Source organism: Aricia agestis, chromosome 4, assembly GCF_905147365.1.
Source record: "Aricia agestis chromosome 4, ilAriAges1.1, whole genome shotgun sequence".
Classification (NCBI taxonomy): domain Eukaryota; kingdom Metazoa; phylum Arthropoda; class Insecta; order Lepidoptera; family Lycaenidae; genus Aricia; species Aricia agestis.
In genome coordinates, this window is record NC_056409.1 from 20199069 (window position 1) to 20487426 (window position 288358).

A 288358-nucleotide genomic window follows, 5' to 3' on the forward strand; every position below is an offset into this window, starting at 1 on the left:
ATATACAACAGAACACAGTAACAGAAGCAGCGTATATTTTTGACGATGATGAAGAACTTAAGAAACACCACTGACAACTGGCGGGGATGATGATGCAGCTTGCATTTACGTATTGTATAAGACGACATACCATCAAAGTCAGAATCATATTACCCATGTCGTCTTACCTAATAGATATAATTTATTGTCATCTTACACTGGCCTGAAGTGCAATTCATGTTTTATTAATATAAGTTGATTTTTCTAATACTGTTTAATTTTGTTGTTTATGAATCATTTATTTATAATAGTGAGTAACTGATCTGATGTGACTTATTTTATTTCAAATATTTCCTTCAAACAAAAAGTACGTCATCTATAACAATTCCCCTTTTTTTTTTTTTTTTTTTTTTCGACGGGAAATGCATTGACGCATCCCGGGGGAATTGGGGACTCCCCCACGAGTATGTGGGGCTCGCTGCGGCCGTAAGGATGGTAAGTGACCGCAGCCCTACCCACTAAAACCCGTCGGTACTCTTCGTCTTCCCGTTGCCGAGTCGCGAGAACGCGTGAGCTCTACTCCGTGGCTCGACAATCGACCGCCCGCGTATCAATGGCGGGCCCGTCCTCTTTGAAGCACTGTCGCTATGCTTCTGTCACCAAACAGAGCCCTTTCGGGGCTTGGCGACTCTCTCTGTCGTCGCGATGCGCGAAGAGTACACTGCGCATCGCGACCCTCTCGGGGACTCGGTGCAATGAGTGACGGCATCCCCATACCGCCACCCTGAGCTCCCCATTTACGGCGGCAAGTTATCATTCCGGATGACACGTCGCCTTGGTCGTCTTCGTCGAAGAGGGTCCAGCGCCCGCCTTTCTCTATCGCGCTCTGCCTCTTCTTTGTTGGAGATCACCTCTTCGGCGAACTTCTCCACGTCCCTCCAGTTTTGCTCACTGCCCAGCATGGCACTTACCAACGCTGGCAGTGATAAGTCCGGTCCGATGGCGGCCGTTAATGCCGCACGTTGTCGTGTCCAAGAGGGACAAGCCGTTAAGGTGTGCGCGGCCGTGTCCCTTTCGTCGTCACAGTGGTGGCACCGCGTCGTCTCCTCCCTTCCGACGATCTCGCACAGGTACCGACCGAAGCAGCCGTGCCCGGTCAGCACCTGTGTGAGGCGGAACGAGAGGGCGCCTTTCTTTCGGTCCACCCACTCTCTGAATACTGGGCGAATAGCCCCTATGAGGTCTACGCTTACACGCGGCTCCAAGAGACGCTCCTCCCACAACTCCAGGGCCCTGTCTCTGGCTTCGTCCCTCCACCGACGTACGGCGTCCGGAAGGGGATTGCTGCCCCCCGCGCGGACTTCTGCGCTACGCCAGTACACATCGGCGAGGGCTCTTGCGTCCAGGTCCCATGGGACGCTTCCGGCGAGCAGGCACGCAGCATCCCGGGAGATGGTGCGATACCCGCGCACTGCTCGCGTTGCCATCGTTCTTTGTAGCCGACCAAGGATGAGCCTGTTTTTGGCTGACAAATTTTCGGCCCAGATCGGCGCACCGTACATGGCCATGGAACGTACAACGCCCATGTACAGGCGCCGACAGCTCAGGCTCGGGCCCCCTAGGTTGGGGAGCAGCGATGCTAGAGCTCCTGCTGCCTTCGCTACCTTCTCGGATAGCCGGCGGAAGTGCTCCTTAAAGGACCACCGACTATCGAGTACTAGTCCTAAGTATGTCAGAGTTGACGATACTGGGATGGATGTTCCACCGACTATCACCGCCAAACCGGGCGGCGGCGCGTTTCTGGGCCCATGAAAGATGATGGCCTCAGATTTGTTAAGCGCCACCGTCAAGCCTAGCGCCTGTATTCTGCGCACAACTTGTGCAACAGCTGCCGTCGCAAGTATTACGGCTTCGCGGTGTGTTTTGGCGCGGCAGACCGCCGCGGTGTCGTCCGCGTACGCGATCAACTCCACGCCGGGTAAGTTGGCACCGCGAAGCACGTGGTCATAACCCATGTCCCACAGTTTCGGGCCGAGAGCCGAACCCTGCGGGACGCCGCAGTCCACCTCCTGCTCTTCCCATCCCTCTTCAGTAGGGTACTGCACCGAGCGCTCCGACAGATAGTCGCCCACGAGTCTGCAAAGGTATCCCGGCACTCGGTGGTATCGAAGGGCCTCTTTTATGGTTTCCCAGGGCAGGGTGTTGAATGCGTTGGAGATGTCTAACGAGACAACCAACACCACCCCGCCCCGAGAGATCTCCTCCCTCGTAATAGACCGGAGCCGTGCCACCGCATCCATCGTCGATCGACGAGACCGGAACCCGAACTGAGCATCGCTCAAGTTCGGGCCGACGCTCTCTAGATGGCGGTCGAGACGCGCCACTACGATCCTCTCCATCGTCTTACAAATCTCGTCGATCAAGACGATAGGGCGGTAGGCTGACGGCTGGTCTTCGGGTCGCCCGACCTTCCTGAGTAGCACGAGTTTGCCAGTCTTCCAGCGACGTGGTATTCGCCCTTGCACGAAGCACATGTTCAGTAGGGCGAGAACACGCTCTTCCATCTGCTCCATCGCTAGCACCCAGACACGACCGGGGACCCCGTCTAATCCAGGGGCTTTGTTCTGGAGGGCCATTTTATGGACCGCCGCTGCCAGTTCTCCGGCTGTCACTGGGGGAATTTCCTCCTCCTCGGTCTCTGCAGTTGGTAGTGCCATAGTTGGTGGGGACCACTCGGCCCTGGGTGGAAATAGGGCCGACACAATAGTTCTACAGAATTCCGGTGGCAAGGACTGGGTGAGAGGTGGGGCAGCAGGGCGAAGCTTTTGCCTCACCCACTTGTAAGGTCTGCCCCACGGGTCCTGCTCCAGAGTACCCAGGAATTCCTCCCATGCCGTCTTCTTGGCCAGTCTGATGGCATCGCGAAGGTTATGGCGCGCAGTGCGGTATCCATCGTATATGGACTCCTCCTCTGCCTCGCTTCGGATCCGTCGTCTTCGATACCGCAAATAGCGGCGGCGAGCTGCCACACACTCATCACGGAGACGCTTCAAATCCGGACTCCACCAGTACGTCTGGCGTCTTGGCACGGCTGGTCCGGCGCGGGGCATTGAGGCGTCACATATGTTGTGTGCCGCCTCAATCAGCCACTCCGCGCACTCTTCTACGTCCTCTGATGGTAGAGGCGCCCACGATGCGACGGCTGCTGCCTCTTTGAGGAGGTCGCGGTCCAACTTCTTCAAAGACCACCTCAGGCCTGTACCAGGTGTGAATGAGCGGCCTGGCTCCGTCAAGTGAGCCGAGACGACGAAGCGTATGTAGAGGTGGTCCGAGAGAGTCTCAATGCGACTCAAGACCTTCCACTCGGTGATACGCGGGGCGATGGCTGGGCTGACCAGGGTGAGGTCCACTATGGACTCTCCCTGTGGCCGGACGCATGTACTGGACGCACCGCGGTTTGCCAGGACCAGGCCGGTAGTGACCAACCAATCCTCCAAGAGTCGACCTCTCGCATTTGCCGCCGGGGAGCCCCACAGCGGAGACTTCGCGTTGAAGTCTCCGGCAACAACTACGGGGCGACTCGACCCCTCTACGACGGCGGTCAGTTGAAGCAAGAGCGCCTCAAACTCGACGATCGGCTTGTTGGGGGAAAAGTAAACCCCCACCACGGTGAGGGTCCCCAAGATGGCGACAACAAATCCACGGCCCCTTATCGCGTTCCTCGACGAAGGAGGCACGATTTTGGGACCAAAGACTATGGCGACCAACGAGTCGACGTCTCCCACCCAGTCGCTTCTATCCAGGACGCGGTACGGCTCTGCAATAATGCCCACGTCGATCTCCCACTGCAAAAGAACCTGAACCCAAAGATCCTGCGCCGCAGCGCAGTGATTCAGGTTGCCCTGAAGAAACCGTAAGGTGGCCGTTATTGGGCCTCCATGGGGTCCGCTCTGGCACTGGGGGCCGCCGTAGATGTTGTAGCAGCCTCTCGAGGCGATTGGCTCTTTTTAGGGCCTTTCCGTTTTGTTTTGGAGGCAGATTTATTGCAGCGTGCGCTGCCTACTATGTGGTCTGCCGCCTTCCCTCTCGACTCACATAACGCGCAGTGCGGAGGGTTTCCGCACTGTTTGGTCGAGTGCCCGGGCTGACCGCAGCGGAAACAGAGTTCACTGCGGTCAGTTTCTGAGGAGCAGGTTGCTCGGGTATGTCCCTCTTCGTGGCACCGGAAGCATCTCATGGTGCGCTGGGACAGGAGGGTCACTTGCGCTACCGTCCAGCCGACGCACACCCTGGTAGGAGGTGCCATCACCAATTTGGCGGCCTCAACCGGGCACCTGACCCAGGCCATACCGCGTCCTCTTCTGTCTACACGGATCTCGCCGACTCTGATATCTTCCGGTCGACAACCACCCTTCCTTGCGACAGCAGCCGTGATTTCTGTCGCTGTTGCAGAGTCGTCGAGACCCGTGATTCGGAGCTCGGCGCATTTTTGCGGTCGGGACACGCGCACCATGTCCTCTCCGACAATCTCTCTTAATTTGCTCGCCAGAGCGTCGGCCCTCTCCTTACATTCCGCCCCCGAGACTTCGTACATACGAGCACCGGTTATAGCCCGCTTAAATTTGACCGCCGGGATGTCGAGTGCAGTCAAGTCCAGATGCAACTTGGCCTTATCAATGACGTCCTGGTAAGTGACGCCATTTTTCTCCGCATCCGGAAGCAGCGTAAGTACTACGGCTGCTGTCTTCGGAGCGCGGAGCTGTCTTTCCTTCTTCTTTTTCTCCTTCTTCTTCAGCGTCTTTTTCCTGTCTCCCGCCTTCATCGGTGTCTTCCCTCTCTTTACTACCTCTGTCCATGAAGGAGAGGCTGTTGGCTGTGTCGCAACTGCCGCAGTCGTTGCATCGCTTCTCGCGGTTGGAGCCTCGACGGCGGCGGCAGACTTTCGCCTCTTCTTTGTCCTTTTTGGTTTGGGACCCGGATTCGTCGGAGGCATCAATGTAGAGACTGATGGCCCCGGCGTAGGCGGAATCTCTTTTTCCATTTCAGGTAGCTGCGGCCTTGCGACTGATGTGGAGGCAGCGCTTTCCTTCTTTTTGTCCGCGGCGAGTGGAGGGCGCAGGCGAGGCTCCGGTAAAAGTCGGGCCTCCAGCCCCTCCAGGCGCGCGTCCATGCGGGCGTTCATCACGGAGACCGCCTCACGCAGCGCTCGCTGCAATAGCTCTTCCACATTCGGCTCTTTGATGGTGGGAGCAGACTGTGGTTGGGCGTCAGCGAGCTTACGCTTGACGGCCTCTAGCTCCTTCTTCATAACCTCAAGCTCTCTGGAGAGGCGTGTGTTTTCCGCCGCCAGGGATCTCGTCTCTTCCGATACTGTCCTGCTAAGAAGGCAAACGCACGCCTCCTTTATGGTGCAGGACGCTTTCTTAAGGGCCGCGATGGAGGTTCCCTTAAGATTCTTCGACTTCTGAGTCACAGCGGAGATGGCGGCAAGGCTCTGCGTTATTGCCTCGCCAAGTTTCGCCGTTGTGACCTCGTCTTCCGCCATTATGCGATCCGAGAGTGAGGACTCCGACAGCCGGTTGGACCGTAGGTTCGGGAGTCCCTTTGTCACGTCCAGTAGTTCCTTCTCTACCTCGACGTCAAGTTCCCTCTGCTTGATGTCGAGGAGATCCTTCTTGGTCTTGTACAAGCCAACATATTTCCCTGTGATGGGCGGTCTTCCTCTTCCGCGTTTGGAGGAGGGCTTTGCGGCCGCTCCCCTGTCTTTTTCCGGGCTATTTTCGAGCTCACTACCGCGCCTCTTGCGCCGGAAAGTGGCCCGGGTCCTTCCCCTCTCACTGTCTACGCCCGGGTTATGAGAGGCGGCGGACTCATCACCGCTCTCGCCGCTATCACCTCCGGGTCTTCGAAAGAACCCAGAGCCCGTGCCTATGGATGCGGGCGTTGCCGCCCGTGATCCACCCTCGCTCGCCGTCGTCATTACCAAATCGCATTGCCTTTCATCGTCCATTAAATCGTTGCCAAAGTCGTTATTCCTCCCCCTCTCCTTCAAAGCATGTTTGGGGCCCCCAGTATACATGGCCCGATCCCCCGCCGAAGCGGGAGTGTGGGATTCTCCGGCATTGCCGGTACCCACCCTGGGAGAATTATCCGCATGCTTGTTTTCCATATTGGTGTCAGTTAGGGGTGATTCTGCCCCAGCGCCCTTGGTACGTAGCCACCTGCTCGTAACGCATCCCACGGCCGGGCGCCAAAAACCCTGGATTAGGGGCCCACGGGCCCATCCATCGCACAAACACTCACAGAAATACACACGCAAACAAGCAATAGTGTAAAGAAGAGTGTAACAAAAATTGAAAGATAGTGAAGAAAAGGTGGTGAACGATAGCGAAACAAAAATAAAATAATACAAAAGAAGGGTATACTACAAAAAGAGAAGAAAAATAGCAAAGACCGGCGTTCAGCCATCCTGGGTGCCTCACCCCGTGTAAAGGGCGGGGCGGCGCACCCAGGCGCCCAGGGACACGAACATGGACGGACCGGTATCGCCCCTAGGATACTTCTTTCCCGGAAAATATAATTCCCGCGCAATAAAAGAATTTTGGCGCACCGGCGCGTCTTGTAATAATAATGTCAATGATTAGGACTAGTTAGTAGTTATACATAGCATAGTGATACCGCGGGCGGGTGTTTGCTGAGGACTCCATAATTGAGGGATGTAATTAAACTAAATATAATTAGGTTCAAAGGGAAATTGTAATGGGCTCCGCGGGAGAAACCGCTGGAGAATCGCTTGTTGGCGCTAAAATGTGTATTATTAGTTCACTTCATTTTGATATACAGTCATGTGTTAATATAGGTAATTAAAACTTGGTAAAAATAGTCGCCCGTCGCCCATGGACACTCGCAACATCAGGAAAGCTGCAGGTATGTTGTGAGACATAATAAAGGTCCTATCGAAGAAATTAATACATAGGCAGTTGACGGACCTGCGTCATTTTGACGGATAATGTAAGTCGTCGTCAGTCGGCTGGGTTTGACATAACGCGACTAAAATACTTAGGTCCGCCTTCTGCCTATGAATTAAATTCTGTGATAGTACATTATAGAATGAGATAATATAATACGCTTGCCTTAATTGTAGCAAACTTTTCGCTTCAGACTCAGTTAAAACAAGCTTAATTATAAAACCGAGTTCGACAAGCAATGGAATCGTTCGGTTTACGGTGTAGCGAGATTGGGCTGACCGCCAGCCGCCGCGCGCCGCCGCGCCGCCGCGCCGGCCGCCGTCACCGCACGAGCTCGCTAGCACAGTTATAAATGTGAAACTTTGTGAGGATGGATGTTGCTTTTTCGTGTAAGCTACTAAACGGATTTTGATAATAGTTAGGGTGGGTTGCACCAACTTACTTCAACCATAACTGTAATTCTACAATGCAAAATGTCAAATATTTGGTTAAAGTCAATAATAGCGCCATATTTAACTACAGTGTGTTACAAAAATAAGTTATAATACTTTAAGGTGTGTACGTGTTCCTTGTAGAGAGTTCACTGTGAAAGTAGCAGCTCTGAAAGACGAATTTTTTGTTCACTTTTTTATGGGCAATGGCCTGAGCGTCACGAGTTTCCCCATACAAAAGTGAAAAAAAATTTTGGCCTTTCAGCGCTGCTACTTTCACAGTGAACTATCTACAAGGAACACGTACACACCCTAAAAGTATTATCACTTATTTTTGTTACACCCTGTATAACCATAGAGCGCGACAAGGCTCTAAATGAAGGTGGCGAAAAAAGGAACTAACGCTGTCATCATACAAAAACGCCATTTTTGACAGTTCTCCTTTACCAGCAGCGCCCCCACCCACGTTCATTTAAAGCCTCGTCGGACCAGCAACAGACGTATCTGTCAAATTCTGTGGTCAAAGTTAAGGTTAAAGTTAAGTTAGCCTTAACTATAACCATAACTTTGACCATAACTGTAACTATAACCACGCCTCTGGTGCAACCCACCCTTAGAGTAGTGTCGCGGACAAGCGCCACAATCCTTCAATGCACATTACACAATCAATGTTTTCTAAATACGGCGGTATCCATAAAAATATTATAAGGTCAAAGGTTTTACGAGGCTTTTAAATTTGACACGAATTTTGTTTATTAGGTGGAGTTTGAGGTTGCAGTAGGCTACATTTTATCTCGGCATATCCACGGAAACGGGAACCACCGCGCGCTATAAACTGAAGTCCACGCGGACGGAATCACGGGAAACAGCTAGTATGTAATAATATAGTGGGCTTCGGCCTGGCCGAGCATAGCACCTTGCTTGGTCGGATCTAGGAAGATCTTTCTTTGTAGCTACACTCACATTTTCATGGTAGATTAAGATCTGGATTTCGTAGACTTCTTTTAATCCGAAAAATACTAGGCTGGAAACTAAGTAATTGCGGTTTTTTATTTTGAAAATCAAAGACAATTTTTTATGGAACTAAATAACTTCATTCTGTAATGTATTGATAGTGGCGGCCCTAGAGGGTGGTGAACAGAGGGCCTAGACAAGCGGCAAGCTATTATCGTAAACGCCAACGCCACAAAATGTATGGAATTTGACATTAGTATTCGCTAGCGAAGCGATGACTTATGTCAAATCGCTTAATTACGTTACGATAATCGCTTGCCACTTGTATACTAGGGCAGAGCAATCGCCCAGAGCCTCGCTCTTGCAGGGGCCTCGCAAGGTATTTTTTCGTAAGACGGGCGGCAGGTCTTTGTCCGTAGTTAACCAAGTTAAACAAGTTTTGTTGATTACAGAACCCTAAAACGGAACCCAACCAGCAGATTTTTAATATATTGATAGGTTAATGGTTATTTAATTTAAGAGTAACATTGTCCTACAAATAGAACAATCCATATATTTTTAGGACCATCAAATCAAAGTATGAAATCTTTTTCGTCTTATCAAAATGAAGCTACTCACAAAACATTTGCTTGATAGTAATAAAAAAATGTTCTAGGGAACTGGACCATATTGGGATAGGCCGAAAATGTTCTTTTTAATTTTCCATTTTTCACTCTGAAACCGATCAAAAGACTTTTTTTACTGATTGACAGCTTAATTAACAAAGTATCAAATTACAAAATTTGTACATTTGTACTACGTCTGCAAATCTTCAATTTTACTGAAGGCATCTATGAGTGAAATCCGCGACTACTTAGTTTGCAACCCAATAGTATCCTGAAAAATATTTTGTAAAAGAAAGTTTGCAAAACTTACAAAATTGTACAACGTTGGTTTAGGTTTCCGTACCCAAAGGGTAAAAACGGGACCCTATTACTAAGACTTCGATATATTCTGTCTGTCCGTCTGTCTGTCACCAGGCTATATCTCAAGAATGGCTATAGCTAGACTTCCGAAATTTTCACAGAATGTGTATATTTGTTGCCGTTATCTATAATTAAACAAATACTAATAACAAAATAAAATTAATATTTAAGGGAGGCTCCCATACAACAAACGTGATTTTTTTGCTATTTTTTACTCGACATCAATAATGAATGTAGGCTAGGCTAGGCTCTTGAAATTTTTACGACATCCTTAATTATATTTGTACTTTAATAACTGATAAATAAAATAAAATAAATATTTAAGGGGGGCTCCCATACAAAAATCACATTTTTGGGCTATTTTTGCTCTATAACGGTACGGAACCCTTCGTGCGCGAGTCCGCCTGGCTCTTGACCGATTTTTTCATCATCAAATAATAATGATTTGTTATTTATAATGCCACCAGAGAAACTAAGAAGTTACTCACGATCCTGACCGAATCAGGAATTCACTTTGAAGATTGTTCCGCGAAGTAATCTTGATACGAACAACAAAAGGCAAATTGATAGCCAGAACTGGGCAGGTCTTTGTTCCTCCTCATCCACCAGATAACTGATGTAATTGACAGATACGACCAGTAAGTGATATCGAGTTGAATAATGGCAAGCAAGCTATATTGTTTAGTAGAATTCGTTAAAACTCATCAGCCTTATAATTATTATAGTAGAAAAATTTCTTAACTGTGTGTATCGAGTATCTATCTAACGAATCACTTCATTATTTCAGTATAAAAATCTTAATTTTAGCTAGTTTGGCCAATATTTCAGCAAAGTCCTGTCAGTTTTTGCGGAAATAAGTTACAAACACATATTTTATGGTCTGTAATTATTCTAGATGCATTATTAAATTGATAGGTATTATCTTTTTTAAGTTATTAATCAGATGACGACAGAGTACAGACGGATGTATAAAGCGAAGCAATAATCTCGTACTAGGAAACCCACAAAAGGCAAAAACAGCAAAAATTCATCGGAAAATAACCATTCATTACCCTCCGAAATGTGATTTCCGGCGATGCGAGTTCCGGCGGCGAGAAGTGACCGATTTGATAAGATAGTGGAATTGCCCTGCTAACGACAGAGACGAACACTGGGGAACGATTCTGGTAATACGTATAATGTACAAACCGAGGTAATTGAGAAGAGAGTTTTTACACCTAATAATATTAAATATTAAAATACTGTTCCATAAATTAATATTTGAGTGCTTTTAAAAAATTATAATATTATTACAAAAAATTCTACAACAATGGTTTTTTCATTAAAAAGTAACTGAACAATATTAACTGATATTATATTCTATAGTATTTTTAGTCTACTAAAGTAAAAGTTTTGAAACTAACATCGAAAAAATGTAGTCGACAGCTCTCAACAACGAGTGTAGTCTTAATTAATTAAAAATTAAACAGTAACCTAATTAAATACGTCCTCTGTCACCTTCAAGAAATATTAACTTAGGGGTGATCCCCAATTTGATTCCGAGGCGCGGGGGCGATTGTTTGAGTAGCTACGCCCTGAAAATGGGTCAGTGGGCTTATGACATCGTATTAAATATAAGCATCTTTAGCAAACTTAATTAATCCTTTAAATTTCTACTTATTTTCGTGCAGATTAAAATACTGGAAAATTTTGCTCAGCCGAAATAAAATTTGTAAAGAAAATACCTCAACTAAAGTCTTTTTAACTCAAGCTTTTATTTGTGTGGTAGGTAATATTGTAGTATATTTACCATTTAGCTTTTAATTATTTATTCGAATAATTGTATTACTATTAAATTATTTTTCGTTTCCTATCTGAAAGTATCCAATTTCTGTAGAATTCGTGGAACTGGAATCGACGTTTCAGTGGAATGTTTCACGGAGCTTTGTGATCAAAATAAATAAATGCTGAAAAAAGTGTAAAAGCATGAACATAAATGCAGGCTGCGGGCTCAGCGTGCGCTGAATCCTAAAATCCATGACATTTTCCTAAAATTCATTCGGAATATCCAAAAGCATCAACAATTGAATTCCACAAACGGTTCAATGAGTTGCTTGTATGAGAATAAACCAAAGGGACCGGAGGTGGAGAGACACCTAGATAAGGGTAATGGCAGTACAGTAGGTTCATAATCACATTATGAATTATAATATTATGATTAATTTTTTTTTAATCGCAAAATGCAAGTCTGATTGCAATTCATGTCTACAACTCGACAAGGCTTTGAATGAAAGTGGCGAAAAAAGGAACTAACGCTGCCATCATACAAAAACGTCATTTTTGACAGTTCTTCTTTACAAGCAGCGCCATCGCCCACTCATTTATAGGCTTGTCGCGCTGTAGTAATTCGCACTAATTTGACATTTGTCAGTTTGACAGTTGTGACAATTCATTTGCTGAATTGATTGAGAGGAATTGCTAAATGTGACCATTTTAGCCCTGCAGATGCTGACAGTAATGTGGTCCTAATGATATTGTGACTTTCCGGTCTTTAGCGCAAGCGACCGCGGTCGACAATAAATGCCACATCATGACCTAGGCCTACCGAAATTGGTCTAGCAACTCATGATTTTTTTTTTAAATAAGGGGGCAAACGAGCAAACGGAACACTTGGAAAGCAACGTCCATCGCCCATGGACACTGGCAACATCAGAAGAGCTGCAGTTGCCGGCCTTTTAAGAGGGAATACGCTCTCTTCTTGAAGGTTTGCAGGTCGTATAGGTCCGGAAATACTGCTAGTAACAGTTCGTTCCAGAGTTTTACAGTTTGTAGTGACGTAGAGCAAAATGAGACCTACCTATTCTAAGCCCTAGGTCGTAAATTATTTGAATTTTTGTCGGTCGCGGACGCTTGCGGCAAATCGGAAAGTCACCTTAATTAGTAAGTATCGAACAAATATTGTGTTCGTATGATGTGAGGGCATCGTACACTGACCAAACAGATTATTTTATTAACTAAAATGAAAAACGTAAAATTAAATAAATACAAACAAAATATTTATTTTGTTTGTATTTATTTATTGTACATTTCATAATAATATTTATTTCCTAAAGATCATTTATGATTTACATCTACATTACTTTAAGTTATAACGAAAGATTATGAGTCAAATTCTTGGAAATAATACTTTCATTAGTTAATTAATTACATTACAATTATTGGGAATTAATAAGGCAGTAAGCACCACTCACCAGTGCGTACAAGTTAGGCAGGGCAAGATAATCACTTTATTCTACTTAATTAACTATGGAAATAATTCATACTATATAAATCCGAAAGTATGCCTATCTGTCTGTCGGTTGCTTCTTCACGCACAAACCGATAGCTGTAATTTAGTACAGAGATATTTCGAGTCCCGGGCAAGGACATAGGATACTTTTTATCCCGGGAAAATTTGCGGTTCCCGCGCGAAAAATAAACTTATTATAATATATGCGCGTTCTAATAAGGATTATTTATTAACGGAAGAAGACTGCAAACCTGGTCCATGTGAAATAGGCTATTGCCACGAATAAATTCACTTATTGTAATTCTTAAAATTAAAATTGTTTTTTGGAGTCACTTAACGTTGTGCAACTTAACGCTGCGATAAATTTTTAAATGAGCAATTCAAAATTGGAATAGGCGGACCAATTTTGTCGCTAGCTTGTGTTTAAGCAATCTCCATCTTGTTTCCTTAAATATTACCCTTTTTAACCAAGCATGTATTTCTTTTTAAACAACACAAACATAGAATGCCCAATTGCTTATAGTCATAAACAACAAAAAAGGAGCCCTAAACCTCTAAAAAGGTAAATGATGTAACAAAGGGACTCAATATAAAACTCAAAGGGTGGAGGGCCATCCGGAAAATTGTTGCGTTAGGGCGGCACAGCGATTACAGGGGGACTATTTTTGTTGCCCAATTATTCATACTAATATTATGAATGCGAAAGTATGTCTGTCTGTCTATCTATCTATCTGTCTGTCTGTCTGTCTGTCTGTTACCTCTTCACGCCCAAACCGCTGGAGCGATTTTGCTTAAATTTGGCATGGAGGTACCTTGAGTCTCGGGAAAGGACATGGGATACTTTTTATCCCATAAAAATGTACGGTTCCTGCGCGATAAAAGAATTTTGGCGCAACGGAGTTGCGGGCATTATCTAGTAAATTATAATAAATCTCTTCATAAAATATATCATGCATCTCTCAATAGGGGAAGCGATACACGACAAAAATGTATAGACTATAGACTAAGAGCCAGCGACAGCAAGATTTTCTTCATTTTATAAAAGCTGAAACTTTCCTGTATGTGACCCATAGAGGTAAGAACGATCAGCAAAAACTTTAGAAAGTACATCTAGCTCTGAAAGTCTACCTAACAATCTATCCATACTAATATTATAAATGCGAAAGTGTGTCTGTCTGTCTGTTACCTCTTCACGCCTAAACTTCACGCCTAAACCACTGAACCGATTTGGCTGAAATTTGGCATGGAGATACGGAGAGTCCCGGGAAAGGACATAGGATACTTTTCATCGCAGAAAAATGCATGGCTCCCGCGCGATAAACGAGTTTTGGCGCAACGGAGTCGCGGGCGTCATCTAGTAAAGTATAAGGCTTAATTTTTAAGCTATATTGTACAGCTTTTATCGCGGACTTTGACCGCGGCGACCGAATCAAGAAATTCCGTAACGAAAATAAACCTAACACCCCCCCCCCCACTTTCACCCCCCATAACAACTTTAGTTGTGGTAAGCACCATGTAGGACATTCTGAAAACAATTATTTTAAATTTATTCAATAATAAAACAATTTTGAATTTGATTTTTTATTATTTTAAACTGGAGTGCAACACACATAGGCGTGGTTTAAGATTATATAATTTAAGACGTTTTCTCTACTTTTATGTTACTTTATTGTGGGTAAAAAATACATTTAATGTTATGAAGGCTATCAATCATCGAACCCCTTGAAGCGACCTGAATGTTATCTCGAGCTTTGTTCAAATCAACACGTTGATACCATAATATTATGGTGTACATGATGTACATGATACCTATACATATAATACTGATATACATAATATTATTACTTATATTATAGACAGAAGTGTTTCTTGCCGATCTTTTGACATCTTGTTTGTGCAATATAGGGACAACTTAAACGCTATTATATTTTATTTTTATTGGACTGATTTCTAACTAAAGATATTATTTTAATTAAGAGCGTTCCTAACTCCAAAAATCAAACATCGTCCTTCTCTCTTCACACTCACGTCCGTCTTTCATATTATGCCAGGTGAAAAAGGACGGCGCGGAATCATCGCCAAGTTAGTTTTACTTGAATAAAAGACGAACTATAATGACTATGAAAAAAGTGTTTTGAGCAAATTTAGGTTTTATCAATGCCTTTTTAGATATTAAAAATATTAAAGAAAAGTCAGCAAACTTCGAAGATCCAAGCAAAAATGTGTCTAAAACAAGGGTTTTTGTAAAAAAGAAACTATCGAGCATTTTTTCAGTAATCGTGTTTTCGTCTTGAGCATTTAATCTTCATGAACTGAAGTTACTTGTGTCAAAAAATCAGTTTTCTAGACCTTACAGATTTTGAGATCTAAATTTAAGTCTGTAGTCAAGTTAGGGTCAGGTGTGCTCTTAACGCTATAATTAAGTCTTAGATTTTAGGTTTCAAAAATCAGCCATGGACCTAACTAAAACTTGAGAACACACAATATATTATTATAATATTTTGTAAATGTGAAACCTACGTCCTCCGTGTCAGAAACGATCTAAATTCGAAACTACATAACCACGGAGGCTATATTATTTAATAATAATATAAGTACCTAATTGTTTTTGCCACAACCTTTCCTTATTCAGAAGATAACATATTTTACAAAATATGTTATCTTTTAAATAAGACTACAACTTAATAATGCTCCTGTTATCTCTTAAATGAAACTAACCCCTCTTGGCCTCTATTTTTGTTTATCTCGCTGCATAGCGGCCAATAAAGGGAAAGATAACTGAAGTATACAATTTAAACTAGAGTTAGTAAATGTTTATTATAGTTAACTAATACCTTTACCAAAATGTAAACTAAGAAATTATAGAGCGGTAGAATGTTTTAACAAAAACCTTGTATTTTTCAAAGTTTTTACATTTGCTGTCTCCTTATATTAAGATACTCATTTTCTAAGATTTTGCCATTATTCAGTGAGCTTAGACAGGATTATAGATTTGTTATCCCCAACGGAAGCTGGGGATAAAGGAATGTTGTTCGGGGGGGGCTGTCTGGGCGGGGCGACTCAGGAAGAGATTTGTCAACGCCTAATTATTTTGTCTTTCACTTACGCGCGGAAAATATATTTAAGAGATGCTTTAGCATGGTTGTACTGGTTTTAATGTCGCTCGACGTTCGTTTGCTCGTATATAGATATTGTTGTGTTGTTTGTAAATTTAAATTTTTATGCATGCTTTGCTGCTTTTTGCTCTCAATTGTTCAACTGACGATTTAAAAATGCAACGCCTCGCGACGCATGGTGCAATGTGAATTGGCCCTAAGCTTTATGGCGAAATATATTTTTAATTTTTATACAAACACAAAATAACAGCTGTTTCAAACCAACGCTAACATTTTGTTTCTATCAACTGCTCATATTCAATTCTTCTGTTGTCCAGTTCACCTGACTGTTTCGATTAGTCGAGCAAAACGATAACGACCGATGGTATCATAAAGACTGTATCGGGGAAATGGACTTTTGAATCGAAATCAGAAATCAATTGAGCTTAGAAACATTTTATTGATAAAATAAAGTAAGGTTTGAGTATAATTCGTTGTATAATGTGACAGGGGTCCGGCCGGAGTAATTTATCGTACCTATGCTTTTAGAAATCAAATAAAACTCATTTTGAAGGCCGTTTTACTGATCCGCGGGTATCGAAAAAGATACTTGTATGATTTAGGAATTTCGACGTTAAGATAGGAATATAGCATTAGAAATCACTTACGTATTGGAAATTATTGTTACAGCTCATGTTTTAGGATTTATTCGACACCTAGATAAGGTATCGTTTAAGGCTTGTTTTCCGAATACGATTTCCTCATGTGGATTTTCGATTTCGAATTTTCTAAGACTAGCGCTTCGTTTCTTCACTATCGAGCGCGCTAGCTTGCACTCGAAACGTACGTGCGGAATTCGTACCGTTCGGAAAAAGCGAACGAGTGCGTCAGTGTATTTTTTACTGATTGATGAAAACAATTTCAGCAAGCGTGTGTATGCACTATGCAGCCAGCCAAGCGTTGCAGGTTCGAGCGGTGCAGTTCGTTCCTCATTCCTCACTTACTACTACTATCATCTCCATTGTGCCGAAAGTTTGCCGAAACCTTACATTTTTTCGCAACAAAAACTTCATATTATACTTATGCGTCTCTCAAGTATCTCCTTACTAATATCCGACTCTCAGAGTTTCTAAAGGTAATTTCATCTAAATTGGTTCAGCGGTTCAGGCTGACAGACACTTTATACTTAATATTAGTAAAGGATAACTGCAACTCGGTCACGGATGCTCCCGCTTCTTATACCGACATTATTACTGTTAGATATTTACGAGAAAAAAAAGATATCAAAAACCGTGACCGCGCATATTTTAAGTTTTTCAACTTCCACCCTCGCGCGGTGCAATAGAAAATTAATCGCTCGAATGTAAAATTGAAACGGGAGTATTATTCGAGTGGGGTTAATTGTTGAAGATCTCAAAGGCGTCTTCAACGGAAAATAATTTGAGGGTACCGAGATGCAATATTAAAAATGACGAGGAAAAATTGAGACCTTTGAGTGTTATCAGCTATGGTTTGTAATTAATTGTAGAATGGAGGTAGTGTAATACACATTTCTAGTTGTATGGAGTGCGTAAAGATGCGTGCGTGCGTGTAAAGATATAATGACTCACATGGATAGTATACACTTTGGTTAGTGCGAGTGCAGGTGATTAGTGATTAGAAGAAAATAAAGGACTTGCACTAATCAGTCGCTGTCCACACTTGCTTTCTCCTGATTACTAATCACCGGCACTTATCACTAATCAAAGTGAATACAGGCCATGAGACTCGATTGACATGCGTCAGCCCGTACGCGCGATAAGGCCTCTAGTCGCTACACGCTCAAGCAAAATCGTTCTCGATGACGATCTGGCGACGGCAGCAGTTCAGTGGACAACCCGCCTAAGGGCCACCGGCCACAACCACAAAACGCCGCTACCGGCATAATATTTCCTGTAGTTTTCATCCATTTTATATGGACTCGCCGCACAAGGTTGACGCCGGTGACCGCCACACGCTACAATCGTCGCGGCTCGCTGCTTCTGGCCCACACCGGCCTTAGTGGCCGCCTACCCGCAACACAAAACGCCGCACAAACACCTTGTTTTTTAATAAATTTAAAAACGTAGCAGCCACCGAGCGCAAGTGTCTACCATCGCCCATCGGCCACAAGTGGCTGTCGCGCGCTTCATCTACTTTTGTGGCCTTTTCTTGCTTCTTGTGGCGGCGTTTGTGGCTGTCGCGTGTGGTCCGTGTCCGGCGACATATAACGCAGCGTTTCCACTAGGCAACAATTTGAAGCCGACTTTTAACGATTTATTTAAATAGCGGCGCAGTCACGCAGTAATAATTTACATCGAATTTGCTTGTGTTCTCACGATGTAGCCGCCAAACCGCGCGTTCGGGCGGACGCTTGTAAATTGAGCCTAAGAACGGACAGAATAGAAAGAGCGCTGCTGTCATGTTTTCAGATATTACTTATATGAACGTAGAGTCGAATAAGTTACCTGTAGGCTGTATGATCCTTGCAGGAGAGGCAACTGCATTCCCCTATTGCGCCACAATAGTAAATGTTTTTATCTTTCCGTAGTAGGTATAAATTATAACTGACTTATTTTTATGGAAAGTAGGGTTTATTTTAATTATACAGGAATTAATTTGTAGATATGGTAGGTCGTAGGAAGAAAAACAAATAATAAACATTAATTATAAATTATTTATTTTGTATCCAGTTCTCGTCGGTTCCATTATCATGGAAAACATATTTTCCAAATTATTTTGTAAAATGAAAATAATGTCTTTTAAGTTTACGAGGGGTAAATAATGAGACAAATAACATTGTCTCATTTTAAAGCTGATCACGCACGCGTCGCGTCCAAATGGCGTGGTTGCAGTCCAAATCGTTTAAACGTCTGTTATGATTTGTAATATGGAAACCCTTTTTATTTAGAGTGCGTGGAGAGCAGCTATTCCAAATGGACGGCTCGTGTATGGATAACTTAAGGGCCGACACACCGCCAAAATCATCCCAAACTCATAATAAAAAAAACAAAAAACTCTGCCAAATTTTGCGTTGTGATGCCGCAAAGCGGTTATGTGTTTCGGCTCTAAGTTAATGCCGCTAAACAAAAATATAACAAAGACCTAAAAATTGTTAATATCGGTAGGTACAAAAACTAAAGTATTTTTATTAATATTTAGGTATAAATACTTTGGTCGGTATGATAAACACTTCAAAATATTAAAAGTAGAATAAATACGGTTAAAAATCTTAAAACATCTAAAAAGGTACAAAATGTGATGACAAATTATATCCTGGCAAGTAATCTAAAATAAAAAATATTCAAAATTTTAAGATTTAACCGCCGCACTCAGAGACGAATATTAATTACTTACTTAAAATTCAAAATCTTCATTTGATTACAGTTAAGTAAGGGGGCGTACACAAATTAGGTGAGGTGTTTAAGGGGGGGAGGGGGTCGAGTTAAATCTCATCTAATCTTATGTTGGGAAGTGGGGTCTCGGCAAATCTCACGTGATTTTTTTACTCATTCATTAATGAAATTATTTTCTTGATATGTATGTAGATTGTAGATGCATGTAGATGTATATATACATCTACTGACTATCAAAAAATCCAACGCGTTTACATAAGAAACCCACATTTAATTAAATCTCACGTGAGATTGGGGAGTGGGTGAGGGGGTTGAATAAAATCTCACGAAATCTCACCAGGGCGAGGGGGGGGTCAGAAAATAAAAAAACACCTCACGTAATTTGTGGACGCCCCCTAATTAACATTCATCTCTGAGTGCGGAGTTAGTATCGTGATACGGTCGCCAAAAAAATAATAGAATACCAATATATTATAATATAATACTGCGTTATAGTCCTCCCGCATTCAGGCTATGCACCGTTTCAATCTAGTTCAATCTCAACGTAAACAATGGTACAGGCAGTTATAGTGCTACCGATTTAAATATTACGCGCAATAATTTTAATGACAGTGACGCTTTAATTTGGTCGAACTAAAGTTTGTTTGTTTATATTTTGGTCAAAAAGCTGACCAACTTTTCTTTGACCAATGACCATTGACTTTGACCAACTCTTTCGTACAAGTAACACAACGTATCGAAAGTTCCATAGCTTCCAACCTCGTCAATTTGTCTTTACTCGGCTATTCTTAACTCAAGTCTCTAGATCAGGGATGGCGAATCTTTTCGTGTCAACGTGCCCTTTTCTGAAGAAGTCATAAACGTGCCATTTAATATTTTTGTGACTCGGTGCGTATTTCAAAATTTGCCTAATTTGGTGCTTGCTATGCAGGTATAAGTTATAACCATGGGCGTACCCAGAATTTCAGCTAGGGGGGGGGGCAGCATACCTGTTTTGAGAAGATGGTCGGTCGATATTGAAACAAAAAATCATGAAAATTGACTTTTATTAATCTGACTGAAAATATATATTTTGTTTCCAACACTTCATTTTGCGCAGAGTAGGTGACACGTTTTTAATTCCCACTTGCCAGGAATTTTGCGCATTGGGGGGGGGGGGGGGGTTAGGTTAGCCCTGCCCCTACCTGGGTACGCCCATGGGTAAAATAATTTCGATACCTACTAGTTTCGTGACCAGAAGCGTGTCCCATATTTTATGTCGCGTGCCAACAGTGGCACGTGACATAAATGTGCCATTGGTTCGCCATCCTTGCTCTAGATATTTTGACAGTGTAGTTGTACGTATATCACGTGATAGCTTCAATGAGGGAGCACTTTCATATATTTTACTACTAAAACTTGTCATGGCCGGCGACCATACTCACGTCAAAGTTAAGTCGTTAATCGTTGCTTAAGTTAACCGCTTAATCGTCGGTCTGCAGTTAGCCGCTCACAGAAGACACCGACTAATTACCGAAGTGCCGGAACCGACAGCTAACTTCCGGTTTTCATTTATTACTAGCTACCCCTGAGATATCTCGTCTTTGGACTTTTTTAAGCAGACCATAAACGCAAGGGTGTATCTGACAGGTTTGCCTGTGCAGTTACGCCTGTCAGACAAAAATGAGAAACATAGACGCTCTGGTTTACCTGAACAGTTGACCTGTTCAGGCAAACCTATTAGGTACACCCTTGCGTGTATGGGCTGCTTTACAGTAACAGTAGTACGTATAAAATTTAAATATGTACACTTTCCGTATAAAACTAGGGTATTTACATATGTACACACGTATTTACACTCACACTGTACACTAGTTCTCCGCGTTCTCTTTAGTTCTGTTGAGGAGGAAATCCAGGTCGTGTGATATCTTGTTGAGCACTTTGTCCGTGTCCTGTCCTGTCCTGTCGGAGTCGTACGCCCTGTTCCACTCCCTGTTTACGTCCTCGATATCGGATTTGGGCTTCTCGTCCTTGACCTCAGCCAACGGAAGGGAGACGCTGGACGCGAAGTCCTGCGTTTTGGTCTTCTTGAGACAGCTCTTGATGGGGAAGGACGTCATTTTGGAGATGTCGGGGTTGGACTGGACGCAGATGGCGCAGGACTCCGCCAGATCTTTGTACGGCGCGAAGTTCACGGTGGGCGTGAGGGGGGTTAAGTCTTTGGGCGCCGGGAACACCTCGAGCTGCGGGGGCGCGAGCACCTGTGGGAGCGGGAACACGTCGAGCTGCGGGGGCGCAAGCACCTGGAGGGCCGGGAACACCTCTAGCTGCGGGGCTTGGAGCACCTGGGGGTTGGGTAAGTCCCGGGGCGAGCCGCGCTCGAGGCAGACGCGGTACTGCCGCGCGTGCGGTATGAGATCGCACACGGCGACGTCGGTGCGGTGCGGCGACAGCACCTCCTTGTACTCCACGCAGCGGACTATATCCGCACGCGTGTCCGTTGACTGCCTCCTGTGGATAACGCATAAGTTAGGATTGACTGGAAGGCTTAGAGCGAGGCTAAGTTGCGCTATTGCAGGGATGGCGAACCAATGGCACGCGTGCCACTAGTGGCACTCGACATGAAATTTGAAGCACGCCACTGGTCGCAAAATTAGAATCGAAATTATTTTAACCAACAATGAAGGTTATAGATCCTCCCCTGCATAGTGGGCATCAAATTAGGCAAATTTTGAAGTACGCATACGTTCGCAAAAAATATTGAATGGCATGTTTATGACTTAGCAGCAGATTTCTTCAGAAAAAGGCAACATTAATACGAAAAGGTTCGCCATCCCTGCTCTATTGCGTTGCGATGTGGTGGATTATTATCGGCGAGAAAAGACGCATTTAACTGCGTAGCGGCGACGTGCAACACAACATGATACAAGACGAATTCACCCTGACCGTTGCGCTGTCAACTTTTCATTTCAGATCCCTCAGAAAATCGCGTCCGAGACATAAAGTTAATATACCTAGCGGAATAGAGAAACAAAGGCCTAAGCAAGAGAGATGTCACTATCAGTAACACTGCGTGGTAAAAAGAGACGTGTGATACATGACAGCAGCACTCTTTTTTTGACGTCCAGTCGGCACGTGCCGTACGTTGAGAATTTAATCTCATAGAATTCATGTTCAATCATGAATATATGTACACATATTTTTCACACAGATGAAAACCAATTTCGGTTTCGTTTGACAGCTCGAGATTGTTGCTCTATTCCGCTAGGTATATTAACTTTATGGTCCGAGATCGCAACGTATCAATGTCAAACATCAGAGAGTGCCGTCAAGGTGACGTAACCCAATGCAACGGAGCAAAATACTTTGTGATTGTGTAAATTACTTAGATCAAAAGCAGAGAGGCACTCTAACCAATGATTTCTATTTTTTTTTACGTTTTGTACCCGTAAACGCGGCAACCGCAAATCGCGATAAACAAAAGTATTTCTTGATGACTCTGTAACAGTTCCATCGGAAAAAACATGAATTCAGCGCCGCAGTAACGATTTCCGAGCGACTTGGACAAAAAATAATTCCCGAGATTCGCTGACGGAATGGAGAAAAGTATTTTATATCATACATTTTATACCTTGAATAAATATGAAATAATTTCCCATTATATTCTTGAAAGCCTCCAGGCACAGACGTGAAAATTAAGTCTACTGAAACCGTATCATACTTTTACAGCGTTTTATAATATTTGCTTTTGCATTCCGGATTCTAGGATGCGCTACAGGTAAACCCGCTGTGACGTCTTTGGGGACATGCGAATAAACAGAACTTTCATAATATTTTCAGGATATTTTTCAGTCAATTTAATCTTGATTATTATAATTGTATGCAATTTTTACCACGGAATCAATTAAGGCACACACCTTTCCGTGTATTGAATTTTGAGAAACTGCCGCTTAGCGGTAGACGCTTAGGGTGAAGCCAAACGAGCGTAATTTGGGAGTTGTGACTCGCAGAATTTCGGTCGCGTACCTAAATATCTTTTCATACAAAATATCATGACTCACAAAATTACGCTCGTGTGAATCAAACAGGACTATAGTATGAAACTGAATGTAGCTTTATTTTTTAATAAATAAGGGGGCAAACGAGCAAACGGGTCACCTGATGGAAAGCAACTTCCGTCGCCCATGGACACTCGCAGCATCAGAAGAGCTGCAGGTGCGTTGCCGGCCTTTTAAGAGGGTAGAGGGAATAGGGGATTGGGCCTCCGGTAAACTCACTCACTCGGCGAAACACAGCGCAAGCGCTGTTTCACGCCGGTTTTCTGTGAGAACGTGGTATTTCTCCGGTCGAGCCGGCCCATTCGTGCCGAAGCATGGCTCTCCTACATATGGCTTCACCCTTAGCCGTGCACGCATACACTAGACCCATCACCCAATCGCGGCGTTTTGTATGAACACAAACCAAATCAATCAATGAACCAAGTTTACATCCTCTTTGCAATGAACAGTAATTGACTCAACGTTGTAGATTGACAAAGAAAACCTGTCACTTAATCAACTTTGTTCCCAAAACTCGTTCGCCTTTTCTTTTCTGTGCCGTGTTAAAAACTGTGAATCTTTTGTATTTCTACTTTAGCCAATTCAGGGGGCTTAGCCAACAAGTTCTCTCTCTTCTTTATAGAATCGCGGTTCGAAAATGTATGGAATTGACATAAGCGTTCCATATTATGAAGTTGACATTCGACTCGTGTCATGTCAGTTCCATAGATTATACAGAGTGTTACAAAACATAGTGATAATGCTTTAGAGTTTAGACTCTAAAGTTTAGAGTTTAGGGTGTGTATGAGTTTCTTATAAACGTAGAATTCACTATGGAAGCAGCAGCGGTTTTTTTTGTGAATTGTACGGGCAAGCATCTCAGCGTCATGAATTTGCGCAATGTGCATGGGTGATTCTACAAAAATTGGGTAACTCGCTGTCACCAGTCAATATATATTAAATCACATTATATTTGAAAGATTTTATACTTATTTTTAAAAGTATGTAATCTCCTTTAATTGGTCACTCAATTTCAGATACGTAATTTAATTAGAAATTGTATAAAATTATAAGAGTGTGCTCAAAACGTCAGTTCTTTGGCCTGTCACAAACCCAAAAACGTTCAATCAAGAGACTGTACATCAGATTCTACGATTAATTTCAGAAAACTCGATATATAATTACAATCTTTCATGTGCGTAATAATGAATGTCAGGACTTTCATAATGTAAAAATATTTACAATGTATTTAAAAAAGAGAGGAAACTTTGTCATAGGTTTCATTCGTCAGTCCTTTATGTAACTTTCAATTGCGAAAATTTTCATCAAAAAAACACGTATACATGGTCAAATACCTAATAATTATGTTTAGTTGGTAATATTGTCAGCTAAGAACTGCAGCATTTCTTTGCCACTATTACAGTATGAGTGCTAGCTCGTCGGATATGACATAATCTTGCGCAGGGCCAGTCAAAAACTCAGTACTGTGGGTAAGTCGTTAATTCCTTATAAATCTTAATTTTATTTTGATTTCGATACTGTTTACTATGATTAGTAAACATTTAATATATTGATATTAGAATATACGAAAAAAAACATTAACTTTAATTATAACCTTAAATTTATGTCGAAATCATCAGTCCTTTGGCGTCAGTCCTTTGCCTGAAATCGTGCCAACGGACTGACATGTTACCAGAGTACTGATGTTTTTTCTTTAAGATCACTTTTGTCACAACAATTAAGGTGTGTTAACCATTTGTTTATTTATTTTAGTGTAAAACATAATGTCGCCTACCACTAAAGACAAATTTGACCGAAGGATAGTATATTAAATAAGAAAAGAGAAGCTGACAAGACTTTCTTGCCGAGAATCAATCTACCTCTTCAAATAAGCTGAATTAGCAAAGAAAAACATAGATTACAAAATGTACTTAAGAAAAGGAGAAAGGGCAAAGAAAAAAATGTTAAAGAAACCTCTAAAGCAAACGGTTAACTTGGAAAAATTGGTTAAGTGCGAGTCAGTCTCCAGCACGAAGCCCTCGTGCCATAAAATGGGTTTTTTCGTATGAGAGCTCCCTTTAAGTGTTTATTTTATTTTAATTTTATTATCTACTATTAAAGAAGAAAAACAAATATTATTTTGTGAACATTTCAATTGCCCACCTAGTGCCATTATTGACATTGAGTTAAAACGACAAAAAGTATATTCTTTGTATAGGAGACCCCTTAAATATTAATTTTGTTATAATTTTATTGTTTATTATTAAAGTAAGAACAAAATTGAGTATTTCTAGAGTATTTAAAATTACCTGGTTGCATTATTGACATCAAGCAAAAAAGGGCACAAAAATCACGTTTCTTGTATGGGAGCCCTCTTAAATATTTATTTTGTTTTTATTTTTGTATTTTCGTTATAGCTGCAACACAATTATACGTCATTTGTGAAAATAAAAACTAGCCATCGCTGTTCTTGAGATACAGCCTGGTGACAGACAAATAGACAGATGGACGTACTGACGGACAAATGGACAAAAAACGAAAACTTTAATTCTGTTGTTTGTTAATATTAATTATTTATGTATACTGTTAAGTCAAAGTACTTAAAAGTAAAAAAAAATGTTTATTACAATTGTCGAAATTCTTATAAAGGTGTGATAGTGTTTTCCCTACATTATTACAAAATATTTTTCGATATTTAACTTACTAAGAACTTGATACATTAAAATAATTAAAGTGATATAATTATAGTTAATAAGCGTTTAATAAATGCCACAAATGTCATATATTTCTAGTATTTTTGCATCATATATCAGTACTGTGTCACCCTCGTCAGTCCTCTGGCAGTCAAAATCAGAAAAATCGAAATATTTTAAAAACTACTCTAAAAAATGACTGTCCCGATTTGCAACAATATATTCATTATATTACCCATCTTTTAAACCCAAAGATGTCTAAATTTACCATAAAAAGTACAGTAAACAAAATATCCCTAAAAGTTACCCAATTTTTGTAGAACCACCCGCATACAAAAATTTAAAAGCTAATCTTTCAGCCCTCTACTTTCACTTTGAACTCTATACAGGGGACCCATACACACAAGAAATTATTATCACTCCATTTTCTTACACCCTGCAGCTGTTCTATTCTGTAGGCCTACTACGAAATCGTTTTGAGACTCAAACAATCGAATAAGAATGCGCGTCCTGCTCTAACAACGTCATTTCACGTACACACAATTCGCCTAACATTCCTGAATCGCGCTATCAAAGTTTTCTGAGCGCGTCAGTATATATGTCGCAGCCGACTGGTTTAAATAGTAGTTCAATCAAACAGCTACCCCTATAACTGAACAACGCCATTCAATCACGCGTCTAGCTTTTATATTGAATATTTTAGTTGATTCAAAAGCCACCGTCTAATTGAAGTAGTTCAGCGCGCACCGCTGCGGCGGTAGGTGCGTTTTATTTACAATATGGCGTCAACTAGCAGGTATTTGTTGGTGTTTGTGGTTGTTTTTCGGAAAGAAAGTAGTTAATAAAAGTTACAAGTGTTATTAAAGAGACAAAAATTGTGGAGGCACATACGAGTGAATTAAAATTTCAACAAATATTCGAGGAGAAATTACGGGATTATGAAATGGATGGACGCAGCCTCCTCCGAAAGGGGGGTTCGGGGGGCACAGCCCCCCGTCAAAACAAAAACAAACACAATCCAGAAAGTCCAAAAGTTGGTTAGGTTAGGTTAGGTTAGAACTTAGACCACAACTCAGAGGGAGCCGAGCGAGCGCAGCGAGCGTGCTGCGGCAGCAGCCGGCGACCGCCGTCAAATAAAAGGGGGGCTCGGGGGGCACAGCCCCCCGCCAAAACAAGAACAAACCAGTTGGCTAAGCGTCGTCTAGCTGTAGTGTTGAACGTTGTATTCAACAAGTCGGCTAAACGACGTATAGCCGTGTGATTGAATTGCGTTGTTCAGTCAAAGGGCTAGCTGTTTGATTGAACGGCTATTTAAACTAGTCGGCTGCGACATATATACGACAACTGTAATGTATCACGCGAGGGCTTCGGTCTGACCGAGCATAACACCTCGCTCGGTCGGAAGATCTTCCTTGGGCCACCACGCATTATTCCCACACACGTTTGTTAGCCAAAACAAAAACAAACCAGTTGGCTAAGCGTCGTCTAGCTGTAGTGTTGAACGTTGTATTCAACAAGTCGGCTAAACGACGTATAGCCGTGTGATTGAATTGCGTTGTTCAGTCAAAGGGCTAGCTGTTTGATTGAACGGCTATTTAAACTAGTCGGCTGCGACATATATACGACAACTGTAATGTATCACGCGAGGGCTTCGGCCTGACCGAGCATAACACCTCGCTCGGTCGGAAGATCTTCCTTGGGCCACCACGCATTATTCCCACACACGTTTGTTAGAGTAGGACGGCGCATTCTCGTACGATTGTTTGAGTCCCAAAACGGTTTCGTGGTACGGCCCCAGTACTCTGACCATATCATCCAAACCCATCTGCATGACCCTGGGCCCACCTGTGCATCTGCGCGGGGCTCTCGAGCGCCGGCGCCCGCCAGTACGAGGCCTCGGGGGAGTCGCACGCGGCCCGGCTCTCCACCTCGCGCCCCTGCTTGATGTACACTGGAACACAACACGACAACCCCTACACAACTACCACTCCCACCGCCGCCTATTCCTTATATCTGCAAAATAAAAAGATAAAAATAAAAAATCCGACTGCCTCATAAAGAGTTTAGCCTGAGAACATGCGTACGCCTCTGCTAATGTCCTAAGTACCGTTTACGTTTCGGATTCCAGGATTTGCATTTTTTTTTTTGCAGATTTGGCAAAGCGCATCGTTTTAAGGGCCTCCGAGACGATCAAACGGTTTGACTCAAACCTTACGTGTTGGATGCAACCGTTTGATGTCGGTTTGAACGGTTTGTCAAACGACACTGCGCAGTTTCATTCAATACGCGCTGTCGAGTACACGTCTTGTGATGCAGAAGATGCTCTAGATTCTAGAACGAGGATCGCGATTTTCTTATCTTATGTTTATAACGTTAATGTCCTCCGTCAGAAGAGAAAAAAAAGAAAAAGACTTGTCCAAAGAACGGTATGGTCTATGGACTAACATAATATCGTTTTACCCACGAACATCTACAGAAAGTACCTATGTGAAGTTAGCAACCGAGTTCAAGGTAAATGATTTTTATATATGTCATTCGATTGTACCCGGAGTGTACCCGATTGTACCGCAATTAAAATCGTTTGTACCTCAATAGGGTAGAAATGGGGGGGGGTGGTAAAATTTGCTTAGCAACCGACATAAAGATACCGGAATTTTAATGATGCCATCTGGAAGAGTATCGTTTGTACCGGATTGTACCCGTTTTTAAAGTTAATTTTTTTTTTTGATTTTACGAAAAAAAAAAACAAAAAAAATTTTTTTCCCTAAAAATAAGGCTTTGTACGGAGTAGAAGGAAAGAAAGTATATAAAGCAGTTCAAATGTGTAAAAGAAGTTATTTTTTGAGGTAGATTCGTTCGGTCTTGACGAATTTTCCAATATCTTACTATAAAAGTCGGAGTTATATTTTGCAGTTTTTTTTGTCGTTTGTACCTCGCCAAAACAGAAAAATTATAAAAGAAGATACTATTCACTTTAAATTCACACAAAATTTTTTGAGACAACAACGACAGAAATTCGATCGGTCTTGACGAATTTTCGAATATCTTACTATAAAACTCGGAGTCAAATTTTGCAACTTTTGTCGTTTGTACCTCGCCAAAACAGAAAAATTATTAAAGAAGATACTATTCACTTCATATTTACACAAAAAAATTTGAGGTACAAACGATTTTTCATATAGTAACAACGTCAGAGATTCGATCGGTCTTGACGAATTTTCGAATATCTTACTATAAAACTCGGAGTCAAATTTTGCAAATTTTATCGTTTGTACCTCGCCAAAACCGAAAGATTATAAAAGAAGATACTATTCACTTCATATTTACACTAAAAAATTTGAGGTACAAACGATTTTTCATATAGTAACAACGTCAGAGATTCGATCGGTCTTGACGAATTTTCGAATATCTTACTATAAAACTCGGAGTCATATTTTGCAACTTTTATCGTTTGTACCTCGCCAAAACCGAAAGATTAAAACCGAAAGATTATAAAAGAAGATACTATTCACTTCATATTTAAACAAAAAAATTTGAGGTACAAACGATTTTTCATATAGTAACAACGTCAGAGATTCGATCGGTCTTGAAGAATTTTCGAATATCTTACTATAAAACTCGGAGTCAAATTTTGCAACTTTTATCGTTTGTACCTCGCCAAAACCGAAAGATTACAAAAGGAGATATTATTCACTTCATATTTAAACAAAAAAATTTGAGGTACAAACGATTTTTCATATAGTAACAACGTCAGAGATTCGATCGGTCTTGACGAATTTTCGAATATCTTACTATAAAACTCGGAGTCATATTTTGCAACTTTTATCGTTTGTACCTCGCCAAAACCGAAAGATTAAAACCGAAAGATTATAAAAGAAGATACTATTCACTTCATATTTAAACAAAAAAATTTGAGGTACAAACGATTTTTCATATAGTAACAACGTCAGAGATTCGATCGGTCTTGAAGAATTTTCGAATATCTTACTATAAAACTCGGAGTCATATTTTGCAACTTTTATCGTTTGTACCTCGCCAAAACCGAAAGATTATAAAAGAAGATACTATTCACTTCACATCTAAACAAAAAAATTTGAGGTACAAACGATTTTTCATATAGTAACAACGTCAGAGATTCGATCGGTCTTGAAGAATTTTCGAATATCTTACTATAAAACTCGGAGTCAAATTTTGCAACTTTTATCGTTTGTACCTCGCCAAAACCGAAAGATTACAAAAGGAGATACTATTCAATTCATATTTAAACAAAAAAATTTGAGGTACAAACGATTTTTCAACGTCAGAGATTCGATCGGTCTTGAAGAATTTTCGAATATCTTACTATAAAACTCGGAGTCAAATTTTGCAACTTTTATCGTTTGTACCTCGCCAAAACCGAAAGATTACAAAAGGAGATATTATTCACTTCATATATACACAAAAAAATTTGAGGTACAAACGATTTTTCATATAGTAACAACGTCAGAGATTCGATCGGTCTTGACGAATTTTCGAATATCTTACTATAAAACTCGGAGTCAAATTTTGCAAATTTTATCGTTTGTACCTCGCCAAAACCGAAACATTACAAAAGGAGATATTATTCACTTCATATTTACACAAAAAAATTTGAGGTACAAACGATTTTTCATATAGTAACAACGTCAGAGATTCGATCGGTCGTGACGAATTTTCGAATATCTTACTATAAAACTCGGAGTCATATTTTGCAACTTTTATCGTTTGTACCTCGCCAAAACCGAAAGATTACAAAAGGAGATTTTATTCACTTCATATTTACACAAAAAAATTTGAGGTACAAACGATTTTTCATATAGTAACAACGTCAGAGATTCGATCGGTCGTGACGAATTTTCGAATATCTTACTATAAAACTCGGAGTCATATTTTGCAACTTCTATCGTTTGTACCTCGCCAAAAGCGAAAGATTAAAAAAGAAGATACTATTCACTTCATATTTACATAAAAAAAAATGAGGTACAAACTATTTTTCATATAGTAACAACGTCAGAGATTCGATCGGTCTTGACGAATTTTCGAATATCTTACTATAAAACTCGGAGTCATATTTTGCAACTTTTATCGTTTGTACCTCGCCAAAGCTGAAAGATTATAAAAGAAGATACTAGGTATTCAATTCATATTTACACAAAAAAATTTGAGGTACAAACGATTTTTCATATAGTAACAACGTCAGAGATTCGATCGGTCTTGAAGAATTTTCGAATATCTTACTATAAAACTCGGAGTCATATTTTGCAACTTTTATCGTTTGTACCTCGCCAAAGCTGAAAGATTATAAAAGAAGATACTAGGTATTCAATTCATATTTACACAAAAAAATTTGAGGTACAAACGATTTTTCATATAGTAACAACGTCAGAGATTCGATCGGTCTTGAAGAATTTTCGAATATCTTACTATAAAACTCGGAGTCAAATTTTGCAACTTTTATCGTTTGTACCTCGCCAAAACCGAAAGATTACAAAAGGAGATATTATTCACTTCATATATACACAAAAAAATTTGAGGTACAAACGATTTTTCATATAGTAACAACGTCAGAGATTCGATCGGTCTTGACGAATTTTCGAATATCTTACTATAAAACTCGGAGTCAAATTTTGCAAATTTTATCGTTTGTACCTCGCCAAAACCGAAAGATTACAAAAGGAGATATTATTCACTTCATATTTACACAAAAAAATTTGAGGTACAAACGATTTTTCATATAGTAACAACGTCAGAGATTCGATCGGTCGTGACGAATTTTCGAATATCTTACTATAAAACTCGGAGTCAATTTTTGCAACTTTTATCGTTTGTACCTCGCCAAAACCGAAAGATTATAAAAGAAGATACTATTCAATTCATATTTAAACAAAAAAATTTGAGGTACAAACGATTTTTCAACGTCAGAGATTCGATCGGTCTTGAAGAATTTTCGAATATCTTACTATAAAACTCGGAGTCAAATTTTGCAACTTTTATCGTTTGTACCTCGCCAAAACCGAAAGATTACAAAAGGAGATATTATTCACTTCATATATACACAAAAAAATTTGAGGTACAAACGATTTTTCATATAGTAACAACGTCAGAGATTCGATCGGTCTTGACGAATTTTCGAATATCTTACTATAAAACTCGGAGTCAAATTTTGCAAATTTTATCGTTTGTACCTCGCCAAAACCGAAACATTACAAAAGGAGATATTATTCACTTCATATTTACACAAAAAAATTTGAGGTACAAACGATTTTTCATATAGTAACAACGTCAGAGATTCGATCGGTCTTGACGAATTTTCGAATATCTTACTATAAAACTCGGAGTCAAATTTTGCAAATTTTATCGTTTGTACCTCGCCAAAACCGAAACATTACAAAAGGAGATATTATTCACTTCATATTTACACAAAAAAATTTGAGGTACAAACGATTTTTCATATAGTAACAACGTCAGAGATTCGATCGGTCGTGACGAATTTTCGAATATCTTACTATAAAACTCGGAGTCATATTTTGCAACTTCTATCGTTTGTACCTCGCCAAAAGCGAAAGATTAAAAAAGAAGATACTATTCACTTCATATTTACATAAAAAAAAATGAGGTACAAACGATTTTTCATATAGTAACAACGTCAGAGATTCGATCGGTCTTGACGAATTTTCGAATATCTTACTATAAAACTCGGAGTCATATTTTGCAACTTTTATCGTTTGTACCTCGCCAAAGCTGAAAGATTATAAAAGAAGATACTAGGTATTCAATTCATATTTACACAAAAAAATTTGAGGTACAAACGATTTTTCATATAGTAACAACGTCAGAGATTCGATCGGTCTTGAAGAATTTTCGAATATCTTACTATAAAACTCGGAGTCATATTTTGCAACTTTTATCGTTTGTACCTCGCCAAAGCTGAAAGATTATAAAAGAAGATACTAGGTATTCAATTCATATTTACACAAAAAAATTTGAGGTACAAACGATTTTTCATATAGTAACAACGTCAGAGATTCGATCGGTCTTGAAGAATTTTCGAATATCTTACTATAAAACTCGGAGTCAAATTTTGCAACTTTTATCGTTTGTACCTCGCCAAAACCGAAAGATTACAAAAGGAGATATTATTCACTTCATATATACACAAAAAAATTTGAGGTACAAACGATTTTTCATATAGTAACAACGTCAGAGATTCGATCGGTCTTGACGAATTTTCGAATATCTTACTATAAAACTCGGAGTCAAATTTTGCAAATTTTATCGTTTGTACCTCGCCAAAACCGAAAGATTACAAAAGGAGATATTATTCACTTCATATTTACACAAAAAAATTTGAGGTACAAACGATTTTTCATATAGTAACAACGTCAGAGATTCGATCGGTCTTGACGAATTTTCGAATATCTTACTATAAAACTCGGAGTCAAATTTTGCAAATTTTATCGTTTGTACCTCGCCAAAACCGAAAGATTACAAAAGGAGATATTATTCACTTCATATTTACACAAAAAAATTTGAGGTACAAACGATTTTTCATATAGTAACAACGTCAGAGATTCGATCGGTCGTGACGAATTTTCGAATATCTTACTATAAAACTCGGAGTCAAATTTTGCAAATTTTATCGTTTGTACCTCGCCAAAACCGAAAGATTACAAAAGGAGATATTATTCACTTCATATTTACATAAAAAAATTTGAGGTACAAACGATTTTTCATATAGTAACAACGTCAGAGATTCGATCGGTCTTGACGAATTTTCGAATATCTTACTATAAAACTCGGAGTCATATTTTGCAACTTCTATCGTTTGTACCTCGCCAAAAGCGAAAGATTAAAAAAGAAGATACTATTCACTTCATATTTACATAAAAAAAAATGAGGTACAAACGATTTTTCATATAGTAACAACGTCAGAGATTCGATCGGTCTTGACGAATTTTCGAATATCTTACTATAAAACTCGGAGTCATATTTTGCAACTTTTATCGTTTGTACCTCGCCAAAGCTGAAAGATTATAAAAGAAGATACTATTCAATTCATATTTACACAAAAAAATTTGAGGTACAAACGATTTTTCATATAGTAACAACGTCAGAGATTCGATCGGTCTTGAAGAATTTTCGAATATCTTACTATAAAACTCGGAGTCAAATTTTGCAAATTTTATCGTTTGTACCTCGCCAAAACCGAAAGATTACAAAAGGAGATATTATTCACTTCATATTTACACAAAAAAATTTGAGGTACAAACGATTTTTCATATAGTAACAACGTCAGAGATTCGATCGGTCGTGACGAATTTTCGAATATCTTACTATAAAACTCGGAGTCATATTTTGCAACTTTTATCGTTTGTACCTCGCCAAAACCGAAAGATTATAAAAGAAGATACTATTCACTTCACATTTAAACAAAAAAATTTGAGGTACAAACGATTTTTCATATAGTAAGAACGTCAGAGATTCGATCGGTCTTGAAGAACTTTCGAATATCTTACTATAAAACTCGGAGTCAAATTTTGCAACTTTTATCGTTTGTACCTCGCCAAAACCGAAAGATTACAAAAGGAGATATTATTCACTTTATATTTAAACAAAAAAATTTGAGGTACAAACGATTTTTCATATAGTAACAACGTCAGAGATTCGATCGGTCGTGACGAATTTTCGAATACCTTACTATAAAACTCGGAGTCAAATTTTGCAACTTTTATCGTTTGTACCTCGCCAAAACCGAAAGATTATAAAAGAAGATACTATTCACTTCATATTTAAACAAAAAAATTTGAGGTACAAACGATTTTTCAACGTCAGAGATTCGATCGGTCTTGAAGAATTTTCGGATATCTTACTATAAAACTCGGAGTCAAATTTTGCAAATTTTATCGTTTGTACCTCGCCAAAACCGAAAGATTACAAAAGGAGATATTATTCACTTCATATTTACACAAAAAAATTTGAGGTACAAACGATTTTTCATATAGTAACAACGTCAGAGATTCGATCGGTCTTGACGAATTTTCGAATATCTTACTATAAAACTCGGAGTCAAATTTTGCAAATTTTATCGTTTGTACCTCGCCAAAACCGAAAGATTACAAAAGGAGATATTATTCACTTCATATTTACACAAAAAAATTTGAGGTACAAACGATTTTTCATATAGTAACAACGTCAGAGATTCGATCGGTCTTGACGAATTTTCGAATATCTTACTATAAAACTCGGAGTCAAATTTTGCAAATTTTATCGTTTGTACCTCGCCAAAACCGAAAGATTACAAAAGGAGATATTATTCACTTCATATTTACACAAAAAAATTTGAGGTACAAACGATTTTTCATATAGTAACAACGTCAGAGATTCGATCGGTCTTGAAGAATTTTCGAATATCTTACTATAAAACTCGGAGTCAAATTTTGCAACTTTTATCGTTTGTACCTCGCCAAAACCGAAAGATTACAAAAGGAGATATTATTCACTTCATATATACACAAAAAAATTTGAGGTACAAACGATTTTTCATATAGTAACAACGTCAGAGATTCGATCGGTCTTGACGAATTTTCGAATATCTTACTATAAAACTCGGAGTCAAATTTTGCAACTTTTATCGTTTGTACCTCGCCAAAACCGAAAGGTTATAAAAGAAGATATTATTCACTTCATATTTACACAAAAAAATTTGAGGTACAAACGATTTTTCATATAGTAACAACGTCAGAGATTCGATCGGTCTTGACGAATTTTCGAATATCTTACTATAAAACTCGGAGTCATATTTTGCAACTTCTATCGTTTGTACCTCGCCAAAAGCGAAAGATTAAAAAAGAAGATACTATTCACTTCATATTTACATTAAAAAAAATGAGGTACAAACGATTTTTCATATAGTAACAACGTCAGAGATTCGATCGGTCTTGAAGAATTTTCGAATATCTTACTATAAAACTCGGAGTCAAATTTTGCAACTTTTATCGTTTGTACCTCGCCAAAACCGAAAGATTACAAAAGAAGATATTATTAACTTCATATTTACAAAAAAAAATTTGAGGCACAAACGATTTTTCATATAGTAACAACGTCAGAGATTCGATCGGTCTTGACGAATTTTCCAATATCTTACTATAAAACTAAGAGTTAAATTTTGCAACTTCTATCGTTTGTACCTCGCCAAAACCGAAAGATTATAAAAGAAGATACTATTCACTTTATATTTACACAAAAAAATTTGAGGTACAAACGATTTTTATAGTAAGATATTCGAAATGTCGTCAAGACCGATAGAATCTCTGACGTTGTTACTATATGAAATATCGTTTTTACCTATATTTTTTTTTGTTTATATGAAGTGAATAGAACAATCTTATATAATCTTTCGGTTTTCGCGAGGTACAAACGATAGAAGTTGCAAAATTTAACTCTTAGTTTTATAGTAAGATATTGGAAAATTCGTCAAGACCGATCGAATCTCTGACGTTGTTACTATATGAAAAATCGTTTGTACCTCAAATTTTTTTTGTGTAAATAATATGAAGTGAATGGTATTTTCTTTTATAATCTTTCGGTTTTGGCGAGGTACAAACGACAAAAATTGCAAAATTTGACTCCGAGTTTTATTGTAAGATATTCGAAAATTCGTCAAGACCAATCGAATCTCTGACGTTGTTACTATATGAAAAATCGTTTGTGCCTCAAATTTTTTTTTGGCAATATGAAGTGAATAGTATTTTCTTTTATAATCTTTCGGTTTTGGCGAGGTACAAACGATAAAAGATGCAAAATTTGACTCCGAGTTTTATAGTAAGTTATTCAAAAATTCGTCACGACCGATCGAATCTCTGACGTTGTTACTTTATGAAAAATCGTTTGTGCCTCAAATTTTTTGTGTAAATATGAAGTGAATAGAATATTCTTTTATAATCTTTCGGTTTTCGCGAGGTACAAACGATAAAAGTTGCAAAATTTAACTCTTAGTTTTATAGTAAGATATTGGAAAATTCGTCAAGACCGATCGAATCTCTGACGTTGTTACTATATGAAAAATCGTTTGTACCTCAAATTTTTTTGTGTAAATATGAAGTGAATAATATCTTCTTTTGTAATCTTTCGGTTTTGGCGAGGTACAAACGATAAAAGTTGCAAAATTTGACTCCGAGTTTTATAGTAAGATATTCGAAAATTCTTCAAGACCGATCGAATCTCTGACGTTGTTACTATATGAAAAATCGTTTGTACCTCAAATTTTTTTGTGTAAATATGAAGTGAATATAATATTCTTTTATAATCTTTCGGTTTTTGCGAGGTACAAACGATAGAAGTTGCAAAATTTAACTCTTAGTTTTATAGTAAGATATTGGAAAATTCGTCAAGACCGATCGAATCTCTGACGTTGTTACTATATGAAAAATCGTTTGTACCTCAAATTTTTTTGTGTAAATATGAAGTGAATGGTATTTTCTTTTATAATCTTTCGGTTTTGGCGAGGTACAAACGACAAAAGTTGCAAAATTTGACTCCGAGTTTTATTGTAAGATATTCGAAAATTCGTCAAGACCGATCGAATCTCTGACGTTGTTACTATATGAAAAATCGTTTGTACCTCAAATTTTTTAGTGTAAATATGAAGTGAATAGTATCTTCTTTTATAATCTTTCAGTTTTGGCGAGGTACAAACGATAAAATTTGCAAAATTTGACTCCGAGTTTTATAGTAAGATATTCGAAAATTCGTCAAGACCGATCGAATCTCTGACGTTGTTACTATATGAAAAATCGTTTGTACCTCAAATTTTTTTGTGTAAATATGAAGTGAATGGTATTTTCTTTTATAATCTTTTGGTTTTGGCGAGGTACAAACGACAAAAGTTGCAAAATTTGACTCCGAGTTTTATAGTAAGATATTCGAAAATTCGTCAAGACCGATCGAATCTCTGACGTTGTTACTATATGAAAAATCGTTTGTACCTCAAATTTTTTTGTTTAGATATGAAGTGAATAGTATCTTCTTTTATAATCTTTCGGTTTTGGCGAGGTACAAACGATAAAATTTGAAAAATTTGACTCCGAGTTTTATAGTAAGATATTCGAAAATTCGTCAAGACCGATCGAATCTCTGACGTTGTTACTATATGAAAAATCGTTTGTACCTCAAATTTTTTTGTGTAAATATAAAGTGAATAGTATCTTCTTTAATAATTTTTCTGTTTTGGCGAGGTACAAACGACAAAAGTTGCAAAATTTGACTCCGAGTTTTATAGTAAGATATTCGAAAATTCGTCAAGACCGATCGAATCTCTGACGTTGTTACTATATGAAAAATCGTTTGTACCTCAAATTTTTTAGTGTAAATATGAAGTGAATAGTATCTTCTTTTATAATCTTTCGGTTTTGGCGAGGTACAAACGATAGAATTTGCAAAATTTGACTCCGAGTTTTATAGTAAGATATTCGAAAATTCATCAAGACCGATCGAATCTCTGACGTTGTTACTATATGAAAAATCGTTTGTACCTCAAATTTTTTTGTGTAAATATGAAGTGAATAGTATCTTCTTTAATAATTTTTCTGTTTTGGCGAGGTACAAACGACAAAAGTTGCAAAATTTGACTCCGAGTTTTATAGTAAGATATTCGAAAATTCGTCAAGACCGATCGAATTTCTGTCGTTGTTGTCTCAAAAAATTTTGTGTGAATTTAAAGTGAATAGTAACTTCTTTTATAATCTTTCTGTTTTGGCGAGGTACAAACGACAAAAAAACTGCAAAATATAACTCCGACTTTTATAGTAAGATATTGGAAAATTCGTCAAGACCGAACGAATCTACCTCAAAAAATAACTTCTTTTACACATTTGAACTGCTTTATATACTTTCTTTCCTTCTACTCCGTACAAAGCCTTATTTTTAGGGAAAAAAAATTTTTTTGTTTTTTTTTCGTAAAATCAAAAAAAAAATTAACTTTAAAAACGGGTACAATCCGGTACAAACGATACTCTTCCAGATGGCATCATTAAAATTCCGGTATCTTTATGTCGGTTGCTAAGCAAATTTTACCACCCCCCCCATTTCTACCCTATTGAGGTACAAACGATTTTAATTGCGGTACAATCGGGTACACTCCGGGTACAATCGAATGACATATATAAAAATCATTTACCTTGAACTCGGTTGCTAACTTCACATAGGTACAGAAAGTGCTAGAAACTACAGATTCTTTCTTTTTTACTTCTTCATAATCCAGCACTAAACTAAGCCGGGTTTGTTCAAACCTTCAAACGCGTCGGAACACGATCAAACGGCGCGTCAAACACAACGAAAATATGAAATTTCATCAAACATGCTTCAAACACGTAAATGTTTGACAAACCGTTCAAACATGCTTTGTAAACGATCAAAATGGTTTGAGTCAAACCAAAATTTACGTGTTTGAGTCAAACCGTTTGACCGTTTCGGGGGCCCTAAGTGTCACGATATTTTGAGTCAATTTTGTTTTTTTTATTTCTAGCTTCGTATTCAATATACTTAAAGAAAACAGTAACAAAACTTTTAAATAAACTTCCCGACATTTACAGTAGAAGATTGTGAAACAGCTTTTTTGAAAGACCTTTTTAGTTTTTAGGCAGTCGGAAAAAATAATCTAAAAATCGAAACGAAAATAGAAAATGAAATCAAACATAAAAGCAATAAAGCAAAAGCCAAATAAAATAATCTGGGACAAAATAAATTGAATGGCATATTCAGTTGATTTGTTCAAAGGCGGCTAAACTAAAAACATTCGTCCGACATTCTAGATCAACACAAATATTTTTTGATTATATCAGCGCATGGACAGGGAAATAATTTGATTCAAGAGTCCATAAATGATACGACATAAGATAAAATAATTACATACATACATACTACTTGGTATGTTTAAATTGGTACTTTAGCGGCCACCAGGTTCACTGGATTTTGGCGTTGGTCACTATTTCAATGTCATGGCTCAGTTTAACATTTTGATTCTGGAGATATTTTGAGATGTCAGTGCACTTTTATACACCCTACATTTTAGTGTGCGATGCGATATCGCCATCCAGCTGCTTATGTTCTAGAAACAAGAGTATAATGCGACCGCAACCTGCAAACTGCCAGTGTGAAAAACACAGTCGCGGCCTTAGCCATTGCGAGGCCCCGGGCGGCAGGTCTTTGCGCGGCCCTTTAGCCGTCTGTCCACCGCCGCCGACACCGAGACCTCACCGCCAAAAATTCAAATAAAATGCCACTTTGTGACCTTTTGCTTGACGCGAGACCCCTGCAAGAGCGAGGCCCCGGGTGATCGCTCCGTTGGCCACCCCCTAAGGCCACCACTGCCTCTAGGTTAGCCCTTTCGTGAAGATACCTCTGAGTATAAAATACTCAAGGCTAGCCTAATGGTACTGTTCCCCCTAAGTAAGTATATACTTACGACTGAGAGAGGTCTCGACCGGCGAGTTGCCCCAGTCCGTGGTGAGCAGCCGGCGTGCCGACCGTAGGCACTCCTCGTCCTGCACGATGTAGCAGATCAGCATCGCCACGCCCTGAGGATATACTTGGTTAGTTTACCTGGACATACCTTTCCTAGATATTCCTATAATACAGAGTAATTAGCAGCTCTGGATTTATCTATAGGGACTGCCATGGCCTATGGGGCGGCAGCATCCTGTGGCGTCCTAAGGGGGCCGCAGCGTCCAAGGATGGTGGCAGAGCTCGTACATAAGGGCGGCAAAATTAAAGTGGCCTATACTCATAAAAAATATAAATCCGGCCCTGGTAATTAGTTATCTGGGCATAACACAAGAGCTCTTCGGAACTGCACGATATAGTACGATTATAAAATATAATACACACACAATAAGGTGATCTGGCAGAAATACCTGCTGCAGATAAAGACTCACTTGGGATGACTTTATCCCTGAACTGTTAGTTCGAGTGGATGTATGTAGTTGTTTCATCCCTATTGTTCTTAGTATTTCGTATGTCTGCCTTCTTTATTTTTATAGAGCTTATGCAATATTTAACCCCTGTTCAACGAAAATCTGCTCAAATGAAACTTGATCATTGAAAATTCTCGTAACTCCATCGCTGTAAATAAAGGTGTACTCACATTGGCGAGCGCCGCTGCGGAGAGCGCGGCGACGTGCGGCAGGCGGCGCGAGCCGGGCTGCGCGTACGCCACGCCCGCCGCCTGCACCGCCGTCGTCGTCGCCACTAGCGCCAGCGTCTGGCTGACCACCCGACCTCTACAAAAAAGCCAATGTGTCAATCTAAATCAAAATAAAGAATAATTTTTTTACAAAAAAATTCCGAACGTCTAAGGTGCCTACACCAAAACTAATTATTGTACGATCATTTTAAATTTCATCAAAATTAATTCAGTGATTTTTACGCAAAAGAGAAACTAACATAAAAAATTGCTTAACAAAACAGGAAAGAAGGTATAACGCTGATCGCGCAAAATTTTAGGCGAGAGCAGTTCAAAAAGAAAATTACAACAAAGTGTGAAAAATACACAATACTTTTTTGTCACTTCAACACACAACGTAACAAGCTCAATATGCAAAACGAGATCAATCTCGACTCTCGAGTCTCGACGCAGTTACAAAATTTAATTACAGAATTCCCAAGTTTACAATCAGTCCCATCAATGCTTTGTTTTGTTTCAAAAAGGCGAACGTATAAAAATATCCCAATTTTCAGATTGTAAACTTTTTATTGCAAGTTACCCCGGATTTATTTCAAACAATTTCAACAAAAAAAATCCAATCTTAAACACTATTTCCTTATCAAAATCGTTTTCTAAACGACGAAGTTATCTGCTAACGAACATTTAAAAAAAGCACAATCGAATTGAGAAACCTCCTCTTTTTTGTAGTAGGTGAAAAAATAAAATAAAACATAATTGAAGTTAAAAAAATTCAAGTCCCATAACATACCTTTCTTTGAGATATGTTCGCCTCTCCGCCGGTACTTTACTAGTGATGGTGCGGAGACGCAGCGCGGCGCAAAGAGCGAGCGCCACGCCGAGCGCGGTGAGCAGCGCACAGCCCGCCGCGCACACCGCCTGCGCGCCCGAGCCCAGCAGCAGCGGCGACCCGCCCCACAGCCGCGCGGTCAGACACACCAGTGTGCACACACCTTTTGATTTATATTTAATTAATGCGGATTGTTATTAAATCTACTGTGAACGGCTTGACTTTTTAATTGGATGGTAAAGGTAATATTAATTTATCTTTGTTTCGTAGTAAAATTATTTTTGAACTGATGTTTTCGTTTATTTTATAACACTGAAATATAATTAATACGAATATTTATACAAACTATTAGTGAATAAACATTTTTATTCTTGAAAAATATTTAAATTCAATCAAAACACGCGGCCGGATTACAATCGATATGGTTGATAGGTTTTAGTTTTGAAAATGTGCACCAGCTTTATGTTCTTAAACTTTCTGCTGGAGCTATAATTTACAAAACTGTTAGACAAACACAAAACTTTATAATATCATTCATTCATTTTTGCTGACAAGTGGATGGAAATAAAGAAAGTATGTGTGAAATTCTGCGAGGGAAAGTATGAAAGAGCTTCTACCGTTGTCTATTAGTTAAGTTGTTATTATTATTATTAGTTTTTAATTACTATCAATGTGTATTATTAATGTGTTAGTTTTAGGTTAATTAATGTAATTGGGGTCACTCGTTTTAATTAACTGTAAATAAATAAATAAATCATCAGCATACAACTCGAAGGTCCTTGCTACGCCTAGTCGCAGTTTGGATCATACTTTGAGTCATCACTCATCACATGCCATCGACTACTGACCAACTAAGAGCTACAACTAAACACTATTCACCAGCAGCCAATAAATTTCACTTGCGACACCTATTTCGATAGCTTGGCTGCTGGCAGGCATATCCAGTGACCTACTAATGCCTGGGTTACACGGTGCAAGCTGACATGCGAGCTGGCCTAGTCAGTTATTACGGTGCAACTTGCACCGTGTGACCGCACCACGCGAGTTACTTTCATGTGCGAGTGAATCAATTATTAGAACTGATTCACTCAACAGCTCGCAAAGTGTGACCCAGGGAGGCGAGCCGAGTTGCTCTCGTGCGAGTATACAGGCACAGTAACAGCTCACTTCTCAGCTTCAGCTGCTTGCATTGTGTAGCCCATCCTTAAAGGTGCTATAGGACAGTACCTGCCAGCAACCCCACGGAGGAGGCGGCCTGCGCGCGGCCGGCCAGCTCCGCCTGCAGCAGTAGCGGCTGCGCGCACAGCGCCGCGCACCCCGCGCACCAGCACGCCGCGCACACCCAGCCCAGAGCCGTCCCGCATGCCTCCTCCTGGACAATCATAACATAATAATTGTAAGTGTTACCCTCATCTTCCATAATCAGTCTCCTTTAGAGTTAAAAATATATTTAAATATCATAGGCACACACCTCGCCTACACGCCTGCTTCATCAATATCATTATGGTCAACGTAATCATCATTAACCTCATCTTGAAGATTAGTCACCCTCAGATTTGAATAAAATTCAAGGTTTATTTACAGGGCTATGTACAAAATAAATTATCATAACATGAGTCATGACACCCCCAGAGTTAAAGAAAAATTATGTGACCAAAATGTAGAGAAATCATTTGCAACTATTAAAGTAAGGGATACCTTTAGGTATAACTCACCTGTCTAGTATCACAGTCAAGTAGACTAATAACCGCCGCGGAGTGGGTGCCGGCAGTCACAGCCTTCAGCAGCACGGGCAGCTGCGACTTCCTCGTGGGGATCAGGCTGAGGAGCTGCAGCACGGCAGACACCAGGCACATGGCCCCACCCAGGCCCACGGTTATTTTCACTACACCACGCAAGTCCTTTTCCGCGTCCGTCTAAGTGGAAATCGGAGTGTAAGTGTGAATTTGCAAGCATCAGCTACTGGATTCTGGCAATGCATCAGGTAGGGTTTTTTTTTTAATTTATAAAATTGGGGCCGTCTATGGACTGTTCGTTCATATCCTTTTTTTGTTATTTTATTATTTAGATTTTTCGCACCAAGGATAATTGAAATAATATTATAAATTTTAATTAATTGTAGTCCATCACGCCATGGACACTTTTTTTTAAGTAATATATATATATATATATATGTGTGTATATATATACTTAATAGAATAGACTATAATATATACATATAATAAATAAATATATATTTATTGTTTTATAAATTACATAATAATAATATTAATGTTTTGAACGGTGAGGTCCCAGTCGGTGTGGCGGCCAGTAGATCCGACATTTTCCGATTTCCTTAGATTTTATGCTGCTCCACCCTTTGCATTTAGATGTTGTGACATTGGCTTGGTGGAGAGGGGTCACTCAAGCTGGGTGGAGTTTCTAGGGTGTTAAAGAGATATCGTTCTGTGTCGAATCTACCCGCTATGTGGCTTTAGGACTTTATCGTTCCTGTCTTTTATAGCCATTTTTATGTTGTAGTCTTTTATGCGTTCGGTTGACACCTCCGTGGCTCTTTTATGAAGCTTGCTACAGCGTCTCCATCAGTGTCAGTGTAATAGACACAGGTGTTAGTGTGCCGGGATATAGCTACAACTGTATGAGGAACGCTGTCATGGATTGCCAGCTTTCGGGACTTGGTCTGTATGATGATCACCGAAGGACTCGTTAATCCCTGAGCTTCATGGATTGTGACGACGCGAGAGTCCGTTCCCGATCCATAGCCTGTATTAGTGAGGGCTGCTTTCTCCTCTTGTGTGTGGACAAGATACAGGGTATTTAGATCGGTTTTAGGTATTCTCGCTCCTGTATACTTCATTAGCTTTAGGGACCGCAAAATTTCCTTCGATGAATAGATGTTATTATAGACCATGCTTAAGGCGTATGCCACATCCATAGGGCTCCTGTGTGTGCAAGACAACTCCTGGGTGATGCTGGTTACCAGGTTTGGACGAGTGTAATTAAGTTTAAAGAGGTTTTCACGCTCTATAAACGGAAGTTGGTTAATATCTCCAATGAGGATGACATCATTGGCGCCTGTTAACTGATTCGCCATGACGATTGAGCCGAAATGGTTCATGAGGGCCTCGTCAACTATCAACCGTTTGTAGGTTCCTTTTGTCCCATTTACCAGCAAAGAGGCCATGGTACGAACTTTATCTTTAACTTTGTTGCCAGTTCGTAGCGCTCGGCTGCTTCGATTGTCGTTGTTATTATAACGTCTGTTTCCTCATTGAAGTTATTAATGATCCAAGTTGTCTTCCCACATTCAGGAACCCCATTGACCCACGAGTAGTTGATAGATTTCGCGAATATGTCCCAGTCCATGCTGGATTCGGGGTCCCCAGATAGGACTTCTGCCATTTCTAGTATCCTGTCTTCCAGGATTATTCTGGTACATTCCGCTATTACATCAGGTAGGGTTAATGCTCATTTTAATAAAATAAGGATTAAGGAACTACGTTCCAAAATCACACGCCAGTATCATCAGATTTTGACGTACTACGAGTAGATCAGCATTGTTTAATTCAAACACCAAACATGTTTCAAACCACTATTTAGTATACATTATTTAGCGTTGATTTAAACCCGTAATGGGCACCAGATTTTGGTTGGACGTATTTACATAGATAATATAGTGCAGATCTGCAGTTCCTATATAATATTGTAGGTCAGCAAACACGTAAGACGAAGAATTAAATTGTATTATAAAAGTTTCCAAGCCTCTGAGTAAACGGGAATCATTTCAGCTAGCGTTAAAAGCAAATGCATGTTCTCAAAAAATATTACCACTTGCTTTTTAGCACACCCAACAGTGCGATATTTTTAAATAGCAGTTTTTATATTGGATAAGATACATTGAAAACAGCTATTATCATAACGATGACCTTACTTAGACAACGGCTATTTAAATTCAAAGCCTCTGGAAAGCCTTAGGACTGAATTATCCCCTGCTAAGGTCTTTTTACCCTTTTGAGCTAACAACCTCCATTGTGGCTCATAATGAAGTGATCAGGATTCAGTCGACACACGGAGATTACCAACAAAAATATGCAAATCCGGCGTAATCCGCGCACGGCGCTCGATCAACAGGCAAACGTTTGAATTACGATTGGATATCGATTGAACAGCCGGATAATGCTGTAATTTCTAATTGCAATAGTGCTGGCAAATCCAGCGGTACTGTTAGGTTTGGGATTGAGGATGGAATTGAATTTTATGATATAAAAAGGGACAGATCCCTTAATTGGTGACAAGATTATGCAGAAGCATTATACTTAGTAACGCGAAAAAATAGAAGTACTGACAATTTTAAGGGACAAAAGAAAACATTTTGGTTTACAAAAGTGACTTTGATGTGGCTCACAATTAGGCTTTTTCCGCAAAGAAACTTTTATGGTTGCCACAGGTTATGCTAAGTGTGCAGAAGTAAGAAACGTTGGCTAAGGGCCGGGACACAAAAACACGGCACGACGTCGTACGACGTCGTACGGCGCCGTGTCGTGAGAATCCAAGACGCGCGTCGTAAAAAACCACAGCACGGCGCCGTACGCCGTCTTACGACGTCGCGTCTTAGAAACTCATCTTGAATTTCTACGTGAGTTTCTACGGCACGACGTCGTACGACGCCGTACGGCGCCGTGCCGTGGTTTTTTACGACGCGCGTCGTGGATTCTCACGACACGGCGCCGTACGACGTCGTACGACGTCGTGCCGTGTTTTTGTGTCCCGGCCCTAAGCCGTGCAACAAGCCTTTGCCGAGCAACGAAATTTAAACTAATAAAATAAATTGTTCTTTTGGCTCCCAAATTCTCGTGGCAGTTGTTTGCGTCGATTATACTCGACGCAAACGTAACTTTGTTTAATTCCAAGTCCTTTTAATTATAAGCAAACTATTTAGCGAAATAAATGAAATTCAAACAGCCTAAAAGCATATTTAACAGTCAAAGTTGTTGTAGTAAATTATAAATGAGTGTAGTCCGTCCCCAGGCGCTGCTTCGTCTACATTATTCATGCTTTATGATAATAATCGTTATTTGTTATGTAAATTTCGATTAATTATTTACTGGCATACATATTCTAGCTCTACGAGACTGGAGAAACAGCCTGTATCTAAGTTTTGATGGTAATTTACATGCAAATTTTGTAGATACGACCTAAATTCAAAGGATAATAATCAATGTATGAATCTATAGAGATTACAAAAAGTTTGTCAAAATATTGTCTAATTTAATTTAAAATGGTGAATCTCGATCTGTGCAATTTAAGTGAGGTCGGTGACCGAAACTAGTCTCCAAATTTGTGAGGCCACAGGCTGGCTGGTCCGATGTCTGCTAATGTGATCTGATCGAGTAAATGTTCTCTCTTTATTTTCATTAATTCCCAGCTAAAAAAAGAGTTCTCGGCTCGAGGACTCTCTTTTTAGCTGAGACCAGGGGCCCGATTATCAAAGAACGAATGTCGTTTCGACTGCAGGCTATAAATTTATCAGCAGTCTCACTCGCGTATTTGACAGTTTCTGAAGTTAGACAGCCTGCGATCGAAGTTCGAAACTTGACCAAATGCCCCTGCCTCATCAAACACTATAATGCCGCCGGCCATAAACGGACCGCATCTTGCAGTCGAGACCGACTGCAAGATGCTGTTGCCACACGGCGATCTGTGTTTCCATACTAAATTCATAATATCCGCAATACACGGACAACTCGAACTGTTCTTGAGCGGTCGGAGTTGTCGCTCTGCGGTCCAGTTTCGCCGTGTGGTCGAACAACAAAAGTATGTATGGTCTACAGCATGGTGCGATCGTGTATGACTTCAACGCGACCGCTCTAGAGCAGTCGGTCCCGACTGCAACTTGCGGTCCGCCTATGGCCAGTCTAATACTCACCAGGGTAGAACTAGCGACGGTGAGTAGCGCGTACGTGCCGAGGCCGCGACACCGGCACGCCACGTGCGACGGCTCCGGTACGCGCGCCTCGCACGCCGCCGTGTTCCACACGCGCGGCTCGGCCACCGTCCGCACCGCGCACGCCAGCTTTGACTCTGAGGGAAATGTCTTATTTAAAGCTCCCACACATAACTGCGAATTCGCATCGCATAGCAAATATCTGCGACAAAATACATGATAAAAATGACATTACGATGCGATGCGAATTCGCAGTTTTGTGTTCCTACACGCAGTTTTGTGTTCGGAACACTAAGGGGGGGACTCCTTAGATAGTGTTCCGAAATAGCTCAGTATACTGGCCAGTGCTTGTGACGTCATTAATCCGACGCTATATTGTACTGGTGTGCTATCATATCGTCCCTACTGGTAAGACAAGTGTGACGTATTAGTAGTGTATGCAATAATGATAACCCAACAAAGTTATAATAATGCACGATCAATGATCATAATTCATAACCATAACCAACAAAATTTATGATGTATTTACTTAGTTCTTATAATTATTATATTGATTTACACAACTTTTATATTAATCATTCATCAAGGTATAAGTATACTTAAGTATCTAACTCTAGAGTCTAGAGTAACTGCGCGAAGATCCTTCCTTTGCGACTAGATCAAATCACTTTTGAGAAAACCTTGGAAAAAGGATCTACTGCTATAAACAACGAGCGGTTAATTCATTCCAGGTATGGAGAGCTTAGGTGGAAAATGTATTCTAGTCATAAACTTGAAATTGATAGATTATCCTGGCGATAAACAGCGTGTGCGTAGGACTACGTCAATCACTATGTACGGTACGGGTGCGTAGGTGATCTACGTTTATTAATTAACTCTACCACGTATTATTCGCCTAATAAATTGGTCACATGATACAGAAACCTTGGGGCTGTTCCGAAATAGGTTACAGAAGCTGTTGCTATCACACATCAACACATCGTATTCAGTATTGTAGCTCGCGTGTTTTGACGTAGTTCGTTGGGCTGATTGAAGTAAAAATTTAGAGAGGACAGATGTCAATAGCAAAATTTCCTTTGTAGTTGGAGTATTATAGCCACAGCTAATGCGGTCAGTTCTGAAATAGGCACTTGTGTTTTCAGAAATCACAGTACCAAAGGCTTTTGCTTGGCAAAAGGATGAGGGTTTTCAAGGACATAGCCGTAGATTCGACACAGACAAAATACTGACAGACACCAAAACCCATCAGGTATCAAATGCACTTATTTTGACAGCTTTTTACTTTCTTATATACTTAGCTATACTATACTATCTTATATTATACATGTAGCTATCTTAGCTGACAACGCCACCACTTACCCAACGCAGTATAGTTCTTGGCGTGTACAAAGAGCAGCGTGACGGTGTGCGGCGCTGCGGGGTCCGCGCCGCCCGTCGCCAGCTGCACGTGCGCTGATGATGGGCGGTACTCAAGCTCCCGCCCGCCCCTATAAATAACCCTGGTTATTGCCAAGCTGCGACAAACATCATTGATAATAACCCTGGTTATTGCCAAGTTACGACTAACATCATATATTTACTTTAGCCTATATTTGCTCAAGCACCAAAACAGCAGGATCGATGTTTTGGTGTTACCAACTCCTTGAGGTCCTTTTTGGATTTTTATCAATATTAATTTGAGATGCACTAGTAGGAATACCTATTTTTACGAATACATAAATAGAAATAAGTAAATAAACTTATAAAAAACTATTTTAATGTCCTTGTTTGAAATATCATAATATTATGCAATGCGGTAACAATAGTTGGACCAAAGCAAACTTTTTAGTTTTTACTATCTGCTCACTGACACCGGTTGCATCCCGATGGTGCTCGTTATAAAACTTTTATTTCAAACTTCCAATTGAAAATTTGAAATACGAACAGATGAAGTATTTCCAACGGAACAAGCTTCAAGAGGATTTGTTGGAAAAACTAAAGGATCCACTTTTATAATTAAGAAGCCGTCCATAAAAATACAAACAAGAAAGTAAAGGAATTAGATGAGTTAATGGTCCGATAAAGTTACACTACTAAGCTTAGCGTTAATTCAATGAATTCCTTACTTTAGTTATTTCAAGTTTTGTTTGTGAATATGATCAGAAAACGAGCAAAACGGGCATATAGAGTTAATGTTATAGTATTCTATGCCACCATTGTATCTAATATTGGCTCTTTTGACACGAAATGTACACGAAATGCGGCGCGTACGGTGCGGACGAATGTGCGAACTGCGAAGTTTCCTATCATTTCATACAACGAATTCTAAAATGCGGCGCGTAGGGCGTGCGTGCTGATAAATATGCGACCACGCGCATCGAAGCCGAGTCTACAGATATTTTGTTCTCCTATATCACTTACTTGAACTCAACAGCTCTCCTCAGCGAGGGCAGTCGCGAAACCAGATCATGGTACTGCACCACCACCACAGACGCATTAGAGCTTCTCTCCACCAGCTCCACCCCCGCGGAGGACAATAGCCAGTCCCCCGCAGCAGGCTCCAGGAGGAAGTGGAAGTGTGCGTTGTCTTCCCGCACCCTCTTGGTGGTTACGCTGAAGCTATGGTAGTGGAGGTCCATGTCGCGCATGAGAGCCGTGTCGACTATGGCGGATTGCAACTCGTAGATTTTCTGGAAATTATGCTTGATTTATGTACGAGTTTCTTTAAGAGAAATGGGGTTTGTTTCTGAAGACGATTTTTTTAAACAGAAATGGGGTTTGTTTCTGAAGACAAATTTCTTTTAAGAGAAATGGGGTTTGTTTCTGAAGGCGAGTTTTTTTTAAGAGAAACGGGGCTTGGTTCTGAACAGTGGAAGGCGTTATCCATGTGGTATAGGAAAGTTTCGAAATAATTAATTTTTGCCATGGACAACATTGGACAGCAATGCGATGAGTGTTACTTTATGCTGTTTGCGTTTATGCGGTCGGCGGCGCCTTTCACGATGCAAGTTGCGACGCCGCAACGTAGTGTTGTGGCGCCCTATGAAATTACCTTTGTACACCAAATACCGATGTACACCTTCATGTTTCTTACACTGGTTATTCTCGCCGGGTTTGTTCCGCAAACAAGCAAATAACGTCTCATTAGTGAATGAGTCTTACAGCAAATGAATAATTCATTATGTGAAACAGCATTGACGCTGCCGGCTAACCGCAGTAGCGTTACGGAGTGCAATGTTTTATAATATTTCTTACAAATAAGACGAAAAAGGCATACCTAATTTGCTTTGAAATCGCAATATGTTTTCACGAATAAAGCTCACTCTACTCTATATAAATTATAATAATATTTTCTCGATCTAAGAAGCTTCCTGTATTCGACATCATTAGCATAACCACATAACAATGAAATACTTATTAATAGTTATTTATTATTATGATATTTAGTTTGTTAATTCTGTTATAATTAATTTGCATGTAATTTTATTTAAATCATAATCATATTTTATCGATTTAATTGTGTTTAGTTAAAAAATCAATTTTTATATTGTATATTTTTTAGAGCTATAATCGTGAATGCTGTGTCGCCTGTTAAGGTATATGCATCGATACAAATCAGGTAATATTATTGTGTTTAACAAGGTTTTAATGTATTTTTTTTTATTTAATGATTTATTGTGCACAAGAAATATTACCAAAACAATGATTTACACAGCAAGACGACACAAAGGATCTGCTTATTTCTAATAGAAATCTCTTCCAGCAGCCCTACGGAGAGAGATTGGATAAGGATAGCAGATAGGACGTGCACAACCATGAATGTAATATTATGTCAACATGTACTTCTAACAATAAAACTAATAAAATAATAGTAATAATAATAATAATAATGAACAGATATGATAATAAGATATGTATGTACTGTTTGGTGTCCTTAATGTAAATAAATAAATACTTTTTTTATGAAAAACCCACTTTCTGGAGCAGGTGACATTTATATCAATCGACAAACAATAATGAGGGGTCAAGCCATTGATCCACGCTTGTACCCTCGGCCTCGATACAATAGAACAGAATACAAACAGAATACAATAAACGTCCAAATCCTGCATAACGATCTTCTGTGTTCGCCGTGTCTGTTATAATTATAAATTATAATAAGGCCGTGTACGATATTATCTATTATACTGGTAATGAATACTCCAATGTATTATCTAGACTAATATCGGTGTTTAATACGAATAAGAGGTATGACAGATGACATAAGTACACAAAATAATATTGTGAATTGAGAACATTGACATTATAAAGATCCCACCCAGTATAGGTTCATATTTAGGCAGGTTAAATAGAAGTTGTTAGTTCGATAGTTGTTATTTTAGTTATAGGATGTGATAACAGATGGCACTGTACAAATTTTGTAATCCGCTACATCGCGCTATCGAAAACCTAATGTGAGCCTATATAAGCCTGAGTTACTTTCGAATAAACCGAGTTCCAACAGCAGTGTGGTGGTTTCATTGAGGTTACCCTACGCAGCAACATATGGTGCCGAAACCAGGGAACTAAGTGAGTGAGTAGTAAGTGTAGTGGACAGTGAAGAAGTGAAGTGAATAGTGAGTTCGGCGGACAAGGTAGGAACCCAGTGAATAGTGAGTGGACAGGACCCAAGTGAATAGTGACTAGTGAGTGCAAGTGACAGGACCCTCGGATTGCAGTGAGTAGTAGGTGCAAGGACAATAGACCGTAAGTAGATTGTAAATAAGATACTCTTCAAGTTAAGTGGCTTGTCAGTTATATGAGCTGTGCGAATTGTCTTCCGTGAAGTTTATGACAGTAGTATTTTGGCGCTATTGCGATTGACATAATGGAGTCACTTTTACCAGAGCAAAAGGAAATCAGTACACTCATAAAGAAAGGTTTTACTAACTATAAAAAAACAGCCAAAGATAAATTAACTTCGATTTATATAAACAATAGATTGGAAATTTTAGAACCATTATGGACAAAATTTAGAGAAAACCATTTTAAGATTGTGAATACTGTATCTAAGGCCGAGAGATTACAGACACCTTATTTCATAGAAGAGTGGTATGATACTGTAGAAGAGACATACAGCGAATATAAATGTAGATTAAAGTTAGACATGAGTAAGAGAAGTGAGATAAGAGATGCACCTGCGATTTCTGCATGTAACCAAAGCTGTAATCCCGCAAAGCCAGAGGTTAAATTACCCCAAATCCAACTTCCAACATTTTCGGGAGCATACGAAGAGTGGCAAAGCTTTCACGATATGTTCCTCTCGCTCATTCATAACAATGACTCTTTAAGTGCTGTGCAAAAGATGCATTATTTGAAGTGCGGCTTAAGAGGCGAGCCTGAGATGCTATTGCGAAGTATGATGACTACCGAATCAAATTACGCTGAAGCTTGGGACAAATTAGTTAAGCGATACAGCAATAAGAGATATAATGCCAATGAGGTTATGAAAAAGCTATTTTCATTGAAATCCGCAAATAGCGAATCCGCAGCCGCAATTAAGAATTTACTTGACACTACTGCCGTTTGTTTGAAATCGCTACAGAATTTAGGAGTTGAGACGGATAAGTGGGATGTGATTATTATTTATATCACCGTCTCAAAGCTAGACTATGAGATACGAACGGAGTGGGAGTCGGAAGTAAGCCGAAGAGAGTCAGATGATTTCCCAACCTGGAATGAATTAGTTACATTTTTAGAGAAGAAATTCAGAACCTTAGAGATGTTGTCCGATTCCAAGTCCGGTCGCCGCTTTGCAATGTCCAATGAAATTAAAGTCCATCATTCTTCAACTGTCCAATATAAGAGAAGCTGCGTAATGTGCGCGAAACCACACTTGTTATACCAATGCAAACAATTTGGATCTAAGTCTCCCCAAGAGAGAACAGAGTTTATAAAATCCAAGAGGCTTTGTTTCAATTGTTTTGCACTTACCCACAACGTCAAGAATTGCCATCAAATTACGTGTTGCCGACGTTGTGGTAGGAGGCATCACACACTGCTGCATTATGAGAGAAGTCGGCCTCAAGTGATTTCCAGCCAGCCAACTTCATCCACTGGTACTGCATCCGACTCAGTAGATGCAGTTCACAGTCATGAGAGAGAAACTCCAAAATATGAGACGAAAGTAGTAGCTAATTTTGCCAGTGAGAATTACCAAAAGCATAACAGAGTGTTGTTACCTACAGCTTTAGTGAGAATTAAATCACAAAATGGCTACTGTCAAAGTGCGCGTGTGTTAATTGATCAAGGTTCAGAGACATCCTTTGTTGCTGAGAGTGTAGTGAAATCACTTGGTCTTAACCGCAAACCAGTTAATAGTTTAGTATCAGGTGTAGGTCAAAGCAAAGAGAATATATCTAAGAGTGTTGTTACTTTTGAGATAGAGTCACTTCATAATCGTGACTTTTCTTTATTGATTAATGCATTTGTTTTAAATTCATTAACATCATTTCTTCCATCTTCCAAAGCTTGCATCCTGAACTGGCCAGATCTTGTCCACTTACCTTTAGCAGATCCTTGTTATGGTTCACCTGGAAAAATAGACATTATTCTAGGAGTAGAGGGTTATAGTCAAATATTATTAAGTGGTCTTCTTAAGCATTCATCACCCAGTGGTCCGATTGCTCAGAATACCCAGCTAGGCTGGATCATATCTGGCAATGCAGGTCGTACAAGAGAGCAAACACCAAGAGCTGTTAGTTATCACCTAAAAGTAAAAGAAGATAGTATGCTGAAACAGTTTCGAGATATCGAGAGAAAGCCAGACATAAAGGAAAGGAAATTATGTAAAGAAGAAAAGAGATGTAAAGAAATAGATGAGACTACAGCTGCAAGAATTACTAAAGGCAGACATGTTGTGAGATTACCCTTTCGAGATCCTGATCCACAGTGTATGTATGATAAATCCAAGGATGTCGGAATAAAGAGATCTAGACAGTTCTTAGGGAACAAATTTAACAGAGATGAGTTTAAGGAAGTACTTACCACGATGGATGTTGATCACGTAGCACAATCCCGTAGAGTTGAACGTTTTCACTGATGTGTCTCAGGTGGCATATGCTGCAGCCGTGTACCTAAAGTCTAAGAGGTAAAGTGGTAATACTTACATATATATCGTTGCAGCCAAACGTGTTCAAAAGCTTATTAGTACTATTCCAAATTTTGAGTTGTGTGCAACTATGATTGGAGTAAAGGTGTTGTTTAAGGTATTCACAGATTGAAGATACCTAAGGAGAAGTTATTTGCCTGGTCCAATTCCACTCTACTTTTAATTTTAGCTTGGCTTCGAAGAGAACCGAGTTGTTAGACCACAAGATAAAAGAGGTTTCCGAAATTTCGACCAGAATACGACCACTGGATTCACATTGCCACAGATCAAAACCCACTGACTCTGCCTCAAGAACAAGAGGTACTTCGGTCAGAGAACTGAGAGCACGATTTGTGGTGGTATGTTCCAGACGTAATGCAAGTGAGTGATATTCCCTGTAAGAAAATAGATGTCAGCCCTGACATAGAAGCGAGAACAACCACGGTGCTGGCAATTTATCCTAAAGAAGATTTGTTTAGCTGAGACTTCCAAACTTGAGTGAATCCAGAGAGTATTATTATACTGCATGAAAAGAGTCGGAAACCTAAAACAAAAGTGATACAAGTGTTAAAGAAATGGACGAAGTATTTGATAGAAGTCTAAAAGCTGCGCAATCATTTTATTTCCAAGATTATTTAATTTGTCGGAGAACTACGAGAAGTGTTACAAAGAAAAACCAACTGCACCCCCTATCCTCCATTTTCATTGAAACGGAGTGTTCAGGGTGGGCGGCCATATTACCCAATGTTCTTTTTCTTACAATGAGAAACAATTTTGCCTAGTGACTCGCTCGTCAGAGAGAGGGAGAGTACTAGCAACACTTACCTTTTTTGAGCCTGGTGGAAGTCGCTTAAGTTGTATATCCAATCTACTTTTTGAGTGAGAGTATAGATAATCCAATGCCCTTGACGCCCGATCACTTTTTGATCGGTGAACCACTGGTTACAATTTCAGAACCAGATTACTGAGACGCGTCTTACTGGCGTTCAGCGATGAAAGCTTACTCAAACGATGGTTAATGTGACTTTAAATAATATACTTAAATGTTTCCCATAAAATGCTGTACCAGAAGTTATTGATTTTGTAGTATTTGAGATCAAAATATTTCATCAGCTAGAGATGACTGTGTATGAGATAAGAGTAGTTAAAACCATGCAGGTAAAGACAACCTTACCAGAGTAGTTAGTATTAAACCTGTTATCAAAAATACTATCTGTGAACGTCCATATAATAAGTTGTGTTCATTGCGAAAAGCCTAATAAGTTTTGTTAAATTTGAGTTATGTTTTTACTTGCATTATATCTTGTGTGTCTACCGTTACTTTATTGTGAGTTAGATTGATAGCAGATAATTTGCCTTATATTATGTTTAATGTAAATAAGTAATATTGTTGTTATTTCCATGATATGGCATTGCTATAACTATATTCATATTTATTTTAGTATGTATACTTTGGATGTTAGTTTGTCTAAGTGAACATTTTCAACAACTAATTGTAATAGCAACAAGACGTAAGTTAACTATTTTCCCTTTTTATAAGTTTGAAAAGGAACGAGTCCTTTTGGTGGGCGGGATGTTTAATACGAATAAGAGGTATGACAGATGACATAAGTACACAAAATAATATTGTGAATTGAGAACATTGACATTATAAAGATCCCACCCAGTATAGGTTCATATTTAGGCAGGTTAAATAGAAGTTGTTAGTTCGATAGTTGTTATTTTAGTTATAGGATGTGATAACAGATGGCACTGTACAAATTTTGTAATCCGCTACATCGCGCTATCGAAAACCTAATGTGAGCCTATATAAGCCTGAGTTACTTTCGAATAAACCGAGTTCCAACAGCAGTGTGGTGGTTTCATTGAGGTTACCCTACGCAGCAACAATCGGACTATTTCAACATCATAATGGGCATTGTCCAAAAAAAATCTCATGTACTTTTTATATTTTTTTTCGTTAAAATAGGGTATTTTAAAAATATAAATTAAATAATTTTGAAATTCATTGGCTAGTTTTTTCTCAATAATTTTTTAAAGTTTCGCTCTGACGTCATCATCGGCGGCGAATTGACTTCTGTAGTGTTTTAAATTTCCTTTCAATCTTATTTATAATGGCTGGTTCGTCAAATGCAAGTTCTCATTATGTGAAAGCTTACCAAAAGTTCGAAATGTAATGTTGGTCGAATTTATTGCTTATTTAACGCCATTGAAGGTCAAACTAAGGTTAAACATATTTGTTCAAAAATATAGGTAACTAATGGGTATTTTTTTCTTTATATACAGAAAAACGATCACTGACCTTGTTCCTCGAAATGTTTTTGTAATGAGCAAAATTAAAAAAAAATGGACAATCCCCATTGGGGAACAGGGCCATATTATAACAAGGTCCTAACAACATTGTTTCGGTCGCCCACCTTTCAACTTAATAGACAATCAAGTTATGTAAATGCCCTCCAGGCTGTTTTATTTTTAGCTGTACGCACGTACATACTTACCCGAAAACCATTAGGATATATTTTTTTAATTTTATTTTATGAAATAAGGGGGCAAACGAGCAAACGGGTCACCTGATGGAAAGCAACTTCCATCGTCCATGTACACTCGCAGCATCAGAAGAGCTGCAGGTGCGTTGCCGGCCTTTTAAGAGGGAATAGGGTAATAGGGGAGGGTAGGGATGGGAAGGGAAGGGAATAGGGGAGGGTACGGAAGGGAATAGGGTAGGGGATTGGGCCTCCGGTAAACTCACTCACTCGGCGAAACACAGCGCAAGCGCTGTTTCACGTCGGTTTTCTGTGAGAACGTGGTATTTCTCCGGTCGAGCCGGCCCATTCGTGCCGAAGCATGGCTCTCCCACGTATGGAGTATTTTAGAGTATAAGAAGCAAATATGACCAGCAGCATCGATACGGTTGTGCTGAGTTACCGCATCAGACCGCAAGGATATCAGCCAAACACACGGCACCGCAAGAATAATCGTTATTTTCAACAAAAAAAATTCTCACCTACCTCTTCATCAAGGAAGCTGGAAACCATCAGGATGCTTCAGCAGCATGTCAGCTTCAGCAGCGTCGTTGCGATCTTGCTGAGTTACGTCAGCAGATCGCACATCAACCTATCGGCTAGCTTGCGACGCCGTTGCGGCAACGATAAGGTAATATCCACCTACCTCTTCATCAAGAAAAGCATCAGGATGCTCCAGCAGCATGTCGTATATGACCAGCAGCGGTTCAGCAGCGTCGTTGCGGTCTTGCTGCGTGCCGGCGGCTGAGCGCAGGTACGTGAGCATCGCGCGCGCGTGTCGCAGCGGCGCCGCGCCCGCTCCGGGCCGCGCCGGCAACGCTCGCAGCACCGCGCCGTATTGCCGCGCGACGTACGATACGTTGCTCCACGAGTAACCGTACGAGATTCTGGTGAACTGGAGATATTGGCTAGTTAATTGGTAACTAAGGGTCCACACACATACATGCGATTTCGCATCGCATCGCATATAATTATCTGCGACAAAATTCATAATAAAAATGGTATTACGATGCGATGCGAATTCGCAGTTTTGTGTGGGAGCCTAAAAGAGCCATTAGACTGTGCATTAAATATCTGTCAGTTTTGTTTTGATTTTGTTTTGAATGGCATATAAACCCGGAAATGACCCACAAATGAGGAAATACAAGAAATGTTATGATGTATTGGTTATCCGAGTTACAATTTCGACGAAAATCTGATCAATTACCCTGACAAGTTTGGCGTGTAGTGAAATACAGGAAACATCGCAAAGTAACGCACCATCTGGACACAAAGCTGCCTGAGCAGCTCTGGATTTATGTATATTGTATAGGCAGTATAAACAATGGCTAATGGGCAGCAGCTTCCTATGGCGTCCTAGGGTAGGGGGGGCAGCAACGTCCTAGGATGGCGAGGATGGCGGCAGAGTTGGTACATAGGGGCGGCGAAATAAATAAATAAAAGTTATCTATACTCATAAAAATATTAATTCAGCCCTGGCCCCAGTGCCTCAGTAGCAGACTGCAGTTATAGATTTAAGAAACAGAACTTACTAAACATAAGCTAGGCACTTTTTAAGATTAGCAACGATTATGCAAATATCTTATAACCGGGAAGTGCGATCGCTCATAATAAATTACCAGCAGCTGTGGTCGTAATCGTCTACATCAAGGTGGTCATTTATCATCCCTGGGCTAGTCTATCGCGATGTTTTTACTTTAAGTTCTTAGAAACTGCCACGAGATTTAACTGAGTACTTAAAGTCTGTTCAACGTAGCGATAGAGAGAAGTTCGGTCAATAACCTATAGTCTTGTCTCTTTCACACACAGGTACACAAAATAATATTGGTACGCAACTCGCATAGTGACTGCGTGGAAACAGAAAAATATATTTTGTTTGTAAAGAGCTGCGATGAAGAGCTGATTAAGATCGACGAATCGAATCGAATTCGATAGTCGATTTTTTACCTGTTTGTAAATATCCCGCAGCGAGTCGGACACGCAGCCGGAGAAGTCGGGGAGGGTCCACTTGACGCCATGTTGGATCGTCTTCGGCTCGCAGAATCTGTAAACATTCTCTTATTACCAGAAAGTAACAAGAAGACTTTACTGTCACAGAAGTGGGAGAAGAGGGAGGTAGGTTTTTTTATAAGCTCGAAAGCTATCTCCACCTATATGTAAATTATGTAGGTATAGGTTGGGTTTTATTTTCGTTTTTGTAGGTTTTATTCTTTTGGCCCACCGCCAATGATATACATCATTGCCTACCACTCATTAACTTCTGAGTTCTGAGGTTTTTAGATTTATGTATGATTATGTAAGGTTAGAAAACTTGGCTCTACATGAGATCTCACTACTTTTTCACCACGAACTATATGTTCTCATCTTGGCAACATTTTTACATGAAAATGTTTTTGGTGGGATAAATTATTATGAGCAAAGATTCCTAAACCTTTATATTATAAAACTACTTACTAACTGATGTTGTGTTGCCGAGTGAGTGAGTTTACCGGAGGCCCAATCCCCTACCCTATTCCCTTCCGTACCCTCCCCTATTCCCTTCCCTTCCCATCCCTACCCTCCCCTATTGCCCTATTCCCTCTTAAAAGACCGGCAACGCACCTGCAGCTCTTCTGATGCTGCGAGTGTACATGGACGATGGAAGTTGCTTTCCATCAGACTAACCAAAAAAATCAAACATCGTCCTTCTCTCTTCACGCGCACGCCCGTTTTTCATATGCCAGATGAAAAAGAACGTCGCGGAGTCATCGACAAATTTTCTCAATAACTCGATAAGTATTGTACTTTATGCAGAAAAATCAATAAAAATATAAGATATTCTAATCACTTTTATTTGTAACTAATTGTAAACTGGTAATTCACAATACAAAACTCCATAAAACAAATTGACAACCAGAACAAGAGGGAACAAAACGTTCTAAGTGAACGGAAGCGGAAACATATAATTTTTTTTTTTTTTTTTAAGCTTACATATTCACAAAGAATATTATTAAATGTAAAATTATTACTTAACACTCCCACTAATTTTACATTTAACACTATCATTAATTTAACATTTAAAAGAAACAACTAACTTTCTAACTTAACACTTAATATTAACATAAAATTTCTTTTCTGTTGGCGTTAAATTTAATAGCAGATAGAGGCTTAGTTAAAAAGTCAGCTAATTGTCTTGCACTTGGAATATAATTAACCTTTACAATACCTTCCTCTACCGTCTCACGAATAAACTTGTATTTAACATCAATATGTTTTGACCTTTGGTGATATACAGGATTACAAAGTAATTTAATTGCAGCTTGATTATCTACAAACAACTCTATACAATTATAAGTTTCACCTAATTCGAACAAAAATTGTTTTAACCACAATAACTCTTTTATGGCATCGCATGCTGCCATGAACTCTGACTCCATTGTAGACAGTGCAACTGTTTGCTGTTTATGACTTTTCCAAGTAATTGGACCATTATTCATTAAAAATATGTATCCTGTAGTTGATTTTCTAGTCTCTACATCATTAGCATAATCAGAGTCTGAGTAACCAATAACTTTACTATTACTTTTATATTCAATACCTAAATGTTTTGTTCCTAATAAATATTTTAAAATACGCTTAACTGCATTTACATGACAAAATTGAGGATTATTTACATAACGTGAGATCAAATTTACTGCAAATGATATATCAGGACGTGAAACTGATGCTAAAAACAACAAAGAACCTACAGCTTCTCTAAAAGGAAAATTTGAATTCTGTTTTTCATTATTATCATAACTCAACACAACATTATGATCAACTGGAGTCGAAACAGGATTAGAATTACTCATATGAAATCTTTTAATGACATTTTCAATATAATTAGTTTGAGTTATGCGAATTGAATTTTCTAATTTTTCTATTTCTAAACCAACAAAATAGCTTACAGTGTTCATTATTTTGACATTAAAATTAGCTGTCAGAGCATTTACAATAGAGTTCAATGTTTCTTTCTTAGATGAAAATATTAGACCATCGTCAACATACAAAATTAAGAACACTTTTTCATTATTAAAACAACCACTAAAAACACAATAATCTGACTCTAACTGCTTAAAACCAAATGACTTGAGGAAATTATTGAATTTTAAATTCCAGCACCTTGGTGCCTGCTTGAGACCATACAATGATTTATTCAGTTTACACACTTTGTCTTTTTCTGTCTTAACTCCTTCTGGTATTTCCATAAAAATTTCTTCTTGTAACTCTCCATATAGAAAGGCCGTTTTAACATCAAATTGTATTATCTCATATTTGTACTTCGCAGATAAACTTAATAAAATTCTAATAGAATCATATCTGGTAGTGGGCGCAAAAGTTTCTTTATAATCAATATTTTTAACTTGACTAAAGCCTCTGGCACATAATCTGGCCTTGAATCTTTCTATTTCACCTTCTTTGTTTTTCTTGACTGTAAACACCCACTTTGAGGTTATTGGTTTCTTATTTGTCCTGTCAACTATAGTCCATGTCTTATTCATTTCATGTGCTTGTAACTCATCTTTTATAGCTGCATTCCATTTACTCGACTCAGCACAAGAAATAGCTTCCTCATAATCTTTGGGAACTTGACATTCTATTAAATTAGCTTCATACTCTACATTCAAACGTCGAGGTCTCATATTGACATTAATAAATTGATCATCACTTTCTTGAAGTGTCTCAGATGGTTCATATGTAGGATCATTATCATTATAGCTTACTAAGCTGTCCTCGCTATCTTGAATTTCTGTTTGGGGTGTAGATGTCATCACAGGAGTTGTATTTCTACAAATTCATCTGAAGAATTGTTTTGGGATTCAATTTCTGAAGTGTCTATGATAACCCTATTCTGGGGCAATACCATTGCAAGCGACTCATCAAAAATTACATCTCGTGACACTTTTATCCTTTTAGTTTTGCTATCTAGCATCCTATAATTCTCATTTTCATAGCCAACCAAAAACATCTTGTTGCTTTTCTTTTCTAATTTCTTCCGGCAGGGATCAGGTATATGCACATAACCACATGAACCAAATATTTTTAAATGCGATAAATTAGCTTTCTCACCAGTCCAAATTTCATGTGGAGATTTAATAGGGGCTTGACTTGAAGTCGTTCTATTCTGAATATAGACTGCACATCCAACGGCTTCAGCCCACAAATTTAAAGGCATACTGCGACCATGTAACATTGAACGAGCTCTTTCAACAATTGTACGTAGCTCTCGTTCAGCACGCCCATTTTGTTGCGGAGTGTAAGGAGCTGTACACTCGTGTATAATTCCATTTTTATTCAAAAACTCTTTAAATTCATTATTGATATACTCTGTCCCATTATCTGTGTGTAGTATTCGAACATTATGTCCAAATCTATTCTGCACAATGGCATTAAATGTTTTGAAATGGTCCAATACTTCGCATTTATGCTTCATAAAATATACACACAGATAACTAGAGGCGGCATCTTTAAATAGAACAAAATAACGCCTTCCTTGGATTGACGCTTGGCTCATGGGTCCACATACATCACTGTAGATCAAATCTCCAGGAGCCAACTCACCCCTCACTGAAGAATGGAATGGGAGACGACTTTGTTTTCCATACATACAGGTTTCACACACAAAGTTTTCTTCACTGTAATCTGGACACTTAATCAGTCCATTTTTAATCATTTTTATAATTTCTTTGACATTTAAATGTCCAAGTCTTTCATGCCACACTTTTAAGCTGTTCTGTGACATTTGTACTGTATTACAATTAGCACTTACGACTGTTTTAAAGTTCATTTCATACAAATTATTTAATTTTTGAGTTGCACTAAGCACTAATTTATTGTCCTTGTAAATTAATGCACTGGTGTCTTTCTTAATAATGACAAAGCCTAATCTCATAATAGCACCTTCCGAAAACAAGTTTCTCCGTAGGTCTGGCACATAAAGTACTTCTCGCAGTATATTTTCCTCCCACTGTCCCTTTATATACTTTTTAATTTGCACAGTTCCTATTCCACACACTTTCAAGTTCTGTTGGTTGCCTAATTTCACTTGCCTAACGCAAGTGCGGCTAGCATCTTTATATTCTTCTAAATTTGAGAAAAAGTCTTTGCGGAAAGTCATATGCATCGATGCACCACTGTCTAACAGCCATACATCACTTTCTCTGGAGCTCACTGTGACATTAGCAATTTCTTCCTCAACATTAAATGCTAACAAGTTGCTCTGCTCTTGGGTATTACCAGATTTCTTAGAACGGCATTCTCTTGCAAAGTGTCCTCTTTTATTACACTTATAGCAGATAAATCTATGACGTGTAGATCCAGAGTTTGGTTTATTATTTGATTTTCTATCTAAATTTTGTTTCTCATGAGCTGTCACTAGTGCAACTTCATTCTGTTCTTCGCTTGTTAAACTGTTCTCCTCATCCATCAACCGAGCAGTTAGATTGTGGATAGTTTGCTGACTTTTGTCCAATGACATCCAGGCTTGTCGCAGTGAGCGGTATTTAGATGGTAAAGTACTTATTATTTTAGTTATAATCGCAGTATCACTAATTTGTTCACCACTGTCCTTTAGCTGTTGAGCCAAGCTCTCAACTTTAGAAATGTGTTGCGCCATACTGTCACTTGGACTCATTTTGTAGTTGTAAAATCTTTCATGCACTAGCATCTTATTGAATTCAGATTTTTGCTCATATATGGACTGGAGCTTTTCTATGATTTCCGATGCACTTTTGCAGTTTTCAATTAAAGCAATTTGCCGTAATTCCATAGCTGATGTAATGATGAACATAGCCATCCCATCATTTTTCATCCACTTTTCATCTTGCCCTTCTGGTTTGGGTATAGATAAATCGATACCCTTTGCTCGTAATGCACAATTAATTTGAAATCGCCATTGGCGAAAATTATTTCCATCAAAGCGCTCGATGTTCATTTTGCCGGTATCCATTTTGGCGTCTTATGGCCGATCACGTTGTACCGAGTTTACTACTGCACTTTATAATTTTATTAATAGTCTGGGCCTCATAACCTATTGTACTTTATGCAGAAAAATCAATAAAAATATAAGATATTCTAATCACTTTTATTTGTAACTAATTGTAAACTGGTAATTCACAATACAAAACTCCATAAAACAAATTGACAACCAGAACAAGAGGGAACAAAACGTTCTAAGTGAACGGAAGCGGAAACATATAATTTTTTTTTTTTTTTTTTTTTAAGCTTACATATTCACAAAGAATATTATTAAATGTAAAATTATTACTTAACAATAAGTATACAACATTTTAACCCTAGGATGGAACAGAACATTAAATCCGCTAGGTCGGTTTCTCAATGATAGAATTTTATACAATGTGTTAAAATATTGATTTAGTTCAATGCACGGTTATGGAAATAAATGAAAAATTCGTGAAAATTAGATGCATCTTTGTGATTTTTTTCTATCGAGAAAATTTTAAGATATCGTGTTTTTGCTCAGATTTCTCGGAAGAATTCTCGGAAATATAATGTAGTATCTGATTTTAGAAAATGAAACAATTTAAGTATATATAAATGAATTATAAAATCGAAAATTTTGGGGTAGTCTCCCCCTTAATAGTTAATATAGACTATAGAGTTTGAAGCACAATGAACTCTCGCATACTTGTCGAATTTTCGGATAGTTGTACCTACATTATACTGCGCTTGTGGTCCCTTTACATCGAAAACTTCGTGTTCTCCGATATCTCAACTATAAGAAGTATAACAATTTATTTTCTTTATGAGTTCGAGCGTACAAGCACCGCTTTTCCATGAAAACCTGAAGATTATAATAGCTAATAAGAGTTTATTAACAAAACTATTATTCCCTAACGAAAAGAGGTACATATAAGTTAGACGTGTCTGTCTGTCTATCTGTCTGTCTGTGTGTGTCTATCTGTGACATCTTAGCACCCAAAGGGGTTTACCGATTAAAATCTACTCTCTACGGTAAGGAAGGTTAATTGGGTTGATATTTATTTCTCTATCACAAAACGCAGCGCCGCAAATCGTATTTTCGTAAGCTGACCCTAAAATCCCAAATTACTTGTGAATATTGTGTTTTATCCTCATAAGAAAATTAGAGTTATCCCAACCAAAATACTTTGAAACTTCCGACCAAAATGTGCATATTGAACCCTTTTTGCAACGAGTAAGGTTTAAGGAGCGACTTAGCACGTTAATAAGTTCTGCCCACAGTTTCTCCGGCACAAACTTGCCTAATTGGTAGTAACATTCGAAATCGCTTTTAATTCACTTTCTAACTCCGACCAATTAATTATTACTCCAAAATATGCTCAATGCTCAGTGCTCACGCAGTCTTTGTTTTTAACATGGAATCGCCAGATTGGGGTTACTTAGATATAGTCGCAGCGTCGCACCTCCCTACGTTTTAACTTTCACATACACATTTTATGATATGCCACATTGCAGAGTGACGTCTTTGGACGCGAGGTTTGACGAAACGCCCGCAAGAAATGTTGGAAGATGAACTACTGTCGCGTTGTGCTGTCTCGTACTCGTATTGTGCTGTTATGTGTCGCCGCAACTCAGGTATTGATCTACTTTAATAATCAATAGATATGCTAATTTTGTGCGTTGGTGTTTTGTCGGAACGAAGAAAATAAGATATCACGGTGGTCGGTGAATTGCGCTGCAGTGGGACGCGCGATCAGACAATACAAAAGTACTGTTGGGACAATCAAAGACTTCTATGGGACAATACGTTAATCCGTTATAAGTTATGACTTATGACGATACGAACGCACTGCAAGTCGCATAATGGGGCAATGGAGCAATCTATTATAAACATGTAATATATTAGGTTGCATCGAGGCTAAATACAGCTTATTTGATTTCAGCTCCAATGGAAACCTCATTAAAATCTTAACTACTTAGTCATGAGAGATGCATCAGAGAGACATACGTACAATCTGCATATTCACAAACATTTGCATTTCGCTCTAATGTTAAAGGAATGTTACAGCGAATTTCTAACATGAATTCACTTCAGTGTAATCCAGACCTCTAATCATTTAAGCTTATATCCTGTTCAAGTTAATTGGTCATTAAATACCACGTTGAATATGTGGAGTCTGATTCTTATACCTCGAATATGTCTTTGATATCTCAGTCTCTGCAGACTGTTTTAATCGCGCGTGATACACTAGTACGTGAGCGGGCAGTCTACAAACGAAGTGTCAAGTGACATTCGTGCCCTAAGAATCGTCTTTTAGAAGAGAAGCAAGGGATTAAAGTTCCGGCCACAATTTGATAAAGAAACGATTAATACTAGCGCCCGTTGGCGCAATCATGATAGGGTTACATTGCAACGAAACAAGAAGATGACAATATTCTTCAAAACTGAAATGCCAATTCCTTAATTTTTGGGTATTTGTTATATGGGCCTTTAATGTATTTGTTATATGGGCCTCTGATGCCTGAATTAAATGATTTGATTTGATTGATTTGATTTGACTTAATTGCATCGTCTCATCGCATGTATGATTTCGGTGTAGTCTGACCTTATTAGCTATTACAATAATATCTTGAAACATATCTGACACACTTATGCTACGTTTCCATGCTTGCCAAGGCTTGACCAGCGTCCACAAGCATAAGCGTGTAAAGAGATATTGCTTGGCTTGCGTTAGCTTGTGGATGCTTGTATCCGATGTAGTGTCGGTTTTTGGACACAGATCGAAGGGCGCTTGCTTGGATGTACGCAATACACTGACGCATTCACAAGCGTGTAAACGACTTCAAATGCCAAGCGAGATTTGTGGACGCTTGTGCCTTGTGGATGCTTGCTAAGCCTTGGCAAGCATGGAAACGCAGCATTAACTAACCTTGTAGTCTCCCCGGTGTCCCCGGGCGGGCAGGGCGCGGCGGCATGGGCCCCGGGCGCGGTGCGGGGCCACCTCACGCCGTGCGAGGCCCCGCTCTCGCAGGCCGCGTCGTGGGGCCCCAGCGCCCACATCGTCACACCCTTCGCGTTAGTGCCCGCCACTGACGACACTTGGCACCGGAACTCGCCGGATTTCTGCACGAAAATAGCAAATTAAAAACAAAACTTAAGAGGAGTCCACACCGCCCTTTTTTCCATACAAACGTTGTCCCCTGTTTCCTCTCTGGATAATGCTAGTAGAGTTATAATTTTTTTCCTGAATATCTACGGCCACTAATACAATGTCCCTATGTTTTCTTTTTTTTCATAATTTAATTATTAAATAAGATATGAACGTTCAAAAACCCAAAAAAATGGCCAGATTTTCCGCCGTGTTCAAACGTCCAGAAAACAGATTTGGCTAGATTATACAAAAAAAGCCTTTTTTAAATCTTTAATGAAAAAAGTACTTAAATCGGTTAAGTTTTGGAGAAGGAATCAGGGGACAAGGAATCGTTGATTTTCTGGATTTTCTGCAGTTGTCTCTATCGCGTTCTGCGGTATAGGCTTGAGGTAAGGGAGACAGCTATAGATATTACACGTACTTTTTTTTCATTTCTCTAGCCCCTGGTGTATCCTCTTAACGTAAAATTGTAGAGTTTGTTCAAAGTTTATCATACCTAGGAATTCTCTAGGAGTTTCTATTAAAGTAATAGGTACTTAATCATCATCTCATACTCCACAAATCTGTATTACTCCAAAATCCAAAGTAATATTTTACAAAAAATGTAGCCGCCTCAACCTCAACCTCAGATCCAATTGGATTAAAACATGCACAACATACTTACACAATTTCCTAAATTGAATTTTTGAATTAAATTTCCCGAACGATAAACGAAATTCCGCTCAATAAAGTTCAACATAATAATATAGTACCTAAGTATACAGGGTGTAACTAAACTAAGTGGTAATACTTTAGAGTTTAGGGTATGTACTGTGTATGCGGCCCCAATATAGAGTTCGCTGTGATAGTAGGAGCGCTGAAACAGTAACTTTTTTTAACTTTTGTAAGGAAAAATGCACGACGCTCGGGCGCTTGCCTTGCCCATACAAATCACAAAAAAAAATCTCATTCAGCGCTGCTACTTTCACAACGAATTATTTTAAATAAGGACCACATACACATACTTACTAAGTATTATTACTTACATTTGATACACATATAATAATATTATAGACGTCGATTGTCGATTATACGTGGGAGAGCCATGCTTCGGCACGAATGGGCCGGCTTGACCGGAGAAATACCACGTTCTCACAGAAAACCGGCGTGAAACAGCGCTTGCGCTGTGTTTCGCCGAGTGAGTGAGTTTACCGGAGGCCCAAGCCCCTATTCCCTACCCTACCCTATTCCCTTCCCTTCCCATCCCTACCCTTCCCTATTCCCTCTTAAAAGGCTGGCAACGCACCTGCAGCTCTTCTGATGCTGCGAGTGTCCATGGGCGACGGAAGTTGATTTCCATCAGGTGACCCGTTTGCTCGTTTGCCCCCTTATCTCATAAAAAAAAATCTTCGAACTTCGTATCAAAGCATCCATAAAAAGTAAAGACATTTTCGGTCCCCACTCCCCACTACTACTGCTATTCACCTAATTCCTGACAAACACTCGTACCTGACCTGATTACGGTTTATGTTGGCGCCAAAACAAACTCAAACATCGCCGGCAACAATTTTCTACTGCCGCATTTTATGTTTCGCAGGAAAATGCTTAACGTCCTATCATTGATTGAGGAAACCTCTGGAAATGCACTTCTAGTGGTTTTAGTAGATTTTACCTGATGAAGGGCCTGTTTAATCACTTCCTGATAAGTGCTGGATACTTTATCTGTCAGGTAAGTTGTGGATTGCCTATTCGGCACTTATCAGGAAGTGGTGAAAAAGCCCCTTAGGGCCACTTGCGCCTAATGTTAGATAAATACGAGGAACGAAATAACATAATATTTAAACCAGGGTTAACTTTAACCTAGGATTATGCTACTGGGCTTTATTGGTTAAGCAAACAATTAGGTAAAATATCATTTACGAATCGGGCTTCTCTACTTAACTATAATGTTCTTAAAACATTTTAATATTTTATAAAATAATGGGAAAGACAATAATCGTTTGGATTTCACTAGCAAGGTTTCAAAGGAAGCCTAGTGCATGTCTGAAACAAATAGTGTTCGTCCAATATTAGATACTAGATGACGCCCGCGCCAAAATTCGTTTTACGTGCGGAAACCGTACATTTTTCCGGGACAAAAAGTATCCTATGTCCTTTACCGGGACTCGAAGTATCTCCATGACAAATTTCAGCAAAATCGGTTCAGTGGTTTGGGCGTGAAGACAGATACACTCACTTTCGCATTTATAAAATTAAAGTATGGATATAAAAAAAAATATCTAGGTCCCAACTTTAGTACCCCAGTCTCGAAACTTCTTACAATATATTATTAATTTATTATATAAAAATTTGTGACAAATTTTGTGACATCAAGGTTCAAGGATAGATCGTTAAACCTTAAGAAATTCTAGACCCACTTTCTTACAAGTGATAGCGATAATAAACATCAATAACGCTCAAAGAAATGTATATTACTCGAGAAAACTAGGCTAAACATAATCCCTAGGCAATTTGTAAGCAGATTTAATATACTAACGAATAAATAAGACTAACACAAGCTGTGTCCTCCGGTTTAATATAGGGATCGCATTGAACGCTGTGGATACAGAAACATAATATTAGCGAAATTTCAATGCGCAATATCGCTTATATTTTTTACGGGGGAAATGTGTCCTATATTCTGGTATAAAGCATGACGTGTTACTGTTGCTTGCTTAGCAATATAGCATCTTATTTACATACTTTACTTCAATGACAAAAATGAATATTTTGTTCTGATATGTTAGGAGTTGCTTGTCAGACAAGGAAACACTTTTTTATAAGTAAGGAGGTAATTATATAAATTATTATTCACATTCACTTTTAATATTCACTTTTAGCCCATGCTTTTAGCATTTTACTTTCAGTAACTACTTAATTGTTAGTTCATCACAGAGTATTTTACTGCTATTTTCTTTTTAAGTTAAGTAACTATTTTTAATGTTTAAAGAAAAAAGAAACGCTCATCATGTCTACCTTAGATCAAAAGGCAGTTTCAACTATAAATAGTCTTCCAAACAAGCTCAACGGTCCACGTGAGTCAAAGCTAAGGATTTTACAGCGAAACAAGCTGCCCGGGGCTTAAACGCTGAAAATGCTGCGCCAATATACACCGAAGGCTCGCTTCGTCCCATCTAAATAGTTTTAAATTGCAGACTTTGAGACAAAGACTGAAGTTGCTGAAAACTTTTCTGAGACTGTTCTTTTTGTCTGGAATAAACAGAAAGAAATGTTCATTTCCATTTTGAGCAATTCCGCTTATAGCAATACTGAGGCCCACTTGCGCTAGTCCGATGTTAATGGTAATCGTTCATCAAAATATCATGCCATCTCTTTAGTAAATACTAGCCAGCTGTGCATCGAGCTGATTCGATTCTGTAGGCCTACTACGAAACCGTTTTGAGATTCAAACAATCGGACGAGAATGCCGCATCCTGCTCTAACAACGCCATTTCACGTTTGTTAGAGTAGGACGCAACATTCTCGTACGATTGTCTGAGTCTCAAAACGGTTTCGTGGTACAAGCCCTGATTCTGTCGGGAGTAAGGCAGTTGTGTAGCGTTTTAAACAAGACACACTTTCGGGTACATTATTAATATGCATATATTATAATATATTATTAATCTATACGTGGGAGAGCCATGCTTCCGAGACCGCAGAAATACCACGTTCTCACAGAAAACCGGCGTGAAACAGCGCTTGCGCTGTGTTTCGTCAAGTGAGTGAGTTTACCGGAGGCCCGATCCCCTACCCTATTCCCCTCCCCTATTCCCTTCCCTACCCTACTCTTTTACCCTATTCCCTCTTAAAATGCCGGCAACGCACCTGCAGCTCTTCTGATGCTGCGCGTGTCCATGGGCGACGGAAGTTGCTTTCCATCAGGTGACCCGTTTGCTCGTTTGCCCCCTTATTTTAAAAAAAAATATATATCTACTTGTAGTACTAAGTAGGGACAAAATAGTTGCAACTTAATATTTTCCTAATTCTCAAAAAAAAAATTGCAACATGATACGTCTATAATTTCCAAATATACCAGCCAAACCATCTGTTATATGAATCAACAAAATCGTATTCCAAATGGCGAGGATGTTGTTAAATTGGCGAGATAGAATAAAGGAAAAACAACGGGCAAATAAATGCCGGTGGAAATTGAAATGGTATTCTTCAACGCATGCATTTTAATTCCGCTGCAGAATCGAGTTGTTTTCAAAGAGAGCAAATATTATATTCTGACATTTCGCGCACGTCATGTTGCAAGCATCTGGGAATTTTACGCTTTCCGCATTAGGTTTTATTCGTTAAGATTCTTCTATGCAAACGAAGATTAGTGAAATAAAATCTTTGAAAGTTGATACAAAATAGAAGAATAGAATCTGTGGGTATCAAGAAAATAGAAATCTGTAGTAATTTAGTGGTCCTTTTTCGATTTGGGCGCAATCTAAAGCGTTATGGCTAAGAAAAACGTTTTTCCGCCCACTTACTACAGGTTTTACGTTCCTAAAATATATAGTCTAGTTATGGGTAGGGGGTTTGTAGATGAGTTTCTCGAAAAGGTTACCAACTTCATACTGTAATACGAGTATAATAGACACTCATTATTCTGAAAATGCTCACATTCATTGAAGTACTGTTTATGCTACCCACATGATATTGGCGCTGTAGTGCGTATAGTCGCATTAGCTTTGATCTTATTAAGCTGTTGTGACACTCACCTGCACGTTGTACAACTTGAGCACGCTGCCGGCGGGGTACAGGTCCTCCCACACCTCGCGGCCGGGCGCCAGCGCTAGCAGCGTCCGCTCGCGCGCCCAGCTGAACCCCAGCGCGCCGTGCATGCGCCCCGCGCCCGCCAGGCACGTGATGCTCACGTTGTCACCCTGGGTGTCAAAGTAGTGTTTGGGACTACGAAATTCTCGGGGTTGCGTCATAATAATTTCAGCAAGAAATTAGCCCGGACCAGGGCGCTCCAAGAAAAATTGGTGCTTCATAAAATGAAAGCTATCTGAATGAAGTTCAGTTCTCTTACGGCCGTTCCCAATATTTGATCTATCTCTGGTTTTGCCCTACTAGAGATAGGAATAGCTCACATTAGACATTAGAGACATATATTTTATGTCAATTCAATGCTAGCTGCGATAGGTTGTATGTCAAACCAGAGATAGATTGAATATTGGGAGTGGCCGTTAAACGTTAAAAACATCCGAAGTAGACTAATGCAATTTAGGCTAGTAATTTTTTTTGGTAAAACTCCCTAAAATTAAAATTTAAAAACCACAATGTAACTCAAGTCGAAATATAACTTGCCACTCTTGCGTACTCAACAAATCTAAGATAAGAATGCAGCATTTCCACATCTTTCGCACTATGAGAGCAACGAACAAGCCATACCTTATTAACAGTGAGCGTGGTGGGCAGCAGGCGTATATCGGGCGGGGTGAGTATGGTCAGGCGGAGCGCACTGCACTGGCGGCGGCCGGCGTCGCTGGCGGCGCACGACCAGCGCCCGCCGTCCAGCTGCCGCGCCTCCGTCACGCCCAGCACCGACATTCGCCGACCCAGCGCGTCCTCCGCCGCCACGCGCGTCCAGATGTCTCTAAGTTGGAGGGACTGTTAGTTTTAGCTTTTAACTTCAAGTACTTCTATCTACTCAGTAATAAAGGAAGAAGAAGGTAGAACTAACTCAATGTGAAGTTTGGCAAGCTTTGCAGCAATCAAGTTGCAGTTTAGTTGGACCTAGGCAGTATTAGCCGGCGCGACACCAACTATAACTAGTTTTACTCGAAAACAATCGGCTAATACTAGATTTAACTTTGTGCCAATGGCTACGTTACACCTAGTTCAAAAGTAGGTATAACCCCACTAACCACTTCGGGTTTCAGGCGTGACATGCCCCACTAACTCTGCAAATAGACCTAAAATTTGCGCATTTTCCTTCCAATGTTGTCGAGCGATCTTAACCCATAATTAGGCGCATCAAAAAAGTCACACAAGTAGTCGCATGGGGTCTCCACTGACCCTAAATAAAAAATGAAAATTAAGTTGAAGGAATTAATGAAACGAAGTATTAATTATGCGAATTGTTAGAATCCTTGATGATAATTAATCTTAACAAGCAAAAACCTGTACACTAAAAAAATCAATCAACTACTGCTCTGTTTCGAAACCTCATAAATATCACTATGGTTGAGATCGAGATAAAAAAATATCTATTATTCACTACGATGACCAATTTTTTTTGCAGCACCGAAGGAAGTAGGTCCGTAGCTAACACTGACAAACATATTTTCCTCTTCTGGTCATCACCCCCTCATCATCATCATCATCACCATCCAGTGGCTGGGGATTATTTTAGGCATCTCTGGGCTCTAAAATCTTGTCTACCGATTCATGCCTGTCACAAATCGGTGCATAGTTTTGAAGTTCGGAGGCTAGGCTCGAAAAATCTCTTTTATCTTCAGAAACCTTCCAGCTGCCAGCGTATTTCACTATCTTGATCTATACTGACATTTTTACAGAGGAATTATATAAAAAAATGTTGTCAATAGAATGATATACTCATATATTTATAAATCATCCTAAATTATATCAAAAATAAATTAACAATTAAACATAATTTCCATAGAAGCGTCCATAGATATTATAATATTACAAAAATGGAAACTTGTCTTGTGACAAAAAAGTCACGTAAGTGGTCGCATGGGGTCAGCGCTCAAGAGATTAGCGACACATGCACCATTGTTAGCTAACCGGCTACCACTTATTAGGATACCTCAATAGGAGTTAGGAAACTACCAAAAGCGTCATTGCATTCCTGGAACTCTAGCACATTTTTTTTTCGGTTTGAAAGTGATTTGACCCCATGCGACCAATTAAGGGTTAAAGATGTGCGCGGCATTCTGTACATATTTAAAACTTGGATAAAGCTAACAAAACTGTTGAGTGTTGACTGTCAACACGCCTTAACAGGGTATGTATTTATTACAAACACCACATATCCGGCTTTAAAGTTGTCCTATATTAGTCCTAACTCCAGTAATTCCTAAACTTTTGGGTGTATGATAAACGCGTTTTCTCCTTAACACACGTGCTACATATCCTAACTAACATTTTGCCATCTACAACCGTGTAAAATACTAAGGCCTATTTTCTGAGGTAAGTTTATCTATTCACTACCTTTAAATAAGCTAATGATAAAAATTTTACCGATCAACAATGCTGTTTAATAACTTCTTTCCAAAAACTCAAAATCTGGACATAAGAACCAACCTGGTGGTACCATTAAAGTTGACCTTGACTCCATCCTTGTACCAGGTGAAGGCGATGTTGGAGGAGCCGTACGCCATGCATGACAGGATGAACTCCGACCCCTCCCACACCTCCGTCCGCTGGTTGACGACCAGGGCCTGCGAAAAAAAAATTAACTAAGGACGGGCAGGATTAACCCAGTACCCACCACCATTAATTGTCGGAGGAATCTCATTAGAAAGCTCTTTCCTTGGATGTCATTTGTTAGTATGGGGGCCAGCCTCATATCACATAAAAAAGTTATAGCTAAAATAAATCGATGATAAATTGTTTATTCCACAAAACATTCATTTTTGCCCCTGAATTCGGAACTATAATAATAAGTGCTAGGAATCTGGATGCAAAATATTAATCTGATCAAATAAATCACTTGAAGTTGCAACCTTTCATGAATAGACTTACTAGAGCGAGTGTTTGGCAGACTTACAGTAAAGTAGCTCTATATTAACGCCAGGTATACTGTTTCATCTTCCGTTAATGCAATGGGCAATGGGCATTCACTATTTCCAACGAGGGTTTCTGCTCTTAGCCTAAAAGTACTGATTGGGCTGATGATGAACCTTGTACCCTCTAGAGTGCCAACCTCACTAGGCCACGGACGATGGGACCCGCAATGAAGCCGCATTTGCATACAAACCGTCCGGACGTTCGACCAAATGTAAATGGTTTTTATAGGGTTATAAGGCTCGGAGCGAAATCTTTACGACTTCCATCTGCCTCGTAAAACGGGACTAAGTGGATTAACGATATCTAAACATCAGGTACGGGAATGCGGTAGCAATGCGAATGATGTGTGTCTGTCGCTTTTAGGGCCACTTCCAAAACATAATGAGCAGAGGCGCGATTCAGCAACGAATAAAAGCGATACCTACATTTTTTTAAAGGGGACACAAGCAAACGGGTCACCTAATGGAAAGTAACTACCCTTGCCCATGGACACTCGCATCATCAGAAGAGATGCAGGTGCGTTGTCGGCCGAAAATTGCAATGGCAAATAGAAAAGCCTCTTCACATTTGAATTTGGTACGGCTATTGTGCATCGCACTTCATCTCGTTTTGATGTGAAAATTAGCACAGAAAATTGACGTGTGACATTGGTAATGTTAGGATCAAGCCGATTAAGTGTTCGAGAAATAGCATTCCCAAATTCAGAAGTGCGTCAATTCGTTGAGCTAATTTTCTCGACTAGTTATACTCCTGACTAGGGAATGCAAATCACGCGGGGACATCTCGAGAGTTTATGAAAATCAATCTCGCGAGATATCGTCTTTTTTTATACCGAGACCGATCTCGCTAAAAAAAAGCCGAGATCTCGCGAGAAAAAGATTGCATTCCTCTCGACAAGTACGCACTATATGTAGAAGTATTTACTGTCACAAAATGATTCAGAATAACTACGTCAATTTGCTGAGCTATAATTTTCTTGAGTAGTACGCACACTGTAGTAGTATTTATTATCACAAAATGATGGATATTTGTATCGCAAGTAAACATTCACTGCGTGGTTCCGTTTCTGTTACGTTTATTGCATAATTTAGTACCGCGTTGCCGATTGAAATTCAGCGTTTGAGCAAATTATGAGCTATTGAGGAATCAGCTGGCGCAATAAGAGTCTTTATTCCAATTGATCCGATTGCCAAATGAAATAAAGACAGTTGATTTAGTTCTGTTAATGGCATACGGTACGAGCGCTATAATATGTCGGGCCGCAGCGAAGCGGGTCGCATACCTTATTCTGATAAAAATTGATGATAATTATGTTAGTAATAATCTCACTTTTGTTCGCCATTGGATCAAGTGAGTGAGTCTTGCATTGCTTTCTCAAAAGTATAATTATTAACGGTGGGTAAGTCATAAGTCATCTATAGTATACTAATATAATACGTAGTGAGACCGATTACCACATATGGCTGCGCAGTGTGGCATAAAAAGGCTGAACAAGTAAACTGTCACAAAAGACTAAACAGCGTACAGAGACTGGCATGTCTAATAATCACGGGTGCACTCTCGTCAACACCCACCGCTTCCCTCGAGGCCCTGATCAACTTAACTCCGCTTCCTCTGCTTGTTCAGATGGAGGCCAAAAAGGTGGCTCTCAGGGCCAGGACGGCGGGTGGGACGAATTGGGTCTCCACCCCATTTCGACAGCTGGAACAGTCTCTCAGTGAATCACCTATCATGGCCATGCCATCAGATGCCATGATCAAGGTGTATAGCTTTTCGAAGCAGTACCAGGTTTTTATACCTTCCAGGGAGGACTGGGAAAGGAAAAATCCAATCGATGTCCGCCCTAGCGACATAGTTTGGTTCACGGATGGATCAAGGAAAGACAACCGTGCGGGAGCCGGAATCTACGGAGGCAGGCCACCAAAAGGCAAATACGCCTGTTTGGGGGAGCTTGCGACCGTGTTTCAGGCTGAAGTCTTCGCTATCCTCGGTTGTTCACTAGAAAGCCTGGAGATGGCCCTAGTTAATAAAAACGTTTTTATCTTCTCCGATAGTCAAGCTGCACTTAAAGCACTGACTGCCGCAGAAGTCTCGTCCAAATTAGTTCTGGAATGCATTGAGACGTTAAACATGCTGGGAAGGAACAACAACATCCGCCTAGTATGGGTCCCGGGCCACAGCAACGTCCCCGGCAATGAAACCGCTGACGAGCTGGCTAGGCTTGGGGCCGAGAGTCTCATATATGGTCCAGAACCATTCTGTGGTATAACTCCCAGTACCACAAAGCAAGTGCTCAAGGAATGGGGTCACAGACTATGCAGGAAGCAATGGGCTGAGACCCCTGGCCTTGAACACTCCAAGGCACTAATTCCTGACTTCAACAAGAAACAATCAGAATTAGTGCTCACCTTGGGTAGGAACCAATTAAAAATCCTTACCAGAAGCCTAACTGGGCACTGCAAGCTCAACAAACACCTAAACAGAATGGGTATTTGTAGCATAATGACTTGCAGATTCTGTGAGGAGGAGGATGAAACACCTATTCACCTTCTCCTCGACTGCCCTGCTCTACTACAGAGCAGGAACAGGCACCTTGGTCGCCACGAATACTCGTCCACAGAGGAAATTCGTGGCACCAACCCCAACCATATCGTTCAATTTATGAGCAGTATAGGGTTGGGGATGATACTCTAGTGCGAAGGAGTCACAATAGATCCTCATGGGTCGCAGTGACGTCAGGGCTACAGTGACCTGCCTTCTTTAAAAAAAAAAAAAAAAAAAAAAAAAAAAAAAATACTAATATTATAAAGAGGTAAACTTTGTTTGTATAATTGTAATGAATAGGCTCAAAAACTACTGGACCGATTTTTGAAGTTCTTTCATAATTCGGTAGCTACATTATCCACGAGTAACATAGGCTAAATTTTATTTAAGAAAAAATAGATTTCCGTAACATATTTGGGTTTTTCGGAGACAAGGTGTAAAAAATCAACCAGAAAAGTTACTTATTTTGCGTACGCTGCCTAAACTATAAAAGATAGAACCATAAAATGTTCTAACCAATTGTAGATCTTATAAATATCTACAAAAAAGTCCGCGACACACTATACCTATCTATGTCAAGTGAGGCACAACAATTTTTTTATTTGAAAAATCTTGAATTTTTTGGACTACATTTAAACGCGTTTATTTTACTCATGCTATTAATCCTTATCAAAATAAATTGTTTAATCACTAAGTACAGTTTATGTAGATAATATTTGGTCTTTGAATGACTAAAATTGAACGTTTGGTTTTGAAGTTATGGCGAAATTAAAATATGTATTACGATTTCTACTGCACGGCCCGTCGCGAAGTGGGCGTCATCAAGGGGAGTTTAGATGTACTAGTACTTTTCAGAGTTAGAATATTACACGCTATTAACATATTCTTAAATATTTGAAAATGCCTAAGAGAGCTAGGTCTCTTATAATAATATTAGTCACTTCAATAAAATAATATGGGTAAAACAACGTTTGCCGGGCAGCGTTTGCATCTACTAGTTACTACTAGTAACTCATAAATGAAATAATTTTTATGCACTGGAGGCATACCTATAACTGTTAATTATAATATTTAACCAGCGAATAACAATACAAAGTTGGCTTCGTATTTGTCTGACATAATTGTTGGAAAAAGAAAAAAATTGAAAATCGGTTCATAAACCACAACAAAAGTAATTATTGTTGAACATATAAAAATATAAATAATATCTACAGCCGAATGTATTATCTCCTCTTTTTGGAAATCGGTTAACAAGTCATATGACACACAAAGAATGTTGAATAGTTAAAATCCCAAAAACATGATCTTCATTACTAAAAGGGTCTTCACAAACATTCGTAAATAAAATCTGACTTTTGTTACCAAATTCCCGGGATTTTCAAACAATATTTACTGCACCCGTAATGGCACTATTATTCCCCCACAAATGAGACGTATAAGTTCGTAATTGAAATGGAATTTTCATCCGGCTCGATCGGATTTAATCGCGGTGAATATTAATGTGGGAGCCTGATGATACGCCATCACAGGTGTCCTGGCGCAGGCTCCGGCGAGAATTAAAGCCGGAAAAATGTGAACAATATCCTTATGTATTACAGCGACATTGTGCTTGGCATTCTTAATATTTCATGCATGTCCTTTTCATAGAAAACTAACTGACCCGGCAACGTTATTTTGCCATATAAATTATTTCTAGTATCAATATAAAAAGTAGATAAACCTATTCTCAGGTCTACCGAATGTACTAAACATCGCTTAAATTAAAATCGGTTGAGCCGTTTTAGAGGAGCACAAACACTGTGACACGAGAATTTTATATATTAGATTAAATTGATGAGATAAAACAATATATAGACAAAGTTGTGCTGTCAGTTTTATATCTGCTAATTGAAAACATCTAAATGAATCAATTAAATGACCCGAAAAAAGTGAAAGCATACGATTAGCCCTTGTTCTCATTAGGTAAATCACGAAATTCCAAAATAGAAAGTCCAAACTGGCGGTGCAGGATGTAGAGACAAATCTTGCACATTTTGCGCACAATATTCGTACTTTCATGTGTATTCTATTTACGGTGCAAGCGATTGAAAGGCTGTGTTCATATCAAACGTCGTCGACACAAACAAAGCTAATGAATATGAGCAAGCTCAGCTCAATAGCAAAACGTAAATACGTATTGTGGTTTAGGTGTTTAGGAAATACATTAGCGGCATAAAGCTTAAGTTAAGCGGCAGTCAGTTAGATGTGAATGCAGCCTTATGTCAAACAGATCAGCAACTGTATTTTATTAATTAAAAGCGTGAATGTAAACTAAAATGCTTGCTTATAATTAATACAGTGACGGCATAACGCTTGCTCACCTACAGATGCTGCCATTCAGTGTGGTGTAGTCTACATTTCTCCCCGAAAAACAGATCACAACAAAGTATAATTGATTAAATATTACTTACGTGTAAGGATAGCGCAGGGTGCATATCGAAGTCTAGCGTCGCGGGCAGCAAACGCAGGCGGTCGCGCGCTCGCGCCGGCAGCCGCGCCAACGCCGCCCGCAGCGCGCCCGCCTCCCGCCGCGGTCCCCATACGCGCAGCCACACTGAGCGTACGCCGTTCAGGTCTGGGACACTGGAAATACGTCACTGTTAGAGACAGACCAACCATGTTAAGGGCCTCCAAGTTGAGGCAGACGTCCGCGCCTAACTGTTGGGCATCTACGATCAAGCGGAGGCTCTAAGTGCTCCCACTCAAAACTGCGAATTCGCATCGTATGGAAAGTATCTGCGACAAAACTCATAATATAAATGAATTCGCACGAATTCGTAATTAGGTGTGGGAGACCTGGAACAAAGTATAACTGAAGGTTGGTACTTCGAACGCAAGAGAACACAAATAACATCAAACATCGATGATCAAGAGTGAAATCTTATAATAAGTCCACATTCGAATGTTAAATTTTCTATCTATTGTTGTTCTAATAATAGTTCTCTAGTTTGTCTTCTTGTGTTACCAGCAACACATTATGGGGCCCAGTGATGAAGGCGCTGCACATGAAGTCATGAGGTAAAATTTGACAAATCTATAGTAGTCCTGCGATGTCGCATAGTCTCTCGTAAAGTCGTTTAAATATTACACGTCTCAAAAAAACATCCACAGCTGAACATAGAACCTCCTTTTTGGTCGTTTAAAAATGTGATAGCACATCTAAACGAAAGCCATCGTAAAATTAGCAATATAAAAGTTGTGAACCGATTGGAAGTCGATCAATCATGCAGCTCGTTATGGTTTATTACACGGATGTGATTGATAACCGTGTCCTTGTATGGGACGTGGATATTAGAAATGACAAAATGGCGCATTAATGCTCGATTACGGCGCATATTACGCCGTGCGCCCGTTGCGACTTTTTGTAGCGATGTAGTCGCGATACTGTCGCATATTTGCATCGATACAGTCGCGATGCAGTCGCTAGCTGTGCGTTTTGTATGGAGTTGCAAATGCGACTAACGCGCGTTAGTGATGCAGTCGTGCGCTTCATAGTCGCGCGACTGCATCGCTACTAAAAGTCGCAGTGGGCGAAGGCCCTTACGGCCCGCCCCGCTGCGACATGACATAATGTGCGCGTAACTTTTATAAGTACCTACATATTTAATGTACCATTGAAGAAATTGATTGATAAGCAGTTGACGGACCAACGTCATTTGGTTGAGTTATGCCGATTCAATGAGTCGTTTCGTCAATTCAACAAATTACTCATTATGTCAAACTCAGCCGAAAGATCACCACTCGTGTTCTGCCGGCTGAGTTTGACATAATGCCACCAACTTACATAGATCCGCCAGCTGCCTATGGATCAACTTCTATGACTAACATTGAGAACTTGATTTATAGGGAGTTGGTGCATCAACGTAATTTAGTCGAGTTATGTACGGCTCAGACTAACATAGACTTGACATGTCGACCTGCCTATTAAACAACTAAAAAATCTCTGATAGTATGTACATAATGTTTTAATACCTGATGCTTACAACAAAGCAAGAATAAAAGCTGCAAATAAAGTTTAAAAAAACCAAATCAAACTATGCAGCAAGCCTTATTTCCACGCGCCAGGATAAATAGAATTATTGTCACTCAAAACCATCGACACAAAATATAAAATGTCGCGGAATGTTAACTCAATATCTGCTGAATTCAATTTATACGACAAGTTTCATAAAGTCGTCTGCGAGATGTCTGCGATGTTACCCACCTTATATTTAAAATTTCGATTTCCTCGAACGTTACGTTCGATAGCCTCAGATAGTTTGACATCTGAAACAAAATAATAACGTTATTCTTTGTAATTTCAATTTAAAATGTAAAATAACCACTGACCTCCATTATACAAGTACGCTGGACAGATGATACCCAGCTGTTTTTTGTGCCTATTTGAAGCGGAATCAGCGCCTCCAAAATCGGGGGAAGAGAACTAAATCTGACGTAACTTGCAAATGGCCGCTCAATATCTATCTATGGACGCTTCACACCACGTCAGTCTGGCCCTGTGGTAAGTACCTGAAGGACTTGTGTTACAGGTACCAGACAACGGAAATATATTTAATACTTTTATATTATACATATATTTAAGATTTTTATTATATGATACACATATTTAATACACATCCATGACCCAGGAACTTTGAAAACTTTTTGTTCCGTCGGCGGGACTCGAACCCGCGACCCCCGGCTTGAGCTACCAACGCGCTCACTACTGAGCCACAGAGGTAAAGAGGCTCAATCGCTATTGGTTGTAGAAACCAAAGAGAATATAATCACTACGGTGGTAGAAACTAGTATTAGTTCCAAGTACTCCCACTACTGCTATCAGCGCCAATATGACGACGACGTCATGTTTACGTCAGATTTAGTTCTCTTCCCCCGATTTTGGGGGCGCTGATTCCGCTTCAAATAGGCACAAAAAACAGCTGTCATTTCAAAGAGTATCATAGGTCCAGCGTACTTGTATAATGGAGGTCAGTGAAAATAACAAAATTAAATAATGATAATATTATGGCGTTTCCAGCCATAGACTTATTTATATATACTGTCGTATAAGTTTATGTTTCCAGCACACTACATAGTTGGCAGGCATCTAGACACGTAACAAAGTTACAAGAAGTACTGTATAACTGTAGTCGCATAGAATAACCTAAATAAAAACAATAAACAGGGATTGTTAAGAAAGGTAAAAAATACACACACGTAAAAATTCACTTTAACAAAATATGTGACGTTTGATTTGAAATTCGAACGTAAACTTTTTTATGTGCCAGCGGCTACTACGTTTTTGACACAGACAAATTTAATTGCGTTTCTATTTTTTTTAGTTTGGAAACTACAAATAAAAGTTTTGAAAGTCTTTTTATCGTATATTGTGTGCCTAGACTCTTGTAAAACTAATTAACAATATTATATAATGACTTAAATGAGTATCCATATACTTAACTCATAATATCATTAGCCCAACAATCCCCAAGCGGCAGCCGGCTGCCGCATAACCATTGAAAATCTATCGTGTCTGCGATACCCACGATGGAGGTGTTAATTATTATTAGTGCCAAAAATTTAAATATTCTACGAATATACTTACATGTTTCATGATGTCCTGTGATATGTCCGTGCTGGTGTTGTCGACGATCTGCAGGCGAGTCTCAAACCGCGCTGCGGCTGCAAAAAATTGTACAGTTGCTGACATCTATATTATTGTGTATCGCATTCAGCGTTGCCAGACGTCCCGATTTTGGCGGGACGTCCCGATTTTTTCATCAAAATTAAATGTCCCGCGCGGGACAGGCTCAGTCCCTTTTCGGGGAGAGCCTGAACGTACGCGCAGCGTGCTGACAAAGAAAGGTGCGTAATGAAGATAAGAGTGTGGGAGATAGAGAGGCGGATTTTCTTTGGCTACTTTAGCTATCAATTGTCACGTAAACGTTATTTTAACGCAAATAAAAAGATAAAAATTTCAAAAAACCTTTTCATTTTATACCTTTTTTTACTTTGTCCCGCTTCTGACTGAAGAATCCCGCTTTTTTACTCAAAAAAATATCCAAAGTCCCGACTTGGTACAAAAAAAATCTGGCAACGCTAATCGCATTTAAACCTTCTTGCTAAGGAATAAAGTCGACAAGCGGTACACATAAATTGGATATCTCCTACTCTTCCTACATATTTTCTTCTGATTAATTTCGTTGCGGCCAAGACAGATTTAGCTTGTCCCTCGGGCATCCCTGAGATCATATCAAAGGGTTTTCGTGGTTGGTTGCCACTGTTGATCCTGGCGACACAGGAGTTGCAGTGGTGGGAATGTGTGGTGGGCCTTTTGCCCGTTTAAAAAAAAATCGGTACACATTTCAATGTGTCAACCTTTGTCTTTGCGTTACTTAAGAGTCCGGGTGCCATCGCGATTCTCATACAAACGTAATACCAAGATAATTTCCCATACGAGAATATTTACCATATTTGTGTTATTATTCAGCTTAAGATAGTAATTACCTAGGTTCCTGTACAAAAATTCACTGCAAAATATTTACATACAAAAAAATATGAACGATTACAATTTAGTACCTACTTATGTAAATATTAATAATCGTTCCTATCTTAAGCTGAATAATAACTCAAATATAGTAAACATTCTCGTATGGGAAATTATCTTGATTCTTGGTATTACATTTGTATGAGAACTGCGATGACACCCGGACTCTTAATAACAAAAAATGTCTAATTTACCATCGAAGAAATTGATTCATAGGCAATTGACAGATCTACGTCATTAGGTCCAATGATGTCAATTCAATGTAAGAGTCAATCACACCGCAACGCGACGCGGCGAGGAGCGGCGCGACATATATTTGATAGATTTCAATTGCGCGAGACGTCTTGCGAATCTGTCAAATCCATACAAATTGAGAAATGCATATACGCGTCGCGTTGCGGTCTGAATCAACCCTTAGTTGCAATCTGTCGGCTGGGTTTGACGTAGCCCGACCAAACTACGTAGATCCGCCATCTGCCTATAAATCAACTTCTCTGATAAAACAAGTAGAGATACTTTAAGGCCCGCTTAAACTTTACACTAAAGTTAACTCTGGGTTGAACAGCGTGTTGTTTCGCTCTAGTTCTTCATTATATTTAATTTTATATTATACTAGTGCATACCCGCAACTCCGTTGCGCCAAAATTCGTTTATCAGAACCGTACATTGTTCTGGGACCTTTCCCGAGACTCCAAAGTATCTCCATACCAAACAGCAAAATCGGTTCAGCCGTTTGGGCGCGAAGAGGTAACAGACATTCAGACAGACACACTTACGCATTTATACTATATTAGTATGGACTTATATCTATGAACAAGCAATTTATTATCTACCTACATGACAGTTTTATATTTTGCTGTTCTCAGCTCCAGCTATTATAATTTAGTTAGGACGTGAGAATGGCCGCTCTAGAAAGGAGGACACTGGCCTATTAAGGCAGGTAATATGTGGCATCTTAAGCTGTGAAACTCCGAGCACTTATAAGCCACAGACTTAAACTCCGCACGCTCACTTTGACGTTGCACTATGCTACTTAAATACTGCTTTATAAGGCTAAGCTATGCATCTTACAATATTAATGATGCTGTATTACAATATCATGCCTCGAGCGTCTTTGGGAGTACAGCCAAGAGCTTTTCTGTGTGCTAAACTTGTGCTTTTGTAAATACTCGACAAGAAAAGTTTACTACGGTATGGAAAGGACTCAGGATGGCTGCAAATGCTCGTTTTCCGTATATCCGAGCTAAGAGCAAAAGTAGTCCTCGGCGGAGCTTGATGCTACGTCTTGGCTTATCTTCTAATACAAAAAATAGCCCAATATAATAATAACCAAAAACATATTTCTTATTGAATTATATTTCCTTTTGTGGCAACAATGTTTTGAAGCCATTTGTGATGAATGGAATTACAGGGAGATTACTGTGAGCCCCGGACTTGTAGCCCGCCTACGCGTTGTAGATTATATGTCAATACTCAATCCTTACCTTCCGTTTGTGTGGCATGCCTTTATCTTAAATAATTTAATTATATGAAAATGAAAATTATTTTAGCCAATAGTTGTTTTCATACATCGCGTCATACTAATACTTATATGCGAGCCAGTGTCAAAATAAAGGCTCGCTTTGCTCGCTAATAGTAAAATTATCTATACAATTTTGTTAACATAATATTACTCTCCTTGCGAAAAATATAATATGTCTGGTAATTTAAAAATAATAATTGATAGCCTTACCCCTTACCTCCTTAGAAATATAATAATACAGTAAATTTATATACTTGTTTGACGTGGGAGAGCCATGCTTCGGCACGAATGGGCCGGCTCGACCGGAGAAATACCACGTCCTCACAGAAAACCGGCGTGAAACAGCGCTTGCGCTGTGTTTCGCCGAGTGAGTGAGTTAACCGGAGGCCCAATCCCCTACCCTATTCCCTTCCCTACCCTACCTTATTCCGTTCCCTTTCCATCCCTACCTTCCCCTATTACCCTATTCCCTCTTAAAAGGCCGGCAACGCACCTGCAGCTCTTTTGATGCTGCGAGTGTCCATGGGCGACGGAAGTTGCTTTCCATCAGCTGACCCGTTTGCTCGTTTGCCCCCTTATTTCATTAAAAAAAAACTTACAAAAATCCGTGTCCCTCGGTGTACAATCACAAACAGTGCCTTCCTTACACCCTTCTGAACATTCTTCTATACCACATTCTGGAAAAAATATAATATTAAAACGAACATCTTTATAAATAAAATCATCTACCTCTTAAATAAATTTCAATTTTGTTAGTCTCGCTAAAAATCGAGAACGGCTGAACCGATTTATCAAAATGTCTTGAAATATACGTGGAAGTTCAGGGAAGATTTATAGGTACGGTGAGAGAATTAAGGAGTTAACTGTTAAGTGATAGGAAGTTCAAAGGTCATCTAGTGGTAAACAAAACATTTGAGTCTAAAACTACTACATTAAAACTTTGAAACTAACAACTTCTAATTACATATTACAAAACAAAGTCGCTTTTTTTCCCTCATGTCCCTTTGTTCCCTTTAATCTTTAAAACTACGCAACGGATTTTGATGATTCTTTCAGTGTTAGATAGCCCATTTATCGAGGAAGGTTATAAGCTATATTTTATCACGCTAAGACTAATAGGAGCGAAGAAATAGAGGAAAATGTGGAATAAACGGGGAATATTATTTGAAAGGGCTAACTTGAACGAGCTAATCTCAGGAACTACTGGTCCGATTTAAAAATTATTTCAGTGTTAGCCTATTTATTGAGGAAGGCTATAGGCTATATTTTATCACGCTAAGACTAATAGGAGAGTGTGGAAAAAACGGGGGAAATTATTTGAAAGGGCTTATCTCGCGAACTACTGGAGCAATTTTTATGTTATTTGGCACAGATAATAAGTAGACCACGTGAAGGATCATATGATTCATAGGCTATCGATTCTAATAATTTTTTCAGTGGCTATATATTTTATACCCGTGCGACGCCGGGGCGGGTCGCTAGTAAAAGTAGTCTTTCATGGTTAAGACAAAGTTCTGTCTCTTAGTGCCTGCAGTCAGACAATGCTGAAAGGAAATGAGTGGAATAATGACCAGACCATAAATGCTTTTGCACTTTATTTCACCGGAATAATGGCGGTCGGTAATGAAATCCGAATAATTTTTAGATGGAAAAAAATAGTCTACCTGCCGCATTCAGAGACGTATTATATTTATTACATTACTGTAATTAAATTATTATTTTTACATAAACCCCATACATTAATCAAACTCTTCATTAAATTGAAGTTTAATCATCATTAAACGTCTCTGAGTGCAGCCGTTTTTCAAGGTAAATATCCTCTTGAGCCATTTACAGCGTCGCGTCTCGTATTTTGATGACAACAACTTCAGTGATGCACTGATGCATCATGCACGTAACACGTGACTTGGTTGTTATGGTATTTTCTTAGGCAAATTTAAATTTCATAACAAACTACTGATACCCGCAACTCCGTTGCGCCAAAATTCGTTTATCACACGCGCACGGGAACCGCACATTTTCGGGATATAAAGTTTAAATATCCTTTCCCGGGACTCGAAATCAGTTCAGCGGTTTCGGCGCGAAGAGTTAACAGACACTTTCGCATTTCTAATATTAGTATGGAAGTATGTATGCACTAAAGTTTCTTATTACCTGGTGTGGCAATCTGCGACTCGCACAGGTCGCCGGTGTAGCCCGGCGCGCAGATGCAGCTTACGGCCGCTGGACCTATTTGTCTGGAACGAGGTAAAAGCTGTTAGATAGATTTCTTAAGCTACTTGAGCTATCCACAACTTATCTGACAGATACTCCATACTCCGTCAGATAAGTTGTGGATAACTTAATAGTGAGTGGTGAAACAGGCCCTTAGTCTTATGCCTAATTTTTCTCTAAGCGAGCGAAGCGAATGAGCCTAAATTTTGTCATATATTAAGTTTTTTGTTTGTCATAAAAGGCTCTAATATTGTAACACTGCAAATTTCAACGCATGGCTATTATTAACATGATATAATTACATAGGTACAACAACTAATTTACTTTAAGTAGTTTGATGTGATTAATCCTATCTGATAAGTATTCCATTCATAAATTTCAACACGCGGAAAAAGTCGTGAAGAATTCAGATATTCAACAAATTGGAACTTAAATCTAAAATTTTAAATATCAATTCGGAGTTACAACATGAAAATTGCCGGCATTAAAATTTATTGCAGTCAGGATTCGTCAGAAAGAGGAAATTGCAAGACATCAAAAAGAAATAGCGGAATGGCAGTAAACGGATTATGAAGAACAAAAAGTATCCTTTTGTACAACTGCTGGACTTTTAGAAAAAGTTTAAAAGTAAACGGATAAAAGACTGGTTTATTTGAAAGCCACTGGACCGATCGGGCTGAAATTTGGCATGCAGGTAGATGTTATGACGTAGGCACCCGCCAAGAAAGGACTTTGATCAAATCTACCTCCAAGGAGTTAAAATAGGGGATAAAGGTTCGTATATAATAACACTCTTTAACTCGAGCGAAGCCGCGGGCAAAATCTCGTTCTTTATAAATTGTTAGCTTTTAATATTTTAACGCCTCTATGGTTCAGTGGTTTAGAGCGTGGCTCTTGACTCGGAGGTCGTGGGTTCGATTCCCGCATTAGAAACATGTTATATACTTATACAAGATTGGTTAGGACAATGCAGACTGATCACCTGATTGTCTGACAAGTAAGATGATTCAAGCGTCTGAGAGGCATGTAAAAAATCGGTCCTGTGCCTGATCTCTCGCCGGTAGTGTCGATTTTCCGCCCCACTGGGTTATGAGAGTAAAGTAATAGAGAGTGCTCTTGTGTATTGCGTACATACTTAAGCACCATAAATTACTCCTGGGGTCTATCGTTGGTTCACACCACAGTTTTTAACACCGCGGTTCGAAACAGTAGAAACACGAATTAAAGCGAATGTGTGAAACATCTGTGGTGTGAACCAGCGTAACTGGCTCTGTTTCAATGAAACCAGCCACCGTCACGGAAACAATTGTGGGAGTTATAATTTTATTATTTTTATTTATTAATTTATTCTTACCTACACGTACCACCATTGTGGCACATGTTGGAGTGCTTCGGGCAGAGCGGGCCGATGCCGCAGTCCTCACCCGAGTACCCCTCAAAACACGAACAAAAAAAATCCCTGGAACAAATCTACAATTAGTTAAATTATTACTTAGTCAAAGCTTACTGCCGTACTCAGAGACGAATATTAATGACTTAAGTCATTGTAAGAAAATGAAGATTTTGACATATAATAATACATACATCAATTATTATATTCTGTTAAAATTCTTCATTAAATTGAAATTGAGTCAACATTTATTTAGTAACTAATAGATATTATTATAGAATGTATGCTGTACATAACAGAAATTCATGTCGTACAAGGTAAGAAATGTACGCTGTTTCTTTATAAACTGGTCGCAAAATTCAGCTTTTGCCTTTGTGTGACCGGGAGTATTATTGAAAAACAATACTTTTATTTCGTCAATAAGTAGTTAGGTCCGCTTTTGTTTCTATACTTTGCACGATCTACCTTTCTTTGTATATTTTGTAAATTGCTCGCCTGTCACTCATCGACTTGAAAGCCTAAGCCCTGATGGGTCTTCTTTGGGTTCTTTGTTCTAGCAATCAGCTTGATGAATACCATTAATTCTAAAAGCTAAAGTATAACACTTTACTAAAAGTAGGAATTATTGTTTTGAATTGCAAAACAAGGTAGGTAAATAGAACGTCCGCAGTTTTAAAATCGTGATAACACATTAAAATTGGAACTTTAAACATTCAAATTTCCACTTCGACTTCTATTATACCCCGCGTTCCAGATGACGTTAAAAACGCTAGCGCTTAAGACCGTAGTTTTTCCCGTTCCACTAGCATGTGAGCGTCAGTTATACAAACCCAAGTGAAACGGATAATGGAGCGTTTTGAGCGTTTTGGTCAAAATTAACGTCTTCTGGAAAGCAGCCATAACCTACAGCTTGTAATAAAAAAAACCGCGCGGGAAGAATACTTAAACTCAAATGTAGAAGTTTCCAATTTTAAAATTAAAATTGGAACTTTTTTTTTTTAATTCCAGGCGTTTGTGTTACAGGCGTATCGCATTGAACATCATTGCTCTACTTAACACTCACTTATAACTATGGCTGGCATAGCAGTGCCCCAGCAGGCGGCACTCGATGGCGCTGCAGCTGGTGGGTCCAGGGTCGCCTGGCGCCTGCACCGCGTACGTGACGTTCAGCCCGAACACCGCCAGCAGGCCCAGTGCGCGCAGCTGCGTGCCCTCCAGCCGGTCCAGTGACAGCTCCACCACCAGCACTGGGCTTTGGACCTGGGGACAAACGAAATAACAGTCAGCATACTGATAGCTTACGTCCTTACAAATTACGTATGTATGATTTATAATAAAGTATAGATTGAAATCTCCAATCAGCAGTATGGAATTATAGCTAAATGGCGCACTTGCCGGATAGGCGCGCTTATCTCCAATCAGCAGTATGGGATTATAGCTACATGGCGCACTTGCCGAGTAGGGGCGCTTATCTCCAATCAGCAGTATGGGATTATAGCTAAATGGCGCACTTGCCGAGTAGGCGCGCTTATCTCCAATCAGCAGTATGGTATTATAGCTACATGGCGCACTTGCCGGGTAGGCGCGCTTATCTCCAATCAGCAGTATGGAATTATAGCTACATGGCGCACTTGCTGGGTAGGCGCGCTTACCTCCAATCAGCAGTATGGAATTATAACTATATGGCGCACTTGCCGGAAAGGCGCGCTTATCTCTAATCAGCAATATGAAATTATAGCTACATGGCGCACTTGCCGGAAAGGCGCGCTTATCTCTAATCAGCAGTATGAAATTATAGCTACATGGCGCACTTGCCGGGTAGGCGCGCTTTGCTACACTCACTATAATATAATAGCACAATAGACATTAATAGGTAGCCCGTGCACAAGCAACGCGTTGGACGTTAGTTTGACATTAAGTGCTTTGACAGGAAACAGTTTGAACACACTGATGAAATACTCAAACCAGATATGTTACCACCGCGCGCGTTGTGAAGCTTCAAATACGGCCCAATTGGGCCGTCTGTTGTTTAGTCTGCATCGAGCGCAGTCACGAACGTGCCGCGTCTTGTCTTACCTAAATAAATTGAAAATGACGTCGTGCGTGTTTCGAAAATGTACCAATTATGACTCGAAAGTAAACAAAACACATGGAATCTCTCACCACATGACTGGATTGCAATAAATACCTCGATTATTTACATTTTCAATTATTTTTTCGAACAATCTCGAAAAATTGAATTTTCGTCATAGCTCAGGCGAAGAAAGAGACAGCGATACGATTCGACGTTTAAAAATAGTATTGTCTCTTTTATGTAAATGGTTTTCGTATCTTTTGTTTCACTTATCTGTCAAATTTGTCAATATCTGCAATTTTGAATTTGAAAATTGTTCGGAAGAGGTTTAAGCCGGAAAATAGTATGGACGTAACATATCTATATAAGTAGAATATCATTGTTTGAACAAGAAACTAAACTGCATTAATATTTCATTAAATTGCAGAATCGAGGTACAACTTGGCAAACTTAAATCTTAATGATGCACTATTGTTTGTCACTCCATACACAAATAGTGTCTAGTTTGGCTTCTTAGTGAGACTGTTTATACATATAACAAAGAAGTACAATTTCGTAGCACAGAAATTCTGTTATCGCGCAGGATTCGTACCTACATTTTACAGTGATATAAAAAAAACCTATGTTTTATTCTCAAAGTGTGCGCCACCATTCGCGAAGGCCTTGTAGATGCTCATACAATACATACATTGTTTTTAGAAATGTCATCATTCATCATACACCAATATGGGGTCAACTCGATCAAGGACAACACTTTTTTTTGGTCTCCGTCATGAATTATCAAAAAGGTTCCGCCAGCAAAAAAGTTTGAGAACTGTAAATTTGTCCTATTGTCATTTTACTTATTTCCCAGTACTCATAGTACTTAGCTGATAGCTCTATTATACCAAAGTTCATCTACCTACATCAGTTTAGAATTCAAATCGTTACGATAACAGACGTACACACTTTAGTTATTAAACTGTTGCATAGCTTTTATCGCGGGCTTTGAGCGCGGCGACCGAAGCAAGAAATTCCGTAACTAAAAATACCTAACATTCGTCTCACGTCGTTTCAGTTCGGCAGAATTCGGCTCGGTGTGGTGTGGTGCTCGCCCGCACAGCCGCTGTGCCGGTTGGTGCGACGTTGCCAGAATTCGGCACGCGGTGATTGTGTGCGTGCGACTAGACTTACAATTGCATAAGTTGATAAAATATGCTATGCAATAGCTTTACCGCGGCAGTCCCCGAGTGCAACACGTATTTTATTAGTAAGATTCCAGCTTACAAAAATCTGTAAAGGTTTTATCTTAGTTTTATCAACTAAAATGCACTCCGCGCGGCCGCGTGTGTAAATTAAGTTAATTACGGTCACGGCGAATTGCGTCAACAACGTATAACATTACCAACATTGTCATTATTTACAGCATTAATAGCAGCACAAACTGCAGAACACTGGTTCTTAACCGGTAGTTCGCGGATCACTGGTGGTCCCTGGAGGCATTCCAAGTGGTCCGCGAAACCATCCTAATAATATTATGTGAGAATAGAGTATGGACTATGCAGTCACAATTATTATTTTCAACAAAAAATTGAAACCGACTGCCAAGGTAAAAACAATAATAAAATAATAAATAAATAAATAAAAATTGTTTTATTTCTGAATAAATTTGAATCAAATATTTTCAGAATGTTGAACTACATGTTGCCTACCACCGGTTCGGCAACTAACCCGGCGAGAAGAACCGGCGTAAGAAACTCGCACGGGGCCACTTTTTAGTAAAAAAGTGGAAAATTTGTCTTTTAAAAAAATAAAATTTACAATGTAAATAACTTAATCTATACAATATGAATACACAATTGTAAGTCACATATAATAAATGTAGAAGCAGCCTTGCAAGCAGCCATCCTACTCCCAAGATGTGCTATCGTTTAGGAAATCTTTGACCGTATAGTAGGCTTTGGCACACAAACGTTCTTTAATTACTTTTTTAAATTTATTAATTGATAGATTTTGAACGTTTTCCGGGATTTTATTGTAAAGGCGTATACATTGACCTTTAAAAGATTTACTTATTTTGCTAAGTCTGATCACTGGTATTTCCAGCTTGTGCCTATTTCTAGTGTTTCTACCGTGACTATCACTTTTAGTTTTAAATTTAGTTAAATTCTTTCTAACATACAATACATTATCCAAAATGTATTGAGAAGCAACAGTTAGAATACCAATTTCTTTAAACTTTTCTCTCAGAGATTCAAAAGCTGACATTTTATAAATTGAGCGTATAGCTCGCTTCTGCAGCACAAAAATTGTATTGATGTCGGCAGCGTTTCCCCATAAAAGGATACCATAAGACATTCTACTGTGAAAATAACTAAAATAAACTAGTCTTGCCGTGTCTTCATCAGAAATTTCCCTAATTTTTCTGACTGCATATGCTGCAGAACTGAGCTTACCTGCAAGATTAGCAATATGAGGACCCCACTGTAATTTACTATCTAATGTAATGCCTAAGAATACAGTGGAGTCCACCAAATTCATTTTATCATCATTTAATAGTAAATTGGTTTGAGCTTGCCTAACATTGGGCAAAGTAAATTTTAAACATTTGGTTTTCTTAGAGTTTAAAAGTAAGTTATTAACATTAAACCAATGTACTATTTTTGAGAGAGCACTATTTACCTCGTCGTAATTTGACTGCCGTCGCTTCACTTTAAAAATAAGTGAAGTGTCATCAGCAAAAAGTACTATCTCATTATCCTTAACTAGATAAGGTAAGTCATTAATGTAGATGAGAAAAAGAAATGGTCCTAAAATGGATCCCTGTGGTACACCTAATTCTATTTTGGTCCCATTGGATCTTTTACTATTAACTTCAACCCTTTGAGTCCTATTTTTGAGGTAAGAAGTCAAAAGGCTGAGTGCTGAGTCCCTTATGCCATAGTGGTGCAATTTTTTGACTAAAGTAGCATGCTCGATACAGTCAAATGCCTTAGAGAGGTCACAAAAAATACCTAAGGCATCCTGTGACTCCTCCCAAGCTTCAAATATGCTACAAAGAAGACCTATACCAGCATCCGTTGTGGAACGACCCTTAGTAAAACCGTATTGGTTATTGTGTAATAAATTATTTAAATTAAAATGTAACAGTAATTGCTGTAAAATTATTTTTTCAAATATTTTACTAAGAGTCGGTAAAATCGAAATAGGCCGGTAATTAGTCGGATCTGATTAAATTCCCGCTTTAAATAAAGGTACGACCTTACTGTGCTTCATTAAGTCAGGAAAAACACCACTCTTAATGCAGTCATTGAAAATTATTGCCAGATGAGGAGCTATGATGTCAATTATCGATTTAATAATTTTTGTAGACATGCCCCAGAGATCAGTAGTATTTTTAATATTCAACAATTTAAAGGTATCAATAATATCTCTAGGGCTAATTTCCCTAAACTTGAAATTGACATCACATTCCTTTACATTGTCTCTGAGTAGCTTTTCAGCAGCTTCTGGTGAGGAATTTAGATTTTTTGTAGTTGAGACCGGAATGTCAGCAAAAAACTTTTCAAAAACCGTCGCAACTTCGAGATTATTTGTAATCTTTTTATTTTCAAAGTATAATTCAAAATCAGTGTGACGACAGGTGACGTTTCCAGTCTCACCAGATATAACCTTCCATGTAGTTTTGATTTTATTTTTAGAATTTTTAATTTTATTTTTGATATATAGAGCCTTAGCAGCTTTACAAACTTTTCTGAAGGTTTTAGAATAATTTTTAACATATGCTTTAAATGATTCACTACTGTTGCTACACCTCTCATCATATAATTCATATAATCTTTGCCTACTTATTTTAATTCCTTTAGTTGCCCATTCAATAAATCTGGTTTTTTTATTATCGTTTCTAACTGTTTTAGAAGTAAATACTGTATTAAATTGTGTTCTTATTACCTTAAACAAATTATTAAAAGCTTCATCTGAGCTATTTGATCTACCCAATGACTGAATATTTGAATTTAATTTACTTCTAAATTGCTCAATACGTTTTGTAGTCACAGGAACAAACACAAGATTATCCTTTACGTTATTATCGCAATTGACATTAAATGATGCTAACTGTCCACAGTGATCAGAGCTTAACTTATTAATTATTTCTTTTTTATCGGGAATGAGATTTGTAAATATGTTATCAATACAAGTAGCTGTGGTCTCACAGACTCTTGTAGGTTCATGAAACAAATTGCAAAGGTTATATGATTTAAATAAAGATGTGAATCTAACAGTTGTGGAATTTAAATCCAATAAATTAATATTAAAGTCTCCACATATAATAACCCTTTTGTTAGATGCACATATTTTTGACAGTATTTGTTCCATAGTTTGTTCAAAGGTATCAAATAACCCTGAAGGAGGCCTGTATACACCCACAATAATAAGATGACTTAGCTCTATGCAAGCTACTTCAATTGTTCGTTCAATAGAGAGACTCACAATATCTTTACGTTCCTTAAATTTTAAATTATTTCTAATTAATATTAAAGAGCCGCCTCTAATGGCATTTTCTCTACTGAACGAACTAGCTATCTGGTGGTTATTGAAATTGAAAGTGAGTTCATATTGTCTGAACCAGTGTTCAGATATACAAATAATATCAATGTTAAATTCCTTTAAAAATAACTCAATTTCAAGTTCTTTACCTACCATACCTTGTAAATTTTGATGCACCAGATTAATCAAATTACATTTATTCTTACTTAATATATTTGAGTCTAACAAATTATTGGTAGGATTTTCAATACTAAATTTATTTCCGCAAGAGATGTCCTCCATTGTCTTATTATCTAATTTAAATAAATATTTGGAACATATTCCAATTCGTTAATATTATGACTAGTATAATTCTGCTCAATAGAAGCAGTAGTCTCTGAAGCCAAACACTTGGCTTGTTTAAAATCTAAAAAGTTAAATAGCAACCTGGCTATTCGTCTTTTATAAAAATTAGATAAGAAGTACTTATCTCTTGTCATGGTGGATAACTTAAAATCTAAATTATTAATGTCTACAACCTGACATTGCTTATGTGAGTCATTTAAAATGATACAATTATTATTTACAGCAGTATACATTAGGCTGTTCAGTTGATACCTAGAATAGTTTTCTTTATTATATCTCTTTGGCAACATTTGTATATAGGGAAAAGTAAACAAGATAACATTATTAATATTTTCAATAATAAATAATTTATCTAGAAATTCGGTCATTTGTTTTTTGTTTAATTTTCCCTTCCTCCCAACTAAAACTATTAATGTTGTATTCGGACAATAAGTCATAGCCAAAGCCCTGCACATTATTTCACTATAAGTAGCTCCAGGCATACAGAAATTGGAAAATGATTGTCCAATACACATCCTATTTAAATAAATACCTAAGTCCTTACCTAATTCATCACTGAACAAAGCAATTTGTGGGCATTCAGTATGTACCTTCTGCCTGGAACATATATCAGTTATACTATTCAAAACAGAATGATTTACTTTGTCTGAGGAACCGTTGACTCTCAATAAAGAGTAAACCCGTTCCTCATTATAACGAGTCACTTCAAGTAAATCATTCATCGCTGATATATGCCTCTGCGTTTCTTGTTGTGACAAAGCATATTTTCTGTTTAAATTATCCAAAGAGTCAAGAAGTATCGAAATTTCTTGCTGTAGGTTACATACATCAGCCTCATAGTTACATTTTATTTGCTCTATGTCAAAATTACACTTTAGTAAGTTATTATTCAAGAGTTTGTTTTCATTTATAACTTTTGATAAATTATTTAAACATTTTTTATTTTTCTTTGAAAGTTTACAATAATTTTTAATACACTTTTTGATTTTAATATATTTCTTTAATTTCCTCTTACTATTCAATGTACATATTGGTAAGGTATCATCACTAGTTAAATCAATTGTAGAAATGTTTTGATTGCATTGGTCAAAGCCGTCAACAATATTCTGTAACTCAATGTTTTTCTTAAGAATGTCCTCGTAGTCAAGACTTAACTTATTGAGTTCTAATTTTAGATCCTGATTTTTTTGTATTACTGATTCTATTTCTTTTTCGTTATCATCTCTTTCCCTTAACAGCATTTGGCATTGTTCTTTATATTGCTTTAATTCTATGAGGGTTACTCGAAGTTGCTCCTCGGTGCGACGGGCCACGGCCGAGCGAGTCATCATTTTACTATCCATCCCCGAGCACTGAAATGAGTTATAATATAATATGTTAGGGCTTAACCGGCTTTATTGTAAATAGTGTAAATCACCTTTTACTTTCAATGCAAAAGCCAGCCTCAATATTTCAGTTTAACTCATGTACAGTCAATTTTAGAGGGAAAAGGTTAGCAAAAGATTTGAAAGGCAAGATTTAAGATTAATAATAAAGAATAAGCAAAGAACAAAGTATGGAAGACAGTATAGACAGATTAAATAGTAGTTATTAAACCTGAATATAACTGTACAAATCAAGGTTTGAAACTTTATTTTTAAATATAATTGAGGATGTCCTTTTGCTTGTATACTGAATGTATAGTAATATTAGTTTTGGTTTTGTCTGGGCTTGTTGTTTTTATCTACAACTTCGCTTCCACTAGTCGTCAAGCCAAGAGAGAAATAAACTATGCCAAGTGTGATTTTGGACGTAGCTCACGGGTGTGAGCGGTGTAAAGTGGATTTGTAGTTGTTGAAATTGTAAAAGGTGACTAATTGCTATGAAAATTAAAAGCAATACTCCCCGGGATTAGGCAGTCCTCGAGAATAATCCAGCTCCAATTTGAACTCGTCCAGACGTTGACAGTTGCACTTGGCTTGAACTTTAGTTTCCAAAATTACACAGTTTTAAACAAATACTGCTAAGGGTTGAAGAGTTGCAATAGTTTCTAACACTTTGATTTTTATTTTTAGTGATTTACAGTACAAAATATATCTTAAAACTTATTTAATATTATTAAAATAGTCGGGAGGTGACAAATGTACGTGTAGTTACAAATGTTGCCAGTACAAAGATCCTAATAATAATAATAATATGAACTAAAAAGTATTAAATAACTCTTACTCTATAATAATGCCTTTTTCAGAATTCGTCTAAATCTCAACTATTTCTGTACATACTACAGTCTTCATTACGTTGAAGTCGGTACCAGTCCCAAAAGCTTTAGATATTCTGACATTGACTGAATTCACGATAAAATTAGCTGGTACCGACCTCAAACAATGGTGCGAAATCTTACTTTTTGGTAGCATTTACCTCGAATGCTTTAGAAAAAATTGAAATCACTATATGTTTCCATACAAATTTCAAGGAGTCCCCTCGATTCCTCCAGGATCCCATCATCAGATCACCACTTTTGTGAACATGGTACCAAATTCGGGTTAAACCCTATACAACACAAAAAGAATTTTGAAAACGGGATCACGAACGGCTGAGTTATCGTTGAACATACAAAAAAAAGATATATACAGCCGAACGTATAACCATCGTATAACCTCCTCTTTTTTGGAAGTCGGTAAAAATTACATTTAATTAAAATCTGTAACTTTTATATTTTTAGTTTTTACCACATAGAAAAATTATAAAGTTGTCCTTATTTTCTTTATCAAAAAACCCTTAGTTTAGGACAGGTAAACCAACCGGGCGGTCCCCGCCTAGACAAACATTTGGTAAAATGGTCCCTCATGAGTCATGAAAGGTTAAGAACCACTGTTGTAGAACAATTTGTGCTTAAAGTGAAAGGGACAAGGCCCGATCTAGGGGGACATTTGCCCAAAGCCGCAAAAAAGAAGGGAGGCAAAATTCAAACTAGCCATCCCCCACCCAAGTTTGAGAATTTTACCTTCCAAGCTGTTTCAGGTTTGATAGTGGAAATATTTAAATTTTTAATATTTCCCCTATACCCCCATTAACAGAACTAGATCATGACACTCTGCTCATATTATTGCTTTCTGTATTTAAAGTTGTCTACAGTAGATAGAAGACAGCGTCCGTGGCCTAATGGTTAGACCTTCGGTTCGCACTTATGAGACATCGAGGCGTGCACATATGAGACAATTTCTGATCTCAGGTACATAATACGGACGCTTGTACGGCGAAGGAAAACATCGTGAGGAAACCCGCACATAGTTGGTCCCAGACGTATTGACTAGTTCTTTCCTCTGGACTAGGCCGACTATGATGCGAGAATGCCGTATGCGTTTGGGCAACCATACGGACATTTAAAAACCCCAGGCACTACAGTATTTGAGGAGTGGTTACTTCGCTCTGAAAAATACTGTATAAATGATCCACAACGGATGTAAAGGCCTAGTTTTATGTAAAGCATGGAGAAAATTGTCATTGCCCGGAGCGGCTTAATCATTAGGTAATGGATCGGGCGTTGGAAAGGGAGCTAAGGGATGAGTGGGAATATACTTGGTAGCCGTAAAGAATTTTTTTCAGACCGAGCGAAGTGGTGTTGGAATCGTATATATACTGACGTCCTTAAAAACTTCGATAGCGCGATGCAGAACTGCGACGACGCTATTTGTAACACCACAGCATTCTAGTGTCCACAAAATATTCTAGGAATTGCTTTTCTCCAGCTTTTGTATGGGGGAGAGGAAAAAGCTTTACAATTACCGTGCTATGGAGAAGGGAAGATAAAAAAAGTCAAAAACTTCTCAGCCAGTTTTGGACACCCCTTAAATAAGCAAATTTCTACAATAATCTGACATCGTGGGCGGCCGCCTACGGAGTTTCATTAAATGTAGTGGCCCTCAGAGAATCAGTGACACCTGGAGAGGAAATATATTAAAATTATATTGTTAAGGAGATCTAAGAGACCCACATAATTCTTGCAATAGTGCAGGGGTCACCAATTAGTTTTTACTCGGGGTCCATATTAAGAAACGAAACAACCTTCGCAAAAAAATTACGGAATTTACAAAAGTATTTATTTAATTTATCAATGAGAAATGTCAGCTTTTGTTGCTTATTATCTCTCTGAAATTTGGAGTAAAATATTGGTGCAAGCTATTGATATCCTAGAGATGTTCATCAGTAAGTCGAGACCGAAATTTATTTTTAACGAAGTTCATCTTCGAAAATGCTGGGTCCGCACACAATGGGTCGGAGGTCCGGATGCGGACCGCGGTCCGCCATTTGGTGACCCCTGCCATATTCTGTGAAAAAACTAAATGTAGTGGCCCTCAGAGACAATGATGACTGACGCCTAAAAATACTTTTGTTCGGAATTCGGTGCTCAGACTGAACGAGTATGTTAACGTAGCTTCGCAGTTTGTCATACGACTACGATAGACGATAAGCTCGATGTAACTTCTTACTTCTTTGTAAGGTCATTTCTAAGCTTCTGTCGGCTTTCGGTCGGATCCGAAGATTTGAATGCGCCGCGCCGTTTCGGTGTAGGCATCCAAAGCCAATAGTTACAAAATACAGGAGACATCAGCTGATGTTAACTGAAGTTATATTTACTAACAGTTCTATAATCTATCATTTTCCTTTGTTATCTGTTACATTACTGACACGTGATGTGGGGTGATTAAGCATTTCACCACATATCTCTTTCAGTTCAACTTCCACATTAAAATGTATACAAGGATACACACTCAAAGTATTATCACTTTATTTTGATAGGTATGTAAATTTCAAAATGGCCGTGTCTAACTTTTTTTTCCGCGCTATACATTGTACAATGTTTAACAGCGGCTTAAAAGTCCAAGTCATGGAACTCCCGACTCTGCTTAGCCCGGCAAATCCCATACACGTGGATGAATTTAGATGAATTTGGGTAAGTTTTCCTAAAGGCTTGTCATCCGGACGGAGTTCCCAGATATTCCGATTCAGTTCACTTGTGAATGAATGTGTACAAGAAAAACTCAACAAAGCAATGTGTATCTCCACATTGTTCATCTGATACAGACGTGAGTTTACTAGGTGTCTATGTGTTCTACTCAATTAATGTAATTTGTTTCATTGGAAAGTGGTTGGAAATAAGCATTTAGTTATTTATAGATTATAGACGACCTCTGTGGCTCAGTTGGTGGGCTGTTGGTAGCTCAAGCCGGGGGTCGCAGGTTCGAATCCCGCCGACGGAACAAAAAGTTTTCAAAGTTCCTGGGTCATGGATGTGTATTAAATATGTGTATGATATAATAAAAATGTTAAGTATATGTATAGTACACAAGTCCTCTGACCTTCAGGTACTTACCACGGGGCTAGACTGACGTGGTGTGAAGCGTCCATATATATTATTATTATTATTGTTTATTATTCTAAACTTAGTTTAAATCAAAATAGATTGAACCAAAATTTCGACCTTCAGAAAACGACCTTTTTCGTAATTTTTACCATGTCTCTGTGTATGTACCACTAAGGGTCAATTCAGACCGAAATGCGACGCGTAGATGCATTTCTAAAGTACTTAATTGACAGATTTCAATTGCATGAGATGTCTTGCAAATCTGTCAAATCCATACAAATCTAGAAATGCATCTGCGCGTCGCGTTGTGGTCTGAATTGACCCTTAGTGGTACATACACAGAGACATGGTAAAAATTACGAAAAAGGTCGTTTTCTGAAGGTCGAAATTTTGGTTCAATCTATTTTGATTTAAACTAAGTTTAGAATAATAAACAATAATAATAATAATATATATGGACGCTTCACACCACGTCAGTCTAGCCCCGTGGTAAGTACCTGAAGGTCAGAGGACTTGTGTACTATACATATACTTAACATTTTTATTATATCATACACATATTTAATACACATCCATGACCCAGGAACTTTGAAAACTTTTTGTTCCGACGTTTGTTAATACATTGAAAATTCCTGTTTTTATTTTAGATTGAATTTGTAATTATTAATACAGTTTAAACTCTCCGGAATAAAAATGATCAAGAATCAATATTCTTAATTGATTTTTTATATTCTAACTGCAAATGGCTGAAAGTAATACGAAAAGTGTTGGCATTTTTTAATTTTAAATCGATTACCAATCGACTTTAAACATATTGTTATAATATTTTCTACGTCTAAAGATAATTTTTATTCTAAGCCGTATTGTATATATTATAATACTGTTTTCAATTAAAGCCGAAAATAAACTATTGAATGCGAAATATTGTAGAAGTACTTCGTCGTCTGAAGTCAAACCAGAATTTAAGTAGTATAATATTGTCCATTTTATGCAGTATTAAAATAAAATATAAAAATGAAGATTTTTCATTAATAGTCAGGCACACATAATATAGCGAGCAGCTCCGCGAGGCATTTTCCGCTATATAGACGTCCCGCGGCCGTGTAAGCACGTGTGCTGCTGCAGGCGAGTGCGGAGTGACCGAGTCACCGAGAGAGTGACCGAGTCACCGAGCGAGTGTACCAAGTACCGACTACCTCAGACACGGTGACCCAGCCATAGACCCGGCCGCTCGGAATCTCACCGGCCGAAAAAAAACAACGCAATTAAACTAGAACACTGAAGTCTGGGGCCTGATTCTCATGCCTCGAATATCGGTGCGATTGTCAGTCTGTCCCGCTCGATCGCGCGCGCCTGTGTGAATGAGTCAGCGCGAGACTCGAAACGAGATTCGAGGTACGAGAATTGTCACATGTGACACTGACATTTGACTCAAACAGTTGTAGTATTTCCGATTTTCTGCTCTTTGTTACATAGGTCCAGACTCTTGAGTTCTGTTTTCAATGCTCTGAATTTTCTCCGGTCAGAGGGATTTCAGTAATATAGTCCCAACTTTATTCTTCGAGCAAAATAAAAAGCCGGCCTTTTTGTTTTGCTCAAAGGTTACCAAGGCTGCCACTCTTGTGCCGTCGGGAACCATTTCCTTGCGCGGCAAATACCTCGTGAGGAGGCTCGCTATGTATGGACTAATAAACTGTTAAATTCTGCTTGAGTACGCCAAATGTTTTTAATTCATTTAATTAATATTCACCACTCGATAATATCGATTGAACAATATTACATTTTAACAAATGGCAACACCGACACGGCGATATGTCTCAAACGTCATCGCGGTTCCTTAGTTACGCACGTTAGTTTGAATTTTCGGATTGTACCTACCGCGACCGTGTGAATATTTCTCGTGTGGTTTGATACAATCAGTAGAAATAAACAAAGTGATAGTGAGATAGAGACTCTTAATTTAGAAAAAGAGACTCCATTCGTTAAGAGAAAGTGACTCCTCTGATCTTCATTGAAGAGACTCAACAGTGAGCAGAAACATGGAAAACTTACGGTGTGTTAATTGTTCACTTCGACTGCGGCATATTAGTCGACGGTCATTGGGAGAAGTTATTTCCTATTTCTTTAGGTATATCCTTTTTCACATAGATAGTAAAAAAAGTTTTAATTAGTTTTTATCATATATTTTAAGCTTTATAGGCTCAAATACGAGGCGCAACGTTACTTTACTCGTATTTTTAAATTGAAATTGCCGTAAACTCCGGAGAGTTATAAGAATCGTAGTTGATGTATTAGAAAGAGCTATTATTTAAGCTAAAATAGCTAATGGCACAAAAATATTTTTAGCGATACTAAGTTCCATAGACACTTGCCCATTCGCCTTTGTATGGATTTGACAGATGTCGTCAGCGTGAGACGTCTTGCGAATCTGTCAAATCCATACTAAGTTAGAAATGCATCTACGCGTCGCGTTGCGGTCTGAATTGACCCTTAGTTGTATGTCCATTTATAGTATAGAGTTTTCAAAACCTACCCCCACAGGTTGTGCACACATATATACAGCCTTTGAAACATACGAGCTGACTTTAACTTCAGTGTGTTGCATTTACACTATCTTAATTTCATTGTGATTGAAGCACACTTTCATCTCATGTGTAACACACTTTTGACACAAACTATCGCAACGATGCTCCAGCCGAGTCAGTACTAAAGTTACCTCATATAAATTCTATTCCAGCATTAAGCTACCTGCAGCTGAAGTGAATTTTCCGCTGGCGAACGGGGCTAAGTGAGTTGGAACCGGATATCCGGTTGGCCGGATGTGACTGTAATGTTTATGTCCGTAACATTTCACTGGCCGTGCCAGCCGTATAGCCGAAACCGTGAGACGAGGCATGTAAACTCAAAGTAATTACAGTGTAGGCTTTAGGGTCGATTCACACCGCAACGCGACGCGTAGATGCATTTCTTAATTAGTATGGATTTGACAGATTCGCAAGACGTCTAACGCAATTGATATACGTGGGAGAGCCATGCTTCGGCACGAATGGGCCGGCTCGACCGGAGAAATACCACGTTCTCACAGAAAACCGACGTGAAACAGCGCTTGCGCTGTGTTTCGCCGAGTGAGTGAGTTTACCGGAGGCCCAATCCCCTATCCTATTCCCTTCCTTCCCCTACCCTCCCCACTTACCCTATTCCCTCTTAAAAGGCCGGCAACGCACCTGCAGCTCCTCTGATGCTGCGAGTGTCCATGGGCGACGGAAGTTGCTTTCCATCAGGTGACCCGTTTGCTCGTTTGCCCCCTTATTTCATTAAAAAAAAAACTGTCAAATCCATACTAATTTAGAAATGCATATACGCGTCGCGTTGCGGTCTGAATCAACCCTTACAGTTTTCAAGGATGTTCTATTGCGTCGATGAATTAATTTTCTCAAGGTAAGTTTTTTACGGGCAACGAGCAAACGTCACCTGATGGAAAGCAACTACCGTCGCCCGTGGACACTCGCAACATAAAGAGCTGCAATGCGTTGCCGGCCTTATTTTGGGCACATTCAACGCACGCGCGCACACGCACGTAAATTGAGACCCAATTTAAACGCGACGTGTAGATGCATTTCTAAAGTATTGAATTGACAGACGTGGATCGCGTCTCATGCTATTGAAGTCTGTCGATTCTTAGAACAGTTGTCTCTAAAGCAGTATTTCCCAAAGTGGGCGATAACGCCCCCTTGTGGGCGCTGAAGGTCTAAAGGGGTGCGTTGTGGGACCCAGAAAATAGATGGGGGCATTGTGTACTTAGGCTTATATATAATAAATTTGGGAACCTCTGCTCTAAAGTGACATTATGCAATATGGCGGAAGCGGATATATATAATACTAGATGACGCCCGCAACTCCGTTGCGCCAAAATTCGTTTATCGCGCGGGAACCGTACATTTTTCAAGGATAAAAACTATCCTATGTCTTTTTCCAGGACTCAAAGTATCTCCATGCCAAATTTCAGCAAAATCGGTTCAGCGGTTCGAGCGTGAAAAGGTAACAGACAGACAGACACACTTTCGCATTATCGCACATCTACATATATATAATCCACACACATGTAACATACGACTGTAAAATCGTAAGCAGTCTGAACTCTGAGGAAAGTTTTCTTTCTTCGCATGTGCTATTCTGTTTGTGGGAGTTTCCCTCTTTACTAAATTAGTATATAAACTAGTTCGAGACGAACATTAGTGAAGTTAGTATGTTGCAGCTGTTGCGCCCCGTTACTTTTAATTTCAACTAAGTTTTAAGAGGGTACACCAGGGGCGAGAGAAATTGAAAATAGGTATTTGAAAATGTATTGCTGTCTCACCAATCTTAAGTCTCCCACCGCTGAGCGCGATAGAGACAACACGACAAAAGTTCTAATAAAAGAGCAGAAAATCTTCGATTCGTTGTCGGCTGATTCCTTCTCCAAAAATTAACCGATTTAAGTAATTTTTTCATTAAAGATTAAAAAAAGGCTTGAGATGTGTTCCTATGTTTTGCTTTTTTTTTTGTATAATCTAGCCAAATCTAGTTTTCTGGACGTTTGAACACAGCGGAAAATCTGGCCATTTTTTGGGTTTTTGAACGTTCATATCTTATTTAATAATTAAATTATGAAAAAAAAAAGAAAACATAGGGACATTGTATTAGTGGCCGTAGATATTCAGGAAAAAAATTATAACTCTACTAGCATTATCCAGAAAGGAAACAGGGGACAACGTTTGTATGGAAAAAAGGGCGGTGTGGAATCCTATTAAAGATGTTCTGGTAAGTGGATGGCAACGTAATGGGACGTGCACGTAAACTAGCAGTAGTTCAAATGTAGCAGTTTTTTTTCAAGGGGGTCACCTGATGGAAAGCAACTTCCGTCGCCCATGGACACTCGCAGCATCAGAAGAGCTGCAGGTGCGTTGCCGGCCTTTTAAGGCGGGGATTAATCTCAATCCAAAACTATAACTTTGCACACAACCAAAGACCAAGCGTATACGCATCGCAATAAGATTCATTTTAGCTTAGCATAAAACTGAAGTCACTGGAGCGGATTTTCTCTATTTTTCATGTTTTTTTAAATATCTTTGGTAATAAACATTAAGAAACAAAATTGTTCGGTTAAAGAATTTTTTTTTAATATAGATTTAGTAACAATTTATTCAAATAAAATGTATAATTATCCTAGTTAATACTTATATTTCGATGAAATAGATTTTTATCGGAGGTGAGTTTGTAAATTAATTACAGCCAAAGTATTAAGTTTTATTAAAATGTTTATGGTTTAAGGTATTTTAAATATTGTGCTTAATACCTCATATTTTTAAAACTTCGTTATTATATTGGACTAGGTAAACCGGAAGTCGCGAAATAACAAATTGGGGTTTATCCTCGCCTTAAGAGGGAATAGGGTAATAGGGGAGGGTAGGGATGAGAAGGGGAGGGAATAGGGGAGTGTAGGGAAGGGAATAGGGTAGGGGATTGGGCCTCCGGTAAACTCACTCAATCGGCAAAAAACAGCGCAAGCGCTGTTTTACGCCGGTTTTCTGTGAGAACGTGGTATATCTCCGGTCGAGCCAGCCCATTCGTGCCGAAGCATGGCTCTTCCACGTATACATATGTAGCAGTTGCATTCAAAATTAAAATCGCCAACAGCGATATAGTGATCTGCAGCTGCGAAATGATGACATCGATAGGAGGACTATAAGTTATTAAAAAGAGTGTGCCTATCTCTCAAGTCCCAATAGCTGTGTTCACGCTATGCGCTTTCGTCTTCAATTTTCGTCATCTTCTTTGTATTCAACTTTCGTGTGGCGCATGCGCTAACGAACGCAACGCCAACATTGTCATTTTTGTTCAGTTGCAGTCAGCTTTGTAACATGTGCGACGAGAACGTTTTACTGGGTGGAATATATTGTGCTTATTTGGTCATAAGAAATTCCAGAAAAAATAGAACTAAGCGAAAGTTTTGGATACGGTCAGAGCGCATGCGTCACGGGCATGCCTCACGTTCACTGTTGACTGCGCTATACGCTAACGAAAAAAGGCACGATGTGGACAAAATAATAATCTAATATTCAACCAAAATCGTACTACCGCGACCGCCGCCAAAACCGCCTTTTCTACACGAATTTTCATCCCGATCAAAATATTAATGTTTTTATATATATAATTATAATTTAGGTTTAAATTATAATATTATAATAATTTTACGTATCGTCTATATTAAACTGCTGCGATTTTTTTTCTAGTACACAATCTTACGAGTCCTTGGTCTGTTTTAAAATAACAATAGGTATATAATAAAGAGTTAAAAATTACAGGATGCTTAAAACCGAGTAAGAATCTCTCACAAAGAGACCCTGGAGGCGTCTGAACTTTTGGAAAAGTTTTTAATTCCTCCGAAAATAGAGCCACAAAAATATTTAAGGATTCACAAAAGTTTTACGAAAGTTAACAAAGGTTCTAAACTCGCTTTAATATTGTTCACAAATAGGTGTCTCATTTGCATAACGAATTTAAAAATGAGTAGTCTTAAATGCGTATCATATAATATTTTAAAATATGCGAAACTGTGTCTTTGTCTTTGTGTCTCTTACCTACTCACGGCCAAATCGCTGCACCGATTTGCTGAAATTTAGTAGTATACTTTGAGTCCCGGGGAAGGACATAGGATACTTGTATTATGAAAAAATGTAAAGTTCCCGGGAGGTAAACTCATTTTGACGCAACGGATATGCAGGCGTCATCTAGTCTGAAATAACTTTTTAATACAATAAGATATTTTTGTTCCCCAATTTCCTTATCCGAATAAAATAAGGTAAAATGGCTTCCAAGAATTATTTTTTATTTCTTCAAGAGAAAATTATGGTAATACTAAAATATAATTATATAATACCACAGACATAGATCTAGATAGATACCGCATGTTCCTCCATTTGTATGAAAACGAGCGTGCCACTTTTTTTCCTACTTACTGTGACGTACCGATGGTAAGAAACGTGTCCATTATCTGAGCCAACGTTTCTATTCGAATTTCTACAGGTCAATACAGCACAATTAGGGATTTAGGCATTTTTAAAATTCCGATCAGACTTAAGAACAGACTTTCGAAAGATGAGCATTGCTCGTCGTTTGGGAACGCGATATGGCACGCGAAGTACATACACATGCGGTATCTATCTAGATCTATGTCTGTGTTCATATGTGAGTTTATTTGACGGTGGCCTGTTTGAATGAAACCAGGCCAGGTACCTACGCCACACTCCACAGTTAAATGAAGCGCTTAAGAAATTCCCTCTTCCTTTACTCTTGTAACAGACCACAGGCGAGAGATCAGCTACAGGAACGACCGACACTATCCTAAACAATTCAAACATCCAAACAACTTGAAAACAACATCTTTCTATTCCAATTAAACACAGAACTTTAGTCAAGACTCAGATTCAGTCTATACCTCGGAGGGTCGGAGGTGCTAGATTCTTAGCCCGTAACACATCTGCAATGTTCTAAACCATTCTCCGAGTCCAGTTTTTTCTGGGAGCAGGTGCGGCGAGATCATGTATTATGCAGCCAGCAGCACCGATCTTTACATAATACCGCTTGTTACGGACTTCCCAGAATATAAGATGCTCAGAAAAAGATTAAGATGCTCGCGCTTCCCGTTGGAATAGCATTATAAATCTCAATATCGAATTTGCAAGGGAATTCAAAGGAACAGATTTTCCAGTTTGTGAAAAAATGTTTTAAAGGCAACTTCTGAGTCTGGGGCCGATTCTTGTGCTTCGAACGTCGTTTATATGATCGTGATCGTGACGGCCTATGGCCAACGACCTACGACAATCGCTTGCCTAAAATTGAACAAATTATTGTCAAGTTTTTGTAAAATAAATAGATGAAACGATACGGTTGTGTAATTAGTAATTACGGCGGTATTTGCAATTTGCATTCCATTTGGCGATCCTTAGCTGGTATGCTTCTAATTTTGTTATAAAACGGGCGATTTTAGCAAATAGTAACAACTCTTAGCTACTGATATAAAAATATTCGGTTAACCAGGGGTCACCAATTAGTTCCGCTCGGGGTCCATTTTCAGGAATGAACCTGACCTTCGCGGTTCGCACATTTTATAAAAAAAAAAATATTTATTAAACAAAAGTAAGTAATTACGGAAATTACAAAGATCTGATGTTTGAAGTGGAACTGGAGCAAGCTATCCTATCCTGGAAATGTTCATCAGTAAGTCGAGACCGAAATTTATTTTTAACGTAGTTCATCTTCGAAATTGATCAGTCCGCACACAATGGGTCGGCGGTCCGGATGCGGACCGCGGTCCGCCATTTGGTGACCCCTGATCTATACTAATACTTAATATTATAAAGCGGAAGAGTTTGTTTGTTTGTTTGAACACGCTAATTTCAGGAACTACTGGTCCGATTTGAAAAATTCTTTCAGTGTTAGATAGCCCATTTATCGACGAAGGCTATAGGCTACATTTTATCACGCTAAGACTAATAGCAGCGAAGAAATAGAAGAAAATGTGTAAAAAACGAGGGAAATTATTTGGAAGAGCTTATCTCACAACTACTGGAGCAATTTTTATGTTATTTGGCACAGATAAGACCACGTGAAGATACATAGGCTATTTTTTGTGGACTATGTCTGTGAAATATCTAATTTACGTGGACGAAGCCACGCGGAACGTCTAGTACAAAAAGAATTCCACAATGTTCGGAAAAGAGTTTTAAAGCAGAATTCATTAGGATCGAGAACTTGGAACTAATAAAGGAAGTCAAGCATTCTCGAACAGTCGACGTAGCCCTAAATCCACATAATTGGATATGGAATTTCGAACGTGTGGCGAAACAGAGATCAATTGTTACATTTGTAACTGAAACCAGGGGTACCTACGAGTACTGTTATCTATTCTGTGCCAGGGGCTTATAGAAAACCTATGCTCATGCCCATTTAATAGTTCCCGTACGAGCGAAACGGACTGAAATCTAAGCGATATTCGATTTATGAGAATCATGTCCCAGGTATAAACGCTATAATTATTATTATTTAGGGTACGCATATTTTTAGGTTGCATTATTTCTATAAGGTTTTAGCGGTTTTTTTACATTTTCCATGCATCTGTCGAATCGTACCTACAAGTATAATTTCAACTTCAAGCTATAAACGTAAGAATTCAATGAAATTGAGTAATAAAATTCAAGAACTTTCAAACTTTTGATACGTGTTTCAATTTCGTGGGTTTATTACGAAGAAAGAAGATTAAACAAGTTGCGGACCTAATAAGCTAAAAGACAATTCCGTCCCTATAAATACTTTTGAGGGCTCCATAAATTACGCAACTTTGTTATAACTCACTGGGGCTCGCTGGTAACTTGCGTAGTTTGACTTGATTATGTTTTATTTGAATACTTCCGCGTGGATGTGAGTTTGCGTCATCCAGATAGCTTTAATGGGATATTGTGATTATGTATGCTTAACTAGATAACGCCCGCAACTACGTTGCGCCAAAATACGTTTTACGCGGGGGAACCGTACATTTTTCTGGGATAAAAAGTATCCTATGGCCTTCCCCAGGACTCAAAGTATCTCCGTGCCAAATTTCAGCAAAATCGGTTCAGCGGTTTGGGCGTGAAGAGGCAACAGACAGACAGACACATTTTCGCATTTATAATATGCCAATTTTTGTCAATTTTAGGGATCCTTTAAAATTAAATCGTATGAAATGTAGATTTATTACTTTATCAGTCTTGGAGGCATGAAGTTAAAATAAACATCAAATATTCTGATTTATTGACTGTGCCTGAGAGCCTTCTGAGAGCTGTGAAAAATTTCGAATCAAAAATTGTCACAAGTTTTTACACTCACTACCGTTTAGTCGTTGAACGCCTCCGTGGTCTAGTGGTATAGAGCGCGGCTCTTGACTCGGAGGTCGTGGGTTAGATTCCTGCGTTGGAAACATGTTATTTCCAAGTTTGGTTAGGACAATGCAGGCTGATCACCTGATTGTCTGACAAGTAAGATGATCCATGCGTCGGATGGGCATGTAAAAAGTCGGTCCTGCGCCTGATCTCTCGCCGGTCGTGTCGGTCTTCCATCCCACTGGGTTATGAGAGTAAAGGAACAGAGAGTGCTCTTGTTTACTGCGCACACACTTGGGCACTATAAAATTACTCCTGCGTAGCTGGCCTGGTTTCAATGAAACCGGCCACCGTCACCGAAACCGGTGTGGGAGCTATTTAGTCGTGAACTACCAATAGCAACCCGACTGATCGCTATTCTACCACTTCTGTAACTGCGTATACCGACTATAGGCGTGTCCCCGTCACCTACAAAAGTCGAGCATTGCAGTTTTCTCTTCCACTTTTGTAGAGCGATTTAAAAGTTACGCGTGACTTACAAGTTACAACGCGAAGTCATTCAGCATTTTAAATAAATAACGTAAAATGCAGCAAAAAAGTAATTAGTGCAACAATTTACTGTACAGTACACCACTAATAGCATTCCCTGTGAAGGAATTTTCAATAAGTAATTAAACCCCAACCTGAGCTGAAGATAAATTAGTCCAGAGGTTATCTTAAGAGGATACTTGAGAGGTACTCGATACTGGGGAGCTACGTATCAAAATTGGGATTTTCTTATTTAATTGCTTAAAATTACATAGCTTGTAATGAGCTACGTTATGTTACCTTCAGCGTATTTTATCTCGCACATTATCTGTGGTATTACAGATAAATATTAATTTTTTGTCCTTATCTGTAAGGCTACTTTTTACTACTTTAAGGCCGATCAAACGCTTATTACATGACTGTAACGTCGCAATTAAGATCTTAATCGTCGGTCGGTTTTATCGAAGACCATCGTCGAGTCCGGTCAGGACTCTGATCGAATTTGATCGGCATCCTTGTATACATAGAGGGGGCTGAAAACATCAGACAAGACATAGCATAAATATTACGTCTCTATTACACAAAATGGACATAATGAGAGTAGCTTTTTAATCGTAACTATGCATTACAAACCGAAATAATTAGAATTGTACCAGCTCACATATTCAGTCGAATGTAATATAGGAGCATCCGCCACCAGCGCGCAGCGTGTGGACTTCACACATGTGACCGCATCCGCAGCTATTGTTCATACTCGTATTGCAGCGAATATTCCACAATACAGAATAACTGCTGACAGTATTTTGGTCTGTAAATGCGCAAAGTAGGATTTCAATTTGATAAATATAATATGATGACCGACCGAGTAGCGGCGAGGCAGTGCTCTCGGCCCTCACTCGGCACGTTTCATATTATGAACGTGCTCGGCCTATGGCACTGTCTCGCCCATCTCGCCACTCTACTCGGTAGGTCTAATCAAGCCCCTAGGGCTTAGGTGCATTGGCACAGCACATCACAGCATCTGGCTTTATATTAACCCTAGAATACAATCAAACACGACTAAACACGACGAACGAGAGAAATCATGATATTTACAACATACAACAAAATCTCGGCCAGTTTTACTAGGCTGGTACCGCCGAGATTTTGTTGTGTTCCGTACGTGGCGATGGCGCACACATACAAGCCGCGCGCGGTGCCGAAGATAACTTACTTCCCCTCCTTTTACTATGACCACGTCCCATCGCAGCACGTCTTTAGGACCACACTGAAAGGAATCGTCCACACCTCACGCTAATTGCTGTTGCATGCAAATTCCAGTCGTCATTTGTCGCCGCGAAAGTAAACGGCGTCACCAGTGTGGCCCCGCTGTAACAATGGCAGCTTGTCGGTATTTAATATCGCGCGCAAAACTACTCGGTGCATAATTTTAATCGTTCCATAATGAAAATTTAAAGCGCCATCTTGAATTTATTTCAAATTCTTCTGGGACGTCGTGTGAAAAATATGCTGGAAAAAGTTTTAGAATAATAAGACCCTTCTCCACGTTGAGCCATGATGGAGTACTATGATTGCAGGAGCTGTCTTCACTATCCATATTCAAGAAGAGAGCGTATTACCTCTTAAAAGGCACCTGCAACTGCTGCTCTTCTATTGTTGCGAGTGTCCATGGGCGACGCTAGTTGCTTTCCATCAGGTGACCCGTTGAAATTTTATGATTTTGAAAAAAAAAATTATAGACGAATGCATCATCATTCTATAGATTCGTTATTGTCTGTAATTGCCCATCATAACCCAACAATCGTAACATGGATTAGAAACTATTTTTTGACATCGCTCTGATTCTCGCGTTTTGCAATGTGTCTCCGTTTGCCTTGCAGGTCTGTGAGGTTAGGGCGCTATTCCTGTCATCAGTCATGCGTGCTGTCCGCATGCGGGTGACAATATGCTCCTGGCTGCGCGCATGTTGCCCGCATGACAGGAAAACATCTATGAAATAACAGCATGCGAGCAATTTTATGCGGACCAGATTACACGCGGGCGCCGACACATGCATGGCAGGAAAAGCGCCCTTAATCACTCTCCCGAAATATTTAAGTATTAATTACAATAATTAGGAACTTGTTTTTGTCACTGCATACGGTATAGAGAAAAGCGCACTTTCTAGAGCAAGAAACGAACTACGAAGAATCATTTATTCCAAGTAGAACTTGAAACTGAGAGACTCGAGTGGCGATTTAAACTTGGTTCTGCGAGGAATCGGAAAATAATAAAAGTTCCACATTACTGTATGCTTCAATTCTTTAAATAGTTTCAGAAGTAACTTTTAAAAGTTGGTATTTGCAGAATACAAGGTTTCAGGTCAATAAAATAAGGTTTATAGTTTTTGAAAATTGTTGGTCTATCTTATTTGAGTATAGTATACCAATATTTGGTACATCTACCAAATATACCAATACTATAGTAATTAAGATCAGGGACAAATTATTCGCTCATAAAAGCAAGTCCAGTCTACTTACCAAATCTACTTGGAGTCCGAGAGTTCCGATCGGCATCTCACTCATATGAGTGAGAGACGAGTTTTAATTCAAACTTTCTTTAAACGAGTGTCCGTGCCCTAATGGGTAGACCTTTGGTTCGCACTGGTAGGGGGTGCAGTAGGCCTATACTACGAAACTGTTTTGAGACTCAAACAATCGGACGAGAATGCCGCGTCCTGCTCTAACAACATAATTTAACGTTTGTAAAAAAAAGTAGGACGCAGCTCTCTACTCCGATTATTATTTGAGTCTCAAAACAGTTTCATGGAACAAGGCCTGGTTCGATCCCGGGTGGAGACTGAAGGCGTGTACCCACAGATTTTAGACTTATTTTCCTGTTCTGAGCGGGTACCAATGAGACATTTTCTGATCTCAGGTACATAATACTTACGCTCGTAACGTACGGTGAAGGTACACATAGTTGGTCCCAGACGTATTGACTAGTTCTTTCCTCTGGACTAGGCCGACTATGTAGTATGTGCTTGGGCAACCATACGAACATTTAAATCTTGTCCCAGGCACTACAGTATTTGAGGAGTGGTTACTCCGCTCTGAAAAGACTGTATAAATCATCCACAACGGATGCAAAGGCCTAGTTTTCTTTAAACGTGATGATTAATGTCAGCAGATAGACCAACGTAATTTTGCCCGGTTACAGATCATGATTTGAGCTGATCACAGCTAACATTAACTTGACATAACCCGACCAAAAAATGTAGTACCTGTGAATGAATTTCTCTAATATTAAACAGTCACTATCAGACCCTAATACTATCGCAATGTGATATCAAACCTCTAACTAAACTGCACCTAAGTTACGGTGATTTCCACGAACTATTAATTCTAATAACATTTGCTCGACTCGACGACTGCCAGAGCTCCTGTATAGTGTATTGACATCACAACCTCAATCCTGTGGTATGTAGTTTTGGCGTGGGAGAGCCACGCTTCGGCACGAATGGGCCGGCTCGACCGGAAAAATACCACGTCCTCACAGAAAACCGGGGTGAAACAGCGCTTGCGCTGTGTTTCGCCGAGTGAGTGAGTTTACCGGCGGCCCAATCCCCTACCCAATTCCCTTCCCTACCCTCCCCTATTCCCTTCCCTTCCCATCCCTACTCTCCCCTTACCTTTTCCCTCTTAAATTAAAAGGCCGGCAACGCACCTGCAGCTCTTCTGATGCTGCGAGTGTCCATGGCCGACGGAAGTTGCTTTCCATCAGGTGACCCGTTTGCTCGTTTGCCCCTTTATTTCATAAAAAAAAATGTACACTAAATGTATTTATAGCAGTAAGTTTAAGTATCTCAGATTGTAGTAGCACATAATACCATTTTCAGTTTATCTACTAAAGGCGCGCTCATCTGCGATGGACACTCCAGTTAGCTGTTAAGCATTAGTGTCCTAACCCACAATTTTTTTTGTTGTTAAATTTTGAATGCAGTCTTGTTCTAAATCATCTAAAAAACAAAACTGCATTCATAACTCAATAGGTATTTTTTCTGTGGATTAGTACACGAATGCTTAACAGCGTCCAACTAGTTTTCTGAAAAAACAGCTCGTGGACTGCTGCGGTAAAGCTATTGCTAGCATTTCTATCAACTTATACAATTATAATTCGCATACGTCTAGTCGCACGCACACAAACACCGTGTCGAAATCAGGCAACGCCGCACCGCTGTGCCGGTCGAAGTGGAGGAGGAGTTATATTTTCGTAACGGATTTCTTGATTCGATCGCCGCACTCAAAGCCCGCGACAAAAGCTAAAATCTGTCCTGTGTGATGGACCGCCTTTAGAGCTTAAGGGGAGGTTATTCCTAAATTAGCAGGTCGATGTCTGTCAGTGCGAATATCGACGTAAATGACATTAAAATAACATTCATATCAGCGCGCCTTGTACAGTGGCGGTTACGACGCTCGCCGCGTCCATGATAGTGCGAAATAGGAGAAAAAACCTTTTTACTTAGATAAAAAATAGTATAACTAAACATGTATCCGTACATTTCCCTGTAAAATTTTAATAGTAATCAAACTATCCAAATTATTTTTTGTTTGAGTCCCTGTAAGTCCTATAAAACTCAAAATGTTTTTAAAATCGAGGTTGTTTCGGATTTTTTTTTATCGAGTAATATTATCTGTATTGTGTTTCTAACCATAAAAGTCACTAGTTAAAAGATGTATCTATACATGTATATATTTTTCAGTTTTTTTTAATGACGCTTTCTTTAAGAATTACTCATTCTAGAAACGTGAATTTGGAATAACCTACCCTTAAGCTTATTTTAGGACTATTCCCAAGGATTACTAAATTTTACCTAGTGCCTTTTAATAAGGCAAATAAAAGCTTACACTTCATCGCATCGCGCTCTATGTCGATGGCACCAGACGCTTATCTATCTCAAATAGAGAAAAATTCAATTCAATTCATATATTCTTTGTACGTTTGAAGGCTTAAAAAGCGTTTATTCTCGGTGACAAAAAACAGATTAGGTTTAGGCTCCGTGGGCTTACGGAAAATTTATTACTCGCGTATTTGAAAATAAATGTTAGTAAAAAATTACACTGAAGGCGTTAATGGTGTAACCTAATACACAGATTGTTGTTTTTGCTGTGAAAAATAGAAAGTAAGTATATTAGCATATTGCCATTTTCATAATACTTATTACTTATACTGTACCGCAAACAAAACTATCCTCTTTATTATACAGGGCGGAACAAATCGAAATGATACTTTAAATAGGTTGTATATATTATTATGTGTCCCATATAATGAGTTCACTGTAGAAGTTGCAGCACTGAAAGAGCAATTTTTTTTAGATTTGTATGGGCCAGCGCCCCAGGGTCATGCATACAAAAGTTACTCTCTCAGCGCTGCTACTTTCACAGTGAATCAATATAAGGGACACCTACACACCCTAAAGTATTATCACTTAGTTTTGTTACACCCTGTATAAAAATAGGGAGGTATACAACGTACAAAGTCTCGTTAGATAGTTTGAAGGAGACGAGAGACTAGTGGCTACACTGGTCCCCTACTCCAGAAACATAATCAAAATAGAATCAATTTCGACTAAAGCTTGACCGCTGTAAAATCGACCCTCGTAGCATACTCGTAAGTCGTAGCATAAATTTAGTATGATACGAGTATGCTACGAAGGTCGACTTTACAGCGCTCAAGCTATAACGAGTTGGATCGAGTTTTTTTGAGAGTGCGCATGAATCTATACTAAAAAACAATAATTTGTTGTTTCAGCTTATAATTATTTATTTAGCTCGTTTTATGATATTATCTTGTAGAGATCACGTGCGAACTTCACGATGCAGGCTCAAAAGGAAAGCAGTTGAAATGTGAAAGAATAGACGTACTGACAGATTTTAGGAAAAAGGTGACGAATTTCATTGGCAGAAATATTGATCACTTTCTGTATAAAGTCTACTGTTGGTAGTTATGTTAGGTTAGGTCAGGCTTTAAGTACAAGCAGTAAGTAACAAACTGAGCCTTTACACCATCAAAGCATCAAAAGCTATTGAAATCGAGTTGATTCGATTCTCGATTGCGTCTTACTCGGGGGTCAGGAGTAGGGGTTCTGGGTGTAAATATTGCAAGTCAAACAGCAAGTATTGAAGGTGTTTACTGCATTATCGCGCGGTTGTTTGAGTTAGTTGGGGGGTTGGACACCCCGTAGTATACTAGTAATATCTTAGATCAAAGTACACGACCTTGTTCAAAGTACATAATATTATGTTGTGTTCACTGACATAGTATGTACTACGTACTAGACTCGACAACGCAACGCAATGCTTAGTCACATTCAACGTAATCTATATAGCAGCAGTGCACTTAGTCGCCCGCGAGCTCTTCTGCGCACCAGACGTACCACAATCAAAAACGAAACCAAAAAAAGTCGCAAAAATGCCTAGTTGTGGGTTAAGATACTGCAAAAAAGATTCCAGTAACACTTCCAAATGCAACGGAATAACATTTCATCGGTATTAGCATTCTTATTTAATTATTTTCAATTAAAATACGAACATTCAATTACTAGGCGAAGACGCGCGCCATTTTGCATTGTCATAGAGTAGTAGATTCAGAGTGTAATGTAGGCAGAATACAGATCTATGATAAGACGACGATGAATGAAGTACTTACTCACGTAGACGAGTTTGTATTTTGGTAATATGTATTTAAAATATTACGTACATTATATATGCGTACATTATAATAATTTTATTATGGTACATTTTTGAAAATATTTAAGTAATTTAAATAAGGTAATTAGCTATAGTGGACTATGGATCCATATTAATTATAAATTTTATAAAAAAGTGAATTTTTATTTTTATTTTATCCACTTACTCAAATAGATTCTGCATTCATTCGAGTGTAGGCACAAAACTGTGTCACTTGTGCGGTACTGATCTATAGCAATCACCGCCCCGCCTCCCACCCCGCTCATGCCTCAAGTGCGACATGTTTTTTGTTCGCAATAGCTGCTCTAGTACGTAGTACTTACTACCTCAGTGGTTGTGTTGTTGTTCGTTGACGAACTCTTTTATTATGAATCTGTTCTTACCGAAAATAAATGTAAGATACGTAAACGAGAGAGACGCCAAGTAATTTTTTTTTTAATGTTCATAAGGAAAAATAAAGTCGGCTTGGCATTGTCGAATAGCGCCTCGATATACCTACTTGAAAAGAAAGACTTTAACTAGCTGTCCCGGTGAACTTCGTGTCACTTTAAAACCTTCCCTTGACTTCTACGAAACTTTCAAGACTAAAATTAGCCCAATCCGTTCAGCCGTTTTCGAGTTTGAGCGCGACTAACACATTTGAAAATCCATTTTATATATAAGATTAAATTAAATATTCAGACCGGCAACGCACCAGCAGCTCTTCTGATGTTGCGAGCGTCCATGGGCGACGGTAGTTGCTTTCCATCAGGTGATCAGTTTGCTCGTTTGCCCCCTAATCTTATAAAAAAAAGTATTTTAAGGCGCTTTTATAGTGTCAATTTTCATTACTGTTCGTTATTCGAATAAAAGAGAATAGCTATGTCCACACTGTGCACTTTCATCTTCAATTTTCGTCATCAACTTTCATATTGGCGCATTCAATAATTGAATGCAGCATCAAGGAACGCAACGCCAATATTGTCATTTTTGAAGTTTTGGATACGCATGCGTGACGGGCATGCCTCACGTTCGCTGTTCACTGCTCTAAAACGCATGCCCTTGACGAACAGAAAAAGGCACAGTGTATACAAAGCTATTATTAGACTGTGCCCAGTTCAACATCGAAGTAATTTTTGAATAAGTAATAAGAAAACGATAATTAAATTTTTATCTTGTAACTTTTATTAGACAAACAAACATTTAATAACTTTTTTCATTACAATAGTTGGATTAGATTAAATATAATATTTCCCGATGTCCGCAGCTCGAAGCTAAAGTTATCTTCCAAGTTAAATCAGTCTTAACTGTCCGCGTTAAATAAACCAAGAAGTTTCGAAGGAATTTTATAAAATCACTATCACAAGTTATGCTGTAACTTCTAAACGAAATGTTACGGATGATTGAAAGTTTTAATATTCATGTAGGTTGATGTTTTACTTCAATCTTTAGTTTAAAGATATTTTATAACCATTTAAGTTTAAAGATTTTTGTATTGGAAATTGGGGAATAATTAATACACAAACTTATCAATATTTATCATGTTGTTTTCACAAAGTACTATCAGAGAAATTGATTCCTAGTCAGATGGGGAACCTACGTAGTTTGGTCACGTTACGTCAAACGCAGCCGACAGATCACAGTTAACATTGAATTGACATGATCCGACCAAATGACGTTGGTCTGTCATCTGCCTAGGAATCAATTTCCTCAATGGTACATAAGTAGAGCTGTAGCTCTATATTCTATAATCCACAGAATAGATGTATTCTATGGATTGTACTCATTATAGAGTTACCTCTACATCACAAGTTACAAAATAGTAAATTGATTGTGACTTCTTAGGTTTACGCGAGTATCCTGATATTACGGATGACCCATGATATTACGGATTTTTGTCCCGGAACACTTTTATTAATCCCGACGTTTCGGCTGCATTACAGCGGCCGTGGTCACGGGTGGACTGAGCCTCTGAGGTGACAGGCGTCCAATTCATTCATTACTCTGTCCACATTGTGCCTTTATGTTCGTCAAGGGCATGCGTTATAGCGCAGTCAACAGCGAACGTGAGGCACGCCCGCGACGCATGCCCTCTGACCGTACCCAAAAAACAAAAATGACAATGTTGGCGTTGCGTTCGTTGACGCATTCAATTATCGAATGCGCTAAAACGAAAGTTGAATAAAAGAAGATGACGAAAATTTAAGACGAAAGCGCATAGTGTGGACATAGCTATTGAAGTTCTTCAACTACCCGAAGATTCATCGATTTTTGTTTGCTTTCCGATCTACGCAGATCGGAAAGCAAACAAAAATCGCAAACATGCGTAGATCATCATCACCCGATATGCGACTGTTAACGCGTTGCATGCTCTTTCTGCTCTCAATCCAACCAAGATCCAACAGTTTTCGATAGATCAAATCAAAATCAGCCAAGACTTGGGAAAAGTACATCACGAAAGTTGCGACAAACAATTCTTCAATCAAGAGGATGGCGTCGTGGCCAAATTACCGCGGCCCGGGACCGCCAACTTGGGCCGTTACTTACCCAGGCTTTACGACGGCTGCCGTAGATGTAAATATCATAGAAACGCCCTAAAGCTAAAGGTCAACTCATATTGCAATGTTGCGAGGCGTTGCGATGTTTTTATAAATGAGCCAAGTTCAGTTTTACATGGCATTGAATTCGCGTTACTAAAAGTTTAGTTTTTAATTTGTGATTTAAAAATGCATCGCTTAGAATCGCCGAGTCACGTTGCAATGAGAACTGATCCTCAGAAGCAAATTGTATAAATTGAGAGACAAAAACCATAGTAAAAGGAAGGGAAGTATGTTATCTTCATACAAAGGCACCGCGCGCGGCTTGTATGTGTGCGCCATAGTATCAATGCGTCGCCACGTACAGCACACAACAAAATCTCGACGGTACCAGCCTAGTAAAACTGGCCGAGATTTTGTTGTGTGCCGTACGTGGAGACGCATTGATACTATGGGGCACAAATACAATCCGCGCGCGGTGCCTTTGTATGAAGATAACTTACTTCCCCTCCTTTTACTATGCAAAAACTTTGGTATTTAAGCGACTTTCACAGTATCTTGTGGTAGGTGTTGAGATAATATTTAGATGTATTAAAAGAAACACATTTATTTCTGAATTATAATATTTACTTAAAAAGTCTTTCAATTTTTTGTTATCATGTAAGGCGGATATGGAGCGCCTTACTTTTTGATAGTTTATGTTTGAAGCAGTACTCTTCCCACATACAGCTTTAAAAGACTGGGATTTTTGGCTTCCATGCCATATCTAATATCTATACTCCCCAGCTCTACATCGGCTGGGCAATAATCCTGTAATGGTAGTACCCGACGACCGCCAACTATTCGGCGCCACATTCACAAAATGGCGCGCGCTAATGCGGCTCGTACATTATTCAAAACATATTTGCATAATAATTATAACAATCCCTATTCCGCTATTTTGTCCGAGAGAGAACACTGGATGGAGCGGTCATATTGTGTGTCATGTTCAAAGACTTCTAAATAGAAGTTTTTGGTCATGTTGTGCTTATGTGCCATCCCTGTGAGGTCTTAACATACTATACACCTACCTAGAGACTACGCACAAAATCTCGCATGACAGCTCCATCCAGTGTCCTCCCTCGGACAAAATATACAACAGCCGAATATTTATAATAGAAATCAGAAATTTTGAAAAGAACAATGCGGATTGCGGACAACAAATTCGTTCGCGTTAACACGCACCTAATCGTGCGTGTTAACGCGAACGCATGTGCGTTTCAAGAATTTGATTTTGAACACAGATTAGTAACGGTACTTCCTTTTTAGGGTTCCGTACCCAAAACGGTAAAAACGGGACCCTATTACTGAGACTTCGATGTCTGTCCGTCTGTCTCCAGGCTGTAACTCAAGAACCGCTATAGCTAGAATTCTGAAATTATCTGTTGCTGCTATAACAACAAATACTAAAAACAAAATAAAATTAATATTTAAGGGGGGCTCACATACAATAAACGTGATTTTTTTGGACTTTTTTGCTCTATATCAACAATGGCAACAGGTAGGTACTTAAATTTTTTAAATGTCCTTAATTATATATGTACGTCCTTAATATTTAATAATAATATTAAAATATAATAAAAAATTAATGGGGGCTCCCATACAAAAAAAACACAATTTTTGGCCTAAATTTATCTATAATGGTACGGAACCCTACGTGCGCGAGTCCGACTCGCACTTGGCCGATTATTTTACTTGGCCATGTAGGATTCTGCTGTGCTGAGGAAAAAGAGAATGGGCACGTTTGGAAGCAGTCAATGGCGGAGAAGATCAAGCAAACTTAATGGAATTACAAGAACAAAAAAAATATAAATATGTGGGGCATTCGTGTAATGCCGCGTTAAAGCTAATGCATGGTATTTTTTATCAACGCAATTATAATTCGCATACGTCTAGTCGCACGCACACAAACACCGTATCAAAGTCAGGGTAACACTGCTCCGACACGCACGCTCTGTGTGGAGTGTGTTATGTTTTTGTTGTTACGAAATTTCTTGATTCGATCGCTACTATAAAAGTTATGCAATATAGCTTAAAAATAATTAATGTTTTGTTAAAATATAGCTAAAACATTTCGATACATCATGAACATTCGGCCAAATGGCACGGCAGGCCGTGTCCAAAGCGAGGGACAACAAATAAAAAATGTCTCCCGCAGTAAAAGTTGATTAAACGTCTAGAACCGAGCAGAGTTATTTGCCGATGGCGTTTTGGCTCGTTTTGTCTCTAATTGTGTTTACATTAATTGCCAGCTTAAACGGCGATCATTAGGCACTTCGAACATTCGCTTATTGCGCGGGAACTGTACATTTTCCCAAGATAAAAGTATTCTATGTTTCTTCCCGGGACACAAACTATCTCTATACCCGGCAAATTCAATCGGATTCCGCGTACGGCGTAGCTAAAACCCTTTAAGCAAGCCTTTATCACCTGTGCGGTATAAATAGATACTGAATTGATCTAGACTCTACCGGGCTCTGAGCGAGGAGACCGAATCAAGATATTCCGTAACGAAAATAAACCTAACACATCGTCTAACGTCGTTTGAGTTCGGCAGACTTCGGCACGGCGTTTGTGTGCGTGCGACTAGAAGTATGCGCTTAGACTAGCTATTGCTTAGCAATAGCTTTACCACGTCACCCGCGAGTGTCACACATATTTTTTATCTTTCTATCATCGATAACATGAAATTTCGCTAAAGTTCCCGCAATTTATACGTGGGAGAGCCATGCTTCGGCACGAATGAGCCGGCTCGACCGGATAAATACCACGTTCTCACAGAAAACCGGCGTGAAACAGCGCTTGCGCTGTGTTTCGCCGAGTGAGTGAGTTTACCGGAGGCCCAATCCCCTAACCCCTACCCTATTCCCTTCCCTACCCTCAACTATTCCCTTCCCTTCCCTACCCTCCGCTATTACCCTATTCCCTCTTAAAAGGCCGGCAACGCACTTGCAGCTCTTCTGATGCTGCGAGTGTTGTTAGGGCGACGGAAGTTGCTTTCCATCAGGTGACCCGTTTGCTCGTTTGCCCCCTTATTACGTTAAATAGCGTAATGTGTAAGTAGGAGCAGTCGGAATTGTCTCGGAGATAAGCCCGCGTAGACACCATATATTCTGGTCTTTATTCGCCGCGTACGGACGGAATTTGTAAGTAAATATGTGATCTCGGCCTATTGATTCACCCTATGTAAATACATTTTCGCCTATGTAATGTGTTGAATGATAAAAAACTATTATTTAATGTTTTGTTAACATCAAGAATTACAAGAACTTTTCTACCTATAAAATAAAAATGAATTTTAAATTTTGTTAGTCTCATTAAAACTCGAGATAGGCTGAACCGATTTGGATAATTCAGGGTTTATATGTAGGTTTATATTTAGGACGAAAGTGATACTAAGATCACTGTAGTTATTATCTACAATTATTAATGTACTTATTTAAAAGAAATATTATAAACTTGATATTGCTTCCAACTTCATTGCGTTAGTAGTTAATCATCTAGAACCGTCCTTTTTTCTGTGATAAGACTTATCAGTATAGTATATCCCGGGACTATAATATATCTGCACACCCATCAAAATCATTATAGCAGTTATAGCGTGAAGAGGTAACAGACTCATTCACATTTACAATTTATAATAATAATACTCCCCACACCGGTTTCGGTGACGGTGGCCAGCTTCATTGAAACCAGGCCAGGTACGCAGGAGTAATTTTATAGTGCTCAAGTGTGTGCGCAGTACACAAGAGCACTCTCTATTCCTTCACTCTCATAACCCAGTGGGACGGGAGACCTATACGACCGGCGAGAGATCAGGCGCAGGACCGACTTTTTACATGCCCATCCGACGCATGGATCATCTTACTTGTCAGACAATCAGGTGATCAGCCTGCATTGTCCTAACCAAACTTGGAAATAACATGTTTCCAACGCGGGAATCGAACCCACAACTTCCGAGTCGAGAGCCGCGCTCTATACCACTAGACCACGGAGGCGTTTTACAATTTACAATTTATGATACCCAGACGTCTACGTACATCTTTGAACCTAAACGGTTACGGTAGGTATATTATTAAAAAATTTGACGATCCCACCCCTCTGCCGCTCCGTCGGCGTAGGACGGGAGTGCGGAGGCGACGCTATGCGAACCTCCTAAATCTCGTCTAACGGGGCTCCGGGAGAGGATGGGAACCTCCCCGGATTAGCCAGTCCCGGCGCCGAGGGGAAGGCTTCAGTTTGCCGAAGCGTTCCCTAACTTTGGTGGAAGTCCGGTCTTTTCTGGGGAAGACCGGCCGGTCGTGGAGGGAGTCCTGTGTTTGTTAGATCCGGGACATCCCTCCTTTATACGGCTGAAGGCGAACCGCAGGTGGTTTTAGTGAGTAAGAGTCTCACATACCCCCAGGGTGCTTCAGCTAACTGAGGCACATCCCCAACCCGAGGCACCCATGATGGGTTTACCCTGCGCAAAAAAAATGGTATAATATTAAAGATCTTTGGCCAATTTTCACCAAACGATGCATTTATTTATTTTGAAAATTTCCCCATTTGGAAAACACAAACACAATATACGTGCCGTAGCCCGTAGGGTACCCGTATCTGAATGTATAAGTTGTGCCGGGGGGTGTATCGGGGAAACTTCATACAAAAACGACATGGATCCGTGCCAATTGCGAACTGCGCGAGAACTTCGTAATTTCTAAATACTCTTTGATAATGTCCAGTGATATAATACTTTAAGGCCTTCGTGTTGGATGGATAACCATGATTGCGAAGTTGTCAATAGCATGCAATCGACGTCGATCGTGATTCGTGGGCAAACCGGAATGGCAGCGGCGAGGCGAGCACTTTTAGTGTTATACGATTTTAAACTTCATCTTCATTATTGTAATACAATAAACATAGCATCGCTTGAGAAGTCTACGGCCGCCCGTGGCCTCTCGTACGCGATCTCCGCGGTCGCCTCGCCGCGCGCCGCTGCGGGCTGCCATTCCGGTTTGGCGCGGCCCTAAGTCGTACCGCTTCACGCTTGTTTTGGTAAATCTTTGCCTACGTTGAGATGGTCGTACAAAGCGTCAAGGACTTAAAAAGAAGTAACAGACAGATGGACATATTTTACACCATAAATAGTGTATGGATTTTTACAAAATATTTTTAACTGAAAACCAAAAATAAAAGTAAATATTTATTAAACCCGTTAATAATTTTTCGGCGTGCTAACAAAAGAACCCACACAAAATAAAATTCAAAATGAAGACACCACTTTTTATGATTTTACAGATTTTTTTTTCCATTTCTACTATATTTTGTTCTGTATTACGCGTCGAGCGGTGGGCACATTTAAAATTTACGTCTACGTCTCGTTGACCCTCATAAATTCAGTGTTATTGTGAAGGTGTATCTTTTTATGATGTATTACTCCTAAATACAGTAGAATATTGTCGGCTGTTTTACCGTATGCGCCCTCCAATATTATAAAAAAACCTATTGAGCGTAGAGTTATGGACGAAATAAACAGAATGGTCCAAGCAAAATATAATTTATGGATTTTGATATTATAATCTAGTTAAATATGGTTACCTAATGTTCTTATCTTAAATGCATGTTAATATGGCTATATTTTGTTAAAAACCCGAATCAAACATTATTAATATTATTATTAATTTTTGATTCGGCGTAAACTCACTCACTCGGCGAAAAACAGCGCTTGCGCTGTGTTTCGCCGAGTGAGTGAGTTTACCGGAGGCCCAATCCCCTATTCCCTACCCTACCCTATTCCCTTCCCTTCCCTTCCCATCCCTACCCTTCCCTATTCCCTCTTAAAAGGCCGGCAACGCACCTGCAGCTCTTCTGATGCTGCGAGTGTCCATGGACGACGAAAGTTGCTTTCCATCAGGTGACCCGTTTGCTCGTTTGCCCCCTTATCTCATAAAAAAAAAAATATACTATTACAGTATTCTTCACTGCACAGTTTATACGAGATGTTAAATTTGATATTATCAAATATTTTTTAAAACATCATTCGCTACAGAGCTTATGCTTACATATTTTGGATAAATATTAATTTTAAATGAAGTATAGTTAGTATAATATGGAAGCAATAACAGAATCGTTTGGCTGAAGCCGAGGTATTTGGTTAGCCACTGAGAAGTGTATAATTACTGAACACGGAATGTTAGTGTCGGTATGCCGTAATAAAATAACCTCCTAAAACATCCTAAATACTTGCCTTGATGAAACGTTTTGTTGGGACTTCTCTTTGTTTTACTGTCGGACTTTTTAGTTGGTTCCTGCAAGTTTGTTTCGTGGAAATTAACATAAAAATAACTACATATTTCGTATTCTGAAATAATTCCAATAATTTAAGCTCTAACAACAGACTCAGCGTTGTTTAATGGTCACTTAACTTTAATTTAATGTACCATCGAGGAAATTCATTCCGAGGCAGTTGACAGACCAATGTCATAATATTATTATGGTCGGATCATGTCAATTCAATGTAATAATTGTGATCTGTCGGCTGGGTTTGACGTAACGCAACCACACTACGTAGGGGAGATCTGCCTAGGAATCAACTTCTCTGATAGTACATTGTAGAGAACTTTGAAAATGTATGGAGTGTATGTCAAATATTCATTGAATTTAAGTTAATCATTAAATTACGGCCGTTACAGGCTTAAGAGGATACACCAGCGGCTAGAGAAATGACAAAAAAGGAAGTGTAATATCTATAGCTGCTGTCTCCCTTACCTCAAGCCTATACCTCAGAACGCGATAGAGACAACTGCAGAAAATCAACGATTCGTTCTCCCCTGATTCCTTCTCCAAAACTTAACCGATTTAAGTACTTTTTCATTAAAGATTAAAGAAAGGCTTGAGCTGTGTTCCTATGTTTTTTTTTTGTATAATCTAGCCAAATCTGTTTTCTGGATGTTTGAACACAGCGGAAAATCTGGCCATTTTTTTGGGTTTTTGAACGTTCATATCTTATTTAATAATTAAATTTAAAAAAAAAAAGAAAACATAGGGACATTGTATTAGTGGCCGTAAACATCCAGGAAAAAAATTATAACTCTACTAGCATTATCCAGGGAGGAAACAGGGGACAGCGTTTGTATGTCAAAAAGGACGGTGTGGACTCCTCTTAAAACGCGCGACGCAGGGCTGCTTTAGCTCATAGGCCATAGGTGTTATAGCATCTAGGCACAGATTACTAAATACAGATTAATAAATACTAGGTAAATCTAGGTACGTCGCTCTGTAAGCTGACCCAAAGGTCTCCTAGCAAACTTCAGAAAGCACAGCATTAAACTCTCATATTTCCGAGCATATTCCAATAATGAAAACGAGAAAAGACATTTCGTTTCACGGAAAAAACATTCCCAGAGGAGGCGCGTTTGAAGTATTTTGCTGGCGCCGACTTTGAGTCACAAATCTCAATTACATTATCAAGGCATTTGATTCCGTCGCAATTAAATGGTATTATCGGTTTAATCGAGATGACAAGTTATCTTAGCATACGGATAAAAAAGCTTTTAAATCTTTTTATCGTAAAAGACATTTTGAATGTCCGATTTAAATTCTGTAACTCAGACTATATAATAGTATTACAGACATCTTTGTGAAAATAAAAAAGGATGGCGGTTAAATATGTGTAAATATACAAAGCCATGCTCGGCTCAGGTTAGACTAACTTTGGGATACGCAAAAATGTGTCTTCCATTTTTTCTTTGCTTTGTTATGAAATAATAGTAAGTACAGTAATACACCGCTTTACGCGACCCCGTTTTGAGCGGTTTCACTATAATTTCGCGCTCATAATAATATCATAGGGCTTCTCGAAAAAGTGCGTATAAACATAAAATATGTAGCCATCAGTATAGACAATGATGATAACTGTGTCTTGACCGTGTGTCAAACAATTGAAAACAGTGTTTAGTATTTTATAAAAACGTAAAAAAAACGCTACCCAAAAGATAATAAATAAGTAAGTACATATATTTTTCATAAAAAATCATTAACGGTGTGTATTGCATAAAGTGCCTTTTGAATTAAAATGATTAGTTAAAATGATTCGTACTTACTTTTTTATGTGACTAGTTTAAGGCCCTGTATTCCCAAAAACGGACGATTTTCAAGATTTAAAAGTGACAGTAGACACAAAAATATAGTAATTTAAATTCTGAAAAAAATATATGTGTTAGTTAAGGATCTAACACAGTGGAATTTAAATTCTATTACACAATATCATGAACTTCACTCGATAGAAAAAAATCCCAAACTTACCTCTTTTTTTAACGAATTTTCCATACTATGTCCAAATTATTTGGAATTTTCAGATAATTTAAAGGTTCGGCTGGTACGCTTTCAGTCACACACTTTGCGCCTGCTATTTCATAGTTTTTTGATCGTCGTTTTTTTATACATCAATTAAATCGAGTCAAAAGAACGAATCGCCCTAGATATATTCTTTGTTTTTAATTCAGTGCAAAAATTATCTGAGAATTCCAAATAATTTGGACATAGTATGGAAAATTCGTTAAAAGAAGAGGTAAGTTTGGGATTTTTTTCTATCGAGTGAAGTTCATGATATTGTGTAATGGAATATAAATTCCACTGTGTTAGATCCTGAACTAACACATATATTTTTTTCAGAATTTAAATTACTATATTTTTGTGTCTACTGTCACTTTAAATTTTGAAAATCGTCCGTTTTTGGAAATACAGGGCCTTAATCATAAACCCCGATATACGCGAATTTCAGTTAACGCGATTTTTTCCGGAACGTATCCCTCACGTAAAGCGGTATATTACTGTACATATTATTGATTTGATGGGCATAATTGATTGATTGAATATGACAATATTTTTCTATAGAAATGGCTAAAACGAGCCACAGCGATTAAACTTCTTGGAAACAGCTATTTTTGACACTCTGTTACTTCTATTATCTATTCTGTGACTCTGTTAGAAGTTATAACTTGTGGGCTGCGTCATTCAAGGAAATAAGAATGTATTTCACATAATGTGTGATAAATGTCCGCATTTTATATAAACATTCGTAGTGGCGGTATAAATCTTCAAGTCGGGAGAATATATTGTCGAGACTTTCATATTTTACGAACACTTTCTATGGAAGCGCGACGAGCCGGATTAAAAAGTTTTCGCATAAAAGTATCAATATTATGGAAATATACAGACGCAGATGCATATAAAAGTATTGAGTTTTAAGGGTGCGATTCTATAAAGTGTAATAAATAAAGGATTTTTGGAGTATAAGAAGTGGTACATAGTATATGGCCATGACGGCCTTGATGACGACGACTAGATGGCGCCCGCAACTCCGTTCAACGGAATTGAACAAATTTTGGCACAACGGAGTCCGTTGTGCCAAAATTCGTTTATCGCGCAATAACCGTACATTTTTCCGAAATAAAAAGTACTTAGGGCCTGTTCACATCTCCACGTCACGACGTCGTCAACGTGGAACTTTGACGTAACGTGGCACGGTACGTTGACGTGACGCGAAAATTTAAGTCAACGTAACGTGAAAATGCACGTCACGGTGTAGCAACATTTTAAGTATATATTTTTTCTTAAATCTCTCTCCCGTCTTCTTAACAATAGCAGAAGCAGAATACGTATTGTGCGGTCCATATCTAGACAAGTAGTGAAGAATGTAGCAGCAAGGCATGGTGACACGATGACGTACAATGTTGCTACATCGTGACGTGCATTTTTACGTTACGTTGACGTAAATTTTCACGTCGCGACAACGTGCCGTATCACGTTACCGCACCGTTCCACGTTGACGACGTCGTGACGTGGAGATGTGGACAGGCCCTTATCCTATGTCCTTTCCCAAATTACACAAAGTATCTCCATACCAAATTTCATCAAAATCACTTCGCTGAAGTTTTTGCGTGAAAAGGTAAGAAACAAACATACTTTCGCCTTTTTAGGGTTCCGTAGTCAACAAGGAACACTTATAGCTTCAGTCTGTCCGTCTGTCTGTCTGTCTGTCCGTATGTCTGTCTGTCTGTCTGGCCGCCTGTCTGTCTGGCCGTCTGTCTGTCCGCGGTTTTTCTCAGAGACTATAAGGCCTACAAAGCTGTAATTCGGCATGACTGTACATCTTAATGACGTCGACAAAATGGTATACTTATAAAATCTTTAAAAAATACCTTTTATATTATCAATATCAAACCAACTTCATTCTTCATCAATCATTTGTTAGTTGTTACAAAATTCTGATATACCTAACGTGGCAACACATCGCAAATTCAGAATAACATACCATATTACAATATATTGTGACATGGGACTTTCCTTAACTGATATTAATGTCTATAAGATGCTTTACGACCATATTCTTGAAGATGCGTACGTGATACGTCGTATATTATGTCTTTTATTTACACGACACGAAAATTGTATTATTTAAATGTTAGAACAAAATATGAATGGCGTGAGAAAACGCCGCTGGTAGGATTTTCGATACATAAGCAACATGAGAAAACTGTAGTATGTATAATATTATACAGGAAACAAAACTTAGTGGTAATACTTTAGGGAGTGTATGTGTCCCTTATGTAGAGTTCGCTGTGAAAGTAGCAGCGCTGAAACAGCCAAATATTTGGTCTGTCACGTTATTAGACAAAATATTTTTTTTAGCGGGGAAAAATGTGCGATTTCCCCGTAACAAACAATATTCCAAGAAGGTAAACGCAGTTTAAGCCTGAAGGCAACATTTCGCTTCAGATAGCACAATTTGAGATTATATTTCAGACAAAAATCTTAGAGACAGTACGGCTCCTGTAAACTAGTTAAAGAAGCAATATCATAAAACAAGTAAGAAAATCTTTTAATGGCGAGCTCTAAAATATTTATGGTGTTCACGATTTATAGGGACTTTTATCGTGAAAAATAGATATTCATCATCATGGAGACATTCCTGGTCTTATATTTAATCAATTAGTTTTTTACTGAAATATTTCTCTCGACCTCTGGCGACCAACAGAAACTTTGCGGTCCACCAGTCCCTACCCACAGATTGAAAAACATTATGATGAAGAACTGCCTTTACCACTTTACATACAAAGCTCTGAACCGATTTTAATGAGATTTAATGTGGAGATAGTGGATACAGGATAATTTATTGAAACTAATCGGTTCATTGGTTAGAATGTCTCCTTTCCGGCCTTTCCTTCCATAGATATGTTGGAATCCTACAAAGAACCGTTTTTAGGGTTCCGTAGCCAAATGGCAAAAAGCGGAACCCTAATAGATTCGTCATGTCTGTCTGTCTGGCTGTCTGTCCGTCCGTATGTCACAGCCACTTTTCTCCGAAACTATAAGAGCTATACTATAATGAAACTTGGTAAGTAGATGAAGTCTGTGAAGCGCATTAAGATTTTGATACAAAAATGGAAAAATTATTAAAAATTTTAGGGGTCCCCACAGGTACAACTGAACCAAAAAAAAAACATCTGACCTATGCGTGTGGGGTATCTATGGATAGGTCTTCAAAAATCATATTGAGGTTGCTAACATCATTTTTTCTAACCTGAATAGTTTGCGAGAGAGACTCTTCCAAAGTGGTAAAGTGTGCCCCCCCCCCCCCCCTCTAACTTCTAAAGTAGGGGCATGATAAGTCTAAAAAAATAATATATGATGTACATTACTATAAAAACTACCAACGAAAATTGGTTTGAACGAGATCCAGCCAGTAGTTTTTTTCTATAAATACGTCATAAATGGTAAACCTTAATTTAACTTTCATTAAATCAACTGAAATATAAAAATAAATCAAAAACCTTTTAATTTCATAAAAATAAACCTTACTGCTACTGCGGAACCCTTCATGGGCGAGTACAACTCGCACTTGGCCGGTTTTTTTTACTATCGCAAAATATACGGTTCCCACGCGATGTACAAACACGCAAGCCAAACGTCGTTGCGAACAACAAAGTATATTATGTAGTAATTATTGTTATTGTATACTTAGTAGAACAATAATTTAATAGTGTCAATAATATTATTCGTAACAAGTCCGCCATTTTTTATAGTAATTTCCAGAAGTCATCAGCTGAACGAGTTCTTGTGTTCCTACGCATTTATAGTCATCTTACATTTTACGTGTAATTATTGAATATTATGTTAAGTAAATTTTTACCAAACTGTGTATTACTTTTGGAATATTGTGTCCACTGTATGGGGTGGAGGGTTGATAGTCTGAGACACAGGAACTCCTAGTTCAGGCATCAACTCACCTAAACGCTTACTGTTAAACTGTTACAAATAGTGTATTTTCTACTTTAAGGTGAGAAATAAATTATATTATAATTATTCTTCTAGTTCAATTTATTATCACATTGAGTAAAAATCCAAATAAATGAACATCCAAAAACAATTGGTAAGACAAAACAATTTTAGCAAAGTAACATAAAATGTTTTAATTACTTAGTTAAAAAAAGTTTAGCCTTAATTTCCAGTCAAGTCCGTTTCATCTGACTTTTCATAAAACACTGACTGACCGTTTTATGAAAAGTCAGATGGAACGTCAGGTTGACTTACATAGGTTGTATGTACCCCGAGGCCTGAACCCATAGTTTACACGAAGTATTCTGGCTAACTCAGACGAGCTCCTTTTGGTCGCGACTGGTCGGCGGTCGCACACTTCTACTAGAGTTGACATTGAAGAAGTATGCGGCTTCAAAAATATTTTCTCATACAAACCTTTACAATGTCGCTATCTAAGGGTCAATTTATAATAGCGCAGAGTCGAAGCGAAGCGAAACGAATTCTCAAAAACTGAAGACGGAAAATTCAACCTTAACTCCAGAGCGTAACGTATAAATACATTACTTCTGCGGACTGCGAGGCTAATCAGCGTTAGTCGGGCGCATTCACACGAATTCGCGCGTATGCGCGCGCCGCTTCAAATTGTCAGAAGTAATAAAGTGCGTTAATGCTTTGGAGTTAAGGTTGAATTTGTAATGTTCAGTTTTAATAATTCGCTTCGATGCGCTTCGACTCTGTACTAGTATAATTTAACCCTAACAAACTATATTTTTTAAGTCCGTTGACCCAAAATACTGCAAAACCTAGACTAAGGGCCTGTTTCACCACTTACGGATAAGCGCCGGATAGGCTATCCACAACCTATCTGAGAGATTCTCCTAAGTCTATGTGTCAAGTTAAGTTGTGGATAGCCTATCCGGTACTTACCAGGAAGTGGTGAAACAGCCGCTAAGTGTTTTACACTTACTTCGTAATATCCTTAAACATATTTTTACTACCAAACCATACTAGCTATACATTATTTTGTAGCGTCCAAGTGTAGCACAGCACTTCCTTTACACTCGCAAGACGCAATATATAGCTTTGTCCGAACTGTGCCGTTTTTTGTTCATCAAGGGCATGCGTTATAGCGCAGTCAATATCGCACGTGAGGCATGCCCGCGACGCTATGACACTTTTCTTTCCAACGCGGGCGGATTTTGACGCATTCAATTATTGAATATGCCAAACGAAAGATAAATAAAAAGATGATGACGAAAATTGAAGATGAAATTGCATAGTGTGGACATAGCTGTTATTGGCCCTATGTACTTACTATTTTCCGTTAGTATAATGCATATTGTAAAATTGATGGCTGTTGTTATCCCAAATAAATAAATAAAATAATAATAGCTCCCACACCGATTTCGGTGACGGTGGCCGGTTTCATTGAAACCAGGCCAGCTACGCAGGAGTAATTTTATAGTGCCCAAGTGTGTGCGCAGTACACAAGAGCACTCTCTATTCCTTTACTCTCATAACCCAGTGGGACGGAAGACAGACACGACTGGCGAGAAATCAGGCGCAGGACCGACTTTTTACATGCCCATCCGACGCATGGATCATCTTACTTGTCAGACAATCAGGTGATCAGCCTGCATTGTCCTAACCAAACTTGGAAATATCATAATATTTCCAACGCGGGAATCGAACCCACGACCTCCGAGTCAAGAGCCGCGCTCTGTACCACTAGACCACGGAGGCGTCTAGCTATTGGGACGTATGATGTATGGATTACTATTTGTACCCAGCAAAGGCAGCGGTGAGTTGTGTCCCGTCTGCGCGTGAAGGTTGTTTTAGCTCGTCATTTGTCAGGGGGCGCCTTGTGGCGTGATCGGCCAGGGTCTGCGGTCTGTCCCCGTACTTTACGGGCGGGACATTTTCCGCGTTGTTTTCGTCCCGGATGTCGTTTATGGCCCGTATTTTCCAGTTTTGATGTCTCATCGTTGTATTTAAATTGCCCCTGCGAAATGCGGGTATAGTTCTTCTCTGTTTAGACTTTAGCGGTGGGGTTGCGGTCTGCATTTAAATTCCTCGTAGGCGTCATAAGTTTTGTCAATAAACATTTCATGACATCCCAAATATATATGGGGAATTCAGAAGAGACCGATGCCGTTAATTCAGTAATAATGGGCCAAGTGCGAGCACGAGGGGTTCCGTACCATTATAGAAAGAGAAATAGGAAAAAACTGTGTTTTTTGAATAGAAGCCCCCCTTATTTACTTATTTTATTTAAATTTTATTATTAAATTTTAAAGTATAAAATACAATTGAGTATTTTGTGAATATTTCAGGTGCCCTATTGCCATCATTTATATAGAGCAAAAAATGACAAAAAAATCAGGTTTGTTGTATGGGAGCCCCCCTTAAATATTTAATTTATTTTGTTTTTAGTATTTTTTGTTATAGCGGCAACAGATATATACATAATCTGTGAAAATTTCATCTTTCTAGCTATTACCGTTCTTGAGATACAGCCTAGAGACAGACAGACGGACAGACATCGAAGTCTCAGTAATAGGGTCTCGTTTTTACCCTTCGGGTACGGAACCCTAAAAACGAGGCACAATAATTTAATACTTTCGACATTTCGTATGAAGTTTTAATAAATCTGGATTCGCCGTTTGAACTTTAACAGGCCGTGCACCGGTTTAGGTATTCGAGGGAAGTAACAAAGCTATCAAATCAATTTTATCGAGTGCCATAAACTCCATCAGGCAATTACAATCTTCGGCCGAATTTCCAATTTGGGGAGCACTTTACTGTGTCACTGTCCTCCTGCGCCCGGCTCGATGCTGCAGCGATGAATATTAATTATTTTAGGAAATAACAGGAATAATTATTATTATTCCTGTTATTTCCTAAAATCTTCCCTAAAAATGCCTGAAAATCTTGCTAGCAGTGTTGTCTGATGCGAAAAGCTAGAGCTGGTACATAGAGTGATTCAAAAAGGTTTGTGTTATACGTATGCTCGCCAGTTCTGTTATGCTGGAACTTGGCTTGACACGCTACCGCGTGTCTAGCGGGGCTAAAATGGTCACATTTAGCAATTCCTCTCAATCAATTCAGCAAATGAATTGTCAAAACTGTCAAACTGACAAATGTCAAATCAGTACAAAAATACAGAAAAGAATTGCAAGCAGAGTTGCATTTTGTGATTTTAGAAAAATGAATCATATTATGATTGATGATCATGATTCTTCAAAGCGACCATTTTAGCCCCGTAGATCTACTATCTACGCTCATATTATAATTTTTGATAGCGAATGTGTGTTTGTTGTTACCTCTTAGGATGATGAGTTTTCAGGTCATAAAGGAACTAAACTTGAGACTTGGAAGGATAGTATCCTTCCAAGTCCCAAGCAGGATAACTATTTGTCCTGCTTGTACTGTTGACCGCCTATTTCACCGAACGAGAATTTAGGCGTCAAAATTCTCTAGTTCTCTTAAAAAAGCAATGTATTTTTGCGATATTTCATTTCATCAAAAACCGTGTTGGATACATACGTTTTAGATTGCTTGTTTTCTATGAAAGGCCGGCCCAGCCTCTCATAGAAAACAAGCAACGGAACAGGAAATGGAAATGGAAAGGGCGTAAGCGACAAAATGTTTTTTGTCGCGTAATTTAAAAACCATAAATACATTTCATATAAACTATGGGCAAATTAAAGTGTATGCTTGAACCAATTTATGTACAAATTTTGGAAGCTTAAATCACTCTGTTGGCAAAATAGGAACCCCTTTTTTACAGAGGTCTTTTTGATTGATTATTCTGTGTTATAAAAATTAACCAATCGTGTTATGCTATGGGTAATTCAAAGACAAAGACATGATGAATACTGACAACGAACTTTAATTTCTTAGCTTTAGTCATTGCTGAGAAAAATCGATATCACTACAGCCAAATTATCAAGGCGTCGCCTTAAGGTAGTCGTAGCTCAAAATTGAAATGTCATACGGCGTCGCACTGTTTGATATTTCAATTACGTATTGGTTTTGTGCATCGCCAAATCACACCTTCAGAGCAATCTGACCCCCGAGCTCCTTAAGTAGATTTGTGCGGATCTGTAGACCGCTAACGCAACTAAATCGTGATATTTTTGTGCACAAGGCCGCCAAGTCGACTGCCACTTTTATTGACCGTTGACTCGTCCCATAATAGGACGATAACGATAATAAACTTTTTTGTAATTAATCTCCCCAAAAAATCAATTCTGATTTCCAGCGTAAATTACTTCCCAAATTAGTGGGGACAGTGTTAAGACATCTTGACGGGTCGTTGTCGTTAGTCGACTTGCCCGCGCCACTCGCCCGGATAAACTTTCCCCATTTTTTACGATTTGGCAGCGAATTGATGTTTTAATTCGATAACTGTGGCGACGAGGGTCGATCTACAATATGATTTTTAACCGACTTCCAAAAAACGACGAGGTTATATGTTCGGCTGTTGATATTTTTTTTTTTGTATGTTCGACCACTACTCCGCCGTTTGTGAACCGATTTTAAAAATTTTTGTTTTTTGAAAGAAATATTGTTTTTCGTAAAATATTACCTACTTTGTAATTGGCAACAAGGTCTTACAATAATACTAACGCAGCCTTAGCATTTTTTTGGTTAACCTCGTATTTCATAAAGCCTGGGGACATGAACAAAACTTTTGTAATAATAACTAACAAGTAAGCAGAAACGTTTGACAACGTATTCGTTACGTTATCTTATGTAAAAGTAAGTCATTTCTATAATAATTTTAATATTAATCGATAACCCAACTAGCAAATTAGTCCCATAACAAAAAGCCTGATTGACATTTAGTCGTATAGAAATCGAATAGTTGTAATTAAAATGTCCATTGTCGAGTAACAATATATTAAACATACAATATGTTGTATAAGAGTTTAGTCATTTAATTTAACCCTGTAATCGTTAATTTACGATATCAAGGCACCGGAATCACGTGCCTTGATATCGCTTCCGTCGTTAGCGACATTCGAGGCACAAAAATCGGGCCACTAATTCGTACGATCACTGACCTGCAACCACTTGATCTTGGTGATGTTCTCCTCCGTGACGGTGAGCGCGCGCCGCTCGCCCAGCTTGTACGTCTCGTCGTAGTACATGTACTCAGTGAAGGTCAGCCCGCTGGTGATGTACTGCTGGGTGAAGTACACTGATATGGTGCCGTTGACGATGCTGTGCTCGATGATCCACCGGCACTTGATGGGGACGGGGAAGGGGTTCGGGAAGTTGGGGGTGGTGATCGTCCCCACCGGCCCCTTGAGGCGCTCCCCGCAGCGGGGCTGCTCCTGGGAACGCGCGTTCTCCACCAGGTCGATCAGTATGACCAATGTGATGCCGACCAGACATCGCATGGCGTACCTGGAAAGAGAAATTGTTGTAAAAAATAGTTTAAAAAACTTTAAAACACGCTTTTCACGGCTCTTAATACACGGTATGCAAAGTTTAGAATTAATAAGACTACCTGCCTGCCTAGCATACGCCAACGAGATATCTCACTCTACATGTTTTCTCGATGTTTGATTGTTTGTCATTTCATCTCTATTGATCCTAGCATGACAAACATTTTTTCTCGCGTAGATTTATCATCGAAATAACACATTTTTATAGAGTTTTGTCGAGGTAATGTCGAGATTTTGGCATTATGAGACGAGTAGTTTTTAATTATATCGAGAGTGAGATATCTCGTTGACGTATGCTAGGCAGTCAGAAGATAGGTAATATCGTGCTCAAAGATTCCGTTACATACGTACAGCCCAAGCCAATGAAAGCGTGTTAAAATTGTTGTAAATATAAATAAAATTGTGAAAATAAAGGTGCTTTCCGTTTATAATGTTATGTAGAGGGACTAAATTAAGACAGACGAATTGGCAACAACACTGGTAAAAGAATGCAGAAAATGTTTTTATTCGAAGACAAACCATAAAGTATTACGATATAAATAAATTATCATTCTTAATGGTCACCACATATAAAAATACAATATAATATCTACCATAAAATATAATAATAATCTAATCCGGATATAATATTATATGTAGCGTAGTAAATTAGCACAGCGTTGACAGTGTAGTCTAAATCTGACGGTGGTTTGCAACAGAAAGTGATCTGGATGCCTGCCAAGTTCACTGACCTGAACTGGGAATCCTTGTCGGATATAGGATATTGTAGGGTATTTGTTATCTAAGAGCTAATATTTTTGTCAAACTTAGATTTCTGATTGTCTTCTTATTCAGCCATTTGTGTCCATATATGTGCAATGTAAATGTAATACAGTAGCATAGCTCAGACGTATTCTTGAAATCAAATTCATGCAACAAAGAGACAATTACACACACGCGCGACGTGATTCCGTCTTGTCCTAGCTTTTAAAGTTAACTTAAATCACGCTTATCATGACGTGTGCGTGCGCCTGATTTGAAAAATCTACTTTGCAGCTGATCTACTGTATTTATTATATTGTACTCATGTTTTTGTCTAACTTAGATTAGTGATTGTCGACATACAGCTAACATTTGACTCCATTTCTGTACCATTGTGTGTATAATATGGGAATTAGGAATACAATGTATGATGCCTAAGGTTATCTAAGGTCATATCAAAGCGAAATGATATTTTTGGCATTCGTTCTTTCGTAGTTGTGTATTTATTACATGTTTTTAATTTCGATTTTGGCGAAACTCTCCTGAGTGACTGTTCTATCGTTAGGATCCTCTGAGACGTCCATAAAGCTAGCATGACAAAGTTAGCAAAGTAACAGGGGATTGCGTTATTAATTTAGTGCTGATTGAGTGCTATTTTATTGCAAAAATCGGGAATTGAGTGCTCCCCAATATTTGCAATAAATGTGAATACTGAATATATTATCGAGAAAAGGTAGGTAGTGCCCTTGCGCGCTTCGCTTGGCTCATCTTAGAGGGAGCACTCCCGTGCCCCCAGATAATGATTCCTTTTGAGCCCTTGTGAGTTGTGACAGGCCTGCAGCCTGCACAATGTGGACGACCGCTGGCAGAGTTGCGGTAGGTTCTACAATATTCACAACTTTGCCTCGAGCGGTGAGTGGAGCACCATGGGGTTTAGTTAGTAGAGGGTAGACCCTACTGGGGAGTCCTACATACCCCGGCCGATATCCCCAATCCTCTGGGGATGCGTAAAGTTTCCCCATGTAAAAAAAGATCTCAGCCCACTTTGGGAATCTCTGGCTTATGAAAAACAAAATGAATGACTACAAATAAGGCTATAGTCTGCTGCCGTCTCCATTTAGCCTCTTGACAAGACAAATGGGCTTCATTTGTTTCGGAGCACTCTTGTTATTTTTATCTATTGATGTCTTTTTGTGTTGGCTTTCCTGCCTTAAGTAATTTTGTTTACTTCCTGTAAAGTGACGGGAAAGACGCAGTATTATTGCATCCATCTATGAAGTTCTTATAATATCTCTAATCATTAGAGATTAATGTGATTCTGTTCCGTTTTATAATGAAATTATGTTATGTTTGAATCTAATGTAATTCTGTTCTGTTATTAACATTAATAATAATTTTTAAACAATTTGAAACCTTTTCAACCCCGGACAAATACAGGCTATGGGTCGGGAACGGACTCTCGCGTCCTCACAATCCATGAAGCTCAGGGATTAACGAGTCCCTCGGTGATCATCATACAGACCAAGTCCCGAAAGCTGGCAATCCATGACAGCGTTCCTCATGCAGTTGTAGCCATATCCCGGCACACTAACACCTGTGTCTATTACACTGACACTGATGGAGACGCTGTGGCAAGGTGTTATATATATATATATATATATATATATATATATATATATATATATATATATATATATATATATATATATATATATATATATATATATATATATATATATTACTTATATTTAAAAAAAAAGTGTCCATGGCGTGATGGACCACAATTAATTCAAATTCATAATATTATTTCAATTATAGTTGGAGGATAAGGATAAGGATATGGACGAACAGTCCATAGACGGCCACAATTTTATAATAAAAAAAAAAACCCCCGACAAAAATTAGAGGATCTATAGCAACAAAATATACTAAAAACAAATAAATTAAATATTTAATGGGGTCCCATACAACAAACGTGATTTTTCAAACATTTTTTGCTAGGTATCAATAATGACAATAGGTAGGCACTTGAAATGTTCCCAAAATACGCAGCTGTAAGACTTTAATAATTAATAATAAAATTTAAATAAAATAAATAATTAAGGGGGCTCCCATACAAAAATTGTATTATAAAGGGTTCCGTACCATTGTACGGAACCCTTCGTGCACGAGTGCAACTCGCACTTGACCGATTTTTTTTTTAAAGCCGACATGATCGAGCCATAATTCATCATTTTCTCGCTCACTGTTGGAAAATTTAGGATTTTACTCGATTAAGTTATTAATTTTATAAAGAAACTTTAAGTCCTACAAGTTATTAATTTTATTAAGAAACAAACAAACTTTGGTTCTATATCCACTTTAATGCTTCTCTAATTTTAATATCCTGAATAATTCCCTATTCCCTTTATTTTAATCCTATTTATACAGTTTTGTATTTGTATAAATGAATCTGAAACTACATAAGCTGGAAACGGTTTTATAGACGTCTCTGCGAAAGGCGGTATCGCCGACCGACCTTTTAAAAGTATTAAAGGTAGAGAAGGATATTTGCAATTCAGGGATCCGGCTGAATGCGCGTGTCACGCTGTGTGTCATATGTGAACTTTGACACGGAAAATAGTGTCCCAATATTTACATTTAAATACCTATTCAAATTCAAATAAAATTGCGACTGAAAATGCAAAGTTTGTAATTATTATGAGGAAAAAGATGCGGCAAAAAATACTTATATATACTTACATACTTACTAAAAATCGGCCTTTAAATTTTTATTTTATTTTAATATTATTGTTAAATATTGAAGTAGACATATCACATAATATAATTAAAACTCAAAGGTGACTGACTGATTTACATAGTGATCTATCAACGCACAGCCCAAACCACTGGACGGATCGGGCTGAAATTTGGCATGCAGGTAGATGTTATGACCTAGGCATCCGCTAAGAAAGGATTTTGATAAATTCCAACCCCAAGGGATTCATATAGGGGATGAAAGTTTGTATACAATAATAATACAACGCGAGCGTAGCCGCGGGCAAAAGCTCGTTATAAATAAAATAACTTTTATTACTTATACATGTTACAAAAAATAGTTGGAACTTGAATAAAAGGGTCTGTCGCTGGTTCACACCACAGTTTTTCGAACCGCGGTTCGAAACAGCGAAGGATTGTTTTTTAATTACCCGACTCATACCGCGGTTCGAAACAGAGAAGACCTGTTTTTGAATTAGTGGATTCGAACCGCAGTGTAGATAGTTCTATTATTACCAGCGAAAGACCCGAATAAAAACTCGAAGACTTGATTTAGAACTTCGGTGTACCAATAAAAATTATTCCAAATTATATTAATTTATTATTATAAAATTATGGGTTTATTTGAGTGGGCCGGCACTTTTAAATTAGCCCAATTTTGGTGGTACCCTTTGTTTCTCAACTAGGAATGTCACGACTTGAAGACTGTCTAGATTGCTTTTCGGGAGCATATTCATTCTGTATAAACGGAATAAACATTCAACCTATATAATATAATAATATTATATTATAATATTATACTGAGGGAAACTGCTAGTTACAGGTGTACCTGGCCCCGACAGCGTGAGGCGGGTCGCGTCATAACGTTACATGTACCTGTCACATTACGTGGAACTGCCAGCCCTAATCACAGTGTTAGGCTGCGTTTCCACCAGAGACGTGTTGCGAGGAATGTTTTTAAGATCCAATAGCATCGCCGCGCTGAGCGATGTCATGGCAAGCTCACGTCAATGAAGCGATTCTATTGGTTCTCAAAAACACATTCCTCGCAACACATCTCTGGTGGAAACGCAGCCAAGATTACACTAAAATGGGAGGAAACCTTTGTCTTGTCTCTTGTATATCAGATATTAACTACCTTTACTAGATTAGATATCTACTCTATTTTTTTTACGTCCGTGTACTCTACTAATTATACTCCATTCTTTCTTCAAACTCATCGCTTATTTGACTTTGCCGTCCCTTAATAAAATTTCGAATTCTCCGTTTTTAATAAACTAACTGTCGTACTGCTGCTGGGCAAAGACCTTCCTCAAATACATTTTTATTACATAAAATAAGGTGGCAAACGGGTCAACTGGTGAAAAGTAACTACCGTTGCCCTCGCGCGACACTCGCAACATCAGAAGAGTTGCAGGTGCGTTGCCGGTCTTTTGAAGGAATACGCTCTTTTCTTGAAGGTTTGCAGATCGTATTGGCCCGGCAATGCTGCTGGCGACAGTTCGTTCCAGAGTTTTACAGGGCGCGGCAGAATGTTACTCTTACGCCACCGCTGGCCAGCGGAGGGGTTAGTGCGAGTTTTATTCGATCATACGCATGGAGCACGTAATCGCGAATTTATATGGGATCAAAGCAGCGCCATCTACTGGCTAACGTGGCTACTGCTTTGATCCCATATAAATTCGCGTTTACGCGCTCGATGCGTATGACCGAATAAAACTCGCACTAACCCCTCCGGTATGCCCTGCTCGTCGCGCAATCTTCTCCCGACCGGGACATCGGTGCGGCAACGCAGGTCGAAGTGGGGTGTGTTAGGTTTTTTTCGTTACGGAATCTCTTGATTCGGTTGCGCGATAAAAATATGTTGGTTTAATAAAATAGTTTAAAACAGATCAGCAAACACCTTAATAAGAAAGTAAGGTAATTTAATACGTAGGAGAGGCATGCTTCGGCACGAATGGGCCGGCTCGACCGGAAAAATACCACGTTCTCACAAAAAACCGGCGTGCAACAGCGCTTGCGCTGTGTTTCGCCGAGTGAGTGAGTTTACCGGAGGCCCAATCCCCTATTCCCTACCCTACCCTATTCCCTTCCCTTCCCATCCCTACCCTTCCCTATTCCCTCTTAATAGGCCGGCAACGCACCTGCAGCTCTTCTGATGCTGCGAGTGTCCATGGGCGACTGAAGTTGCTTTCCATCAGGTGACCCGTTTGCTCGTTTGCCCCCTTATCTCATAAAAAAAATACAACTTTAAATGGAAGTGGATATACTTAATTTTCCCAATTGCGTCCCTTGAATATCCCACCCAAAATACAAGTTACTTAGCATATTTTTTTTATAATAATATCTAAAATTATTCAAAGTAACGTATCTGGAGCTCGGAAAGTATAAATTTCCCTCAGGACGAGTTTCAGCCTCTTAGATACAACATTTTGTTCTAAGCTCCCATATTATCGTATCAACTCTTCCTCGACAAAATTACAAGAGTCATAAGCCAAGTTTCAGTCAAGATAACTTCACGTAGGGATCATGATGCTTATATACGCTCAAAGAAAGCTGTTATACCTTCAAAACAAAGTTTTCAATGTGTTTCTTTACATACATACAAATATCTATGTCTATATTTATATTTTACTAGCTGTCCCGGTGAACTTCGTGTCACTTTAAAACCTTCCCTGGACTTAATATTTTAAGACTAAAATTAGCCCAATTTGTTCAGCCGTTTTCGAGTTTTAGCGTTACTAACAATTGGAAATCCATTTTTATATATATAGATAATATAAAACTCAAAGGTGTTAGGTGACTGACTGACATGGTGATCTATCAACGCACAGCCCAAACCACTGGACCGATCGGGATGCAGGTAGATTACGTAGGTAGGCAAAGGATTTTGATCGGTTCTACCTCCAAGGGGTTAAATAGGGGATGAGAGTTTGTATATAATAATACTACAACGCGAGCGAAGCCGCGGGCAAAAGCTCGTAATATTATAAATGCGAAAGTGTGTCTGTCTGTCTGTTACCTCTTGATGAAAATATTTGCTTAAGGTATATAATATGTAAGTATGATTGTTTTGTTCCTTCAATTTCAAGAATTTTATTCTAAAATTTTTACATATTATGCGGTATTTTATTTCCTTTATTGAGTTAATGGTATAATGGTCTACGAATAATAAAAACTAAGGAAGAGTAACTCCGTCAAAAAAAGTGCACCAAAACACTACAAAATGTGACCCGAATACATGCATATTTATGCATGTGTTCGGTACACATTTTTCGTGTATATATACTCGAGTGACATTCAACCAGGTTGAAATGACAATTTTGTCAAACTCATTTTACAATTTATTTACATAGGTTTGTTTACTTACTTTTTACGTAGCTTTTTACAATATTTTTGTTGTTAAAATGCCTAAATGCCCTGTGAAATGGTGTAGAAGTCATACAGATACGACTTTTAATACAGGAATAACCTTTTATCTGTAACGGCCGTTCCCAATATTTGATCTATCTCTGGTTTTGCCCTACTAGAGATAGAAATAGCTCACATTAGACATTAGAGACATATATTTTATGTCAATTGTGACCTATTCCTATCTCTAGTAGGGCAAAACCAGAGATAGATCAAATATTGGGAATGGCCGTAAGTGAATTGTTTAAATTTCTTGTATTTTTGTCGACCCAAAAAAGATAGCTTATTTAAGTTGAATGCATTGCATGCAGGTATTTGCATAAAATTAAGCTGGCCTCTTTGTGTTTGTCTTATTAAATTTACATGTTATTCTAAAAGTGCAATAATCAAAAAATAATATAATTACAAAATTTTTACAAAGTCGCCATGGACAGTGTTATGCAAGATGTAACAATTTAATCATAAACGAAATTTTAGGGTCTGGTCAGCCAGGTTATGCTAAATGTTTTATAATGATATGGGTATTCTCATATTTCTTGCTACAGATTTTTTTACAACAAAACGAAAAAACATAATGTAATAAATTACGCTCAATCGAAAAAAACAAATAAGAAAGTATTTGCTTACAATATTTACGTAAGTTTTTAATTTCAATTCTGTAATAATTTAGCACATAAATTTTTGTAATCTGAAAACGTCTTCTTAAGGTGCTCGGACAGTTTTAGATTCGCCCGAATCGTACAAAGTTTGTTCATAATTATTACATGTATATTATAATTATTATCGATGCCTTAAGTATGAGAGGAAAATGTTTGATTTTAAAATAATAATTATGTGCTCGTTTCTTCGTGATAGTAGATGTGCTTGGTGTACTGCATAATACTATCAGCTTTTGACAATTATTTTTGTTTCATAACTATGACAATGACAATAACCGCGCAGGATTTAGTGTTCGAAGACGAGCCAAATTTAAAACGGTTGAAGTATGGGAGTTACGTTTCCTTAGTTTTATTATTCGTAGGCTATATATAGGAATAATAAAAACTAAGGAAAAGTAACTCCATCAAAAAACATGCTCCACAATACTTGTCAAAAAAGTGTACTTTAGGTACACATTTCAATACATTTGCAATATTTAGGTGACCTTGAGCGGCACTAGGCTGACGTTACATGACAGATCAAAAGGAACCAAATTTAAAACGGTAATAGTATGGGAGTTACGATTCCTTAGTTTTTATTATTCGTAGTTCGTAGGGTATTTTCATAAAATGTCGATAGGCGTCTATACTCCACTCGGGCTAACTTGTAGCTAGCGGTCATTGACTCCCTGTCAAAAACTTGTCATTTTCCATATAAAACCACGATTGACAATATCTGACACTTTTTCATTGACATTGTCAATCGCGGTTTATATGGAAAATGACAAGTTTTTGACAGGGAGTCAATGACCGCCAGCGACAAGTTAGCCCGAGTGGAGTATAGTGCATAGACTTATTTATATACTATCGGTCTAGTGGCTCACAAGTCACTACTGGGTTCTTAGTCAAGAGACATTCGATAAAATTTACAGCGAAGTTAATATTATAATAAATAATATGCGCTTGCGATGCCTCGTATCAAATCCTATAAATTTTGGAGTTTGGACTTATAACTTCGCCGTCGAAATTATCAAACGCATTTTGACTAAAGGCTTTGAACCGAGATTCAAGAGCTCCAGTTGCTTATAGTTTCAGTTCAATTGAAACTTCAAACCCAAACTCAGACAAAGCTGACAGAGATCATTAGCCGCTTGTTGTTCACGTCATAGAAATACCATACTATGGAACACTACCTGAATCAAAAAATTGTTCGACATAATGTTAAATGAAATTTAAAAACAACCCCCGATTCAAAAAATTTTATTACTCAAATCAAACCCAAGTTTTTCAGCAATGAGCGGGATGATGATGAACATAGATAAGAACACACACAAAACAGACGGACAGACACGTCGAAAACCCCCCTCTTTTTGTTTACGGACAAGACAGATTTTTAGTTGGCTGTCCTATTCGTCAGTCACACTATTCCCGTTGCTCTAGCTACGTTTTTATTACAATAACTGGAATAATACTTGAGCGGTTCAATTGCATGAGAGTTATCGTTCTATTCTGCATTGTATTTCGATGTCCATCATCATAGACGCATCGATGGCAAACAAAATAATTAAAGCTAGGTGCTTAGTTATTGTTCATTTAGCTACTTATACTAATACTAGCGACCCGCCCCGGCGTCGCATGGGTATAAAATATATAGCCACTGTTTTTTTTTTTTTAATCGATAGCCTATGATCCTTCACATGGTCTACTTCTTATCTGTGCCAAATAACATAAAAATTGCTCCAGTAGTTCGCGAGAAAAGCCCTTACAAATAATTTCCTCCGCTTTTTTCCATTCTTTTATTAGTCTTAGCGCGATAAAATATAGCCTATAGCCTAATAAAATATAGCCTTCCTCTATAAATGGGCTATCTAACACTGAAAGAATCATCAAAATCCGTTGCGTAGTTTTAAAGATTAAAGGGACATGAGAGAAAAAAGGCGACTTTGTTTCATAATATGTATAGATAGTTGTATTCTGTGACTATATAGTAAATGTTTATTTGCGTCGAATAGACTCCGAAACAACTGGGATCGTTTTTGATGAGCGTGACATTGACTTCGGGGAAGGTCATGTAAATTCCTTTTGACCACGGACAATCTACGATTCCGTGGGCTTCTTAATGTACTTCTTTAGGTACAAACTATAACTTTATACAGTTGTGTTATATAGAATGAGACACCATGTAAAAACCTAACGCGTCTTATAAGGCTTTATTGTACACGCGAATAAAAGTGTTTCATAATTGAATTTAAACTTTTATCACAACACAGCGCGACTGTACTCGAACGGGGACAGGAAGCTAAGCCAGAAGCATCCGTATCCGCAACCGCATTTGTAACCGCAACCGTATTCGTATCTCGCATTTGGCTAAAACTTGCATATACTGGTGTTTTCTTTCTCTATTTACTTGGTTGGGCTTAGAATTTGTTTAGTTTTACGCTTGGGTTAGTTCGCAGCGCCTAGTTTACAGAAAACTTTTACAATGTAAAACAATCTTCATATTTATTTTCATACTGCACATGCATAATACCTAAGTATGATATTGCTGCAGACTACAGCTATCTACTTATTAAATAAGTTTAAAAGTATATAATATTATAATATATTTTACTATTTAATATTAAGTATGGTGCCACCAAACTACCTACTGCTCAAAAACTCAATAGTTTATTAATTAGTGCATTAATAAAAATTAAAACGATTAAAGCCCAGTTTCAAAGGTTTTTGATATGAGTTAGAAAGTTCGAAAGTTTCAGCAAATGCAAACCTAAAAAATCTAATAATGCAAACCTAATAAATCTAAATTTTTGACTAGTTACTCCTGTACAGGGTGTATGGGAAAACTCGTGACCCTCGGGCCCTTGCTTACACAAAAGTGAACTCTCTACAAGGAACATGTACACACCCTAAAGTATTATCACTTAGTTTTGTTACACCCTGTTTTTTTTTTCATAAATATGTCAATTTAGACATATTTATTTACAGTGCAATGTTATGCAAATCGCATTTGATATCAATTGTGAGTGTCTCGCTCTGCGCTCGTGCCAACTCAGTTCCTGTCGTTTGAGTGCCGGGCTTGTTTATTGCGACGACGACGTACCATTATTATACAGACCTCGCACCCGAAATAATTTCTAACTCGGGATGTTGTACTTCGTATATTTGTCAGAAAAAATCTTTGAAGAAAAAGTTACGCCTTAAGTGTCAAAATGGCAGCGAAGTGGGTCAAATTTTTGGCCACGCCTTTTGCCTTCGATATTGTTTTTTTTTCAAGTTCATTATTTATATTATTTATAAGGTTATAGCTGTATAATAATAAATAAATAAAATGCGACATTTCGCATCCTATATTAATTGTAGAACTTTGGTGGGATTCTTGGCTACGGAGTGGTTCTGTATTTAATGTCAATAACAATAAAGACAGCCACAAAAATAAGGTTAAAGCGAAGTGAAATTATTTTTATTAACAAGGGATTTAATCTTGCGTAAGTTTCCATCAAGCCCACTTGATACATAATTAATTTTTATCGAACAAATATGTGGGGGAAATCAGCACTGGAAAGCCTTTCTGCTTGACACGATTTTTATGAGTTCATCTATGAAGATTTTTTTTAAACAAATAAAAAAAGTATTTCGCATTGACTATTGCGATTTGCGATGTCCAAATATGTGGTATATCAACGCTAACGGTTGCAAGCACTGAAACCGATCCAGCTGATGTTATTTGAGTGTGAGTCACCGAATGTTTATAAAGTAAACTTCTGCTTGTCTTTGTCTACAGCTGTGAGCTTCGTTTACCAGGTTTTCGTGGCTTTCTCGTTATTCTTCATCGTGAAATAAATTCGAAGATGTTAAGTTTGGCCGAAATTATTTGAAGCCTTAGCTTAAAAAAAATATTTTTATTCAACTAGTGTAAACGCGTATTAGCCAATTTCTTATATCAATGGTATTATCCGAAACGGAACCGAAGCCAGACATTTCGGTTCCGGTTTTGTTCATATTATGCATTGAGAAAAAAGCTTCTAATTTAAAGTTTCAAACAGACACTCCATTTAATTAATTAGTAGCTATATTTTAAGACGATGCAGAAGTTTATTTTCTAGATGTGAAAAGTTAATTAGCCATGAAGCAAAGCTGGACCGAATAACGGACGTGTTATTTAGATAATTACTGGGAATGTGTCGACTACTAACCTATGTGTTTATTGCAGCCATAATATTTGTACAGTAGCTTTGTGAACAGTAAGGTGATAGGTGAACAGTAATGCCAAATCGAGAGCGCAACCTAAAATGAATTTAAAATAATATAAAAATTGTTTCATATTTAAATATATCTCAGTTTTAGAACAATTTCGAAGAGTTTTTTCAGAATGTCTACGTAGCCCGGCGAGATGAACCAGCGTGTAGCTTGCACTAAGTCTAAATTATACTATATTAAGTTTAGAAGAGTAGGTACATATATATATATATATTCATTACTCGTACCTCCATGGTGGTGATGGTGGTATGGTACATTCATCCAGTCAGCACAAAATTGACCCAACAGGAAGCAAAGATGAAAGCATCAAACCCGGTTTTAGGATTAATTGAATGGTTATGAACTGACAATGTTAATGTTCAAATCTCGAGGCAGTTCCTCCACAATGTAAGAATATACAGTAAAGTAACTCAGTCATTTCTCTAAAATAAAACTCGCATAATAAGGAATTTATTAAATTAAAGAACAAGTTTTATGAACATCCGACATAGTAGGTGCTTACTTAGTTTCGGGCGGTCTAGTATGAAGGTAATTAATCAGGGCGAGCGAAGCGAGCCCTAGTACATCCCACAACCTGAACATTTTGTTTACTTTACCCACAAATTGAGCACTATTGTGGTACACTTTACGGAAAAACTATCACGCCTACTGATTTGTGCTTTAACATAGTAATTTTTATTTATATGTAGATGTGTTATCATCGGTCAGTCAAAATTTGGTTACTATTAAAATAAATTTAAACTGCCTTAAAAATTATTATTACGCAGAAAAATTGCTGGTCTACTGTATATTATTTATAATGTGGAACCGCCGTAAACCTTCGTTTAACAATGGATTTAATATTTATCGACCAGTAATTGAACAGGGGTGTACCGCCGGAGGAAACGAACCCTCTCTGGCAAAATTTCAACAGCTCAAGACATTGCTTTGAGTGGAAAATTATTGAGTAAAATTTAAGAATTACAATTTACAACATTATTATGTACTTTGTTAAATAATCCTGAAAATCTTTATTTTTACATTATTCCAATCCAGTAATCCAATTTAGCGCTGGATTGCCACTGAATTGCTTCCTAAATTTTTTATAATATTGTTACGTATGTAGGTACATTATTTGGTGTTAGTGCTTTTAGAGTCTGAATAGCTATGTCCACACTGTGCACTTTCATCTTCAATTTTCGTCATCAACTTTCATATTGGCGCATTCAATAATCGAATGCGTCAAGGAACGCAACGCCAATATTGTCATTTTTGAAGTTTTGGATACGGTCAGAGGGCATGCCTCACGTTCGCTGTTGACTCCGCTATAACGCATGCCCTTGACGAACAAAAAATGCACAGTGTGGACAAAGCTAATGGTGACTAGTCAATTTCCTTATGAAATTGCAAGTACTAAAACAAATCAGTCATTTCTTATTAAAAAAAACTCAGAAACAGGGCACGATAATAATCGTGCCCTGTTTCTGAGTTTTTTTTTATAGTTACCTGTCTGACGTTAGCGCAGCCTTTCCCAAAATGGGTGATAATGCCCCCTTGTGGGCGCTGAACGTCTGAAGGGGGGCGGTGTGGGACCCCGAAAATAATTGGGGACGTTGTGTACAGGCTTGGGTGGTGATTTATTTTATCTGGATGCATTTTAAATTGAAACAATGGGGGCGCTAAAATATAATTTGTTCTTAAAGTGGGCGGTAGACAAAATAAGTTTGGGAACCCTCTGCGTTAGCGAAAGCGTCAGTAACAAAAAAAAAGTGAGGTACTCGGGGATTGCGGCGGTAAAGCCATTGCATAGCATTTTTTATCAACTTATGCAATTATAACTCGCATACGTCTAGTCACACGCACACAAATACCGTGCCGAAGTCTGCCGAACTGAAAAGACGTTAGACGATGCACGGCTTTCGACGCCGCACCGCTGTGCCGGTCGGAGTGGGGGGGTGTTAGGTTTATTTTCGTTACGGAATTTCTTGATTCGGTCGCCACGCTCAAAGCCCGCGATAAATATATCTCGTTAAAATCCTAAGAAAATGGGCATTAATTTTGACCCACCAGATCGGAGAGTAAAAAATGCATTAGTCCATAACCACAAGCAACAGTAATGACCACCACCAGAAACGGCACAAAAACCCCGCCAATTTGTATGCCATGATGAATTGCTCAGCTAAAATTCCCGCTCCAACTAAATTGGTTTGCAATTTAACTTCCAAATAAAAAGTTTTAGTTTACAAACGTACGAAGTTAGATGCGCTTACTGGCCCAAATTAAATTACACATTTGGCTGATGTTTCAGACCTGAAAAGCCTATTTTAGGACATTTTAAACTGTAAAAGCTTTAGGGGGTTGATATTCTGCGACAAATTATGTACAAATCTTAGACTTACGTTATTTGGTTCAGTTCTGTCATATCAATGTTATCCTGTACTTGTCGTGAATCACGACAAGCCTAAATGAGAGTCTATCACGACTCGTGATAGACTTTCATTTAGGCTTGTTTGACATAATACCACCAGTTTACTTAGTATCATATTCTACCTATGAGAAAATTCGAATAGAGAATAGTGCAGTGAGTGTTTATTATTATTTTTATTATTTATTTAAAGATACACCAACAACATATTGTGACAACATTAATAACTTAAAAACTAATACATTTTTGTTTAGAGAATAGAGATAACTAACAACCATTCGTATAATCAAAATCCTCTGTCTTCTCTACAAGCAAACCTCGTATATCTCGCCGTGTATTCTTATTAGTAAGATGGCTAATATATTAGCAGAGATTATTCAGAGTGAATAGATAGTTAATTATAGTGGGTATAGTCGGCCGTCGGGTTCACGAGGAGGGGCGGGTCCAATTACCTTTTAATTTATGATCGCACACCGCCCGTTCATCGGACCAGCCGCCCGCAAAAATACGGACAGTATCACGTTGATCTGTCATTCATGCCATAGAGAAAATATGTGATGACTGCGCCATCTAGATTTAGCTTTTTTTCTCGTAATGCAATTTTATATGGGTCTCAACGGTCTATGTATGTCTTGTCTCTGTTCATACTAAATGCGAAATGATGGATTTATATAATATGCGTCCGCTCGAACGCGCGGTTTGGCCGCCGCACCGCGAGAACACAAGCTAATGTATGTAACGATTTATTTAAATAGCGGCGCGGTCGCGCTGTCGTAGCTTTGTCCACACTATGCGCTTTCGTCTTCAATTTTCGTCATTCAACTTTCGTTTGGCGCTTTCTATAATTGAATGCGTTAACGAACGCAACGCCAACAAACATTGTCATTTTTATTCAGATGCAGTATCAGCTTGTGCGACAAGAACGTTTTACTGGGTGGAATATGTGCGGCTTATTTGGTCATAAGAAATTCCAGAAAAAATAGAACTAAGCGAAAGTTTTGGATACGGTCAGAGCGCATGCGTCACGGGCATGCCTCACGTTCACTGTTGACTGCGCTATGACGCATGCCCTTGATGAACGAAAAAAGGCACGATGTGGACAAAACTATTTACCTACAATTATTGCTTGTGATCTCGAGGTGTAGACGCTAAGCCGCGCGTTCGGGCGGCCGCATAATTATTAAATTAAATAATATTATAAATCGAGTCTGATTAATCTTTGAATAAATCATTTTAGATGTTGTTAGGCTTGCTAAAACTTGAGAACGGCTGAATCAATTTGGGTAATTTAAAATTTTAGTCTTGTAATATTCGTAAAAGTCCAGCCTGCCTAGCACACGCCAACGAGATATCTCACTCTCGATATAATTAAAAACTATTCGTCTCATAATGTCAAAGTCTCGACATTATCTCGACAAAACTCTATAAAAATGTGTTATTTCGATGATAAATCTACGCGAGAAAAAATGTTTGTCATGCTAGGGTCAATACAGATGAAGAGACAAGCCATCAAAATTCAAACATCGAGAAAACATGTAGAGTGAGATATCTCGTTGGCGTATGCTAGGCAGGTAGGGAAGGTTTATATTTGAAGGGAAGTGATAAAAAGTTTACCGGGTCATCTAGTAAATATAATTTATTTTTGATGATGTTGTTAGTAGTAAAATAACATAATATAATAATATAATTACAATGAGTAGTTAATTAAAACACAATATAATCATTATCATTGTTTTAAATATCCGAAGGCTGTGATATTTGTGTTTGTTGTTTATATTTACGATTTTACATTCGAGTTATAATTGTACGGACACGTATTTTTCAACACCATTATCGAGAATTTGGGTTAGTTTGCTGCGCCAAACTCTTTCATGTCTTGACAATTTGACTAATCATTGTTTTTCTACACCTCTACAATAAATATGATTATTATTAAGTTTAAGCCTTTCCTTTAGAAAGAGTGCTATATCGAAGATGAATGGGTTGTCAGGGTAAAAATGTGTTTTAAGATATCTTACCTCACTTTCTTGCTTCTTCCTTCTTTCTTGATATTTATTGTTGTGTAAACAACAAGAGATATCAAGAAAGAAGGAAGAAGTAAAAAGAGAAAATAATTAAACCCAAAGTTAACTCTTCGATCTTAAAGAACAATATTGTCTACTTAACGCACATCTAGAAACACTTTATAGCATCCCCTAGGGAATAAAAACTGCCTTTCAATTTGAGATGTGTGAAATTTTCATTTCCTCTTAGAAAAGGGGTAAGATAGTTTTCGTAGCGGGAAAAACTGTCGTATGTGTAATATGTTTAGCTGAAATAATTTCTTGGAAATTCGCCAGTCGCCATACTGAGCAACAAAATGCAAGAGTGTTACCGGAACTGTGGTTAAAATGAAAATGTGGTTAGCTTGAACGCTCTTCTGCAGCAACACACATATTTATGTGAAATTCATACATTTTTTTAATTATCGCTAGATAAACTAAATTTTTAGTCTAGACAATTATTTTATTAATATTGTTAACTTAATTTAAGTAAGTGTGGGAAAATTCTATCAATCCTAGACGAATATTTCACACGTCACCGAAATTAGGATTAACGACTTCTTGTAAAGTGAACTTCAGGACCCAAACGCGGTATTTAGACTGCATATAGAATACTAAGTATAGGTCGGAGGAGAGGGTGCCACTAGCACAATACAATAAATAATCCGACATGATGATTGTCAAACGTGGAACAAAACATTTGGTTTACTCTCTATGCTGATGCTGCGTCTATTATGAAAACATTGCACGACGCAACGTCGTGCCGTGTATCGTGGCACGTTACGATGTCGCGACGTAGTTTTTACAAAGCTAGTCGTAGATTCCCACGACGCGACGTCGCATCGTGAAACGACGCCGCCGCATCGTGGTACGTCGTATCGTGTTTGTGTACCGGCCCTTATGCCTTACGCTCACGTATGCACGCTTTATTAGTACGTTCCACGTAGATATCCTACGACTGAAGGCGACTCTCGAGATTCCACACACGTTCCTCATATGCTATAGGCATCAGGCATCCATTAGGAAATGTTCAAAATTCCACCTATAGGGGGGTTAAAGTTTTAATGCCAGGTGACCGACTCTCGAGCCTCGTTTAAAATGATATACGCTTAAAAATCTCTGGTGTGTTAATAGAATGCACAGTGTGATAAAAACCTCGATTTTGTTTCACAACGTTTTTCTTTCAAAATACTATAGTTGATAGCTATATAAACATTAGAGTAAAACTCCGAGATCGATATTTTTAAAGAGTGTCAAAGTTGGCGTTTTTCCGGTTAAAAAATTTGCATAAAAATTATTTAAAAAAGAAACTAATCAAGTAACATTAATTTTGTTTATACCAATTAAACAAGCACTTAATACTTGACTTTTTCTCCGAATTTGGTTAACCTACTGTGATCAAGTAGGCAGATATTTATTTATTTAGTAATTTTAGTTTTTTATTTTTTATTTCGCGATTAGATCGAATTAGAAAAAGTTTTAAGCATGAAATGATAGTGTGAGTAATCCTTTATCAATGTTATCAAAAATCACACTCTAATAACCTCTGTGTCAGAAGTAATATCCAATTCAAATTTTTTTTTATAAAAATTCGGATTTTTTATACCTAGGGTTGTCACTAAAGTTGATATTTTATTTTCCCCGACTACATCAGAAGGTGATTATTGATTAGATACTGTTTGAGCATATAAAATCATTAATTTACGTCATATTTTTTCACTTTTTAGTTTTTTTTATTATTAGACCTACCTAAACGTGATCCTGATATTTTTTGTATAGGATATCGATTGCGAATTTGCGTATCAACCGGATAAATCAAACAAGACACCTTTAGTGACAACCTTAGGTACAAAAATCCGAATTTTTATTAAAAAAAAATTTAAATACGATATAACTTCTGACACAGAGGTTATTAGAGTGTGATTTTTGATAACATTGATAAAGGATTACTCACACTATCGTTTCATGCTTAAAACTTTTTCTAATTCGATCTAATCGCCAAATTTAAAATAAAAAACTAAAATTACTAAATAAATCAATATCTCCCTAATTGATCACAGTAGGTTAACCAAATTCGGAGAAAAAGTAAAGTATTAAGTGCTTGTTCAATTGGTATATACAAAATTAATGTTACTTGATCAGTTTTTTTTTTAATTAATTTTTATGCAAATTTTTGACCCGGAAAAACGCCAACTTTGACACTCTTTAAAAAAATAACTACAAAGAATATCGATCTCGGAGTTTTACTCTAATGTTTATATAGCTATCAACTATAGTATTTTGAAAGAAAAACGCGGTGAAACAAAATCGAAGTTTTTATCACACTGTGGAATGTAATTACTGTTTTACCAGTCAGCACCAGCATAGACAGTAAACAAAAAGTTTTGTTCGACGTTTGACAACGTCTCTGATAATATTTTGATATGACTTGTGTATATAAACTAGTAGTGCGTAATATCTCCTTTAAATAGTAAATGCGGCGAAGCCACGGGATAAAATAAAAATGCGCATCATAATTTATTATATTATTACTATTGTGCATTATTTAATTCCTAGTATTTTTTTTAGATTTAAGAAATAAATACGCTCATTAAGCCTCATTATTCATGACTAATTTCGAACTTATGTTTTATGCATGTGAAACAGTTGCGATACCCTAAAATGCTGAATATCCACAAACATAGATCATGATAGATACCGCATGTGTATGTACTTCGCGTGCCATATCGCGCTCCCAAACGAGGACTGACGAGCAATGCTCGTCTTTCGAAAGTCTGTTCTTTAGTCTGCTATCGGAATCGGACGTCAATCGGAATTTTGAAAATGCCTAAAAGTGCCGTATTGAGCTGTAGAAATTCAACTAGAAACGTTGGCCTCGAATCTAGGCCCTAGATAATGGGCACTTTTCTTATCATCGGTACGACCCAGTAGCTATGAAAAAGTGGCACGCTCGTTTTCATACAAATGGAGCGACATGCGGTATCTATCTTGATCAATGTCTGTGTGAATATCAGCAGCCCCAATTATAATTTCCGAGCGAATATTCTGGAAGAGTGACGTCATTATGCAGATCAATCCTCTTATAAGTACTTACAATATAATGAAGGTACATTTTTAAATCATCAAACATTTCGTCCGTAGGGATACTTTTTGTTTTCTACCTTACTAGCGCGATCTGCCCCGGCTTTGCATGATTGCAAAATTTCTTAATTGAACCGTCTTTTTAATTTATTATTATTATGGATGTTTTCCGGTTTTCGGTACAATCATTTCTATTTATTAAAGAAAACCGGATCAAAATCTGTTGCGCAGTTTTAAATAACAGCATTACTTTATTCGGACAGAGAGTCGAATGCGACTTCGTTTTAAACGTTGTGATAAAAGAATTTTCGAAAACTATGCAGCCGAACATAAGAACCTCCTTATTTGAAGTCGGTTAGAAATAATATTTTATATATTTACTCTACTGTACAGTCTTCAGAAAAAACATCGACTTTTTAGTTAACATTTCTGCAATATTCAACTTCAGAGTGCATTGAAAGGTTAGCTTGTATAAAATTCATGTGAACTCTGATGGAAAACTATAATGGCAATAAGTTTGTTAGTTCTGAATAAGGCTGTCTTTCCACCAGAGATGTGTTGCGAGGAATGTGTTTTTAAGATCCAATAGCATCGCCGCGCTGAGCGATGTCATGGCAAGCTCACGTCAATGAAGCGATTCTATTGGTTCTCAAAAATACAGTCCTTGCAACACATCTCTGGTGGAAACGCAGCCTTAGAACGCGTTCAGACGTCCGCGTGTTCTGCGCGTGTTCTACTATTAGCGAATGGGAAAACATGCGCGCGGCACTCGCTGAACCCGCGCTAACCTGCGCGCAGGCCGCGCGCGTGTTTTCCCATATGCTATAGTAGAACACGCGCACGTCTGAGCGCGCTCTTATGCTTGGAAAACTTCTCACTATAGTTAAGTACTACTGCATGTCCATGACTTCTACATACTATATGAGTAATATGCCGTGATATGCATTCAGACATTTTTTTTTACATAATACTAGCTGTCCCGGCAAACGTTGTTTTGCCATAAAATGATTTTCCCTGTTTTCCTGCTTTTCTCTTGTTTTCTGATTCTTTTAAAACGTCATGAATTATGAATTTGGCCATATCTTACAGTATTTTTTAAAGTTACACTTTCAGCGCTGCTACTTTCAAAGAAAACTCTTTACAAGAGAGAAATACCCTATTGTCAATCTGTTTTTATATATCCTTCTGTATTCGTGCTTTTTGCTTTGAGCGTCCATCTTGTCCCATTCCACAACTGACTTGTGCCTTAACCTCGAGTAACCTCAACCGGTTGTCTGATCCTAAGTGGATTGAAGGAACAATGGGAAGCCATCGTAGGAAGCTGCACGGGTACAGAATAAATAATGTGGTATTCAGAGATGGAACTCCTGCATAAGCAGATTATCCATAGTTACTAATAAATTCAAAAGTTCTGTCTGTTAAATCTGTATGCTTAAACTGATTTGTAATTCATATTAAGACGGCGACTATCCCAAAAAATCAAACATCGTCCTTCTCTCTTCACCCTCATATGCCATCTGAAAAAGGACAACGCGGAATCATCGCCAAGTTTGTTTTTTCTTAATAACTCGATAAAATATACAACATTTTAAAATTCCGCTAGGTACTGACCTAGTGGATTTTTAAAATGTTGTATATTTTATCGAGTTTAAAATTCTATAAAATTCTATCATTGAGACACTGGTCTCAATGATAGAATTTTATACAATGTGTTAAAATATTAACTTAGTTTAATGCACGGTTATGGCAATATAATATGAAAATTTCGTGAAAATTACATGCATCTTTGTAATTTTTTCTTTCGAGAAAATTTTATGATATCGTGTTTTCGCTCAGATCAAATTCTTGGAAATATAATGTAGTATCTATGTTTAGAAAATGAAACAATTTGGGGCTTATTTTCAAGTATAAAGATGAATTATAAAATCGACAATGTTGGGTTAGTCGCCCCCTTAATTTAAATAATTCTAGTGTGACTGATGCGTCCTCTGTACCGTCGAAGAAATTGATTCCTAGGCAGTTGACGGACCTTACTTGGTCGAGTTACGTCAATTCAAGTCGCGATATGTCGGCTGGGTTTGACACAAAACGACCAAATTACGTAGGTCCGGAATCTGTCTATGAATCAACGGGCTATTACCCGCGGCTTCGCTCGCGTTTAGAAGTATTATTATATACAAACTTTCATCCCCTATTTGAACCCCTTGGGGTTGGAATTTATCAAAATCCTTTCTTAGCGGATGCCTACGTTATAACATCTACCTGCATGCCAAATTTCAGCCCGATCCGTCCAGTGGTTTGGGCTGTGCGTTGATAGATCACTATGTCAATCAGTCAGTCACCTTTGAGTTTTATATATATAGACTTCTTTGACATAATATACGGTCATTTATACATAATATACAGTCATACAGCGCTTAGCCAATTTTGTTGTAATTAATCCTTCGATCGCAGTTTCTTGGAAATCTATTGTTATTCTATTGTTGTCGCGGTCACCGGTGTCCTTATGGGGCTTGATAGCTTAAATCGGTTAAGTTTTGTGGGCTGTGGCTCCCGTTGTATACCTGAGGTGTTTTCATGCGGCTTCAGCTCCATGTTAGCAAATAGAAGCTATAACAAGCGAGAAGAGCATAATATTATGATCGCTCAAGACCGACGTCGACAATCATGGCCATACATCAGCTCAACGTCGAGCCTTCAGGCCATAAAACGATACAATTTGAGATATAATTATCTCTACAAATGGTCAACAGTTTGAAGTGAACGGCGACCGAACCTAAACGCCGAACCGTCATAAACGGAGGGTAAATGGACGGTTTAATTAATTTCAAGTTTTATTAACCCAGTGTAAGTGGTCGTTAAGATTTAACGGGCGTTTAAAGACTATTTTGTATTAATGTCTCACTTGCCCGGTAGTGATATATTATGGCATTAATTTACTACCACCTGGCACTTCTGGAATCATGAGCGTATAGTATAAGGGGGTGCCCTGGGGGTCCGGACCCCCCTCTCATTACTATCCATCTTACCGTTGCAATTGTATTCTTTGCTAGAGCTCAGCAACACTATCCAATATCCATACTAATATTATAAATGCGAAAGTGTGTCTGTCTGTCTGTTACCTTTTCACGCCCAAACCGCTGAACCGATTCTGCTATTTGGTATGGAGATACTTTGAGTCCCGCGAAAGTACATACGATACTATTTATACAGAAAAATGTAGAATATCCGAGCAATAAACGATTTTTTTGCAAAGCGGAGTTGCGGGCGGCAACTAGTAATTATTTATTACGGCTTATTTACAGACTGTCAGTCATCACTGTCCTTTCTAAGCCAAATGATAGAGACAGCATGAGACATAGGGGTCGCTTAATTTGAGTAGAATTTCATTATACGGCCTTTAATTTTGGTAACAAGCCGACTTTCTCCAAAAGCCTTCATTTTGAATTCTCTATAGTCGGATAATTAAAAGGTCAGTTTGTTAAGCTCCTTTACTTATAATTTGACGCAGTAAAAGAGATTCATAGGGAATATTACGCAAAGGTCAGAGCAGAGGGCGCTGATGCACACGTCATATCAGAATATTGGCAGAAACGTCGTCAAATATCGAACAAAACTTTTTGTTTAGGTACTGTCTGTGCTGGTGCAGCCTCCAACAACAGGCGTAGCATGGTCACCATAGAAACGGTTTCTTTCTACGGAAGAATAGACAAAGTGACAGACAATAAAAATCTGCCATTTTGTCGATGAAATCTGTCAGTATGTCGATTCTTTTCCATTTCTACTGTTGTTATGCTAGCCCTGCAGAAGGAAAACATTGAATAATATATCCTATTGTAATTCGGGATACAAACCACAAATAAGCTACAACTTCATGTTTTACCCGACTACGACGAAATACAAAAGGAAAGGTAATTTTAGCAGTCTATGTAGATTATTATTTGGTTCTTTTATCAATCTGCTTTTAAATCTGTGCATGTACAACGCAAATTTAATAATGCAAATCTCTGAACCCAATAATCTTTTTGAAAAGGTCGTACCACTCGTACCTGTAGAAACAAATTTCGCTTTAGATTTTATTTGCTTACGATCTTGATTACGATTTTTCTTTGGAATTTAATATTTTATTTTTATTTCAATGCGTTATGATTATGGGGGTTCTCTACATTGGCCTATAAATCCTATAATTGACCAATACAAGTGTATGCGAACGTGTAGAGCTGCATATCGATCTGTAGACTTCCCCATCGTGTTTATCCATCATTGGCCTATCATTAGGTAACGCTGATAATCATAGACAAAGAACGAAGGATCAGACAGGCATGAAAAAACAAACACTCTACAAAAATACTCATTTAAAAGTGCATACATATTTATTAGAAACAAAAGAGCAACGCGGCATAATTTTTATTCATTACGAGACGAATGTTACTGTAATTACGTATTGTTCAGAAACACTGTTCAGCTTGTTGTTGTAATGCCCGGTTTACACTATTCCAATCCAGCGCTGGATTGCTACTGGAATAATGTAAACGGGCACTGGAATGCAATTCAGTCTCTTCTACTGCATACCAGTCGGCCTAAGATATTATGTGCAAACGAGAAAATTTTGTCTACATTTTTCCTCGATGTTAACTGGTTTATCACTTCATCTCTATTGACCCTAACATGACATACTTTTTTCTCGTGTCTGTCGGCAAAATTAGAGATAATTGTTTTTTTTTCTTAATCTGTGCTATTTATGTCTACGAACCTTAGGAACCATGACAACACATTTTTATCGAGTTTTGACAAATTTGTCGATATATACATATTATCTTTGATATCTGAAGCTAGTCTACGAACGAGAAATTTATCTCTCGACGTACGCATGTTATGGAAAAACAGATATTTTATCGACAATATCACTACGCTCGAGAGTGATATATCCACGAGATATCTCGTAAGTCTTGTAAGACTCCAGTAGCAATCCAGCGCTGGACTGGATAACTGGTTTGCAATAATGTGAACCCGCTATAACTGTCGCCGTGCACACGGCCGACAAAATTCGTCCCTGTCTCCCACAATGTTTTTTACGATCCTAACTTCAGTACACTCAAAATATGGTATTTTTATGCAATTATCGCCGACGACAAGCGATCACTATTAATTAGACTCTATTTGTCATGACTCATGAGCTATCATTCAAAAGTTGGGCTTCAGAGACAATTTTGTCCCACGTTTAAATATGCTTGTGTTCACTTCGATATTCATAAATTATAAAAACTATTCGTCATATTATGTAATATGAAACGCTATATTTTATAATGGTTTATTTTTAAATTTTCTCATAAATAACCTGTCAGTAGTGGCCCGGGATATAATTTTAGGATACGACACAGACGACGAGCACGTACAGCGCTAGTCTACATAATAATTTAACAATATCAACGTCAGAATTCTCTTTAGAAAGTTATACATTGATTTGTATTTCAATATTACATTCCTATTTTTATTAGCGCATTTTTCCTGTAACGCTGGGGTCATACTAACAGCTGGTGGTATGGTAGTTTATGCTGTAATATTTTTTGCATTTTACTTTTTTTGTAGTGTTCAAACTTTAATCATTAATGAATGAGTTGTCAATAGTTTGTAATAACTCAAATCTATACAGTGCATGTAACTCAGTTGTACGTATATAACTATTCTGTCAATTATTTTAATGGTTATTATAGCTTCTTTAAGCTTAAAATACCTGGAAGCCTATCCCCAGAGACAAACACATTATCTCCACGACAAAACCTCCATTCTTATTCAAAGGAGGTGAAGATAGGACAATTTTCATCTCGTATGCAGCGGAGATAATATTATGTTAGAACAATTTTATCGCAAGAATTCTCGCAAGATTGTTACTTGTGTCATTATGAATAAGTATTTTTGCACTCAGTTCCCGAGTTTATAACAGGGGTAGAAGTTTCCAGAAGTTTCCACAATAAGTTCAAAAGTATTATAAACCTCGCCACATATTTCATATTAGTACTCCCGCGGAATTTCTTATTGAAAAGTTAAAAACGCCAAACTCCACTCGCAAAGAAATAACACTGAAAAATTATTACAGTTTTAGAAAGCGCAACAAAATATATATATACGTAAGTCACAGAAAGACTACACCAGTAGCGAAATATCTTCTTCGTTGGGAGACCCTTAAGAGTCCGTATTCGAAATTTTGCCGAAACTTTGAAGAAAACGACATAAATAATCTATATATAGATAAAATTCTATCCAATTCGAGAGAAAAGAAAAAAAAAAACAAATTGTGCCAAAAAACACGATTCAAGACAACCTAAATCTCACATTATATTACTCGCCGCAAGGCTAATGTGAGATTTAGGTTGTTTTGAATCGTGTTTTTTGGCACAATTTGCTTTTCTTTTTTTTTCTTTTTTCTCGAATTGGATAGAAATTTATCTATAAATTATTTCTGTCGTTTTCTTCATCTTGGAGCTGTAATTCATAAATGAATTACAGCTCCAAGTTGCCGAAATTAACATCAATTCTTTGCCCATTTTCTCTAAAATTTTGGCGAGTTACATATTTTTTTACTAAACTATTTCATATAAAAGTGGTAAAAAGTAATTCCAACATTGTATAGAGGACTTTCTCAACAGTACATTGTATTTTTTTCATATCGTTAAGACGTCAATACAATCCATAAACAGGTGATATTCTAAACCTTTTACAGCAAAAATCACAAAACTGTCGCGGGTTTGAGTTGGATTATTTAAAAATACTTAATAAAAAACAAAAATCTAGCTCCGACATTAGATTATAATTGAAATGATCTTACATGTTGTGCATTAAAACTTATATAAATACTGTATTTTAACTGTTAAATCACGTCTGTTAATCAGCGAAATCGGCAAAATTTCGTATACGGACTCTTAACTTATTAGATAAGGGATAAAAATGAAGATGTTTAAAAATGTAAGAGAATGTACGCAGATACAAATTAGACTTATAGAACCCAACGCGGATATAAACGCGTAATTTGATTGCTTAAAATATTATCTTGTTCTTTGTCTTATTACTTCTCTCATCTTAGCAATAGAAGAAGCGTTTCTAATCTTATTGAAGCATCAAAAAAATTATAAACGGGTAGAGTTTTTTCATAATTTATTCCTCTTATCACGACGCGACGGTAGCATAATTACAGGTAATACCAACATTTGCATACATCACAGCATCACTCAATTTTACCAAATAAGCAAAACTGACCATTTCCTCGGAACACCGAGCTCGTAAGCTGAAGAAACATGCCTCCTAGTAGCAATTTATATGCAAACTGTGTTCTAGGAATAACCTGTCTCCTGCCTGCCTAGCATACGCCAACGAGATATCTCACTCTACATGTTTTCTCGATGTTTGATGGTTTGTCTCTTCATCTCTATTGACCGTAGCATGACAAAATTTTTTTTCTCGCGTAGATCTCATCATCATCGAAATAACACATTTTTATAGAGCTTTGTCGAGATAATGTCGAGATTTTGACATTATGAGACGAGTAGTTTTTAATTATCTCGAGTGTGAGATATCTCGTTGGCGTATGCTAGGCAGGATGGAGAAGATTAAATGTATCACATGAGCATCATCGGCCGCTGAAGAGAACGCCAACCGTGTTATTTCAGCTACCTTTTAATCAACTTTAAAAAAATCGTCCAAGTGCGAGTCGGACTCGCGCACGAAGGATTCCGTACTATTATAGAGCAAAATTAGGCCAACATTTGTATTTTTTGTATGGGACCCCCCTTATTTTTTTATTTTAATTATTACTAAATATTAAAGTACACATATAGTTAAGGACTATGAGAAAAAATCAAGTACCTACCTGTTGTCATTATTCGTTATCTGTCCGTCTATCCGTCTGTCCGTCTGTCTGTCTGTCTGTCTGTCTATCTGTCTGTCTGTCTCCAGGCTGTAACTCAAGAACGGTAATAGCTAGAGAGTTGAAATTTTCACAGATTATATTGTATATCTGTTGCCGCTTTAGCAACAAATACTAAAATCAAAATAAAATTTTAAATTTAAGGGGGGCTCCCATACAAGAAACGTAATTTTCTTGGCCTTTTTAGCTCGTAATCAATAAAGGTAACCTAAAGCTAGGCACTTAAAATTTTCAGAAAAAAACTTTAATTATATTGTTACTTTAATAATTAATTAAATATTTAAGAGGGGCTCTCATACAAAAAAACACAATTTTTTGTCTACTTTCGCTCCATACCGTAACGGAACCCTTCGTGCGCGAGTCCGACTCGCACTTGGCCGATTATTAGTATGTGATATGTAAATCTCTCTCTTCATAAATAAAATCTCTCGCTTTATCTTCCTAAGATCAAGAATTCTTAGGATTACCGCACAGCGGATAGAGTAACCTAGCACAAATGCTTCATGGTCCACAACATTAGACTAGACACAACATTTCATAAAAAAAAATTACATTTAAATTTTAATACAATGTTTTGTGACTCGCCTCGTGGATTGGACGATTATAAAATACATAATAATATTTACTTTCATGAAACACTCATCTCCTTTGAAGACTCAACTCAAGCTACGCGACTCCGCCATAAGGGAAATACTAACTAAATGTTAGCGAAAACTGAAAACTCGAGATACCGTATGAAAAGCATTTTCATTTAGACCATCACTGTAGGTACAGTCGACGATGAGCCCGACTTATCTCTTTTGAACCTTACCACTAAAGACATAAGATCGAAAGACCGTGCGCCGGGTCTGCGGCCGTATGCTATGTAAAGATTACACACATTTAACTTTAAAATAACTTTTGAAAGCCGGCAGAAGCTTTCGGCTATAATAGAGCTTTGGAAAGCTATTAATGTAAGCGGGAAGTTTAAATGAAAAGTTTGGTTTAATCCATATGTTGGCTGTTACGATACTTCAGATATGGCAATTGACATTTAACTTTTAACCTTGCAGATTGAAGTTCAGAGAGGCTATTAAAAATAACGTTCTGTTACATCATACATGGGGATAAGTATAGTGTCTCCGAAGGGAAAAACGACATCGCGTTTTAAATAGAGGTAAATATAATGCTACAAGTACGGAACATAACATTATTATGTATACAATACCTTCTTTTGTTGAAAATAGGTATTTTATGTATAAACTTTTTAAAAGTTGAGAACATAATAAGTATGAGGCCATCAGTTTTTGACCGGTTCTAATCTTGACACTATTAACCTGTAAAGGTTAATAATTAATATTTTAATAGGTTCATAATTTCTAAATGCAACTTCTTTGGAAGATGAAACCACAGAGGTAAATCAGAGGCCAGTCAATGGACTGTCTAGTTTCCATGTATACTAACAAAACCACGCGTTTGTAAGGTATAGGATATTTGTAAGGATAGCTATTAATTACTGGTACACTACAAACTATACAAAGACTTTGCGAAGAAAACCCTCATTAGGGGTGGCTCTTGTAATGGCATCGGCTTTATTTATGCGAAAAATATAGTTAATTCAACTTTACCAATAGCCGTTATTTATGGCGAATGTTGGCGGACTCCGGACCTGGACTCGTATATCACAGCTCAAGTTTATGACAAAGCTTAGTACAGTCACGGAAATTGATTGGTAACTTCCCTTAAGTTACCAATCAATTTCCGTGACTGTACTAACTGTACTGTACCTGTCCGCACTGCGAATTTTAGCGACGCGGATTTTTTCTCGCGATTCTGTAACACATTGATTTTTTTCAGAATATCCGCACTGCCGATGAAGTAAGAATATAGTCCTAAAAGTTAGCTATCTCGTGACTGTTTTGTATTTTTACCGCTGTCTCCTAATGGCCAAAGTTAACACATCCTATTTCTGTCAACTCATGCCACGCGCGGACAAGAAATAATATTGTCTCCATTGCCTATCTCTATCGCCTACCATTGCAACTTTTTTAGACTTTAGGGCGAAAATATTAATCGAACATTAATATTTTGCGCCCTAAAGTCTAATGCCTATTCTCGTAACTAAGTGGCTTTCGTTTCATTGCAATGAAACGAAAGCCATTTAGTTACGAGAACGCACCTCAAGAAATCCATAATATTATGATCGTTTCGAAATTTTGAGCAAAATCATTTTTGAATCTTTTGCAAACGCTGAAATGATTAATATCAGGTGCAAAATATGGTGGAAGCCGGTGAAAATTTGTCACTTTAGGTGATAATGACGTCTGTGTCTGCTAAGCATCAAATCCCCCGACTGTACCCAATAAGAACCAGATGATTTATTCGCAATACCGAACATGGCGTATCAAATCGAACTTTGTTTGTGTTTCATTGAGTCTACAACTTATTCTGGTTCGTGTAAGTTATGACTTATGATTACCCCTGCACAGACTACACTTGTCGATTGAAGATTTCTGAAACAAAACTGGGACGATTCTGGTGCCTTACTCCCGAAACTGATATCGATTTCGATTTTCGATTTCAACGGTTTTTTTTATATCTTTTAGACATATTTTACATGTCTAAAGTGTCAAAAAACCGTTGAAATCGAAAATCGAAATCGATATCAGTTTCGGGAGTAAGGCAGGGGTTTATTCTGTAAGTTGTTTGGACTGTGGCGGTGCTGTCGAAGTTTCAGCGGGGCTAAAATAGTCACATTTAGCAATTCCTCTCAATCAATTCAGCAAATGAATTGTCAAAACTGTCAAACTGACAAATTAGATTACTAGACATAAATTGCAAGCAGACTTGCATTTTGCGATTTTACAAAATGAATCATATTATGAATCATAATCAAAGCGACCATTTTTAGCCCTGCGGGCCTAAAAAGGCCACATTACGCAATACTGCTAAAAAGAATTCAATTACCGAATTCTTAGCAGTTCCTCTAAAATTCCGTAAAATGGACGCATTCTCTATCAATACTGCTCCAATTCAATTCATCCGTAGATTCATATTTCTGGCATATGTTGCCACATAAAAATAATTTAATCGATTTTAAGCGACCTTACCGATTATCTGTATTTGTATTAAAATTGTGAGTCAAAAATGTTTTGTCATATAAAGTAATAATATTTCTTGTTAAAAATCGATGAAAGCGATTAAATATACGGTAAAAAACTCGAGTTTAAAGTAAAAAATATCAGAAAAAGTTTCGTTTTATACGACTGGCAAGAAATAAACGTCTTAAGTGTCATAATCTTCTAATTGTCAAATGTCAACCATAAAAATGCAATTTTATTTGTTTACGTTGGTCATTGGTGTTGAGAACTAGAATTTTTTGTGAAAAAAATCTACGAACACTTCAACCACCAATGTTAAAACTGCATTAGGGCGAAACACTTGAGTTTTGAGCAATAAATCTCGGTTAATTTGGTGGCTCACACAAGCTGCGTTGTGGGAAGTTTATGGAAACTCACCAAGACGAAAAAAATTAAGTTTTACGATGGAATTCGATTTTAGCAAAGTTTTTTACTGCTCTCGTTTTGTTAGGATTGTGTTGTTCTTCAAATCAGTGGCTCTTTGCATCGCAAGGCGTAAAGTCTCGAAATTTTTGAACTTGCATAAAGTTTTTGGAATTACTGAGTAAGTACACTTATCTTAATTCATAAATAGGAAATATACATTTACTTGTACAATTATATTACTACATGTGGTAGATTAATAATCAATATTATAATTAATTTATATGTACTTAGTTATATTGAAAAAAAGAAGAAAATTATTTGTAATGAATTGCTAACATTTTGTTTGATTTTATTACATTTGATAAGAAGAGTAATTGTTCTGTCTGTTACCTCTTCATGTCCAAACCGCTGAACCGATTTTGCTTAAATTTGACATGGAGATACTTAGAGTCCTGAGGAAGGACATAGGATAGTTTTTATCCCGAAAAATGTACGGCTCCCGCGCGATAAACGAGTTTTGGCGCAATGGAGTTGCGGACGTCATCTAGTAGTTATTATTTCTATTAAATGTAACATTTTAATGTTTTAGAACATCGGAGGAAGCAGTTCCAGTGGAAATTGAAGAGGAACTTCTAGTACTACCTTCGGAGATACCTAATAATGACAACAGGCCATTATTGCCTAGACAAAGAAGGCAAAAAAGGGTTCGCAGTAAGTTTTACCTTTTGATTGTAGGTATATAGTGCAAAAGAGATATTCATTTATTAGTGTTATGCAAAGAGAGATAGATTCATTAGCTGTACAACCGATAAAAAATAAAATTTATTGTTTAGTTGAAAAAATGGCCAAGTGCGAGTCGGGCTCGCGTACGAAGGGTTCCGTACCATTTAAGAGCAAAAGTGGGCAAATAAATTGTATTTTTGTATGGGAGCCCCTTTTAAATATTTATTTTATTTTAATTTTATTATTAATTATTAAAATTCTAATACTATTAAGAACTTTGTAAAACTCAACTCTCTAGCTATTACCGTTCTTGCGATACAGCCTGGGGAGACAGACAGACAGACATTGAAGTCTTAGTAATAGGGTCCCGTTTTTACCCTTTGGGTATGGAACCCTAAAAAGAAGAACAAATTGATAACTTTATAGCCATGATAAACAATACTTTGCTCTTCTTATGTGTTGCTAAGGATATTTTTCAGTATATTATTAATCTAAACTCTTTTGTTTCAGCTCGGCCACTAGCTCCTTTAGATGAGGCACGGAGAATACTCTCCCAAGTTGAGATGCAGCGTGCTGCAGCAGATGCTGCTAGTGCTGAAGGTCTTCAAAATATAGGACTTAATTTAGGACGTTTAGCTAATATAGCTGAGCAATACTTTCAATAAATAGTTTCTCTTAGACCTGCCTATAAGGTCTAATGATAAAATATGATATCGGCAGGTTTCTGTTTCCTTGATAATTAGTACTTAACCATTATATTTTCATAACGATTTTGAAATTGAAATGTTATACTTTATATTTGATATCTTGGGATTAAAAATATGGACATTACTTTACTTACTTTTTTCTTTTAGAACATCATAATTACAAAATTTTAACTTGTAGACGTGTATTTGTTTTCATACTTGTATTTAAATATTTTTATGTCATTACTAATTAGTAAGTAAGTCTCTTTTATGATTCCTTGTGTTATAGTAAGTACTTTGAATATTATTATCAACCATTAAAAATAAAAACAATTTCAATCAGCAAATTCACATTTTTATTTAAAAAAAACCTGCACACAACTTTCTATAGAATAATTTATTGCATAAATGTGTTATAATATAAAGAGCTTACAATATTGGTACATACATGGATCCAACATTCTGCCTTGTAAGTGGCGTGCAAAATAATTTAAAATTTTACAGGGCATATTAACAAAATACTAAAATTAAATAATAAAGTCATTACACAAAAGATAACACTATTTAAATCAAAAATTAAAAAAAAAACAAATTTTTAAATTTTATCCTTACGTGTACAAGTGAAATATAACAGGGTGATAAAATTTAAAAAATACTTAATATTATGTGAACAACAAGATCCATCCCTAATTAGTTGAGTAAAAGCCATTATAGATTATATTATCGCTCTGACCAAAGTCTCTCCACAAGGGTATTCCGCACTGATTCTCCGGCAGCTAAGTGATCTCTCCTCGCTAGCAATCTCGCTGGTGTTTCTGGACTTATCTAAAAACATTTACATATTATATGTTTTTTATTTCATAAAATATGTATTAAGTTTTGAAATATTGTATCATAAAAAATAGTTTCATACTTGCATGTTGACTTCATTTTCTTCCTCCTGTGGTGTTAGTGGTGTGACAGGCATTCTAGCTGCATTACAAATATTGTGTAAAACTACACAAGCATTCACAATTAATCCAGCTGTTGTAGGATGGTAATGCAACTTGCGATCCACCAAAAGACAGCGCCAGCGAGATTTAAGTAGCCCGATGCACCTCTCCACAGTATTGCGAGCTCGACAATGTAGATCAGTGTAATACCTTTGTGGAGAATCAGGCTCTGTGTTTAGAATTGGTGTCATCATGGTAGGGCGTAGGGCATAACCTGAATCACCTATAAGAAATTAATAAGAACATAATATATTACTATGTAAGTAAATATGTATATTGTATATAGCATACTTAAATATAATAATTTATACTGACCTAAGAACCATAAAGTATCATTTTGGACTTGATGTAGATTCTCTAGATGTGATTTCAATGGATGGTGATTCCAAATAAATGAGTCATGTGTTGCCCCACCATGGCTAGCATCCACACTGAGTATATTTAACTCAGAATCACATATCTGAAAAATATGACTGTACAGAAAGAGAATAAATAAAAAGGGGAATGTAAAATTTATACTAAGTATCTCTTTTAAAAATAAGTAGTGACCTATACCCAAGGTAGGTATAGGTACCTACTTATTTTTACCTACAATTTCAACGAACTTAATAACTTAGTTATATTATGAATACCTACTTACAATTTGAGTATTCAATGAATGGTACCTCTTGCGATTGAAAAACCTTTCTTCATTTTGAGAAGGCCTTACAATGGCTATATGTGTACCATCTATGCATCCTATCACTCCGGGAATACGAAACTTTTGATAAAATCTGGAAAAAATTATTAATTAAGTAAGTATTTATTATGGACTATCAAACCCCAAATGCATCAATTACACATTATACATAAGTACCTACCCATTTTTTATTATATTTCGTTCTTCACGTGAGTGTGGGAAATGAATATATTTCCTCCGAAAATGCTCATTGTTAAGGGCTTGTGTCACAGCCCTCACGCAGTTGGATACACTCACTTGGTGCATCTTGTGATGTGCACTAGCACCTATAGTTCTCTGGTAAGATCCAGATGCGTAAAAACTTAATGTACTTAATACCTAAAAGTAATAAAGCAGATTATTAATTGAGTGTAGGCAGGTAGGTACAGTTACAACAATCTTATTGGAAACTATGAGTAGGTACTTCATAATATTCAGTTAATAAATAATTATTTACTTAACTTTGAGGAAGTACTAATCCCACTACGGGCTCCAGGCATATGAGGTTCCAATTCTTGTATGAGGTCACGACACAAGCTCTTGTTGAGGCGAAATAATCCCACAAACTCAGGCTCCGGTATTTCGAAAGCTATATCCATTTCCCTAAATATGGTGCTTTGCCTACGATATAAAAGACTCTCCGTAATACGGGCATGCTCCAAAAAGTTTTCATATAAGCCTAAATCAGCCATAACTATTTTTATTAATTAAAAAGAACAAAATACGAATTACGAGATGTACCACTGCAGTAACTTTTTATGAATCTGCTAATTGACACATGATTGAGACTAAAAGAATTCATATTTAGGGGCCATTTTAGGAACTCTCATAGAAAAGTGTCAAATGGATGAATTGCCGAAAAAGAATTGTATCCGAATCAAAATATGAATTGTCGCTTATGCGGCCATTTTGTGGTTTATGATTCAATTCCTAGTAAGACTGTAATAAGAATTGCCAAATGTGGCCTTTTTAGGCCTCCTGCTCTAACGGGGCAAGATGATCTTGGCACTAAAGCTGCGTTGGTAAAAAAGTTGGTCCTATAATAATTATTATCTTCCAAGTACGCCCGGCCCTAAAACTCACCTTTGAGCAGCTGGGCTATAATGGTCGCTTTGAAGAATCATGATATGAATCATAATATGATTCATTTTTCTAAAATCGAAAAATGCAATTCTTCTTCTTCTTATTAAAAAATAAAAATGCAATTCTTCTTTTCTGTATTTTTGTACTGATTTGACATTTGTCAGTTTGGCAGTTTTGACAATTCATTTGCTGAATCGATTGAGAGGAATTGCTAAATGTGACCATTTTAGCCCAGCAGTTATAGCGACTCGCGACTTTCAGACCGACGCGACGCATCAGTGCTGGAATATAAAAAGGGTTTATAAAAAAGGGTTCATATGCCATGCTCCGAATAATAGAATATACAACACGATGACCACGACGTTTCCGACTAATACTCTGGTGCGACGTTATTCGATAAAACATGTGGGAGAAGGGTCCTCCAGAACCGCCGACTCATGCGGCCCTTCACGTCGCGTGGAGTCATGAATAAAGATCCCGGTATACGAGTATAGTGGAAATACGACAAAATTCTTGTTTTTTTATTAGCTTCATGTTTGCAATGGTCCTGAATATAAGACAAAAGGTTTGGTAAAAGTTAAAACCAATCACTTGACCGACTTAATTCCACGATGTGTGGTTTTTTTTAAAGAAAAAAAACAATCACTTATATTTTGAGTAAGTACCTACAATCTACTTGACGTTAGGGCAAAATGTAATTAATATACTTGAAAAATAGTAGGTATTTTAATGAATCTCCAGTCTCCACCAAACACAAACATATAGTATTTTTCTAAGCTTATTGAAATTGTTTACATCACGAAATAACTAAAAACGCGTCTGAAATTTATTTAGTACAAGAAAACGTACTTACTGTTAAAAATTACATTCTCCCGCCTGTACACAACATCTGCTACTTAAAACTGTAATATTTAATCTTAACATAAATCATAATGGATCATCCATAATTCATAAAACACATTATTCAGACTCCATGATCTCATCTATATTCTTAGATTTAACTAATACGGAAGTGCGTCTGTTTGTAACCGGTTCACGCTTGAACCACTGAACAAACACAGCGTTGCCGCCAACGGTGTTGGGCTGTCTACTCCGATTTTGAATTGTCTATCAGAGAAGTTGATTCATGCTGATGGCGGACCTACGTAATTAGGTCGCGTTATGTCAAGTTTAGCCGATAGATCGCGATTCGCGACTTACATTGAATTGACGTAATCCGACTAAAATCAGTTTCCTCGATGGCACATTCATCGCATCGCTTCGTCAAGCTGTAATGGGATCTGACCCTTACGGCCGCCCTCGGGAATATTTAATGATTAAACTTCTATCGTGGATTCTTGGAAATCTATTGTTATTCTATTGTGTCTCGCTCACCGGTGAGCTAATGGGGCTTGATGGGTTAATGAAGAGTTTGATGGATAATGTATGGGGGTTATGTGAAAACTCAAAATCTTTATTTAATTACAGCTAAATAAATAATGAATAATGATAATTATCAGTATTCATTTCTGAGTGTGGCAGTTAGGGCGTTTGTGCACTACACGGAATTTTACCGTCCGGCGTGGCGCGGCGCGGCGTCCCGATTTCTTACGTTTTGATATGGCAAAGGTGAAATAACTTTCACCTTTGCCATATCAAAACGTAAGAAATCGGGACGCCGCGCCGCGCCACACCGGACGGTAAAATTCCGTGTAGTGCACAAACACCCTAAGTCCTTAAAAGTCATTGAATTAACTCGTAATACAACAGGTACATAACGTACTATGTAAATAAATCTAGAGGTAATAGACTGTGGTAATACTATGTACTGTTAGCGGAACATCTTGGCAACACCTATAAGCTGTCAAGTTCGATTACTTGACAGCTGCCAACTGTCAAACTAGTGCTGTGACAAGTGACATGCTCGTGACCTATATAAGACGCTAAGTGCTGTGATTCGCGCTCTTTTTGCTAGTGCAACAACGATCAGGTGATAATAGGGATTGTATTAGTGCGTGTAGAATAGGACTAGTGAGCCACTGTGCTTATGTTAACGTTAAATTGTGCTGTGATAATTATTTTTTAGTTTAAAAGTGTAGTTGGGTAGATTTTATAACTTTTGTGTACGAATATTAACTCTTTTCTTTAATTGTTAAGTGTAACTTGTTTTGTTAATTAAAATCATTTGTTTCTGACTCTTGTTTAATAAAATCCTTAGCTTAAGGCTTATAGTATTACATTTACGTAAGAACTTAGGCAAGTCCTTGTGTTGAAGGCCGAAGCTATACAAAAGTGTTTACATCTCCGGTCTAGACGCCAATATCCGGAATGGGAATTATTGTCCTTCATAACAAATCAATACTATTGCCCACTATTCACTAATATAATGACTAATGAGTATTCGGACTATAAGGTTCGGTAATTAACCTCACTATTTTTCTCAGTTATCATAATATTAATGCTCATTGGTACGAATCTATGTTAAAGTTAACCCAGAAATGTTACAGAAACTCAGAAACATTATTTTAACGTTTAATTTATTTATGGAGCTTATGATTCCGTTCAATTATAGTAATCATTGAATCTTTAAAGTGCGGCAGTAAGTATATTGTACCTCTAGTCAGTTTGCGGACCGCGAAAGGTCGAATCTCGGACCGCGAAATATTATTATATATAACTACCTGACCCGGCAAACGTTGTTTTGCCATATAAATAATTTTTAATAATGTGAACACCCCTTATTACTTAGGGGTATGAAAAATAGATGTTGGCCGATTCTCAGACCTACTCAATATGCTCACAAAATTTCATGAGAATCGGTCAAGCCGTTTCGGAGGAGTACGGGAACGAACATTGTGACACGAGAATTTTATATAATAAGATAAGATGTATTTTATACCAACTACCAAGTATCAATTAATACACAGCTAAGGTATACATATGCCTTTATTAATTAAAATAATATTTTTAAGCTACATAGGACAGTCTGATTTTTCTGGACCTCCTTATTTACTTTAAATACATTATTGATTATGGCCCTCTACAACATAATATTATGATTTAAATTTTAAATTAATATTTTCGAAGATATTACAGATTAAAAAATTGCGGGACGTAGCTTTTGCGGCAGTACCGACCAATGCGGGCCACGGGTAGTAATAATAATAAATAATAATAATAAAGCCTTTTATTTCCTCGATACATACCATTTTAACAAACATGGGTTGGCCACGGGTAGTAGTGAATATAAATTATTTAAAATCAAAACTACTGAATCGATTTTAATCATTTTTAGGGTTCCGTACCCAAAGGGTAAAAAGGGGACCCTATTACTAAGACTTCGTTGTCTGTTCATCTATCCGTCTGTCTGTCTGTCGCCAGGCTTTATCTCAAGAAACGCTATAGCCAGACTTCAGAAATTTTCACATATTATTATTGTGTATATCTGTTGCCGCTTAGATAACAAATACTAAAAACAAAATAATATTCATTCGTACGCGAGTCCGACTCGCACTTGGCTGATTTTTAACCCTCGACAAAAAAGAGGGCTGTTATTGTTTCAGTGACATAGGCTATAATATATTTTATACCCGTGCGAAGCCGGGGCGGGTCGCTCGTATAGTATATAATCAAAGCGCTAACTAACCCTGGAACGACAACAACGACAATAATATGATAGTTAAATCAGGCTTTTCCGTGGAAGTGGACCTCGTCGTTCGAATATATTTATGAACATTAGACAACGTCATTTTATTTTAAGGTGAAAGCGTTAAAGTAAAAAAAAAACCGGCCAAGTGCGTGTTCCGTAGTTTTACACTACTAACAACATCATCTCAGTTACTTTTAAAGGAATTTGAACGTAAAGTTCCTTTATACTTAATTACATTTAAAAAAATGTATTCGGCGAAGTATAAAGGAAGTTAGTCGATCGATTATTACTCAATAATTTATGAAGTCTTCTTAGCCGTGATAATTTTCCTTTTAAATTCAGCATATTTCCTACACCCGTGAATTTTTTCACATTTCCAGAAGCCACAGTTTAGCTGGTAGAAGGGACACTGGACTCCAACGATTTTTCCACTTTAAACTTCGATCACTAATATGATCTATGAATACTCATAATATTTTTAAAAAACCTATCCAACGATATCCCACACGATGGGGCGAACGCGAAAAAAAAATTTCATCCCCGCTTGATGTGTAGCGAAGGTACCATAAAAAATATTTTTTTAAGATTTCATGTACCATTTTGTCGGCATCATTAATATGTGCATTAATGCCTCATCATTAATATGTACAGCTTAGGTAGTAATATAGGTCCTATAGTCTCTGAGCAAAAACACGGACGGACAGGCCGATTCTATAAGGGTTCCTTGTTGACTACGGAACCCTAAAAACCGTGTTGGATATGTTTTAGATTGATTGTTTTCTATGAGAGGCCGGCCCGGCCTCTCATAGAAAACAAGCAATGGAACAGCAAAAAATGGAAAGGGCGTAAGCGACAAAATGGTTTTTGTCGCGTAATTTAAAAACCATAATTATACATTTCATATTGCTATCGGCAAATTAAAGTGTATGCTTGAACCAATCTATGTACAAATTTTGGAAGCTTAAATCCCTTTTTTATAGTGTTATAAAAGTTGACCAATCGTGTTATATGCTTTGGGTAATTCAAAGACAAAGACATGATGAATGCTGACAATGAACTTTAATTTCTTAGCTTTAGTCATTGCTGAGAAAAATCGATATCGCTATAGCCAAATTATCAAGGCGGCATGGTCCATTTTAACCCCGATTCGTGGAATTGGACTTGAGCGTTCAATGAATGTAGTTTATATGGAATTTCATCATTTGACGAAATGGTTTCAATATCCCAGCCACAAATAGTGATCAGTGGTTACAAATAATTTGGGCATAGAAATTATTTCTATGTAGTTTATATTATGTAAAACGAATGTATTAGTAATATTGTGTAATTCTATTAAATATTTATTTACTTGTACATATTTCATCGGTTAGGAGAATCTAATACTAGGAGAATCTAATACTAGGAGAATCATCATAAAAACACTGCGTATCTTAAAAAATTCAGTTGACGCTGATTATGACGAGGAATGATTTTCAAAGAAGTTGTCAATCGTTTTTATCGCCGGCTCCTCAATAAAAGTTAAAAGAATAACAATAAAGCCACAAAACAAGCGGGCGATAAAAAAGCGTTTATCGCTCTACCGCCATTTTGAGTTGACAGAACAAATTGTCCCGATCGCAGTAAAACCTGCTTTTAAATACATAGTTTAGTTTATGTAACCGAGACACGAAATACGCGATGCGACGTAAAAGAACGTCACATCGCGAAAACGCAAACGATGTAGAGTCGACTAGAATTGTTTTCGCGCAAGGTTTTATTATTTGCATTATCGCGAAATGTAATAACCACATATTTTGGCAATTTTTCACATCATTTTTTTGCGGGCCTTAGAGAAGATAATATATTATTTTGCAGTGTGCTGTATGAAGTGTGTAGTGAAAGATTCATATTATAGTCATCGCAAGCGGAGTCCATACGTAAGTTATTGCAAGATTTTAAATATTATTTTGATTGACACTACAAAATAATATAACAAAGTGTCTTACGTCCAAAACCAACAGGCACAGAGACACGCGCCTCGCGTCAAGTATACGCTGCCACGCGCCTTTCGTGGCCCCACAGTAAATGAGCACGGCTGGGTCCAGAAGCTGTTCTGTTCGGCCATTTGATTTCCCAATGGGTCCAGTATCAATGGAGGGACTGTTTCTAATTTGGACAAAGATAATGTGGGTCCGAATTCAGCTTTAACAGGGCTTTGCTTTAAATATTTTATTATCTTTCTCGTTTCGGCACGTGCAATTTTACGAACTTTACCATTTCTAGCAAAATGTTGAGGATTTTTGAAATTAAAATTCAGATTATGTTGAATAAAATTAGAGGATAATAATTGATATGACGTCGCGACTCGCGAAATATTATCATATTTGTGATATAAGCTATGTAATGATATTCTATTAAGAGGGCGACTAACCCAAAAAATCAAACATCGTCCTTTTCTCTTCACACTCACCTTTCATATGCCAGGTGAAAAAAGACGACGGGGATTCTACGCCAAATTAGTTTTTTCTCAATAACTCGATAAATATACAACATTTTAAAAATCCGCTAGGTGGATCTCTCAATGATAGAATTTTATACAATGTGTTAAAATATTAACTTAATTCACTGCACGGTTATGGCAATAAATGAAAAATTCGTGAAAATTAGATCCATCTTTGTGTTTTTTTTTTCTATCGAGAAAAGCTTAAGATATCATGTTTTAGCTCAGATCGAATTCTCGGAAATATAATGTAGTATCTAATTTTAGAAAATGAAACAATTCGGGGCTTATTTTCAAGTATAAAAATGAATTATAAAATCGACACTTTCGGGTTAGTCGCCCCCTTAAGTATAAAAAATAAGGTTTCCGATAGCGGTCAGACATATTCGGTGATATAAGTATGATATAATATGATATTTCATACAACTATATAATATATTATTTCTACATAAAAAGATACATTAAGGCAATAATAAATCGTGGGCTATAAAATATACTAGACATAAGATCTGAAGGCTAGCATAATATTGCCGATTTCACGTTTTTCTCCGAAATAAATCATGATACTGAATCTTAAATGATATTGAATATACTTACATTACAATATTGAACATAAAAATTGCTTTTAGAAAGGTAATAAAAGATATTTTAGGATCAGACATCACCGAGATCTAGACATTAAATATTACTGCATCATTACTGATTGAACATTTATTTCAGTCAGCGAAGTTTATGAAGCGTAAAGCGCAACTATTATCTTATATTATTAATATTTTATCCTTTGAGAATCCATACGTCTAAGTCATATAGCTATCTATTAAGAAGCGCTTACACGGGAAATTAATTGCCGGCGACACGAATGGAGCGATCTGGAGCAATTTAGTGGAGCAACATGGGGCAATTTTAATAAATTGCGGCGATACGAATTGACGAACATGGCTCGTGTATGACAGTATTGCCCAGTAAAACTAGTTGCTGATTGTTGCTGCTTGTTGCCGAAAATTGCTTGCTGTAGTCGTGACGTCAAAGTTAGTTGCCCGTATAAGCGTCCCTTTATAAATGCGAAAGTATGTCTATTTATCGGCCTGCCCATCCATTTATCTGTTTGTTGCCTTTAAAAATAATGTCATAGGTAGGCAAGGGCGTCGCCAAGGGGGGACAGGCCTCCCTGTCTGCATGCCTGCCCCCCTAGAGATTCTAAAAAAGTTGCCAAATATAAATAAAAATAAATAACTCCCACGCCGGTTTCGGTGACGGTGGCCGGTTTAATTGAAACCAGGCCAGCTACGCAGGAGTAATTTTATAGTGCCCAAGTGTGTGCGCAGTACCTTTACAAGAGCTCTCTATTCCTTTACTCTCATAACCCAGTGGGACGGAAGACCGACACGTCCGGCGAGAGATCAGGCGCAGGACTGATTTTTACATGCCCATCCGACGCATGGATCATCTTACTTGTCAGATAAACAGGTGATCAGCCTGCATTGACTCCTAACCAAACTTGGAAATAATATGTTTCTAACGCGGGAATCGAACCCACGACCTCCGAGTCAAGAGCCGCGCTCTATACCACTAGACCACGGAGGCGTTAATGCCAAATATAATGCAAACAACGACTACTATCTTATATCTTTAAACGAGCAATTCTTGTGTATATCTATATTTATAATTGGAATCTCGGAATCGGCTCCAACGATTTTCATGAAATTTAGTATATAGGGGGTTTCGGGGCGATAAATCGATCTAGCTAGGAATCATTTTTAGAAAATGACATTTTATTCGTGGTATAGCGAATACCGAGCAAAGCTCGGTCAAATAGCTAGTAATATTAAAATCTGGTAATTAAAATATACGCTATACGCTGTACACTTATTCAAATGCAAACTCCTTTTTATTCTTTTTTTCTAATAAATAATATAAATAATAAAACCTTATTTTGATATTAATATAACTTATTTACAAGTTTTTTTGCATAGTCAAGAGCTCTGAATGCTCGTGTAGCTTTACACATTGGACTGTACTGTCCTCTGTACTGTCACAGAATATTTAAGTATATATACTTAAATATTCTTAGTACTATAGTACTAAGATACTGTTGTTATTACAATATCTATAGATCATAGATATAAGGCTCGTAGTATGCAAGTGAAAAGCTTCATGTGCTGTCGACTTTACCTACAATTCATACCTACTTTTCTCATTCGTAGAGAATGAGAAAAGTATGAATTGTAGTAGGTACCTTGTGGGTGTATTATAAAATTCTCGTGTCTCGGTGCTCCATATCAAAATCCTCTGAAACGGCTGGAACTTAGGTGGATTTTGTTGTTTTATAGCTTGTCGGGATTCGGGTAGGTCTGAAAATCGGCCTTAACATGTATTTTTCAAACCCGAAATAATCCTTCATCGCGCAATCGAAGTTGTCTTTATGTTGTAGGTATGGAAAAAGATGTCATTACAACATCTGAAACACAACCTCTAGCTCGCCCGGAAGGTCATCCTTTCAAGCTCTCGAAAGCATATTCCCATAAGGCAAAACAGCGTTTGCTGAAGAAGCTAGGAAAAATATAAAATCGGCATAGCTTTTTTTTTTACATGGGGAAATGCTTTACGCATCCCCGGCAAATTGGGGATATCGGCCGGGGTATGTGGGACTCCTGCTACCCACTAAAGCCCCATGGTGTTCCACTCATCGCTTAAGACAGAGTCGCGGGTACGATAGAACCTACTTTGAAGCCTACAATCCACTTTATTATTCTTTATCTATTTATGTAAGAATTATTTAATTTCGTTAGTCTTCTAACTCGAGGACGGCTGAACCGATTTGGCTAATTTTAGTTATGAATTATTAATTCGTAAAAGTCAAGGGAAGGTTTATATTAGGAGGGAGGAGATACAAAGTTCACCGGGTCATCTAGACTTGTAATTAATGCGATCGTGATCATCTATTTAAGACAAACTCAACGAGACGTCAGCGGTGAATATGTACTATCAGAGAAGTTGATTCCTAGGCAGATGGCGGATCTAAGTACTTAACTTTGGTCGCGTTGAATTGACATAAGCCGACCAAATGCCGTTAGTTCGTCAACTGCCTAGGAATCAATTTCCTCGATGGTACCATAAACAACGGATCGGCAAGCGATAAATATAACGAAACGCATCTGGGCCGAGGGCGCCGACACAGATACATCATAGTTCATACTATAAATACCGCGACCTTTTACCGCCCGCCACAGGAGACTAAATTATACGTGTCGTGACACCTATTTATTTATAACTGGATGACGCCCGCAACTCCGAAACTCGGTTACCGCGCTGGAACCGTACATTTTTCCAGGATAAAAAGTATCCTATGTCCTTTCCCGGGACTCAAAGTATCTCCATGCCAAATTTCAGCTAAATCGGTGCAGCGGTTTGGCGTGAAGAGGTAACAGACAGACAGACGGGCAGACAGACAGACAGACAGACACACACACTCACTTTCGCATTTATAATATTAGTATGGATCTACATGTCTCTCCGACGTATGGTTCAGCTTGCTGCTTGCCAGACAATAAGGTGATCAGCCTGCAACGTCACCAAACTTGGTAAGAAACTAAGAACCTTAATTTTTCCAACGCAGGCATGTATGACTTCCAAGTTCCAAGTCAAGCCGCTCTAAACGACTGTACCACGCTGTGATTTAAGCACTAAAATACTGAACAGCAAAAGCAGGCATACATTTTCAGTAATCGGTAGAAAAGATAATCTATTACTCCTCAGTCCTCACCTACGCTGGCTACTTTCGGTCTTAAATTTTTTTGATCACGTCACGTGTTAAGGCGCTGTGGTTGTTGCAACTACGTAAAATGGGTTTTTTAAAACACGTTTTTAGTAAAGGAAATGTCATTTAAGTATAAAATAAGTACCGTTTTAAAATTGAGCAAATTTCCTATACGCAAAGGTATATCAGTACACAATTTGAAAAATTCTGCTCGATAGAAAAAAATCTCAAAGATGACTGTTATAACGCTGTTTTTCATAATTAAATCATTTTATGGCTAAATTACACACTTTCTAGAAGAAACAAAAAATGTAGTAGGTATATGTGTCATAACCTAACGTAAACGATTTGATATATTCGATTTGTGTAATACTAAAAACAAAAGGTTTTTACTCCTATTTTCTATTATCAAGGCACGCGGCGAGCGCGTAACAGCGACTGTACAAGGCGCGCTGATATGAATGTTATTTTAATAAATGCTTAACGTCGATATTCGTACTGACAGACATCGACCTGCTTATTTTAGGGACTACTGGGCCTTAAGTACACGCGAGTTTTACTTTCACCAATCCCAAAAAAGTGCACACCAACGCTTCAGACAGAAAAAATCTCTTCAATAAACACTATCGATCGGGCCAGCCGTTCAACCATCCTACGTACTACGTGTGTTACGTCAGTCGAGTGCGTTCAATATGCGGAGTGCACTTCGTCAACAGTTCACGATGACACTTCGGCAGGGGGGGAGGCTTGTGAGTTGTGGATAATTAAGGGGACTATCCATAGTATACTACAGTAGAATATCCATACTAATATTATAAACTAGATGACGCCAGCAACTCCGTTGCGCCAGAAACCGTTAATCGCGCGGGAACCGAACATTTTTCCGGGATAAAAAATATCCTTGTCCTTTACCGGGACTCATTTAAGTATCTCCATACCGAATTTCAGCAAAATCGGTTCAGCGGTTTGGCCGTGAAAAATGTACGGTTCCCGCGCAAAAAACTAATTTTGGCGCAACGGTTCTTCTACTCTCCCTCGGTTCAGTCCTTTGTTTTAGCTTCGTGGTTCAGTCTTACGAATGAATATCAGATATCGCTTCCTAGTTTACAATATTTTACCCATCCCAAAGCACAAACGCTTTTTTCTCTTCAAAAAGCTCTACAATTAATTCAATTAATAACAGATAGGCCAATGTAAGCAAGCTAAGTAAACATTTGTTGGTCAATCCACAATGTTAATGGAGGTATATCGCATGGTAATGAGTTGCAAATATTTCGTTTAAACCGTGCGGTCGTTATGAAAACATTAATTTGTTTATTATGGAAGTTCGCAACTTTACTCGTTGGTTATGATGGATAGCCGCTAACACAATAAAACTACATTATAATATGAGGATAGAAAAGTTCGAGTTACTTTAGGGAAAGTGTAGAATCATAACCCATTAGATATTATGTTTTGTATGCAAACAAACTACGCTCTGATTGGTTAATACTGTTGCGGCCGCGCAGCTGCTATTGGCGCGGTGCTGTTTCAGGACGAGTGTTTTTAGGGTTCCGTACCCAAAGGCGTATCCAAAGGGTAAAAACGGGACCCTATTACTGAGACTTCGATGTCTGTCCGTCTGTCGGTCTGTCTCCAGGCTGTTACTCAAGAACCGCTAAGCTAGACTTCTGAAATTTTCACAGATTGTGTATTTCTGTTGCCGCTATAACAACAAATACTAAAAACAAAATTAAATAAATATTTAAGGGAGCCCCCCTTAAATATTTATTTTATTTTGTTTATAAGAGCAGGCACGTGGACTTCCAGTGCTTCAAATGATTCAAGTCCAAGTCCGTCACGAACCTGGCGGAGGCGACCGCGGACCGCGGTATGAAGGGTCGCTGGGCGTACTTTGTATCATCGTCGGGGTCACCAATGTGGGAATGAGCGTGGCCGCCACAAAGGAAGATCTTCCGACCGAGCGAGGTGTTATGCTCGGTCAGGCCGGGCTCCGGATACATTTCAGCTGTCGTATACGAGTATATTATACTGACACGCTCAGAAAACTTCGATAGCGCGCTGCAGGAATGTTAGGCGAATTGTGGGTACCGCCACAAGTTCATTAAATGTATGGCATAAATATTTGTATGGAGGGAGATTTAATTAGTAGAGTGTGGAGCGCGGGTAGGGTTGCCAGCCGTCCGGATAAAGCCGGACAGTCAGGCTTTTTGATTGCGTGTCCGGCTAAAAGTAAAGGATCCCGGCTTTGTAGAGCTTTGAATCTATAATTAATATCAAAATCTGTACGCGATTCCGCGTTGTTAGACCAACCGGATACGGATTTTAATGGTCCAAATGCTAGCATCCAGCAAAAAAAATTAGATGACTTAACACCTAATGATGTAAAATTGTATCTTTTAGTTGTTTAACTGTTTTAATAAAACAGAAAATTTATTCACGTGCTGCCGAACGTATTGTCATACTGAGAGCTCGGATTCTAGGTACTCGATAGCAGGTTTTCTGTTTTTTTTTTGTACAAATTTTCAGCTAAGCTGACTAATTTGTCCAGCTTTTCGGTTTGGAGACCTGGCAACCCTAACCGCAGGACCCCGTTGCCACCGCTCATTAAAAATACAGGTGACTAAAGTGGAGCGAGCTAAATATGACATGTGGTTTGGATCTCAGTTTTGAGACGTTACAGGTAGCCTAATTAGTTAGGCTTTATATATAATATAAGCTCTAGTAAATCTATTTAGGGCTAAAAAATTATATACAACTTGTATAAGACCAGAAACATTTAATAAAATTTCCTACACAAGAGAAAACTCATGAGACTCACTGCGGACTGCCATGGCGCTATAATTTTTTTTATTATTTTATATTTATATCTCTTTTTTTTGCTTCGTCGTTTTATATCTCATAAAAATCATAATATCATGAACTTCAGACATTTAAAACTATTTTGCTGTATTAAATGCATGACAGCAGATTTCTCGCAATATCTGTCGAAAGCCTGTTGCATTGCTGTCGCATTCTGCACCAATCGGATTCAATCCTCCCGGTATATGCTTAAAAACGCAAATGAAGCACCTTTTCGTCTTTAGTAGTCACTATCTACAAGAGAAAAAAGTTAATTCTCACATAAATTAAGCAATATTGAAGAGGGGAAAAAGGAGATATGTTAAAAGGAACTCGAAGAAAAAAGCCATTATCTTCGAATGAAAGAAAACTTTCTTACAAGCCTCGTACAAGACGGTCATTAAGGTTACGAATGGACCCCGCAAGCCGGATTATGTTGAAAACGTAAGTTACATCAAAATATACACAGCCAACCATAGTCCATTGGTTGGCTGTGTATATTATTTAACCTCCTACCTTTTTGGAAGCCAATTAAAAATAGTAGATATTTCACTTTGGAAGTGGAGGCAGAAATGAAAACCTTTTGAACCGAACCTGATTTTCTCTGGTTAAGATGTATAATACTTATTATATTTTAATAAGTAAAATAAATAAATTATTCTTTTACATGGATTTGTATGTAGTCCGCGCGACCACTCCTGTGACCTGTCCCATATTATGCGCGACCACTGCAGGGTTAAGCTACTAAACTTCAGAAGCCTGAAAGACGAGAACCGTACATTTTACTACAACAAAGTACCTAGTTACTGTCGGCATTATTTTACTAGGTATTGTCCGATTGTTGTAAATTTACTAATTACAAATTCCTAATTAGATAAAGCACGAAAGTCTGAAGCGAACTGTCAAGAATTACCAACAAAGTATATTAAACAGAACTTGTGTAATAGTTGGTAGTAATCATTAGTTATCTGGCCCCTGCAAAGTTAAAGCATTTTTTGCGCTAGTGAGTAGTGACTAGGCTTTTAGATATTTCAGCGTAAAAGAAATTATTTACAATAGAAGACGTGAGCAGCGAAGGGGTTGCACGACTCTAATTAAATACGTTTTAGAGCGCTTACAGACGAACGGCACGCGTCGGCGGCAGTCGACGGCACGTGTCGATGGCAGTCGACGGCAGCCGTCGACAGTTTATCACGCTTGCAGTTGTGACGTACCTCGTAAAGGTAAGCGTCCACAGGTCGATAAGTATCGTACGCAACGGACGTCTCGCATCAAACGGATAATTTTTTCACAGTAGGTCCGCTGCATCAGCTGCGTACGGATTACCGACTAGCCATTATGTTATCTCGGACTAATTATTAGTCCATACAAAGTTCCTAAGTCATTATTTCTGCTTTCGACTTTTCCATCCACACCCCCCTTTTGAACATTCATTTATAAGGCAAGTCGGTAATCCGTACGGTACGCTGCCGATTCAGTGGACGTACTATGAAAAAAATATCCGTTTGATGCGAGACGTCCGTTGCGTACGAAACCGACCTGTGGACGTTTACCTTTGGGCGGTACGTCACAACTGGTGGCCTACCACCACCTCTACCAGAGCAGCCTCTACTAACGGCCGTTCCCAATATTTGATCTATCTCCGGTTTTGCCCTACTAGAGATAGGAATAGCTCACATTAGACATTAGTCTAATGTCAATTGTGAGCTATTCCTATCTCTAGTAGGGCAAAACCAGAGATAGATTAAATATTGGGAACGGCCGTAAGCGACACCGTTTGACAGATGAACAATTATATTACTTTAACGTCAAACTAGCGATCTTAAAAAAGTTGATATTTCACAGCGGATTTAACAAGTTTTTAGTAAAATTATATTTGAAAAGTGAGTACGGTAATGTTATTGTAATCTTACATCAAAGTGTTCTGGAAACATTATCGTTTTAGGAAAGGTCGTGGTAGGCCCCCGCAAGCGCAAAAAACTGTCAACGGCTGCCGTCTAATGCCGCGGACACGTGCCGTCGACTGCCGTCGACTGCCGCCGACGCATGCCGTTCATCTATAAGAAGCCTTACACTCGATTCTAATTATTACTTATTTGAATATTACATTGTATCTATAAGTTTGCACGTCGCACGTTCGCAAACAAAAAAAGTGTCAACCAGAGTAAAAAAATTTGAAATACTGTATTAGGTACTTGTAACTTGATATAATGTGACGTCTGTAATTCCTTTATGTTTCCCATTTACCCCAAAAATACGAAATAAGAACAAAAATTTCAAAATGTAGAATTCTCAACCCGTGTAGCAACTTCAAGTCGAATGGAAACGTTAACATACTAAGAAAAACTCCAGGAAAAGGGAAACTTAACACGATTTTCCTCCCAACTTTACTGAACCAATCAGTCAGAAATTAAAAACAAATTCGCTGAAGTTTTATAGAAGATGGGGAGAATGGGGACCGAAATCACATTTACCCGTGGATTTACGGCGAACGAGCATGCGTGTCACGTAATAGTAAGTGTTTACGGCGCCATTAACGGCCGGACATGCTTTTTACCGGGTTTTATAGTGATGCAGTGTCAGGTGAAAGGGTTAATGGATTTTTTTGTGTTCATTTTGTGGAAAAAGCCGGCTTAGCTCATACGTTTTTATACGTGGGAGAGCCATGCTTCGACACGAATGGGCCGGCTCGACCGGATAAATACCACGTTCTCACAGAAAACCGGCGTGAAACAGCGCTTGCGCTGTGTTTCGCCGAGTGAGTGAGTTTACCGGAGGCCCAATCCCCTAACCCCTACCCTATTCCCTTCCCTACCCTCAACAATTCCCTTCCCTTCCCTTCCCTACCCTCCCCTATTACCCTATTCCCTCTTAAAAGGTCGGCAACGCACTTGCAGCTCTTCTGATGCTGCGAGTGTCCATGGGCGACGGAAGTTGCTTTCCATCAGGTGACCCGTTTGCTCGTATGCCCCCTTATTTCATAAAAAAAAACACATACATAAATAAAACGTACCTGACGTTTTATTCACGTATGGTACGCGTTATCGATTGAATTTAGAATGTTTAAAATTTTGTTGTACCCAATTACTAATTTAACATGATTTTAAAATAGTTCAGCGCGGCTAAAATGGTCATATTTAGCAATTCCTCTCAATCAATTCAGCAAATGAATTGTCAAAACTATCAAACTGATGTCAAAGCAGTACAAAAATACAGAAATGAATTGCAAGCAGAATTGCATTTTGCGATTTTAGAAAAATGAATCATATTATGATTCATGTCATGATTCTTCAAAGCGACCATTTAGCCCTGCAGGATTCACGATACGCGACGCGACAACGCTGCTTTAAAATATAATAGCGACTAGCTGTTGCCCGCAACTTCGTCCGCGTGAATGTATGTTATTAAAATCGAGATTTAGAAAATTGAACACCCATATCTACGACTATTTTATTTGGATCTATATTACACACGAAATTTTTAATTTACATCAAAGACCCAGGAAACTTGAACCTCAGATACTTATCGTTTTGAAAAATACTTTCTTCGAAGACCGCTTGGCGTGGACAGGGGATGGGGCCACAGGACAGGGAAAGGAACATATTGTGACGGAGATAGAGGATAGACTATAGAAAACGGGATTTAATGTAGGCATCTATCCCTCTTTAACCTACCTCTTATTCTCAGATTCATAATCTACAATTAAACCACAATTTCGAGGAGTTTCTTCAATTCCATTACTTATCAAGTCCCCGTTTTTAGGGTTCCGTACCCAAAAGGTAAAAACGGCCGGGACCCTATTACTAAGACTTCGTTGTCTGTCCGTCTGTATGTCTCCAGGCTAAATCTCAAGAACCATTATAGCTAGAGTTCTGAAATTTTTACAGATTGTGTATATCTATTGCCGCTATAACAAAAAATACTGAAAACAAACAATACAACAAACATTATTTTTTGGCCGTTTTTGCTCGATATCAATAATGACAACAGGCAGGCATTTGAAATTTTCACAGAATCCTTAATTATATGTGTACTTTAATAATTAATAATAAAATTAGAATATAAATAAAATTTAAGGGGGGCTCCCATACAAAAACACAACTTTTGGCCTATTTTTTCTCTATAACGGTACGGAACCCTTCGAGCGCGAGTCCGACTCGCACTTGGCCGATTTTATTGTAAACATGGTATCAAATTCGGGCAATCTATATAACAAAAAAATAATTTCGAAAATCTGACCACAAACAGCAAAGTAAACATTAATTCCTCCTTTTTTGAAAGTCGATTAAAAAGAGTATCTAAGATGTTGACCAGGGATGTAAGATATCATCACGCCAAATTTTATTGAAATCGGTCAAGCGGATTCAGAGATTAGCCTGTACAAACAGACAAACAGACAGAGAAACAAAAATTTCAAAAACAGTTAAAATGTGTTCTATTACTCTTCTACTATGCCCCTGACTCGTTATTATAAGTATAGATTTGAATATGAGTCAATTTTTAATTTACTTATCATAAACAACAACATAATGAATAATGATACTCATACAATTTCATTCAATATAGATTAGGGCTCCCACACATAACTGGCAACTGCGAATTCGTGCGAATCCGAATCGCAGTGACTTTTTTATTAAGAGTTTTGTCGCAGATATTTGCGATGCGAATTCGCTGTTTTGTGTACCGTATAGTCTTTAGAGGTTTGATTTCTAGCTGCAACAAAATGCGTTGCCCCCATTGCAATGCTGCTTCAACTCGCATGACGTCGTGACCGTCAAGTTACCGAGCTCTAACGACAGATTATTTCGTGATTCTGGACCGTGAACGTTCATAGCGCTATAGCACAGCGAATTGTGCCATGAATTTTGAAGCAAGTATAAACTGGGAGCAAATGAAGAATAAAAGATGGCGACGAGGGGAGCACCTCAGATTTTGCGTGCCTTTGTTATGAAAATCGTATTTATTATGATCAAAGTTTATGCCGTTTTTCTCTTAGCTCTCGCGTTGCTTACAGACGCTAGGGTCCATCCATATATTACGTCACAGCTTGATGGAGGGGGTGGGTTATAAACCAATTGTAAAAGTTATTAAAAAAGCGTGACATGAGAGGGGTTGAAAACATCTAAATTATGTATGACGTACTTAACGATGGATGGCTCCCTATAATTATACTTCATATTATATGAGAGGAGATACTAGAGTCTACAGGATCCTAGACATAAATGTACACTGTACAGTTCCCACGCGATAAACGAATTTTGTCGCAACGGAGTTGCTGGCGTCATGTTGTGCTATATTTCAGCGTCTAAACCAGCTTTTAATCATCTTCGCAAGCATTTTCTCAACTTGCGTATTGCACGGAGCAGATGTAACGCCTGAAAAAAGCGCAGCGAATATCCCTTTGTCCGGCCACGTTAATTTTATTTTCATTTTTATCGCGGACATTAACATGCGCGCCGCGATACAGATAACAACTTATTTACGGCCGTTCCCAGTATTTGATCTATCTCTGGTTTTGCCCTACTAGAGATAGGAATAGCTCACAATTGACATAAAATATATGTCTCTAATGTCTAATGTGAGCTATTCCTATCTCTAGTAGGGCAAAACCAGAGATAGATCAAATATTGGGAACGGCCGTTAGTGTGCTGGCAAAATGCGGTGAAAACCACGACACAATATAGTGTAGCGTTGCGTAGCCAAAACTGTGCAATTTTCTCAATATGGAATATTACGCGAAGGTCGAAGCAAAGGGCGCCACTAGCTACTAGCATACATACAGTAAATAATGTTGCACACACCTAAGGGCCGGCACACATAAACACGATACGACGTCGTGTCGTACCACGAAACTACGTAAATAGAATTGAAAATCAAATATTATATTTTCAAACGAAAAAATAGAACAACAGTTATGTTTTGAATAACAAAACACCGACGAAAAAATTGACATTTGTTTTAGAGAAACCCTGGGGCAAACAAACTTACACCAATCCCAAAAACTTAGTAACCTTTTTTCCTAAATGCTTTTTGCCCACGGCCTCGTCTGTGGCGTAAAACGAATAAGACTGTTATTATGATGTTTTTTTTTTCTTAAAATATGAGGCAATAATAAAGAAAAAAACATTTTCCATGGACTGTCAACAATTTACATTTAGATAGAAAAAGTTTTCCGAAAATGAGATACTCCTTACCGATGATTTTCGCTTTAAAATTTAAATACTTCGTCTTCAAACACTAATTCAATTTAAAAGTATACAAATTGATATTTAAATATAATACAAGATTTATTCAATGGAGGGCCATGCTTCAGCACCAGATCGGAAAATCATTTAAAAGGAAATTTTAGGTTCAAATAGAAATGAATAGTTAATTATTAATAAAGAAAAATGACTTTAAAATAGTGTTATAATAACAACGCCTCTTACGCCGATTGGTTTCAATAAAACCAGGCCTGTTTCTCAAGAGTAATTCAATAATCCCTAGACCTGCGGGGCTAAAATGGTCGCTTTGAAGAATCATAATATGAATCATAATATGAATCATAATATGAATCATAATATGAATCATAATATGAATCATAATATGAATCATAATATGAATCATAATATGATTCATTTTTCTAAAATTGCAAAATGCAACCCTGCTTGCAATTCATTTCTGTATTTTTGTACTGATTTGACATTTGTCAGTTTGACAGTTTTGACAATTCATTTGCTGAATTGATGGAGAGGAATTGCTAAATGTGACCATTTTAGCCCCGCTGTGTTTACGCGGTACATTTTTAGCCTTTCATTCCTTTACTCTCACGCTATAAATGATATGATATACAGACAGAATATGATCGTCACGACTGGCGAGTGGCAACAGATGATTTACAAATTATAAGCCAATTCAAAGGATCACCATTTTTGTCATTCAGGTGATCAGTCTGCATTGCCGTGACCTAACTTGGAAACAATATTTTACCAACATGGAAAACCAACACACGATTTCCGAGTCAAAAGCCAAGCTCCAAAGAATCAAGACAGCAGCAACTTACAAGGTGCACCAATTTTTATTAGTATCGTAATTGACTTCTCCATTGGGTCCAGTTTGACCCAGCAATCTTAAAGTAATGCGCGACCTGTACTCAGCTCAGCAGGGCTAAAATGTTAGCTTTGAAGAATCATGATACGAATCATAATATGATTCATTTTTCTAAGTATCGCAAAATGCAACTCTGCTTGCAATTCATTTCTGTATTTTTGTACTGATTTGACATTTGTCAGTTTGACAGTTTTGACAATTCATTTGCTGAATTGATTGAGAGGAATTGCTAAATGTGACCATTTTAGCCTCGCAGAAATTAATAAGATAGGAGACTACTGAATATGCCTCTGGGAATCCTCGTATTGTTGATTTAGAGTCCATATTTCGAGTTGTACAATAGGGCATTAAATTTGGACGCTACAATACACTACAATGGGTTTCATCACCATTACACCAAGCGATGTCCCAAGGAGCCCTGTTACGATGTATACAGTATAACTCGCTGCTAATCCAGTTTATTATTCAGGGCTTTGAAGACAGGTTACATATAATTGACTTTGCGATAAATATGATGATTGATGATACTTTTACAACAAAATATGGGTGATTCTACAAAAATTGGGTCTGCTCTCGCTCGCTGTCATCAGTCAATATATACTAAATCACATTATATTTTATAGATTTTATTCTTAATTTTAAAAGTATGTAATCTCCTTTAATTGGTCACTCAATTTCAGATACGTAATTTAATTAGAAATTGTATAAAATTAAAAGAGTATGCTCAACACGTCAGTTCTTTGGCCTGTCACAAACCCAAAAACGTTCAATCAAGAGACTGTACATCAGATTCTACGATTAATTTCAGAAAACTTGATATAAAATTACAATCTTTAATGTACGTAATAATCAATGTCAGGACTTTTATAATGTAAAAATATTTACAATGTATTTAAAAAAGAGAGGAAACTTTGTCATAGGTTTCATTCGTCAGTCCTTTGTGTAACTTTCAAATGCAAAAATTTTCACCAAAATACACTTATATATGGTCAAATACCTATTAATTATGTTTAGTTGGTAATATTGTCAGCTAAGAACTGCAGCATTTCTTTGCCACTATTACAGTATTAGTGCTAGCTCGTCGGATATGACATAATCTTGCGCAGGGCCAGTCAAAAACTCAGTACTGTGGGTAAGTCGTTAATTCCTTTTAAATCTTAATTTTATTTTGATTTCTATACTGTTTACTATGATTAGTAAAAATTTAATATATTGATATAAGAAAATACGAAAAGAAACATTAACTTTAATTATAACCTTAAATTTATGTCGAAATCATCAGTCCTTTGGCGTCAGTCCTTTGCCTGAAATCGTGCCAACGGACTGACATGTTGCCAGAGTACTGATGTTTTTTTGTTTAAGATCACTTTTATCACAACAATTTAGGTATGTTAACCATTTGTTTATTTATTTTATGTAAAACATAATGTCGCCTACCAAAAAAGACAAATTTGACTGAAGGATAATATATTAAATAAGAAAAGAGAAGCTGAAAAGACTTTCTTGCCGAGAATCAAACTACCTCTTCAAATAAGCTGAATTAGCAAAGAAAAACATAGTCTATTACAAAATGTACTTAAGAAAGGAGAAAGGGCAAAGAAAAAATGTTAAAGAAACCTCGAAAGCAAGCTTAAACAAAAAAAAATTGGTCAAGTGCGAGTCAGTCTCCAGCACGAAGCCCTCGTGCCATAAAATGGCTATTTTCGTATGAGAGCTCCCTATAAGTGTTTATTTTATTTTTATTTTATTATCTACATCTGGTTCGTGAAGGGCCGATTAGCAACTTGCAGTCGTTTGGTGGGCTTTATTGCATTCTAGTTCGTGACATTTATGAATATTTACACATTAATGGAAAGTCGACCTGGTGCTGCAGCATCACCTGGTAATCAATAGGATACCCAACTCCTCACCAACTTAGAGCAATGGTTTCGTGTTTGGGCTCATTTTAATTGCGACAACTAGTAAGACGTAGATAACCAATAAATTTTTGCATGCTGCTGCTGCAGCATCACCTGGATTCTATAGGAGCCGAGCTCCATATTATGAACCCAAAGTGGAGGTTTCATGTTTGGACTCATATTGACGGCCTCATCCAAAAGGACACTCCTAGACGGTATTCATTGGGATTGGGGATATAATATTATAATCCTGTTGATAGGAATTATTCTGCACTATAACCAACACAAGTTTAAAAAGCATTAAAAAAATTAAATTAAGAAATTTAAAAAAACCCCCGCCAAACAACCTTAAAAAAGTAATGAAATAATTAATATTTTACTGACTTTAAATTTAAATAATTCCTAAGTGTAAAGTGATATTTTAGTCCATAATTGTTGTCACGGTGTGTCGGGGGACCGCTAAATATGTAGATGTTTGATTTCACATAACATTATAGTTTAAGGGTCAGTTCACAGCGAACCGAATCGAGACAATCAGTGATATGGCGATACAAAATGCAAAAGACACTGTTATCAAAATCGGTTCAGTAGTTTTTGAGATAGGAAATTTTAATTCTTAATTAAGTACGTACAATTTGAAGTCGGTTTTATCTTTTTAAAATACTATTATTTATGTATAGATGGATGGTTTCCAAAGCATTTTGCGTATAATCCTCTGGCAATGTCTAGTTTTTTTTTATAGATTAGCTATAACAAATTAATTATACCAGCTAAGAGCAACAATTGAAACGGCGCTATCTTAGTACAAAGTAATGTCGCTAAATACTTGGCCAGTCTCCAGCACACCTCTGCGATCGAAACACTGATTGTAGAGAGAATGCTGTAATTTCAGAACAAATACGCATACAAGTATACTGCGTATCTACTTCGGGTTATTACGTAACATCTTTTGGATCAATTCGAAAGACAGGAAAGGCATAATTATTGTAATACGGTTTTGGTCTCAAGTCATTCCTGAATCCTGCACAAATTGTGCGCAGTCCCAAAATGACAAAGTAAGCGAGTCCGTCTGATATTATGTGATAAGTAGACATCGGATTATATGCACGATCAAAGTGCCGAAATATGCATGCAAGTATGCACAAAAAATGGCCGAAATATGCACACTCAAGTCACTTATTAATTATTATTAAAAATATTGTTTGAATAGCTTTCCGGTGGTGCCGTTAATAATAGCGTCAATTTTATAATTTCATTAAATCCAGGATTTTTAATTTCTTATACAACACCAATATATAATTATTATTTTCTACCAACATTTTCCGATTGCAATCTTAATGCCCATGGAAGTTTAAGAAATCGGTAACTACTTTGTTCAAATGTTTTACTAATGTTGCCAACGGCAACGACAAAAAAAATTTTGTTTCTAGAAAGATATTGTACCTATCGGGTGCATTGCATTCTTTTAATGGGGATGGAGCCCACATATTTGAAGTGTTTTGATCTATCCTACCTCTGTTTTGTGGCCTCGGTGTGTGTCATGATACCTATAGTTTGGAGACTACGAGGGCATTAAACTACCAAAATATGCACTATCAACGAAAAATTGCCAAAATATGCACTATCGCCTAAAAAGTGCCATTATATGCATTTGCATATGCAAGTATGCAATTGCATATAATCCGATGTCTAGTGATAAGTCTACAACACTACACTCCACACGCTAGAGCCGCTAGGTACAGACTACAGAGTCACTTTTAGTATAATTCTGTCTACTCTGCTTTTAGTCCCGGTTGTTACCGAAATCTCTGTATGTCTATTCCCATACAGAGTTCTACGCACAGACTTAGATCAAGATAGATACCGCATGTCACTCCATTTGTATGAAAACGAGCATGTCACTTTTTCCCTACCTACTGTGAGTCGTGAAGTACCGATGATAAGAATCGTGTCCATTATCTTTGCCAATGTTTCTATTTTAATTTCTACAGCTCAATATGGCACTTTTAGGCATTTAGGCATTTTTAAAATTCCGATTGACGTCCGATTCTGATAGCAAACTAAAGAACAGACTTTCGAAACTTTCGGGAACGCGATATGGCACGCGAAGTACTTACATAGACATGCGGTATCTATCTTGGTGTCTGTGGTTGTACGGTTCCCGCGCGATAAACGAAGTTTTGCGCGGATAAATAATAATTGTACTAAAAGTATCTCGGTAGAAGACCCTACCTGAGGTTTATATAATGGATAGTAAAAATGAAATTTCAGGCAACTTAATTGAGAGCCCAAATTGATTATTGTCTTGAAGACCCTTAACCCATCAATCCCCAAGCGGCAGCCGGCTGCCGCACATTGAAAATTTATTGTGTTTGCGATACCCACGATTAGGGTATGTTATTCGAATATTCGAATACTCGTTTTATTCGAATATTCGACGATTTTATTATTCGAATATTCGCCAAATTATTTTTCGAATAATTCGAATACTAAAAATATTTTTTATTTTTGTTTAAAATGCTATCAAACATAAAATTAACATGGAATAAGTACATAATTAAGTTTATTTCAGAAAAATAATATTATTTATGAATATTCTACATCTTTAATGATATATATAAATCTGTTTTTAGTCTAACTAATGAGTATACGACCATTCATCGTCGCCGTTGACCATGTTTTTAGTTTATTGTTGTTCATGTTCATTACGCCAGAAGGTTGTATATAAAACAAATTCGTTTTTTTAAGAAGGTAATAAATGTAAGTGCAACATTGAGATTTTTAAAATATGTAGCTAAAATATAAAAGATATTTTTTTATACGCCTTTCTAGCTTGAAGCTCGCGATGTGTTCGACAAGTTGATAAAAATTTGCTATTCAATAGCTTTACCACGGCACTCCTCGACTGATAATTGAAACAGTTAGTACAGTATCAAAAAATGTCGATGGCTCCTTAATATCATGTTATTTGTGTTATCAAACTTCAAGTTACTAAATTCACCAACTCTAGGATTGTTTAACCCTCCCCCAGGGCTTCGTTGCAATTTTTTTTTCTTTGTTGTGGGGTTGGTTTTCTAGTGGCCCTTTTTTATAATTTCGAGCCACATTGACACAGGTGAAGCCGACTAGGCGAACTAGGATCGAAAATATCAAAAAGACGGGTAAGCTGGCTTAGTATTAATGAACAGATATGATAACGTCGAATATCATATTATTATTTAATCGGAACTGCTGCCTAGCAAGATTTAAGCATAATCACATGACAAAAGTAAAAGGTGCTACGATCGAAAACGGCTTACACTTTACAGCCTTTCTTTTATTGCCCAGCTGTAACCTTAAAATATACACTTTTAAAGTGTTTCACAATAAAAATTGACTATGTCATTTATAAAGATTTATGTTGAAAAAAGTAAAAATAAGAATTGATTACTTTATAGTAATAACAAAATAGGTTGTACATGGCTGTACGAAGCTTTTTGTTACTTTTATTCAGAGTTTTCAGCATTTTTTAATATTTTTTAATTATTCGAATAATATTCGAATTATTCGAAAAGTTTTGTAAAATATTCGAATTATTCGAATAGTAAATTTGTCGAATAATAACATTCCCTACCCACGATGGAGGTGTTAAAATATTTGGTAATGGTTCGTGTATTCAAATATTTATTTTCTAGCGAGACCGCTTCAAAATCGTGAGAAACCGTCAGATGACAACCGATCTCCGTGCGGCGTGCACGGTGCACACGTAATAGCCCCTCAGCTTTATTGAAACATTTGTTTAATGCAATCGGTCCGCTCGTAATAATACAAAACCAATGAAATTTTATTCACTGTACCGATTCCATATAAATCTTTTATTTAGAGGTAAATATTGGCCGTTCGGGCTTATTATTATATTATGTTTCGTTCGCTAATTGAATTTAAATACTATCATGTTCAATAAACACGTCATTTGCAGGTATTTTGGCAATTTCAAAATCGATGGGCTCTATTCGTGCTGCATGTTTGGAAAAAAAGTAATACTTACATCTTCACAGACCACGCATGAGTCTTCCAAAGCATATATAAATGCAAAAGGTATCTGGAGTCTGGAATCTGGATGTCTTGTTTTGACGTTTAGTAAAACGGACTGTGATAAAAATAAAAATATATACAGCAACAGCAGTGAAATATCCTGTTACAAAAATCGGCCAAGTGCGAGTTAGACTCGCGCACGAAGGGTTTCGTACCGCAATATAGAGAAAAAATAGGCTGAAAATTGTGTTTTTGTATGGGAGCCCCCCTTAATTATTTAATTTATTAAAGTACAAATACAACTGAGTATTTCGTGAATATTTCAAGTGCCTATGGTGGCCGTTATTGATATCGAGCAAAAAATAGCAAAAAAATTACTTTGTTGTATAGGAGCCCCCCTTAAATATTTAATTTATTTTGTTTTTAGTATTTGCTGTTATAGCGGCAACAGATAATCACAATCTGTAAAAATTCCAGAAGGCTAGCTATAGCGGTTCTTGAGTTACAGCCCGGAGACACACAGACAGACAGACGGACAGACAATAGACATCGAAGTCTTAGTAATAGGGTCCCGTTTTTACCCTTTGGGTACGGAACCCTAAAAACGATCAGAAATATTAATTTATTACAAGGCCGAAAGCAATATTTAAATTAACTATTATTAATTATAATACCCAAAAAAGTTTGTACGGAAACAAAATTATATGGAAAAGATAATTATTGTAGCACGCGACGTCTTGAACGTAAGCTCTTACGGTAAGTAGCATTAGCACCGGTAAATAGCAGTTAGCAGCAGTAAGTAGCGGTTAGTAGCAGTAAGTAGTAGTTACTAGCAGCTGACACCGTTACACACAGCGTCGTCATAATCAGCGAATTAAGTTTTACTTCGGTCTTTACTTCCCAAACGAGTTTGGAGCGTTCTTACATTTTTAATTTTTGTTTTGTTCGTGTTGGATTTCGGTGTTAGATATTTTGTTCGGGGATAGTGATTCCTCTTATGCCGGCTCTTGATATAGGCGAACGCGTTGGCCAACGCGTCTGCAGACGCGTTGGCAGTGCGCTTGCAACGGCGTTTGTGAGTAATCCACACATAGGAAGGTCGTTCAGTATGCTTTGGATCGCGCCAATGTGCGGACGGATTCAAAATGGATGTTTAGTCGCTAACAGCTGCAGCTGTTTATTTATTCACAGCTTATAATTACTTTGTAAATGTGGACAAGAAAAAGTTTTTAAAGAGTATTCTGGAAATAAATAAATAAAAGGCGAGAAAACGTAACAAACAAAGAAATAAACTCACTTTTACATAATATTTTATAATATTAAAATAATATAAGTAATTATTTTATTACCTACTTATTATTTATTAAATTATTACATACAAAAATTATTACATATTATAATAATTATCATAATTATAACTCCGGGCAAACTGATCGCGCGGCCTATGTGTGGATGGAACGCGAAGCTTGCGACAAATGTCCTTTGATCTTTTGCCGACATTTCCGACCCGCGCGGCAAGCTCGCAGATGCGTCGGCCAACGTCTAAATACCTACGGCCAACGCGCGAACGCCCGTTCTACACATTGGGCCAACGCGTCTGCAGACGCGTTGGCCAACGCGTTCGCCTATATCAAGAGCCGGCATTAGACAGGTTTCGATGACAGTGCCCGGTTTCATTGAAACCAGGCTAGCTAGGCAGGCATGGTTTTAACAATGCCTAAGTGTGTGCACTGAACTCAAGAGCGCTCTCTCTTCCTTCACAATAATTAATCGAATTTACAAACTTAGGGTTAGAAACCAAGCTCTAAAGTCTAAACCAGTGTTTTTCAACCTTTTTCATGACGCGACCCCCCCCCCACCTTTGCTTTTTGTCATGCATGTATGTTAATGAATAAATTTTACTTTTGTTAAAATTCTTCTATGTTATAGTTTTTTTGACTGGAATAATTCTATCGACCTCTGGCGACCCTCTTGCAGTTGCTTCGCGATCCCCCAGGGGGTCGCGACCCACAGGTTGAAAATCCCTGGTCTAAACCATTGGACCACGAAGGATTCATCCATACATAAATGCGAAAGTGTGTTATTCTGTCTGTTACCTCTTCACGCCCAAACCGCTAAAACGATTTTGCTGGGTATGAAAATACGTTGAGTCTCGGGAAAGGACATATTATACTGTTTATCCCAGAAAAATATACGGTGAATCCAGTCCCGCATGATAAACAAATTTTGACATCTAGTCTAGAATAATAGGTACATAATATATCCATGTAACATGCGTATTATAAAGGCGTGCTAATTATGCAGCCAGGGGCCCAGGGGTAACGGAGGCCCTAAAGTGTAAAGAAAAATCTTCACATTGGTCGGAGGAGAAAAATGGGATTGTATAAGGACACTCAATCTTTCCCATGATGGATCTATTTTATTTTTTTTGGGAACGTGTAGAGGGGCACATCGAAAGACGTGAGATCGCCATGCTGAACCGGCTGCGGTAAGCAGGATGATGTATGTTCAGAAATCGTACCTAAATAGTAATACTTGAGACGAGCCGTTCTCAGAGTGGAGCCCTAGAGCTCCGCAAAGGCCTCCGCGAGCGATACATTATTGCCATCATCACACACCACTCACCAGCAGCGTGGAGACTGGAGACAATTTATTCGAATAAAGAACATTATTTTTTTGGGAGATCCGTCAAAAATGTCGCTTCCTATTATATAATAGGGTTCGACCACCAAAAAATGTTGAGAATATGTTGGAGAACCACTGCTTTAGATAGGACATTCAGAAAATATGTCTTTTCCCTTTAATTTTTCAAATAAAAATAAAGAAAAGTTTATGCTTTTACAGCACTCGCCTCTGTAGTCTGTACTCCACTCAGGCACTTACTGAGAGCTACTTAAATCATGCGAGAACATAATATACCCGGCTGGTGGAATTTATTTACGCTACTAATATTTTATAAAGTGAGAACTGGGAAGTCTAGGGGGATGGGAATGCTAGTGGTGCTTCTACGATTCAGTCTGACAAGTATCATCTAAATTTTGTCTAAACAAGCCAAGTCAGAAAGATTTTTTCAAAAATATAAGCATCCTGCAGATAATTTGGAAATTTTATTTTCCAATCTTGTTATCAGCCAAATTATAGCGCTATGAATTTTAGTTTTATTTATTTAAAAGATTTATACACCAACAACTTATTGCTACAAATAAGTTGTTGGTGTATCTAATGACAACATTATTATTATAATATTTACTATATTATTCGAATGTACAAAATAACAATCTTCTCTACAATCTTATTAATGAACAAAAGTCATTTATACTGACGACAATATAATAATAATATTATTATACATAATACTTAGTTATTATATTTTGCTCTCACAGACATTCAAATGTGAAATAATTCTGAACGGTAATATTAACTATTGTTCCCAATATACATCAGACACGCAATGGGGATTGTCCATTTTTTTTTTAATTTTGCTCATTACAAAAACATTTCGAGGAATAAGGTCAGTGATCGTTTTTCTGGATGATAACAAAAAAAATACCCATTAGTTACTTATATTTTTGAACAAATATGTTTAACCTTTGTTTGAACTTCAATGGCGTTAAATTAGCAATAAATTCGACCAACATTACGTTTCGAACTTTTGGTAAGCTTCTCGTATCAGCTTTCACATAATGAAAACTTGCATTTGACGAAACAGCCATTATAAATAAGATTGAAAGGAAATTTTAAACATACTACAGATGTCAATTGCGGCCGATGATGACGTCAGAGCGAAACTTTAAAAATTTATTGAGAAAAAACTAGCCAACGAATTTCAAAATTATTTAATTTAAGTATATACATATAATACCCTATTTTAACGAAAAAAAATATAAAAAGTACACGTGATTTTTTTTTTTGGTCAATGCCCATTGTTCCCATTAACGAAGATTATATTTGATTAGTTTGTGCGTTTTAAGATGATATGGGTGACACTTTTCATATTCCTTGCTACGGGTTTTTTTTACAAGAAAACAAAAAAAAAACAAAATGTAATAAATTATATTCCACCTACAAAAACAAATGTTTCCTATAATTGTAAATGAATAAAAATGAAAAGTTGCTAAATGCTAACTTATTACTTAATATAAAATTATAAATTTTAACTGTGAAAATTATTGTTACGAAAATATTTGAAAAATGTCAGATGCATGAAATGGAACTTATGCCAATAGAGATTGACGCTGTTATCAAATCGATAAAAAGGGAAAGGGCACTCTGAAACTTCAGTACGAAATCGATAATTTCGATTGCAATTCCTTTACTAAGTGATTCGATATTTTTAAATTATCGATTAAGCAATTTTCTTAGGTAACTTCCCTACTATTGTCAATTATAATGTGTCACCCATATCATCTTAAAACGCACAAACTATAGTGATGGACATGACATTAGGCATTAAATTACTCGGAAAAAAACTACAGCTATGTTTATAATACAATAATTATATCCCAGTCATTTGTAACTACCCAAAAAACATGACGTGAATTGCAATTTTGACCGTCAGCGATCCATTGTAGATAATAATATAATAGATAATACTAAATACCCCTTTTGTTTATCAAAATATCAAACAATAAAAGGGGTTTGAGAGGACGTCAGATAAATGATAACTTGTTGTTGTGAAATACGCCGAGCGAAATCAATTCCAATTTCGAGCTTCAAAGTGGAACGAATTTGAATTTCGATTTTGACAGGCTATTTTTTTCTGCGGTCATATTGGTACTGGACAAACACGTGAAAGTTTTAAGCATATAGCTTTTGTTTGGAAGTTAACAGCTGTATTCATAACAATTCTATACTTTAGATAAGTTACATTACTTTATTTATTTTATTTTATTTAATAATTTATGTACACAAAAAATGTTTACAGTGAAAGTCTTAAAACTAGAAATACATTTCAGTACAAAGGTACTACTTTTTGATATATTAAAGACGGTTACAGACTAACTTTTATAGTCTGTCAAAAAAGTGGCAACATCGTAGTGTCATCTCTTTCAAATCAATCTAAGAATAAAATTAAATTAAGAAATTTAAAAAAACCCCCGCCAAAACAACTTTAAAAAGTAATGAAATAATATTTACTGCCTTTAAGTTCAAATAATTCCTAACTTGTGTAAAGTAATATTTTAGTCCATAATTGTTGTCACGGTGTGTCGGGGGACCGCCAAGTAAATTACAACCTACAACCGCCAAGTCGCTGATTACCTATCTCGATTCAGATCGCTGTGAATTGATCCTTAAACTTGTTATGCGAAATCAAACATCTACATTAGCGGTCCCCCGACACACCTTGACAACAATTAGTGACTAAAATATTACTTTACACAAGTTAGGAATTATTTGAACTTAAAGGCAGTAAATATTATTTCATTACTTTTTAAAGTTGTTTTGGCGGGGGTTTTTTTAAATTTCTTAATTTAATTTTATTTCATACTTTTTAAACTTGTGTTGGTTATAAGTAATGCAGAATAATTCCTATCAACAGAATCATATTCTCATGATTACCATCTATCAATGTCCTTTTCGATGAGGCCGTTGATATGAGCCCTAACATGAAACCTCCACTTTGGGTTCATAAGAAGCTCGGTTCCTATAGAATCCAGGTGATGCTGCAGCAGCAGCATGTAAATATTTACTGTTTATACTTTATCTACTTCTTAGTGGTTTTTGCAAACACGAAACCTCTGCTCTAAGTTGGCGAGAAATTGGATATCCTATTGATTACCAGGTGATGCTGTAGCACCAGGTCAACTTTCCATTATTATGTGTATACGTATATTGTATATCTACAAATGTCACGAACTAGAATGAAATATAAAACCCATCTAACGACTACAAGTTGCTAACGGCCTTTCATTAACCAGATAAACCCTGATTGTCCAGCACTGAGCAGGCTGATGATGATGAATTATAGCTAAGAACACTCTCGATCATGTCAGCTTCCAAACAAAAAAAACTAGATCACAATCGGTCCACCCGTTTGGATGCTACGATGCCACGGACAGATACACACACAGACAAACAGACAGACAGACAGACACGTTAAACTTATAACACCCCTCTTTTTTGTCGGGGGTTAAAAAAGGGATGACACTACGATGTTGCCACTTTTTAATTTCTTTACTTTTTTGACAGACTATAAAAGTTAGTCTGTAACCGTCTTTAATATATTAAAAAGTAATGTAACTTATCTAAAGTATAGAATTGTTATGAATACAGCTGTTAACTTCCAAACAAACTCATAAACTGCAGATATGCAGAAAAAGATTAAATGTTAAAAAGAGTTAATTACTTAGGCCCGAGTTAGTTTTAATAAGGCAAATATTGACTTGAGCCACGGCCTGTTAATTAAAACTTACTTGAGGTTAATGAATAAACCTTAAAAATATTAAGACCAGACTAGCACAACTCATTTGCGAGAAAATAGCCGCAAAATTTTAAGCCTCGAATTTTAGTTTCGTTCGTAAGTTGTACGTGTATATTTTTTTTTAATTATACTTTTAAAAATCTATACAATTTAAGCACAGCTTTATAAATTGAGTTAAAATGATGGTCTAAAATAATAATTAAAGTTCAGCTGAATTTTTAAAATGAATTTACGGTATATAGTACTAATTGTCGACATAATTTTGATATTAATTATTGCTCACCTACTACTTAGTAAAGGACATTTGGGCCTGGTGGATACCTTTATTGTAACCTATAAAGAGTTTACATTTGAATTTTTCAATATCAATTCAGCGACAATTTGGACGAGCACATATTGGGACAGAACTGTCCCATCTCGTCCATTGGACATCAATATTATTGGAGGGTTTGGGTACAAAATATCAGTGTTATTGCAAACGGGGTCGCAAATGTCCCCTAAATATTTTATATTATTGGCGAGAATAATTTTGGCTCGTTCCCAAACGAGACATTATGATAATTTTTTCAATTAACTTGTCAGCTCGCCATCTAAATTGCAACAATAATTACACAGTTACTACGCGCAGTCGAATGTTAAATTATATTTCAAATATTAACCGTATTAAATTTAATGAATTTTAAGTAAAGGTATTTGTTATATTGATATTAAATATATTTGTAATATTAATTATGTTACTTTCGAAATCCCCTCTTCCCTTCCCCATCTATTAATTTTTTTATAGCATTCGGTTACCGCTGTCACTTGACGACCTACTGACATGCTGACAACTCTATAATTTATAATTTGTTGATTCTGCAATGATTTTTATTCTTAACAATTTGCACTTCAATCACAAATAATTAATGATTAATCATTGTCCCGGTTAATGAAGTACATTTCACGGTGGCCCTCGTTCCAGATTAAATAGGACAAATAATTGGGCTTTTAACCCATTCTCATGTCGTACATTCGTAATTATGCGTCACTTGAAGGAATTATTCAAATACTCTCGTATCAAAAGGATTAATTAAAGGAAGCACGAAATGTGTCATCTGGGCCTAAATAGAGCTGACATTCGCACGGGCTAATAATAATATAGCCTATACTCGTACTCTGGTGCGAGGTATAAATAGGATGAATTAGATATAAATGGCGAGACCGCCTACGACATGCACGATTAACCGTAAATTCTCTGTTGATTTACTGGAACGAAGTTCCTTATCGCGAGTTCGGCGTAAAGGGGGCTAGACAGAACGATATTTGACCTCGACACTTTTTTATTAGTACCTGTATGGTACCAGAGGGCGTTGATAGTATTTCTGTTCGTCAACTAGATGGCGTTTTTGAGAATAAACAGCGACGCGTTGTTAGTATTCCTGGGCATTCAATAGATGCCGTTTTTTAAATATTTTTTAAGTATTGTATATGAGGTTTTTTGAACATAAGAAATAACTTCGTTCCATTAGGGTGTCCCTTGACACCTCTCAAGTTTATTTTATCTGTGTACGGGGTGGACGCAGAGGCCGCTACTAGCACATACAGTAAATAATCCGACATAATATTATATGAGAATATTGACTAATTCCTCGACCGCCTTCCGTTTTTAGGTAAAATAAGTCTCTGAATGCAGGCCCTAGGGTGGTGTTTCCGGTGTTTAGTCATTACTGTTAATAATTCTTTGTAAGGTTTTAAGTTCAGTTTGGTTCCAGCGTATGATACCAAATGAGTAGGTAAGTATGGGTATGGCGTATGTATTTATGGCTTTTGTAGAATTTTTTGCGTTAAGATGTGTGTGCAGAATTTGGTGTAATCTTGCTCTAAATTTTTGTTGCAGTAATTTTTTTGTGTCTTTATGATGAATTTGTGTTGACTGATTGTAACCTAAATATTTGTAACCATCCACCGGATCTACAGACTCAATGATATCTTCATTATTTAGTTGGTATGCGGTATGTTCTACTTTACCTTTATTTATAGCTTGAATCTTACACTTGTCTATCCCAAACTCCATGCGAATGTCATTTAAAAATATTTAGGTTAGATCAGCCAGTGTGAAAAGGTCCTTTTGTGTATTAGCTAAGAGTTTGATGTCATCCATGTACATGAGATGTGAAAGTGATGTTTGCTGTCGGTTGTGTTTGATATTAAACCCTATGCTATTTTTATTGAGAATGTGGGATAAAGGGTTAAGTGATAAGCAAAACCACAAAGGGCTTAAGGAATCTCCTTGAAATATTCCTCTACGTATTGGAATATAATCTGTTTCGATAGTTTTGTTAGAATTCATAATTTTTAATCTAGTATTCCACTGTGACATTATGTTTTATTATTATGTGGTTGGCTGTTTGTGTTGGGTGATTGTGGTTGCTGTTTGGGACTTTGTTTGCTGTTTGCGGTGTTTGTGACAAACAGCCAGCGTGTGGAAGCCGCTTCAAACGTCGAACGAAACATTTTGTTTATACCCCATACGCTATAGTAGAACACGCGCACGTCTGAACGCGCCCTTAGGCTCAATTTATACCACAATGAACTTTATGTCAACATTATTTAACTTACAAATTAAATACGAGCAAAAAATTGGACGCGCATCTTCCGCGGAATTCTCGAGAATTCTCCGATGTCAATTTCCTCCCATGAGGCGAAATTGACGCTTCTATTCCGTTCCATTCCGCGGCGGTGTAAATTGAGCCTTAACAGATAGAGTATAAAGAATCTGTCAGATATGTTGTGGATAGCCTATCCGGCACTTATCAGGAAGTGGTGAAACAGACCCTTAGTGTCGTATTTATATTTTATTATGGTATAGATTAATCCGGTTACTGACGTCTGACACCGTCTTTACTTCGCTCGGACTCCCTTCGTAGTTCGTTCCTCTCGAGACAAAGGCTTTAGTTTACGTAACTGTTTACTGATCTGTGGCAGTAGCCAGTACTTTGATTCTGCTTTTAGTCCGACATTAATACAGCTTCTCAGCAGTCTCGATATTACCACAAAATATCAAACCAACGCGAAACAAATACAGCTTCTCAGCAGTCTCGATATTATCACAAAATATCAAACCAACGCGAAACAATCAGAACGCGTGTTCTGATTGTTAAAAACTGCAAAAACAGTGCTACTAGGTGTGACTGAACTATATCAATAATCGATGCAGCCCTCTTTTCTTAACACAATCGAGAATCAAATCAATTAGACCTCAATAATTCTGAGACGTTTTTTATTTAGAACTCACGATATCAGCTAGCGTACGATGCGGTGGCTCAATTTTTAACTAATTAGGATCGAGAAGTTTTAAACACGATATCGATCTTGATTCGAGTTTGTTCGAGGGACTGGAGAACCCATCACAATCAAATCTAAATCAAAATTGACATGGAATCAAATTCGCAACACGAAGTTGCATCCTCACTTTCGGGAGTAGGGCTCTTGTATAGTTACCTATTAGGCTGGATTTTTAATGTGCGTCCAGTCCGTGTCCGTCCGGTCCGTGCGCGAACCAGCGTTTTGACCGCTACACTGTGAGATCACAAGCAATAGTATTTAGTATGTGATAATTTATTTAAATAGCTACGCGGTCACGCTGTAATTTACATACTTGCTTGTGATATCGCGATTCACGATGCAGCCGCCGAAAGCGCGCGTTCGGGCGGACGCATATTACGAGCCTTATATTTTGGATTAAAGAGCAGAATCAGGGTACCGGCATGCCAGATAACTGACTTCCGCCTCCGTCTGGCAGTTTTATCTCCGACAATGTTTATAATCTGCGTCGACATCTTGGCATTGTGTATTGCTTCGTCTTATTCATTTGTAACAATGTTACAACTTACTACTACCACAGCTACTACTAGCAATGCCAAGGTCGATGCTACTTGGCGCTTGGCAGGGTTACCACGTGCTACTCATATGGCATCCTCGTGTCTGTCTGTCTGTCATATTTATCTTGCTTGAAGACAGCTTCTAGGACAATTTCTTCTCTGTGGAAACCAACAACAACGCTACATAAGTACCTAATATTTGATTTCTCTTACGGCCGGACTCAAAGACATTTATTATTACTTAAATCTAACTTAATAAAGAGTTTGATAGAAAATGTACGGAGTTTATGATAGTAAAATATTTATTAAATAATTATTATCTAGTAACGTCTCCGAATGCAGCCGTCAGTGTTGTAGTAAATAAGCTATAATTATGGTTTTGTTGATGTAAAAGAACATTTTAATAATGTAGATTGATTGTGAATTGTGATGTTTCACTATCAAAGAATGATATCTCTTGAGCACACTGCACCATCTGTTTTGTTGATACGACCAACAAAACAGATGGTGTTCTGATAGTGATGCCTAATGAATAATTTAATCAAAATAGTAATAGTATATTTCATAATAATTAATTAGCACAACGTAATTCGAGGTCGCCATTAGAAAACACATGCTGCCAACAAATTGGAAATGCAAAATTAATTAGAGAATATTAACACAAGATTTGATTAAAATATGTACTACTCTGTGAGTTGTGACTGTATTTACTGAGCAATGAGCATACGCCCACTATTTAGCAATGTTTGAAACGGCTTGGCTTGGTTTTGACGACTCTGTCATGTTTCAGTGGTGAGTGTGTTGGTAGCTCAAGCCGAAGGTCGCGGGTTCGAATCCCGCCGACGACGGAACAAAAAGTTTCCAATGTATCATATAATAAAAATCTTATATATATATATATATATATATATATATATATATATATATATATATATATATATATATATATATATATATTTCCACCCCGGAGTTGATATTACGTCGTACATGGCGGTTTTTACCGATGATATTGCGTCCGACTGACTTGTTGCATCCTGTATACGGACGCAAGATTGACCATCTCTCAAATTCAGCCAGAAGTAGTGTTAAGGTTAGTACAATGGCTGGGTGAAATATTGGCCTGGACGTTGTTTTGTCACCGGAGTGCTTTTCGGCGTATTTCTTAGTTCCGCTATTTGGCGCGCGAATTTTGGAGGTCGCTACTGTGCGCCGTATATCGGTGGCGTATATTCGATACTTTGTTTACGTATAACACGCCGATAATGTGGATTCCTGTATATAATAAAGTTTTTATCAATTCTAATGTGTGATTTAATTACGTCCCACAAAACGACATCGTCCCAGAGGAGACGCGGGGGTGACAGAGGCGAGGGGGCGGAGTTCGCACGCGACATGCAAGGGCATGTTTTTGTTTATATTTTTTGCCGGCCAGCGCGGACGTAATGACGCTTGTGGTATAAATATTGTGTAGTGGGGCGAATATTTGAGAGAGACTAAATTCATGTCTTCAAAGTTGGGTTCACAATGCCTTCGTAAATTTGATGTAACATTACACATTTCAATGTCTAATTAACTTACAAAAATGCTGCTAAAACTATTTGAAAGTAGAGTTAATATTTCAAAAGTTATTATAAAAAAAAGTACCAAATTATGAAATTTTTGCGTGTCGTTTCGATACTGCCGCTTACAATTTATTATTTATAAAAAAAATGAGCTAGAAAGGATTAAAAATTTAATGTTAATTTGAAGATAAAGAAGAGAAGAATCCGATACCAACAAATAACACATCAACTTACATTAAATAACTAAAAATTATATTTTTAAAATGTTCATAAAATTCGCGTCATTGTCCTGCGCATTGTTTGTTTTGAATGCCTTGCCGATATACTCAACGTGACGGGTTGAAACCTATTTTGCGATAAAATCTGCTGGCTCACTTTATTTGATCGCAGTGCTTTGGTGTGGATAGAGCTCTTCGTTTTATGCTCTCTCTCTCTCTTTGAAATAAGTTCTACAAAAATTTCCAAATAAGACGTGATTTACATTTCTCGATGTGTGCCAACATTTGTCTGTTTTTCACTACTTTTTTATACCAAGTTATAAAGGCCCGCAACATTTCTAAGTTCTTAATAATTTTCTTTATATCAATACTTAATTACAAACGAATTTAGTGAATTCCTCATTTTCCTGAACGTCTTTTTCCTGAATAGCCCTAAAAACATAATGACGATCATTCAGAATAATGATCAAATCTGTAACTGTATTTCAGGAAAACAGGAACAAATATATCGAATCGATGCAATGTCGATATTACAATTAGGTAGTTATTTGACACATTTTCGAAAAATAGTAGTAGAATAGTAAGAAAAGTAGTAAAAATGTTATCTACACTTCAATATTATAAAGCAGGAGAGGTTGTTTGTTTGTTTGAACGCGTTAATCTCAGGAACTACTAGTCCGATTTGAAAAATTCTTTCAGTGTTAGATAGCCCATTTATCGAGAAAGGCTATAAGCAATATTTTATCACGCTAAGAATAATAGGAGCGAAGAAATAGAGGAAAATGTGGAAAAAACGGAGGGAAATTATTTGAAAGGGCTTATTTGAACGCGCTTATCTCAGGAACTACTGGTCCGATTTGAAAAATTCTTTCAGTGTTAGATTGTCGTGTCAATGGTTGTCGTGATTGATGTAGATCGTTTTTTTTAAAAGAAGTGATTTTAAAAACTATTTTAAAGACAAAATAAAATGGCCTTGGCCGTCGACCCATTTTGTAATACAAAAAAAAATGTTTTAATTGTGGTGCAACGACCAAGAATAATATCAATATTAATACAAATCATTTTGTTCTACCTATGAAACGAAAGAACATAAAATCGCTTTATAAATCTTCATTTTTCTGGTGCAGCATATTTATTTACAAATAAATATGCAATTTTATTTGTAAATAATTGTATATTTTAAACAAAAGCCCATCAGTGACTGAGTTTAGACTGCGAATTGGGTTGGGACTAATGTATTTTTAAATATCTATACTTACTAATATTGTAGAGACGAAATATTTAATCGTTTGCTTATTACTATTTAACTTACGAGTTACGAGACTACTGAACCAATTTAAATAATTCTTTCGCTATTAGAAAGCCACGGTAATGAGAAAATAGCCCAAACAAGTGCATCGAAACTCAACGTCAAGTGGTTACCGGGTCATGGGCTAGGCTGTACACTGTACAGTGTTCTGAGTTTTTTTTTTAATCTTGACTTTCTTCATTCATAAATCGACACCCTTGACAAGATTTATAGTAACTGTGATGGCATACTTATAATAATAATAATGTACTTTTATTCAGCTCGATAACATAAAAACCTTAATCTAGACAATTACAACATGCAAATTATTTTATTTTCAATGGTTTTTTATATTAGAATGTTAAGATCGCAACCGGCAGCTTAGCTAGGTTACAGTATAACCTGTGTTAAAGCCACCGGACCCTTTCCCAACTACTGATCGCATATCGCTGATTTTACATTTCAGGCAATTAAAATTAGATTCAATTAGATAAATCAAATCAATGTTTAAAATTAATCAAACTTGATACAATAAACGGGGGCGGTGGTTACTCGCGTCCGTAGGAATTACCTTTTACTACCCTACACGTGTCCCCCGGGTGGTGCTAAACGAGTAACAACGCCGAGTCTCAGGCGGCGGATATGATAACCTGACTCCTAGGCAGTAGTGGCCTTGAGGACTAAATACCCTCAAAAAGTCTAGCGCGGAAAGCAACGGGAAACTACCGCGACTATAATCCCAAGAAAACCACCATGATTAAGAACGCCACCAGAGATAATATGATGTCATGCGACCCGACTAACGCTCGGCGCCAGCTTGGTTCCGGGCCGACTGGTGTGAAATTGGCTACCGGCTGTAGGTCAGTTAACCAGCAGGCTGCTTGCAGAAACTCTGTTACTGTTGGAAACATAACATCTTACTCTAGCAAACTAACACCCAAGGGAAGGGCAATAACAATAGGAACCTGGAATGTCCGTGGATTTTTAAGGCCAGGAAAAATCGAAGTTGTTGAAGCGGAGATGGAGCGCTATAATCTGGCTATACTAGGATTGAGTGAGACCCATGTTAAAGATAACGGATACCACATCACACCTGAAGGAAATATGGTAATCTACTCTGACAGGCAAGACAATAGTTTTAGTGGTGTGGGCTTCATAGTTGCTAGCTGGCTACGAGACAAGGTATTGGGGTATAATACCATCAACAATAGAATTTTATCCTTAAAAATTTCAGCCCATCCACACCCAATTAACTTTGTACAGGTCTATGCGCCGACCACTGCAGCCACCGAAGAAGAGATGGAGGAATTTTACCACGAGCTAGAATTAACCTGCAAAGCGTTACCAAAGAAGGAATGTACTATCATCCTGGGAGACTTTGGTGCTAAGATAGGGCACACTGATAATGATCAACACCTAAGGAATGTTATTGGGGAATACGGCTTAGGAGCCCGCAACAGTCGAGGTGATATGTTGTTAGAGTTTTGCATTGAAAAAGGACTATTCGTAACTAACACGGCATATAAACAACATCCAAGACGCTTATGGACATGGCGATCGCCAACAGGTCATAAAAATCAGATTGACTTCATATTAATCAGCAGCAGATGGAAGTCGTGCATAACTCTCTCAAAGACTTTTCCGGGTGCAGATTGTGGCAGCGACCATCAGCTGTTAATAGCTCAATACAGAGTCCGCCTCAAAGTAGTTTCAAAGCCTCCACCATCCAAAAATATTCTTCTAACACAAGAAGCGAAAGCTTTTGAGGACACACTACAAACTCGACTGGACAGTGAAACATATTGCCCATTTGACTCAGCCAATACATCATGGAATCAGCTTAAGGCCGCATTAGAAGAGACAACTAGAACAATCACAAATGGACGGAAAGTAAAACACCCTAGATCTGAGTGGATGACCACTTGGGAGGCAATCGCACAAAGAAAGGCTCTAAAGACTGGAGGAATTCGTTCAAAGGAAGAACAACAGCGATACTCTGAACTTGACTCACTAGTACAGCGTCTCTGTAGACATGACAAGAATGCATATATCAATTCCATATGTAGAGATATACAAACACACTCTGATACCCTACATCCAAGAGACATGTTCCAAAAGGTAAAAATTCTCACACGGGAACGAAAATCAAAATCTTGGAACATAGAAGATGAAAAGGGTAACCTGATTTTAGACAAGAACCAAGTGATGACAAGATGGAGGAACTACTGCCAAGACCTGTACAAATATGACGCTGATGAACCTGACACTAGATTAGATTTTACAGATAAAGAACCCGACATCGTTCTCCATGAAGTAGAAGCAGCTATAAATAAGCTCAAAACAAAAGCTTGCGGTGGAGATGCTATACAGGCACAAGTGCTTAAGAGCTTGGGTAAGTCTGGAATCAGAGTAATGCATTCAATATGTCTTAAAGTATGGAGAACAGGACAGTGGCCAGACGATTGGACAGAATCTCTCGTGATACCACTACATAAGAAAGGGTCGACTAAAAAGTGTGGAAATTATCGGACCATCTCACTAATTTCATACGCCAGTAAGATTCTTCTCCATGTTATAAACAACAGATTGGCACACTATATAACTAGACAGATATCCAAAGAGCAGGCGGGATTCGTAAAGGGCAGGGGTAACCGAGAACAAATCCTAAACATCCGTCAGCTGATAGAAAAGAGCAGAGAATTCAATGTCCCAATAGTACTCTGTTTTGTGGATTACGCTAAGGCCTTTGACTGCATCGTCTGGTCCAAAATGCTGGAGGTGATGAGAGAGTTGGGCGTCCCCGATCATCTCATATTTTTGGTACAAAACCTCTATCTGGAAGGTCGATCAAGGGTGCGATTAGACAATGATCTGTCAGAGCCGTTTGCTACAGAGCGTGGTGTCAGACAGGGTTGCATCCTCTCTCCACAGCTGTTCAACCTCGTAGGCGAAAAATGCGTCGAGTGTTGGAAGATTGGGAGGATGGTATTAAAATTAACGGATACCTTCTCAACAACCTAAGGTTCGCTGACGACACCACGCTTATAAGTACTTGCGAAGTGAAACTTGCTGAACTTCTAGCGCGGTTCGAAAAATTAGTCGAGACTTTGGCCTCCAAATCAATCGCAATAAAACCAAACTGATGTACGTCGATAAGCTGAACCAAATACAAAAGACATCCTTACTACAAGATCTTCAACCCGTAGAGGAGTTTGTCTACCTGGGATCGTTGATTAGCAACAATGGTAACTGCGAGAGGGAGGTTGTCCGACGGGCTCAGATGGCTAAATCTGCGGTTGGGCGCTTAGAAAAGATATGGAAGAATAAGAACATCTATCGTAGCACAAAAATAACACTAATGCGTTCCCTAATCTTTTCAATATTTTTATATGCCTCCGAGACATGGACACTAAAAGCACGTACTCGAGCTAAGATTGACGCTTTTGAAATGTGGTGCTGGCGTAAAATGCTCGGCATCCCTTGGACCGCACACCGGACCAACACGTCTATACTTCAGCAACTCAAAATTACCACCCGCCTGTCCACGCTTTGTCTACAACGATCACTTGCCTTTTTTGGCCACATAGCCCGCCGGGAGCCTAATAATCTTGAGAGTCTCATACTAGCTGGGCAATTAGAGGGGAAAAGAGGCAGAGGCAGAGTGGCTACACGATGGACAGACGCGATTGTCAAGGCTGCTGACTGCACGTTCCAGGAGGCATTTCATCAGGCCAAAAATAGAGACAAGTGGAGAGCCCTATCCCAGAAAGCAAATTTTGGTGGTCACGTCCCTCAGCCATGAGGATACGACTAGGAAGAAGAAGATACAATAAACAATACAAAAAACGATCGAAACGATCTACATCAATCACGACAACCATGATTGACTATGATTGACTATGACTATCACAGCACAGAACGCAACGTCGCGTCGTGTTTGTTTACGCGCGCGCGTTAACCTACTACTTACGAAAAAATTTATTATTATTGTGAACTTGTATTATAATCAAATACCGTCCTCTTTTTGTACAAAACAAATAAACAGAAATAATAGGTACTATTATAGATAACCATAATTTAAATTTACAAAGTATATATATTATTGTGTAATTTTTGTGTAGTTGTGTAATTTTTTGAGATTTTGGACTGTTTTATCTTATTTTTGATAGGTACGTTAATAATTTTTTAAACGTTTTTATTTTTCTTTTCGACGCCTATAGGGCCTTTTTTTGAGACTTTGTACTGATAGGTATGTCTGATATGTGATTCTTCAGGTTAATATTTTTCTAAGCATTTTTGTTTTATTTTTTTAACGCCTAAGCGGCTAATAACGAATTTCAATTTGTTAAATTTTATCAACTTGTCACGTAGGCAGAGCCACGATTGAAAACTAGTATTGCTTACATACACAAGTTAACTATAGTCAATGTCACAGTAAATTGGCCTCTCAACTGGTCGTTCTTAAAATTGTTAATTTCTTAAATTACTTTTATGTTCCTATTTCGGTGTATTTGATTTGTCCGACACTTTGATTATTATGACTATGGGTTTTATTATTGTACCTACTTGATTTTAAACAATAAAACTTAAAAATACCTACTACCGAAACAATTGTTTTTTTTTGTGTTCATACTTAAGTTCAGAAGAAACACGCTCACATAAATAAAATGATCATATCTATCATAATTATCCTTAATATTTTTTAGTTAGCCTAGCGGACTTACCTAATTATAATTTAAAATTTAATTAATCTATGTAATATAGGGATAACTTGTTTTTAATGTCTGTTATGTACTCCAAGTTATAGAAATAAGTATTTCATTTTAATCGACTTCATAAAGAGGGATGATTCTCTATTCATACATACATATCGTCACTCCTGTCCCTCATTGGGGTAGACAGAGACCACATCACGCAATGAATTTATTGGGATCTATTATATAGGTACCTACGTATGTATCGATATAACATATAAGGTTAGGAGGAAGCAACAAACTCAACAGTTTATGGCGTACATACAAAAATAATATACGGTACCGATATAATCTCAAATATAGTAAGGAGTCATTTAATTAGTAGAATGCATGGAATTAATATAGTACAATATACGGTATCAATATAACCATACATTAAAATGGATGTAGGAAAAACGATTAAATGCATGGAACGAATACAAAAATATACAATGTGTCACATGATTTCCATCGAGAACGGAAGCAAAAAACCAGCGAGAATTATTTGAAATTGAATATCTAATTTTCGTACGTAAACAAAATTTCTCGTCGACAATAGAATTCACATGACAGCAATGTAACTATATTCACACGAATAACAATTAAAAAGTCATTGGGAATGGTAGACGCCATAGGGTTCGACTTTGAAAAGACGCAACAAGTCTTCGGCGATTTAAATATATATATATATATATATATATATATATATATATATATATATATATATATATATATATATATATATATATATATATATATATATATATATATATATATATATATATATATATATATATATATAGATATATATATATCTATATATATTTAAGATTTTACCTTATGCCATAAAAAATAGACTTTGCCACCTCGTTGCAAATTAGTTTCACTTGATGTCGATAGTTTAGAAACATTGGGTATTTTAAGGAATGCACTAGAAAAACGTTTACCTCCTAGTGAAATTAATGAATTGCTTACTCTTACTAAAACATGCATGGAACAAAATTACTTTCGATTTAACGGCGAATTCTTTGTTCAAGAAGACGGTCTAGCTATGGGTTCACCTTTAAGTCCTTTGATGGCCGAAATATTTATGGACGATTTTGAACAAAGAAATATCGTCGTTAATAAAAGTATTTTATATTACTTTAGATATGTAGATGATTGTTTTCTTTGTTGGACGGGTACACAGAGACAACTGGACGTTTTTGTAAAAGAACTAAATAAAAAACATATTAAAATTAAATTCAAATTAGAATGTGAAGATAATAACACCCTACATTTTCTCGATTTATCTACTACTAGAGTTAATAATAAACACAGTTTTGGAATCTTTCGCAAGCCGACATATACTAATACTACTATTCATGCATCGTCATGTCATCCTTGGCAACACAAACTCGCGGCCTTTCATAGTTACGTTCATAGATTATTATTATCAATCCCTCTTAGTAAAGATAATTATCAAAATGAGCTTAATATTATTTTCCAAATTGCGACATCCAACGGATATAGTCCAAAAATCATTAATAATATTTTGAAAAATAAAAACAAGAAAGAACTGGTTAAGTTTTTGTACGCAGGTCCTTTTGATAAAGAGATAGTTAAATATAAGTCCAGTTTGACCTACATGGGAGAGGTATCTGCACGCTTATCCAAAATAATGAAAAGCAACGATATGCATGTTGCATTCAGGACAAATAATACTTTAAAACATCATTTGTGTCATAATAAAGACCAGATTGATAAAAAATATCAATCCGGTGTCTATGAGATCGATTGTCCTGAATGCGATAGTGTATACGTGGGTCAAACTGGACGCAGCATCGAGACTCGGTATAAAGAACATATCGCGGCTTATAGAAATGGTCATCCTGATAAGTCACATTTTGCTAAACATCTTTTAGATAGTAATCACACTGTGCCCGATGGCCATTCCTATAAAGTTTTACATAAATGCGATAAAGGCTTTCGGCTGAGCGTGTTGGAACAATTAGAGATCATAAAAGAAAAGAAAAATAACAGATTTGCATTGTTGAATGACCAAACTTGCTTGACTACGTCACCGCTTATTAATATGTTCGGGGGTACTAGTGAGAGTAGTGGGGGTAGTGGGGATAGTAGCAGGGCTCGATAGTGTATAAAAGGCGGTGTTTTGGCCGGTGGCGGCACTTAACGGACGTTGTTCGTAGAGTCCACATCCTGAGGATGCTCCGGTGTTGGGACGAAACGCGCGACGAGGTTTTCAACCTGCATGGTGGTGAGGGGCCTTACACGGATTTGCCAACATTATTGCTTGTGTGGTGGTGGTGTTTGCAAGTTCTTGCATGCGAGTGTACGCATAGGCAGTGTGGGAGGAGGGAGGTGCTGTACGCATGCCTATGCGTACTGCACTCACTCATTTACTTAAAGGTGGAAGTTGTTTTCGCGGAATATTGCTAAAAATAATAACAAACTAAATTTAAACTATGGATTTCCGCAAAGTAACGCCTGATTCCATTAACTGTGTGAACAATTGACAAACTTGTCTTGACCATTGGTTGGCCACTTTCTATTAGAGGTCCGTCAGTTGCCATTCTCCATAAAAAGGTTATAATAAAGGTTTTCGGCCTAAAAGCCTTTTACAAACTTTGACCCATTGTTTTACCCTTCTCAAGTGTAATTTGCTAAAAAAGTGGTTAAATGCTCTTCGCCGTCCCATGTATCACTCGAAACTGAATCGAAATTGCTCCAGGGGATGGACATTTATATTCTCCATCTTACAGATATAAATAAAAATGCATTTTAAATTTTGTTAGTACCGCGAACCGATTTGTCTAATTTAGTCTTGAAATATTTGCGGAATATTCTATGTTTAATTCCACGAAATTTATAACATATTGCCTATGTAATCGTAGTCCACAAGTTTAACTATCAAATGATACCTTTTTTATCTTCATAGGATATTTACATGAGAAGTACTGGTCAGATAAGTGTGAAAGCCCGAGAAAAACTAAAATGGCTGCCATTTTACAACCGTGAGAGAGAGAAAAAATTTGAGGGCCAATTTGTCGATAAAATATGCCATAGATCATGACATTAGAGGATCGGACACCGGTGTCGGGACACATTGTATATGGGAGTTAGGAGGACGACTGTTACGGTCGGACTGATCGCAGGCCAATCTAACCGGATTCGTGTACGGAGTCAACAAAACAAGAGCCCGGCCAGTTCTGCCTGCGATCAGTTCGACCTGATATAATCGGCCGTACAAACTTGAAACATCATGGGAAAGCATTTAAAAAAAGAAGAGATTGTAGAAACTCTGTCTGCTTCTGCTGTCGGTCAATACTGTTTATTGTGTGTTGTACATACTGATGTTGAGCTAGAATATGTATGGGTCTACCAGGATCTGATGGCAACTTTTGACGGCAGATTTTCAAAAAATATCATTGATCATTGGATAAATTTTTATATATAAATTACATGTTTCACACACAGAATCAGCCGCAAAAGGATCAAATGTTTTATTCCAATTACCCCGGTATTGCTAGAGTCAATTTTTTTTTCTCATTTTTTGCCATCAGATTCTGGTAGACCTATAATAATAATAATTTATAATAGCTCCCACACCGGTTGCGGTGACGGTGGCCGTTTTAATTGAAACCAGGCCATAATTTTATAGTGCCCAAGTGTGTGCGCAGTCCACAAGAGCACTCTCTATTCCTTTACTCTCATAACGAAGTGAAAACCGACACGACCGGCGAGAGATCAGGCGCAGGACCGACTTTTTACATGCCCATCCGACGCATCGATCATCTTACTTATTGAGCCCGGCATAAAAATTAAGACTCACTGCAAACCTAGCAATGAGTGGACTAACAGTGTCAGTTAATTAAGGCTGAAGAGCTTTATATAAAACTTAAAAGTGACTTGCTCATAACTATATAAGATTGAAGTATACAATACCACAACACTGCATTCAATTAGATGCTGTGACGCCATGATGCAAGCAGTGATTGAGCGCAATTATCTATGCTATTTTAGTATGCTGTGCCAATTTCTAACGTCTGTTAAAGTTAACTGTCGATTAACGGCCGTTCCCAATATTTGATCTATCTCTGGTTTTACCCTACTAGAGATAGGAATAGCTCACATTAGACATTAGAGACATATATTTTATGTCAATTCAATGTTAGCTGCGATCGGTTGTATGTAAAACCAGAGATAGATTTAATATTGGGAACGGCCGTTAGCATCATATTGTTACCTACTGTTTGTAGGAACAGTATAAATTAAGGCAATAAAAGTGATAGAATTTTAAGTGTGTCTATTATTGAAATCAAATAATATTTTTAATCAAACCGCTTCTTTTTGTTTTGATACCATCTTACAATCGTAAGGAGAGATAAAAGCAAACCAGGAAGACACGTATATTATCTACTTAAGTATATAAAACTCAAAGGTGACTGACTGATTAACAGTGATCTATGAACGCGCACAGCCCAAACCACTGGACGGATCGGACTGAAATTTGGCATGCAGGTAAATGTTATTACGTAGGCATCCAAAAAGAAAGGATTTTGATCAATTCTGTCCCCAAGGGGTTAAAAGTTTGTATATAGTGTTACGGTACATGGTATACGGACACGTGGTGCCATCTAGCGACAAACCAGCGAAGCTTACCGAGGGAGCACAGGCAAGATAAATCCCCAACTCAATACTAGATGGCATGAGGTGCGCAAGTACATACTCGAACCTTCTAGAAAGGTCCAATGTTTGTTTACGTGTTTACCGTTTATTTGTTTGCGTGTTTACGTGTTTTAATTTAGACCTTATGACTGAGTGCATAAGGTCTAAATTAAATTCAACTTACTGCACTTATCGTAAGGACGGCAGTTTTATTGTGGTACATGCCCGAGCCTCCTAGAAAGTTCCCACGGTTGTTTACTTGTTTACGTGAATCGGGAACTTTCTGGAATTCGTCTCGCCATATAAAAAGAGCCGCAGGCAGGCCCGGTAAGTCAGTTCAATCTGAGCGATCTTCGAGGCGACAACAAGTGATCAATAGTGAGTGAACCAGTGAAACCTGCGACTTGGCTACGACCTAGGTCAGTGATGGTGCTTAGTGATTGGACCTAGTGATTAGTGTTTGGACTTAGTGCTAAGTGTTGTGACCTAGTGTGTGCTTGTGTGACCTGGCCTTAGTGAATAAAGTCTTCAAGAGAGTCAGCAGGTCTTTCTCTCCAAATCCTCGAACCCTAGCACGTAACAATATTATAATGTGGGATATGTGTGTGGAGGCCAAGCGAGGTGTTATGCTAGGTCAGGCCGGAGCCCACGTGATACATCTCAGCTGTCGTATATATACCGACGCGCTAAGAAAACTTCGATAGCGCGATGCAGGAATGTTAGGCGAATTGTGGGTACCGCCATCACTCCCCCCCGAAGACCGGTTGTGGGTACCGCCACAATAATAATAATTTTAATGCGAGCGAAGCCGCGGGCATGAGCTCGTGATATACAAAACTAAGTATTATGGCAATCTATACACATTATTTTCACAATTTTCAGTAATGCCGTCACGACAAAAATAAGTAAGTAAATAAAATGTAACAGAATACTGAAATAAACTTGTACATAGCCTGAGAAAGTTCTAGACCCGCAACAAAGAGAAAGTATCGCTTCGGAAACAAACCCTTTATTAAAAATACTTCGGACTCTGATTCAATTTAAGTTGGGCGCTTGCTAATTTTACCACTGTATAAACCCATTTATAAAGTGCCTTTGCGCTTTTCAAGACTAGGAACCAACTTTTATTCCATTATCCATGTACACATTAAGGCCACTGTCACAGAATAGATAATAGTACAAGTCCACATCGGGCCAACGCATGGAACCAGCGCATTGGGTAAACGTGTAAAAAAGGCCTTGGGCGATAAGTTGGGAGCGACATTCCAGTTTACAGTAAACACTTTAAATATAAATTATAATAAATCGAATGATGCAGGATTTGTCAAAATCTGATGGCGCGCAACTCTTTCTTTTACTAAATCGCAGCGGGCGTCCTTTCGAAGCAGTTCCCGGCTGATGTCTGCTCTTTCTTAAAGTCTTCTCCCTCATCGGTTTTGGACTTTGATGATGTTGCCATTTATTCCAATGCAGGAAACTTATGACCTTCGTGGGGCTCTTGCCACGCTCGTCCGCGCCACGCTCTAAGGGCCTGGAGCTGTACCACGAAGCCGTTTTGAGACTCAAACAATCGTACGAGAATGCCGCGTCCTACTCTAAGTGTCTAAGCACACTAGGCCGAAGTTACGCGGCGGAAATTCCGATTGATTACGCCAGCAATGTCAAACGCATACAATATACGGACGGAACGCGACGGAATAGTGTGCCATCGGTAATTTAAAATACATTGCGGACGTAATCATGCGGAATTTGCCGCGTAACTTCGGCCTAGTGTGCTTAGACACTTAGAGTAGGACGCGGCATTCTCGTACGATTGTTTGAGTCTCAAAACGGCTTCGTGGTACGGCCCCTGATTACACCTACCGAAAAAAGTGGCCAGACAGTGCCCTCGGCCTAGCACATTCATAATAAACACACCGAGTGCTTGGGCGAAAGCTTGCCGCGTCCTACTCTAACAAACGTGAAACGACGTTGTTAGAGCAGGACCCAGCATTCTCGTTCGACTGTTTGAGTCTCAAAGCAGTTTCATGGTACCGACCCAGGCTGCCGCTGTACCACGGAGGCGTTATGGAAATTGTGACACCTGCGCACAAGGATATTTTGTGAAGCGCCGCACCGTGACCCTTCTCTTACTCTTTGTACTTGTCTTCTGGTCTTCAGACCTTATGAATGAAATATAAGCACTCTAAACATGTTCCACTTCCCCATTTTTGACCAAACACGTCCTGCTGATGATGACAAAATGACGAATAATTGTCGTGCCAGTACTTTGTTGCAGCCCTGGCACGTTCAAGCGCAAGTCATTGCACTTGTGGTAGGTTACACGTGTAGGTAATTAATAGTTATGAGGACAACACTGGAAACTAATAAGTATTATTGCCGTACTATTCTTGACGTAACTACGAGTATTGTTACATATTGTTTTGTAGATTTGGAGATTTATGTTGTAGTACCTATATACTATCAGAGAAAAATATTGATAGATACGTTATACGTGGGAGAGCCATGCTTCGGCACGAATGGGCCGGCTCGACCGGATAAATAGCACGTTCTCACAGAAAACCGGCGTGAAACAGCGCTTGCGCTGTGTTTCGCCGAGTGAGTGAGTTTACCGGAGGCCCAATCCCCTACCCTATTCCCTTTCCTACCCTCCCCTATTCCCTTCCCTTCCCTACCCTCCCCTATTACCCTATTCCCTCTTAAAAGGCCGGCAACGCACATGCAGCTCTTCTGATGCTGCGAGTGTCCATGGGCGACGGAAGTTGCTTTCCATCAGGTGACCCGTTTGCTCGTTTGCCCCCTTATTTCATAAAAAAAAAATAATAAAAAAAAAAAAAAAAGATGACGGACGGATCAGTTTAGTATATTTTTTTATGTTAGCCTTAGATACTATCCCACTGCTGGGCAAAGGCCTCCCCCAGTGTCTTCCACTTATTTCGCTCCAGCGCCACCGTTGACCAGCCCGGCTGGTACGCCTCCAGCTCATCGCGCCATCTTTTCCTGGGCCGGCCACGGTTGCGTCTTCCATCTTCAGGTACCCACTCTGTCGATATCTTTGCCCAGCGATCGGGATGCATACGGCTAATGTGGCCAGCCCAATCCCACTTTAGCTTAGCCGCCTTAACTCCTACGTCTGTAGTATTATATATAATAATTATTATTACTTAGATGACGACCGTAACTCCATTTCGCCAAAATTATCCTATGCTGGGACAGAAAGTATTCCATGCCCTTTTCCGGGACTCCAAGTATCTTCATACCAAATTTCAGCAAAATCGGTTTAGCGGTTTGGGCGTGAAGAGTAAACAGACAGACACACTTTCGCATTTATAATATTAGTATGGATACTTTTTTCACTAGTTTTAGACTACTTTTAGTATCCAGGGATACTTTTCAGTTTTCTATTTTTTTTTTATTTACTTACCATTTAAAACAATACATATTACAAAACATAATATTCATCGAGAAACCACGAAGGTTTATTAAGACGATATTACAAGTTAGTACCATATTATTATTTAGCACCTCCGTGGTCTAGTGGTATAGAGCGCGGCTCTTGACTCGGAGGTCGTGGGTTCGATTCCCGCGTTGGAAACATGTTATTTCCAAGTTTGGTTAGGACAATGCAGGCTGATCACCTGATTGTCTGTCAAGTAAGATGATCCATGCGTCGGATGGGCATGTAAAAAGTCGGTCCTGCGCCTGATCTCTCGCCAGTCGTGTCGGTCGTCCGTCCCACTGGGCTATGAGAGTAAAGGAATAGAGAGTGCTCTTGTGTACTGCGCACACACTTGGGCACTATAAATTACTCCTGCGTAGCTGGCCTGGTTTCAATGAAACCGACCACCGTCACCGAAACCGGTGTGGGAGCTATTATATTATCCATACTAATATTATAAATGCGAAAGTATCTCTGTCTGTCTGTCTGTCTGTCTGTCTGTCTGTCTGTCTGTCTTGCTTTCACGCCAAAACTACTGAACCGATTGCAATGAAATTTTGTACACAGTTATTCTAGAGTCTGAGAAAGGACATAGGCTACATTTTGATGTGGGAAAATATCTTATTTCCATGAAAATATCGATGAAAATTTATTCGCATTGCGCAGGCCAGCGCTCATCCCGGGGGTCCTGGGTTCGAGTCCCGCAGGCGGAACAAGTTTTCAATGTTCCTGGGTCTTGGATGTGTATTAAAATAATATTTCAAAAATCTTAAATATATTTTATGTATAATATTATAAAAAATCCAGAAATATATCGATGCAATTTAGTTCTAATACGATTCAACAGATGGCGTTTTATTTTATTTTAGTTCTAATACGATTCAACAGATGGCTTTTTATTTTTTACTTAAATATATTTTATGTATCTATACTTCTATACTAATCCATACTAATATTATAAATGCGAAAGTATCTCTGTCTGTCTGTCAGTCTGTCTGTCTCACTTTCACGCCAAAAACTAATATTATAAATGCGAAAGTATCTCTGTCTGTCTGTCTGTCTGTCTGTCTGTCTGTCTGTCTGTCTGTCTGCCTGTCTTGCTTTCACGCCAAAATTACTGAACCGATTGCAATGAAATTTTGTACACAGTTATTCTAGAGTCTGAGAAAGGACATAGGCTACATTTTGATGTGGGAAAATATCTTATTTCCATGAAAATATCGATGAAAATTTATTCGCATTGCGCAGGCCAGCGCTCATCCCGGGGGTCCTGGGTTCGAGTCCCGCAGGCGGAACAAGTTTTCAATGTTCCTGGGTCTTGGATGTGTATTAAAATAATATTTCAAAAATCTTAAATATATTTTATGTATAATATTATAAAAAATCCAGAAATATATCGATGCAATTTAGTTCTAATACGATTCAACAGATGGCGTTTTATTTTATTTTAGTTCTAATACGATTCAACAGATGGCGTTTTTTTTTTTTACTTAAATATATTTTTTCACGCCAAAACTACTGAACCGATTGCAATGAAATTTTGTATACAGTTATTCTAGAGTCTGAGAAAGGACATAGACTACATTTTGATGTGGGAAAATATCTTATTTCCATGAAAATTTCGATGAAAATGAATTCGCATTGCGCGTGGCCAGCGCTCATCCCGGGGGTCCTGGGTTCGAGTCCCGCAGGCGGAACAAAAAGTTTTCAATGTTCCTGGGTCTTGGATGTGTATTAAAATAAAATTTCAAAAATCTTAAACATATTTTATGTATAATATTATAAAAAATCCAGAAATATATCGATGGAATGAACATTTTAGTTCTAATACGATTCAACAGATGGCGTTTTATTTTTTACTTTATTGTAACATAGAACTAATCATACTTATTAGTTAGTATGTTTTTGTTTATAGTTTTTAATACGTTAGAATATTATCTATACTAATATTATAAATGCGAAAGTATCTCTGTCTGTCTGTCTGTCTGTCTCGCTTTCACGCCAAAACTACTGAACCGATTGTAATGAAATTTTGTACACAGATAGTCTAAAGCCTGAGAAAGGACATAGGCTACTTTTTAACTGGAAAAGGGGGTTGTAAGGGGGTGAAAATGCGTAAATTTGGTCAAATTAAGTTAGTTCCAAAAACTCAAAATAGATGGCGCCAAGAGTCCCCTAGATCGCGCTATTGCTTGCTCATGCGTATTTCTATAAGAGGTTGTACCATGTCAAACATGGGTTTTCGATTCTTTCGATTGTTATTTTTTTTTTATATGAAATAAGGGGGCAAACGAGCAAACGGGTCACCTGATGGAAAGCAACTTCCGTCGCCCATGGACACTCGCAGCACCAGAAGAGCTGCAGGTGCGTTGCCGGCCTTTTAAGAGGAAATAAGGTAATAGGGAAGGGTAGGGATGGGAAGGGAAGGGAATATGGGAGGGTAGGGAAGGAAATAGGGTAGGGGATTGGGCCTCCGGTAAACTCACTCACTCGGCGAAACACAGCGCAAGCGCTGTTTCACGCCGGTTTTCTGTGAGAACGTGGTATTTCTCCGGTCGAGCCGGCCCGTTCGTGCCGAAGCATGGCTCTCCCACGTTATACACGTTCTATACTAATATTATAAATGCGAAAGTATCTCTGTCTGTCTGTCTGTCTGTCTGTCTCGCTTTCACGCCAAAACTACCGAACCGATTGTAATGAAATTTTGTATACAGATAGTCTAAAGCCTGAGAAAGGACATAGGCTACTTTTTTACTGGAAAAAAGGGTTGTAAGGGGGTGAAAATACGAAAATTTGTTTAAATTAAGTTAGTTCCAAAAATTCATACTAGATGGCGCCGTGCGTCTTTTACATCGCGCTAACGCTTGCCCAACATCTTTCTATAAGAGGTGGTATCATCATATACTTAAGTTTCGGTTTTTTTCGATTGTTATTTCTTTGCGTTATTTAATAAGCCTTATATATTTTACATTATATTACATAGGGTGACGTAACCTTAAACCTATCAATGATAAATAGTTTATGGGTAAAGTTGTGTAATTGGGGGGCTAAATAAGCTTTAAAATTTGGCATAATATATAAAGTTTAATTTAAAAAAAATGAAATATTATGTACACACTGCACAGCTGTTTTGATTTAAGGGGTACCAGGGTATTTTTTATAATAGCTTTTGACACCAATTTTGTTGACATCGCGCGCTATAAACTGAAGTCCACGCGGACGAAGTCGCGGGCAACAGCTAGTTATTTATAATTCTACCAATTGTTAAAAAAAAACTCTCTCAAATTTCTAAATGTTGTATTCAAAAGACTTAATGAATCATAAAACCACATTACTAACCTGAATAAAATAAGCATTACACAAACATAGAATACTAACCCAAAAACCTAATCCATAAATAATTTAGCTGACATTACCCAATCTAAGTAATTGGTAATGTATTCTATTTGAATAGTATATATTCGTATACATACTAGCGTTCGAATTTAGAAACGCAAACGTGGCTAAAACAGGTGAATGGGCACTTTCAGTATTAGATAATTTAGACTAAGGTACTATCAGAGGAACTGATTCCTAAGCAGATGGAAGGCCTAAGTAATTTGGTCGCGTTAAGTCGAACCCATCCGATGACCGATCACAGCTAACATTGAATTGACATAAGCCGAGCAAATGACGTTGGTCCGTCAACTGCCTAGGAATCAATTTCCTCGATGGTACATCAGTTACATTGGATTTTGGAATTTGCACTATTTGCTCGCAGTATACTATTATTATCGGGTTATTTTTTGCAAGTTGCCCATGATATAGATTGACAAGACATATCTTATATCTTTAAGCTAAGGCTTAAAGATATAAGATATGTCTTGTCATGTATTATAGACCTGGATCCGAAAAGGATAAGACATAACTTACTTTCAAATGGATGAAACCATAGGTTCTTGGTAGTGCCTCGTGTACTTAGAATACCTGCGAACTTGTGTAGCTCTAGGTGTGACACCTGGTCAGGTACCAGGTAACAAAGATGACTAAAAATGAGTCTCACTTTACTTATTTTCAAATGGCTTATATTTATATATAATTTGTAGATTATTGTTCTGAACTAGTATCATTTAGTGTAAGACACTTTTCAATGACCAAAACTATTATCACACCTTTTAAAAATAACTTTGTTGCTATTTTTTTTTTCAAAGGCGTTATTTTTATTTTATAAATTAATATGACACCTTAGAAAACAATACGATATTGCAAGAATTTATTTTCTACCAGTTGTTGCCCGCGACTTTGTCCGTGTCAGCATACTGCATAGTATAATAACAAAGATGGATAATTTTCCCCTGTGTTTCCTTACCCAAAGGGTAAAAACGGGACCCGATAACAAAGATATTTCAGCCTGTCCGTCTATCTGTCTGTCCATATCCAGACTGTACCTCCCCTTTCTAAAATGTAGTGAATATCATTAAAGTATGGATACAATTGATTAATTTTTGGTCATTTACCTAGTCAAGTGCCTACCTGTTAGACCCAGATCCCAGAGCGATAAGACAACTTACTATCACAATATTGATGAAACCTTAGGTTCTCAGTACTGGTACCTGACCAGACAACGGAGTCTTTAAAGTTGCAAAAGCTTTGTCCACACTGCCTTTTTCTGTTCGTCGAGGGCATGCGTTATAGCGCAGTCAACAGCGAACGTGGTCAAAATCAATCCTCGTTGAAAAGAAAAGTATCTATAGCTATGTCCACACTGTGCACTTTCATCTTCAATTTTCGTCATCAACTTTCATATTGGCGCATTCAATAATTGAATGCGCCAAGGAACGCAACGCCAATATTGTCATTTTTGAAGTTTTGGATACGGTCAGAGAGCATGCGTCGCGGGCATGCCTCACGTGCGATGTTGACTGCGCTATAACGCATGCCCTTGATGAACATAAAGCACAGTGTGGACAAAGCTTATTCAAAACTTTCGCTTTGTTATTAAAAATGACATTGAACGCGCCAAAACGATAGTTGAATGAAAAGTCCACACTATGCGCTTTCGTCTTCAATTTTCGTCATCTACTTTCATCTACTTTCAACACTGACTAAAGAATTTTGCTTTAATTTTAATAACATAATATTATCGATTGGTAAATATGCGGAATGCCCATGTAAAAGTCCTAGAAAGGCTAAACATTTTAAGTTATTTATTTTTTAAATTCCTTCTATTTAAGCAGTACCTCTATCGTTTTAAATGACAGGTGGATATAAATTAAAACTGAAAAACTCCAGTAACGATATGGAAGTCGGTTCTGGCAGGAATCGGAAAATACTAAAAGTTTTAAAATATATAAAGTGTACGCTCCAATTGTGTTTAATGGTAACTTTAAATGCATGCTTTGTATCGAATATTTTAATATTTTGCAAAAAAAATTAAATTGTGAAATAGAAAAGTTTAACAGACTAATGAGTACTACAATAATTCAATTTGACTTTATTAAGTACAAATTCTATAATGCAGCATGTAATCACAGCGCGCAGTATCATTTTTTTTGGTATATAAAAGGTAATTTATAACAATTGCTTCTTAGCAAAATTATTTCGTGGAACCCCGAGAACTCCACAGAAACCCTAGGATTCGCGCGATAAGCGGAACCCGCTTAGGGAACCCCAATCCAAGTTACACGAGTTTTTGCCCAAGTATCTGAAAGCAATAAAAACGCTCTCATCGCCAAATGATCGAGTTATGCTTTTAACACTAATGTATTCAATAAATATAAAAATACGTTAAATTTAAGTCTCAAGATCGCCCTCGGAAAGCCGGGAGAGGAAAATAGTGGGTAATAAAAACGTAGTGCCATGAATACAAATGGCTTTAGACTACATCCAAAACTTACAAAGTATGCCATAAAAAGACTTATTCATGAGTTCCTTCCAGCTCCCCTAGCCTGCGGATTTGTTAGCGCCTCGCGAAATATAATAATCATGAGTTTCATGACAAACAAATAAGTAGAAAATAACAAGAGACCGCATATCATGAAGTCAAACTATTTTTTTTTTTTTTAAATTGTATTAAGTATTTACAATACTTTTGGATCATCAAGTCTCCAATGACTACCGGTTCAGGAATTGCTCGGCGAGAAAAACCGCCGCGCGGAGAAATTTAGATGTTACCAGTAAGTAGGGGCAGGAACGCCATAAACACTTATCTAATAGAGTGTTGGCAAAACGCCACGTGGGGTGGCGTGTTTTAATTATGCCGTGTGATGTGTGATGTGTCTGAGTGGGGAACAGTGGGGAAAAGTGGGATAAAATGGAAAGTCTCGCTCGGCGCTTCACTCGAGTGCTATAGGAATACTAAATGTGGGATCTTCCGTTGCAGGGCTTCTGCCGTACGTCTAAAATCGACCGTATTTAAATTGCCTGGACACTGGTCCTGGACATTGGTTAACACGTTGATTGCCAAGCCAAAAATAGTAAACTTTACTAGCACTAGATGTTCCGCGCGGCTTCGCCCGCGTAATTTAGGAATTTCATAGAAACCTCACAATTTTCCGCAAAAAAATTGCTGTCCCTTCATGTGGTCTATTATTCATGTGTGCCAAATAACACAAAAATTGCTCCAGTAGCGCTATTAACCCATCAAGCTCCAAGCCGAACCCGGGTGCCGCATAACAATTGAATATCTATGGTGTCTGGGATTCCGACGATTGAGGTATTAAACGAACACCTGGAAATTGGAACTCTCAATAGAGCTGGAGGCATTTTCCCCAAGAGGTTTCCCCATGTTGACTCGGTGATAACTTCTGAAAGAATTATTTTTAGAATTATTAATGTTTTCGAAAAAATTTTTACAACTCCATTTAGGGTTAAATCAGACAACAACGTGACGCGTAGATGCATTTCTTAATTTGTAATGAATTGACAGATCTCAATTGCGTGAGAGGTCTTGCAAATCTGTCAAATCCATATAAATTTAGAAATGCATGTGAATCAAGAAGTTTACTTGATGTGAATGCAATGTGACGCATATCACGTTGCGGTCTGAATTGACCCTTACTAACACGTGTGATTTTCGCCTAAGTACCGAGATGAGGTGTGCAGCCAGATGTTGTCGATTTCTTAAACTTTTTTCCTACTACCAATTAAAGCACAGGCTTATTATAAAAGCTGTAGTACTAGCAACTTTTTAATGTCTTTCTCAAGGTGTAATTACACAGAAGCTACAATTTGTGTGCTCTGTTATTATTTTTTATGACATTCTATATTTGCATATATGTGCTGCTGGCCTCAGGTACAGAATAGTAATTTATGGTAATTCAACGCCTTTGTGGTCCAGTGGTTTCGAGCTTGGCTCTTGATCCAGAGGTCGTGAGTTCGAATCCCGCGCTAGAAATTTGTTTCCAAAGTTCGTCTAAAACAAAACGGATGATCCATGCGTCGGATGGACCCGAAACATCGGTCTTGACCTTTTGCCAGTCGTGTCGGTCAGCCATCCTACAGGGTTACGAGGGTACAAAGAGAGAGTACTTTTGTGTAAGGCACACACACAATGGGCATTTTTTTTTAATTAAATAAGGGGGCAAACGAGCAAACGGATCACCTGATGGTAAGCAACTACCGCCGCCCATGGACACTCGCAACATCAGAAGAGCTGCAGGTGCGGTTCCGGCCTTTTAAGAGGGAATCGCTCTTTTCTTGAAGATTTGCAGGTCGTATAGTTCCGGAAATACTGCTGGTGACAGTTCGTTCCAGAGTTTTACAGTGCGCGGCAGAAAGTTACGCGAAAAACGCACTGTGGAAGACTGCCACTCATCAAGGTGATGAGGATGGTACGTTTTTCGCGTGGGACGATGGCATTACAAAATCATTACTGCGTAGCTGGTCTGGTATCAATGAAACTGGCCACCGTCACCGAAATAGGCATTATTATATTGTGTATGGTGAGGCATATAGGTACAGGATGCAATTAAACCTACCTGCCAAATTTTTCCAGGGCTTATGTATCATTAGGAGAGTCCAGAAAATATCAAAATTTGGCCGAAAGGTTTAATTGCACCTTGTAAGTATAATTTTTTATGTCGTGTTTTTAATAAAATTGTTCGTTTAATAAAATCGTCTTTCCAAAACCATGTTCGGTGAGATTTTTACTAATTTAAGGTATGGAATGTCTGATGTGTTTTTTTGGAATTCTTACTGCAAGTTTGTTCGACCGGCCCTCCTCTGAAACTGGTTTTGCGCCGATGCTAGTGGACTGATATTCCAGCCTTTTCTGCCAACCTGTATATATAGGTAATACAGCTAATACTTAAGGTCACTATGTACGAGAAGTCTGACCGATTCAGTCTAAAAATGCGAAAGTGTATCTAATAATAACTCCCAGAACGGTTTCGGTGACGGTGGCCGGTTTCATTGAAACCAGGTCAATTACGCAGGAGAAATTTTATAGTGCCCAAGTGTGTGCGCGGTACACAAGAGCACTCTCTATTACTTTACTCTCATAACCCAGTGGGACGGAAGACCGACACGACTGGCGAGAGATCAGGCGCAGGACCGACTTTTTACATGTCCATCCGACGCATGGATCATCTTACTTGTCAGACAATCAGGTGATCAACCTGCATTGTCCTAACCAAACTTGGAAGTAACATGTTTCCAACGCGGGAATCGAACCCACGACCTCCGAGTCAAGAGCCACGCTCTTAACCACTGGACCACGGAGGCGTTAAAGGGTGTCTGTCTGTCAAATGTGATGAGGATTAAATATAAAGTGCGATAAGGGATTCCCGCATATCCTCAATCCTCATAGATATGCGTGAGCATTTTTTATAAGGTTCAAGCATTTATGCCTATTTTCTCAATTACGAGTATAAAAAAAAAACATGGTCCTTCTACGAGCCAGCGACCTATAAGATTCATAATGCATAGTCCTTACGACAGGCCCGAAGGACCATGTTGTAAATTCCGCTTGTTGTACTATTACAACAAGCGTCTATACTATTACAACTATTCCGCGTTTTGTACTATTACAACTATTACAACAATTATTTCTTTTTTTCCATTCACCTATGTGAATGGAAAAAAAGAAATAATTATGTAGACTAGAACATTACATATTCATTTAATTTCTGTGAGAGAATTACAAACAAAAAAAAACTTAATGTAGACAATCAACTTTTAATAATATTTAGAACCAGTCCAACCTTCAGTAAAAAGGTTCTCAACATAACATAGACAGTCTTGTATGAAGATAACCTACTGCACCTATCCTACTAATATTATAAAGGCGAAAGTTTGTTTGGATGTATGGATGTATAGATGTATGGATGTGTGGATGTGTGGATGTATGGATGTTTGTTACTCTTTCACGCAAAAACTACTGAACGGATTTTAATGAAACTTTACAATAATATAGCTTATACATCAGAATAACACATAGGCTACAATTTTAACCGACTTTCAAAATGGGGGAGGTGTTATGTTCGTTTTCTTATGTTCAACGATTACTCCGCCGTTTGTTAACCGATTTTCAAAATTTTTCTTTTGGTATGTAGGGTATCATCCCAATTTGGTATTATATTCACAAAAGTGGTGATCTTATGAATTATCCATAAGTAATCGAGGGAACTCCTCAAAATTACAACAAGATAAAGTATTGGCTGGGTGAGAGGAAAATAGTTACTTGAAACTTTTTATTGATAATATTAAATTTAATACTTCTAAATCATTGTTTTTAACGTGTTTCGCCAATATTATATATATTATCATTTTATTTAAGTAGGTACAGTTTATGTAAGTATACAAATTATTTGAGCATATCTATTTTATCTAATTATTATGCATTTACTTATAAAGATTGTTATATATACTATTTTATTCTACTTAATTAGTTTGCACGCCAGTGTGCATCTGTCGAGCGAACGACAACAAGGCTCCACAGAACACCAGGGATCGCGGTGTAGGTACTATACCGCGATCATCACCTGAGTGGGGTCCTTTTCGGCAGCATTCGCATTACACTACATTGTGTTTTGTACCCAGATAGATATTAAGAATGTGTATTAAAATGTCCGTCTGATTGTTTTTTTTCTTTGTTTTTTGTTTTGCTATGTTCTGTTTTGTAATGTGTTTACATGTTGAATAAATGTTTATCCGCGCGGGACATCTAGTACGTAAATAATATTGTGGTTAGTAAGAACTAAGAACTTAGAACGTAAACACTCATCACGTTATCTGATTCTTTACACGACACGGCCTGAATGTTCGCACCGTGCACGTGTGTCAGGTACTGCTATCTCATTATCAATATCGCGTATTGACTAACCTTGAGTTACTCTTAAGGTGGATTTCCAATTCAATTTTCGCCACTACAAAGCACTATATATTATATAATAAATACGGAATACGCTACTCTAGCCACGCGTTGATCGGAACGGCACCTTTAGCACAGAATAGTACAAGTACCTTTAGGTAGGATTGATTTGCTCTAGAAACCGAAATTCCTTTGACATGCTTTAAAATAAGTGCTTTGGTTTGTCATGGTGGTGTCGCCAATCGCCATGTTTAAGATTTTCTGAGTCATCAAAACTGTTTTTTTAAAACCGGGATTTTAAAATCGGGTTCAAACTTCAAAGGAACAGTTGTAGGAAATTTTCCGGCTGTGGTTTTGGTTTGTGCGTTCGTTTATAAATCAGCTTAGCATTTTATAGATATATATATATATATAAAGACTAACATACGTGATACGATAATATATTTCCGTTCTGGTTATTTAAATAACATTCTTAAATCATAATCAATAGTAGGTACAATAAGGTCTGTGACATCAAGCGCGCCGCAATAATTCGATACTGCAGGGCGCTGAACGCTTGTACATAAAATTCGACGAATCGCCTTTTTAGGAGCATACACGAGGCTGGAACTTGGAAGATCACAAGGAGAAACATAATTTCACTTCGGCAAAAGTATGAATGAATAATAATTGTTGTCAGGCAAATTATTTTATATTTTGAACTTTACGACGCAGCGCAGACGACAGACTATCCGTGACGCACTTTTTAGTCCGTGGAAATAGTGCGTATGCAATTATATTATGCAGTAACGCACACGTCCGCGCTGCGCGTCGTGTGCGTTGCTGCATATAATCGCATACGTTAGTACATATTTCCACGGACTAAAACGTGCGTCACGGATAGTCTGTCGTCTGCGATGCGCCTAAAAGTGAAGACTGTAGACAAATTACAGTTTTAACTTTTAACCTCTAGATCTAGAACATTGTAATTTGTATTATTTTCTTAAGGTTAAAACTACTGAGTTCAGATGAGAGTTGGGACCATAGACTTAAACAAAATGGTTTACACGTTTACACTAATGGGAAACGAGACACGATTTGACGATGCATAAAAGCAATGCATATTATGTATTTATACATTATAATTAAAAGTTAAAACGTTGAATAGCGTGAGTTCAACTTTGACGCCTCGAAGGACCAGATGACTGATGAACGGCTTCCTAGGCACTTCACACTTGTCGACGCCGGACGGCAGCTGCAGTTGTATTTGCGCCAGCGTTGCCAGACGTCCAGATTTTGGCGGGACATCCCGATTTTTTCATCAAAATTAAATGTCCCGCGCGGGACAGGCTCAGTCCCGCTTTTTAGGAAAAGCCCGAACGTACGTGCAGCGTGCTGAGAAAGAAAGGTACGTAATGAAGATAAGAGTGTGGGAGGTAGAGAGGTGGTGTTGTCTTTGGCTACTTTAGCTATCTATTGTCACGTAAACGTTATTTTACGCAAATAAAAAGATAAAAAATTCAAAAAACTTTTGATTTTGTACCATTTTTTACTTTGTCCCGCTTTTGATTGAAGAATGGAAGAATCCCGCTTTTTCCCTTAAAAAGTTCCAAAGTCCCGACTTGGCACAAAAAATCTGGCAACGCTGATGTGCGCCGTTGTATGTCCTCTGTAAGAAGCCTTACGACGCTAGCAATATATTTCTGACTTTTGTATCGCCAATTCACGCATCGCAAGAAATATCCGAATGTAAAGCTTAGTTTATTAATTTGTCAAAATATACAGTGTGTAACAAAAATAAGTGATAATACTTTAAGGTGTGTACGTGTTCCTTGTAGAGAGTTCACTGTGAAAGTAACAGCGCTGAAAGACGAAAATTTTTTTTCACTTTTGTATGAGCAAGGGCCCGAGCGTCACGAGTTTCCCCATACGAAACTGAAAAAAAAATTTGATCTTTCAGCGCTGCTACTTTCACAGTGAACCCTCTACAAGGAACACGTACACACCCTAAAGTATTATTTTTGTTACACCCTGTATAATACATACCATATATTTTATTAATAAACATCAATTAACACGTTTACCTACAACAAAATCACAATACCTATATTAATATTGTCAGAATAGCTTTGGAAGAGTGCAACGAAGGAAGAGTGAAGAAGTATCTTAAACCGGATCTTTAGCTCATAAAACCGGGTGTAGCGCCGGTACACCCGGTTCTAAGCCACGATAATATATCACACAGATCCACTAAGTGCGCCGCAATTAAACTAACTAAAAATTACGACCGGGTTCCCAGTGAACTATGATGTGCTTTGTAGCTGGAAAGTTAGAACTAATTTCTGTTGAATTTTAACAAGAAAATGTGTTGTTATATTAAGAAAATAATGCACCTGTTTATAGTATTAAATTATCACGAATTTTGCACTGCGCCGTAGAATGGTGATAACTTCCTATCCCACGCTGCGCCGGCGGTCTATTTTATGGCCAAAGTTTTTTTTTTACTTATCAAAAAATGTGCTCGACGCCGTCAAAGAAGTTTTTACATTAAAAAAGTAAGATACTTTTAAACTTTTTTCATCAATCCATTTCCACCATTGAGTCCAATGTGGGCTGTCACTATACTCGTACAATAATACAATTCGTTAAAAATCAATAACTATCAATCATTGCATCAGTCAGTCGTTTAATAATACAATATTATATTAGGCCCGTAATGAAATTGATTAGCGTTAAACAGTCACGCAGATTAAGCGCCTCCAAATTGCCAAACCAATATTATAACGTTACTAATTGATTAATTAAATGAATCAGGCTTAACTAAAGACGGATTGGTGTCGAGTTTAATAATTTAATTATAATAGTTCGACAACAATATCAAGACGGGTACATAACACCTTCAGTTTTTTATAATTTTTTTATGCTCCATTTTTACAAGTAGGTGCCAGTACTTAACTTATTATGGGCACCAACTGGCAGTGCCGGATTTACATTTTTATGAGTGTAGGCCGCGGCCTGCCTGCCCCTAGGCTGCGGCCTAAACGACCAATTTAGAAATCCAGCTGCCCTAGACAAAGTATCTTTCGTTAAAAACGATCCCACCAAAACATCAAATGTAAAAAGGAGCCAAGCGAAATATTGCATAGCCATGCAATATATATATCGTAAAAAGTTTTCAGATCACATTCAAGCCAAGCCTTCAACTTATTTTGTTATTTAAATCAACATTCAGTGAATTTATCAATAGTTTTCTTTATTTTATAATTATTATAGTGGCTCGGCAATGAGCACAAGAAAAACAAAATATATAAAACTTCATATTTGGGGTAGTTCATACTTACACAAACGGCAAGCGTAAAGTGTTTTTTAGTATGTAACGACGCATGTGGACGATTGTACCTAATAAATCAAATAAGTCGCTGATTATTATGCCACTATAATAATCTCTTCTTCCTTATAATCACTTCCTCAACAACCCTAATAAAGACATACCTTGTTGCCAAATTTCAAGGTTCTAAGTCTGCTAGAAGTACCTTAGAATTTTGATGATATGTCAGTCAGTGAGTGACAAAATGTAGTAACTTTGATCATCCGTAACTATTAAACTATTTATCGAAATGTTATGTAATTTGGAGGTTAAGCTAGTTTTAATACTTGCTCCTAGTCACCGAAATTCTAAATCCGTAGCTTTGTTAACATCGAAGATAAAGGGGGTGTGAAAAAGCCGCGAACCGCTTCGAGAAAAGTATGCTACGGCCGTGCCTTTGCTAAAAAGCTTGGCTGCCGTGCTCCCAGATGACAAAATTCGTTATCAAAATGTATGCGGTTTGACATAAGTCATCGCTAAATGACATTTCGCTTGCGAAGCCTAATGTCAAATCCCATACATTTTGATAACGAATTTCGTCATTGTTTTTAACGAAAGGGACTTTGGCTACGGCCTCTTGGCTGCCAACCGGTAGTTACTACTAGTAAGCGAGCTGAAGACGATTCGATGCACCATCAATCATCAATACTGAATTTGATGAATTTTGGAATGGAGATACTCACTTTGATTCCCGTGAAAGGATAGATAATATGTACGGTTCCCATGCGATGCATGTCCCCTTGCATTGCTGGCGACGCACTAGTTCGCCACGTCACAAGCATATGTTCAAGAACAAAGTTGCAAACATTATAAATTTATTAAATTATAATATAGTACAACAATTTTATTATGTGTAAAGTGCAGTTGTATAATATGTACTAATAATTAATATGTATTCTGTGGTGTACTATGTACAGTCTCGACAAATCGGTGTACCGACCGTATTGCTATAGCCACAAGGTCGTTAATACCGTGCGACGCGAATTACTCATCTCGATATTTATACAATCAAATGCGACAGGCGCACGGCGCAGCGTTCACTTGTTCAGTATTCAGTATTCACCAAGGTCTGCAAGTACCACAACATTATCATTTGTAGTATGTAGTGTACTATCACTTACCAGTGAGGTTGATTCATTCGCAGTTTGCGAACCTACGTGTCGTGTTATGTCAGACCCTGCCGACCGATCACGAAATCACGACTTGATTCTTGAATTGACATAATATTATTATGTATTAACCAGACCGAATGATAATAATATAGGACCTACATCTACCTTAGATCAATTTTTACTCGATGGTACGTTATAAACATTATGATAGTAAATACTTGTACTATTATCTATTCTGTGATGTAGCCGATGTAGGCTGTAAGTTGTAAGGGTTGATTCAGACCGCAACACGACGCGTAGAATATGCAGATTTGATTTGACTGGATTTGACAGATTCGCAAGACGTCTCACGCAATTGAAATCTGTCAAATCCATACAAAATGCCGCGCCGCGCCTCGCCTCGCCTAGTCACATTGCGGTCTGAATCGACCCTAACTTGTTACTTGTAACACCAAGATTGCGCATCTTTTAACAAAGCATAGCATAGAACTTACAACTGACTGAACTGACAATCCACGAAATTTATTCAATAGGCAGATGGCGAACCAACGTTAAATTTGCTCGAGCTATGTCAAGACAGATCACGAATTCACGACTTTCGACTACCAATAATTAGGTACCATTGAGACTTGAGTTGATACTTGACATAATCCGACAAAATTACGTAGATTCTGTTTATGATTTTTCTTTTTTTTTTTATTTATTTACTTATATAAATGCACAAAAATCCCTACTAAATTGTAATAGGTAGTGCCACAGAATATATTATATTAGTAGTACCAAGTAGTGCATAGAAGCGCAATATTTCTCTGCAGGATTTTCCTTTCTAAAAATGTTTAATATCGACAGCACTCGAGATAAGATGATAACTTAATTTAAATTTAATTAAGATTTTTGTAACTTAATTTTTGAAGATTTCCCCTGTGTACTTAAATAAAAAAGAACACTACCAAAATATAGCTCAAATTACTTACTACTATATCATCATAATGACCCTTTTATTCCTTAATGGGAACTATAACAAGTTCAGACGGCAAAGTTTAACGTATCGATGAGCAGTTTTAATTGCAAGTAGGTTAGTCAGTTATTCTATACTCACTGAAGAAGTTTGGCCTAAATAATTTTCAATAAAATATTTTACTTCTTTGCTACTGTGTTAAATACTTCATTAATATATGTATATATATAGATAATATTAATTATTATGTATTACGGTCTAACAATATATATATATATATATATATATATATATATATATATATATATATATATATATATATATATATATATATATATATATATAAGAAAGTCCACCAAATTGAATCATCTAAATGTAGGTAAGTAGGTATTTTTATTTTTTTGTAAAAGTACAGTGGGCGTAAGTCACCGCGTAAGTTAACAAAAGGATTTTTTTCGAAAATTTGGATCCCCAAAGTCTCCGAAAAGTTGATATTATATTATATTTCCATTGTTAAAGAGTCCTATAAATAAATAATTATTTTAGTAAATACATAGTTTTATGTAGGTAACGTACCCCGATTGATATGACAAATCAATTCGAAGAGAGCCAAGACCGAGCCTTGCCAAATTATTCACTATAAACTACGTCGCAAATACTCACATGATTATATCAATCCACTTCACAGAGAACTATTCACATTTTCACAAATCACAAAACTTAGTATCGTAACATCACTCGCGGATCGCGAAAACACGCAACGCGTCCGTACTCGACGACGCGCACCGGCAAACTAAGACCGAATAATACAGAGTACCGTACCAATATCGCAATTCGCAAAGGGCTCGGAATTCTGGGATTGCGGCAAATTTTTCACACCCTCTACAACTTTAGTATAAATCTAAACAATTTATAACCTGTGTTGTTTTATGAATTTCTTCGGGTCCTTTTCGACGTCCTTCTAGTTCTGGTAGTGAGTAAGTATTTGTGATATAAAATGTTGCATGTCCGTGTAATTTTATACACGTGTAAGTAACATTTTTTATTTACATTGTATACGATTCGTTTCGAGATTGCGACAAATTATTTATAATAGTGTGGAATGTGAGAAATTATTTTTAAATTAGATGTTCCGCGCGTCTTTGCCCGCGTAAATTAGATATTTCACAGTAAAATTAGTACACAAAAAAAAGCCTATGATCCTTCACGTGGTCTACTTCTTATCTGATCCAAATTACAGAAAAAAATCTCTAGTAGTTCGTGAGATAAGTAAGTCCTTTCAAATAATTTCACCCGTTTTTTCAAAATTTTCCTCTATTTCAGATTTCTTCACTCCTATTAGTCTTAACGTGATGAAATATAGCCTATAGCCTTCCTCGATAACTGCCCCTCTAGACAAGTGGCAAAACGCTAACGCTAACGCTAGCGCTATCGCTACAAAATGTATGCGAGTTGACATATAGGCCTGGAGATACTGACACAAAATTCTTGGTCATTTGTACCAGTATGGCGGTTTTACACCTGGGTATAATTACGTAAAGGCAAAAAGGAAAATGATTGTCATAGCGCTCGCACTGGCAGCCCAAACGCGTGGGCGTTAATCGAACGTGTCGGATAAATAACGAGTGTCGAACGATTTGTTCCACAAAAATGCTTATACCGCATTTATACATTCGCACGAATAGCGAGGCGAATCACGTTATTATCATTATAACGTTAGTACAATGTTATTAGTTATTACACTCGTTTCTTTTCTTACTAATATCATTGTGTAAACTTATAAGTCATAATTTAAGATTATATTTTGTTTTTAAAGTATAATAAGTATTATATTTATTAGTTTCGCATTTATGAGCGCGTATCCCGCCGACAAACTAACTACTATGCAGTTTGGCTAACATAATAAGGAAATACATTTTGGTTTTTAATAAATATTATTATTAGAGTATTATTATTATGTAATAAAAATGGAGTAGAGTGTAAGGTGAATTTTAGAATTCCTAGAATTTTACAAAAAGGAAGAGCTCATTTGGAACCCAAAATATCGCTATAATAAATTTCATATTTTTCATTCAACATTGCTATCATAATATGAACACGTCCTCCATGTTCGTGTGCGAATATCAAAATGAATCACCCCACGAATGTGTGAACGGTAGTTCGCGACAAATTTGGCGACAGCATTCGTATACGAATGTTTCGTCGAATCAAAGTCGAATGACGAGGCGAATAGCGAACGCGAATGTATAAATGCAGTATAAGATAGTTGAAAAAAAATAAGTAGGCGAAAGCGTAATGTCATACTTGTCGGGTGCGGCTTACTACCCGCCATACCGACGCGAATACGTTAATTTTAATAAAAAAATTGAACCATTTGTACCAGGCTAATTTTTGCATAGCTAATCATCGTCGAGTAGCCATTCACGAAAATCACCTTGCCATACTTTTCCGCCGGCTTCTTTGAAGGGAATAGAGAACGAAGAAGAGTATTTCCCAAATTTTCCAAGAGAAAAACGGAAAAGATAAACGCGTGGGAAATGCTACTACAAGAAAAGCGCATGAACAAAAAGTATATTTTGCTATAATTGTAAGGTAGCAAGCAATATGAGATGACTTTAAAATAAAATATGTTTGTATCACATGTGCTAAAGAAAAGTAGTTTATTTTATTTTTTATTACGTTTTATATTTCTATGTGCCATATAATGACAAAAAACTGATTGTTTTGTTTTGAATATTATTTTGTTTTGTTTAAGAAAAGTTTGATTCAAAATGTTCCTATTTTTTAGATGTCTTAGAATATTTTTTTTAGTTTCAAAAGTAAATAAAAAACGTAAATATGCAAAGTGTTGCTTTATTGCTAAGCTCATCATAATATGTCTGTAAAAAAAGCCACGTCCAGAAAATGGTAAAATCTCAATAAAAATACTCATTTTTTTAATACCCGTCGTTTTGACGCATGGTTAGCTTAAACAGGGTCTCCCAGAAGGTTAGCTATCTAGGGTTAATTAATAACTAAGTATGTTCCTAATAAATGAGAATGAAAACTCAACACTAACGCCGCGACACAGTTTAGCAACATTTCCAGGAGCGGGGGGGTTTGGGGGGGGCGCAGCCCCCCTTAGTAGGGGCCAGGATTAAACTCGAAATCTTTATGTTTAGCTTACGTCAGAATAATTTCACTTTTAATTAATAACTTGGAATGTTCCTAATAAATGAGAATGAAAACTCAACACTAACGCTGCGACACAGTTTTGTTTTAGCAACATTTCCAAGAGCGGGGTGGGTTGGGGGGGCGCAGCCCCCCTAAGTAGGGGCCAGGATCAAACTCGAAATCTTTATGTTTAGCTTAGGTAAGAATAACTGTAAGAATAATTTCACTTTTAATAAACAACTTAGTATGTTTTTAATTAGGAAGAATGAAATCTCAACACTTACTCTGCGACACAGTTTTGTTTATAGCAACATTTCCAGGAGCGGGGGGGTTTGGGGGGCGCAGCCCCCCCAAGTAGGGGCCGGGGGCAACCTCGGAATCTCTATGTTTAGCTTACGTCATTTCATATGAGAATGAAAACTCAACACTAACGCCGCGACACATTTTTGTTTTAGCAACATTTCCAGGAGCAGCCCCCCCAAGTAGGGGCCAATATCAAAACTCGAAATCTGTATGTTTAGCTTAGGTAAGAATAATTTCGCTTTTAATTAATAACTTAGTATGTTTTTAAATAGGAAGAATGAAATCTCAACACTTACTCTGCGACATAGTTTGTCATCACTTATTTTATCCCCATGGGGATCATCCTGGCCCCCCCAAGTAGGGGCCAGGATCAAACTCGAAATCTTTATGTTTAGCTTACGTCAGAATAATTTCACTTGTAATTAATAACTTAGTATGTTCCTAATAAATGTGCATGAAAACTCAACACTAACACGGTGACACAGTTTTGTTTTAGCAACATTTCAAGGCGCGGGGGAGGGGGGGGGAGAGGGCAAGTAGGAGCCAGGATCAAATTCGAAATCTTTATGTTTAGCTTAGGTAAGAATAATTTCACTTTTAATTAATAACTTAGTATGTTTTTAATTAGGAAGAATGAAATCTCAACACTTACTCTGCGACATTGTTTGTCATCACTTATTTTATCCCCATGGGGGTTGAATTTGTTAAAACCCTATTTAAGTTAACTTTCATCTCCTATTTCATCTCCTAGGGGTAGTTAGGGGTAGAATTTCTCCCCTTTAGGGGTGGATTTTTTTAAATCCTTTCTTAGGGGATGCTGACGCTATAGTAGCTTTATGCATGCAAAGTCTTAGCCCGATCGGTTTAAAATTTACAAAGTTTCATACAAACTTTCATCCCCTATTTTACCCCCTTAGGGGGAGAATTTTTTAAATCCTTTCTTCGGGGATGCTTGCGTCATAGTAGCTGTATGCATGCAAAGTCTCAGCCCGATCGGTTCAAAATTGACAAAGTTTCATACAAACTTTCATCCCCTATTTTACCCCCTTAGGGGAAGAATTTTTTAAAATCCTTTCTTAGCGTATGCCTACGTCATAACATCTACCTGCACGCCAAATTTCAGCCCGATCCGTCCAGTGGTTTGGGCTGTGCGTTGATAGATCACTATGTCAATCAGTCAGTCACCTTTGAGTTTTATATTTATAGATTAACGTATTCGCTTCGGTATGGCGGGCTGTAAGCCGCACCCGACAAGTATGGCAGTACGCTTTCGCCTACTTATTTTTTTTCGACTATCTGAAAATGCAAGCATTTTTGTGGAACAAATCGTTCGACACTCGTTATTTATCCGACACGTTCAATTAACGCCCACGCGTTTGGGCTGCCAGTGCGAGCGCTATGACCATCATTTTCCTTTTTGCCTTTACGTAATTATACCCCTGTAAAACCGCCATACTGGTACAAATGACCAAGAATTTTGTGTCAGTATCTCCAGGCCTAATAAGTCATCTTATTAGGCCTGGCGACTTAAGGCGGCTTAAGCGAATACTAATGTCAAATCCATACATTTTGTAGCGTTAGCGTTAGCGTTTTGCCACTTGTCTAGGGGGGCTGGGTTATCTAACACTGAAATAATTTTTCAAATCGGACCAGTAGTTCCTAAGATTAACGCGTTCAAATAAGCCCTTTCAAATAATTTCCCCCCGTTTTTTCCACATTTTCCTCTATTTCTTCGCTCCTATTTGTCTTGCGTGATAAAATGTAGCTAAGTATAGCCTTCCTCGATAAATTGACTATCTAACACTGAAAGAATTTTTCAAATCGGACCAGTAGTTCCTGAGATTAGCGCGTTCAAACAAACAAACTAATAAACTCTTCCGCTTTATAATATTAGTATAGATAGCTCCACCACCTGAAAATTGCAAAGTGAATAATTCGAATTAAATTTCCATTTTCTCCACTACCTTTCTGGTATGCATTACTACTTCCTTATCCGACCAGCTATGGCAGAGTCGTTTTTAGGGTTCCGTACCCAAAGGGTAAAACCGGCCAAGTGCGTGTCGGGCGACGCGCAATATAGAGCTCCGTAGTACCACTAGTTTTTGATTATAATTTTTGTATGGTCAATAAATGTACATTTACATAATATAACGTGTTTTACAATTTACACTACTAACAATATCATCAGCTCAGTTAGGTACGTTCAAAGGAATTTAAACGAAAAGTTCCTTAAGAGCCCATATGACCCTAACTTGACTACATACTTTAACCTAGAACTCAAAATCTGTAAGGTCTAGAAAACTGATTTTTTGACACAAGTAACTTCAGTTCATAAAGATTAAACGCTCAAGACGAAAACACGATTACTCAAAAAATGCTCGATAGTTTCTTTTTTACAAAAAACCTTGTTTTAGACACATTTTTGCTTGGATCTTCGAAGTTTGCTGTCTTTTCTTTAATATTTTTTAATATCTAAAAAGATATTGATAAAATCTAAATTTGCTCAAAGCACTTTTTTCATAATCATTATAGTTCGTCTTTTATTCAAGTAAAACTATCTCGGCGATGATTCCGCGCCGTCCTTTTTCACCTGGCATATGAAAGACGGGCGTGAGTGTGAAGAGAGAAGGACGATGTTTGATTTTTAGAGTCAGGTGAGCTCTTAATCCTTTATACTTCTCCGAATACAAACCGCGGACAGACAGACAGACGGACGGACAGACTGAAACTATAAGGGTTCCTTGTTGACTACGGAACTCTAAAAATGGGACCCTATTACTGAGACTTCGATGTCTGTCCGTCTGTCTGTTTGTCTGTCTTCAGGCTGTATGTATCTTAAGAATCGCTATAGCTAGACTTCTGAATTCTGATTACAGATTGTGTATTATATTATCTTAACAGAGCCATTGAATCGCATTATTCGCACCATGCATGCACTTGCACGTGTGTGTATTGTCCTCGCCTATTACCTCTATACAATCTGTCAAGAAAAAGTCGACGCAGTACAAACTTTTCTAAACATAATCATTAATTACGCTCAAAAAGTGTTTTTTTTTCTTTGTATTTTCACAGAGAAGTCGCTAGTCATTCAATCGAATCGCAGATTGAACCAGATGACTGCGACATAATACGAGTATATTATACACTTTAACCTATCAACTCTCAAGCGTAAACAATAGATTTCCAAGAATCCGCAATCACCTTGCGCATTTTTATCTCGATTTAATAAGGTTTTCATATTTTTATGTAATTTCAAAATTGTGTGTACAGCGTCTACTTTTTTTAGGGTTCCGTAGCCAAATGGCAAAAACGGAACCCTTATAGATTCATCATGTCTATCTGTCTGTCTGTCCGTCCGTATGTCACAGCCACTTTTTTGACAAGCTATACGTAGTTTCAGCGCAGTTTAGCGCGTTCAAACAAAAAAACTCTTCAGAGTGTTTCAGCTCTATAATTTAAGCATAGATTAAATTGCAAAGTGATATTAAGTAAATCTTTTGTTTAGTAGACATTTGGGCCAGAATGCAAACAATTGTTACATCTTGAAGTTTGAAATCCAGAAGGAACGGTGTGGAATTCCCAAACAGAGCGAGAGTTTTCCCGGGTTAAATTTCAGCTATTTCTGCTCTCTAATTGAGAACGAGTTACTTAGGCCTTGATTACACCTACCGAGTAGAGCGGCGAGACAGATGGCGTGACAGTGCTCCGTCGAGGGCACTCGCCACTCTACTCGTAAGGTGTAATCAGGCCATTTGAAGGGTCACAACTTACAGGCCACAGCACACATATCAACTTGGACGACGAGCCGTAAGCGCGGGAACTGCAAGACGCAAGTTGACCACGAATCACATGATCGCATCACTGTTCGAAGCCTGTTCTGACTTCAGAGGCGAGGCGATTACGTTACGGTTCCGCATACTGGTGCGTTGCAGACTGCAGTAGGGAGTTTCATACAAACAATATTGAACGGCTCGAGACGATACAGTGACGATCCCTTTCCGAACTGATATATATTGTGTGCTGTGACCCTTAAGGCCTTTATACTAGCGGTTGGCGAGCGTTGCTGGCTGCAGCGTATTCGGGGTGGGACGGACGTCGGACACGCAGCAAATACGTCGCGGACGTGCAACGGCACGGGCGTATATATTATAGCTTTAATAAGGGGGGAGTCCCTAACGTAAAAAAAGCGGCCAAGTGCGAGTTGCAGTCGCCCATGAAGGGTTCCGCAGCAGCAAATAGGCAACGTGTTTAGGAAATCAAAAATATTTTTTATACATGTACCGCACCGATTTTAATCGGCGAGGTACATAATTATATTACTGTCGAAATTGGACAAGTAAGATGGATAGTAATGGGGGGTCCGGACCCCCAGGACACCCCCCTTATATACGCCCATGTGCAACGGACCCGGTGAATAAATCGCCGACGCCGCGCGCCGGCAACGCACCTGCAGCTCTTCAAATGTTGTGAGTGTCCATGGCAGTTGCTTTCCATCAGGAGACGCGTAGCGTTGCGTTCTGTGTTCGTAAATCCGGTGAAAACGTTGCGTATCCGCAGTGCCTTAAATAGGGCGGTGCCACCGGTGCTCAGGCACAGGGCGTAGACCATGAAGCTATTATAGAGAGGAGATGGCCCAAGCAACTGTGCACTGTGATTTTCAACTAGGTCCTGACGTCATCATTGTGGGCGGGGCTTAAGTCAGTACACTTTCAACGTTTGTCAGGTGCACACGTAACGAGACTCCCAATAAATTAGTGTCTTTTGCGTTTTTAACAAGGAAAGGATGAAGTATTGTGTTTTATAATGTCGAAAACACTCAGACAGACGTTCTGATAATATAAATACCATCATATTTCATTTGTAAATAATTTTAAATGTAATTTACATATAAAAGTTCTAGAACATTTTAGCTTTTAGCGTTAATTATACTACTTGACACTAGATGGCCAGAACTTTGAAAGATAATACAGACGTAAATGCTTATAATTTTGCATAAGTTTATTGCAATAATCATACTTGAATACTTAAAACCGTGATACAATTTGTCTTAAACACATTTAATAGCTAAAACCGTACCTATATAGCTTTTATTATTACTTATAAAGCGCCATCTGTCGTCATCTTGGATAAGTACTATGAACGTAACAAATATCCAGGGCCGTATTTAGGATTAAATTATTAACCGACTTCCAACAAACGAGGAGGTTGTATTTTTATTAAGTATCGCAATGACACTTTGTTTGCTAATGTTGATTGTTGACGCGCGCGGCTGATATTTGGCCAGCCTTAGGGTCGACAAACAAAAACGTTTTTATTTGCGGACATTTCTTTTAAGTTTTTGTTTTATTTTTTTGTGATATTAATAGGTAATATGTGATATTATTATAGTAATTGATTAATAAAATAATAGCTGAATCACATTCATTGGTAAAATATTACCACAAATCTTTTTTATGAAAATTTTGGATTCGCTCAAAAATAAAAAAATAAAGTACTTAACTGAAAGAGTTGAAGCTGCCGCGGGGTTGACCAAAAACAAGGTAATACCTTAAGGTTGGGTTGCACCAGAGGCGTGGTTAAAGTTAAAGTTATGGTTATAGTTAAGGTAAATTTAACTTTAACTTTAACTTTGATCGGAGAAATTGACAGGTGACAGCTGGTCCAACAAGGTTATAAATGAACGTGGGCGGGGGCGCTGCTGGTAAAGAACTGTCAAAATTGCGTTTTTTGTATGATGACAGCGTCTTTTTTCGTCACGCTCATTTAAAACCTTATCGAGCCTTATGGTCATGGTTAAATATGGCGTCTTGATGGCGTCAATTTTTAACTTTAACCAAAGATTTGACATTTTGCATTGTAGTTAAAGTTACACTTAAAGTGAAAGTTAGTTGGTGCAACCCAGTCTTACGGCCGTTCCCAATATTTGATCTATCTCTGGTTTTGCCCTACTAAAGATAGGAATAGTTCACAATTGACATAAAATATATGTCTCTAATGTCTAATGTGAGCCATTCCTATCTCTAATAGGGCAAAACCAAAGATAGATCAAATATTGAGAATGGCCGTTAATGTACAGAATTGGTCGATACTTACCTTTAAATTAATGCTATCAGAAAATTTTGCTAACGCTACTTTTTTAGCAAACAAAACTATCATTGCGATCCCATTCTTATCGAGCGTGGATTATCATCTTTCATGTACTTACCATCGAAGAAATTGATTCATAGTCCATAGGCCGCCTCCCCCCCTCCCCCCCTCCCCGCCGGCAATGCACCTGTAGCTCTGCTGTTGTTGCGAGTGTCCATGGGCGACGGAAGTTGCTTTCTATCACTGGTGGTAGGCATCATGTAGACGTTCAGAGAACATTTGCAAAAATTTATTCTGAATAAAAAAGTTTGAGTTTATCAGGTGACACGTTTACTCGTATGTCCCCTTATTTTACACAAAAAAATCGGTAAAAATACTAACCCTTACTTTATTAATTGCACTTATTATAATAATTAATAAAATACATTTTTTAAAGTTCTGAGTACGTCCCATAATATTTAAGAATTTTGACATCTAGTGTTAGATAGCTGAACTACGTAGTAACATCAACATCGACCTAAGCTAGTAGTTTTGCTTTTAGCCGATAGATGAAAGATTGAAAAGTGGGTGGAGCTTGACACCCCCTCACCCCGCAAATTGTCACGCGTCGTTTCTTAAGGAAATTCGATTACGACACCTCCTCTCTATATTAGCTTCATGGCGTAGACTCTGGGGGGGGGCAAGAATGGCCAGACCAGGCAGACACTTATTCTTTCGAATTGTTCCCGATAAGTACTTCCCGCTGCGCCCCAGAGATGTTTTTCAATGTAATAAAAAAAAATCATCAGCCGAACATAATTATTATAACCTCCTTTTTGGAAGCCAGTTGAAAAACAAGGGTGCAGTTATAAGCTCGCACAGGGCGCAAAAAAGACTATTTACGGCACTGCGTATCCGCCACGTACCCGCGACGTCCTCAGGGACCCATCAGACAGAGAGCGGTCATGCGTTCAAGTGTTCTACGTTCGCATTGTATGTTTGAGTGGTCACTGGTCAGTCACAACTCACGACTCACACAGGAGCAATTCTGACGCGGTCAGAACGCCCCCTGCTGCCTGTGTGCGACGTGTTCGCGACATTCCCTATACCCATATGCTCCGTCCAGCTGCTAGTATGATAACGGCCTAAGCGTATATTTTAAATTTTAAGTAATTTTCATCTCAGTTAACCTCATAAGCGTTTTCAGTAAGTCAAGGTGAGCCCTAACCTAGTTTAATGTCAAAAGAAACGGGGAAACAAAACCCGCATTTCTTTCACAAATAGCAAATGCGACATTTCGAAATGAGGCAAGAGTTTTGATAGAAGCGGCACAAAAGAAGACCTTCAGTTTTATAGGTCCTCTTCATCATCACCGAATACTGCATGGGGAGGTTTAGTCTGTCTCTCATAAATGAAAGAAAGAGGGTCTGCCCCTAAGCTAGAAGTGGTGCCTTTATTACTTTAAAATCTTAAACCCTGTATAATGTACCATCGACGAAATTGATGCCTAGGCAGTTGACGGACCTACGTCATGTAGTTTTAGCCCGGCCGCACATTGTCCGAAATTTCTGATCAGAAACAGTTGAACGTCCGCGCTGTCTCTTACATTTTGTACTGAGCCGAGTGAGCCGGAAGGATATTTCGGATAGTGTGCGGGGTGGCGGTCCGGCGAAATTCAACTATTTCTGATCAGAATTCGGACAATGTGCGGCCGGGCTTAACATTAACATTGAATTGACATAAGTCGGCTTATGTCAATTCAATGTTAGCTGTGGTCGGTCGGATGAGTTTCACTTAAGACGACGACTAACCCCAAAAATCAAACATCGTCCTTCTCTCTTCACACTCACGCCCGTCTTTCATATGCCAGGTGAAAAAGAACGACGCGGATTCATCGCCAAATTAGTTTTTTCTCAATAACTCCATAAATATACAACATTTTAAAAATCCGCTAGGTTGATTGAAAATTAGATGCATCTTTGTGATTTTTTTCTATCGAGAAAATTTTAAGATATCGTGGTTTTGCTCAGATCGAATTCTCGGAAATATAATGTAGTATCTAATTTTAGAAAATGAAACCATTCGGGGCTTGTAAAATCGACAATTTAGGGTTAGTCGCCCACTTAACGCGACCAAATTACTTAGGTCAGCCATCTGCCTAGGAATCAACTTCTCTGATAGTACAATGTACAATGTACTAAATCTTGTGTGAGTATATTTATCAAAATGTAACATTCGCTAGCTTATATTCTTGTCAAATTCCTTCAGGAGTACCACATGGATAATCTAATATATAAAATTCTCGTGTGACAGTTTTCGTTGCCATACTGCTCCGAAACGGCTTGACCGGTTCTCATGAAATTTTGTGAGCATATTGAGTAGGTCTGAGAATCGGCCAACAGCTACTTTTCATACCAAAAAATATATATATGGCAAAACAACATTTGCCGGGTCAGCTAGTTTGTATATAAAAACTTTGTACAAAACATCTTAAAAACCGACGTAAGCCGTCTCGTCTAAGCGCTAAACAGTATAATGAGTCTGCACTTTAGTCTGGGTTAGTCTGTAGTGTTGCAGAGAGATTTTCAATTATAGATACGGTACACAGATAAAAAGGATTTCTCGAATCAAGAAAAATAGTTTTCTTGACATATTAAGTTATTTTAAGGAAAATTGTGTTAATACAAGTAATGTTTATTCATCTTTAAATAATGGCAGTCTCGAAATGAAAAAAATATTTTCTTGTTGCAATTTTACAATCAAGGAAAAAAAAATTAATTGAAGAATAAGTAAAATTAACCTAAGAAGTTCAAATTTTATTGCTCTAATACAATGAAATACTTATTTCAAACTGTAAGTTTATTTAACACAATGAAACATTTCATCCAATGAAGAAATTATTACCTTGAATCATATCTAGAGCAATTGAAAAAAAAAATATCTTAAACTAATGACATAAAATCTTGTTTTTAGTAAAATCCTGTTTTGCCTTAAAATTTTATTATTACCTTGTTTCAAATAAATATAGTTTAAGAAAAAGTTAAAAATATTTTAATTTAATGACAAGTTACTTCTAGTCTACCTATTTTTTTTTTTGGTATGAGTTATGACTATTGACTACCGAGTCTACGCGCGCGCGCCATGCTAAAGCAAGCTAAACAAGTTTAAACCTGTTTGTGCAGTTTGAAACTAAACGTGTTAATTTGAGGTGAATATATACGCAATTTGTAAAACAAAATGAACGAAAATAACAACGTAGTTACTCTCCTCGAGGCAAATAATATTTCTCCAGAAGTAATAGAAGTTTTTGTGTGTAAGTATGCATTGATTTTACTGGCCAGCCTTTGATTATAGTATTGTTGAAGTGCCACCCACCCATGCAAAAATTCATCAAAAATCATATCCATGTTGAGTACGTTAAGCTAAGTCATAGATTACTTAAATGTATCATTTCAGTTCTACATTGCAGCAAATGGCATAACAACAGAGTTATTCTACAAACTCATTCCAGAGCACCTCAAGGAACTCTGCCCTCATCTTGGGACCCGGATAAAGCTAGCTGAAATTATCACAGCTCATGTAAGTGAAATCCATTGGCATTTGCACTTTGCTGTGCACTTCTGCATCTGCAACTGGGCAGCGTTTATTCTTTTTTGTATGCAGCAGGATGTATAATGAATTAAAGCTCTTTAGTCACACTATGTTTAAAAATACATTCATAATTTGTTTAATAACTTTGCCAATGATTTAGCCACTGTGCATTACACACATATTTTATGTTTTCAGGCACCTACAGAGTCATTTAATGAGTGTTCAGAGTCATTGAGTGAAACAGACTTTACAAAACCTACGTCCTCTAGCTGTTCTGAATCTCAGGAAGTTACCACAACAAATGTACTGATTACAAGATATTTTCCAGACTTTGACTTACATACCTTATTACAAACAACAGTTGGAGGAAACAGTATTTTGAAATTTTATGAAACTCACAAACAATTTTTTTGTCAAAATTTTTGTCTTTTATGTAAGTAAGTAAATAAATTTTTATACGATTAACATCTCTTCATTTTGTTTTAGAAACCACTATTTGATATGCTTTTCTGTTGTTCCTTGTATGTTGTCTTTTATTTACCTTTCAGGAAACGCCTCCAGAACTTCCATTGGACTATTGGGAGTTCCTGAGCCGTATTAAGGCCTATTCAAACCGGAGCGGTATCCGCTACCGCCGTGGGTAGCGGTATCTCGATGGGTACGTGATTATCGCCTTAATCGCGTTTATTATTAGCGCGTTAATCGCGTACCCATCGGGATACCGCTACCCACGGTGGTAGCGGATACCGCTCCGGTTTAAATAGGCCTTTATTAATAGTACCTTTAAGACATTAAAACCACTTAACACAAGCATTTAAAACTTTTATTGAAAGAAAGTAATAATATTAGACCAAGAAATATTTTTCCCGAAACAAGAAAGGTTATTCTTTATCGTAGGTTGCATAAATTAAAATTTAAAATATTAGTTATTGGTCTAAGGACATAATTTTCTAATATTAAAATAAACACTACTTTAAATAAGTAAAGTTAGTGTTCAAGCTAGATTTATTATTGTTGACAGAAAAAAATATGTATTTAAATTAAGCATATATTATTTCTAATAAAGTGATTTCTTATTTGATTGAAATCAATATTTTCTTAAAATGAAAATACATCCTAAGCTTGCATCAAGAGAATTATCAACTTACATTAAGAATTCTAATAATTCTTGGTAGAAAACGTATTATATTAAATCAATCGGAAATTGTCTTAATTCAAGATTACTTCAAATATCAGTTTAAGATTATTATTTTTTTAGCGTAAGAAAATATTAGTTTCACTATATATGAGGCAACCATAATCTTGACTTAATGCAAATTGCTTTCATGCAAGATTATTTTTCTTATTCGGAGAATACTGTTTTTTCTGTGTATAGAGTTACCGACTGCAGCCGTTTGATCGTTTATTTCCCTTTATCTTAACAATGATACACGAACACTAAATAAAGAACCACGTTTCAATTTAAACATCTGCTACTTGAACTGAATATCTGATTGGATTGAGGACTGAGTTGAACAGAGTGTAAGAAAAGATATACCTGATGCCGTAAGCACATTTTGAGCGCGTTATTATATTAATGCTCTCGGAGTCTCGACTATTGTTAATATTATGCTTATAAAGTAAAAACTGTAAGTAAGACGCTGAATACAGCTAACTCCAGGTGTTGGCGGCGCGAAAGAAAGGTTAATGTCTATGTTTCTCAGGAAAAGGAAATCATGTTTTTGTCTATGGCGAAGCGACGCCTCGAAATTCAACTGTTTTTTCATTGTCTATAAAAGAGAATTGTCGGCGGATAATTTTAGTCTATTTTAGTTTTTTCTGAAAAGTGTATATGTGTTCTTCCGTTAATATACTGTGACTTAACTCGTAAATTCCTCCTCCCGTAGCCTACACCAGGTTTTTTAGTTTATCTGTGTACTTGCGCTTTTGGTCGTCAAAGAACTGAGCAATCGGTAACGCCGCGCCGTTGAAAAGATAAACCCTAGTTAAAACGTGAACCTTAAAATATAATCAATTTATGAAAAACGTAGCAAAACATTTTTTACAGAATTAATATTATTATTGCGTAATATTATTGACCGTCTAGGTCTAGGGTTGATATTGAACATAGCGCGCCTTCAATCTAACTGTCAAATAAACTGTTCAATAAAATTGAAGCGTGATATTGACAATAGAATTGATCGTCTAGGGGCCGGCTTAAGAAGCTTTGTACCACAGATTACAAAATGTATACTGCTTACTGATAGAGACTCTCACCCATTGAATTGAAGTACCTTTGTAACTTTAGAAGTAAGTCGGCTGTACTGAGCAATCGTAAATGTCACGACGCTGCATAATGGTTTTCCTGGCTCTGCTGAGAGCTCACCGCTCAGGTAAACTTTACACACCGCTCAGCCAGGCTTCCGCCTCCTAACGAGTTAATAGTTGCCATAGATTTAGGCTGGAATCCACTAGATATTTTAGCATTCCCAGAAGTGTCTTTTAAGATTGGACTTGGTTGATCTTGCGTGATCTCTGAACTCTGAAGTTGGACAGTTTGACATTGATTAAAGAATAGACGTAATTTCTATTTCTCCATTTCTATACTTAATCCGTTTATTGCACGGAAATCGGCAAGAAGGAACCGTAGATTATGCTGGAATAAACATTATTATCCTACGTCCTTGGGCTCAAATAGGTTCCACATTTGATTTCTATATTTTCATCAACTTACTTTAAAATGATTTAAATAAGTAACGTATTCTGAATTCTCCACAGAGAAAATATTTACCCGTACCTAAGCCTACAGGAATTTGTGGAGAACTTTTAATGTACGAAGAGGCCGCCTCTCAGTATTTGCTCGCTCTACGAAATAACTTTAACAAGTTAGAACTTGACGTAAAACCACATAAACGTTGTCAAACTTAGGCCAAACTTTAACTGCACAAGAGACACGGGACATAGGGATGTAATTTAAAAATGGCCGTAAGTTTGAATTTATTATCAATAAGATCCCTAATAAACTCCAACGAGCGAGCAACGCAGTCGCTTTAATACGATTCCAGAAGTTTGATCATATTTTCCCATTTTGCAATAATGAAAATTTTCATTTCATTTCGGCTTTCCGTTATAGCCGTATTTAAATTTCATATAATGAAATGTTCCATAATTGGGTCGCCGGTTGTCCAATTTTACAGTTCGCGCAAACGACGATTCTAAATAATCATTATTGAGCATTTCCTATTTCCCTTTTTGAGTGTTCTTACGGTAAAGCTACTAACGGCCGTTCCCAATATTTGATCTATCTCTGGTTTTGCCCTAATAGAGATAGGAATAGCTCACATTAGACATAAATATTTTATGTCTAATGTGAGCTATTCCTATCTCTAGTAGGGCAAAACCAGAGATAGATCAAATATTGGGAACGGCCGTAAGGCCTCTTGGATATCGTTGCTAAGCTACGGCAACGCCGCGGGTCGGTTGACGGCGGAAACTCACGGGCGCTTTTCTCATATGATTCTCATACAAGTCACTGCACTTTTTTTGGTAATTGTTTATATTTTTAGCACAACAAAAAGTAATGAGCCAAATTATTATTGATTGTGGACTTCATAATATTTCCGCAGACTTTTTCCGCGGAAAATCAGTACTTATCGAAAACTATATTTACTTAAATATACACGATCATGAAATATTCTTTCAAATTCATTGAATATGATTTTTTACTTTGTATTTATTTATTTGTAATATCATCTTCTTAGTTATTACTTACTTATTACTAAAAACAGGTTGTTCACCTAATTAAAAATTATAGAGCACAAACTAATTCCAAAGCAATCATGTTCATGAAGTCTTCGAAATCCATGACGATGGAGAACGAATCATCCGTGTAAAAGTAATACCACAGACCAGAGTAGGTAATCGACTGTACGACGTGAAAGTGGAGCTATGTATTGAATAATCTAAACAAATATATTTTCAGCAACTTTTCAACCATACATGCAAAATAAAAATGGAAAATGAAGATGTAAGTATTTCATTATCAAAGAAAATTTTCTTTGATTTTTATGAGTTTATGACTAATATGTAATATAATAAATTTACTAGATCACGCCCGCAACTCCATTGTGACATAACTCTTGCACAACTGAGTAACCGCGCGGGATTCGGGAACCGTACATTTTTCCGAGACAAAGAGTATCCTATGTCCAGTGGCGTAAATATAGGGCTGGCAAAATGCCACGGGACCCCGACCCAAATGTGCAAAAATTTTAAAGTAAGTACATAATATTGTTTATTATAAACGTGACGATTTTTACTGATAGAGCCCCATCAATTTGCCACGGGCCCCGGATCTTATAGTTACGCCAATGTCTATGTCCTTTTTCGGGACTCTTAAGAATATATTATGGAGTTATCCATGCCAAATTTCAGCAAAATCTATTCAGCAGTTTAGGCGTTAAGAGGTAAGAGACAGACACACTTTCGCACTTATAATATAATTAGTAAATTAGTAATATCAGTAATTAGTATATTAGTATGATATAATATTATAAATGGGAAAGTGAATATTGAAGGAATTAGTAATAAATATTGAACCGACAATAATTTTATTTATATCGTTTTTTCAATTACAATATATTATTATAAATAAAACAATGATATTAAAAATAACTTGCACGTGACATTTTATAAATATTCATGCGAGATTTAGATTTAAGCATGATTAATAATCGGCATGTTGATTTCGATACGTTTCCAAATTCCGTCTCAGAAACGAATAAAACGTTAATTCACGAATCTGAGTTTGGGAATTTTTGCACCCTGCAGCATAACAGTACCGCCCATATTTTCCTTATTCAGAGCACTTTTTAAAGTTTTCAACGTGTTTTCATTTTTAACTAGTAAACCGTATTTCACAGCTGATCGCACTCTGACACCCACGTGTTGCCTGAATCTGCCACTCGCCGCGCCACTAAATAGAGATATCCAAGAGTACCACTTTTCAATTCATTTGATCTCAATGTAAATAAAAATTCGACCACATACTTATGCAAGTATTTCTTTTGTGCAAGGATGATTCAAAATTGATAAGTGATAACATATTTTAGTGATAAGCAAAACAAGACTCAGACAGTCTTGGTTTTTGTATTTCTAGTACAATATTGGTCTTGAACTCGGTCAAATCTGATCTCAGTCTGCCTTGGATTTGTTTTTTTTTGGAACGAAATTTCTTATGCCGCGTTCGGCGTAAATCTGAAGGCTGGACAGAACGACATTTGACCTTGATTTGACCTCGACACTTTTTTATTAGTACCTGCATTTTAGGGGCAGATGGCGTTGATAGTAAGTATTCCTGTGCGTCAACTAGATGGCGTTTTTTTAATGAACAGCGACGCGTTGTTAGTATTCCTGGGCATCAATAGATGGCGTTTATTTAAGTAATACTTTTTTTAGTGTATATGTATACAGGTTTTTTGAACATAAATGAATAACTTCGTTTCATTCGAGTTCCCTTGACACCTCTTAAGTTTTTATTTAGTTTTAGGCTAGTTGCAAGACCAAGACTAGTGTCGCAAGACCAATTTTGTTTTTTTTTTATTTTTGTATGTTCCACGATTATTCCGCCGTTTGTGAACTGATTTTGAAATTGTTTCTTTTGTTGTATAGGGTTTTACCCCAATTTGGTACTATGTTCACAAAAGTGGTGTCCTGATGATGGGATCCATGAGTAATTGAGAGAACTCTTCAAAATGTATAATATGGAAACATATTGTCACGGACATATAGTGCCATCTAGCGTCAAACCAGCGAAACTTATCAAGGGAACACCGACAACATAAATCCCCTACTCAATACTAGATGGTGTGAGGTGCGCAAGTACATACTCGAAACTTCTAGAAAAGCCCAACATTTGTTTACGTGTTTACCGGTTTATTTTGTTTACGTGTTTAGTTGTTTATGTTTATTGTGGCACATGCTCGAGCCTCCTAGAAAGTTCCCACACTTGTTTACTTGTTTACGTGTATCGGGAACTTTCTGGAGTTTGTCTCGCCATATAAAAAGCCGCAGGTAGACGGCCCGTCGTTCAGTTCGGTTCGAGCGATCATCAAGGCGATTTCGGAGTGGCAACAAGTGATCAATAGTGAGTGAACCAGTGAAACCTTCGACTTGGCTACGACCTAGGACAGTGATAGTGCGTGATTGGACCTAGTGATTATTGTTTGGACTTAGTGCTAAGTGTTGTGACCTAGTGTGTGCTTGTGTGACCTAGACTTAGTGAATAAAGTCTTCAAGATTGAGAGTCAGCAGGTCTTTCTCTCCAAATCCTTCGAACCCTAGCACGTAACAATATTATTATGGTGATTTCGGTTTTATGAGAAGTATCCTAAAGCAAATGCTACAAAAAGTAAGATTTTGCACCAAGATATATCATGATTCCGAAGGTGCTAAGAGAACCAAAAGAAAAAATTAACTTCCCCATACGAAAGTTAAATTTTTTTTTTGGTCTGTTGCACTATATATAGTATCGCACTGTATAGTGCGTCAAGAATGTCTAGGAGGCGCGACTTTTTTTTTAAGCAATAGCAACACTCTTTTGACATTTGTCCCTTTGTTGTATCAATACTCTATGACATAAAATTTACAAAACAAAGATTTTCAATTAGCTTAAATTTAGTTTTATAATGTGAAAACTACATGTTACTGTGATTAATATGAATAATTAAAGTGAAATACGTGTCATAATGAAAATTTGAAGATCTTCATTGAAGAAAAATAGTAAAACGCGAAAATATTACTGAAATTCTCGCGTCCATATTTCCGATTCTGATCGCTCAATCGCTATAGTAGCAGGTAATTAAGCGTTTGTTTTATAAATTTTGTTAGTTAATTTTATTGTATGATGTAATTTTAAGTAGCCTGAGTAAGTATTATGTAGTATAATAAAACAACAATTTTACATAAACCTTATGTTTACGTAAACAATGAACTGTCAAAGAAATCTATCATATAACGCGCCTAACAATGATTGATACTTTGACTTAGGTGCTTTGCGTATTTATGTATCTTAGATGTATATAAAATTCTCGTGTCACAGTGTATGTGCTTAACTCCTTTAACACTTTGAAGCAGCGTAATATAATATTATAATTATTACGTTTTATGTTTACAGGTTAAAAGCGTTTAACGAAATAGCCGAAATGACTGGGAGAATTTATGCTATCATTTTGAAAAAAACACTGAAAATAAATATAAGGAGTGAGAATTAAGCTTTATTAGGATATTGAAGAGCTGATTATTGAAGATGAAAGTGCCACTTCACTGTGACACCACTGCTGTAACTACATGGACCTAGAAAGTGGCGATGATTCTGTTTCTGGCTGCATTGTGGAATATTATTTGGATGATCATATTTTATTAAAATAACAAAACCCTGTTTTTCATTTATTTATTTTTTGGATTTTCTTAAATGAGTAGTTCCTTAATAAAAAAGGAGTGAGGTTCTCTCAGCTCTCACTGGTCATAAATAGCTCTGCAGCTCTCAGGGAGAGGGTATTTAAATAACAGGTGTTATAAATTCATAATATTATGTAAAGTGACTAGATGAACCGGTGAATTTCGTGTCACTTATAAGCGTTCCCTGGATTTTCAGGAATATTTTAAGACTAAAATTAGTCGCATCGGTTCAACCGTTTAATCGAGTTATTGCATTTTGATATAGGTAGTCCGTCAAGAAAGTGAAGAAATTAAAATTGTTGTATTGTCATCCCTATTTTCTTAAATTGATTTGAAATGGATGACACTACGATGTTGCCACTTTTTAATTTCTTCACTTTCTTGACAGAGACAGACTATGACATATACAAAGATTATAATACTTTACATAGATTAGATATTGTTTCTTGTAATGTCGTAAATTAAACACACACTATAAATTTAATATAAAGTATCAAAATTTTTTATAGTGACTGGATACAGTGTGGCCATAAGAGGCCACACCGGAAACAAGTGGCGACTCTATTAATGTCGTGACTTTTTTGACGGGCTATAATGTAATGCTTTGCTGTTTGCACCATGGCTGCCCTGAGCGAAGCAAATCAACATTGCTTTGAGATTGAATGGCGTTGTTCAGTCAAAGGGCTAGCTGTTTGATTGAACGGATATTTTAACCAGTGGACTGCGACATAGCCGTGTGATTGAATGGCGTTGTTCAGTCAAAGGGCTAGCGGTTTGATTGAACGACTATTTTAAACAGTTGCCTGCGCCACATTCAATAGGAAATAATAATAATTTATGCATTGATGTTAAATACTTTTTGTACCGTGGTATAAAAACAAACAATGCTAGCTGGTTTGGAATGCAGTTATGTAGGCGTCTACACGTCCTTGCTAAAGACCTTACACTTTTAAATTATTGCAAATCAGTTTCAGTCAGCCTAGATCAAACAGGTCAAAGAGAATAATATAATAAACAGGTTATATACAGTCTCTCAAAAAATTTAAGAAATTGAAAAGTGGCAACATCGTAGTGTCATCACTTTTTTCTTAGATTGATTTGAAAGGGATGACACTACGATGTTGCCACTTTTTAATTTCTTCACTTTTTTGACAGACTATAAGTGAGTGATTTATAGTCTAAAGTGGAAATCTATCCCGGGTCCCACACATACAACAGGAAGCCAATTCTCAGGACGTGAGAAAATCTCACCTTCGAAAAAATTACCCAATTATGAGATTTTTACGAACGTAACACAGTTTGTGTATTCTCAAAACTTCACACTAGAAATGTTTCGTGTAAAGATCGCTCGAGTCATACGAGTGCTAGGGACCGGTAGATGTCGGAATTCGTACACAAATTCGCCCTTTTATTGGTGGACATGTAGCAAAGAAGTACAAAATTTCGTACTTACTTGTGTTTCTTTTGCGATATAATAACTTACTTATAAGTTAATGTGTTTAAAAGAAACTATTTATAATTTCGTTAAATTAAAATAAGTATAGCTGAATTAGACTACATATTTTTATCAGAACTTTTGTTCTATTATTGTATACTGTATACATGTATACAGTATACGCTCGCCACGACTCGGGCTGCGTCCAGCGGCCGGCTGCAGACAGTCTCGCGCCCGCTTCCGATTACGAAAGATATTGCGTTATTACTATAACCACAGAACAGATAATAGTACAAGTACTATAACGCTGTATTAGAATAATAAGTGTTGTTTTAGTAGTCTCTTTCAATACTTGTTATAATTATTGATAAGTGCATTAGTCAAATAAATAACAGTAAATTCGGCGACCAAATTATTGTTTGTGAAACGGGACGTTTCCGTGGTGCCATACTTATTTAGTCACTTCAATAAAAATATAAGTAATTGGTCTTTACAAAATATTATAAAGAATAATTTAGTTTTTAATGCTTCAAGCCCCAAGCGGTCATCGGCGACCGCGATAACAATAGATAAGCTATAAATTATAACTGTGTCTCGTATTAACTACCAGTGGAGGGGCAACCCACACCGCCCACGCCTTGCGCCGCCTCTGTTAACTACAAATTATTATTTGTAGTTAACAGAGGCGAGGATAAAGTACCTTTATTAAGGTACTTAAATATATTGCAAAACAACCGCAAAACAATTTGCCAAGATAGCTAGTGATATTATAAAATCAATTATTTTGTAAGCTTTATTTACTAGAATACACTTAAATATCTTCGCACGTTGCAAAATGTGTCCAAGCGTTTTTTTAATGCCGAAACGGAACGCAAAATTTAGTCTATGGTAGGAACACCTCAATAGGTCGATTGGTAATTTGTTCGATTGGTCCCCAGAATACGAGTTATAAGGATCATTCGAACTTGCCAGTAGAAATGAATAGTTCAAGAAATAATTTTACGACGATTTAGTTATTAAATACAAATAATTATATTATATTATGCATTGAGATTTGAGATATTATAAGTACTACGTAAGCATATGGCAAAATAACCGCAAAACAACTTGTTGGGATAGCTAGTGGTGTAATAAAATCAATTATTTCGTAAGCTATATTTACTAGAATACACTTAAATATCTTCGCAAGTTGCAAAATTTATCGTAGCGTTTTTTTAATGCCGAAAGAACGCTAAATAATGTCAATGGCAGAAACTCCTCGATAGGTACTCTATTGGTCCCCAGAATACGAGTTTTACGTATCATTCGAACTTGCCAGTAGACATGAATAGTTCGTGAGATAATTTTACGAGGGAAAAAGTTCACATCCTGAGAATTGCCTCCCAGGTATCTTACTCCCACTTATACGTGGGAGAGCCATGCTTGCGCACGAATGGGCCGGCGCGACCGGCGAAATACCACGTTTTCACAGAAAACCGGCGTGAAACAGCGCTTGCGCTGTGTTTCGCCGAGTGAGTGATTTACCGGAGGCCCAATTCCCTTCCCTATCCTCCTCTATTCCCTTCCCTTCCCATCCCTACCCTCCTATTACTCTATTCCCTCTTAAAAAGCCGGCAACGCATCTGCAGCTCTTCTGATGCTGCGAGTGTCCATGGGCGACGGAAGTTGCTTTCCATCAGGTGACCTGTTTGCTCGTTTGCCCCCTTATTTCATAAAAAAAAAAACTGGAAAAAAGTTAAGTGTCTAGTGTCGGGGGGTTGCGTGGGTTAATAAACCTGCATACTATCTTAATGTACCTAACTACCTAAGTCTAAACAATGTGTTTTTAAGTCACATCGTCATTATTAAATAATAGGCTAAGTGGAGTTGGACTCGCACACGAAGGGTACCGTTATAGAGCAAAAATAGGCCAAAAATTGCGTTTTTTTATATGGGAGCCCCCTTCAATTTTTATGTTATTTAAATATTAATTAATTATTAAAGTAAACATATAATTAAGGTCATTGTGAAAATTTAAAGTGCCTATCTGTTGCCATTATTGTTACCGAGTAAAAACGGCCAAAAAATCACGTTTGTTGTTCGGGAGCCCCCTTTAATATTAATTTTATTTTGCTTTTAGTATTTGTTGTTATAGCAGCAACAAATATTATATACATAATCTGTGAAAATTTCAGAGGTCTAGCTATAGCGGTTCTTGAGATACAGCCTGGAGACAGACAGACGGACAGACAACGAAGTCTTAGTAACAGGGTCCCGTTTTTACCCTTTGGTGTGTACGGAACCCTAAAAAGGGTATTGCAGAATCAGACATTTTTTTAGGAAGGCATAAAAAATATAAAGCATGCAACTTGTATGAATCATTTTCTCCGGTGTGGACGCAAGGGGACCCAGACTTTCCAAGTTACATAAGTTATCACTAGTTTAATAGCTGTCATTCTGTGTGTCTGTTCGTCTGTCTTTTCCATCCTCCTTAGACGCAGAGTAGACAGAACTAAGTAGACGGTTCTTGTCAATAGGTTTTTACTGTCAAGACCAAGTCGTCTTGACTTTGTTCAAGACACGTTTATGTTTGTATAATTATTATAGCTCTTCTTTGGAGGCGTAAATTTTTGTTTTTAAAGCACTTTTTTGCAACTCAGTACAAATTGTCAACCTGTACGACCATTAGTGAAACAAGCTAGCAGGATTGTAAGCCCCTCATATATCTGGCTCCACATTAACGCATATATTTGCACGCATTAGACACCTAAAAGGTGATATACAGCTACTTCTGAATAATATTACTGTGAATGGGCCATTGTAAATTTTGCTTACGCCTCACACCTTAATTGTGGAATTTATGTGCTTGAATTTTTGTTTCACATTCCGAGATTTTTTAGATGCTACTAAAAAGCTCTAAAAGTTGTTTTTAAACGTTTGTTTCAAAACATTGGCTGCATTTACAATAAAGTTCTATAAGTGAGTGTATAGTGTGGAATATCAAATATATTATATACGAGCTTTTGCCCGCGGCGTCGCTCGCGTTAAGAAGTATTTCGTATATAAAGTATTTTTATATATACAAACTTTCAACCCCTATTTTAACCCTTTATAGGTAGAATTGATCAAAATCCTTTCTTAGCGGATGCCTATGTCATATCATCAACCTGCATGCCAAACAGCCCGATCCGTCCAGTGGATTGGACGTGCTGTGCGTTAATAGATCACTATGTCAATCAGTCAGTCAGTCACCTTTGAGTTTTATATATATATATATATATATATATATATATATATATATATATATATATATATATATATATATATATATATATATATATATATATATATATATATATATATATATACACGTTGTATTGCCATAAAATGATTTTCGCTATTTTCCTGCTTAACTCTTGAATTGTTTTCAGATTTTTTTCTATAGACCTCACGGAGCCCGAGACCTTTTCAACGAATGCAAAACCGTGGAAATCGGTTCGTGCGTTCTGGAGTTATAGCGTCAGGAAGGAAAACCCGTTACCCGACTTATTTTTTTAATAAGTATATTAGATTACTTAATTAAAACTAGAGATCGCCCAATGGTCGAAATTCAACCTTAGTTTCAACGACATTAGGATATAACTTATATTTTGTAAAAAATATTGAGTTTATCATTTTTTTTTCAACTCTTGGCTCTGGGACTTAGCTGATCTCAGACTGGCCGTGTAAGCATTGTCTAATAGTATCTTAGATTCAATAAAACTATAATCCATTTTCAATTTGTCACCTTGTTGTCAACAGACTTCAACCATAAACAAAAGAGTATGATTCGTATACAAGGTGTAACAAAAATAAGTGATAATACTTTAGGGTGTGTATGTGTTCCTTATAGAGAGTTCACTCTGAAAGTAGCAGCGCTGATTACACCATTTTTTTTTCTTTTGTATGGGGAAAGTCGTGACGTTCAGGCGCTCGTCCATACAAAAGTGAAAAAAAAAATTTAGTCTTTCAGCGCTGCTACTTTCACAGCGAACTCTCTATAAGGAACACATACACACCCTAAAGTATTATCACTTATTTTTGTTACACACTGTATATAGGCTTGTCACTCAAAAATCTGTAATTTCTCATGTGTGTGTGTTGTAGTGTGTGTAATGTTTTATTTGTTAAAAAAATGTATGATAAAAGCATAATTTTAAAATAATATTAGCTCGATGCACTCCTTCACCATATAAACTATATCTGTGCAAAATTTCATGCACCTACGTTTCCCCATTTTTCGTCAAAAGGGATACAAAGTTTTTCGCTTGCGTATTAATATATAGATTCTCGTGTCACAAGTCACAACTCACAGTGTTTGTGCGCAAACTCCTCCAAAACGGCTCAACCGATCTATGTACCATCGAGGAAGTTGATTCCTATTTCCTATGCAATTGACAGACCAAACGCGACGTTATTTAGTCGAATATGTCAATTCAATGCTAATTGTGATCTGTCAACTGGGTTTGACGTAACGCAATCAAACTACTTAGGTCCCCGATTTGCATAGGAATCAACTTCACTGATAGTACATTCGTTAGGCCTGAGAATAGGTTCTTAACTATTTTTTATTAACCCACTTCCGAAAAGAAGCAGGTTATATATTCGGCTGTGGATTTTTTTTTTGTATGTTCAACGATTACTAAGCCATTTGTGAAGTTCCGATTAAAAAAAAATTATTTTGTTGTAAGTATAGGGTTTTACCCTAATTTGGTACCATGTTCACAAAAGTGGTGACGATGATGGGAATTGAGATGCATAGAAACATAATATGGTGATTTCGGTTTTATGAGAAGTACCGTATCCTAATTTTGCACCATGGTTCCGAAGATAATAAGAGAATTCCTGACTCCTTATTCCAACTCGCGCTTGGCCGATTTTTTAGTAAAGTTAAATACACCGGATAATAATTCTGGTTGAAGTTGAGATTGTTGCTCTTCATTGTTATTTTAGGGTTCCTTGTCCTGCCTTTGACCCCGACCGTTGTCACTTGTTACCAACTTATTATCTATATATCCATCTGTATTTGAGCAAAACCTATTAAGTATTATTATTAATGTCGTAACAATTTAGTAATTCGTGGTTTTATACCATTCAATGACCGCAACGTTCGTTCATTCGTAAATTATTACTTAATTCGTTTATAACGCCGCGCCGAAACCATTCATTTTTACGTGACTTATATTTGGTTTCTTGGAAATCGAAGTAAGTACTTTCACATTTTTATCCACATCGGTTGGTCGGTGAAGCCAAACGAGTGTAATTTGTGAGTCGCAGAATTTCGGCTGGCAGAAATTCTGCTGCATACAAGTCGCAGAATTTCGGTCGCGTAAATTTCTTGTCATACAAATTATGACTCACAAATTACGCTCGTTTGGCTTCACCCTAAGCGTGAAGATGGGCGGCGATCTTCGATCACTAATATACTTATTTTGCTGCTGCTTACTACTACCACAACTTTTTTTATGAAATGCAAACGAGCAAACGGGTCACCTGATGGAAAGCAACTTCCGTCGCCCATGGACACTCGCAGCATCAGAAGAGCTGCGGGTGCGTTGCAGGCCTTTTAAGAGGGAATAGGGTAATAGGGGAGGGTAGCGAAGGGAAGGAAAGGGAATAGGGGAGGGTAAGGAAGGGAATAGGGTAGGGGATTGGGCCTCCTGTGGGGGTTCGGATAACTCACTCACTCGGCGAAACACAGCGCAAGCGCTGTTTCACGCCGGTTTTCTGTGAGAACGTGGTATTTCTCCGGTCGAGCCGGCCCATTCGTGCCGAAGCATGGCTCTCCCACGTTTACTAGGCAGTAGGCTATGGTTACACTTACAGCTCTTGCTCTTCGATACAAAAGTCTTGGGGGATTGTTCTAGCTACCAATTACTTCTTCAATTTGTGGCAGTATGTATATTATGTCACCTTCTCTTCTATAACTTCTTTCTAGATTCTACATTTAGTGTGGCCGCCTACACAGGTTTTCCGTATTCGATTTCCAGAATTCGTTTTCCGTATTCAGAATTTCGTGAGAATAGGCCTCACGTTTGTTTTTTACACGAGCTAACGCGCCGGCTTACGCGGAATTCGTTTCCCTCATAAAAAAGCGAACGTGTGCGCCAGCAGTATTTTCTACTGATTCTATGCATTCGGATTTCCGAATACTGAAATCGCATACGGAAAACGTGCCTATGCGGCCAGCCTTAGGGTAATATGAAAAGGCATTTAGGATAATTATTAACACAAAGCAACTGAAGAACCCAAAGTAGGTGTAACAAAAACGTTTCATTTTCAGCTCAACAAATAGACAACACAAAAGGTTCAACGCCTTAACACTTAACAGACTAATTTGCCGTCATGGATCTTACATCTTGACAAGCTTATTAGTAAATAATACAGGGTTCACCGATTAGTTTCGCTCGGGGTCTATTATAAGAAGTAAAATGACCTTCACGGTCCGCACATAAAAAAAAAACTATGTAATTATGGAAATTACAAAGGTATTTTATTTACATAGCAATGAGAAAAGTGTCAGTTTTTCATTGCCTGTTTGGAGTAAAATTGGTGCAAGCTATTGACATTTTGTGCGGCAGCTCTGGATCTATGTTTAGGCAGTATAGGCCATGGCCTGTGGGCGGTAGCGTCCTATGGCGTCCTAGGGGGGGGGTGGCAGTGTCCTAGGCTGGCGGCAGAGTTCGTATATAGGGGCAGCAAAAGTGGCATAAACTCATAAAAAATATAAATCCGGCCCTGTTGTGCGGATCTCATTTAAGGTTAACCTTGGGTTCCTCGTATTTATGAAGAAGACAAACTCTTTTTACCCGGTTAACCCAGGGTTAACTCAGTTCTGTGCAAGTTATCCTCGTCAGACGACACGGTCGGGTAAATCAGGACTTTATAAGAACCCCGTTAACTCGCAACTCGCGACTGTGTTTTGAGATAATTAAAGTTTAATCGTTGAGTTCAGCCCGGAGCGGTGAAGCGATGAGATAACGCGCATCAGATTCAGAAGTAAAAGAGATTGTTGCTTCATTATGTACGTAAATTTAACCTATTGTTACGGTACATGGTACCTATACGGACATGTAGCACGTAACACTATTCTACTAATATTATAAAGGCGATAGTTTATATGTATGGACTATGGATGTATGCATGGATGCTTAATACTCTTTCACGCATAAACTACTGAACGGATTTTAATGAATTTTTACAGTAATATAGCTTATAAATCAGAATAACACATAGGCTACAATTTTAACCGACTTTCAAAATGGGGGAGGTGTTATGTTCGTTTTTTTAAAATCAACGATTACTCCGCGTTTGTGAACCGATTTTCAAAATGTTTCTTTTGGTGTATAGGGTATCATCCCAATTTGGTACTATGTAGTATGTACTATATATTCACAAAAGTGGTGACCTGATGAAGTCATCCTAAGTAATCGAGGGAACTCCTCAAAATTTATATGGAAATTTGTGGTGACTTCGGTTTCGTGAGAAGTATTTTAAGCATATTATGCTACCAGGAAGAGGTATACCATTGTTCGGAAGGTACTGAAAGAAATCCTGATTCTTTATAGATACAAGTTTGGGAAATTCCACGTTGTTTTAAGAACGGAAAGCATATGCTAGTAGCATACAAAAGTGAAAAAAAAAATTCGTCTTTCAAATCTGCTACTTTCACAGTGAACTCTCTACAAGGAACATGTACACGTCCTTAAGTATTATCACTTATTTTTGTTACACACTGTATACCTTCTTATAAAAGTAAGCCGCATAAAAATCTGTAGATTTTTAAATACATAAGGACATACCAAAGCAGTTATGTTTCATACCATGATGATAAAGTTGTCATCGAGCTGCAGAGGTCAACCACCAATCAGTGGAGCGCTCACCGATTAGTTCTAGTACTCCATCCCACCATTTTGTTTTTGCCCACAGAAAATGAATACGGTAGGAGCAGCTGATTCGTCAAGTGGGAATTTATTTGATAAAACAATTAATAAAACTGAATGTCGTTTAGGAAGTAAAGGTATATCGAGGTTGAGATTAGGCATGACTAACTATATTACCGTAACTTGACCGTAACAGAGACATTTATTCATATACAGCTGTCCAGCTGATAGAGGACCTACATAATTTAGTTGGAATATGTCAAGCCCAGTCTTAGGCTCAATTTACCGGGATTCATGAAGCGAGTGAATTCTTGAGCATTCCTGCGAATGATTTGGTTGGAAGTTGGAACAATGGTTTGGTCTGTATCTTTTACTTGACTATTTCGCGCCACTTCCCGCGGATTTCACAGACGGTGCCGTGTGTGAAATCGCGAATTGGCGAATTCTCGAGAATAACGTGCGACAAACGATTTTCGTTGCAACAAAATTGCGGGAAACATCTAGTAACTAATTCATAGTTTAAATCTAAATGGAGTTTTAACTATTTCTAGCAATCACAACCAAATAAGCACATTTCTCTTTCAGCTCTATCCCTCAACTTCAAAATTTCACCCAGCATAGTATAAAACAGCAAACACTTTAAAATTTCAAGCAAAAAATGGGGTTTTAAAAGCTTATAATACGGATTACACAGTAAACCTAGTTACGATTAATAAAAGCTGCACGTTTTAACTTTTAAACTCTGAAACGTAAAGTAAAACCGCTCCCACGAGCGAAGTACGTACAAGTTAAACAAGTCATGAGATTGACCTTGCCGACTGCCGTGGTGTTGCCAGCACTGGATTTATTATCCTTGCCATATCTATGGAATGGATAATAATAATATCTATGGACGCTTCACACAATCACACCACGTCAGTCTGGCCCCGTGGTATTAACTGAAGGACTTGTGTAATGTGTTACAGGTGATTACAGGTACCAGACATCCATGATCCAGGAACTTATGAAATTTTTTTGTTCCGTCGCGTCGGCGGGATTCAAACCCGCGACCCCCGGCATGAGCGCTGACAACGTGTTCAACCACTGAGCCACAGAGGTCGCCATATATAAAAGTAGAAAATATCAATCCTGTTAATTGTTATCTTATATATTTAAACGAGCAATTCTTATATATATATATATATATATATATATATATATATATATATATATATATATATATATATATATATATATATATATATATATTTGGAATATAATTGGAATCTCGGAATCGGCTCCAACGATTTTCATGAAATTTAGTACGAGTATACAGGGGGATTCGGGGGCGATAAATCGATCTAGCTAGGAATCATTTTTAGAAAATGTCATTTTATTCGTGTTTTATCGAATACCGAGCAAAGCTCGGTCAAATAGCTAGTATTACTAATATTATAAGTCTGTCTGTCTTGCAGGGGCCTCGCAATCTGTTTTTAGGGTTCCGTGCCCAAAGGGTAAAAACGGGACCCGTCCGTCCGTCTGAAATTTTCACAGATTGTGTATAGATATACACAATCTGTGAAAATTGCCGCTATAACAACAAATACTAAAAACAAAATTAAATTAATATTTAAGGGGGGCTCTCATACAACAAACGTGATTTTTTGGCCTTTTTTGCACTATATTAATAATGGCCACAGGTAGGTACTTGAATTTTTCTCAAAGTTTACTTTAATATTTAAGTAATAATAATATTAAAATAATTAAAAAATTAAGGTGGGCTCCCATACAATAAAACACAATTTTTGACCCAATTTTGCTCTATAATGGTACGGAACCCTATTGCGCGAGTCCGACTCGCACTTGGCCGTTTTTTTTAAGACAAAGGGCATTGCAAAGACCCTTTGTCTCAAAAAGACCCCCCACGTTCTCACAGAAAACCGGCGTGAAACAGCGCTTGCGCTGTGTTTCGCCGAGTGAGTGAGTTTACCGGAGGCCCAATCCCCTACCCTATTCCTTTCCCTACCCTCCCCTATTCCCTTCCCTTCCCTACATTCCCCTATTACCCTATTCCCTCTTAAAAGGCCGGCAACGCACCTGCAGCTCTTCTGATGCTGCGAGTGTCCATGGCGACGGAAGTTGCTTTCCATCAGGTGACCCGTTTGCTCGTTTGCACCCTTATTTTCATTTAAAAAAAAACCTTCCACCCGGGGCCTCGCAATAGGTAAGGCCGCCACTGCTCCCGGGACTCAAACTTCAAAGTACCCTCATGCCAAATTTCAGCAAAATCGGTTCAGTGGTTTGGGCGTGAAGAGGTAGCAGACAGACAGACAGATTTATAATAATATTATAGTATGGATTGCTTTAACGCCTTATACTATTTTTAATTTTATTTCATAGCTAGTTTTAGACAGGGAAAAAGAAAATTCAAAATGAGAAAAAATCATACCATTACCTACACCCGTTCTTACTTCGAGTTACTGAGTTTTTTGTCTTGTTTAATTAAAACGGTGAATATTAAATACCTAGAATTAAAAATAATATGTCCAGTTTTGCCAAATTTTAAAGAAATTTACCTTATTTAGTGCAGAATCCTAGGGTGTACAGCTGGCAGCCCCGGCCGGCCACTCACCGGCCACCGCTATAGGTAATATTAGGGTAATCACCGCCTCAAATAGACAATCAACTCTATTTAGCCTTTTTATAGAGTCTGGATAAAAGGTAAATGTAGGGTATGTTACCATTAGATACATTTAAATGGCTACCTTAGTGGTATAATATAATGTGGTATAATAATACGATTTATACTAAACTTTAAATGCTCGTTTTTCCTAACTGATAAGTGATAACTATGCATAAACGCCAAGTGTCTACCAGTCCCTTGGTATTATGTATCGCTTAAGTTTTAAGACAAAAACGTTAAAGTTTTCAGACACTAGTTAGCTGGAGTAAAAACTTTAGTGAAATGTTAAGGTATCCCGGAAAAGAATTGAGAGCCGGGAAACTTAAAGTTAAGGCACAGAATAGGTATAATAAATAATAGTACCTACTCCGGTTAAGGCGCGGTCGTAGAATACCTAGAACTTTTATGGTGTCTTTCGTTTTGGTTAATGTGTGCATGACTTCTCTTCTTTCATGTTGTAATAGAAGGTTTTTAAATACATGAAGCCTGAAGCCGTTGCCAAGTCTAAACCGATTACAATAGACCCAGATCCCAGAGGAATCAGACATAACTTACTCTCACATGGATGAAACCTTAGGTTCTTACATCTGTAGTGTAGTGACTTTTATTAGCCTGACTGAAATTAATATAATATTTTGTTTCCAACAATTCATTTTGCGCAGAGTAGGTAACACGTTTTTAATTCCCACTTGCTAGGAAAATTTACGTTTATTTTGTCTTCTAGGGGGAGCAGCTGCACCCCCTAGAAGACAAAATAATACCCCTACCTGGGTACCCATGCACCTGATTGTCACGTTAAAAGCGAAATAATATTAGTGTGGTTTATTCCGCTTCCTGCCATTGCGCCGCGCCGGTTGGTTTCCGCCAATATCAATATTCAAACGTTGAGGTAATATTGTGGATATTGCTCTCAGGGCGTGGGACGAGTGTCCTCCACGGGGACAGAAACTGATATCGTCCTACTTAGGGACTAATAATAAATTTAACATTGCTATTTGAGAGACCTACTGTTATAAGTAAGTATACTTATTAGATTTACTTTGGTAAGTCATTGATTCAAATTCTAGATGAGAATACAGTATACTTACTAATTATTAACAAATTGCATCGGAAGCTCAGATAACTAGATAGTTACTGTAATCGGAAGTGTGTAGTTACAGTAATATTATTAGATATCACAAATCATTGGACGCCTCCGTGGTCTAGTGGTATAGAGCGCGGCTCTTGACTCGGAGGTCGTGGGTTCGATTCCCGCGTTGGAAACATGTTATTTCCAAGTTTGGTTAGGACAATGCAGGCTGATCACCTGATTGTCTGACAAGTAAGATGATCCGTGCGTCGGATGGGCATGTAAAAAGTCGGTCCTGCGCCTGATCTCTCGCCAGTCGTGTCGGTCGTCCGTCCCACTGGGTTATGAGAGTAAAGGAATAGAGAGTGCTCTTGTGTACTGCGCACATACTTGGGCACTATAAAATTACTCCTGCGTAGCTGGCCTGGTTTCAATGAAACCGGCCACCGTCACCGAAACCGGTGTGGGAGCTATTATTAGATATCATAATATGTTTAATATCTATTCATACATACATATAAATTTTTGACGTGGGAGAGCCATGCTTCGGCACGAATGGGCCGGCTCGACCGGAGAAATACCACGTCCTCACAGAAAACCGGCGTGAAACAGCGCTTCCGCTGTGTTTCGCCGAGTGAGTGAGTTTACCGGAGGCCCAATCCCCTACCCTTTTCCTTTCCCTACCCTCCCCTATTTCCTTCCGTACCCTCCCCTATTCCCTTCCGTACCCTCCCCTATTACCCCTTAAGAGGATTCCACACCGCCATTTTTCCCATACAAACGCTGTCCCCTGTTTCCTCCCTGGATAATGCTAGTAGAGTTATAATTTTTTTCCTGAATATCTACGGCCACTAATAAAATGTCCCTATGTTTTCCTTTTTTTCATAATTTAATTATTAAATAAGATATGAACGTTCAAAAACCCAAAAAAATGGCCAGATTTTCCACTGTGTTCAAACGTCCAGAAAACAGATTTGGATAGATTATACAAAAAAAGCAAAACATAGGAACACAGCTCAAGCCTTTTTTAATCTTTAATGAAAAAAGTACTTAAATCGGTTAAGTTTTGGAGAAGGAATCAGGGGACAACGAATCGTTGATTTTCTGGATTTTCTGCAGTTGTCTCTATCGCGTTCTGCGGTATAGGCTTGAGGTAAGGGAGACAGCTATAGATATTACACGTACTTTTTTTTCATTTCTCTAGCTGCTGTGGTATCCTCTTAAAAGGCCGGCAACGCACCTGCAGCTCTTCTGATGCTGCCAGTGTCCATGGGCGACGGAAGTTGCTTTCCATCAGGTGACCCGTTTGCTCGTTTGCCCCCTTATTTCATAAAAAAAAATAAAAAAATAATAAAAAAAAAAATTGGAGTGTCTGTTTGTAATATTGAAAGAACCGTTTTTTACTACATGCGTATGAATCTATATACGCTCCATACACCAAAACAACTTTTTTTTTCAATTTTTGTCTGTATATCTGTCTGTCTGTTTGTTCCGGCTAATCTCTGAAACGGCTCGAGCTATTTTGCCGGGACTTTTTTTGGTAGATAGCTGATGTAGTACCTAAGGTGTAACTTAGGCTACTTTTTAACCGACTTCCAAAAAAGAGGAGGTTATCTTTTACTTTTTTCATATTTGTTAGCGGACTATCCATCTTTGTTATTATACTATGTTGACGCGGATGAAGTCGCTTGCAACAGCTAGTATGTTTACATAATCTATAAATGCAAACGAGCAAGCGAAACACCTAATGGTGTAACAGGTGCGATGGGTAACAATCAGCGCCGTTCAATAGCATCAGAAACACGCAGTTTGGTGTGCCATACATGTGGCAATACTCTACCGATATTTATTGCCTCCAAACTGTATATTTTTAGATATTCTATCGTAGAGTTAAGATTTCATTTTCTTATGGCTTCTCAGGGCGCGTAATATCACAAGCCGCGCCGCGCCGAGCCGCTTAAACTGTACGGAGCGAGCACGACCCAACAGGCGAGACCACTCTACCCGTTCAATACGGCGCGTAATATCACGAGCCGCGCCGCGCCAGCTCGAGCTACGCGCCGTCGTGTTACGCGCCGTGCGAAGCCAGCATTACGTTAACTTTACGATTACGTGGCTACAGGAGCGGGGAGCCTCACCCCTCAGTATTCTAAAGTCTTGGAATTCAATTCGCAATATTTTCTCACGATTCCTCGCCTTCACCTACTCTACGAGGGCGATAAGAAAATAAACGGTACAGAACCCACAAATGTGGCTACAGAGCACAAACCCCGCCGCTATTACGTGTTGATGGCAATTGGCAAGCGATCGCTGTCGATCGCCATGATTCTACTACCGACTACCGAGTACTACTCGGCGACCGAGAGCACTTTATGTTAATTGCGTTAAGTGTTCGGCCGAGTCTCGGTCGAACACTCGGCATGTTTAATATACAGGGTGTAACAAAACTAAGTGATAACTGATAAGTTATCTTTCATACCTATGGACTTCAAATTAGACTTAGATTAGCCACAACGCGAATTTCGCGTTGTGGCTGTTTTACAGTACAACGCGTTGTGAGCTAATTTCCGCTCATTGAGCGTTTTCGCTCTTTGAGCGTAACATACAGGGTGTAAACAAAAATAAGTGAAGTAATACTTTAGGGTGTGTACGTGTTCCTCGTAGAGAGTTCACTGTGAATGTAGCAGCGCTGAAAGACCAAAAAAAGAGTCGTGACGCTCGGGCCGTTGCCCATACAAAAGTGAAAAAAAAATTTCGACTTTCAGAGCTGCTACTCTCACAGTGAACTCTCTACAAGGAACACGTTCACAACCTAAAGTATTATCACTTATTTTTGTTACACACTGTATATTGTAAGTAATCTATATCTTCTATATATGTATATAAAACTCAAAGGTGACTGACTGATTGACATAGTGATCTATCAACGCGCACAGCCCAAACCACTGGACGGATCGGGCTGAAATTTGGCATGCAGGTAGATGTTATAATGTAGGCATTCGCTAAGAAAGGATTTTGATAAATTCGGAAATTCCAACCCCAAGGGGTTCAAATAGGGGATTAAAGTTTGTATATAATAATACTTCTTAACGCGAGCCAAGCCGCGGGCAAAAGCTCGTAATATATAAAAATGGATTTTCAATTGTGTTAGTAACGCTAAAACTCGAAAACGGCTGAACGGATTGGGCTAATTTTACTCTTAAATTATTCGTAGAAGTCCAGGGAAGGTTTTAAAGTGACACGAAGTTCACCGGGACAGCTAGTAACTAATAAGACGTATTATAAAAAGTTCAGTTTTGAAAAATTAAAAAATTCATCGATATTCGAATTTCGAGTCGCATTGCATCGCCATTCTGGCACGTTGCAATGTAAAATGTGATCAAGCGGCAGTTGCGACGTGTAATGGCTGTAACAATAAAATATCCATCGCTATTGTTCTATTACCCATCGCTGCTGACACATTGACATGCATTGATGAAATATCGAAAGTTGAAACCATTGAGCAATGGTCTAATACAATAAAGCTAGGGAAAAAAGTTTCAGTAGTTATTTCAATGCTTTCTAAAGGCTGGGAGTGACATCTTCTGAGTATTTCTAATAATTCTACTACTGGAATTATTCTGATCTCTGTAGTCTGTAGCAGCAACTAATCGGAAAAACAGCGTTCTCCGTTCCGAAATACGATATATTATGCTGAGACCTGCAACTCTTATAAAAATATTAATTCTTAATACACACATTGTTGTGTTATAAAAATGATTTGCTCGATCTACTACTTTTGTCTTCTACATCTTCTATATACGTGCGGTCAGACAGGCACGTCCACATTATAAGAACTCTCTGGTTTTGTCGGGGGTAAAATATCTATTAAAGCAATAGATACTGATTCCTATAGCTATCGTTTATAATATATGTATTAGCGGCACGAGGGCAGAGGTGTAGAGGTGTTAGTAAAGCGGTCACGTGCTAGACACGTGATAAAGTCAACCTGCGTCCACCCCCATTATCTACCAGTTCAGACATTTAATTACTTTCAATTTAATGCGCATTGACAGTCGAATTCAATGGTCTAAAGACGATGCGCGGTCTACAGTTTCAAATTTTATCGTAGAGCTACGATTAAACCAAAGTTTTTCAAAGCAGCAGTGGGCGACTAAAGATCTGTATCCACTATCCAGGGTCCTTTAAGAAGCAACAGCTTAATAGCTTTCTTATCAGCCTCCAAAAATAAGGAACTTTCAACTTTAACATAATATCCTAATGTTGTTAAGATAAAAGATTTGTTTGTTTCGAAGATTGTGGTACGATTTTGTAGGAACACACGCAAAGTAGACCGCGAAGGATTTCATAGTCTTCTTTTTATCACGGGAAAATTATGGTTCCGGTGAAATACCCTGGTTTTGAGTCACGGGCACTGACCTCTATAATACACTGGACAGGCTATGCCGTACAAAATGACAGCTATTTTTTGTGCCGATTTGAAGCGCCGCGGTGAGCGTACTGTGAACTAATTACATAGAAAATTACAACCGCCATTTGCAAAATAGTAGTTCCAAGTACACTCACTAGTACTGCTTTTACATAGCAATCAGCGCCAATATGGCGACTTTCAAATAGGAACATTTTATTGATAGCGATCGCCTGTCCAGTGTATTATAGAGGTCAGTGGTCACGGGCAAAAGTTAGTACCGTATGTCCGTTTGTCATATCATTTATAGCCACACGACAGGAGTCAGGACACGACACTTCACTTCGGACTTCCACAGATCTGACAGAGAACTGACGCTCATAAAACGTCAGATTCACGTTTGTAAAACGTCAGTTCTATGGAAGTGAAGTGTCGCGCAGTGTCGTGTCGCTCTAGTGCGGTTTCGCCTTTAATCATTATTGAGTCCGAACTATTTTCGACATTTTATGACACCAGCTGGTTATGAGTCGGTACTACTCGACCAAGCCAACTAGACGAATGTCAAAGCTTGCTCTCTCGCATTTGCGCATGTCGCTAGCAATGCGAGTGCGAGAGAGCATGATTTGACAGTCGAGTAGTAGTTTGACCCATTTGAAAAACCAATTGAAAACATCGTGCATTTCAAAGGCGGAAGCGACAGTTAACTTGTTAAAACGGCGTGATCATTTGGAAACGTTACGTTGCTATAAATGCGAAAATAGCTAGCCTAGGGTAGCCATTATTCTTAAGCCGGATAAAAAGGCAAATTTTGCCAATATTTGGGCAAAAAAGAGTAACAATAAGAGTTACACAGAGAGAGTACCTACAGCAGAAACCAATGAAGAACGCATAACGCTATACTCGATATCTATATTATAGATAACGAGTATGAGACAATATACTCTTTATCTGATTTTGCGAAAGGAGTAAAGAAGAAAGCGTATAGGATTACGGACATGTTTTGAAATAAGGAGAGTTCAGACTCTATTTTGCGTGCACTTAAGGCGAGGATAAACCCCAATTTGTTATTCCGTGACTCCCGGTTTACCTAGTTCCAATATAATAACGAAGTGTTAAAAAATATGAGATATAAAGCACAATATTTAAAACCATAAACATTTTAATAAAACGTAATACTTTGGCTGTAATTAATTTACAAACTCACCTCCGAAAAAACTCTATTTCATCGAAATATAAGTATTAATTAGGATAATTATACATTTTATTTGAATAAATTGTTAGTAAATCTATATTAAAATGTCCTTAACCGAACAATTTTGTTTCTTAATGTTCATTTCCAAAGATATTAAAAAAAAACATGAAAAATAGAGAAGATCCGCCCGAGTAACTACAGTTTTATGCTAAGCTAAAATTAATCTTATTGCGATGCGTATACGCTTGGTCTTTGATTGTGTGCAAGGTTATCGTTTTGGATTGAGAATCCCCCGCCTTAAGTCGATATGAATTAAAATGTTTAATGATGAAATCTGGTTTATCCTATGACAAAAACTTTCAAAAGCCCAGACTTGGATTCAGTTTACAGCTACACCGAAACTAGACAAAAAGAGGCGCGACTTGGAGATGAACAAAAGCCAAATTGAAAATCCATGAAATCGCGTGAAGTTGCCACATTTTATACCGCTATAAACATTCTACGCGGCTCCGCCCGGTATTTCGCGGGAACCGTTCATTTTCCCACAAAAAGTAGCCTAATATATTATTGTCTTTCTCCGTGGCCAAATTACACTAAAATCATTCCAATAGTTCACGAAATTAGCGGGTTTAAACGTAAACAAACAAACTACAGCAAGCCTAACATAAAAACTCTTCAGCTTCAAGTATACTTAATATAGAAAAGTACCTGTATTAAAATATATATCATTGTATTGCCACGTCACGTCGTTGTCTCTGTTTCTTAAAATCCTATGTCCGTCTTTAAGCAGACGTTTGGTAGCCCTATTCACTTCTTTACCATTCGGCCTGTTCAACGGTACAAGGTAAAATTCTCTTTCAAAAATACCAATTGGAGTTTAAAAGTCATTGACTAGGAAATGAAAAAGCCGACTTCATGAAACTGGGCCGGTAATTGAACGAGGAAACGGATGCTTCATTGATTAGGCGTGTTTTTAATTTGAATAATGAATTAGGATTATTTGATCCCAAACATTTTAATTCACTTGTACATAAAGGTGCCTTTCACATTAGAACCATACGCCACCGGGATGCCAGCGACGTGGCCAGTGACGTTACCATGGCAACGTCTGGCGTCTCTACGTCGCCGCAAAGCGGTGATTTTCTTAAATACTTTGAAGAAGTGAGAAAAAATGAAAATACCTTGAAAAAATGTTCAATTATTTGAGGATACTGGATATCACTAAAATCAGCGACTGATTGAGTGACGTGACGGAAGATACAAACTACAAAGTAAAGACGTGCTGCAAACAACTGGCAACGTCAACAGTCGCCGCATGCGGAGCGGTCGACTCTGGCTACTTGGCAACGTCGCCAGTCGGACGCCAGGTGAGTTACCCGTCATACATCTTAAAAGAACTAGTTGGCGACACCGCTGGCCACGTCGCCATGGCGTCCCGGTGAGGTATGGCCTAGGGCCATAGCCCATAAGAGCCCCTATGCTATAACTTTATATACTAAATAAGGTATATATTGTATGGGCCTACGTAGCCTAGTAGTAAATAAATAAATTAATAAAATAAATAAATAACTCACCGGGACGCCACAGCGACGTAACCATGGCAACGTCCAAGCAACGTCTGGCGTCTCTACGTTGCCGCAAAGCGCTGTTTTTCTTAAGGCGAGGATAAACCCCAATTTGTTATTCCGCGACTTCCGGTTTACCTAGTTCCAATATAATAACGAAGTTTTAAAAAATATGAGGTATAAAGCACAATATTTAAAATACCTTAAACCATAAACATTTTAATAAAACGTAATACTTTGGCTGTAATTAATTTACAAACTCACCTCCGATAAAAACTAGGATAATTATACATTTTGTTTGAATAAATTGTTAGTAAATCTATATTAAAAATTCTTTAACCGAACAATTTTGTTTCATAATGTTTATTTCCAAAGATATTTTAAAAAAACATGAAAAAATAGAGAAAATCCGCTCGAGTGACATCAGTTTTATGCTAAGCTAAAATGAATCTTATTGCGATGCGTATACGCTTGGTCTTTGGTTGTGTGCAAAGTTATAGTTTTGGATTGAGATTAATCCCCGCCTTAAAGTTAAGTTTAAAAACACCGTTTTGCGGCGACGTAGAGCTGACATGGTAACGTCACTGGCTACGTCGCGATGGCGTCCCGGTGAGGTATGGCCCTTAGGTTGCTAGTGGTGCGGCAGCAGCGCGATTTCTATAGATAATAATTATACTTTTAAATATTAAAGAAGAAATCGCGCTGCTGCAGTACCTACGACAGCCGCGCGATTCTTTTTGAATGTGAATTGTGAAGGCATAAAGGGAAGCAAATAGGTATATTTTATTAGGAATTGATGCAAAAACAAGCTAAAATTAAAGTTTATGAGTTTTATTGCCAAACTTCTATTTGGATTTTAGTGGTAGGCGCAGTGCGCACCTTCAAATAATTAAGTAAGTTTACTCTGCTGATTAATGATTCGTTTCTCAAAATTTTCATACAGTAAGAACTAAGAAGTAAGTGTTGCCAGGTCGCTAAACCGAAAAGCCGGACAAAGCAGCCAGCTTGGCCTGACATTTTTACAAAAAAGTCCTGCTATCGAGTTCTTAGAATCTGAAATCTTAGTGTAGCAAATTAGCAATACGTTCGCCATTTTCTGTTTTATTAAAACAATTTAACATAAATTTTTCATTTTATTAGGTGTAAAACCGTCCAAAATTAGTTGGATTTTCATATAAAGGTCTACAAAAGCCGGACTCCTCTAAATTTTGGCCGGACACGCAATCAAAAAGCCTGACTGTGTCCGGCTTTATCCGGACGCCTGGCAACCCTGTCTGTGTATCTAGCCCTTAAAATCTCAGCCGTTAGTGTGTCGTAAGTCGTTCCTACATTTCAGACTGGATTTACAAAACATTTAATATTAAATCGAATGTCTTATAAATTTTCCGTGTGAAACGCCGAACGCGCAGTCAATAATGTAGGTGAAGTGCACAAATGGAAAGAATAAAATGTATTTACAATTTTGTTTAAATATTTGTTTTCTGTTTAAGATTTATCTAAATTGAATTTTTAGGAAAGTATTAATAACTGAAATATTGTACTAATAATCGATTTTCATAACAGATTTATCTCCTTATTTATTTTCTACTAGATGTTACACGCAACTTTTTTACGTCGATTTTATCAAGGAAAAATGTAATTGTATAAAATATGTTATGTAAAATATGTTATGTATGTTAGTCTATAGACTTTATAGATAAGGTATATATAATGTGGGCCAAGATGCCTGATTTAAATAAATAAATAAATAAACACGATGTTTTTTCCATCACATAAAATGATCTATGATAATAATTGATCTACAATCATAATACAAAATGATCTAGTAAAAGAGGGGTATGATCTCGGGATAAAGACACCATGACTATCGCTTCTATAGAAAATATTATACTTATTCAAAGTATTTTCTTAATAAATAATTGTATGTATAGGTAGGTAGGTACTTAACCGCCTTTTATTCCGTACCATTACCCTTATAAAAATGCACCTCTTTGTTCAAAAGATAAATTTATCAATCAGTTTATTCAAGCAGCTATTAGATTGTTATGTTTACAGGGTTGCCGGCAGAAAGAGCAACAAATCTCGTCCTTATATCTATAGCAATAAAGGCTAAAGGGAAATAATTATTAGCTACATACAGATGAGCAAGTCATGTTTTTTTTTATGCAAGAGGATCCTTTGTAAAAGGATTGCAGTATCATGTCTTTAATCTTACACTTTTCTATGCATTAATTAAATTATGATATGCCAGTTGCATCAAAGGAGAAGATTATAATTACTATTTACTAAATTTATATTCTTTCAGTATGTCTTAACTTTATGTACCATCGAAGAATTTGATTCATAGGCAGATGGTGGACCTACGTAATTTGGTCGTGTAAATTGTCAAACCCAGTTACCCAGCGGACAGATGACGACCATTAAATTGACATAATCCGACCAAATGTTGTAGGTCCATCCACTGCCCATAAATCAAATATCTTCTGCATTATTGGAATCAGAATCAGATCACATAAAACCAGATAAAACTATTGGTTTTTGGCAAAAAAGCTTACTTAATTATTCTTAAGTAAGTATAAGTATATAGGCAGTGCCGTAAATAGCCTTTTTTGCGCCCTGTGCGAGCTTCTATATAACTGCACCTTTGTTTTTTAACCGACTTCCAAAAAGGAGGAGGTTATAATATTATATTCGGCTGTGGATATTTTTTAACATTACAGTATACACCAGATTACACCATGGGGGCAAGTATATTATCATACACATGATGGATCATGGCGGTTAACATGAATATGAAGTACATCTCATGGCAACATAGCAGATGATTGATCGGGAGTAATGTTTAAGTCATTATTAATAGAGGAGTTGATGGTTCAGGATGAACAATTATAGAAAAGGCTACAGACTGTAGCCTACAGTCACTTCATTCTTACAATTTATTCTAGTAACTTTCTGCTACGCACGTCGCACAGTAAAACTCTGAAACGAACTTTCATCAGCCTGTAAACCTTCAAGAAGAGAACGTATTCCCTCTTAAAAGGCCGGCAACGCACCTGCAACTCTTCTGATGTCGCGAGAGTCCACGGGCGACGGTAGTTGCTTTACATTCAGGTGACCCATTCGCAGGCTAGCCCCCAAATTTTATATTAAACTAGCGACCCGCCCCGGCGTCGCACGGGTACAAAATATGATATAGTCACTGAAAAAATGAATAAAATCGATAGCCTATGATCCTTCACGTGGTCGACTTCTTATCTGTGCCAAATAACATAAAAATTGCTCCAGTAGTTCGTGAGATAAGCCCTTTCAAATAATTTCCCCCTTTTTTCCCCCACATTCTCCTATTAGTTTTAGCGTGATAAAATATAGCCTATAGCCTTTCTCAATAAATGGGCTATCTAACACTGAAATAATTTTTTAAATCGGACCAGTAGTTACTGAGATTAGCGCGTTCAAGTTAGCCCTTTAAAATAATTTTCTCCGTTTTTTCCACATTTTCCTCTATTTCTTCGCTCATTTTAGTCTTAGCGTGATAAAATATAGCCTATAGCCTTCCTCGATAAATGGGCTATCTAACACTAAAAGAATCATCAAAATCTGTTGCGTAGTTATAAAGATTAAAGGGAACAAAGGGACATGAGGGAAAAAAGCGAGTTTGTTTTATAATAATTAATAAGTATAGATATAGATAAAAAGAATAGGTTGTAAATATTCATCTTTTGTTACCAATTTAAATATATTAAAAAACATTAATTTGCATTTAGATCCCAGCCGCTAAGCGACCTCCAAAACTACCAGCAGGCAGCACTAGAAAGGCCATGTTTCACCCACGATTCACGAATAATACACACGATAATTAGACCCTGCAATACTATAATAATTGCTCTTTACAACTAATTCCAACTATTTCAGTAAAATTTCAATGAGTTTATCTAGCTTTTAAACTAAATTAAATTATTCCCGAGTTCCTCTTACGGGTGCATAATAGTAATGTTCCTGTAATATTATTGAAACTAATTTTCGTCGGTGTTAGTCGGTTCAGTGGTTACTACGCAAATGGTTGTGCTTAACAGCTGAACTAAGTAACTAACTGTTATGTGCTTTGGGATTAGGTTTACTACTTAACCGATTCGTGGCCACTGCCGCGCCCAGTGCGTCATTTAAAAAGATTCAGTGAGGCCGATGAGGCGCCAGGCGCGGCATACAAGGATTGTTAAAAAACACGTTAAAACTAATTTATTATACTGTAATTACAATTCCTTAGTCTACATGTGCATAAAACACAACCAGTGGCCAATGCCGCACGTGGTACGTCATCGTTTAGCAGGGCCGATGACGCTTATGGCGCGTCATCGAACAAACTGCTTGGCCTGTGGTAAGAATTCGTGAAAATGAAGGTGGCAACGAATCGGTTAATATCCATACTAATATTATAAATGCGAAAATGTGTCTGTCTATTACCTCTTGAGGCCCAAACCGTTGACATCCCGGAAATCCCGGAAAAATGTACGGTTCCCGCAAGATAAACAAATTATGGCGCAACTGCGGGTGTCATCTAGTTTGTTAATTAATACTTACTTAATATAATGCAGGAACAAATAACTTTAGGCTATCATGCCAAGAGTCTCTCGGGTAAAAGTAACCGCGTGAGACATTTGGCAGTTGGCAGCTGTAACGGCTCGCCCAGAGATATGTAATTATTATGGTCTCATAAATACTTACTTTAAAATATTATATAGCAACGTGAGCTTCTACTATGTTTATACTTTATAGCCACAATCCGAACACGGTAAAAATTTGAGATAGGCAACGCTTTCGCCTACAAACAGTACCTACTTATAACTTACCTAACCTGAAAATGGTGGTGTTCCGTGTTTGTAATAAAGACTTTCACCAAACCAAGCCAAGGGGCCTCATGTGCCACCTGCCTAGGGACTGCTCCTTTTCAACGACTTTTTAGGACACCGTGATAAAGTGTAAACTCTCTCTTTGAGGACGCTCCATTTCCGCGCCCCCCAAACCCTGTACCCTAGAAAGTTCCTTTAGCCCTTTAGACCTCACGTGGCCCAATGAACTGTTCATACATCACTCCTCATTTAAACTCACGTCGCCTCAATAGCGCCCCATAAAAATTTCATGAACTGCCTGAAGCCTGGAGCGGGGAGCCCTAGTATTTTCGCAGCGAGACCGAAACGTATCAAGTCCCGAACGTTCCAAACGTATTTGAACTCTGAAGCCGCTGGATAGAGTTTATTCTCGTTTAAGTCAATGAGTTCGTTAAATATCTTACGGCAAGTGCTGGAACGAGAGCATCGAGGCTCTTTCGAAGGAAATCGCTATGCAATCATTTCCAGTTTCAGCGCAGATAATTGCGACGCCCAGAGAGCCGACATCTGCGAACCGTGAGGCGTGAACTTTTAACATTTTAAACACTATTATGCTATCATTTTACGTTTCTTTTTTGCTTTAATTAGTTGAGAAATGTTCTGTTATATTCTGTGTGGAATATTTGAAGCTATGGCACGGCTTTGTGAAAGCCGTAAATTAATCCACACGTGAAAGTTAATGATTATTCAACTTTAATTACAGACAGAACAGAGAATGTACGGTCTACTTAAATAATATTATCTGTATTATATAATAATATTCTGAGTGCAGCCGACGCGAAGGTCGTAACTCGTGAGATTTACTAATAGTGTTCATGACCAGCAACTAAACGATAGCTATACTTACAAATTACGAAAGTGCTACTAGCAAGTGGCCGCTATATAGTATCCGAATCAGAAAATAAGATGTCAGAGGACTACTATATTTTGTTAT

The 288358-nt window shown here is 37.9% G+C and overlaps 3 protein-coding genes and 3 long non-coding RNA genes across 8 annotated transcripts; 2 read left to right on the forward strand and 4 right to left on the reverse strand.

Moving 5' to 3' along the window:
* Window positions 1–776: 776 nt before the first annotated feature.
* On the reverse strand, window positions 777–6148 carry LOC121726158. The gene is made up of 2 exons (XM_042113389.1): window positions 4075–6148; window positions 777–3964 (listed from the first exon to the last, which is right to left on the reverse strand). Exons 1-2 carry the CDS (start codon window positions 6146–6148, stop codon window positions 777–779), a joined length of 5262 nt encoding a protein of 1753 aa, XP_041969323.1.
* A 14181-nt stretch (window positions 6149–20329) lies between these two features.
* LOC121726700 lies at window positions 20330–242560 on the reverse strand. 2 transcript variants are annotated; one of them, XM_042114190.1, is made up of 25 exons: window positions 242420–242560; window positions 138829–139174; window positions 90523–90719; window positions 89424–89528; window positions 88010–88092; window positions 86455–86532; window positions 83392–83468; window positions 82012–82073; window positions 80219–80390; window positions 74739–74875; window positions 72861–73065; window positions 72185–72349; window positions 67233–67426; window positions 59290–59386; window positions 57989–58237; window positions 50113–50381; window positions 49072–49199; window positions 47695–47849; window positions 43484–43684; window positions 42996–43140; window positions 41730–41931; window positions 40901–41036; window positions 40223–40334; window positions 27589–27694; window positions 20330–21524 (listed from the first exon to the last, which is right to left on the reverse strand). In XM_042114190.1, coding segments are annotated over exons 1-25 (4263 nt in total). In that variant the 5' UTR covers window positions 242422–242560; the 3' UTR covers window positions 20330–20884. The 2 variants fall into 2 exon arrangements, with proteins under 2 accessions (XP_041970124.1, XP_041970122.1); XM_042114188.1 differs by lacking the exon at window positions 20330–21524 and having other exon boundaries at window positions 27620–27756.
* On the forward strand, window positions 116708–135145 carry LOC121726702. The gene is made up of 4 exons (XR_006035566.1): window positions 116708–116719; window positions 120485–120488; window positions 133440–133447; window positions 135040–135145. It is a non-coding gene; the product is annotated as an uncharacterized LOC121726702 (long non-coding RNA).
* On the reverse strand, window positions 172008–174039 carry LOC121726701 (putative nuclease HARBI1). Of its 2 annotated transcripts, XM_042114191.1 has the most exons (6): window positions 173533–174039; window positions 173214–173410; window positions 172994–173126; window positions 172669–172813; window positions 172275–172576; window positions 172008–172186 (listed from the first exon to the last, which is right to left on the reverse strand). In XM_042114191.1, the coding sequence occupies exons 1-6, from the start codon at window positions 173761–173763 to the stop codon at window positions 172082–172084; spliced, it is 1113 nt and encodes a 370-aa protein (XP_041970125.1). In that variant the 5' UTR covers window positions 173764–174039; the 3' UTR covers window positions 172008–172081. The 2 variants fall into 2 exon arrangements, with proteins under 2 accessions (XP_041970125.1, XP_041970126.1); XM_042114192.1 differs by having other exon boundaries at window positions 173214–173576.
* An 11944-nt stretch (window positions 242561–254504) lies between the features above and the next one.
* On the forward strand, window positions 254505–255267 carry LOC121726326. The gene is made up of 3 exons (XR_006035522.1): window positions 254505–254591; window positions 254748–254857; window positions 255065–255267. It is a non-coding gene; the product is annotated as an uncharacterized LOC121726326 (long non-coding RNA).
* A 13417-nt stretch (window positions 255268–268684) lies between these two features.
* Window positions 268685–285017, reverse strand: LOC121726403. Its single transcript, XR_006035531.1, has 3 exons — window positions 284957–285017; window positions 278317–278318; window positions 268685–268695 (listed from the first exon to the last, which is right to left on the reverse strand). It is a non-coding gene; the product is annotated as an uncharacterized LOC121726403 (long non-coding RNA).
* Between the last annotated feature and the right edge of the window lie 3341 nt (window positions 285018–288358).

Bases quoted from the DNA above. Each gene is read 5' to 3' on its own strand.
- LOC121726158 (XM_042113389.1), bottom strand. From the start codon at position 6,148: ATGGAAAACAAGCATGCGGATAATTCTCCCAGGGTGGGTACCGGCAAT. The intron at 3,965-4,074 runs GTGAGTCGAGAG...TCGCCTCGAGAG, and splicing joins CCCTCCGCACTGCGCGTTAT to GCTGCTACAACATCTACGGC.
- LOC121726701 (XM_042114191.1), bottom strand. From the start codon at position 173,763: ATGGCTGATTTAGGCTTATATGAAAACTTTTTGGAGCATGCCCGTATT. The intron at 173,127-173,213 runs GTAGGTACTTAT...AATTTTTTCCAG, and splicing joins CGAAATATAATAAAAAATGG to ATTTTATCAAAAGTTTCGTA. The intron at 172,577-172,668 runs GTCAGTATAAAT...AATTTCTTATAG, and splicing joins TGATACTTTATGGTTCTTAG to GTGATTCAGGTTATGCCCTA.
- LOC121726700 (XM_042114190.1), bottom strand. The intron at 80,391-82,011 runs GTGGGTAACATC...ACGTATTTCCAG, and splicing joins ATCGAAATTTTAAATATAAG to TGTCCCAGACCTGAACGGCG. The intron at 58,238-59,289 runs GTAAAAAATCGA...CAATATCTCCAG, and splicing joins TGCGGGATATTTACAAACAG to TTCACCAGAATCTCGTACGG.